Source organism: Cervus elaphus, chromosome X (assembly GCF_910594005.1).
Source record: "Cervus elaphus chromosome X, mCerEla1.1, whole genome shotgun sequence".
Taxonomy (NCBI): domain Eukaryota; kingdom Metazoa; phylum Chordata; class Mammalia; order Artiodactyla; family Cervidae; genus Cervus; species Cervus elaphus.
In genome coordinates, this window is record NC_057848.1 from 33,606,820 (window position 1) to 33,895,177 (window position 288,358).

Consider the following 288,358-nt stretch of genomic DNA (forward strand, 5'->3'; position numbering starts at 1 on the left):
GTAGACTTTCTGTATTCTGGAGGTCTGTGGTTCCTTTTTATTGTGGAGGATTTACCCAGTGGGTGGGGTTAGACGATTGGCTTGTCAAGGTTTCCCGGTTAGGGAAGCTTGCGTCAGTGTACTGGTGCGTGGAACTTGATTTCTTCTTTTTGGAGAGCAATGGAGTGCCCAGTAATGAGTTTTGAGATGGGTCTATGTGTTAGGTGTCACCTTGGGCAGCCTGTATGTTGACATTCGGGGCTATGTTCCTGTGTTGCTGGAGAATTTGCGTGGTATGTCTTGCTCTAAAACTTACTGGCTCTTGGGTGGTGGTTGGTTTCAGTGTAGGTATGGAGGCTTTTGGACGGTCACTTATTGCTTAAAGTTCCATGTAGTCAGGAGTTCTCTGGTGTTCTCAGGTTTTGGGCTTAAGTTTCCTGCCTCTGGATTTCAGTTTTATTCTTCCTGTAGTCTCAGGACTTCTCCAACTATACAGCACTGATAATAAAACTTCTAGGTTAATGGTGAAAAGATTCTCCCCTGTTAGGGACACCCAGAGAGGTTCACAGAGTTACATGAACAGGAGAAAAGGGAGGAGGGAGATAGAGATGAGCAGGAGGAGAAAAAGGGGGACTCAAGAGGGGAGAGACAGATCTACGCAGCTGTCTGTTCCCAGAGTGTTCTCCGTATCTCAGACACCTACAAGGATTCACAGAATTGGATTGGGAAGAGAAGGGGAAAGGAGGAAATAGAGGTGTTCTGAGGTAGAAAACAGAGAGTCAAGATTGGGAGAGAATAATCTTCGGTTTAAAGATAGGGCTTCTCTTTTTTTTTTTTTTTGGTAAGGTTATAGTGTAGTGAAAATGAAAATGAAGAGTAGTAGAGGAGTACTAGAGGACTTTAAAAGAAATAAGAGAAAAAGAAAAATAGAAAATAAAAGAGAAAACGGAAAGGAAAAAAAAGAAGAAAAAAGAAAAAAAAGAAAAAGAAAAAAAGAAAAAAAAAACAAAAAAAAAAAAAGAAAGAAAGAAAAAAAAAATTTTTTTTTCCCCTAATTAAAAAATCGTAAAAATCTATGAAAATGAAAGTTAAGGAGTTTTGGGGGAGTAATAGGGAATTTTAAAGGAAAATAAAAGAGAAAAAATAAAAAAGAAAAAATATAAAAAGAAAAAAAATTTTTTTTTTTCCTTACTTAGAAAAAAAAAGTAAAAATATATCTAGGAGTTTCTCTGGAGCTGTTGCGGTCAGTGTGGGTTCGGCTCAGTTTCAGATAGCTCCTCGTTCCAGCTTACACTTCTCGATATCTACAGGGCCCTTCCGGTGAAGTCGGTGTTTTCTACAGGGATTTTAATCTGTTGCACCAGTCCCTTCTGAAGCGGTTCCCTTTGTTTATTTGGCTTCTGTTTGCCGGTCTCTTCAGAGCCTCATTTCCGCCCTGACACAGGCGGGCGGAGGTGGACTCTTATTCAGTTAGCTAGTTCCGTTGCGCTGCTGGGAGGGGCTGACGCTGCGGGGAGGGGCTGGCGCTGCGGGGCGGGGCTGACGCTGCGGGGAGGGGCTGGCCCTGCGGGGGCGGGCTGGCGCTGCCGGGAGGGGCTGACGCTGCTTTCTCCGTCTGCGCTGCTCAGGCTCCCGGCTGTTCTATATGGAGTGCGCCACGCGCTGCGCTAGGTTCCAGCCCTCGGGTGTTACACAAAAGCGCGGAAGGAAAAGCTGCGCCTGCTCTCTGTTCCTTCCCCGTCAGAGCGGTCCAGGCAGCGAGGGGCTTGATGGGCGCACTATCCCCAAGTGTGGCGCACTCACTCCCTTCCGCGGACCCAGTCTCAGTTTCCGCTGGCGCCAGTCGGGTGCGCGCGCCTTCCGCCCTCTGCGTCCCCAGCCCCAGTCCCCGCCCGCGCCGGTCGGGTGCCTGCGCCCTGTGTCTCACCGCGACCTTCCCCTCCCCCCTGCCTCCTGCCTCCGGCGGGGCTGGGCGGGTCCGCAGCCTGCGACCTCTTCTTGGGACTTTCTCCGTCCCTTTGTTCTGCGAACGGCCGGCAGTGTGTTCCGGCCGGTTAATTTTCTCTCTTTTGGTCTCCCACAGTTCAAGTTGGCACCTCACAGAAGCTCCCTCCGATTGTCCTCAGGGCACTCAGGCCCGGACCCTAGCCCAAGCAAGGCCGCCTAAGACTCCCTTCCCGGGACGGGTCTCCGTCCTTAGCTCTTTTGTCTCACTTTTTATCTTTTATATTTTGTCCTACCTCCTTTCGAAGACAATGGTCTGCTTTTCTGGGCGCCTGATGTCCTCAGCTAGCGATCAGAAGTTGTTTTGTGAGGTTTGCTCTGCATTCAGTTATTCTTTTGATGAATTTGTAGGAGAGAAAGTGGTCTCCCCGTCCTACTCCTCCGCCATCTTGGCTCCTCCCTCAGCTCCCAGGGATCACATCTGGAACAGAGCCTCGGTACCTGGGGCTGGCACATCTGGAGGGAACTGCCTTTGAAAGTGGATCGCGTTGTAACTCCTTTCACTCTTGATGCAGCCAAGTGGCAGGAAAGTCCTCAGCGAACTTGTGCTTTGGAGAAGGCCCTCTGGAAAGCATTTGGAGGGAAAGTCAGGGAGGTCATGGTGACTGTTTCTGGTACCTTTTCATTTTCCACCTTTTACACTTGTGGGCAAGTGTGCAGACCTGACCTTAGAAATGATACTCCAAGAAAGGTAATTCTTACCTGGAATAGCAGACTGATGGTGAAGATCATCGGGGGCAGGAGATCTTCCCCAGCACTCCTCAAACCAGATCACAGTGGTGACTGTCTCCTTCCTCCTCAAAGTGGACCAGACACAGGCTCAACTTAATTTTTCCCCTGTCTATTATTTCCAGATACACACAACCCAATGGAAAGACTATACAAAGGAAAGTGTGTGACTGACCCTTGACTGTAACATTTTGGTCAGATGTTTGGCTTCCCTGCTTTGGAACCACCCACCATTTCCTTCATCAGTAACTTTCAGCATGCTTCTTCCAACTGGTCTAGATGCTTGATGAGTGTAGTTAAAAGAACACTGAACTGGGAGTTGAGACCTAGAAGTCCTGTCTGTGCTACTGACTCACTCTGTGACGTAAGGCAAATGATGACCCCTCCTTGAAACTGTTTTCTCATCTGTGGCACAAAGTATTTGAACTGGGTGATCTAAAAATTCCCTTCCTGTTCAGTCTATAGCTTTACTACTTGTTTTTCTACACCCTCAGATCAGAGTCACCCTCATTCCCTCTTCCTGTGTGGAACGTATCCATTTATGGCTAATTGCAGGATGTTGGAGAGCTGTCCAAAAACATATGAAGCATTGTAATATTTGTTTGAAATTAATCAGATACAACAAAACATGCAGGTGGTTGCTCTTTCCCTTCAACTCATAGCTCTTGGGATCTTGCCTCCTGGAAGGTGTTCACAGGCTGCAGCTGCAGAGCACAGCCTGTGGATTGTTTGTAAAAGAGTAACTTCTGTGAGTGGGAGTGGGGGTGGTGAGAAGACCAATCATTGGGCCATTTTTTGCCCTAGTGGATAGTGGTGAGGATGTTGAGGGCTGGGGTACAGAATAGGAGTCAGAGAATCCAGACTTACAAACAGCAAGCATTGAGGTCACAATCCTCAGTTTTTGGCCACCCGTCTTGTCTGGGAACTGGCTTGGATTGACATCATGAAGGAGACTGTCTCATGCTAATCCACCCCAAACCTCCATATGTTTCCGAATATACTGATGCCTGAGAACACATAGACGCAGAGTGGCTTGGCAGTTTTTTCATTTCTCATCAGTGTTTGAATCTCCATGGACCTCCCTCTATCCCATTGCCCTCTACTCTTCAGCCATACTCAAGTTGAGTTCTCTCATTGTGGTGTTAGTCACTCAGTCATGTCTGACTCTTGGTGACCTCATGGACTGTAGCCTGCCAGGATCCTCTGTCTACAGAATTCTCCAGGAAAGAATACTGGAGTGGGTTGCATTTCTTTCTCCAGGGGATCTTCCTGACCCAGGGATCTACTCAGGTCTCCTGCATTGCAGGCAAACTCTTTACTGTCTGAGCCACTAGGGAAGCCCTCTCATTGTGGGGGGCCTTAGCATATGTTGCCCTCAACTTGATTCATTGTTTTCTGGCAGAATCTCCTTTAAGACTCATCTCAAATGTTACAGTCTAGGAAGTTTTCGGCTATTGCCTTAACCAAGTTGGTCATTCCCTCCTCTATGTTTGATAGGATCCTCTGACATTCCTCCACTAGGTTGCAAGCTCTGTGGACCTATGATTTTGGTATTGATTTAATGCAAACTTCAGTAAGAGATAAACCCCCAAATCTTAATCTCAATGGCACAACAAAGTAGAAGTTATTTCTCACTCCTATAAAGTCCAGTTAGTGATGGCAAGTTGGTTGCTAGTGTTATGTATTTTGTCCCATGAAGTCAGTCAAGACTCAGGCTGGTGGAGGTGCTAGTATCTTTAACATGTCGCTTCTAATGTCCTCTTGGAAATTCATATCTATTCCATTAATGGGAAAGGAGGAAGAAGATCACACACCTAAAGTGGTTTTTATGGGCCAGGTCTGTTACATGTCACACATCACTTCTGTTCACTTTCTATTTGCTGAAACTCAGGAATATAACCACATCTAACTGTAAGGAAGGTTGAGAAATATATTCTAGTCATGGAAATGGGAAGAAGAGGGAAACAATTTTGGTAATCACATAGCTGTCTCTAGAGGTCATAATGCTTTATTCACTGCTGAGTCCCTAGGACTGAGCACAGTGACAGGGAGGTGGTTACTATACTGGATTGTAATTAAAAGTCCACCACTGGATTGTGACCTCATGATCTAGTATCTTAGTACTCCAATCAAGTGTGGACACATAATAGAAGCCTATTAAATGTAGGCTGGTCATTAGTGGAATTGTATCTAGGGACTTCAAGATGAACATTTGGTGTAACTTACTTCTTAAGGAAAATTTATTCTCTAGGAGATATCTCCCAATCAGGATTACTCTTCTACCATTGGTCTTTAACCCAGAGTTTTCCAATCACCAGATTTATCTGCTCCTCAGACTTCTTGGAACCTAGATGTCAATCCCTGTCTAGCTAGAGAGTTTCTGAAGACCTGAGCCCCTTTCTATGTGATGGTCTGTCTTATTCCTTCTCTTTCCCCCTGTTTTTCCACAAGCATGCACTCCATTTCTGCAATCTTAATTTTTTCTTTGCCAGATACAAGTGTGTTTAGCTACTTCCTGCCCCCAGTATTTCCATAATTGGAGGGGTGGAGGTGAATAGGATGGAGGAGATGCTGATATCTTAACCAACCCTAGTGTCATGATTACTTCATAATGCTTGTCTCTGCTCTAGCCTTTGTCTAGTCCATCTCAGGCAAGACTGGCTATTGTGGTTTAACCAATAAGCATATTTAGTGACTTGAAGATATGTTTCTGGAGCCTTAAAGAAGACATTGACTAATGGTGACTGGGAAATGTGTTCTTGTCTTATAGAATGTCCTATCAGCTAAAGGTCTACTCAGCCACATGTTGCTGCTCCTTAGGGACCTCTTTACTCTGCTTCTTAATACTTCTCAACAGGTATGTAGAAACACCTGGATATGACAGAGATAAGTATTTGGTCAAGACAGGCATGAGATGTGGGATTAGAGTCCTCCTAGAGTGAGCCTGGAACAATTTTGTAATTTAGTCATAGTAGTCTATAGCAGCCTCAATCTTCACCCACCCCTTACAGGGACCCAGAGCCCTGTGCCCCTAGGTGCTCTCTCCTGCTACTCTTGGCTACACCTATTCAGGTTATTTCCATCCCTAGGAAAGGTACAGTAGACATGTATACACTGTCATGTGTAAAACTATATATACCTCCCCACTCCTTTCTCCATAGTCTCCTTGTCATGATCTTGTGGTTGTGAAAGAAAGGGATGTAAAAGTCTGACTGAGTAAGAAGAGGAAGTGGTTATTAGTGCTTGGAAGGCAGCTCTTAGCTGTATGGCAGCTCTGGCCTGACCCAATTATTTTCTATAAAGGAGTCCCTTCACTTCCACAGAATTTGTATCACAGACAACTGGACATAGGACCCTGATTTATTTATTTTTCTTACTTCTGCTTTAGAGGAATGTGTAAGATTTTGTTTAAATGACCCAGGCTCTCAGATACAGAGGTGAATGCAAATTGAGGAGACAGCTCAAGGGAGCCCAAGAAATCAAATAATGGAAATATCTCAGGCTTTGGAGGAAAGGCATTGGAGGAAAAAGCCAAGAAGTGACCCCCTTCTCTGTTACCTTGTGGAGCAAATAGCCTCATACTGCTACAGATTGGTTGGAGGTGGTGGTCATAGGTTTTGAGGGGAATAGACATAAATACAAAACATGAGTTTACTTACCAAGAGAGCACAAGGTATAGTCAGTGGAGCCACTTTTGGAGAAATAAGAGCTAAAGAATATGGAACATGTGCCTTTCCCTGAAATTTCTATTTTTATTTATTTTAATTAGAGGATAATTGCTTTAAGATGTTGTGTTAGTTTCTCCTGTACAACAACATGAATCATCCATAAGTATACATATATCCCTTCCTTCTTGAGCCTCCCTCCTACCCCCACGCCATCTGAACCCCTCTAAGTCATCACAGAGCACCAAGCAGAGCTCCCTCTGTTATACAGCAGCTTCCCATTAGCTATCTATTTTAAACATGATAGTGTAATATATGTCTATGCTTGAACTTTCTATTTGAAAGTAAAAACAAAGCAAAACAAAAACAGCACTGAGTTAGGGGAGCTTGTGGAGGAAGAGATATCATGAGGTAGATGCAGGAGGTAAGGATCAAGGGTTTTGGAGGAGAGAAGGAGGAAATCTGAAAAAATTGGCCCCAGATACTTTTTTCCTTTAAAATAGGAGGGAAATGTTTATTTGGATTAACCTATAAAACAAAGGGAAATCTAATCAACACTATAAATTCTACTCCCAAAGTGTTTGTGTCAAAGGTCTCCCTTGTCTGTGGTGTAGTAATAAGGAGACCAGAGAAGAAAAAAGTCCTGGGACTGTTTATTTTTAAAAGTGAAAAAGAAACTTAACAAGAGGGAAAGATATTGAATCATTTGTGGAAAACAGTTGCATGAAGTGGCTTTTCTTACTCTGCTGTGAAAGACCCTTCTGAGTCACCAGAGAGTCCATGATTCCAGTGTGTTACTAAAGGAGAATGTTAGGTGGATTTCACACACATGAGTCCTTTTCAGGACAGCTTGATGGGCAGTATCATTTCTGGGACTGTAGGCTCTGACAGCCACCATTAGAATGTTAATTTTAGAACTTAGAATAATAGAGATTGATTATTATACCTTCTGCTACCTCCATCCACCAAATGGTTTCCAAGGCATTTTCAAGAGCTTTGGCCCTGATTCAACAGTCAACTTTGGCTCTGATTCAACAATCAACTTCCAGGAAAAGACTGTTGTTCAAGTACAAGGACAGAGAGAGAGAATCCTAATCTTTGTTAAGTCTACTTGTTATAGTCAAGTTCCCTTATTTATTTATACAATGATAGAAGCTCCTATGCTAAGGAATTTCTGGTTAGCACTTGAAGGGAGGGTAGCAGACTGAAGAGACATGAGAAGTGGTGTGAAGCAGTCCAAGGTTCAATTCTCAAATTTGCCCCATACAGACTGTGACTTTAGGCAAGTCCCTTAACCTCTCTGAGCTTGTTCTTTTTCATTTGTACAATCAGGCTGATAATAACAATATACATTTAATGTGGACTCTGCAAGAATTAAATGAGAAATGAATGTAAGTGTCCAGCAGCCATTAGATATAATAATTATAAAATAAATACATTCAAAAATCAATCTATGTAATCTGTCGTGTCAGCAGAGTAAAGAAGAAAATCATATGATCGTATCAATGCAAAAAAAGCATTTGACAAAATCCAACCCTAATTCTTAGTAAAAGCTCTCAGAAAGGTAGGAATAAAAGAGAGTTGCCTCAAACTGAAAAGGAGCATATATATATATAAAACCATATCCCCCAAACTCCAGCTAACATTATACTTAATAGTGAAAAATTGAATTATTTTCCCCTAAGATTGAGAACAAAGTAAAGATTTCTACACCATCAGTCTCATTTACCATTATAATAGAAGTTCTAGCTACTGTAGCAAAACAAGAAAAAGAAATAAAAAGCATATATATTGGAAAGAAGGGGCTTCCCAGGTGATGCTAGTGGTAAAGAATCTGCCTGCCAATGCAAGAGATGTGAGAGATGCAGGTTTGATCCCTGGATCAGGAAGATCATTTGGAGGAGGGCATAGCAACCCACTCCAGTATTCTTGCCTGGAGAATCCTATGGACAGAGGAGCCTAGTGGCTACAGTCCATGGGGTCACAAAGAATCAGACAGGACTGAAGCAACCAAGTATGCACATAGCACTCATGGTATATGTTGGGGTTTCCCAAGTGGCTCAGGAGTAAAGGATCCACCTGAAATGCAGGAGACATGGGTTTGATCCCTGGATTGGGAAGATCCCCTGGAGAAGGGCATGGCATCCCACTCCAGTATTCTTGCCTGGAGAATCCCATGAACAGAGGAGCCTGGCAGGCTACAGTCCATAGGGTCACACAGAGTTGGACACACTGAAGCGAATTAACATACACATTGGAAAGAAATAAAATTGCTTTGATTTACAGATGACAGAATTGTCTATGTAAAACGCCCAAGTAATCTGCCAGGAACTCAGAACTAATAAGGGAATTTGGCAAGATTACAGGAAACAAAATAAACACCCACAAATCAGTTGCATTTCTATATATTAATACTAACAAATGAACACAGAGAAAATGAAATTTAAAAGTACAAGCTATTTACAATCATTCCAAAGAAAATGAAATACTAAGGCATAGATTTACTAAAACATGCACAGGATCTGTATGCTGAAATTATAAGACACTGATGAAAGAAAAAAGAAGACCTAAATAGATGGAGAGACACTCTGTGTTCATGGGTTAGAAGACAACAACGTAAAAATGTCAACTCTCTTCAAATTTGTGCATAGATTAACACAATTCTTATCAAAATTTCAGCAAGATTTTTTTTTTGTAGATACAGACAAATTTATCTTAAAATTTTTATGGAAAGGCAAAGGCCTTAGAATAGTTAAAACAATTTTAAAAAAGACCAAAAAAATGGGAGGAATTACTCTAACCAATATTAAGGCCTTCTATTTGGCTATAGTAATTAAAACAGTATAGTGTCGATACATAGATAGGTGGAATATAGATAAAAGGAACAGAATAGGCAACCCACACAATTATGCTCAATATACTGTTCACAAATGTTCAAAAACAATTCAATGGAAGAAGGATAATCTCTTCAACAAATGGTGCCAGAGCAACTGGGCATTCAGCCCAGTTCTCAGAGATCCATTTGCATGGGCTCAGTTTCACTAGGACCCTAATTGTGGGAATGAAGGTGTAATTTCATGTCAGCCTGACACAAGCCTAGCCGCCCTGTGAGATATAAGAGGAGGGCAAAGGGAAGACTATTTCTCCTACGCATTTTAGAGACCACATGGCTAAGGATTGCAGGGCTTCACAGAACTCTTCACCATATTATTGAATTAATGTATTCATTGCAGGTACAGTCAACTCTATTATCCTCAGGTGAAGTTTCCAAATTACAGAAAATAATTAGATACATTAGTAGACAACAAAGCACTTCATGAGTCCCGTTTACTAGTTTCTCCCTCTTTTTAGTCCCTCATTAGGCCTGCAATCCAGCAAAAAATATTATTTATCTCTTTCAAACCAGAGAAATTATATACTAGAAATTCAATAGGTTGAAGGAAAGAAAGGGCTTTTAAAGAGATCCCTGCCCCAGTCAACCCAACCTCTCTCTCCTTGTAGCCTCAGATGCTATCAAACTTCTTGGCTGCTCTGCAGGAAAGGAAACATATCTAAGTGTACAACAAATACATTTCCAAAATCACTCTGAAGCTCCTCCTCTTCCTACTCTTCCTCTCCATCTCTGTTGTCTCCACCCTAATCCAAGTCACCAATCTTTATCTTGCCTTGACCATTAATCTCCTCTGAACAGGTAAACTAGTACTTTGCTCAGTGCCTTTCGTTGTTTAGCATTCCAATTGGAACTTTATTATGATTGTCTAGTATTTGAGGTTTTTCAAATTACAAAGCCCAATAAAGTATAGATAATAAGAGGTTAAGATTGAGGAAATCTTTAAGGAATATTCTGGACAGTTAAGATGCATTACTTATCTGTATACACATAGTTGCCATTAAGATGTTTTGTTGCATTAATAGCTGAAGCTCCCTTTTATATCTTCTGTATACTATTCATTGGCTTAGAAATATCTGTGATTCTTGGATGGGAAAGGTTAACCTACAATTCTTTCAAAAAGTTATTGTTTCTTATTTCTTTTCTCTTTGTGACAGAGCATCTTTTAAGAATATAAATGCAGAGAGGGATCCAAGATGGCATCATAGGAAGACCCTAAGCTCACCTTTTCACATGGACACATTGAATCTAACTGACATATAGAACAATTTCTCCTGAAGAAGACATGAGGGCTGATTGAACAGCTACTGTACATAGAAGGGCCATACAGAAATGATTAGGAAAGATGGAGACATGGTATCCATGGGAAGCTTACTCCTGACTCAGTGACCTGCAATAAGAATAGATATTGCTGAGGGGCTGGAGTGCAGACTTGCCTGTCCTGGGACACAGCAATAAAAACCCCAGAAGTTTAAAGGGTACCTATATTATATGGGGAAGAAGCCCATTTACTAATGCTAGTGGTTGTTCAGTCACTCAGTCATGTCCAACCCCACGGACTGCAGCACGTCAGGCTTCCCTGTCCTTCAACCATTTCCTGGAGCTCGCTCAAACTCAGGTCCAGCGAGTCAGTAATTCCATCCAACCATCTCATCCTCTGTCTTCCCCTTCTCTTTCTGCCTTCAATCTTTCATAGCATCAGGGGCTTTTCCAATGAGTCAGCTCTTCACATCAGGTGGCCAAAGTATTAGAGCTTCAACTTCACCACTAGTCTTTCCAATGAATATTCAGGGTTGATTTCCTTTAGGATTGACTGGTTTGATCTCCTTGCAGTCCAAGGGACTCTCAAGAGTCTCCTCCAACACCACAGTTCAAAAGCATCAATTCTTCTGTGCTCAGCCTTCTTTATGGTTCAACTTTCATATCCATACATGACTATTGGAAGACTTGTATAGCCTTGACTAGATGGACCTTTACTGGCAAAGTAATGTCTCTGCTTTTTAATATGCTGTCTAGGTTTGTCAAAACTTTTCTTCCAAGGAGCAAGCATCTTTTAATTTCACGGCTGCAGTCACCATCTGCAGTGATTTTGGAGCCCAATAAAACAAAGTCTGTCACTGTTTCCATTGTTTTCCTATCTATTTGCCATGAAGTGATGCTAGAGCTTCTGCCAAAAGGACAGGGAACTGTTGGAGTTCTCACCAAGGTTGGAGGCACTCTGTCCCCTCCCCCTAGCCCCTGCTTGCTCTGGCTCCAGCCATTCCATCAAAGTGGCCTAAGGTGCAGTGCTCCCCATGGACTTTCCCTGGCATGAATCCACTTCAGCTTCAGCCAGCTTGCCAAAGACACTAAGCCTAAACAGTCTATACAGGAAATAGTTCCATAGAATGCCACTCCTCCAAAAAACCAGGAAAGGTAGCTATTACACCTAATTCATAGAAACAAAAACTGAAAGTAAAATAAAATGAGGAGGCAGAGGACTATGCCCCAAATGAAAGAACAAAATAAAACCCCAGAGAAAAACTCCTAATGAAATGGATACTTATATTCATTTACATCCAAGTAATTTACCTGATAGAATGCAAAGAAATGGTCATGAAGTTCCACATTGAACCAGGGTGACGAATGAAAAAATGCAGTGAGAACTTCAACAAAGACTTAGAAAATTTAAGAAAGACTGAATCAGAGCTGAAGAATATAATAATTGAAATAAAAAATACACTATAGAGGGTGTCAACAGCAGATTAGATGACACAGGAGAATGGATAAATGATCTAGAAGGCGGAATAGTGGAAAATCACTCAGTCAGAAGAGAAAAAAGAAGAAATTTTTTTAAAATTCAAGAGAGTTTAAGCAGCCTCTGGGACAATATCAAGCATACTAACAGTTGCATTATAGGGGTCCCAGAAGGAAAAAAGAGAGAGAAAGGGGAACAACTTATTTGAAGAAATAATGGATGAAAAACCTTCCTAACCTGGGGGATGAAACGGACATTCAAGTCCAGGAAGCAGACTCTCAAGGAAGAGGAACCCAAGAAGATTCACATCAAGACATATTATAATTAAAGTAGCAAAGTTTAAGAGAATCTTAAATGCAACAAAAGAAAAAAAGAACTGGTCACATACAAGGAAAACCCCATACACAATCAGTTGATTTTTTTAAGTAGAACGCCAGAAGGGAGTGGTAAGATATATACAAAGGGTTGAGAGGGAAAAATTTATAACCTATAATATTTTTCCCGTCAAGATTATCATTCAGTATTAAAAGAGAGGTAAAGATTTTTCCAGGTAAGAAAAAACTAAAGGAGTTTATCACCATTAAACTGGCCTTGCAAGAAATGTCAAAGGGTAATTAAATGGAAAAGAAAAGGCCACAACTAGGAATAAGAAAATACATGAAAGAAAAATCCCACTGGTAAGGGCAAATATATAGTAAAGTGGATCATCCACTTAAAAGCTAGTACAAAGCTACTGCTAAAGTAGCATGATCAACCATAGCCACAGTAAGTAGTTAAGTGATACAAAAAATAAAAAGATGTAAAATATAATGTCAAAAAAAGTGGATGGGGAGAGTAAGCATACTAATTATCAAGCATAGTAACACTTGCATTATAAGGGTCCCAGATGGAGAAAACAAAGAGAAAGGGGCAAAAAAACTCATTTGTGAATTTAGAATGCCTTCAAACTTATGCAATGCGGGAGACCTGGATTTGATCCCTGGGTTGGGAAGATCCCCTGGAGAAGGGAAAGGCTACCCACTCCAGTATTCTGGCCTGGAGAATTCCATGGACTGTATAGCCCATGGGGTCGCAAAGAGTTGGACAGGACTGAGTGACTTTCACTTTCACTTTTAAACTTACTTTCAGCTTAAATTTATGAGAGACATATAGAGAGAGATCCATATATATGAACCTTATGGTAACCAACAAACCAAAAACCTCTAATGGATATACAAAAAATAAAAAGAAAAGAATCCAAACATAACACTAAAGGAATCCATCAAACCGCAAGGGAAAAAGTCAAAAGATGAAAACAGGAACAGAGATGAACTACAAAAACAACCAGAAAACAATGAACAAAATGGCAATGAGTATACATCAAGCTGATTTTAGAAAAGGCAGAGGAACCAGAGATCAAATTATCAACATCCGCTGGATCATCGAAAAAGCAAGAGAGTTCTAGAAAAACATCTATTTCTGCTTTATTGAATATGCCAAAGCCTTTTGACTGTGTGGATCACCACAAACTATTGAAAATTCTTCAAGAGATGGGAATACCAGACCACCTGATCTGCCTCTTGAGAAATCTGTATGTAGGTCAGGAAGCAACAGTGAGAACTGGACATGGAACAACAGACTGGTTCCAAATAGGAAAAGGAGTACGCCAAGGCTGTATATTGTCACCCTACTTATTTAACTTACATGCAGAGAACATCATGAGAAATGCTGGGCTGGATGAAGCACAAGCTGGAATCAAGATTGCCAGGGGAAATATCAATAACCTCAGATATGCACATGACACCACCCTTATGGCAGAAAGCTAAGAAGAACTAAAGAGCCTCTTGATGAAAGTGAAAGAGGAGAGTGAAAAAGTTGGTTTAAAACCCAACATTCAGAAAACTAAAATCATGGCATCTGGTCCCATCACTTCATGGCAAATAGATGGGGAAACAGTGGAAACAGTGACAGACTTTATTTTTGGGGGCTCCAAAATCACTGCAGATGGTGACTGCAGCCATGAAATTAAAAGATACTTACTCCTTGGAAGGAAAGTTATGACCAAGCTAGACAGCATATTAAAAAGCAGAGACATTACCTTGCCAACAAAGGTCTGTCTAGTCAAGGCTGTGGTTTTTCCAGTAGTCATGTATGGATGTGAGAGTTGGACTATAAAGAAAGCTGAGTGCTGAAGAATTGATGCTTTTGACCTGTGGTGTTGGAGAAGACTCCTGAGAGTCCCTTGGACTGCAAGGAGATCAAACCAGTCAATCCTAAAGGAAATCAACTCTGAATATTCATTGGAAGGACTGATGTTGAAGCTCAGACTCCAATACTTTGGCCACCTGATGTGAAGAACTGACTCAGGAAAAGACCCTGATGCTGGGAAAGATTTGAAGGTGGGAAGAGAAGGGGACAACAGAGGATGAGATGGTTGGATGGCAACACCGACTCAATGGACATGAGTTTGAGTAAACTCTGGGAGTTGGTGATGGACAGGGAGGCCTGGCGTGCTGCAGTCCATGGGGTTGCAAAGAGTTGGACATGACTGAGCAACCGAACTGATACTGATACACCTATCAATAATTACTTTAAATGAAAATGGATTAAATGCTCCGATCAAAAGACATAGAGTAGGGAATGGATAAATAAACAAGACTCATCTGTCTGCTGCCTACAAGAGACTCTCCACAGATCTGAAGACACACAGACTGAAAGTGAAGGGATAGAAAGAGATACTCCATGCAAAAGAAAAGAAAGTTAGGGTAGCAATACACATGACAGATAGAATGGATTTAAAATGAAGACTGTAACAAAAGGCATAAAAGGCCATTACATAATGATAAAGGAGTCAATTCAATAAGAGGATATAATATTTATAAACATTCATACACCCACCATAAGACCACCTAAATATGTAAAGCAAATATTAACAGACAAAAGGGAGAAATAAACAGCAATGCAATAGTATTAGGGGACTTTAATACTTCACTTAAATCAATGGATAGATTATTTAGAGACAAAATAGAGACAAAATTAATAAGGAAATATTGGCTTTGAATGACATATTAGACCAGATAAACTAATGTTATATACAGAACATTTCATCCCAAAGTAGCAGGGTGTACATTCTTTTCAAGTGCACATGGAACATTCTCTAAGATAGATTACATGTAAGACTACAAAATAAGTCCCAAGAAATTTAAGAAGACTGAAATTATATTAAGCATCTTTTCCAACTGAAATGGTATGAAACTTGGAAGAAGAAAATTGGAAAAAGCACAAACATGTGGAGACTAAACATGTTACAAAATGTTTAAACAATGGGTAATCAAAGAAATCAAAGAACAAATAAAAAATACCTCAAGGCAAATGAAAATGGACATAAAATATAGCAAAATCTATGGGACACAACAAAAGCAGTTCATAGCGATACAGGCCTACATCAAGAAATAAGAACAATCTCAAATAATCTAAATGTACATTGAAAGGAAATAGAAAAGGAAGAACAAGCAAAGCCCAAAATTAGTAGAAGGAAGGAAATAATAAAGATCAGAGTGGAAATAGAGACTAAAAAAGAGATGGATCAATGGAATTAATAGCTACTTCTTTGAAAAGATAAACAAGTGGACAAACCTTAACCAGACTCATCAAGGAAAAAAGAGAGAGAAAGCCCAAATTAGTAAAAATCAGAAATAAAAGAGGTGAAATTACAACCAACACCACAGGAATACAAAAGATTATAAGAGGATACTGTGAATAATTGCATATTGTCAAGTGAGAAAATATAGAAGAAATAGATAAATTCCTAGAAACATGCAATCTTCTAAGACTGAATTATGAAGAAATAGAAAATCTGAATACCAATTACTAGTAATAAAATTGAGTCAAACAAAAAAAAAGAAAAGAAAAAAACCCAAAGTCCAGGTCCAGGTGACTTCACAGGTGAATTCTATCAAACATTTAAAGAAGAATTAATACCTATCTTTCTCAAATTATTCCAAAAATAGAAGATGAAAGAACACATCCACACTTGTTTTATGAGACCAGCATTACTGTGATCTCAAAACCGGACACCACAAAAAAGAGAAAATTAAAGGTCAATATCATAAATATTGACATTATATTAACAAAAATACAAAAATCCTCAACAAAATATTAACAAACCAAATTCAACAATACATTAGAAGAATCATACACCATGATCAAGTGGGATTCATACCAAGGATGCAAGGATGGTTTAACATCTATAAATCAATTGATGTGATATACTACATTAACAAAATGATAAAAATCAGTTGACTATCTCAATAGATGCAGGAAAATCATTTGACAATATTCAACATCCATTTATGGCAAAAGCTCTGAACAAAGTGGGTATAGAGAGAACATGCTGTGCAGTGTTAAGTCACTCAGTCGTGTCCAACTCTTTGCAACCCCATGGACTGTAGCCCGCCAGACACCTCTGTCCATGGGGATTCTCCAGGCAGGAATACTAGAGTGGGTTGCCATGCCCTACTTCAGGGGATCTTCCCAACCCAGGGATCAAACCCAAGAGTGGGAACATACCTTAGTGTAATAAAGACCATGTATGACAAACCTACAGCTAACATCATAATTAATAATGGAAAGCTGAATGCTTTTCTTGTAGATCAGGAATAAGACAAGGATGTCTAGTCTCACTTCTTTTATTCAACACAGTATTAGTACTAGCCACAGAAACCAGATAATAAAAAGAAATAAAAGACATCCAAGTTCAAAAGGAAGAAGTAAAACTGTCACTATTTGCAGATAACATCGTACTATATATGAAAACCTCAAAGACTCCAACAAAAAACTATTAGAACTAATGATTCAGTAAAGTTATAGGATACAAAATTAATATACATAAAGCAATTGCATTTCTATGCACTAATAATGAACTACCAGAAAGGGAAATGAAAAAGATCCTATTTAAATTGCATCAAAAAGAATGAAATAATTTAAACCAAGGAGGTTGAAAGGCATGTACTGTAAAAACTATAAGATATATACTACCAATTATGGCTTTTAAATATCATTTTCCTGTTGAGTTATCCACCATTCAGCAGATTGAGCTAAAAGTCAGTGTAATCTATCCTGGTACATTTAATAATTCATTAATCCCATAATCAGACAAGGGTACCAGTAGACATCAGCAGAAGCCTGATTGATTGGCAGGTCAGATTCCACTAACGGGTGTTTTCTAGGAGAAATTTCTCCAGGCTCTTGGAGATGACTCTGGGGAATCAGATTGGTTCTCTCCCTCATCTAAAAGAACACCATCCAATCCCAGGTGCAGATTAAGAAAGAGTTGAGGGCAAGCCTGTTGTTGGGATTTCCTCTAGGCTGATTTCTTCTGCCTCCTGGGATGCAAATCATTCCCTTACCCCAAGTACCTGGTGTCCTTCTGCTGTCCCCCTTAATTGCTTTCTCCAGTTGGTACCCTAAGTCCTGGACTTCTCCCTGGCATTCATTATGACTTCCTGGACTAGGTTTGAGACCAAGGGCAACTCATGACCTTTTGCATTATTTTTAAACTGCAATTGACACAGGGAGAAAGTGTTATATAGTATGTGAAAGAGCCTAACATAGTGCCTGGTATATACTAGGTATTAAATAAAATATCAGGGTTGTGCTCCCTGCTTCTGATAATATTAGCCTGCTGTAGAACAACTACTCTGAAAACTATATTAATTTGGTATAGTTTAGTGTGCTCTCTCAACCGAGGCTTTTTCTCTTTGGCAACCAGTGACTTCTGGTAGTCTTTATTGTTTTAACTCCATGGCAAGAATCGTCAACAGTGGATTCTGAAACAGTAGCCAGATAGTTGGCAGTGAATAGTCTCATAATTACTACATAGATCTTTGTGTTCAGAGAGTACCTATTATGTAATGTATTCAAGGTTTAGCATATATTTTTGTGTCTTCTCTGGTAGACTATATATTTTTCAATCACATTTGGTGTCCCTCCCTGTACTGTCTCTACCCATAGAAAGATGATACATTTCCACCCTTCTAAAATCAGTCTGTGACATATGACTTGCTTTGGCCAGTGAAATATGAATCGAAGTGGCATGTGTCATTTCTAGGCGGAAGCTGAAAGAACGAGTGCTTGCCTTTCTACTTTCCCTTTTCCATATGATGTGTTACCTGGCAACATCACATATGGCTCCTTACCTATTAGCCAGGATCCTAAAGTGAGGACAACTAAGATCTACTTAAGAATAGAGCTCTCCCTACTGCCCTCCGACCAACCTATTTTGGACATATAGTACAAGCAAGAAATACATGTTTATTATAAATCACTAGAATTTTGAGATTGCTCCTTATTGCAGCATAACCTAGCTGATACTAGCTTGTATAACATTCAAGGATGTCAGAAGAGTGAATATAAACAAGTCATTTGCCGTTGGTACATGACAAATGTTGCTTGAGCTTGGACTGAGGAGCCAACTTCTTGCTACAATTCTAGTATAAATATTGAAAAAGGCTAGGTGTTAGAGGTGGCCCTTTTAAAGACAAAGCCTGTTCTGTGACTTAGCACTTTGGCCTCTCTCCCTGCATAATGAAGTAAAACCTCTAGGCAGTCCCAGAGGTCCCAGTTCAATGGTTGTCACGACTATAGAAAGCATACTATAAATCTTCACTTTCTCTCATCATAAACCAGTGTGAGAGTGGGCATCTGTGTTGCAAGTGGAATTTTCTGCTTTTAGTGACTTGACACTTTGGCTCTTTTGTTACAAATCCAGTTTTAATTTTCTTAACATAGTCCAGGCACAGCACATAAACCTCTGCACCCTGGGGAGGCCTATATGATAAGTTCCATTAGGACACTAAGCTTTTGGGTTTTTTTTTCCTTTGTTTGAATTGATTGCAAGTGTTCCAACAAGTAGCCAGGTGATTTCCTTGTCTGGGCAGCTCAGGGGAAAGGAGGAAAACAAGGTGTTGGAGCACACAGAGTAATTGGTGAACTTGAGGAAGGTGTATTAGTGACCAGATGGGTGGAAAAAAGGCACTGACTTTCAGTGCTTTTTCAAGCTTTCAAGTTTGGTATTTTTAGAGTCCTTTGTGTCCAGAAAATTGCAAGTGAAAATCCAGTAAATATTCAATAAATATTCAATGGGCATTTGTCTTCTTTAATAAAAATTATTTGATCTCTCAACCTTTAGCATTTCACACAGTTGACCTCTCCCCCTTGAAATATCCTCTTCTTTTGGCTTCTGTGACACTTATTATATCTCTCCAGTTCCTCATTGATCTCTTTTTGCTGGACCTCTACTTCTGCTAGTCACTAATTGTCAGTATTCACCACAGCTCTGTCTTAGCACCTATTCTTATTCTACACACTGTTCCTGAAAACTTTCACTTATTTCCTTTACTTCAGCATCCATCTGTATATCACCAACTAAATTATCTTTCTAGAACATCATATTTATACATTCAAATGCTACTGAACATCTTTATACCCCACATCTTTATATGCCCCATGGGTATCTGAAAATCAGCATGTCCAAAGGACCATATGATCTCTTACCCCCATGCTCCTCCTCTTATATGTTCTTTATATTAATGAAGGTACCATTGTCTACCAAGCTGTGCAAACAAGAAACACAAATGCTATTCAAGATCACTTCCTCTCCCTCATCATATACAGCAAATACTTATATAATGATGATTTCTGAATCTCTCCATACCTATGTTTCCGCTGGTTTATAACATCCAGATGCAGGTTCCATCAGCATCTTAAAGTCAACATTTTCCAAATATAATTCGCTACCTAGTTTACTTCATTTGCTTTATCTCACCGTGCATAAATATCATCCTCACCATGCCATGCCATGTGATTTTATGCCTCCATGAATTTACTGTGCTGTTCCCTCTGCCTAAAATTCTCTCTTTTTCTCCATCTGGAAATTTCCTATTTATCCTTCAAAGTTCAGCAATAATGCCACCTTCTCTGCGAAGCCTTTCATAGCCTCACTTGGAATAAATCTTATATTCATCTATATTACCATAGCATCTATCTATACCTGTCCCCAAACACTTAGCATGCTATAACATTTATTTTTCATGTTTTTCTCTCTATTAGACTTTAAGCTTCTTGGTAACAAGGACGATGCTTTATTAATCTTTGTTCCCTGAGCACCTGATACTGTACTTGACACAAAGTAGGCCCTTAATTCATGTCTTTGAAATCAAAGAATGAATTAAATGATATTTACTTATCTCCACATTTCCAGAGGAATATGAAAAGGACTAGAGATTAGTCTGAAATAGAGATGTTTAAGAAATAATTTCATAGATTTCTTCAGGCAATATTAATTCCTTACATTTATAGAGCCCTTTAAACCATCAAACAATATCAAGCACATTATACAGTCTTCAAAACAGCTTGGGTGGTGGGTGGGGGTAGGATTGGGGTTCTTATCCTCTTATGGAAGACACAAAATAAAATCCTGAAAGGTATCCTGTTAGGTGATTGTGGAGATGTGACTAGAACCTAGACTTCTACTTAGTCCGACGATCTTGAAGTGTTATTGTGAGGATAAACTTGTTCTTCAGTTCTACATGGCCAAACTAGAGCAAACAGGCTTCATTACTGTAAAGAGAGACATTTAATTGGATGAGAAAGTAGATACTAGATGAAGATACTAGGAGAGATTGTAATTCTAGATCCTTGAAAAATTTGAGAACCCATTCAGCTCCATCAGTTTCTGATAATAATAGCTACTATTTTGCTATTAGGAGGGGAGCTGGAGCTACTATTATACTATTAGGAGGAGAAGGGGATGACAGAGGATGAGATGGTTGGATGGCATCACCGACTTGATGGACATGAGTTTGAGCAAGCTCCAGGAGTTGGTGATGGACAGGGAAGCCTGGTGTGCTGTAGTCCATGGGGCTGCAAAGAGTTGGACACGATTGAGCAACTGAACTGAACTGAACTATTATACTATTGCTTATATTATTGCAGCAAAGGAGACCTGGGTTCCATCCCCGAGTCAGGAAGATCCCCTAGAGAAGGGCATGGCAATCCACTCCAGTATTCTTGTCTGGAGAATTCCATGGATAGAGGAGCCTGGAGGGGGCTTGCAAAGAGTCAGACATGACTAAGTGACAAACGCTTTCACTATTATACTATGTGCCAGGCACTGTGTATGTACTAACTTACTTAATTCTCACAGTAACCCTATGAGGCATATTCATTTACAAAATAAGAAAATTGAGGCTCAAGGAGGTTAAGCAAATTGTCTAAGGTCACACAACTAGAATTTAGCTGAGCTGGAATTCTAAGCCTATCCAATTCTTAAAGCCTTTAATTCTTTCTTCTGCATTAAATTTTTTTTAAATAAATAAGCTTTATTTTTTAGAGTATTTTTAGGTTCACAGTGAAATTGAATGTTAAAATACAGAGTTCCCCTTTACCCTCTTCCCCCACACATGCCCACAACCTCTCCCACTATCAAATCTTTCACCACAGTGATACATTTGTTACAACTGATAACCCTACTTTGACACTTCATTATCACCCAAAGTCCTATAGTTTACATTAAGGTTTGCTCTGTGTTGTACATTCTATAGGTTTTGACAAATGTATAATGACATGAACCCACTATTACAATATTTTACTGAGTAGTTTCACTGTCTTAAAAATACTCTGTGTTCCATTGAGTCACTCTTCCCTTTCTTAACCACTGGCAACCATTGGTTCTTTTATTGTTTACAGTTTTGCCTTTTCCAGAATGTTATATAGTTGCAATCATACAGTATGTAGCCTTTTCAGATTGGCTTCTTTCACTTAGTAATATGCATTTGAGGTTCATCCATGTCTTCTCACAGCTGGAAAACTCAGTTATTTTTAGTGCTAAATAATACTCCCTTGTCTGGGTCGTACCACAGTTTATCTACTCATCTACTGAAGGACATCTTGGTTGCCTCCAGGTTTAGGCAGTTATGAATAAAGATGCTATAAGCATCTGTGTGTAGGCTTTTGTGTGAACATAAACTTTTGATTCATTTGGGTAAATGTCAAGTAGAGTGACTGCTGGATCATATGGTAAGAGTATGTTTAGCTTTATAAGAAACTGTCAAACTGTCTTTCAAAGTAGCTGTATTTCTTCCAGCGAGTTCCTGTTGATCCACATTGTTGCTAGCATTTAGTGTTGTCAGTGTTTTGTATTTTGGCCATTCTAATAGGCCAAAATCTCACTGTATCTCACTGCTGTTTTAATTTGCAATTCTGTATTGACATATACTGAGCATCTTTTCATATGTGTATTCATCGTCACTCTATCTTCTTTGTTGAGATGTCTGTTTAGATCTTTTGTCCATTTTTAAATTGGGTTGTTGTTTTCTTATTGTTGAGTTTTAGGAGTTCTTTGTATATTTTAGATAACAGTCCTTTAACAGGTATTTTGGAAATATCTTCTCCAAGTCTATGTTTTGTCTTCTCATTCTCCTAAATGTATAGTTTTTAGAGGCAGGACAAAAGAAAAACTTCAAAGAAGTTTACAGAGTAATATAATATTTATGTCCATACCATGCAGAATTTACAAATCTATACTTTGTGTCATCTTTCTCTCGTATCTTGATATACATTAAGCAAATATTACTTAAAAAGTTGATGTTGCGTTTTTCCTCTTCTCTCTGTAATCCTCTCCCTTTCTAAATGCAACCACTATCTTAGCTCTGGTGTGAACTATTTTCTACATGTACTACAATGCACTTGTATCCACAAATAATATGCAATCTTATTCTGTGGATTTAATTTTTTGTTGTGTAAGTTAAATACCCAAAAATGGCAGAAGAGAACTCTTGGACTCTATCCACTCCACTCTAAAACAAAACAAACTCATGAGCTAGCAAAAATGGTCAGAATCAGTTTTTCTGAACTCTGTAATCTGATCGAAAACTCACAACCAGGGGAGAGCTTAAGAAAGAAGGAAGCTGATGAATTGTAGTATTTCAAATTGCCTGCCTATTATTCCTCTTTCTAGAGTTTATCAGCAGCCATGAAGATGTCGGCTCACACTCCTGGATCAGTTTGTTCATACCAGAGAAAGCAATACAGACCTTATTCTCAAAGAATTGTGGTTGTTTTTTGTGACATGATTCAAGTCTTCTTCAAAGAAAAGTGCAAGGGCTTATCTTGTTTTGCTGACTTGGAGCATTCTCAGGCCTGGGACAGTTTTGGGGGCATTTGCTGAAAGAATTTATAGGAAATATTATTGAAACATCTTGGGACAGGAGAGAACAGTCTGCTCAAGCAATAGACCAAAAAGATGGGAAAGGTGATACATAGGGGTAAAAGGGGCTTTTTAATCTTCCAGGTAGGGTGGAGAATCAAGAGGACCATGTGCAAGCCCAGGACTGGATGCCTGCTCATAAAAGGCCTGAGAAGGCCCTAACCTTTCACCTCCATGTGAGCAGGAAGTCAAGACTAAGGCAGAGTTCTAAAGAATCTGGTTAAGCATTGAAGGAATGATGCAAGACAGAACTAATTTGCAAAGACTAGGGGAGTAGTATTTTTCTTTGCTTTTTTTTTTCCCTTAGCTCCAGGCATTTAAGAAAATTCTGTCAAAACACTAGCTAATCACTAAGCTAACAGAACACAGACTTCAGTGGTCCTGAATAATAAAATATTTAGATTTTATAAAAATAGTTTAGTAAAGACACTAAACAAACAATAACAACAATCAAAAATAATATACAGCAAGCAGCAACAACAAATCCCAAATAGAGAGGGAGAGTCTCATTTCCAGAATTTGATTTCTAGAGTTGCCACATCATAATATTAACATTTTCCAAGTTTTGACAAAAACTATGAGGCATACAAAAAATAAGAAAGTATGACCATTCACAGGAAAATAAGAAACTAATAGAAAATCTTCCATTGTAGGCTCAGGAAATGGACCTAATAGACAAAGACTTTAAATCAATTCTCTTAAGGATGCTCAAAGAGATTAAGGAAATAATTGGAAAAGGAAAACAAGAGAACAATGTCTCACAAAAGAGAATGTCAACAAAGAGATAGAACTCATTTAAAATAACCAAATAGAAAGTTAAGAGCTGAAAACCACAATAAAAGACATGAAAAATTATTAGAAGGATTGAACATCAGACTTGAAGATGCAGAAGAAAGAATCAGCTAAGTTGAAGAAGACCAATTGAGATTATCCAATATGAGGAAAAGAATGAAAAAAAGTTAACAGAGCCTAAGAGAACTGTGGCACTCCAAAAAGTATACCAAGTATGCAAAATTAGAAACTCTAGGAGGAGAGGAGAGAAATGGGCAGAAAGAATACCTGAAAAATAATGGCTAATACCTTCCCAAATTTGATATAATACATCAAGCTATATATATAGGAAATTCAGTGAACTCCAAGCAGGATAAACTCAAAGAGATCCACACTAAGGCACATTATACTCAAATAGTCAAAAGACAAAGATGAAGAGAGAATCTTGAAAACAGCAAGAGAGAACAATTCTACTCATCAGACACAAGGGATTCTAAATACAGTTAATTGCTGATTTCTCTTCAAAAGTTATAGAGGCCAGAAGGTGATGGGACATTTATGGTGCTGAAAGAAAAAAGAAATCTGTCAATCAGAAATTATACATCTGGACAAAAACAATGCTTCAAAAATGGAGAAATTAAGATATTCCCAGATAAACAAAAGCTAGGAGAATTTGTTACTGATAGTCCTGTCTTACAAGAAATTCTAAAGGGAATACTTCAGATTGAAATGAAAGGACATTAGACAGTAATTTGAAGCTATATGAAGAAATAAAGAGCAACTACAAAGTAGCCACATAGGTACATAGAAAAGTCATTATTATATTTCTGGTTTATAGTTTCTCTTGTTTTCCTGCAGAATTTACAATGCAAATGTATTAGAAAATTGTTGCAAATCTATGTTAATGGGTACGCAATATATAAAGATGTAGTTTGAAAATGGGAGAAGGCAATGGCAACCCACTCCAGTACTCTTGCCTGGAAAATCCCATGGACGGAGGAGCCTGGTAGGCTGCAGTCCATGAGGTCGCTAAGAGTCCGGCACAACTGAGAGACTTCACTTTCACTTTTCACTTTCCTGCATTGGAGAAGGAAATGGCAACCCACTCCAGTGTTCTTGCCTGGAGAATCCCAGGGACGGGGGCGCCTGGTGGGCTGCCATCTATGAGGTCGCACAGAGTCAGACACGACTAAAGCGACTTAGCACCAGCAGCAGTTTGAAAATAAGAGCATAAATGGGGGTTGAGATGTAAAGGAGCAGAACATTTGTGTATGTTTGTATACTATTGAAATCGAGTTGGTGTTGATTCAAACTTGATTGTTATAGTTCTATCAGTTGAAATGCTGATAATAGCTGCTGTGTGTGTATTAGTTGCTCAGTCATGTCCGGCTCTTTGTGACCCCACGGACTGTAGCCCACCAAGCTCCTCTGTCCATGGAATTCTCCCGGCAAGAATGCTGGAGTGGGTTGCCATACCCTTCTCCAGGGGATCTTCCTGAACCCAGGTCTCCCTCTTTGCAAGTGGATTCTTTCTGTCTGAGCCACCAGGGAAGCTCAATAACAGCCACTAAAAATAGCTAAAAAATATAAAGGAAAAAATTGAGAAGGAAATAAAAAAGACTGCTGGAAAAAAATCAATCACTAAAGAAGGCATTCAAGGAAAATTGAGGGGGGATAGACATGAAATATAGAAAACAGATAGCAATATAGCAGAACTAAGTCCCTTCATATCAGTAATTACTTTGTGAATGGTGCAAATTTTCTAATTATTAGACAGGTGTATAGAGAGGATTAAAACACATGATCAAACTATATACACTGTTTACCAAGCTCACTTTGCATCCAAAGAAACAAATAGGTTGAAAGAGAAAAGATGGAAAAAGATATTTTATGCAAATAGTAACCAAAAGGATGTTGTAGTGGTCATACTAATATCAGACAAAATAGATTTAAAAACAAAAAATGTTACAAAAAACAAAAAGATCATTATATATTGAAAAGAGTGTCAATCCTTCTAGAAGATGTAAACATTATAAACATATGTGTACCTAATGACAAAGTCTCAAAATATGTGAGGCAAAAACTAACAAAATTGGAAGAGAAATGGACAGTTCCACAATAATAACTGGAGACTTCAGTCTCCAGTAGGTAACTTAAGCAATGGGAAAGAACTAGATAGAAGATAAGTAAAGCAATAGGAGATTTAAAGAAAACACCTAGTGTACACCAATCAGACCTAACAAACATTTATAGACCATTCCACTCAACAATAGTAGAATACACATTTTTCAAGTGCATATGTGGTATTCTTCAGCAGATACCATATGTTAGGCCACAAAACAAGTCTTAAATAAGTTCAAAAATATTGAAATCATACAAAGTACTTACTCTGACCATAGTGGAATGAAATTTGACATAAAAAACAGAAGAAAACCTGGAAAATTTTTCAAATATGTGGAAATTTAACAGCCCACTTTTAAACAGCCAAGAGTCAATGAAGAGATTACAAGTGAAATTAGAAAGTCCTTAAGATGAATGAAAATAAAAATAAAGCATACCAAAACTAACATGATGCAATGAAAGTAATGCTTAGAGGTAAATTTATATGTGTAAATGCATATATTTAAAAAGAATAAAAATAATAAAGATCTCAAGTCAATAACCTAACTTTACATCTTAAAGAACTAGGAAAAGAGTGACCTAATCTCAAAGGGAGTAGAAGGAAGGAAATGGTAAAAATTAGAAGAGAAGTAAACAAAATAGAGAATAGGAAAACAAAATAGAGAACCAACCAAAAGTTGGTTCTTTGAAAATATCAACAAAATTGATAAACCTTTTGCCAGAATGAATAAGAAAAAATAAGAAAACTAATTACTAATATCAGAAATTAACCTGTGCTACTAATATCAGAAATGAAAGTGAAACTGGAGACAAAATTACAGGCTTTACAAAAATTTTTAAATGATTATAAGAGAACATTATGCACAAATATTAACATATATTTGCTAACATGCAAATGAGGCAGACTAGAGGAAATGGACAAATTATTAAAAACACAAAACTACCAAACTGCATGCAAGAAGAAATAGAAAATATGAGCAGACATATAATAGGTAGAAGGATTGAATCAATAATTTAAAACCTCCCTAAAAAGAAAAGCCTAGAACTACATGGCTTCACAAGTGAATTCTGTCAAACTTTTAAAGAAAAATTAACATCAGTCACTCTCAAAACTTTCCAAAAACCGAATAGGGAGAGCCAAATAACCCATTTATGAGGTCAGCATTAGCTTGATATCAAAACCAGATAAAGATATCACAAGAAAAGAAAATTACAGATCAATATCCTTTATGCAAAAATGCAAAAAAATGCAAAAAAAATTATGCAAAAATCTGCTTTGAAGTACTAGCGAACCAAATCTAGCATCCTATTAAGAAAACTATTCATTAACATTAAGTGAAATATATCCCAGGAAGGTAAGAGTGGTTCAGCATATGAAAAAAAAATCAATGTAATATACCATATTAATAGAATGAAGGGCGGAAACTGCAAACCATCATTTTCATTGATGCATAAAAAGCATTTGACAGAATCCAAAACCCATTCATTGTAGAAATACTAAAAATTGGGATAGAAGGAAACTTCCTCAACCCGATGAAGGACATTTATGAAAATTGCACATCTAACATCATACTCATGCTTTTGAACTGTGGTGTTGGAGAAGACTCTTGAGAGTTCCCTGGACTGCAAGGAGGTGGTTGGGTGGCATCACCGACTCAATGGACATGAGTTTGAGCAAGCTTCGGGAAATGGTGAAGGACAGGGAAGCCTGGCGTGCTCCAGTCAATGGAGTCACTAAGAGTCGGACATGACTGAGTGACTGAACAACGTCATACTCAATAGGGAAAGAATGAAAGCTTTTTCCTAAAGATCTGTATGTAGCTTTATCATATTGGTCAGTGTTCTTTACATATGTATTTATTAGCTCAATTTTATTGTTTCATTCATATCTTATGTATTCCTAGTAAATTTGTCTACTCATCTATCCATTCCTGAATCAGATGTGTTAAAATATCTCACTGTGGTTATGGATTTGATTATCCTTCATTTTAACTTTGTCAACTTTCACTTTTTATACATTTGAAGCTATATTTTTACACACATACAATTTTTAAGTAGATGTCTATGTATTAATCATTGTAATGTGTCTCTTTGTCTTTATTAATGCCTTCAACCTTCAATTCCATTTTGCCCATTCTATCTTTTCCACCCTATTTTTTTTTAAATGATTTCATTCATTTTATTTTAGGTATGGCTTTTATAGACAGTATATGGCTGAATTTTTAATATTTAATCTGAGTGTCTCTGTCTTCAAATAGGTGTTTCTAATCCATTTACATTTATTGTGACTATTGATATATTATTATAATTTTTGATAAGTTATTGTTATTTTTTTCCCTTTTCTTGTCATGTTACATTGTCTAGGGGCATGGGTTTTTTTCAGAGTGCATTTTTTTCCACCTATGACTTGAGGCAGGGACTACATAATTGTTGTCTTCAGGCCATTGATTAGAATTGTTTCAAAGAAAACAGCCTTTTCATTTCTCTGCTTTTCTTCTTTACCAGGTATACCAGTTTTAACTCTGACACACATGGAACTTGCAGCCCTGAGTCTAATTCTATTAAAATTCCAAATCCTAAGAACTATATCTGGTTCACTTATCCCTTTGAGCCACAAGTCTTCAAATCCTACTCACCATTTTGGGTATTTTCTTTGTTTGTGGCACCTGGATATTTCTTTTCTTCCTTTTAAGATCAAATCTACATTTACACTTTAAAATATGGCACTTTTTCTACACATCTGGAATGTATGAGTTTGTGGTGTGTGTGTGTGTGTGTGTGTGTGTGTGTCTTCGTGGGATGTTGGATTACTTCCTACATTAACCTAGGCTTTGCTGTTGTCTAAGAACAAGCCCGTGCTTTTAACCACTAGGCTCTACTGCCTCCCAGTGTTGTGCTTCCCCTTAGACTGTCAATATTACCCTTGATGCTTCTGTGCATTTTATAAATAAGGAGACAGAATTTGTGACATGCGCTTTCTTTATACACTATAAATAGATGTATCTGTCACAGTTGAGGTTATCAAGTAAAAAAAAAACAAGTTAGCTAGTTAATTACCCTTTGTTTACCTTCCACATGAACCAATTATTCCCTTCATTAGCTAACAGTTTAGCCTTGACTCAGGACCTTAATAAATGAAAACAGTATTAGCCTGTTTTCTTTGTATACCACATTTCACTGTACACCAGGGAACCAACTTCAGATAGATAGTCCCTTCTTGTGAAAGCAAGGTCTAAAGTTTAATGAAGAAACTAAAAATTGGTTCATGGAACTGAGGTGTATGCTGACTGTTTTTTCCCATTGCACACATTCTGCTTTGACTAATATATTTAGAAGATTGAAGATCAACACCTGTTCCTCCACTAGTTCTCTCTTGTACAGTGACATTTGCCTCACCCAGTATAAATACACAGGGTGATTAAGCTGTCAGATATCATGGGACTTTTGCAGGGGTGAGGACAATGAATCACTCCTGGAATTTCTCACTGATGGCCCCCCAGATGTCAGCCATCCACCTTACCTGTTATTTCTTTGCCCACTTCTTAAAATTAAGCCAGGGTCTCCAAATGTTATGGCATTTGAGGATTCTCTATCGTTATAGGGCTAGATGATCTATTACTAACAGCCCTCCCAATTCTGGCATTTTATGGGCTCAAATTTCATTGCCAACTACCGCGATTGAGAACAGATATCACATGACATTAAGTTTGTGCTTTAGAAAGTGTCAATGCTCATGTTTATTCCTAAAACAGGACTTAACACAAAGTTATTTGTAGTAGAGAACTCTCCAGAGTCCCAGGCATTTTCTAACAATGCGGAAAAAGGGAAGGAAACTAACATTTATTGAGTTATCACATAGCATGTATTATCGCAGTTAAAATTAACTATGAAGAAGGTTCTATTTCACCCATTTTATAAGAAGTTTGAGAGAATTTAATCAACTTGTTCAATGTTGCATATATAATGATTAGCAGAAGTGAGATTTGAGTCCAAACCCTGGTTTCAAAGTCTTTCCACAACTCATGCTTCCTGTCTATCCATCAATTTAATCATTTATCATATATTTATTGAGTACCTATTATGTGCCAGATAGGCACCGTGAATACAGTAGAGAATAAGACAAGGTTCTTGCTCTCCATCAGAGTTCGTTTACAGCATGAAATTATTTTGAACACAGTAGACCACAGGACAGTGACCATCCCCATGGCTACAGAAAGATTCAAAACAGATGACTTGATTGCAAAGATCCTGGAGGGCCATGGTGAGATTTGGTTAACACTGGTCAGAAGAGGGACCAATTTTGATCTGATCATCCTCTTATTGGAACCCCCGAAACACCCTGACATATTTGACCAAAACAGATGTCAAGTGGTATGAAGGGAACTTAATCATAAAATTCACCAATTTTAAGTATATAATCCAATGGTTTTTAGTATATTTACAGAATTGCGTGGCTATCACCACAATCTAATTTTAGAACACTTTCATCACCTCAAAAAAGAAAGCACATAAACATTAGCAATCATCTCCCATTCCTGCTGTCCCTCTCTCTCTGCTCCAGCCTCAGGAAACCACTAATCTACTTTCTGTTTCTATGGATTTTCCTATTTTGGACATTTCACATAAATGGAGTTATGTAATATATGATGCTTTATGACTGGCTTCTTTTACTTAGCATAATGTTTTCAAGGTTTATCCATGTTTTAGCTGTATCAGTACTTCATTCTGTTCTTTGGACAAATAAAATACTATTGTTAGGTTATACTACATTTTATTTATCCATTCATTAGTTGATTGACATTTGGTTGTTTACACCTAGTAAACTGCTGCTGTGAATATTTGCGTACAAGTTTTGTTTAGGCATCCATTTTCAGTTCTTTTGAATATATGTTAGGAGTGGAATTGCTGAGTTCTATGGTAATTTTTGGGCTTCCCCAGTGGCTCAGCAGTGAAGAATCTGCCTGTAATTCAGGAGACCCAGGTTTGATCCCTGGGTCGGGAAGACTCCCTGGGGAAGCTCATGGCTACCCGCTCCACAATTCTTGCCTGGAGAATCCCATGGACAGAGGATACTGGTGGGCTACAGTCCATAGGGTCACAAAGAGTCAGACAATACTTAAGCGACTGAGCACACACTCACACATGGTAAGTTTTAATGCTTAAAATATTGAGGAACTAACAAAAAAATTTTAACAGAGGCTGCATCATTTTACATTCCCATCAACAATGTATGAAGGTTCCTGTTTCTCTGAATCCCTGTCAGTGTTTTAAAAACCTCTTTAAAGTAGACCATGTAGCACTTTGATATTAATATGTGAGAGCTGGACTATAAAGAAAGCTGAGCGCCAAAGAAGTGATGCTTTTGAACTGTGTGGTGTTGGAGAAGACTTAAGAATCCCTCAGACTGCAAGAAGATCAAACCAATCAATCCTAAAGGAAATCAGTCCTGAATATTCATTGGAAAGACTGATGCTGAAGCTGAAACTCCAATACTTTGGCCACCTGATGCAAAGAACTGACTCATTGGAAAAGACCCTGAGGCTGGGAAAGATTGAAGGCAGGAGGAGAAGGGGATAACAGAGGATGAGATGGTTGGATGTTATCACCGACTCAATGGACATGAGTTTGAGCAAGTTCCGGGAGTTGGTGATGGACAGAGAGGCCTGGTGTGCTGCAGTCCATGGGGTCGCAAAAAGTCAGACATAACTGAGCAACTAAACTGAACTGATTAATATTAATAATAACAATATTAATAGCCAACACTTACTTTGTGTCAGGTACTTTTCTAAGCACTTTACATAAATTAACTCATTGAATCTTCATGAGAACATTATGATATAAGCACTGTTTTTTCAGATGAGGCACAGAGAAGATTCAATGATTCAATATTAAATTGCCCAAGTTCACAAAACTAAAATGTTTCAGGGCCAATATTTGAATTTAGGAAGTCCTACTTTAAAATCTGTGCTTTTGACAAATAAGTAATACTGTTTCTCTAATGAAAATACTCGCATTCTAAGTGTTTTATATACATTTTCTCATCTCACCTCACAAAATGCTATTGTATCACCACCATCTTATACATGAAGTGTCTACATCATAGAGAGGTTATGTAACTTACTCAAGGTCACGTGGCTTGTATGTGTGAAAGGAAGATGCAAACCCAGGTCAGGCATGCTTAGCCCTTCTGCTCTTTGAAACAAGGCTAGAGTTCAAAGAGTATCAATGGTAAAAGTGGAAGGGAAAACAATACCTATCAGCAGTTCCCACTATTAGGGGTAAAAGCTACAAGAAACAGAATCACTTCAATCCTACTGAATTTTCAATGAGACCTGTTTACAAATATTTGCAACTAAAAAGTGAATGGAAAATTAGCTGAGAGGTTCAGGTGAAACTCTGTGACATGGGGACCTTTTGGGGTAAAGAAGAGGAACATTGTTCAAATAAGAATGCATTCCCACAGTATTGTCATGAGCAGTTATCACTGGTGACAAAGGAGAAGCACTAGCTATCTTTTAGAATGGTTTTCAATTGCACTTTTCTTTTTAAAAAGTTAACAGTTTTACATTTAGCTTTTGTCTTTCCAGGTAAGATATCAGTGGCAGACTCCTTGGATTAAGGTACTTATTTTGATGAATGAAAGGTGAGGGATGTCTTGGTGAGGAAAAATTTGGAAAACAATGGGAAATACCTGTAACTCCAGCTGTGAGCTAGAACTTAAAAGCCTCAGTAATGTTAACTGCTTTATCAAATTGACAAAGGCTGTGCAGTGGTGAGGATTATAGCCTACTGTCCTTCTGAGTTCTATTCTGGACCCTGCCACTTGCCTCACATGTAACTTTAATCAAATTACTTGACTTATCTCTCCCTTGCTTTCCCCACCTGTGAAATGGGTATCATAGCCCCTATCACATAGAATTATGAGGAGGATTAAATGGGTTAATACATGTAAAATGCTTAGAACAGTTTCAGGCATACAGTAAGATCTCATTAAGTGTTTTTGTTTAGTTTTTAGTTGCTAAGTCATATCTGACTCTTTTGCGACCCCATGGACTGTAGCCCACCAGGGTCCTCTGTCCATGGGACTTCCCAGGCAAGAAAAATGGAGTAGTTTGCCATTTCTTTCTCCACGTTAAGTGTTAATTGCTTATATAATAGTAGTAATAATAATAATTACAATTGTTGTATGTTGTCAGGAAAAGGTAATATCATAAACCTTAAAATGTAAATACCCTGAGATCTCAGTTTTAGAAGATTATCCTAAATAAATAATTGCATATTCAATTGCAAGTATGTTCACCACAAACATGTTTATGCAGTGGAAAACTGGAAATCATCTATCAATAATGTAGACCTTCATGCCTTAACAAGGAATAATCTTTATAAGATATTAATAAATGAAAAAAATCAGTCCATAAAATAGTACATTATAATTCTTTATTTTGAAAAATATGTATACACACATGCTTGGAGAAAGGTCTGGAATATCAATACATTAAACAGTAGCTATCCTTGGGTGGTTGGCCACTTTTGTGTCCTCCTGGCTATTTATGCTTTACTCATTTTTTCCTCAATGAACAGGTATTTCTGAAACTTTAAACAACCATCTTAAAAAGTCGAAGTCTGCAGTATCTGACCCGCCTCACCCAGCCATGGGTTTGGACAGTTAATAGATGCAGCCCAGGCTGCATAGGAGGTACTTTACATTCTCCACAGCCAGTGGGAACAGAATCTCAATTAGAATATCAAGGTCTGGCTTCTGCGGTCCCTTGCTGTGTCAGTTCCACCTAGGAGCTGCTGTGGATTTGCATAAATTAAACGCCCGCTGGATAACTGCCATTGTCTTGAAAAATGGAATGTGATCGGCATGGGGGAGGGAAGGAAAGGGAAAATTCGCTTTGTTTCATGGCACCCTCTTCTTGTTAATGCTCATTCAAGACTGCTTTAACCGCAACTCAGTTGTGGTTTGGTAATTTCCATGTTTTCTTTTCTTTTCTTTTTTTTTTTAAATGGGGAAAACAATTTGAGCTCCTTAGGGAAGAGATCTTGTACAGCCGGATCACATGCCATGGGATGTGCATGGGTTTAGAATCATAGAATTTTCAAAAGACAGGTGCCCGGGGGACTGTCAGTTCAGTGCTGCCTGCAACCATTATAAGTCCATGCTGACCTTACAAGAAACAAAAGGCTAGTGTTCTTTTTGTATTTTGTATCATGAAAGTAATCCTGCTTTTTAAAAAATTTTCTCTTTGTAATTTTTAACAATTCATAAATAATTTTTAAACTTGAACTGCATATGATAAGAGTGCTTTTTAAGAGATTCTGATTTTTGATATTCTACCTGGGGTTGGGGAAAGGTGGGTTTGTCCACAATGCCCTCACACATAGCAAGAATCATCAGTTTAAGCCAAGCCTCCCTCCCCATAGCCATCTCTCTCTTTCATTCAGTTCATTATTGAGTCACTACCATGTTCCAGAGAATGTGTAAGGTTATGTTATATACCTTCTCATGAAAAGAGAAGCTCCACAGATTTAATGAATAAGTCTGTGGTTCAGTATGAATTAGATTCATTCATCCATCCTTCTATCTATCCGTTGAACAAGTATTTATTGATCATCCATTACATCCCAGGCAATGGTCTAGATTCTGCAGGTAATGATAGTGAGCTGCAACTTACATTCTAGTGGGGAGAGAGGCAATAAATAAATAATATAAAGTCAGGCAATGGTAAGTGACATGAAGAAAAGAAAGGAGGATATGGGAGTGCTATTTTAGATGGGATGGTCAGGGAAGGCTTCTCTGAGGAGGTGACATTTGAGCAGATGGCTGAATGGAAGAGACTAGAGCATGATCAGAGGTATTCCTAGGGTTGAAATCTGTTTTAAACAGTTATCTACTGTCTATTTCCAGAATTTGTTGAGACTTGGGGCAGAAAGTTTCCCCTGACTCCAGAATAAGAGATGATCAGGTTCAGAGAAGCAGTGGGAAGCATTCTACAGCCCATATGAGAATCCAAGAGTCCTAGCATTAATCAGGCCATAGTTTGCAGAGGAGGACTCAGAATGCCCATCAGGATCGCCTGTATCGGTAGCAAAAATCAGCTGTTGGAACGGTCAGCTTCTCAGGCTCTCAGGCTCTGTTTCCATGATGGATAAATCACTGGTCTCTGCTAACCTCCCCTACTCTTCCTCTGTACCCTCACCCCATCCATCCAGTAGGGTAACTGAAAGGTATGGAGGAGCTCCTGGTTCCACAGAGCAAAGTCTTAAAACCACTGGGACTGACATGGACAGGCTGCTATATTTAAAATAGATAACCAACGAGGACCTCCTATATAGCACAGGGAACACTGCTCAATACTCTGTAATAACTAAATGGGATAAGAATTTGAAAAAGAATAGATACATGTATATGTATCACTGAATCATTTTGCTGTCCACCTGAAACTAACACATTGTTAATCGACTATATTTCAATATAAAATTAAAAAAATAAAAACTTCAGAGCACCAAAAAAAAAAAAAAATTAAAAATAAAAAAAAATGTAAGTGTAGATGCTCTGAAAGCCTACCCCAGGAAGGAACGAAGCTGGTTGTCATGGCATTCAGGCAGCATTTAACTGACAGCGTGAGAGGAGAAAACCAGAAAGCCATTTCTGTTCCTGGGAGCAGGATCACAAGCAACAGTGGGGGGAAAGGGAGAGAAAGCAGATAACACAGGTAAGCTTCAGGGAATACAGTGTACCAAGGCAACACCAAGGCAGTTAGGCAGTACTAACTCTGAGTGAACAAGGATGCCAGCAGTGGCTGTGTTTGTAACCTCCCGTCTTTCCTTTTGATACCTCCTCTCTGATTCCAGTACCCCTGATTCAGCTTCCATCCAGATGCTGAGTTTGTTCTCAATTAACTGCCCACTAATCTCCCTAGAAAGAGTAACTTGGAACATCTCTAAGCACTTGGTTATAAACTAAGTATCCCAGAGCCCCAGGGTTCTGAGGAGGTGCTTTGGGGGCCACTGTGGGAAATGAGCAGGAGTTGACTGAGCATGTGCACTTTGGGGTCCCCAATCCCCAAACAAATATTTGTATCTATTATACACACAGGCTGCTATTAAAAGGTTCAAATTTTTTTTTAAAATCCCCCAAACAAAAGCTGTCACCTTAAGGTGTTACTTCTTCTGGGTGCAAGTAGAGTCTAATAGTTAAGAGTTAGGGTCCACCAGCAATCCCACTTCTGGGCATACACACTGAGGAAACCAGATCTGAAAGAGATACGTGTGTGTACCTCAATGTTCATCGCAGCACTGTTTATAATAGCCAGGACATGGAGGCAACCTAGATGCCCATCAGCAGACGAATGGATAAGGAAACTGTGGTACATATACACCATGGAATATTACTCAGCCATTAAAAAGAATTCATTTGAATCAGTTCTAATGAGATGGATGAAACTGGAGCCCATTATACAGAGTGAAGTAAGCCAGAAAGATAAAGACCAATACAGTATACTAATGCATATATATGGAATTTAGAAAGATGGTAATGATAACCCTATATGCAAAACAGAAAAAGAGACACAGATGTACAGAACAGAATTTTGGACTCTGTGGGAGAAGGCGAGGGTGGGATGTTTCGAGAGAACAGCATGTATATTATCTATAGGGAAACAGATCACCAGCCCAGGCTGGATGCATGAGACAAGTGCTCGGGCCTGGTGCACTGGGAAGACCCAGAGGAATCGGGTGGAGAGGGAGGTGGGAGGGGGGATCTGGATGGGGAATACATGTAAATCCATGGCTGATTCATGTCAATGTATGACAATATTGTAAAGTAATTAGCCTCCAACTAATAAAAATAAATGAAAAAAAAAGAGTTAGGGTCCAGGTTAAGGCAACCTGCATTTGATCCAATTTCAGTCATTCTCAAATTACTGGAAATTGTTAGTTTCATCATAAGGTTGTCAGGAGGATCAAAGAGAGTGTAAGGAGGGCACTGCACAATGCCACATCATAAGGACATGGTAAATGTTAACAATTCTTAGCTATATTTATTAAGGTGTTCTGGGCCAACACTACCAGCATCTCCTGAGAGCATGTTAGAAATGCAGAATCTCAGGCCCCACTGCAGACCTACAGCACCAGAATCTGCAGCTTAACAAGATCTGCTGCTGATTCATATGTGTATTACTGCTTGAGAAGCACTGGTCCAAATGACATTCAAGACCAAAAGATTGATCTTTAATGGTGGCATTCTAGGAGCTATTTGAGGGCCATGAGAGGTCCTTCCTGGTATCCTCCAAATCATACCATGTAGACTGTTTCTTTTTCCATGAGCATAGTTGATTTTTCAAGTGAAGTGTCTGATGGCTCATCTTTTAAGGCACAGCTCAAGCGTTCTCTTCTCAGCATAACCTTTCCTGACCCACCTATCCCACCATGCACACCCTCAGGGGGCTAAACTCTTCTCCCTTTGTTCTCTTCTCAACTCTGATTTCTATATTATGTTGCCAAAACATATACAGGAGAGTTGGAATGTATACCCAGCAACTCAGATGTGCAAAAATGTTCTCCAGAATTGAACTAACTAACCCCCAGGAACTTCCCATCCAGCTGGGTAGTGGGGGGAGGAAATGCAGACACACAATTCATGGTGCCAATGGAAAGAGATCTGCCTCTTTGGATAAATGCTGAGTCTTGCATGTTTTAACTTCATTTCCCCTCCCCTTACATGGGAGGTGTCTAGGAGCTGTCAGATTGGAGACAATAGAGCCTTGGACCTGTCTGTGCTCATTCTCCCGAGTGCTCACTATTTTCTGCTAAGGAGTGACTGGCCTGGAATAATCCCTCCACTTCTGTGTTGCTGGATGTTGAAGTGCAGTGGGTCCCTTCTGGTCTTTTAAGGACCTCACTGGTTGCACCTGTTGTTGGGAGCCATAGTCCTAGCTATTTTTTTTTTCTGGTTGCAAAGCTCCCCCCTACCCTGATTATGTATCCTCTTCATTCTAAACAACAGACCTCTGGGGGCCCACTGGTCCTCTCTACCCCTTTCATTTTATATTTTATGCGTGCCAGGCCAGTTGTGAAGAAACAGAAGTGCTACATTAGGTTCATAAGCTTTGAGATCTCCCTCCCCTATCACCTGGATGTCAGATTGTTCCAACAACAAGGTGAATGCAGGTTTTCTCCAAGGGGGCTTCATATCTTCCCATTCTGTTCTGGGCGAGGAGGAGCCCTCATTGTTTTGGTAGTGTCTACCAGGCTCCTCTGTTATCTGTCCACTTGCTCCTCTCCTTGATGGGAACATTCTTTATATCCTAGACTGAGTTCGTTTTACTCATGACCCATGGTAAAACCCCATGCTTTGCTTTGAATATATAAAAGGAGTTTCTGGTGTTTGAATATGCTTTCTTCTCTGATAAAGCCTCATTTCTGTGACTTTTAATTTTTTAATTTAATTTTTATTTTATATTGGAGTATAGTTGATTTAGGGCTTCACTCATAGCTCAGTCAGTAAAGAATTGAGACCCGGGTTCAATTCCTAGGTTGGGAAGATCCCCTGGAGAAGGAAATGGCAACCTACTCCAGTATTCTTGCCTGGATAATCCCATGGACAAAGGAGCCTGGTGGGCTACAGTCCATGGGTTTGCAAGAGTCAGACATGACTTAGAAACTAAATAGTTGGTTTACAATATTATGTTAGTTTCAGATGTACAGGAAAGTAATTCAGTGATACATATACATATATCCATTCTTTTTCAGATTCTTTTCCCATGTAGGTTATTATAGAATATTGAGTAGAGATCCCTGTGCTATACAGTAGACCCTTATTGATTATCTATTTTGTATATCATAGCGTGTTTATATGTTAATCCTAAACTCCTAATTTGCCTCTCTCCCACCTTTCTCCTTTGGTAACCCTAAATTTGTTTTTGAAATTTGTGAATCTGCTTCTGTTTTGTAAAGAAGTTCATTTGTAACATTTTTTAGATTCCACATATAAATGACATCTTATGATATTTGTCTTTCTCTGTCTGACTTCACTTAGTATGATGATCTCTGGACTCATCCATTTTGCTGCGAATAACATTCTTTCATTTTTCAATGGCTGGTAATATTCCATTTTATATATGTACCACACCTTTTTTTATCCACTACTCTGTCAATGGACATTTAGGCTGTAAAGAGGACTGTTGTCTAACAAGGGTTCTTAATAATTTTCTCACATGGTGGCCTTCTGTAGCAATCTGATGGTGCCTATGGGTTCCCTTCTTAGAATAATATGTTTAAATAGGTTAAATAAATTACATAGGATTACCAAGGAAGCCAATTATATTGAAATGTAGTTATAAAATATTAGAAAATCATGATAGAATGATATTTGTGCTTCTTTATCAATGCATTAAATTATAAGATCTAATTGCAGGTCTAGAAACCACCACAATTTTGAAGTCATGATGAGGGAAAATATATCTTTGAGATAGCTACAGCATTATTAATTTGACATGAAAATGTGATTTCTGTTGATGACAATGTCATAGATGTGGCTAAAATTACTGTGGTTTGTTGCCTACTGTCAAAATGAAAGTAAATGCTGATTTTGGATGAGAGATGAATGAAAGTTGAGATGCATTTTGTCCTTTGTGTAATTTTCTTAACTGTGAATCCCATTTAAAAAAAAATACACATACACACACAACTCACATACAGACTAAAAAAAAAAAAATCAAAAACAAAATCTAATCTGACAGCCAAAGCTCAGCAATGACTTCCAGTACTATTGTAGCTGCATCCACTCTCCCATGAATAGTGGAAACCTACAGATTCAGTGAACCCCAGGGCATCAAGATTTACAGGGAATGAAAGATTCATTCACATAATAGTTTAAAAGTGCTGATAGCCATTACATTATTTATCGGCACTGATTTGTTTTCTTTTCCGTCTCCTTCATTAGACAGGACACTAGTCCTTGAGGGCAGGGATTGTGTCATCTTTGTCTCTTAGGAGCTAGCCTGATACATGGCAGGAGGTCAATAACTGTCTAATATATGAATGAACAAATCAACCAGCTTTGCCAGCAAATCAGCAGGACCTAGCAGCATGTTGAGCCATTCATTATTTACCATTCAGCTCCTCTTCACAATCCAAGTGTTGCAAGCTTACCATCAAAGTCTTTTCCCCTCATCTCAACTCCAATGCATTCCAACCTTCAGCTTTTAGTCCCCCTTCCCTTCAAGACATATACACAAGCACACATACACACACAACAAAGGAGGATGAATCACTTAACATCAACCACCACAAAACACTGGTACTTCCTATTCATTCAATACATGATTATGATGCTCTTACTGTGTACCAAGCTCAGAATACAGAGCTGAGGATACAGAGGCAAGTAAGCCAGACATGGTCCACACTCCTCCATCTTGGAGTTTACAGTCAACGGCAATGACATTTGAATTGTGTTCTATACCTCCATGGCTTCATGGAGTGTCCTCAGAGGATGATACTGGGAGACAAAACTGTCAGAGGTCTAGGTCCCCTTCCCTACTTCATCCAGAGTAGCTACAAGTTTTGTTTATTTTATATAGCGAGTTCCATTTTTTGAAAGAGTTTCACAGCTAAGAAATGTTTGAAAACCACTGCCCTAGTGGAAGACCTTGGCACTAGCAGAGATTTGAGGCTCAACCTCTGAAAATCTACCTTCTTGAAATGATAAAGGAAGAGCTTGTGGTTTTCAGAATTTAACCCAAACAAAGAAAAGCTCCTCTCATCCTAAAAGTCTTCAGGGAAGGAGATTCTAGAAGACAACGTCCTTGTTCCCTTGGATATGTAGGCATCAGAACCTATCTGCCTTTGACAAGGGTAGAGGAGAGGGCTAAAAGGAGAGCAACTGTATGGCCTCTGTCCCTAGTCATGGGCCCCAGCCACAGGACTTGCAGGAAGGAGATGTGGATTTTGCAGAGAATGGAATTTCCAGAGTGGTCATGCCACAGACGCCAAGCTGATGCCTTCTTCCTGGCACCCTTCTTCACTTCTCTGCCTTTACAAGTGAGATGGCAGAAAGAATCAGGAATGCAACCTCACTAAGGCCAAAATGTGGTTAATTCCTTTGATGGCTGGAAGTAAAGACCAAAAATTTTAATGCAGAATGGTGCCCTCTTGAGACTGTCTTCTTTAGATGGGGAGTACAAATTGGCAGAAAAAAAGAAAAGGAGCCTGTGGAGACTGTGTTTGGAAACATATGAGGCACGTGGTGGGAAAATTTTTCTCCACAAGCTGCCTTCTCAAAGACTGCATTACTTCATTTGTTCTTAGGGAAAATGTGGAAACAAAGAATCGGAATTTGATTGGTTAAGCAACTGCCTTCTTCCATGACCATCTCACCCTAAGCCTTGGAAAAAGTCAGACAGTGATAGTGGCCCAGTCTGAGTGGTGAGGGACAAATATGGGTAAGGATATAATAGGACTGAGGCACAATGGTTGACACATAGTAGAAAAAGAAGTAATTGCTTGCTCATTCATTCAACTATTTCTTGAGAATCAATTATGTGTCAGGTACTGTGTAAGGTGCTGGAAATAAAAAGATATGGGAATAGTCTGCCATGTTGGAGCATGGAAAAGTTATCTTAGCTCTGTAAATTTTAGTTTGCTCATTTTTAAAGTCCAGTTTATCTGAGTAGCTCCCTCATGGGGTTGTTAATGAGTTAAAGCCCAGGTATGCTCAACTGAAATATTTTACAGATTTTATATGAAGAATAGATTTTTCTCTACCCACTTATCAGCTTAAACATGGACGGTAGCTCACTGTGTGTTGGAGAAGACTCTTGAGAGTCCCTTGGACAGCGAGGAGATCAAACCAGCCAATCCAAAAGGAAATCAGCCCTGACTATTCATTGGAAGGACTGATGCTGAAGCTGAAGCTCCAATACTTTGGCCACTTGATGCAAAGAACTGACTCATTAGAAAAGACCCTGATGCCGGGAAAGATTGAAGGCAGAAGGAAAAGAGGACGAAAGAGGATGAGATGGCTGGATGGTATCAACGACTCGATGGACTTGAGTTTGAGCAAGCTGGACATGACTGAGTGACTGAACTGAACTGTAGATTACCAGGCTTCTCTGTCCATGGGATTCTCTAGGCAATACTGGCAAGGGTTGCCATTCTCTTCTCCAGAGGATCTTCCTGAGCCTGGTATCAAACCTGGGTCTCCTGCATTGCAGATGGATTCTTTACCATCTGAGCCACCAAGAAATCCATATTAATAAATATTCCAGGAAAAACATCAATATGAGGAAATGAGGCAGGAGATGTCCAGGGACTATTACGCTGGCTACAGAATCTCTCTGTAAGGATTTGCCTCTAGATATCAACCTATGAATGTGGCCAGATCGTGGCCAGGGATTTACTGCTCCAGTTTGTTAGTGGGCCTGAATTTCACAATTTCAGCTGCTTTCTGAACTGATGAAATTCCAGCACAGTTAGTTGTTTGTTTCCTAATTGATTTTGATGCTCATGACCATTGTGTCTATACAAAAACTCAGATCCTGGCTCCATCCAGAAACTACAACATCAGTGGTATTTTTCTCAAGAATAGGGATCTTCAGTCCCTAAGGTTTGTGGGTCCTTCTTTAGTTGGAGTCTGCCCAATGAGTGTCTCTGTTTTAGTACTCTTACCTGCTCTATTGAACTCAGGTATTGCCATGCAACTTGGTTTGAACAATGAAGTTTGAACATGTCACATTTAGGTGGAGGTTTTAACAACCAGTGTGAGGTTTGCCATATTCCCTTTTCCCTCTGCTACATCAACTGCGTTCCAGATAGTAGCTGATCTATTAGCCCAGACTCTGGAGTGAAGATAATACGGACTAGAGGTTCAACCAAGCCATGATGGGCACAGAGTATGAGTGGAGAATAGTCCTTTGTGGTTCACAAGTAGAGATTTTGGAATTATTTGTTACTGCGACATAACCTCACCTATTCTGACTGATATAACAAGTGCTGAAGAAATGTTAATTCTTCTTCTTAAGCAGAATCTCCCTCTTTCTCATTTTACATGAAATCCCAATTCATCATAATAGTGAAAATTATCAGCTGGTAATTCAACTGGTTGCTTTATCTCCACCAATAGTTTTCTGCCTATTAATGAAGCCCATTTTTCAATTAAAGTTCTATGTAAGACTTCAATATATAAAACAGATAAAAGCAGTAGTTTATTAATATAAATTTGATAACCCAAATGTGCTAAGTCACTTCAGTCATGTCTGACTCTTTGTGACCCTATGGACCGTAGTCTGCCAGGCTCCTGTGTCCATGAGATTCTCCAGAAAAGAATACTGAAGTGCATTGCCATGCCCTCCTCCAGTGGATCTTCCCAACCCAAGGATTGAAACCACATCTCTTACGTCTCCTGCACTGGCAGTCGGGTTCTTTACCACTAGCACCACATGGGAAGCCTGATAACCCAAATACATATTCACTTATCATAAATAAAAAGTAATAAATATGACTGTTTTGATAAATACAAACATTTGAAATAGGAAATTATGATGCAGTTTTATCAATTCGTTTGTACAAATGAATTTGTTTTGGTTGTACAGTAGGAAGAATATTCTGACCTATTAAGATGAATATTTGCAAATGGTAGTTTGTATTCCCTCATTCAACAGCATGCTATGGATTTATACTCTTTGATTAAATCGGATGGTAAATGAAGTCTATTTTGAGCTCTGCACATAAGTAAATCTACCCAGCAGTTCAAGTTAAAGCACTGTTGGCCTCAACGTCTTAAAATTTAGTATATATAACATTTTTAATGTGTGCATTGTTTTTAGTTACAGTTTTTTAGATATAAATTTTAAGCTGTTTACAAATATCTTTAAATGATATTCAGATTGATTTTAGAATTCCTGGGCTATTTAATCAAAATCCTCGGAAGGAATAAAAAATATTTACCTGTTAATCAATTTAGTTCAGTCACTCAGTCATATCTGACTCTTTGTGACCCCATGGACTACAGCACGCCAGGCTTCCCTGTCCATCACCAACTCCCGGAGCTTGCTCAAACTTATATCCATCGAGTCAGTGATGCCACCCACCCATCTCATCATCTGTCATCCCCCCTCCCCCTGCCTTCAATCTTTCCCAGCATCAGGGTCTTTTCCAGTGAGTCAGTTCTTCGCCTTAGGTGGACAAAGTATTGGAGCTTCAGCTTCAGCATCAGTCCTTCCAATGAATATTCAGGACTGATTTCCTTTAGGATTGATTGGTTTGATCTCCTCGCTGTCCAAGGGATTCTCAAGAGTATTTTCCAACACCACAGTTCAAAAGCGTCAATTTTTTGGTGCTCAGCTTTCTTTATGGTCCAGCTCTCACATCCATACATAACTACTGGAAAAACTATAGCTTTGACAAGATGGACCTTTGTTGGCAAAGTAACATCTCTGCTTTTTAATATGCTGTCAAGGTTGGTAATAGCTTTTCTTACCAATTAATACATCAGTATTTTCCAAGCATCACTCATTTATTGGGTTGGACAAAAAGTTCACTTGGATTTTTCCATACCATTTACAGAAAAGCCCAAATGATATTTTTGGCCAACCAATTATACACTACCTTCACTATTTTTGCTATATCCATAAACCACTTGTCCTATTATTTACTCTTTCATGAAATTGACTCACTTTTTAAAAAAGCATGGCCAGAGAGGAGCTAAGATGGTGGAGGAATAGGATGGGGAGACCACTTTCTACCCCACAAATTCATCGAAAGAACATTTGAATGCTGAGCAAACTCCACAAAACAACTTCTGAATGCTAGCAGAGGACATCAGGCACCCAAAAAAGCAGCCCATTGTCTTCAAAAGGAGGTAGGACAAAATATAAAAGATAAAAAGAGAGACAAAAGAGTTAGGGACAGAGATCTGTCCAGGGAAGGGAGCTTTAATAGAGGAAGTTTCCAAACACCAGGAAACCCTCTCACCGGTGGATCTGGGGGAAGTTTTCGAATCTCAGAGGGCAACCTAATCAGGAGGAAAAATAAATAAAACCCACAGATTACAAGTCTAAAAGCAATTCCCAGCAGAAAAGTACCCTAGATACCCGCATCCGCCACCAGCAAGTAGGGGCTGAACGGAGAGGAGCGGGCAGCATCGCTTAGGGTAAGAACCGGACCTGAATGCCCTGAGGGCAATCTGAGGGAGCTAATGTGAGACAGCAACTTAAACTGTGGGATAGCAAGAGAGAGAGAGAAATAACCCCCGAAAAGCTCTAACCTAAGGCACAGCCGGCCTGTTCGCAGAACAAAGGACAGAGAAGAGCTAGCTGGATGCGGACTGGCCCATCCCCCGCCGGAGGCAGGAGGCAGGGGGGAGGCGGGCGCCAGGCCAGAAAGGGGCAAACCCGGCCCCAGAGAGGGCATCCCCTACCAAACTGCAAACCAGCTTCCAGTTTCTAACCAAAGACTTCCTGAGATTCTGGATGGTTGACATCTGCTGGGAGGGTTATAGCCAGAGATCAGCTCCCCAGAAGAGACACAAGACACACCGGGCCAGTGAGCCCGGAAACTGAGGCTGGGACAGGGAGGGGAGAAGTCACGCTGCACCTGAAGAGAGTGTGCTCATCAAACTCCTGGTTCCCTGAGCTGCTCAGACGGGGAAGGCACAAAACGCAGGCCCAACCGAATCTGCGCATTTGTGGAGTACCCGAGAACCTGAACCTGAGTGGCTTAGGCCTGGGAAGTGCACGCAACTCAGGGCCCACTCCCTGTAGAGCAACCTGGAGCCTGAGCAGTGTAGACGGGGCAAGCACACACGCCGTGAGCGGGGGCAAACCCAGTGTGGCCAGAACACTGCGAGTACTCCCCACACATGCCAGTCATATTTGTCTGCGGTGCCCCCCCGCTCCCCACAGCATGACTGAACAAGCGATCCTAAACAAGAGACCACCTCCGTCCACTTGTGTCAGGGAGGAAATTAGACACTGTAGAGACCTGCAAACAGAAGCCAAATAAACAAAGGGAACCACTTTAGAAGTGACAGGTGCAACAGATTAAAATCCCTGTAGTTAACACCGATTACACTGGAAGGGGCCTATAAATATTGAGAAGTATAAGCTGGAAAAAGGAACTATCTGAAATGGAACTGAACCCACACTGCCCACAACAGCTCCAGAGAAATTCCTAGATATATTTTTACTATTATTATTATTTTTTAATTTAAAAAGTTTTTTTTCTCTTTTTAAAGTCCTCTGCTACTCCTCTATTACTCCTTAATTTTCATTTTTATAACCCACTATAACCTTGCAAAAAAAGGACCCTATTTTTAAAGTGAACTTCATATATATTTCTTAAATTTTTTGTTTTTGTTTTTTTTTTAATATTGTATTTTTAAGAGTCTAACCTCTACTCTAGATTTTTAATCTTTGTTTTTCAGTATTTGATGTCAATTTTAGACATTTAAGAATCCAATCTTCAGTACCCATTTTTACTCAGGAGTGTGTTTACTGGTTTGATTACTTTCTCCCCCTTTTTGACTCTCCTTTTTCTCCCCCAGATCACCTCTATTTCCTCCCTCCCCCTTCTCTTCTCAATCCAATTCTGTGAATCTCTGTGGGTGTTCTGGGCTGCGGAGAACACTTAGGGAACAGGGTACTGTGTAGATCTGTCTCTCTCCTCTTGAGTCCCCCTTTTTCTCCTCCTGCTCACCTCTATCTCCTTCCTCCCTCTCCTCTTCTTCATGTAACTCTGTGAACCTCTCTGGGTGTCCCTCATTGTGAAGAATCTTTTCACCACTAACCTAGAAGTTTTATTATCAGTGCTGTATGGATGGAGAAGTCTTGAGGCTACTGGAAGAACAAGACTGAAATCCAGAGGCAGGAAGCTTAAGCCCAAATCCTGAGAACACCAGAGAACTCCTGACTACAGGGAACATTAAGTAATAAGAGATCATCCAAAAGCCTCCACACCTACACTGAAACTAACCACCACCCAAGAGCCAGTAAGTTCCAGAGCAAGACATACCATGCAAATTCTCCAGCAACACAGGAACATAGCCCTGACCATCAATATACAGGCTGCCCAAAGTCACACCAAACCCACAGACCCATCTCAAAACTCACTACTGGACACTCCATAGCACTCCAGATAGAAGAAATCCAGCTCCACCCACCAGAACACCAACACAAGCTTCCCTAACCAGGAAACCTTGACAAGCCAATCGTCCAACCACACCCACTGGGAGAAACCTCCACAATAAAAAGGAACCACAGACTACCAGAATACAGAAAGGCCACCCAAAACACAGCAATCTAAATAAGATGAAAAGGCAGAGAAATACCCAGAAGGTAAAGAAACAAAAAATGCCCACCAAGCCAAACAAAAGAGGAGGAGATAGGGAATCTACCTGAAAAAGAATTTAGAATAATGATAGTAAAAATGATCCAAAATCTTGAAAACAAAATGTAGTTACAGATAAATAGCCTGGAGACAAGGACTGAGAAGATGCAAGAAAGGTTTAACAAGGACCTAGAAGAAATAAAAAAGAGTCAATTAAAAACGAATAACGCAATAAATGAGATAAAAAATACTATGGAGGGAACCAACAGTAGAATAACGGAGGCAGAAGATAGGATAAGTGAGGTAGAAGATAGAATGGTGGAAATAAATGAAGCAGAGAGGAAAAAAGAAAAAAGAATCAAAAGAAATGAGGACAACCTCATGGACTTCTGGGACAATGTGAAACGCCCCAACATTCGAATCATAGGAGTCCCAGAATATGAAGACAAAAAGAAAGGCCATGAGAAAATACTCGAGGAGATAATAGCTGAAAACTTCCCCCAAATGGGGAAGGAAATAGTCACACAGATCCAAGAAACCCAGAGAGTCCCAAACAGGATAAACCCAAGACAAAACACCCCAAGACACATATTAATTAAATTAGCAAAGATCAAACACAAAGAACAAATATTAAAAGCAGCAAGGTAGAAACAACAAATAACACACAAGGGGATTCTCATAAGGATAACAGCTGACCTTTCAATAGAAACTCTTCAGGCCAGAAGGGAATGGCAGGACATACTTAAAGTAATGAAAGAGAATAACCTACAACCCATATTACTGTACCCAGCAAGGATCTCATTCAGATATGAAGGAGAATTCAAAAGCTTTACAGACAAGCAAAAGCTGAGAGAATTCAGCACCACCAAACCAGCTCTTCAACAAATGCTAAAGGATCTTCTCTAGACAGGAAACACAGAAAGGTTGTATAAACATGAACCCAAAACAACAAAGTAAATGGCAATGGGACCATATGTATCAATAATTACCTTAAATGTAAATGGGTTGAATGCCCCAACCAAAAGACAAAGACTGGCTGAATGGATACAAAAGCAAGACCCCTATATATGCTGTCTACAAGAGACCCACCTCACAACAAGGGACACATAAAGACTGAAAGTGAAGGGCTGGAAAAAAAATATTTCATGAAACTGGAGACCAAAAGAAAGCAGGAGTCGCAATACTCATATCAGATAAAATAGACTTTAAAATAAAGGCTGTGAAAAGAGACAAAGAAGGACACTACATAATGATCAAAGGAACAATCCAAGAAGAAGATATAACAATTATAAATATATATTCACCCAACATAGGAGCACTGCAATATGTAAGGCAAATGCTAACAAGTATGAAAGGGGAAATTAACAATAACACAATAATAGTGGGAGACTTTAATACCCCATTCATACGTATGGACAGATCAACTAAACAGAAAATTAACAAGGAAACACAAACTTTAAATGACACAATGGGCCAGCTAGACCTAATTGATATCTATAGGGCATTTTACCCCAAAACAATCAATTTCACCTTTTTCTCAAGTACACACGGAATCTTCTTCAAAATAGATCACATCCTGGGCCATAAATCTAGCCTTGGTAAATTAAAAAAAATTGAAATCATTCCAGTCATCTTTTCTGTCCACAATGCAGTAAGATTCGATCTCAATTACAGAGAAAAACTATTAAAAATTCCAACATATGGAGGCTAAATAACACGCTTCTGAATAACCAACAAATCATAGAAGAAATCAAAAAAAGAAATCAAAATACACATAGAAACAAATGAAAATGAAAACACAACAACCCAAAACCTATGGGACACTGTAAAAGCAGTGCTAAGGGGAAGGTTCTTAGCAATACAGGCTTACCTCAAGAAACAAGAAAAAAGTCAAATAAATAACCTAACTCTACACCTAAAGCAACTAGAGAAGGAAGAAATGAAGAACCCCAGGGTTAGTAGAAGGAAAGAAATCTTAAAAATTAGGGCAGAAATAAATGCAAAAGAAACTAAAGAGACCATAGCAAAAATCAACAAAGCTAAAAGCTGGTTCTTTGAAAAGATTAACAAAATTGACAAACCATTAGCCAGACTCATCAAGAAACAAAGGGAGAAAAACCAAATCAACAAAATTGGAAAGAAAATGGAGAGATCACAACAGACAACACTGAAATACAAAGGATCATAAGAGACTACTACCAGCAGCTATATGCCAATAAAATGGACAACTTGGAAGAAATGGACAAATTCTTAGAAAAGTATAACTTTCTGAAACTGAACCAGGAAGAAATAGAAGATCTTAACAGATCCATCACAAGCACGGAGATCGAAACTGTAATCAGAAATCTTCCAGCAAACAAAAGTCCAGGACCAGATGGCTTCACAGCTGAATTCTACCAAAAATTTAGAGAAGAGCTAACACCCATCTTACTCAAACTCTTCCAGAAAATTGCAGAAGAAGGTAAACTTCCAAACTCATTCTATGAGGCCACCATCACCCTAATACCAAAACCAGACAAAGATGCCACAAAAAAAAAAAAAAGAAAACTACAGGCCAATATCACTGATGAACATAGATGCAAAAATCGTTAACAAAATTCTAGCAAACAGAATCCAACAACGTATTAAAAAGATCATACATCATGACCAAGTGGGCTTTATCCCAGAAATGCAAGGATTGTTTAATATCCACAAATCAATGTAATACACCACATTAACAAATTGAAAGATTAAAAACCATATGATTATCTCAATAGATGCAGAAAAAGCCTTTGACAAAATTCAACATCCATTTATGATAAAAACTCTCCAGAAAGCAGGCATAGAAGGAACATACCTCAACATAATAAAAGCTATATATGGCAAACCCACAGCAAACATTATCCTCAATGGTGAAAATTTGAAAGCATTTCCCCTAAAGTCAGGAACAAGACAAGGGTGCCCACTCTCACCACTACTGCTCAACATAGTTTTGGAAGTTTTGGCCACTGCAATCAGAGCAGAAAAAAATAAAAGAAATCGAGATAGGAAAAGAAGTAAAACTCTCACTGTTTGCAGATGACATGATCCTCTACATAGAAAACCATAAAGACTCCACCAGAAAATTACTAGAGCTAATCAATGAATATAGTAAAGTTGTAGGATATAAAATTAACACACAGAAATCCCTTGCATTCTTATACACTAACAATGAGAAAACAGAAAGAGAAATTAAGGAAACAATACCATTCTCCATTGCAACAAAAAGAATAAAATACTTGGGAGTATATCTACCTAAAGAAACGAAAGACCTATATTTAGAAAACTATAAAACACTGGTGAAAGAAATCAAAGAGGACACAAACAGATGGAGAAATATACCGTGTTCATGGATTGGAAGAATCAGTATTGTCAAAATGGCTATTCTACCCAAAGCAATCTATAGATTCAATGCAACCCCTATCAAGCTACCAACGGTATTTTTCACAGAACTAGACCAAAGAATTTCACAATTTGTATGGAAATACAAAAAAACTCAAATAGCCAAAGCAATCTTGAGAAAGAATGGAACTGGAGGAATCAACCTGCCTGACTTCAGACTATACTACAAAGCCACAGTCATCAAGACAGTATGGTACTGGCACAAAGACAGAAATATAGATCAATGGAACAGAATAGAAAGCCCAGAGATAAATCCACAAACCTATGGACACCTTATCTTTGACAAAGGAGGCAAGAATATACAATGGATAAAAGACAACTTCTTTAACAAGTGGTGCTGGGAAAACTGGTCAACCACTTGTAAAAGAATGAAACTAGAACACTTTCTAACACCATACACAAAAATAAACTCAAAATGGATTAAAGATCTAAATGTAAGACCAGAAACTATAAAACTCCTAGAGGAGAACATAGGCAAAACCCTCTTCGACATAAATCACAGCAGGATCCTCTATGACCCACCTCCCAGAATATTGGAAATAAAAGCAATAAACAAATGGGACCTAATGAAACTTAAAAGCTTTTGCACAACAAAGGAAACTATAAGCAAGGTGAAAAGACAGCCCTCAGATTGGGAGAAAATAATAGCAAATGAAGCAACAGACAAAGAATTAATCTCAAAAATATACAAGCAACTCCTGTAGCTCAATTCCAGAAAAATGAAAGACCCAATCAAAAAATGGGCCAAAGAACTAAACAGACATTTCTCCAAAGAAGACATACAGATGGCTAACACATGAAAAGATGCTCAACATCACTCAATATCAGAGAAATGCAAATCAAAACTACAATGGGGTACCATTACACTCCAGTCAGGATGGCCGCTATCCAAAAGTCTACAAGCAATAAATGCTGGAGAGGGTGTGGAGAAAAGGGAACCCTCTTACACTGTTGGTGGGAATGCAAACTAGTACAGCCACTATGGAGAACAGTGTGGAGATTCCTTAAAAAAATGGAATTAGAACTGCCATATGACCCAGCAATCCCACTTCTGGGCATACACACCGAGGGAACCAGATCTGAAAGAGACACATGTACCCCAATATTCATCACAGCACTGTTTATAATAGCCAGGACATGGAAGCAACCTAGATGCCTATCAGCAGGATGAATGAATAAGAAAATTGTGGTACATATACACAATGGAATATTACTCAGCCATTAAAAAGAATACATTTGAGTCAGTTCTAATGAGATGGATGAAACTGGAGTCCATTATACAGAGTGAAGTAAGCCAGAAAGATAAAGACCAATACCGTATACTAATGCATATATATGGAATTTAGAAAGATGGTAATGATAACCCTATATGCAAGACAGAAAAACAGACACAGAGGTAAACAACAGACTTTTGGACTCTGTGGGAGAAGGCAAGGGTGGGATGATCTGAGAGAATAGCATTGAAACATATATATTATCAAGTGTGAAACAAATCGCCAGTCCAGGTTGGATGCATGAGACAAGTGGTCAGGGCTGGTACACTGGGATAACCCAGACGGATGGGATGGGAAGGGAGGTAGGAGGGGGGTTCAGGATGGGGAACACACGCAAATCCATGGCTGATTCATGTCAATGTATGGCAAAAACCACTACAATATTGTAAAGTAATTAGCCTCCAACTAATAAAAATAAATGAAAAAAATAAAAAAATCATGGCCTCATCCTAAGCAATAACATTTCTGAAATAATGAGTCTGATATAATGTTTTTATTTTTCAAACATATATAAGAAAATACATGAATTTGAAAAAAAGTCTGTTTACCAGCTTTCATGTTGCATTTGCTATTGACAATAAATACTATACTTACAGAAATATTAACCACAATCTAAAGTAATTTATTTGACTGTGTTCTTTTCATATGATTTTGTGATAATTTTTAAAAATAATTCTGAATTATTCTGATTTACATTTTGATATATTATCACATACATACAACCTATGTTATATTTCATTTGAAAGTTTCCTGAAAAAGAATTAGAGTGCAGAACTTTTTACCAGAGTGTAAAAAGAACCAGGGAAACAGATTTTGTGCGTGGAATGAAGCATGATAACTGTTAGGGCAACAGAAGGATGCCTACTAATATTTAGGCTACACATCTAAAAGAAATTCACAGACAAAGTATGTAGTAGCAGTAAAGTACTTAATCTAAGAAAGTAAACATGTCTGTAAGAATTTTTACTAGCCACAATACACGGATGCCATGTGTAGATAAAAGAGTTGCATTGGTTCCTTGGGTTTTTAAGGACAGTAGCATCAGATACTTTTGAAATAGAGGATGTAATGAATAGAGGCCAAAAGTAGAAAGTATCTCTGTTACAAATTGACTTCACTGATGATATATACTGATGCTTCAAGACTTTTTTGCCTGCTTCAAACCCTGACCATTAACAGTATTGAAGGGCCGCTCTATAAAAAGGGCAAATGTGAACACACTGAGAAACAGAAAATCTCTGGGAAATGTTCTAAGAGAAAATGAAAACAAACAAAATGGTTCACATTAATGTCCAAACTGGCAAGTTACACACTGAGTCCTCCACAGTAGAAACTCATAAACATCAGATGCTCTTTTGTCCAGCTCTACAACAGAGCAACAGCAGGAAACACCTGGAAAACAACTTGGAAATCCATGGGTTGGCTAGCTTTTTGATTACCTTCTTCTTTTGCACTGCAAGACAGCCTGGCTTTGACTCCACCATCTCAAAGTCTCCTGCCACATGTGATACTTGATGGAATGACATTGCAATCTTTTACTGTTTTGGTCACTGGGTCTTCTAGGAGGGGACTTTGTTCTTCTACGTGTGCCATTCTTATATAGAGTGGAGTTCCATGAACATTGGCCTAGGAGGTCAGCAAAATAGCAGTATTAAATCTCTCACACGTAACACCAGGAGAATGAACTAATATTGTTTGTAACAGTGTAAAATTGGAATCAGCCTAAGAAATTATTAATTGGTGAATGGATAAAGTGTGATATATTCTTACAATGAAGTGAAAGTGTTAGTCACTCAACTGTGTCCAACTCTTTGCAACCCCATGGCTCCTCTGTCCATGGAATTCTCTAGGGCAGAATACTGGAGACGGTAGTCATTCCCTTCTCCAGGGGATCTTCCCAATCCAGGGATTGAACCCGGGTTTCCCACACTGCAGGCAGATTCTTTATCCTCTGAGCCACCAGAGAAGCCCAATGGAAGAATATAAATAGTGCAAATGAATGAACTTGTAGTGCATGTGTCAACTATGGGTTCAACTTGAAAAAAAATTATCATATTATATCTTTGATACAAAGGATATCAACATGGAAAGCAATGCTATATATTGTTTAGGAATATGTTCATAAAAATACATTCATATGTATTAAAAGTACAAAGAAAGAACACATCATCTTCAAGATAAAGGTTATTTTTGGTAAGAAAGGGAAGAGAATGAGATCCAGGAACAGTATACAAAGGGCTTTGAATAAATCTATACTATTTTGTTTATTAAGCTAGGTGGTGAGTAAATAGGGTGTTATTACATTTTCTATACTTTAAAATATATATCTAATGTTTTCATAAACAAAAACCATCTTTCATGTATGCTCATTGCAACAGCATGTCTGAGAGGTCCACCAAGGTCTAAAGATCACTCACGTGAGCTGAACTGTTCTATGTACTTAGAGCTGGAAAACTATGCCAACAAACTTGTGCAGATCCCAGAAAAGACAGGCCATTTGGTGCTGCTTCCTCAAAAGTGGGCTTTGGACTGTAACTTTCTGGGTGGTGGAAGTCATCAAAATGGACTAGGCAATCACCTGGCAGGGACCCATGAGGGATAAGACCTGAGATATGCTGGTTGGCTTAGAGAGGACAGAGAGAGTTCTAGAGCAGTGACCAGTAACTTTTATTTAAAATGAGAGTAAATTCAGGAAAATTTAAAATGTTATGGGCCACCATTGTTTCCCCATATTTGAAACAAGAAGAACTTTATTGAGTCTGACTTGAATTATTCACTTTGTAGAGTAAAACAATGCCAATGAAACCACTGGTTCTGCCACAAGAATATTAATATCCAGCAGTGTTGAGGAAAAACTACCCACAGATCCCTTTCTAACATTTTACCTTGCAGTTAGATTGTGTGTTACAATGTTGGGTGGCTGTGTGAGGCCTGTGTTTCTGTGGATAGTTCATCACAAGTCTGGAGCAGGGGATGACAAACTGCAGCTCATGGGCCAAATCAGGTCAAAGTCCACTTTTCTGATTTATTTATTTATTTTTCCTTTTTAAGTTTTTTTTTTTAATTGAAGGATAATTGCTTTATAGAATTTGTTGTTTTCTGTCAAACCTCAACATGAATCAGCCATAGGTGTACATATATCCCCTCCCTTTGAACCTCCTTCCCATCTCCCTCCCCATCCCACCCCTCTAGGTTGACATAGGGCCCCTGTTTGAGCTTCCTGAGCCATACAGCAAATTCCCGTTGGCGATCTATTTTATTTATGGTAATGTAAGTTTCCATGTTACTCTTTCCATATATCTCACCCTTTCTTCCCCTCTCCCCATGTCCATAAGTCTGTTCTCTATGTCTGTTTCTCTGTTGCTGCCCTGTAAATAAATTCTTCAGTTCCATTTTTCTAGATTCTGTGTATGTGCGTTAAAATACTATATTTATCTTTCTCTTTTTGACTCACTTCACTCTGTATAATAGATTCTAGGTCCATCCACTTCATCAGAACTGACTCAACTGCATTCCTTTTTATGGCTGAGTAATATTCCATTGTGTATATGTACCACAACTTCTTTATCCATTCATCTGTCGATGGACATCTAGGTTGCTTCCATGTTCTAGCTATTGTAAATAGTGCTGCAATGAACAATGGGATACATGTGTCTCTTTCGATTTTGGTTTCCTCAGGGAATAATTCGGCCACCTGATTTGAAGAACTGACTCATTGGAAAAGACCCTGATGCTGGGAAAGATTGAAGGCGGGAGGAGAAGGGGACGACAGAGGATGAGATTGTTGGATGGCATCACTGACTCAATGGACATGAGTTTGAGTAAACTTCGGGAGTTGGTGATGGACAGGGAGGCCTGGCGTGCTGCAGTCCATGGGGTCGCAAAGAGTCGGACATGACTGAGTGACTGAACTGAACTGAACTGAACTGAACAGGGTATATCCCTAAGAGTGGGATTGCTGGGTCATATGGTGGTTTTATTCCTAGTTTTTTTTTTTTTTCTTTTTTTTTTTATTCCTAGTTTTTTAAGGAATCTCCATACTGTCTTCCATAGTGGCTGTATCAATTTACATTTCCACCAACAGTGCAAGAATGTTCCCTTTTCTCCACACCCTCTCCAGCACTTATTGTTTGTAGACTTTTGATGATGGCCATTCTGACTGGTGTGATGTGACATCTCATTGTGTTTTTGATTTGCATTTCTCTAATAATGAGCGATGTTGAGCATCTTGTCATATGTTTCTTAGCCATCTGTATGTCTTCTTTGGAGAAATGTCTGTTTAGGTCTTTCCCCCACTTTTTGATCGGGTTGTTTGTTTTTCTGGCATTGAGTTGTATGAGCTACTTGTATATTTTGGAGATGAATCCTTTGTCAGTTGTTTCATTTGCTATTATTTTCTCCCAATATGAGTGTTGTCTTTTCACCTTGCTTATAGTTTCCTTTGCTGTGCAAAAGCTTTTAAGTTTAATCAGGTCCCACTTGTTTACTTTTGTTTTTATTTCCATTACTCTAAGAGGTGGGTCATTGAGGATCTTGCTTTTATTTATGTCATCAAGTGTCCTGCCTATGTTTTCCTTTAAGAGTTTTATAGTTTCTGGCCTTATATTTAGGTCTTTAATCTGTTTTGAGTTCATCTTTGTGTATGGTGTTAGGAAGTGTTCTCATTTCATTCTTTTACATGTAGCTGTCCAGTTTTCCCAGCACCATTGATTGAAGACACTGTCTTTGCCCCATTGTATATTCTTGCCTCCTTTGTCAAAAATAAGGTACTCATAGATGCATGGGCTTATTTCTTGGCTTTTTATCTTGTTCCATTGGTCTATATTTCTGTTTTTGTGCCAGTACCATACTGTCTTGATGACTGTAGCTTTGCAGTATAATCTGAAGTCAGGAAGGTTGATTGCTCCAGCTCCATTCTTCTTTCTCGAGACTGCTTTGGCTATTCGGGGCCTTTTGTGTTTCCATATGAATTGTGAAATTGTTTTGTTCTAGTTCTGTGAAAAATGCCATTGGTAATTTGATAGGGATCTCATTGAATCTGTAGATTGTGTTTGGTAGTATAGTCATTTTCACAACATTGATTCTTCCTACACAAGAACATGGAATATCTCTCCATTTGTTTATGTTGTCTTTCATTTCTTTCATCAGTATCATAATTTTCTGTGTACAGTTCTTTTGTCTCCTTAGGTAAGTTTATTCCTAGATATTTAATTCTTTTTGTTGCAGTGGTGAATGGGATTGATTCCTTAATTTCTCTTTCTGGTTTTTCATTGTTAGTATATAGAAATGCAAGTGATCTCTGTGTATTGATTTTGTATCCTGAAACTTTGCTAAATTCACTGATTAGCTCTAGAACTTTTCTGATACTATCTTTAGGCTTTTCTATGTACAGTATCACGTCATCTGCAAACAGTGAGAGCTTTACTTCTTCTTTTCTGATCTGGATTCCTTTTATTTCTTTTTCTTCTCTGATTGCTGTAGCTAGGACTTCCAAAGCAATGTTGAATAATAGTGGTGAAAGTGACAGCCTTGTCTTGTTCCTGATCTTAGGGGGAATGCTTTCATTTTTTTCACCATTGAGAGTAATGTTTGCTATAGGCTTATCATATATAACCTTTACTATGTTGAGTTAGATTCCTTCTATACCCATTTTTTGAAGAGTTGTAATCATAAATGGGCGCTGAATTTTGTCAAAGAGTTTTTCTGCATCTATTGAGATGATCATATGGTTTTTATCTTTCAGTTTGTTAATATGGTGTATCACATTGATTGATTTGCCTATATGGAAGAATCTGTGCATTCCTGGAATAAACCCAACTTGGTAATGTTGTATGAGCTTTCTCATGTATTGCTGAATTCTGTTTGCTAAAATTTTGTTGAGGATTTTTGCATCTATGTTCATTAGTGATATTGGCCTGTAGTTTTCTTTTTTTGTGTTGTCTTTGTCTGGTTTTGGTATCAGGATGATGATGGCTTTGTGGAATGAGTTTGTAAGTGTTCCTTCCTCTGCAATTTTCTGAAAGAGTTTTAGAAAGATAGGCATTAGCTGTCCTCTAAATGTTTGATAGAATAACCAGAGGGATGGGATGGGGAGTGAGGTGGGAGGGGGGTTCAGAATGGGGAACACATGTACACCCATGGAGGATTCAAGTCAATGTATGGCAAAACCAATACAGTATTGTAAAATAAAATAAATAAATAAATTAAATAAAACTGAAAAAAAAATTCTCCTGTGAAGCAATCTGGTCCTGGGTTTTTGTTTTTTGGGAGATTTTTGACCACAGCTTCAATTTCAGTGCTTGCAATTGGGTTGTTCATAATTTCTATTTCTTCCTGGTCCAGTCTTGGAAGATTGAACTTTTCTAAGAATCTGTCCATTTCTTCCAGGTTATCCATTTTATTGACATATAGTTGTTCATAATAGTCTCTTATAATCCTTTGTATTTCTGCATTTTCTGTTGTAACCTCTCCTTTTTCATTTCTAATTTTGTTGATTTGATTCTTCTCTCTTTTTTTCTTGATGAGTCTGGCTAAAGGTTTGTCCATTTTGTTTATCTTCTCAAAGAACCAGCTTTTAGTTTTATTAATCTTTATTATTGTTTCTTTCATTTCCTTCTCATTTATTTCTGCTCAGATCTTTATGATTTCTTTCCTTCTACTAATTTTGGGGGTTTTTGTTCTTCTTTTTCCAGTTGTTTTATGTGTAAAGTTAGGTTGTCTATTCGATGTTTTTCTTTTTTCTTGACGTAGGATTGTATTGCTATAAACTTCCCTCTTAGAACTGCTTTTGCTGCATCCCATAGGCTTTGAGTTGTCGTGTTTCCGTTGTCATTTGTTTCTAGAAATTTTTTTAATTTCCCTTTTGATTTCTTTAGTAACCTGTTGGTTATTTAGAAATATGCTGCTTAATCTCCATGTGTTTGTATTTCTTACAGCTTTTTTTTTCTTGTAATTGATATCTAGTCTCACAGCATTGTGGTCAGAGAAGATGCTTAATACGATTTCAATTTTCTTAAATTTACTGAGGTTTGATTTGTGACTCAAGATGTGGTCTATCCTGGAGAATGTTCCATGTGTACTTGAGAAGAAGGTGTATTCTTCTGTATTTGGATGGAATGTCCTGAAGATATCAATGAGATCTATCTCATCTAATGTATTATTTAAGACTTGTGTTTCCTTATTAATTTTCTGTTTTGATGATCTGTCCATTAGTGTGAGTGGGGTGTCAAAGTCTCCTACTATTATTGTGTTACTGTCAATTTCTCCTTACATGTCTGTTAGTGTTTGTCTTATGTATTGAGGTGCTCCTATGTTGGGTGTAGTTGTTACATCTTCCTCTTTGATTGATCTCTTGATCATTATGTTGTGTTTTTCCTTATCTCTTGTAATCTTTTTTATTTTAAGATCTATTTTATCTGATATGAGGATTGCTACTCCAGCTTTCTCTTGCTTCTCATTTGCATAGAATATATTTTTCTATCCTCTCACTTTCAGTCTATATGTGTCTTTAGGTCTGAAGTGTGTTTCTTGTAGACAGCATATACATGGGTCTTGTTTTTGTATCCATTCAACCAGTCTGTATCTTTTGGTTGGAGCAGTTAATCCGTTTACATTTAAAGTAATTATTGATATATATGTTCCTACTGCCATTTTTTTTCCTCCTGCCATTTTCAAAAAATGTTTGTGGTTGACTTTGTAGATCTTTTTTCTTCTCTTGTATTTCTTGACTATGTAAGTCCCTTTAACATTTATTGTAAAGCTGGTTTGGTGGTACTGAATTCTCTTAACTTTTGCTTGTCTGAAAAACTTTATTTCTCCACCAATTTTGAATGAGGTCCTTGCCAGGTACAGTAATCTTGGTTGTAGATTTTTCCCTTTCAGTGCTTTAAATTCCGTTATGGCCTGTAGAGTTTCTGCTGAAAGATCAGCTGTTAAGCATATGGGGTTTCCCTTGTATGTTGCTTGTCTCCTCTCCCTTGCTACTCTTAATATTCTTTCCTTGTGTTTAGTCTTTGTTAGTTTGATTAGTACGTGTCTTGGGGAGTTTCTCCTTGGGTTTATCCTGTATAGGACTCTTTGTGCCTCTTGGACTTGATTGTCTATTTCCTTTTCCCTGTTGTGAAAATTTTCAATTATAATCTCTTCAAAAATTTTCTCATGACCTTTCTTTTTCTCTTATTCTTCAGGGACCCCTATAATTCAAATGTTGGTGTGTTTAATATTATCCTAGAGGTCTCTGAGACTATCCTCAGCTCTTTTCTTTTTACTTCTTTTTACTTTATTCTGCTCTTCAGAAGTTATTTCCACCATTTTATCTTCCAGCTCACTGATTCGTTCTTCTGCTTCAGATATTCTGCTATTGATTCTTTCTAGAGTATTTTTAATTTCACTAACTGTGTTGTCTCTGTATGTTTATTGTTTAATTCTCCTAGGCCTTTGTTAACTGATTCTTGCATTTTCTCCATTTTGTTTTCAAGGTTTTTTTTTAATCATCTTTACTATCATTATTCTGAATTCTTTTTCAAGTACTTTGCCTATTTCCTCTTCATTTATTTGAACTTCTGTGTTTCTAGTTTGTTTCTTCATTTGTGTAGGAATTCTCTGCCTTTTCATTATTTTTTTAACTTATTGTGATTGAGATCTCTTTTTCCCAGGCTTCAAGGTTGAATTCTTTCTTCCTTTTGGTTTCTTCCCTACTAAGGTTGGTCCAGTGGTTTGTGTAAGCTTGTATAGGGTGAGATTTGTGCTGAGTTTTTGTTTGTTTGTTTTTCCTCTGAAGGGCAGGACTGAGTGAGATGGTAATCCTGTCTGCTTTTGATTGGGTTTGTATTTTTGTTTTGTTTGTTGTTTAGATGAGGCGTCCTGCACAGGGTGCTACTGGTGGTTGGGTGATGCTGAGTCTTGAGTTCAAGTGGTTTCCTTTGTGTGAGTTCTCACTATTTGATACTCCCTAGGGTTAGTTCTCTGGTAGTCTAGGGTCTTGGAGTCAGAGCTCCCACTCCAGAGGCTCAGAGCTTGATCTCTGGTCAGAAACAAAGATACCAGAAGTGGTTTGTTATGGCACTAAGTGAGATTAAAACAAATACCCAAAAACGAGAAACCAAAGAAGAACCCCAGACAAGTGGCAGTTACAAAATCAGGCCAATAACAATTAAAATAATGGAATGTACACATATACATATACACCCATGAGCAAAATCAAAACAGTCCAACAAAAATAAAGTACAGTTGATCGACCCGGTGAACAAAGGAAATAAAAAATCATATTTACCAGTTAAGAACAAAACTAACAAAAGCATAAACTGGAAAACAAAACTAAAGCAAGGTGCCAAGTGTGGAATAAAGCAATGAAAACAAAATTAACAAATATGTTGAGAAAAAAGGAGAGAAAGAAAAGAGAGAAAGAATAGATATGCAAAGATAAGTAGAGGTAGATGAGGAAGATTTTTATACATTAAAGATTAACTGCATGGGAAAAAGAACAGAAGAAAAGGCAAACAAAGGAATAAATGTAGAAAAATAAAATAGGTTTAAAAAATTAAAAATTAAAATGATAAAGAAGAGAAAAGAAACAAAACAAAACAAGAAAGAAAAAAGGAAAAAATAAGTAAAACGCAGAACTGCAAAAGCCCAACGTAGAGGCAGAGGTTTATCACAACAATAAAAAGTGTGACTGAAAGTCCCGAGAGATCTTTCTCAGTCAGCCTATCCTGCTAGAACTTGAAGCACCACTGAAGATATGTGGTGATATCCATGGGCAATACTATGATTTGCTTCGACTTTTTGAGTATGGTGGTTTCCCACCAGAAAGCAATTACCTGTTTCTTGGGGACTATGTGGACAGGGGAAAACAATCACTGGAGACTATCTGCCTCTTGTTGGCTTACAAAATCAAATATCCCGAGAATTTTTTTCTTCTCAGAGGAAACCACGAATGTGCCAACATCAATAGAGTTTATGGATTTTATGATGAATGCAAAAGAAGATATAACATTAAATTATGGAAAACTTTCACAGACTGCTTTAACTGTTTACCAATAGCAGCCATCGTGGATGAGAAAATATTCTGCTGTCATGGAGGTTTATCACCAGATCTTCAATCTATGGAGCAGATTCGGCAAATTATGCGACCAACTGATGTACCAGATCAAGGTCTTCTTTGTGATCTTTTGTTGTCTGACCCCGATAAAGATGTCTTAGGCTGGGGTGAAAATGACAGAGGAGTGTCCTTCACATTTGGTGCAGAAGTGGTTGCAAAATTTCTCCATAAGCATGATTTGGATCTTATATGTAGAGCCCATCAGGTGGTTGAAGATGGATATGAATTTTTTGCAAAGAGGCAGTTGGTCACTCTGTTTTCTGCGCCCAATTATTGTGGAGAGTTTGACAATGCAGGTGCCATGATGAGTGTGGACGAAACACTAATGTGTTCTTTTCAGATTTTAAAGCCTGCAGAGAAAAAGAAGCCGAATGCCACGAGACCCATCACACCTCCAAGGGGTATGATCACAAAGCAAGCAAAGAAATAGATGTCATTTTGATACTGCCTAGTTGGGACTTGTAACATATAGTACATAACCTTCATTTTTAAAACTGTAATGTGTATTGGTCAGCTTGCTCAAATAGTGTTTGTGGGGCTCCCCCTTCCATTTTTGACTTAATGAATGGTATTTGCTGGTTATAACAGCAAATGATAGATTCTCCACTCCCAAGGAAAAATGTTTTGTTTAGTTCCCTGTTCCTTTTACAAACAACATTAATGATGGTGTTAAAGCTGTACACTCAGGACAGTGTCCCCTGTCTAAGGGGTGAGTGTACAACTGATCTTTTTTTAATTCAGTACAGCCCATGAATAATGTAAATGCTCATTTTCTTTAGGATATAAAGAGAGCCCTAGGGTGCTCAATCTGTACATGTTATTGTCATAAAATGCATACTGTTGGATACAAACCACTGTGAACTTTTTTGTTTCAAAGGGATTGTTTTTTTTCCCCTCTCGTTGTCTTATTATGTACAAACTAGTTTTTATAGCTATCAACATTAGGAGTAACTTTCAACTTTGCCAGCATCACTGGTATGTATATTTAATTAAAGCACACTTTCCCCTACAGTATACCTAAAATGACGATTAAAGCCATTATTTAAAAAAAAAAAAAGTGTGACTGAATATACACATATACATATACACCCATAAACAAAATTAAAACAGTCCGACAAAAATAAGGACAATAGCCTGACCTGGCAAACAATGGAAACCAAAAATTATATCTACCAGAACAAAACTAACTAAAGCACAATCTGGAAAACAAAACTAAAGCAAGGTGCCAATTGGGGAATAAAGCAATGAAAATAAAACTAACAAATATGTTGAGAGGAAAGGAGAGAAAGAAAAGAAAGAATAAATATGCAAAGTTAAATAGAAGTAGATAAAGAAGATTTATATACATTAAAGATTAACTGCAAGGGGTAAAAGAACAGTAGGAAAAGGAAACAAGGCGATAAATGTCAAAAAAATAATAATGTTTAAAATTTTTTAAATTAAAAAGAAAAAAAATAGGGAAAACTCCACAGAACTGCAAAAGACCAACGTAGAGGCAGAGATTTATAACAACAATAAAAAATGTGACTGAGAAAAAAGAAAAAGCTCAAAAGCTTAATTGGACTTCTTAGTGCCAATAAAGTCAACAACTACAACAGAGGGGGGAAAAAGAAAAGAAAATCCAAAAGAAGCTACAGACCAAGTCAAAAATAAGAATAATAAATGTTTTTTTTTGAGTCACTGCTGTCAGAGTCCTTTCCCTCACTGTGAGTCACAGTCCATCTTACCTCCTTAGGATGCCCTCCAACACTGTTCCGATCTCTGGACCTGCTGTGGGGGCAGCTCAGATTCTAGTCTGGTCCTACTCCTATGTGTTCTTGCCTTCGATGTCCACAGCTATCAGATCTAGTGCATCTTCTTTTGTGAGAGTTCTCAGTGGCCTTTTATATATTCCTTAGACACAGAGTCTGCCTAGTTGATCATGTGGCTTTAATCTCAAGCTTGTACTGCTTGTGGGAAGGTTTTGGGTCCTCTTTCCTAGGCATACTTCCCCTGGGTTTCAGTTGTGGTTTTATTTTCTCCTCTGCATGTGGGTTGTCCATTGGGGTTTGCTCCTGAGGCTGCCCTGGAGGACTTGGGTTTGCCCCCTTTGGTTTGCCTCCACACCTCCAGGTGTGGAGGTGGTGCAGCTGCTTGGGTTACAGGGGTTCTGGCAGCACCAGGTATTCAGGGGAGTTGGCGGCTAGGGAAGCAGGAAATATAGTGCTCTAGTAGAGTATGGCAACCAGCATTGGCCAATACTTTCCAGTATTCTTGCTTGGAGAATCCCCCTCCCTGACAGAGAAGCCTGGCAGGCCACAGTCTACAGGGTCACAAAGAGTTGGACACGATGGAAGTGACCCCACACGCATAGACACAAGACTTTTTTTTTTTAGCCTGTGGCAGCTCTGCTCCAGTGAGAATTGAGCGTAAAGGTGGCGCAGCTTCTTGGCTTGTGGTGACCCTGGTGACGCCAAGTGTGCAGAGACATGGGATGCCTCTGCCACAGGAGTTATGGCCCTATCAGTCTTTTTTCGAGCCTGTTGCAGCTGGCGATCAGAAGGCCTCTTTCGCCAGTCTTTCTCTGTACCTCTGCCCGTTCAGGCACTTAGAGGACTCCCTTGCTTGGGGTCCTTTCTCTGTTGTTCGGTGCATCAGGCACATAGAGGGGGCCCCCCTGGGTGGGGTCCTACTCTGTAGTTCAGTGCATCAGGCATTTGATGGGCCAACCTCTATTGTTCAGCTGCTGATGCTGGCATGTGGGGAGGGAGAAGCTATGATGATGGCTCCACCCTCTGCATGTGACTCAGCAGTATTGCCTTGCTTCCATGTCTGCCTGGCTTTCCTCCACTGGCATTTCCCACCACGATCTCCTCCCTCACATCCCCTCAATCCCTCTCTCTGCAGTCAACAGCAGCCCTCATCCTGAGGTTGCTCCACAATCCCTAAACTCCAGCTCCCAGCTGCTGTGCCTTCCAGGGTACCAGTGTTACTGTCTGGGGTATATATGGCTGTGGCAAGGACTGTCTGATTCTCATTCCATTTAGGCTGCCACAGATCAGCTGTTTCACTCTCAGCCTTAAATGTTCCTCCTCTGATTCAGACAATTGCCCCACTGTGGGGATAAGACCTCTGCTTCAGTTCCCCCACCTGCAGAGGACAGGTCCAGTCCTACTAACACTCCTGCTTTCTCCTGTAGTTCCTTTGCCCTACTGAGTTTTGCATGATTCTATATATTCTTTTCCACTGGTCAGGTACTCCTGTCCACTCTCAGCTGGTGTTCTGCATGCACTTCTGTGTCTGAAGGTGTGTTCCTGATGTATCCATGGAGAGAGATGTACTCCATGTCCACCTACTCCTCCGCCATCTTCGTATGCTCTCCCGTCATTTGACTTTTAAAGGAATGTCTTGGCTCCTGTTAACTGGTCTGATCCAGGGTTAGCAGATCTGACCTTTTGTGTTAATAGCCATTTTAACAAGTCTGAGATGATATCTCATTGCGGTTTTGACTTGCATTGCGATGATTACTGATGTTGAGCACCTTTACATGTACCTGTTAGCCATTGAATATCTTCTTTGGAAAAATGTCTATTTAAGTCCTTTGCCCACTTTTAATTGGATTTTTTTGGCTTTTTACTATTGAACTGTATCTGGTCTTTATATATTTTGTGTATGAGCACCTTATCATATATGTGATTTGCAATCAAAACTGCAATCAAAACCACAATCAAGTATCATCTCACACTGGTCAGAATGGCCATCATCAAAAAGTCTACAAACAATAGATGCTGGAGAGGGTGTGGAGAAAACCTTCTTCCACTGTTAGTGGGAATGCAAACTGGTACAGCCACTATGGAGAACGATGTGGAAATTCCTTAAAAAACTGGAAATAGAACTGCAGTATGAGCCAACAATCCCATTGCTGGGCATACACACCAAGGAAACCATAATTGAAAGAGGTACATGTACCTCAATGTTCATTGCAGCACTGTTTACAATAGGTAGGACATGGAAGCAACCTAGATGTCCATCAGCAGACGAATGGATAAGGAAGTTGTGGTACATACAAACAATGGAATATTACTCAGCTATAAAAAAGAACACACTTGAGTCAGTTCTAATGAGGTGGATGAAACTGGAACCTATTATACAGAGTGAAGTAAGTCAGAAAGAGAAACACCAGTACAGTACATTAACACATATATATATAGAATTTAGAAAGACAGTAATGATAATCCTATATGCAAGGCAACAAAAAAGACACAGATGTAAAGAACAGACTTTTGGACAATATGGGAGAAGGCAAGGGTGTGATGATTTGAGAGAATAGCATTGAAACACGTATATTACCATATGTACAATAGGTGACCAGTGCAAGTTTGATGCATGAAGCAGGGCACTCAAAACCGGTGCTCTGGGACAACTCAGAGGGATGGGATGGGGAGGAAAGTTGGAGGGGGGTTCAGGATGGGGGGACACATGTGCACCTGTGGCTGATTCATGTTGATATATGGAATAAACCACCACAATTTTGTAATTATCCTCCAATTAAAATCAATAAATTAATTTTAAAAATATGTGATTTGCAAATATTTTCTCCCACTCCTTGGGTTGACTTTTCATTTTGTTGATCATTTCTTTTGCTATGCAGCTTTTTAGTTTGATGTAGTTCCACTTGTTTATTTTTGTTTTTGCTTTAGTCATCATATTAACAAATATCATTGCCAAGACCAATGTCAAGGAGATTTCCTCCATGTTTTCTTCTAGGAGTTTTATTGTTTCATATCTTACATTTAAGTCTTTAATATATTTCAAGTTAATTTTTGTGAGTAGTGTAAGAGAAGGATCTACTTTCATTATTTTGCATGTGAGTATCCAATTTTCCCAACACTATTTATTAAGAAGAGATTATCTTTACTCCATTGAGTATTCTTGACTCCCTTGTTAAATATTAGTTGACAGTATATTCATGAATTTATTTTTGGGCTCTTGATTCTGTTGCATTGGTCTAAGTGTAAATATCATAGCTAAAAGCCTGAACTCTGAACACTGTTGGATGATAATCATATAACAGTGAACTTGAAAGTGGATCGTTCCCCAGCTGAACCTTGAGATGACTGCAATTCCTACTAGCACTTTGATCGTAGCCTCAGGAGAGAACTTTAACCAGAATCACACAGATAAGATTCTCTCTTGGATTTCTAACCCCCAGAAGTTATAAGGTAATGAGTTTGTTGTTTACAGCCATAAAGATTTGGGGGTAATTTGTTATCTAGCAATGAATTGCTAATTAAGGAGTTGAAAAAGTAAGGAGTTATAGGTAACAATAAGGACAAATTCTCTAGATGTGAGGTTATAGATACTGCCTCTTGTTCTGTAGGAAAGATATAAACTTGGCTGATAGTAGGATGGGAGTTTCATCTGCCTTCTGACTCCACTTGAATTTAGGTTGATGTTATAAATGTTCATAGTACCACTAGGAAGTAATATGGTCAAGAAGAGATAGCTTCAGGCTCTGGAAGTTTGGAATTAGTGTGTTAGGTTTTGGGGGGCAGCAGCATCACTGACTCATTGGACATGAATCTGAGCAAACTCCAGGAGATAGTGAAGAATAGGTAAGCCTGGCGTGCTCACAAAGAGTCAGACATGACTGAGCAACTGAACAACAAATAGTTTTTCTAAGTTCTTCTCAGTCTTCTAAACTATTAATATTTCTTCTGGATAGTCCTCAAGACTTTGTAGATGACTTCATCATGTCAATAAATATATGATCATTTTATTTCCTTTGGTTTCAGTTAAATAGAATGATTGATTTAACAAAAATTATGAGCCATTAATAAAGCTTTTCTAAGAAGTCTCTTCTTATAGCTGTATAAATCTACATCTAATATCAAAATTGCTGATTTTTAGGCCATTTTGAGGTAATTCAAGTCTTTTGGTCACAAAGCAGATGGAAACCAAGTCACAGTACATGCAAATAACTGCAAAAGGACACAGGCTGCAACCATAACTATACAGCAGGGGCCAAGATCTCTGACTCCCTAACCAGAGCATTGTTCTTTAGATTTTATCATTATTATCTTTGCCTCTTCTAAATTCTTTACTCAAGAGTTTACTTTATCAAAAACACATAAAACACAAGTTTGTTTAACAATACAAAATTACCTATTAAAATGATTTTTAAAAAATGCTTTCTCGCAAAGCAATCTACGGATTCAATGCAATCCCATTTTTTTTTTTTTTGCAGAAATAGAGAAATTCATCCTAAAATTCATTTGGAGTCTCAAGAGACTCCAGTCAAAATAATACTGAAAAAGAACACAGTTGGATGTCCTATACTTCCTTGTTTCAAAGTTTGCTAACAAACAGTGTGGTACTGGTACAAAAAAGATGTATAAACCAATGGCATATTATAGAGAACCCCCAAATAAACCCTAGTATTTATGAGCAAATGATATTTGACAAAGGTGCTGAGACCATTTAATGGAGAAAGGACAATCTCTTTAACTAGTGGTGCTAGGAAAACTGGATACTAACATGCAAAAGAATGAAGATGGAGTCTTACCACATAAAATATACAAAAATTAACTTAAAATAGATAAAAGACCTAACATACGAGCTAAAAATATAAAGCTCTTGGAAGAAAACATAAGAGAGAAGCTTCATGATATTGGATTTGGCAATATTTTCTTGACTATAGCAGCAAAAGCACAGGCAACAAATAAAAAATGAATTTGACTTCATCAAAATTAAAAAAAAATTTTTACTATATAGAAAAAGTGAAAGGGCAGCCCATGAAATAGAAAATATTTGCAAATCATATATCTGATAAAGGGTTCAGAATATATAAAGATCTCCTACAACTTAACAACAAAAACAACCCATTTCAAAAATGAGCAAAGAATTACAATGGATATTTCTCTAAAGAAGTTATAAAGATGGCCAATGAACACATGAAAAGTTGCACAATGCCCCTAATTATTAAAGTAATGGAAACTAAATCATGACTTTCCACTTCACACTGATTAGAGCGGTTCTTTAAAAAAAAAGAAAAATAGAAAAAGAACAGGTGCTGGCAAGTATGTGAAGAAATTGGAACAATTGTGCCTTGCTGATAGGGATACAAAATGGTACAGCTATTTTGGAAAATAGTATAGTGGCTCCTCAAAAAACTTAAATCTAGAATTACCATATGATTCCACTTCTAAGTATATACCTAAAATAATTGAAAGCAAGGACTTGGACAGATATTGGTACATTAACGCTCTTAGCAGCATTATTCACAATAGCCAAAATGTGGAAGCCGCCTAAATGTCCATCAATAGGTGAATGGCTAAACAAAATGTAGTATATATATACAATGAAGTGTTATTCAACCTTAAAAAGGAATTGAAGTCTGATAATGCTACAACATGGATGAAACTTGAAGACATTTTGTAAGTGAAATAAACCAAGCACAAGAGAACAAATGTGTGATTTCACTTTCATAGGATTCCTAGAATAGTCAAATTCATAGAGACAGAAAGTAGAATACTGTGTGCCAGGGGCTAGGGGGAGGGATAATGAGGAGTTATTGTTTAATGGATACAGAGTTTCAGTTTAGGATGATGAAGTAGTTCTGGAGATGGCTATTGGTGATGGTTCCATAGCAATGTGAGTGTACTTAATGCCACTCAACTGTGCATTTAAAATAATTAAAATGGTAAATTTTATGTTATATATCTTTTTACCACAATAAAAAAAAACAATTTAAAAATGCTTTCTGTCTACAAAAATGTTTCCCAGCCTGCTACGTTTACATTGGCCTCATCCCAATTTCCCACTGACCAGGATTAAGCAGTCTTCCTCCAAATCCCCCACCCCTGGCCCAAATCAGCTAAATTGCCATGACACCAACACACTGGAAATAATTTCTTTGTTGGGCTAAGTTTCCCAGAGATTGGAATGTCCCTAGTGATGCCACCGTGAATCAGACAGAGCTCTGTAGTTGTTCTGCAGGCCAAATCAATCCTCAATGTCCCTGGACAAATCTCCCCTCGTCCCTACATACATTTTGTTCCCCATGAAAATATCCACTATTACTATTTATTTGGCATTTTAAAATTTATATCATCCCTTCTCACATAAACTTACATTTGATAAATCCATCTTGACTTGTTCAAATTCTCATAGCTACTAAGTGATAGAACTGGGTTCTACCAGTTCTTGAACCTAGACCTCTCTCATGAGATTCCTCCCTCTTTGACTGTCTTACAGACCTGTGGCAACATGGTCAAAACTGAGCTCATCAGCTCTTCCTCCAATCTGCTTCGCCTCTTGTGCTTCCCATCTTAGTGAATGGCACCACCATTCTGTTCAAGTCATAATTGATATCTTCCTTTACCTCACCCCACAGTCAATCTGCCCCAAGTCTGTGAGTTCTATCTCCTAAACAATTTTTAAAAATGTATTTACTCTCCCCCCACCCCACTGCCACCTCCCTAACCCATTTCACCATCTTCTCTCATCTGGACTCCTGCAATATCTTCCTAAATGAGGTCCTTGCCTTCAGCCTTGCCTCCTTACAACACCAGTATCCAGAGCAATCTTTCTCAAATCAAGTTTGATTGTGATTCATCTGGACTTTTTGTTCATTTTTGTTATTGTTGGCAGTGAAGCCTTTTAAAAAAGAAATATTTAAATAAACCTATATGTGTGTGTGTGTGTATATTATTAAAATGAAGGTCAAAGTTCTGGATCCCAGAATATTTTATATCTCTTACCTTCCCTGAGGCACCAAGAATTCTGCTGAGAAGGAGATAACAACAACAAAGCCGCGAATTCTATGGAATAAAGAAGTTAATCAGATGAAGTCATTGTTTACCTGTCTAGTTTCATTCCTCATTCCTGCTACTCTTCGCTTATGTATTAGTTAGGATAAGTTAGGTTATATGGCAGTAGCAAACCCCAAATGTTATTGGTATAAAATAGCAAAAGTTTCTCTTCTCACTCATGCTACTTGTCTGTTGCAAGTCATCAGGGTCTCTGTTCCACTTCACCTTTATTCTGGGACAAAGGCTGATGAAGACTCCACCCTGGCCTGTCACCATGAAAGAGGGAAGATAGCCTGGTGGCTCTTACCCTGGCAATGAAACGCTCAGCCTGGAAATGGCAGGCATCACTTCTGCTCACAATTCATTGGCTATCGCTGGACACAAGGAGGGCTAGGAAGTGTGCTCTTACCATGTACTCATGACAATAGGGTAGGATACAACTGTATTATTTGGCAAAAAGCACCAATGTCTATCACACCTTCATACTCTTACTTTAAGTCACAGTGGGATAATTTGTTTTTAGAATGTGCACATGTTGTTCTTTTTGACCTCCTCCCTCAATCCTTCTGGGAAGATTCTACTTGATTTGTAGTTTCAGTTGAAGCAATATGCCTCTGGGGAGTCATCTTTCTGTCTTATCTGCTTCTGTTTCTCCCTTCCCAGTCGAGGTCAAGTGCCCCTTGGTTATGCTTTCCAACACTCCTTGTTTCCTTCCAGCATAAATTTTATCATATTCTCTGAATGTGATTGCTTATATAATGTTTCTCTTTTACCCACAAGACTGTATTCCCTGGTGTCAAGGACTGTATTCCCCATGCCTAGAGTGCTTTCTGGCACATTATAGGTTCACAATAAAGGTGGAATGAATTAATGTTTAGAGCCTTATCTCCTTGATCCTAAGCCTTTGCCCTTTTGTCACATCAAGCTACATCAGTCAGAGGAGGAGATGAGGCTAAAAGCTGCTTTCCACTCTGAGCTGAGAGAATCTGGAACAGGCCTAGAAAGTAAGAGTACGTCATTTGAAACTTGAGCTTCATTGATGAGCTAATCCTGGGACACATACTTTCTTGGGTGTGTTAACTGGGGTTAATGAGGAAAAAATGGCTATTCAGACAATTTTATGTTCACTAAGTGAAGAGTACATGGAATTTAGACTTCTTCCACAACAGGCTCTGTTAAGGAGTTTCTAGTAGCCAAATGATACATGATTTGGGGGGTAGAGTTGAAGCTGATGTTCTGAACTCTTGTTGTTTGGGTTTTAATGTTTTCTTTGCAAATTAAACATTGGACATTCTGACTGTGCTTGCTCTTAGCTAAGGATATGGGTGTGTAGCTCAGGTCATTTGTTTGAAAATCTTTACTAGAACTTGATTGGTCTCTTTAGTAACAAAGAGCTCATCTCCAAGGGCAGCACTTAGATAAAATAAAATCTTTGAAGAAGTACTCAAGCTCATTTGTAATTACAGAAAAACAAGTTTAACTAAGCAACTCTCAGACTGGCAAAAATTTAAAAGGTGATAATGTGCCGATGAAGATATGGGGATATAAGAACCTTTACATCCTACATAATGTAGATTGATTTGGCTATTCTGGAGAACAATTTCGCACTATTCCACTCGCTCCATGAATATTTATTGAGCACCATCCATGTGTCAAGTGCTGTTCCAGGTGCTTGGGATATTAGCAGTGAACAAAACAGACAAAATCTATTAAAATGTTATTATATCATTTATTATAATAAGATAATAAAATAATACATACATTTAATTTATTAGATAGTTGCAAGTGCTAAGTAGAGAAGTTAAAGCAGGAAAGAGGGATATGAAATGCTACATGGGGTTGAAATCAAAGAAAAAGTGGCCAATAAAGGCCTCATTGGTTTGGGGAATTATATAGTTAACTTAGCCATATTAAATATACATGTATAGTATTACCCAGAAATTCTGCTTCTGAGTATATATATATATATATCTAAGAATATCCCCACATAAAGCCATAGGGGGATATATATGAAGATGTTTGTGGAAATGTTATTTGTGGTGGTGGAAGTTTAGCAGAATCCTAATGGAAGCCCTTGACTGAGAGAGTGGCTAGGTGGAATATGGTGGAGGCATGCCATGGAGTACTATGCAACAGTTTAATTAACAGGATGAATACACATGGCAACATGCGTGCATGCATGCTAAGTCACTTCGGTTGTGTCCAACTCTTTGTGACCCTATGGATGGGGACCCCCCAGGCTCCTCTGTCCATGGGATTCTCTAGGCAAGAATACTGGAGTGGGTTGCCAGGCACGCCTTCCTCCAAGGACACAAAGATTTATCTAAAACATAATACTGAATGATAAAAAGTAAGAAACAGGATGAGATATCTAACATAGGACCACTTATGTATATTAAGATCCATGCACACAATACACAGTCTGAAAGAACACATTCAAACAAAAAAGTTACATGTTAAACACGTCAGAATGGCTATGGGGATGAGGAGAAAAAGGAAATGGGGATGGGAATGGATTATAGGGTTTAAAAATAAGATAAAATGAATGCAATAACACATTGATTTGGTGTTTAGAAAACCTAGGTTTCTGCAACCTGAAAGTCAAGTGTCTAATTCACTTGCCTCATCTGAACTTTCGTTTCCTCAGCTATATGGGAATAGTACTACCAGTCTAAGTTAACTTCCAGGGTTGTCGCAAGACTAGTTTGTTAATGGACAGGAAGGGACTTAACGAAGTTTAAAGTGAACAAACACACTTACCTAACACAAACAATAATCACTGTTGCACAGAACAAGCATTTGCTGTTTGCTTTCCTACCAGGCATTTCTACTTTGTTCCTTCCCAATAACTCTGATTCCTATTTGGGGATACATGTAGTTTTGAGGCAGCTGACTCTTCCCAGGTGGAACACATGGCTGTTATAAGCAGTGGCTCATTCCATCCCCTGGTCACAGTGATTGATTTGGGATGGGCATTTGACCCAAGATATTGAAATCCAATAGAATCTGAAGACTTTGACTGGGGATACTGGGTGTCTTCAGTGTTTGACATGAATGGGGTAGTATGTGGCTCTGGAAGTAGCAGCTTGGGAACGAAACTTCTTAAAATACTGCAAAGCACAAAGAAAAATGGGTGGTTCCTGAAGTTGGATTGATACATATCTCTACACCAGATGGAAATGTTCTCCAGAAAGTGCCCTGAAATGGATTGTTCAAGGTTTTCAGCAGTTCCACACTGCAACTGATGTCAGCTGCTCCTACTTTGAATGAGGAGAAAAGATATCCGCTTTCCTACATTTGTTTGCTGATCTGTTGTTGACAAGGGAAAGAATCCTGGAAATAAAATTGTTGCAGGTGCCTAATGATTCCAATCCTTTCACCACATGTGATGAAATGAAGACCTTGGTTTGTAAAGGATGTCCCTCTAGAGGATCGTGGACTTCAGAATTGAACTCTGCAAGGGAGCAGGAGGAGCCTCAGTCCAGAGTGTCCTCTGCTCAGCACAGCTCTTTAGATTCTCAAGGCTGAGTCTGCAGAGCAAATGCTGTCGAAATGATACCGCAGCCAAAATGCTAACAAAGAGTGTTACATTTATCATCCAAACTGCTTCTTCCCTTCAGTGGCCTTCCCTTCTAGATAGAAGACTTTAACACCCCCTAAGCATTCTTTGTACAGTTGGTTTCTCAGATTTGGGGTAGCCAGGCAGGAAAAGGGAAGAATAAGCCTCCAGAATGGTAGCTCTTGCTTGTCACACATATCATCAGACTTGTCCAGGAGGCCTATCCTGCTTACTGGGCATGATGGAGAATATGGAAGTTTGAAACCCGGGTCATACCCTCATTCAACAGAGTGCTTAGTTAGCAAGACAGGAAATACAAAGTCATTCGCTAATCATGCTCTTTCTAAAAACACAGATTTTTTTTTTGCCTAATTTACTCCTAACTTATCCTCAGCTCAAATATCACTTCTTCAGAGATGCTTTCTCTGGTCAAATCCCTATAATACAAACTCTCATGAAAGCAAAAAGTGAAAGTCACTCAGTTGTGTCCAACTCTTTGCGACCCCATGTACTATACAGTCCATGGAATTCTCCAGGCCAGAATACTGGAGTGGGTAGCCTTTCTCTTCTCCAGGGGATCTTCCCAACCCAGGGATCGAACCCAGGTCTCCCACATTGCAGGCGGATTCTTTACCAGCTGAGTCACAAAAGAAGCCCACTAACTCTCAGAGTTGGATATAAATCTCCTTTGTCACACCAATTACACTTACATTTTACAATTACTTGTTTTTACATTTGCTTTTTTTAGATTAAAGTCAGTCTCTCTCACTAGACTCTAAGTTCCTTAAGGGCAGAGATGGTCTAAGTCTTGGTTGCTTAACAAGCACATATGAAACTTCTATGATATGTCAGGCAATTCTCTCGATAGTTTACAAATATTAATTTACTTAATCCTCATATTAACTCCATGAAGCATTATTATTGTTATACATACAGAGGAAACTGAGATCCAGAGCTTGTTAAAGCTCACAAAACTAAGAAATGCACAGAGCCAGGATCCAAACCTAGGGAGGCAGGTTCTGGAGTCAGTGTTGTTAACCATTATGCTATAGCTATTTTGCTCATTCCCAATACTTAGTGCAATGCCTGACTCATATAGCTCAATGAACATTTGTTGAATGAATCAATGGATCTTGTCCTTTGTAGTCCTAAGTCAGGAAGCCCCCAAAATTAGCCTAATAATCACATGTTGATCTAAAACTCATATATATTAAACTTACATTTCACTTACAACAAGATAATATAGCTCTCTTTGTGACTTTTGACATTTTTTTAAGTTTTTTAATTTTTTTTCTTCTTTAAATTTTATTAGTTTAAAGGCCTGGTTCTCAGGCCTTCAAGATCAGATTGAATTATATCACCAGCTTTCCTGGATCTTCAGTTTGCAGATGCAGACTGTGGGAATTCTCAGTCTCCAAAATTTTTTGTTGCAATCTTTTAAAATTAATTGGAGTCTCCATAATTTCATGAGCCAATTTCTCATGAGCCAGTTCCATAATTTTATGAGCCAATAATTCCATATGTCTCATAATTTCATGAGCCAATTCCAGGGGATCAAGTATCCAATTCCAGGACTCAGGTATCCAACCTGGGTCTCCTGCATTGCAAGCAGATTCTTTACCATCTGAGACACCAGGGAAGCCCAGTTCTTCCAAATAAATATATATTACTTTGTATAATATATATTTAATATGTATATTAAATATAAGGCCTATCTATCATCTCTATATCCTATTGGTTCTATTTCTCTAGAGAAGCCTGACTAATACATCAACTATATGCTGTCTATATGAAACCCACTGTAAGTATAAAGACACACATAGGTTAAAGAGTTAAATGATGGGAAATGGTATGCCATGAAAACACTAAATAAAAGAAAGCTGGAATAGCTATATTAATATCAGATAAAGTAGACTTCAGAGCAAGGAATATTACCAGAGATACTGAAAGACGTTCCATAATTATAAAAGAGTCAATTCTCCCTAAATATACTAATTTTTAAAATATGTATATATCTAACAACAGAGCTTCAAATATCTGAGAAAAAATTGATAGAAGTAATAAGAAAAAAGATGAACCAAGAATTATTGTTGGAGACTTCAATGCTCTTCTGTCAGCAACAGATAGAACAAGTATATAGACAATCATTAAGGACACATTAGACCAGAAAAATGTTGTCAACAACTTGACCTAATTTCCATTTATAAAACACTTTATCCAACAACAGGGGAATAAACATTCTTTTCAAATGCATAAAGAACATACAACTAAAGAGAGCATATTCTGGGCTACAACACACACCTTAAGACATTTAAAAGAATAGAAATAATGCAATGATCCTAACAGGACCAATCTAAAATTCAATACAAAGATATCTGGAAAATCTCCAAATATTTGGAAATGAGAAAACATACTTCTACATAACCCATGGGTCAAAGAGATAGTTTCTAGGGAAAATTTTTAAAATATTCTGAATTGAATGAAAAAAAAAAAACACATCATGGCATAGTTGTGGGATGCAATTAGAGCAACACTTAGAAGGAAATTTACAGCAATTAATGCTTATATTAGAAATAGATCAGATCTAAAATCAGCAATCTAAATTTCTTCTTTGTGAAACTAGAGAAAGAAGAGCAAATTAAAGCAAAACAAGCAGAAGGAAATAATGAAAACAAGAGCATAAGTCAGTGAAACTAAAACTAGAAAAGCAAAAAAAAAAAAAAAAATCAGTGAAGCCAAAAGTTGGTTCTTTTAAAAGATCAATAAAATTGACAAAACTCTGTACAGGCTGACCAATACCAAAAAAGATATAAATTACCAATATCAGTAATGAGAGAGTGGATATCACTACAGAACCCACAGGCATGAAACAGAAATAAAGGAATACCACAAAGAACTCTGCCCATAATTCTGTGATGTAGATATAATGGATCCTGAACGGTTCTATTTGCATTAAATAATTGAGTATATACAGTTAAGAGTCATGAAGAGTCAGACACGACTTGGCAACTGAACAACAACAACATACAGTTAAGAGTTGGATAGACCAGGGTGGCCATAGATAATTTATTAGAAAGAATTACACTACAGAGGGGGCAGCTCTAAGTCCTTCTGCTATTGATAGATATCTCACTCAAGAACTGACATTTTCCTAACTAGCAGGGCATGTGTGCTTGCTAGGTCACTTCAGTGATGTCCGACTCTGTGGTCCTATGGACTGTAGCCACCAGGCTCCTTTGTCCATGGGATTCTCCAGGCAAGAATACTGGAGTTGGTTGCCGTGCCCTCCTCCAGAGGATCTTCCCTCCTAACTAGCAGATTGCATGAAACTAATGTCCTAGTACAATGAATGTTAGAAGCGGGCTCTTCTTTGTAGAGTGAAAGGTATTCAATATATGTGGATTAGCTATAGTAAATTGAAGACACTCCCTATCTTTGCACAAACAGAATATAAGAATCCACAAGGGCTTTTACCCTATCAAAACCTCTATAGGCTGACATGAATGACTTGATCTCAAATGGGTCCTGTGCTCAGCCATTAGTCGAGGAGGATTTCTGACTGCATGATGTCAGCTAGAGGATATGTGCTATGTCTTTCAAAAGGATGTTCTTAGAGCACTTAAAAGGACAGAGATCTGGGGCTTCATCGAGTTTATGGAACAGGTTTCATGATGTATTGGGCATAGTGTGCTAATAAATAATGTCTTTATTAGTGTGCTAAAAATAATGTCTTTATGAGGCAGAGATTTATCTAAGCCCTTGTTTTATTATAATCCTGTATGGAGAGCAAAGAGGAGTAATTAGACTTCCCTGCATCAAACTTTTTTGCTGGCCATCATTATTTACCATATAATAGTTGTGCATTACCAAGTGATGTAGGTCACTCTGTATCAGCTAGGTAGTATGCTAACCATTTTGTGTTCATGAACTCATTTATTTCTCAAAGCAATGTTAGGAGACAGAAGCAAATAATATGATAAAACAGCAAGATGAGATTCAGAAAGATGAAATTTTTTACCTAAGCAAGTCTAGGGACCAGGCTCTCTGATTTTAGTGCTAGTGTTTTAAGCTCTTCATTCCCTTTCACCACTTGATTTTTTTTTTTATCATCATCTTTTAAGAATATACAAAATCAGATAAATGATATCAGTAGAAGTCAGTTTTCTATAGAGCTGAGGACAGTTTAAATTCGTAGGTTCTGGGTATTAGAGATACAAGGGGATCAGATATGAGAAGGATAACATGGCAACTATATTGACCTCAATTTTCCTGATGACACTTGTGGTTGAGTTTTTTTCCAAGATAACACCTTTACTGAAACATAATTCACATACCATAAAATTCACCCTTTTAAAGTATACAATTAGTTTCTAGTATATCATGAGTTGTGTGGCTCTTGTCTATTAGCTCTGTTTGGGGAATTTAATATTTTGGTGTTTGTGACAATAGTCAAACTTTGACTGATACCCTATTGTTTGGCCATCTTTGCTCCCAAAAGTCAAACTTTGAGCGTTCCACCAGGTTCCTCAAGCATTGGCCTTTGTGGAAATCATCCAAATGAGCATTTAGGGTTACTCCCTGAAATATGAGCACTTAAAATTTTTTTTCTTTTGTAAGCTATTAACTCGACCTACCCAGATGTCCAATGGAAAATACATCTGTGAGGTAGATGAGAGAAGCACCATCCTACCCTACTGGCACTTGGGACGAAACTTTCAAAGCAGTTAAACTTACTGTTTCAATCATTTCTTTTGGTTCAGACACTGGTTCTTAATCTGAGGCCACAACCATTAAGTGAACCAAGGAGTTATCATGAAGGACCTGCAAATCCACCTGTGGACGAGGCATTGTCTTTATTTTGGATAAATATGTCTTACACATATATTTACTACTTCTTTATAAACCATACAGGTTTGCTGTTGTGATTAATCAAGCACGTGTATGCGTGTATGCTCAGCGGCTTCAGTTGTGCCCCACTCTGTGTGATGCTATGGACTGTAGCCCGCGAGGCTCCTCTGTCCATGGGATTCTCCAGGCAAGAATACTGGAACAAGTTGCCATGCCCTCCTCCAGGGGATCTTCCCGACCCAGGGATTGAAACTGTGTCTCCCACATTGCAGGTGAACTCTACCACTGAGCCACCTGGGAAGCCCTAATCAAGCACAAAAACCTTCTGAACATGTAGCTGAATTCCTAGTAACTTTTCATTATATAGTTTCTCAATCAGCAGATATGAAAGCACAACTACCATCATGGGATAATCAGAGACTTTTGAGTCACAAAAGAAGTCATGTGAACTCAAAAGAGTTGAGGAATGGCCAAGTTAAATAATGACCCTACTTCACTGGGTACAAAATTTTCATTTAGTAGGGCATCAACTTATCTGCAGTCATTAATACAGTAGTGTGAATTCATTGGATTGCTTCAGAGTAGGCAACTGAACAATTCTACCCTGGAAGCAGGGAGGGGATCAAAGATGGCCCCAAGCAATTTTAGTGGGCTAAAAAGTTCAGCTTTTCAGGAGCCATGTGTGCTTGAGGAAATTTATTCTTTTTGTATTTATGACAGTAACTTTGATGGATTATTGTTTGGCTGGTATAACTCCAAATGTTCTCCAGCTTCTTCCAGTGTTGGAAGACACACAAGTGGAAACAAGAGAATGCTGAGCACCAAGGGTGGATGCTAAAAGGGAGGAGGGAGCTGTGACCAAGACCAAATCTGCCCACTTAGTTTGTTGGAAGGGCAAGGAGAGAGTGGTGTCTACCCTGAAACTTTTGCAGGCTACCTGAGACTTCTTTTGAGCTTTTTCCCCTTTTCTTTCCCAGAATCTCCTTCCCCTATACTTGCTTGCAAATCTTTCCCACCCCATCCAACCCAGAGTCCCACTTTCTATCCAGAGCTATTTAATCAGCTCAAATTGTCTTGTGTTTTTCTGGAGGGGTTCCCTCTTCAGCATTGCCAGAATGTCTCAATATTCTTGGAGTGTGTCCTTAGTTTTCCAAAACTTTGGGGCGTCCCATAGGCCACAGCTCTGACTTCAAATACACACTGACCTTTTCCTTTCAACCAAACATCCTCCTCCTTCCCCATCGCATTGCATTGCATCAGAGCTTCCTCAAGCCTGTTGTCCTGCTCCAGACATCCCTCTGCCTGTGGATTGGGGTTAATATCTGGTCCTTTCCAATCCCACCCCATGTGATTGTGTCTTTGTTTCAGATCCAGGAGAGTAATCATACTCAGGCTGGGTCTCCACTAGCCAAAGCAAAAGAGACGTTTGGGGGAAACAATTGGCCAGTTCCTGCAGATGGGTTTTTTGGATTGCCTGACAACCAACTGATTGCCTCAATTCTCCTTTCACATCAATGACCTCGGAGCCATAAATGGTACTTTCGTTGGCATTAGCAAAGCAAGTGTACAATGACTTTAGTTGCTTGAGAGGAGACCATATCCCAAGAGGTTCTCCAGAGAACTTATTTTCTTAGAATTACAGAGTAAAAGGCTCCTGAGAACTGGGTTGAAAACTTTGTGTCTGCCTTACTCCAACCTCTGTCTGACTGCCACCTAGTGGCATGGGAAGGCAGGGTGGGGGTGGGAGTGGGAGTGGTCCATGGGGTGCAGTCAGTAAGTGGGTGTGTGGTCTGGAGAACTGGAAAATAAAAATAGAATTGACTAAAAATTAGACTTGTTATCACTGTGCACCAGCAATCCTAAATAATGTCAGGAATAAAATACTTCTCACTTTGTTATATCACTGCCCCCACTCCAGAACCTAAGCAGTCCCCTCCTCCCCCGTGGAGAGGCATATTAATGCTGACTTTTCAGATAATACTTCAGATCTACATCTATTCCTTTCAGAATTTCCCTGTCTTGTGTTCCATCCCTCTAGGGCTCTGCTATCTTTTTTCCTTGGTGGAATTTCTTTATAGGGGAGGACTTGCAGTGTCTACCCCACTCTCCCTACTGTAAGGAGCACCTACATTGTAACAGGAGTCACCACAAGAATCAATGCTGAAGTCCAATGCTTGTTGAAATTCTTTGAAAGCAGTGAAACCCTGTCTGCAAATGAAAATGGTGTAACTCCTAAGTCTTCGTTAAACTTGTCCTTTTATGTCATTTCTTCTTTGCTCCTCCATGATGAGGACAAACCACCATGACCTACACTCTCGTAGCGTGCCTTGGACTGATTCTTTCATCCCACCCATCACACTTGGAATTACGTGTTCAGTACCTGTATTCTCTGGTAGACCACAACCTCGGTGTGTGCAAATGCCAGGTTTCTCTTGTTCACTGTTGAGACCTCAGAAACAAGCATACTACTTGGTCTTTTGCAGAGTCTTTGACATGAGGTGAATATCTTGATCACTGGACTGAAAATGGCTAAAGGCCCTTCTGCAGTGTTTCATTAGGCAGACACTCGGACTGGAAAGGTAGGAATGGCTTGCTTACTTGGTGCTGTTTACTTCCTCCACCCCCCCAAATATCAGTCCCCACACCCAACACACACACACACACACACACACACCTTGTTCCTATGGCCTCTGTTGCTAAAAGGTTTTCAGTCACCCCAATCCTCTGCCTGTCATTTTGTAATGGGAGAAATTCATTTGAAGGGTAATAAAGGGTAATAAAATCTTTAAAACTGAAAAGGTATCTGAGGATTAAGCAATTCTCCTTCATTTCACCAAACCTGCTTCCTTCCGAAGGCCTAGGCAGCTGTCCTGAAGGAACTTCTGCCCTGAAGGAACTCAGGTTCTGCTTTTTGAGTGAGGTCATTAATGGTGGAACCCAAAGTTTCTTTGAGGAGCAAGACAGGTCTGGGATGGGACAGTGAATGTGAAGAGGGGATGACAGCAGGGGGAACCCAGAGAGAGAGGAGGCTGGCAAGCACAAGCTTTGCCTTCTTTGAGATTTTGCTTGGAGCCTGCTCTTCACCCCTTTCTCACCTGCCCTACCCAGAAGAGGGAAAGGAAACTACCCGCTTGCGCCTCTCTCCTACCCTCTGCTCTTTCCCCTAGGACTGAGCTTAAGCAGGTACTAATTTGTGCTTTATATAATTTGGCTTTATTCAAGGTTCAAGAGGCTTGTATTGACTGGCCTGGAGATATGAGCATCAAACAGAATGATGTTTCTAAAAGAAAATGCATGCTGGATTCTAATTTTGGGGCCAATATTTCATTCCTAGATTGGGGACTGCTTATAGTTGGAGCCGACATGGAACTCCTCTTGTCTACATTAACTTGAAGCAAGACCTTGGGTCTGTTGTACTGTCAATTTTGTGAAGGTTTCATATACACCGTGTGGGAGTCTATTCACAGAGAGAGAGCAATATAAGTTTTGTAATATTGCCTACACTTAGTCTAAATCTTGCATTACACTATAGATAGTATATATAGAAATATACCACTTATCATCTACAATATTGAAGTCTAAGTAAGAATCCTTCACAGCTGTGAGGCTGATACCACAAATGCAAGGACATCTTGCTGTAAGCACTAAAAAAATATTATATGTAAATCTAATATTTATCAGTGATTTTAAAAGATACCTTATACCATAATGGAAAAAAATATTAAAAAATAATACATGTGTGTGTGTATAACTAGATCACTTTGCTGTACTACAGAAACTGGCACAACATTGTAAATCAACTATAACAAAAATATACATGTTGATAAAATAAATAAAAAAAGGGTACCTATGGCAAATCATTTTGCAAGGCAAACATTTTTTCTTTTTTTTTTTTTTTTTTTAAATTTTTTTATTAGTTGGAGGCTAATTACTTCACAACATTTCAGTGGGTTTTGTCATACATTGATATGAATCAGCCATAGATTTACACTTATTCCCCATCCCGATCCCCCCTCCCACCTCCCTCTTCACCCGACTCCTCTGGGTCTTCCCAGTGCACCAGGCCCGAGCACTTGTCTCATGCATCCCACCTGGGCTGGTGACCTGTTTCACCATAGATAGTATACATGCTGTTCTTTTGAAACATCCCACCCTCACCTTCTCCCACAGAGTTCAAAAGTCTGTTCTGTATTTCTGTGTCTCTTTTTCTGTTTTGCATATAGGGTTATCATTACCATCTTTCTAAATTCCATATATATGTGTTAGTATGCTGTAATGTTCTTTATCTTTCTGGCTTACTTCACTCTGTATAATGGGCTCCAGTTTCATCCATCTCATTAGGACTGATTCAAATGAATTCTTTTTGACAGCTGAGTAATATTCCATGGTGTATATGTACCACAGCTTCCTTATCCATTCATCTGCTGATGGGCATCTAGGTTGCTTCCATGTCCTGGCTATTATAAACAGTGCTGCAATGAACATTGGGGTGCACGTGTCTCTTTCAGATCTGGTTTCCTCAGTGTGTATGCCCAAAAGTGGGATTGCTGGGTCATATGGCAGTTCTATTTCCAGTTTTTTAAGAAATCTCCACACTGTTTTCCATAGTGGCTGTACTAGTTTGCATTCCCACCAACAGTGTAAGAGGGTTCCCTTTTCTCCACACCCTCTCCAGCATTTATTGCTTGTAGTCTTTTGGATAGCAGCCATCCTGACTGGCGTGTAATGGTACCTCATTGTGGTTTTGATTTGCATTTCTCTAATAATGAGTGATGTTGAGCACCTTTTCATGTGTTTGTTAGCCATCTGTATGTCTTCTTTGGAGAAATGTCTGTTTAGTTCTTTGGCCCATTTTTTGATTGGGTCATTTATTTTTCTGGAATTGAGCTTCAGGAGTTGCTTGTATATTTTTGAGATTAATCCTTTGTCTGTTTCTTCATTTGCTATTATTTTCTCCCAATCTGACGGCTGTCTTTTCACCTTACTTATAGTTTCCTTTGTAGTGCAAAAGCTTTTAAGTTTCATTAGATCCCATTTGTTTAGTTTTGCTTTTATTTCCAATATTCTGGGAGGTGGGTCATAGAGGATCTTGCTGTGATTTATGTCAGAGAGTGTTTTGCCTATGTTCTCCTCTAGGAGTTTTATAGTTTCTGGTCTTACATTTAGATCTTTAATCCATTTTGAGTTTATTTTTGTGTATGGTGTTAGAAAGTGTTCTAGTTTCATTCTTTTACAAGTGGTTGACCAGTTTTCCCAGCACCACTTGTTAAAGAGGTTGTCTTTTTTCCATTGTATATCCTTGCCTCCTTTGTCAAAGATAAGGTGTCCATAGGTTCGTGGATTTATCTCTGGGCTTTCTATTCTGTTCCATTGATCTATATTTCTGTCTTTGTGCCAGTACCATACTGTCTTGATGACTGTGGCTTTGTAGTAGAGTCTGAAGTCAGGCAGGTTGATTCCTCCAGTTCCATTCTTCTTTCTCAAGATTACTTTGGCTATTCGAGGTTTTTTGTATTTCCATACAAATTGTGAAATTCTTTGGTCTAGTTCTGTGAAAAATACCGTTGGTAGCTTGATAGGGATTGCATTGAATCTATAGATAAGGCAAACATTTTTTCATTTGTATTTGTTAACCCAGATCTTATTCGTTTTCCTTCAGTTCAGCTCAGTCACTCAGTTGTGTCCAACTCTTTGTGATCCCATGGACTGCAGCACGCCAGGCCTCCCTGTCCATCGCTAACTCCCAGAGTCTACTCAAACTCATGTCCATTGAGTCGGTGACACCACCAAACCATCTCATCCTCTGTCTCCCTCTTCTCCTCCTGCGTTCAACCTTTCCCAGCATCAGGGTCTTTTCTAATGTCAGTTCTTTGCATCAAGTGGCCAAAGTATTGGAGTTTCAGCTTCAGCATCAGTCCTTCCAATGAATATTCAGGACTGATTTCCTTTAGGATGGACTGGTTGGATCTCCTTGCAGTCCAAGGGACTCTCAAGAGTCTTTTCCAACAACACAGTTCAAAAGCATCAATTCTTCGGTGCTCAGCTTTCTTTATAGTCCAACTCTCACATCCATACATGACTACTGGAAAAACCATAGCTTTGACTAGATGGAACTTTGTTGGCAAAGTAATGTCTCTGCTTTTTAATAATGCTGGCTAGGTTGCTCATAACTTTTCTTCCAAGGAGCAAGTGTCTTTTAATTTCATGACTCCAGTCACCATCTGCAGTGATTTTTGAAGCCCCCAAAATAGAGTCTGTCACTGTTTCCACTGTTCCCCCATCTATTTGCCATGAAGTAATGGGGCCAGATGCCATGATCTTAGTTTCCTGAATGTTGAGTTTTAAGCCAACTTTTTCACTCTCCTCTTTCACTTTCATCAAGAGGCTCTTTAGTTCTTTGCTTTCTGCCATAAGGGTGGTGTCATCTGCATATCTGAGGTTATTGATATTTCTCCTGGAAATCTTGATTCCAGCTTGTGCTTCATCCAGCCCAGCATTTCTCATGATGTACTCTGCGTATAAGTTAAATAAGCTGGGTGACAATACACAGCCTGGACATACTCCTTTCAGATTTGGAACCAGTCTGTTGTTCCATGTCCAGTTCTAACTGTTGCCTCCTTACCTGTATACAGATTTCTCAAGAGGCAGGTCAGGTGGTCTGGTATTCCCATCTTTTTCAGCATTTTCCACAGTTTGTTGTGATCCACACAATCAAAGGCTTTGGCATAGTCAATAAAGCAGAAGTAGATATTTTTCTGAAACTCCTGCTTTTTCGATGAACCAGCAGATGTTGGCAATTTGACCTCTGGTTCCTCTGCCTTTTCTAAAACCAGTTTGAACATCTGGAAGGTCACAGTTCAAGTACTGTTGAAGCCTGACTTGGAAAATTTTGAGTGTCACTTTACTAGCGTGTGAGATGAGTGCAATTGTGCGGTAGTTTGAGCATTCTTTGACATGCCTTTCTTTGGGATTGGAATGAAAACTGACCTTTTCCAGTCCTGTGGCCACCGCTGAGTTTTCCAAATTTGCTGGCATATTGAGTGCGGCACTTTCACAGCATCATCTTTTAGGATTTGAAATAGCTCAACTGAAATTCTATCACCTCCACTAGCTTTGTTTGTAGTGATGCTTCTTAAGGCCCACTTGATTTTGCATTCCAGGATGTATGGCTCTATGTTGGTGATCACACCGTCATAATTATCTGGGTCTTGAAGATCTTTTTTTGTATAGTTCTTTTGTGTATTCTTGCCACCTCTTCTTAATATCTTCTGCTTCTGTTAGGTCCATAGTGTTTCTGTCCTTTATTGTGCCCATCTTTGCATGAAATGTTCCCTTGGTGTCTCTAATTTTCTTGAAGAGATCTCTAGACTTTCCCATTCTATTGCTTTCCTCTATTTCTTTGCATTGATCACTGAGGAATACTTTCTTATCTCTCCTTGCTATTCTTTGGAACTCTGCATTCAAATAGGTATATCTTTCCTTTTCTTCTTTGTCTTTCGCTTCTCTTCTATTTACAGCTATTTGTAAGGCCTCCTCAGACAACCATTTTGCCTTTTTTCATTTATTTTTCTTGGGGATGGTCTTGATCCCTGTCTCCTGTACAATGTCACGAGCCTCCATCCATAGTTCTTCAAGCACTCTATCAGATCTAGTCCCTTAAATCTATTTCTCACTTCCACTGTATAATCATAAGGGATTTGATTTAGGTCTTACCTGAATGGTCTAGTGGTTTTCTGCACTTTCTTCAATTTCAGTCTGAATTTGTCAATATGGAGTTCATGGTCTGTGCCACAGTCAGCTCCTGGTCTTGTTTTCACTGACTGTATAGAACTTCTCTATCTTTGGCTGCAGAGAATGTAATCAATTTGATTTAGGTATTGATCATCTGGTGATGTCCACGTGTAGAGTCTTTTCTTGTGTTGTTGGAAGAGGGTGTTTACTATGACCACAGCATTCTCTTGGCAAAACTCTATTACCCTTTGCCCCGCTTCCCTCTGTACTCTAAGGTCAAGTTTGCCTGTTACTGCAGGTGTTTCTTGACTTCCTACATTTGCATTCCAGTCCCTTATAATGAAAAGGACATCTTTTTTGGGTGTTAGTTCTAGAAGGTCTTGTAGGTTTTCATAGAACCGTTCAATTTCAGCTTCTTCGCATTAGTGGCTGGGGAATAGACCTGGATTACTGTGATATTCCTTGGATACTGTGGGCTTCCCTGGTGGCTCAGAGGTTAAAGCGTCTGCCTGCAATGTGGGAGACCCGGGTTCGATCGGGAAAATCCGGGAAAACCCCTTGGACAAGGAAATTGCAACCCACTCCAGTATTCTTGCCTGGAGAATCCCATGGAGAGAGGAGCCTGGTGGGCTACAGTCCACGGGGTCACAAAGAGTCGGACACAACTGAGTGACTTCACTCACTTCACTGTGATATTCAATGGTTTGCCTTGTAGACGAGCAGAGATCATTCTGTCATTTTTGAGATTACACCCAAGTACTGCATTTTGGACTTTTTTGTTGAATATGATGGCTACTCCATTTCTTCTAAGGAATTCTTGCCCACAGTGGTAGATATAATGGTCATCTGAGTTAAATTCACCCATTCCAGTCCATTTTAGTTCGCTGATTCCTAAAATGTCAACATTCACTCTTGCCATCTCCTGTTTGACCACTTCCAATTTGCCTTTATTCATGGACCTAACATTCCAGCTTCCTATGTAACGTTGCTCTTTACAGCATTGGACTTTACTTCCATCATTTTCCTTAGGTACAGAGAAAATGTCCTGAAGGCTAGCCTTGCCTCTGGATATTTCATCTCCAAACTGCTTTCTTTCCCAACTGGAGAAAGTATCTCATCACATCGACTATTCACTTGGCAAATATTTATTGAATGTCTGGAAGTGCTGGATACTGGGTCCCTACCCTCTTGGAGTTCTCCAGACTCATCAGGGAGACTGGGTGGGCAAATGCTTCACATTTTAACACACAAAGGCATGTAAAAGGTGAAGGCACTCACTGTCCTCATTTCTAAAATAAGGTCAGTAATAGGAACTATGTTATAAGGCTGTGCCAAGGATTAACTGGGAAAACATGCATGTCAATTGATGACTACAGTGGCTGGCAAGTGTTTTGGTTGTTATTTCCTAGGGTGACAAATATCTGTGCTAAAAGAGGTGGACAAGATCGGAGATGAGCAATAGGAGTTTTAAAAAATGAGTAGGTGTTTGTGAAGTAGAAACATCAGAGGATAAATGTTCCAGGCAAATGGAGCTGTGTGCGAAGACACAAAAGTAGTAAGTATCTGGAAAATGGATTTGGCATGTTGGAGGATAGAGTACATAGGGAGAAATGGAAAATGGTGGTAAACTACTAGGGGGCAGGCAAGGCTCCAGAGAGGAGGTGACATTTGTACTGGGTCTTGAAGGATGAGTAGGAGTTTGCCAGGCAAAGAAGAAGAAAGAATATACTTGTGGGGAACACATACACAAAGGCACAAAGTTGTATATGAACTATATGGAAGACTGCATGCTATGGCCAGGGCTCTGCATTCAAGGACTTCTCTCCTCTGCTTAGAGGATTCAGAGATATCAGACCTTGTTTGGCAGATTGGTGGGATGGGCCCCCTGAAGTCAGTTTGCATGAGGGATTCACTCATGCAAAAAAAGCAGTGCATGTGCACGAAAGGAAAGAGGGATGAGGGGAACAGACTCACATCTGTCTTACAGGTTTATACAGGCAGACCTCAGAGACATTGCAGGTTTGGTTCCAGACTACCGCAATAAAGCAAATATGCCATTAAAGCAAAGCACACAATTTTTTTTTGGTTTGAGTACACATAAAAGTTATGTTTACACTCTAATGTATTCTCTGAAGTGTGCAACAGCATTATGTCTAAAAAAACAATGTGAATACCTTAATTTTAAAAAAGGCCTTATTGGTAAAAACGTCTAACGACCATCTGAGCCTTTGGTGAGTTGTAACTATTTTACAATGGGCTTCCCTGGTGGCACACTGGTAAAGAATCCACCTGCCTGTGCAGGTGACACAGGAGATGTGGGTTCCATCCCTGGGTCAGGAAGATCCCCCTAGAGAAAGAAATGGCAACCCACTTCAGTATTCTTGCCTGGGAAATCTCATGGACAGAAAAGCCTGACAGGCTATAGTGCACAGGGTCGCAAAAGATTCAGACACGACTGAGCACGCACACACGCAATCTTCTTACAATAGTAACATCAAAGATCACTGACCACAGATCATAATCACAAATATAAGAATAATGAAACAGCTTGAAATATCATGACAATTACCAAAATGTGACTCAAAGACAAAGCATGAACAAATGCTGTTGGAAAAATGGCACTGAGAGACATTCTTGAGACAGGGTGGCCACAAACCTTTAATTTATAACGTATGCCATAGCCTTGGAGCATGATAGAATGAGGGTGTCTGTATTCAGCAGAACCTCTCCATATTGGCAACTGAGCCCTGAGGACAGCTCAAAGTGGAAACTAAAGGGCTTGTTAAAGGCTTGTTTCCTGAAAAACTCTAGGAGACTCAAGCACAAGCAGACTGTGCTTTGGTCCACACAATACATACGCACCAACTCTGTGTAAACTGTTTTCGTGTAAGGTGACAAGGTATAACAGTTCAGGGGAAGGGAGGAGGGCCTTCTCTCCACTTGTGCACAGGATACCTTGGCACTGTAGAACACTGAGGGCTCCAGAACACCACCAATACGGTGGCATCTCTAGGCCAGCACAAGGCACGCCCACCTGTAATGTCACAGCTGGTGGCCATGGTGACTGTCAGGACAGATGTGCTGATGGAGGCAGTAGACAGCCATCTTTTTTCCAGCAGTGCCCTTCGCAGAGGAGTGCCAAAGCCAGGAAAAACTAAAAGGGTAGGTAATGTGGTGGCAGGCAGGACTTGTCCTTGAACCCATATGAGAGGATCTTAGGAGATTCCTGGGACTCCCTTGGAGGAGGGGAGTAAAAACTATAGGAAGGAAAAGACCCTGCAAGAGGAAGATAAGGGCAAAAGGCAATAAACATGGGCTATATTTAGGGGATCAAATGGGTAGGACTTGGTGAAATTTGGATGTGGGTTATCAGGGAAATGATAGCACGCCAGGTGGAGCCAAGGTGTCTGGTTTGTGGTTCCCCCAATGGAGGTATTTATTGCGATTTACAGCCCATCATTCCAGAAGAAAGTATGTCAGGTATAAAGTGGGACCAAGCTAAGAGAGATGATGGGAACTAGGTGTAGCTAATTCACAGTAAGGGGTTGGCAACCAAAGGCCAAAAATTTGTCTGGGTTGTGGGCAAGGGCTCTGTGTGGGGGTGTGGCTTCTTAGGCAACCCAAACAGCAAGTTAACCTGACTTGCCCATCACTTTCCATCTTTTCTTCTCTATAGGATCCCTCCCTTCAGTATTCAGACATGGCCAAACATTTCCCATGTTTAAGACAAAAATTTTCCCTTGACCTCATATCTTTCTTCTGCTACTTCCTTTAGCTTCTGATGGCTCAGTGACTAAAAAAAAAAAAAAAAACTGCCTGCAATGCAGAAGACATAGGTTCAATCCCTGTGTCAGGAAGATCCTCTGAAGGATGGCATGGCAACCCACTCCAGTATTCTTGCCTGGAAAATCCGACGGACTGAGGAGCCTGGCTGGCCATAGGGTTGGAAAGAGTCAGACATAACTGAGCGACTAAAGACAGCATACAAAGGGTTGCCTCAAGCTGCTGCCTCCAATAGCTCATCTCCCTACTCACTTCTGGCCTCTGCTCCTATCACTTCCCCAGTATTTCACCACCACTGACCTCTGTGTTGCTAACATCAATGTATCCTTTTCTGTTGCTGTTGTTCAGTCACTAAGTCATGTCCAACTCTTTTCGACCCCATGGACTGCAGCACACCAGGCTTCTCTGTCCTCCACGATCTCCTGGAGTTTACTCAAATTCATGTCCATTGATGCTATCTAATCATGTCACACATAGCCTTTTTAAGGGGCTTCCCCAATAGATCAGAGGGTAAAGAATCTGTCTGCAGTGCAGGAGACACAGGAGATGAGGGTTCAATCCCTGGGTTGGGAAGATCCTCTGGAGAAGGAAATGGCAACCTACTCAAGTGTTCTTGCCTGGAAAATTTCAAGGACAGAAGAGCTTGGTAGGCTATAGCCCAAAGAGTTGCAAAGAGTCAGACAGAGCTGAGCAACTAAGCACAGTCTCCTTTTCTGACCTTACATAATTTGACATTGCAGATCTCTTGTATCTTGACTTCTGTGATAGAACTAATTTAGCTGGTATAAGAGTTTGAGGGAATTTAGTCTGGATCGAAATATGTGACAATACTTTTCCTTTGTTCCCTATGCAAATTTGCCACCTAGCAGCAGACCAAAATTGAGGCCCTCTTGAAACTCATGTCAATGGCCTTCTGTCCCCAGGCTCTTAAATGTCTTGGCCTAAATAGAAGCCATAAATCAATGGCCATTTTCAGTGCCATGCCATTTTTGAACATTCATGGCCATGAGTAAATGTTCACTCTGCACCAGACACTAGTTTAATCACCTAACATGAACTGACAGAATTAAATTTGACTGCAAGATTGCAAGCAAAGGTCGACGGTACCACTATCATCCCCATTTTATAACTGGGGTGACTGATACAGCTGCTAAGTGTGGAACTGGGATTAAAAACTCAGGTCATCTGACTGCAAAGTTCTCACTCCTAACCATGAGGCTATAGTGTGAGAGGGGTGTCAGGCTGAGTGTGCAAAAGCCAGGCCCTCATCACCGGTTACCCAGCCCAAGGTCCGTGCTGCCCAGAGTCAATCCCTCACATGACATTCCTGCACAGGATTTTTCCAAATGAACATTTTATTAATTTAAAAATCCAGAAATACAGTGACTACATAAATAAGTACCCTATTTAGGTACATGTCCTGTGAGAAGAGTGAAAGGGTAATACTGTTATGTTATTCTCACTTGTTTACATGAGTTAACTAGAAAATGGCTACAGCTGCTAAGTGGTACTTATGGGCTTTGCTTATTCCAAGTGTTTATGGTACAAATAAATACACAAGAAGAACCACATCCATTCCTCTCTACTAAGTACAGGCGGCTCGGCCTCTTTTCTCTCTGCGACACCGAACATTGGAGGGTTTCTACGTTGGCCTTGCCCAGCACCCCAGCTCCTGCTTCACACTGCGCCTGGCCAAGGTGTGTCCCGGCGCCTGCGGGCAAGAGTCTATCTAGGGAAGCTCCCTGGGTGTTCCTTTTAGGTTGAGCTTTCAGAGAACACCTGGGTGGGAAGGTTTTGGGGCTGAGTCATCAGAAGAGGAATCACCACTGCCTCAGTATCCAATGACTTGGTTCCACACTATGGAAATACTGCCACCTCTGGGTGGGAGACAGCAGCTGCTTAATGTTCAACCCCCACACCCCCACCACTAATACTCTGGATGTCCTCCTTCCTTCCCCTCCCCTTCTCGAGAACAATGTGTCTGAGAGGCTGGTCCCCTGAAGGCCTGGCCACCAGGCCTCTGTGTCTCTTTGATGAGAACAGACTCCTTTATGCCAGGTTGCCATAAAGACCGGACCTTTTACATTTTTCCCTATTGGTGTCAAATAACAAAAAAATGTTCATCTTACCTATGGTCACAGAGTAGGAAAAATGGGATTTCTCGGTCCTTAATATTTAAGTATTCACTAGAGTTCATCCAGGCACCCCCTGAGGAGATAAATCTAGAGAGCAGGTTTGAGATTCCTGCTGTGGAGAATTTATTGTTATCCCTCAGAATGGATCACTTGGGCTCTGGTATTAGGCTTCAAAGAGACATTTTTGGAGCAGCCCTCATTGGGATCCATGATTCAGATTCATGGTTGGTGCATGAGAGGAGAATGGTAGGAAAGCTTAGGATAAGGATTGTTATCAGAATCCCCATTTCCCCCAGTGAGCGATAATTCTCCTAACTGAAGCTTGGGAGGATGGAGTCCCTTTGCCAAGTAAAAACCAACTCCTGTAATTGGAGAAGAGAAACTGCCCTTTTAAGAAGCTTCTAGAATTTCATCATTTAACTAAAATTTTTGGACTAGAGAACTATGACTTCAGGACAATAAGTGAGGATTGAGCTGTTAATTGGTAAGTTTTGTTGACTTGAAAACACATGGCTGACCTTGCTGACTTCTAGCAACTCTTTTCTTAAATAATTATTTTCTTTTATGTAGACTCACTTTCTAAAAGTTTTACTCAATTCTAACTTCTTTTTTTTTTCAATTCTAACTTCTTTATGGAGGTTTAGGGAGAAAAGAGAAGTGGTGTCATAAGGTAAAAGTTCTTTTCCACCTCAAAGTGAAGGCAGCCATGAAATAGTGTTCTTATTCTTTCCCAGAATCAGTGCCATCAACAACCACATCATCGACCCAAGGGCAGGGCCTTCTGCTCACAACTCCTTATTTAGCCTCCTGGGTGCCAACTGCCTCCAAGTTACTTGGGAGTCAGGCAAGGGAAAGAAGGGGAGAGTCTACACTAGTCTTGCCTCAGAATGAAGGCTGTAGTTCAGTATGTGTGTGTGTGCACACACGTGTATGTGTACCTGTGTGTGTGTGTGACTATGGGAAGTTTTTTTTAAACACAAGACATTCTAAATTTTAAAGAGAAGAATTTCATACTAATATTTTCTCTGTACTAAAGAACTCCTACTAAGCAATTCCCTTCTCTTTCTTTCACTGGAATAACTTTCTAGATAGAAACCCAGGGGTTTTGTTTACTCTTTAACCTGTAAAGAAATGTGATTCTCCCAGACACTAGAGCAGTGTTGTGGCGTCCTAGCCCTCTTCCTCCCACAGAGAATTCAAAACTCTTTTAGTCTCTTTGGAGGAGATGTTTAAGGGCTGACATACCACTCCAATAAAGGAGCAAGTTATGCTGTGCACGGCGTGAATAATTGACTGCATTTGAGTTTGGGGTTTTAGGACACTGTTGACTTAAGCAAAGTAAGCCTGCAGTCCAGCTGCAGCTTGAGTTTTCTTGCTTTACTCTATCCAATACTGTCTGTCTTGTCTAACAGTGGCCCTTTTCAGACCTTTCCAGGTACAAAACTTTGACCAAATCTTCAAGCTCCGTTCGGCACACACGACTTGAACACATCTGGCTGATCTGGGCTTCTCCTTCAGTGAAGATCTTCCACTGGCCTAAAAGGCAAACACAAAGTGGCCCAGAGATGTGAGAGGAGGGCAGAGCCAATGAGGAGCAGAACTGACACACCCAAGCCTTCCCTGCACGCTCACAGATCCTCCAGGAGAGCTTGAAGACAGGCGTCATGAACTTTCAGCAAAACAGACCCTGAAACACTTTCCTGGGGACAGATATGGAACATGGGTCACAGGGTCTTCATTTCAACACACAGCATTTGTCAGAATCCCAAGAGTAAAACCTAAGTGTTATTCTTGGGATTTTTACAGTCTACTTAGTTAGCATTTAGGACTTGCTTCACTATAAGATCGTTAGCTCTTAGGTGGCAGTAGGTCAAATAAGGCACTTTGGGGACCTGTACCTGGTGCATTCCTGGGGCTTGGCTTACTCTCTGAGGCCTGAATATTAGTTTGGGTTACTTGATTGTTTACTACTCGTTTCTTTATTCCTGCCACCCTTTGTCAAAAACTCTCCCCTCTCAGTTCCAGTGAAGTGGATGAACCTAAAGCCTGTTATACAAAGTGACATAAGTCAGAAAGAGAAAAACAAATATCGTATATTAACATAAATATATATATATATATATATAAAATCTATAAAGATGGTACTGATGAACCTATTTGCAGAGAAGGAATGGAGATGCAGGCAGAACAGACTTGACACAGTGACAGAAGGAGAGAGTGGGACAAATGGAGACAGTAGCATCGACATATATACACTATGATGTGTAAAATAAATAGCTGGTGAGAAGTTGCTATATAACACAGGGAGCCCATCATGGTGTTCTGTGATGGCTTAGGGGGGTGGGAGCGGGGGGAGGGAGGGAGGCTCAAGAGGGAGGAGACATATGTATAATTATGACAGATTTGCATTGTTGTACAGCAGAAACCATCACAACATTGTAAAGCAATTTTCCTCCAAGTAAAAAATAAAATAAAAGCACTCTAGATATATTTAAACGGATACTAAATGCTAAGAATGAGAATATAGATATTTGAAGGCCCTTTGCAAAGAACTGGTAAAATAGTGCTTGCTTCATCTATTGATCTATTTTAGACTGAGTCAATCTTTTTTTTTTAAATTTACTTGTCATTAAACTTGATTAGTATATACAAAGAAAAAAAAAAACAACTCTCCCCTCTCCTTTGTCTTATGCCCACATGCTGGCCTCATCCCGCCCTTAGCAAGCCTCCCCTGCTCCTATGGCTCTGCAGAGAGTTCCAGCATCACATCCACCAGGGGACCCCTCTCTGCTCTGGGAGAACACAACTGCATCCCTTCTGTTTCCTGTCATCCTTATTCTGGTCGCCTTCCAGTCCCTGTTTTCTTCCCCCCTCCCCCAGAACTGCCCACATTTCCAATGTGTCCCTACCAACTTCTCTATCCTCCCTCCAGCCATGCTAACTGAGCAAGTGGTTTTGAGCGTGTGCCCTGTGCTGAGCGCTGGAAACCACCGGATGTCTCTGAACCATCCCTTTTCTAACTTTCCTGGTCACTCCGTGGCATGATCTGCCTTCCCCTGCTATCATCCTGCTCTGGCAAATAGGCTTCCTAACAAAACGCCCACCTGCATACCCTCTTCAGTCTTCCTTTCATCCCCATAATGTTGCCACTTGGAGAACCACTTGTCCAAGGTCAGCAAGCTCGTCTTAATCCAGAACTGACATTGAACCTCTTTTCTTTCTCTCACCACAGGAGATCATGTCCCCCCTTCCTTATAGCCTCCCATCTTGCTGCTCCTCTCTCACTTGGATTCTTCACTTCTCCCCAGTCTCTCAGATTTGATGGGAAAGGGGAGATGGGTCATGTAAGAAAGCAGCTTCCATCGAAGCCCTGCAGTGCACCAGGATGACAGGCAAATTATACACAGGGTCAGGCTTGTACTTCTCTGTCCCCAGGTGACTCTGCAGGATCATCTCATCACCCACCACCTTCAGCTGCACACAAAGGAACACATCATCTACCTCCATTATACACCCCCAATCCTAACTGAGATGGGAAGAGTTTGCTTAAACCATCTTCCAAGTGCCCCAGTGCCTAGCACAATGCCTGGCTCATAGTATGAACAAAAATATGTTCTCTGAAATTAATTGGTAATTTCAAAAGTCACATTATTGATTGTGGGATCCTAGACTCTGCCTCCTTTATTCCCGACTCACAGGAACTTCCAACTCTGTTTGAATTCTCCTACCGTCCAGTTAGTTGTCTACTCATCTCCTGCAGAATAAACACTTGACCTTACCAATCCTATGTCCAGATGCCTACTGGATAACTCTGCTCAGATGGACTTCAAACATGTTCCAAATAAAACTCATTTTTTCACCAATTCTCATTCTCTAGTTTCCTACTGGTGAATGGTTATTACTCTTCACTCAATCTATAAAGTTGCTAATACTGGAGTCATTCTAAACTCATCTTTCTCTTTGCTCCTGATCTTGATGGTGTAACTTCAGCCCCTCACAGGGACCCCTCCTCCCCTGTCTAACTGACTTAATACAGTCTAACAGCTTCCTATAGACAATCACCAGCTTTCTCGCTAGAAACCCACTTTCCACCCCATATAGCAAGTACCACTTTCTAAAAACCAGATATGAATGCAACATTCACTTGCTTCAAAACCCCCACTGGGGTTCTCTGGTCTGGAGATCAAGTACAACTTCTTAGTGTGGCATATATCAATTTGCCAACAAAGATCCATCTAGTCAAAGCTATGGTTTTTCCAGTAGTCATGTATGGATGTGAGAGTTGGACCATAAAGAAGGCTGAGCACCAAAGAATTAACGCTTTTGAACTGTGGTGCTGGAAAAGACTCTTGACAGTCCCTTGGACTCTAAGGAGATAAAACCAGTCAATCCTAAAGGAAATCAATCCTGAATATTTATTGAAAGGACTGATACTGAAGCTAAAGCTCCAATCCTTTGGCCACCTGATGTGAAGAGCCGACTCACTGGAAAAGACCCTGATGCTGGGAAAGACTGAGGGCAGGAGAAGGGGGCAACAGAGGATGAGATGGTTGGGTGGCATCACTGACTCAACGGCCATGAATCTGAGCAAGGAAAGACAGGGAAGCCTGGCATCCTGCAGTCAATGGGCTCACGAAGAGTCGGATGTGACTGAGCAATGGAACAACAACAACTGGCTTCTTTAGAATAAGGCTTCTCAAAGTCATACAGGCTTAATAAATGCATCTGAGAGCCAAGAAACATCTTTCCAAGGCACCATCTTCATACACTTGATACACTGTGTATAAGTTTGCAGCAACTACCCATGCTCCTTGCCTGCTATCTCAACTTCTCACTGGCTTCTTCCAGGCCCTCTAGTTCCTACCTCCACTTGTTTCATCTTTCTGTGCAACCTATGTGGCCTTTGTGATTCTTTGTCACCCACACCCACATTTCTTGTTTGCTCTTGTCTGAGCCTTCTCTCAGGCTGTACCCTCTTCTTGGACTGATTTCCTGACCTGTTGCCCAGTCACACCTTTCTCTTTCAAAACCCACCTCCTCCCCGACTAAGCCCACCTGGCTCTCATCTCATTGTTTTTCGCAGATTCCCCTGAACACTTAGGTATTTAACTCTTCAGAAGTATACTAATTCATAATGAATGCACTTTCATGTTCTGTCTCACCCATTAGAATTCCCAGTGGATAGAAATTCTGTGCCTTTTATTCCTTTAGAAGTCCTCTCACTCCCTCCCCCCACCTCCTACCCTCCCACAGTGCCTAGCAGGATCTAGTCCAAGGCTCCACCTAGCATAGAAAGTGGGAGAGTTGCTATTAGGCTTGAGTGGTTTTAAAGAAACATGACCACCCAGGGCAGTTCCAAGGAGTCAAACAGAGCTTTGAGACAACCCAAGAATCGATATGCGGTCATCTTCTCTCTGTCTCTCTCAGCCCCATCAGTGAGATCATAGCTTTCCAGCTGTGAGGTCTCCACATCTGGATTGGAGTTGATGTGGAGCATTGCTCCTGTTCAGTGAGAACACAGCCGGTACTTCAGTTGGGGAGACAAGACGTGGAAAACTAGATGTGTTTTCCAAGGAGTAGTGAAGACAGTTGTCACTTACTCAGTGTTGTCCTGGTCACCAGCTTGAAGTGATGGAGTTCTTCAAACATCCTCTTGGAGATCTTCTCAATATGGAAGTGCTGGAGGATGCCTGGGGTCAAGCAAAAAATCAGGCAGGTGGTAAGGTGCTGTCTGGAACCAGCAACGCTGTTTTCTGCTTGAGCTAAGCATATCATCTCATTACTGGGGCTTAGGAGTCTCGAGCTGGGCTGTATAATGTGCTTAACTAGGAACTTGGTTGGCTCAAGGGTTATAAATAACTGCTTTTGTTTTCTTGACTCACTGACCTTCCCCCTGGTTCTCCAGAGGATGGAGATAAGGGAGATAGAGCTGCTGACCGTGGGACGCATTCCTGGGGAAAGCCATGGGGAATCAAGCATGGGTGCTGGTTGGAGTTTCTGTAGCCAAAGGCATTCTGCCCTTGCCCCCAGTCTGAGTTGGCTATGTCCCTGCCAAGCCACTGGGCTGCCCCCCTGGCTCGGCAGTGAGAACTTGAAGCGGGCTTTGCACACGGGTCATTTGTGTAAATGGAGACGCCATCCCACTTCCTAAACTCCCCAGAAAGCATATTTTCCTTTGGGAAACAATCATAGCTCCTTTTGCTTTCCTTTATAAAAATGGGCAGAGTGAAAATAACCGGGCTCCCACAGTCTCAACCTTGCCCAAATAGCTTTCATCAGAATAACATGCGAACAATAGAAAACTGCCTTGCAGTTAAGGAGCAATGTTACCAGCCCACTTAAATAATCCTCCAGAGGTCTACAGGGAGCAGCAGACATGGAACCTGGGTTCTCCTCTGTCCAGCGTGCACAGATCTTTGATGACCCAGGGTTGTGTACAACAGGTTGTTTAGAGGTGATAGTAACCAGTTGAAAAGCATCCACACCCCTCTGTGGGGCAATGCCAGTAGGGAAGCCAACAGAAGAGTGCTTAGTCCTGGTGACTAAGGAGCTAAGGAGTTAGAGATGGCAAACCAACATTCCTAGGTCAAAAGCAAAAGTAAACAGTGCTGAGCCTTATATGTGTGTTCTAGCATATTTTTAAAGGGTAGAGAGAAGTTCCTGTTCTTCTGAGAAAGAAGGGAGACAAAAAAGGTTCAGAAATACTAGAGCAGTTGTTCCTCAAAGGATGGGTCCAAGTACTGCCTGTAGCAGCATCATCCGGCTATTTGTTAGAAACGCAAGTGTTTAGATACTCCCCTTGGCTGACTGCACTCACATTTCTTGGATGGGGCAAGGTAGCTGTGTCTTACCCTAGCACCTTGCGTGATGTCGAAACTTACTCAAGTTTGAGCACTCTCGAGCCTTAGGTGGGATCCAGTTGCAAAAGGATGTGCATTATTTCCCAATTGAAATGTCACCTCTACACTTGGAGTCCTTGAAAACTTGACCAGACTAGATCAGCCTTAGTCTTGTAGCTATGGGATGATTTGAATAGATGTAGGTTCACAATGAACAGAATGTGGCTTGCTTGGGTAGTCAATGTGAGTAATCAGGAAAGGAATGGGATCTCATGCCTGGGATTGTCCCTGCAGTGAGACTATAATGTTCTTGAGGCAAGAGGTCCCAGTATGATTCGAGACTCTGCTTGGCACTGAATGAATGCATTTTTCATGTTTGTTAAGTTTCATCTTGGAAACAATAGTAGACTACATTTGCAAAGTTTACAATCCCGGCTGTACACTAGAATCACCTGTGGAGCTTTCTGAACAAACCCTTAAGCCCAAGCCCCACTCCTGGACAATTAGTCAGACTCTCTGTGGGTAGGATCAGGCATTGGGTACATAAAAACCTTCCCAGATGAGTCCGATGTGCAGCCAGGGTTAAGAACCACTCCTCCAGCCTTGGTTGTGTGCGAAAGACAACAAACCCCTATGGTCAATACTTACTTTTTAGCCCAGGTCACAGTTAAAGGCGACAATAGCAACTGTATGAGTCATGTGTTCATTTCTAAGCAAATGGGAAATCTTCTGACTGAAACAGGGGAACAGGTTGAAGAAAAATGAAAGTGACTCTTCCCTTCCTTCCCTGTGTCCCCCTTACAAAACAACAACAACAACAATAACAAGAGATTAATGTCGTCTGGCTCACCTTTTCGAATGGTCCAAACGTGGACCTCTACCTGAGGCGGTCTCTCTGTCTCCAGTGCTATTTTTCTGGTGGTCTCCCCATCCTCCATGAACACAGACTCATACACGGGCATTGTTTCTTCTCCACAAAAGTAGCCTTTGCTGTCAAAGCTTTGGCCCGGAAGTTCTTCTGGAATCAGGAAGTGAGTAGAGACTTGTCATGGTTTTCCAAAAGTCAAAGCAAACCTCTGAATTTATGTAATCTCAGCATTCATAGCACTGCACAAGCATCAAAAGTGGACAATCTACAAGGACATTCCTACAGAGATAGAAATCCCACCAACATTTCACTGCCCCTGTAACAGTCACCAGATCACAAAAGAGCACATGACCTTTAAGTCCACGTGATGACAGAACACCAGCCCCAAACTTGAAAAGTGGAGCTTCACGAAGAGGAAGAATGTGACCAGATACAAAGGTGCTGGGCACTTAAAGGAACAGAGGATTTTCCATGCTGGGTCAGGATCATGGTTGGCCAACAGAAACCCAAGGAATGGGCTGATGAAAGGCCTTGGTTAACTTCCCTGACATCATTTAGGTATACTTAGAAAACATTTATGACACTCATTTATGTGCATATACTTGCCCAAAGGATCTATCCAAATTGGCCTGACATTTCTGAATGCTCTTTGATTTGTTTTCAAGGGGAATGCTAATACCAGATCAACACCGGTGCCAAAACCTAGATGTCAGATTAGTCATATGTACACTATGCCAAATGAACGGTTGGAAGACACAAAAAAATTGGTCAAATCCCTCAACTATGGATCATTTAAAGTATAAACTAAATTGCTGGATTTCAACTTCCAGGCATAGGGATACCATCCCCCTTACTCCTTCTGCTCTACGCTCCTCTTTCCTCAGCCCCCTACCAAAAGAATTTGCCCTTGGTTGGTTATCAGTGAGTTAAGTTCTTATTGGCCTCATAATGAACACCCTCTTCGGCTGTGTATTTAAAGCGTAACGCTCAAATCAGGAACAACAAAGAAAAGCTGAGGACACCCTGACAGATTTTGAATATGTGCAGAAGCCATCTGTAAGAACATCTGATGAAAGTATTGGGTGTTGAGTGCTTTGGACCCGTGACTCTAATTAGGGGGATTCACTCTTACCCCATCAGACGCATCTGGACTAGAGTTTGTAATCAAATTGCTATTGCATGTCTCTTGCTGACCTGATTACCTCTCCCATTCCCACCACCATTTGGGCACTATAAGGACAAAATCCTAGTCTTCTCTGGGTGACTCCAGGTTGTATTACACAATTTGCAGATTATCCTAGAGTCAAGCTTGCTTTCCCCTCTTGTCTTTCTTTTCAGTAATTTAATTACTTGGTGGGCTGGTCTTTTTTGGTGAAATGCTAGGTAATTAAGGGATGTGTGCTAGCACTTTCCAAATGAGTGGAGCGGGGAAGAGGTCACGGAGTATACAGGAACCTCTGTGTATTAATTACCAGCTTTAGAATGAGAGCCTGGTTCATGTGTTAAATCCTGCTCACCAGCTATAGCTATAACTGCCATAAGAAATCCATGAAGGGACTGCAAGTACCTATAATATGCTAAAAATTTCTCCCAGTGTCCAGAAAAGTCATCCTGTCCCACAACCCCTCCCCTCCAAGAGCTTAATTTACTCACTACAAGGGATCGACAAACAACAAAATCCATTAGTGACTCACCCAGGCTGGCACGTGAAAATATTAAGAGTAAATAAACAGAGTGTGTCTTTTGAAGTACCTGCCAGGCAACCTCTTCATTCCACACCCTTCACTTCAAGGGGCTTCCTGATCACTGCGTGTTCACCTACTTTCATTTTCCTCCAGGGAAGAATGACACGCCTGAAGTCATTTCTGGCCATTACCACTTTCCATGAGAATATTCATGTCCTGAGCTCTCCAGAACTAAGAAACTGAGAAACCATTCCTTACGGAAGTGGGGATGACTGATGCAGATTTATCAGTATTATCCCAGCCTGAGAAACAAGCTTTAAGTCTTAAGCTTTTCCTGCTGTAACCCAAAAGGAATGTGTCATTATGGGAATTCCAGGTATTGGGGTGGTATGGTGGGGTTGAGAGTGAGTTGGGGAAACTTCAGGCAGTAGAAGTCCAACACAACTCCAAAGATGGCCACTGATACATAAAGCAAGGCCAGCTTCCACCAGAGCAAAGACGAGAGAGAGGTGAAACTCACATCCTATATTTTGACCTTGCTTTGTTACTGGAGGGCCCTGCAATCATTTGTTCTAAGAAAATTTTTGGCTGAATCATTTGCAAATTTTCTCTCTTTTCCATTCTCAGCATGAATAACTGAATTTACTCTTCTTTCTTCTGTCAATCTCTTCCCTGCTCACTCCTTTATTCCTTTTCTTCTGAGTTCTATGTCATTGTTTAAGAGGCCGAGGATGTCATGACCTTCCCCTTTTCACCCCTTCACATCATTCAGGACTCTACTCAACATCATTCTTCATAGAAGCTGGCCCTTAGCAGTTTTTTGAAAATGCTCCACCCTGCCTGTCCCATTTACCTGATCTCTGTGTTGTTTTTTTTTTTCTTCCCAGTACTCAGCACCACAGAAAATTACCTTATAGTTTTGTGTTCATTGTCTTTCTTCTCCTGCCAGGATGTGAGGAGCATTGCTGGCAAGTAGCCTGCGTCTGTCTGCTTTATCTCCCTATTCTCAGTGCCTGGAACCGTGTCTTGCACACAGTAGGCACAGAATATGTGTTTCCAAATTGCATGCTGCATGAACAAGTGCACGGCCCTTGAGGCTCTGAAGTCACCTCTGTGGCTAGCGACTCTTGGAGGGAAACATGAGTATCAGAGGAAACTTACAATTCACAGACACCCGTGTGTGGCCCACTGAGGGCAGGTGACAGAATGGGACAAGACACTCTCTCCTCCATGTTGGCCAGTAAGTCTGCCATCTCTACATGTCTGAGCAGTGTGGGAAAGTGGGAAAAGCCACTCTTCCAGAGAAACAGGTTTAGTCAATGAGACTCTTTAAGATATTGCCAATTGGGATTCTGAGAGCAGTTTTTAAAAATAAAAGCCTTTATTTCTTTTTCTAGTTATAAAAGTCATACACATTTACTGCTGAAAATTTAGAAAATGCAGATAAACAAAAAGAATAAAATAAGAATTGCCCATCATCCAGTCACCCTAAGATGGCCACTGCTACATTCTGCCATATGTCCTTCCAGTTTTTTTTTTTTTTTGGTCTAAGCATATTATCAATGCTATCCATAAACACAAGTAGTGGGATCATAACTACAGATTGTTTTGTAGCTTGTTCTTTGTACTTAATAGATGTATTGCAAGCGTATTTCTGTGTCATTAAATCCTGTTCTATGGTGATTTTTAATGGCTGTATAATACACCACAGTGCAGATGTACCATAATTAATGTAACCATTTCCACGCTGGTGGACTTTCAGGTTCTTTCTAATATTTCACTATGGTAAACAGCACTGCAGTAAAAATCCTTGTTTGTATATATCTGTATGTCTCTGATCACTTTCTTTGGATTTCTAGTAGAACTGCTTAGCCAAAGAGTGTAAGGTGGAACACATGTACACCCATGGCTGATTCATGTTGATGTATGGCAAAAACTACCACAATATCGCAAAGTAATTAGCCTCCAATTAAAATCAATAAAAATTTTTTAGAAAAAGATAAACATAAAGATTTGAATAAATGTCACTAATCTGAAAGGCAACACTTGTTCTGTGTCCTGTGCTCACATTCTTTTGGCTCCTTCCCCCTTGTTTGAATCACCTACACCCATCCAATCCTAACCATACACAGAAATGGGATTTGGTTTGAAGGTGTGAGATTCAAACTGGAATATTACATAGTGGGAGGGTTTAACTTACCTGGGTAGTCTAGGTAACTATTAATTTGTGTCTGCAATTATCTTGTTGTATTACTTTTATGATTCTAGGTGTTAGACCCTTGACAGGAGAGAACACTGTATTGGTGGACCTACTTCTAAGTGACACTAAAAGGCTTGGGGTTCCAGTGAGATAGTAAACTTGGAAGTTATAAGGTCATCGTGGCTGGGTGGCCGCCATGTTCATGTCTGCAGAATGTGCTGTCTCCCTGTCCCTACTAAGTATCTCTCATCATCAACCTTAATGCCGCAATCCTTCACTCCATATCAGATAGCTCCTGGCCTCCCTACCCACATGTTGCCTCCTTTACTTTGGAAGACGAAGGTTGTTGCATTAAGAAAGATTTTGTTTGTGCTATAAATCAGTGCTTCTCAAACTTTAATTTGCATTGGAATCACCTGGGCAACCTTGTTAAAATGCAGTTGGTCTGGGGTGGGACTTGAGAATCTGCCTGTCTAACTAGCTCCCAGGCACTGCTGGTCCAGAAACCATACTTTGATTAGCAAGACTATAAACCAACCTGAGCCTCCGGCAGTGGTTCCCAAAGTTGTCTGCAAATTACAGATAAGAAGGCCTGGGGGTCTTCTAAAATTCCAAACCCCAGGCTACACCTCAAATGACTTAACTCATAATCACTGGGGATGAGACATAGGTATTTTTAGAAGCTCTCTTGGGGATTCCAATGTGCAGAGAAGTTTGGGAACCATTGGCCTACATGAAGATGCTCAAAATACATTGACTAAGTTTGTGTTTACCTGCTACTCATGAGGAATTGCCTAAATTGTATAAATGATAAATGATTTAACTCTTTGCCTACATTTAAAAACATTTGTTCTTTTTTAAAAATCTATGTTTACAATAATGCTTTGTAAGTAAACATAAGAAATGATAAATTCATGTGCCTGGAAGTGACTAATTCATTCAGTCCTAGAATGTTAGAGCTGGAAAAGCCATAAGAAATCTACTCTAACTCTCTTTTTACAGAGAAAGAAACTGAGGCTCAGAGAGGTGAAGTAACTCATTCTAGGTCCCACAGGAAACCGGTGGCAGAGCCAGGGCCAGAATGATTGATCACCAATCCAGTACTCTGTCAACCCCAATACTATGGACTGTGTTTTTCTCTAGCTCATGTGTCAAAACCACAATTTAACTAATTGATTACCTTTATTAAAAAAACAAACAAACAAACACTTCACATCTTCTACTGGCCTAGAAAAAACAATGGGCTGGAAGTGACCTGGGTTCCAAGCCTTGGTTTTATTATCTATTTCTGTGACTCTGGGCAAGTCACTTCACTTTATACACCTTAATTTTCTTTTCTTTAATAGAGAAATGATAATATCATAGGATTTTAGTATCTGAGGAAGCTTGGATATCAACTGATCCGGCACATTTCCAAAGTCACACAGCAGCTTAGGACCAGAACCCACTCTCCTTCCACTGTACCTCACCCATTTCTAATCCTGTCTGCAAGAGAAAATGGAAGTAATTGTGCTTTGACAAGTTAAATGGTGATATTAGCGAAGGAGGCTATTGTCCTTCCTAATAATCACAACAACCTAACTTCTCTAGGATTTAGAAAAGCAAGGTTTAAGTTCAGTCTTTATGGCTACATGGGTTCAGAGGTGTGGTAGACACAAGCAAATCCCCAGCCAATTTCTGGTAAGTCAATGTCTTCCAAGCAACCACCTTATCAGCCCTTCAAAAGGGGAGCGAATATAGCTCCTTATTAGTTATTAGTAGAACTATCACTGTTACAAATACATGGCAGGTTTCTGATGCTCAAAGAACATTGAGGATGACTATGTGGGGAATCTTGGTCAACCAAAGGCAGGGCTTCCAACCAACGCACCTTTTGCCTTTTTACCTGGACACACCTTGCAGCACTTTCCGTCTATTTTTTGAGGATACTTGCAGGGGTATCGATTGGGGCAGTGGATTTTCTTGCACTCTTGCTTGGTGACATTACAAGTGCACAGCACACACTCCACAATGCCAAATGCCCGGAGGTTTGGGTGCCAGGACTCGCCATGGGAATAGGTCTTTCCATTGGAAACACACACTGGAAGAGAACGCAGGACTGGAAATTAAAGGCTAGGGAGCTGAAATGGGCCCCTGTACTCAGAGCCCAAGCCCTGAACCCCTTAAGACATCAAGCATCCTTCATTCTTGTTGTGGCCATAGAGATAGGTTCACAGAGCAGCTTCTGTAACCAAAGAGTGTGGGCCTTTTTCCACTGTCAGCAATTATTCCAGATCTCCAACAGGCCTCTGGATGCCCACAAGGGCCTGACACATAGTAGGCCATCAATAAATATCTTCTAAATGGAGGAATGAATGGGTGCATGAAAGCAGAGTTCTATGTGTCCTGGGTGTCTGATAAGGAACTTCCGCTAGAATGCTGCATTCAGACCTGCAGTTCCTAGAGGATTGGGATGGCCCAAGTGTGGATGTGCTTCTAGGCATGAAAATCTCCCAGGAAGGTTCGCTGCCCAGGGAGGCTAGAAGCAAACACTACTGCTCTTCTCGAAGTTCTGAGTTTTTCCAGATCCTGAAGCAAATCCCTTCAGAAGGTCAAATGCTGTGAGAATCTGATCTAGTAACACAGGTGGGTATGAAGATTAATAGTGCTAGCTTACTCTCTAACATGGGAAAGAAGTTGCTGAGACAAGATTGAAAGGGAAAGGACCCACCCCTCCTGGGTAAATGGTGGAAGGCAACCTTTTTTGCCTCTAATCTTTTGGTAATATCCCATCTCTTCATAGTGACTGTAGAGATTTGGCTACAGTGAATCACTGCCTGCCCTCCAGCTACCCTTTGGTGGTCTCACATTTATTGAGTGGAAGAGAAGGCACCAGCTCCATGGTTTTTCAGTGGGGGGGGGGGTGCTGGGGCTTGCAAGAACAAGCATTTGGGCTGTAGGCCGTGGGGCCTATGAAGGGAAAGGGTCAGAGGAACAACCTTCAGTGCAAACCAACCAAAACATATCTGACTCCTAAGGTAAGGCACAGAGCTAGGCTCCGGTGTAAGACCTGCCCACGCTGCAAACAGGGAGGTCTGAGAATGAGTTCTCTCCTTTTGGAAAGTGCTGAGACATTCTGGAGATTTCCAGCCATGACGGGGACTGGGTGTGTTTCTCATTATTCCCATCACCTCATCATACCCGGGGAGACCTGTAGGCATTGAAATCAACAACATCTCTAGGGTGGTTCCTATCACTTAAGGAGGGGCGAGGGTGGGAGAAGGAGCCCCACTTGGGGCGTTTCTAGGAACTGACTGATTTGGCTGCAAGACAATGGCCTCAGAAGGATGACTCACTGGGCTATTTCTTTCTCATCAAGTCCACTGGGTCACATTAGGAAATATGGATGATGTTGGCTGCCTTTTCCTATCCTCTGCAAGAGCTGCTCGAGTACTAGGCATTCTAACAGGTCAATCTATGTAAAGATTTCAAAGAACCTAAACCAGAGAAGAACCGAATTACAGAGAGATAAAGTGAGGATGGAATCACAGGACAAGATGGACCAGATGTGTTGTTCTCTCTCCCGTCCATCCCTCTTCTCTCTCCTCGCCAGACAGTGGCATTCCCTTCTGGACAAGGATCACGTGGGTGCAGATAAGAATGATGGGGTCTTATTGTTTCTCCTCTTGGGGTCTAGCAAGGGACAGAGGAGATGTATCTCAGAGGAGTATGCTATCAGCAGGAGGGATAGGAGCACGGCAGGCAGGACCCACAGTGATGGAGAGCCAGGTTACCTCTCCCCTAAACACTTGGACTAGGGGAATCATCCAGACTAAGTAAGAGCCTACACTCTGAAAGGCAATACAGTGAGATCGCTTCTCTAGGGTAAAACGCAGCCTTCTCCTCACCAACAAATTCTCAAGATGGTTTTGAGTCATCCAGCTGGGGCGTTGGGAGTTGGAGGTGGGGACAAGTGACTCTCCAATGAACTATAATAGAAAAAGGTCAGGAGAGAATGACTGAGTCCAAATCAACGGGGTAACGAATAAATGTAAGCCAGCTGGGGCTTTTGTAGGCCATGGAGAAATGAAAGGATGAGCCTCTGCCCTGAAAATGAAGAGGTCTGTGGAAATTATGGGATTTAGGATTTTTCAAAGTCCATTTCCCCTCCTGCTTTTTAAGACTTTGAAATTCTTTCAGAGCAAATGGAATCTATTCAAGTCAATTTAGGATTGAAAATCAAACTGCATCTTTACCTAAACTCCTCCTCCTCCTTTCATAAACTCATATCAGAATGCCTTGGAATTTCAAAATAATAAATTTCAAATCAAACCCAGATCAATAGTAAATATTTCCAATTCTGCTAATACATCACCATTTTTTATTAAGAGTTTTATTTTGAATGTTCTTCTTTTAAGCCTCTTAGTTTCAAAAGCAATTAAATTTTTTTTAAATCTGTAATCTGAAATTTACATCTAACTAGTAACAGATGTGATCAACTAGCTTTGGCCTGACTAGCTTTGTTGAGATTTATAGTAGGGGTTCTTTTAACGGATTGTTTTTCACCCATGTTATTCAATCATTTGGTTTAATAATTTATTACTTTTAACCCATTCAGAGAACTGCCTTTGATTTGTTTTTCTTTTAAAGGAAACAAAACATGTTTGTGGTTTCATAATAAGGAATCAGCTGAGCTTGTGCTCTGATGAGCTGGTTGACAGGATGCCTAGAAAAGTAAGAAGTAGTCAATTGTTTGATTGAATTTCTCACCCCATCCCACTACTGGTGGGGTAGGGAAGTGCAGTGCAGGGTCTCGGTGGAGAACTATGTGCAGGAGGGAACGGGGCTGTGGATTCGTGTGGGTGCCTGCTGTAGTCTGCTGGTCATCTGAGTGTGCTACACAGTGGTACTAACCTAATCAGTCTGCCTGTGGCTCAGCCAGGAGGTTTCTGGATTTCTCACTGGATTATTCATTTCTAAGCATAATCTCCTCCTATGAGTTAGAATCCCTGCGTGTGGAGCCTGGAATAAGTACCTTCAACAAGAGTCCCAGGAGAAGCTGGGGCAATGAGGGATAAGAATTGCTATTTCTAAGGTTCCGATGAGAAATTTATTTATTTTTTTTCCGATGAGAAATTTAGAAGCGTTTAGAGCTGAGTACCTTTGAATATTGGGTGTCTGGATGGAAAACAAACCACCTTTCATCTTGTTAAAGCCCCAGTGAACTTTCCCAAACGACTTTCAACCCCCAGGGGCAAGGGATAAAATGCTGGATGGTGCATTAGATTCACTGCTTTCTCACCATTTGTCCTTAAGTAAGGACAGATATGCCTGAAATATAAACTATGGCCTTTGGACTGACAGTCCCCTGGAGCTGCTTGTCCACACTAGCATGGTAGACTGGATGCTAAGTGATCCATGTGGGAATGTCTGATATGCCCGGATAAAGGGTCTTTTCCCAGCTCCAGCCCTCCAAAGACTGGGGCCGCTGAGGCCCCGACTGGGTGTGGTACCAAAGAAGCCTGTCCCTTACCTTGTCCATGCTTGTGTTTGTTATTGATGACGATCTGTACAATGGTCCCCGAGGCTTGCTGTGAATCCATGAGTGCTCCCCGGTGACTTCTGGCCCCAGGAAAGCGGGGCAGACCTCCAGCCTGTCGGCTCGGTGGAGGATCATAGTGTGAGCGGTGGTAAGAATGCCTCTGTGAAATGACAAAAGGACAAACTCAGCTCCCTCCGATTCTGCCCATGAGGAGACCGAGACGGATCTAGCTACCTTAGAGGCTGTTTGATGAGTTTTGGTGATGAGCTCTGATCTTAACTCCATGTCCACTCAAACCCAATAGAGACATTGGGATGTGTAGGACAAATAGCACTGGTAGCAGGCTGAGATGTCTCTCTCTCCTGGTAGGAGACTAGATTAGATTCACAGACTAGCCTCGAGGGAGAAAATAATCCCCCAGGGTAAAGTATCTTTCCTGTTCCCAAGAATCTCACCTTTGGGTTTAAGAAGTTAGATTGTTGCCTGCAATACAAGGCAGAGTGTGATAGAAGCCAAAGGAGAAGGATAAAATGCTGTGCAAATTAAGACCAAGATAGAGAGCTTGTAGTCGGGGAGAGTCTGTGACCTGGGCCACGAAGGGTAAGTAGACTTTTTACAGGCAGACTTGGTGAAGAATATTTCAGGCAGAGATTTCCAAGTTGAGAAGGTGTAGCAGAGAACATAGAATCCATAAAAGGGAACAGTTGGAGGATAACATTCCAAAAGTGGGTTAGAGCCAGATCATGGAGGACTTGAAATGACAGGCTAAGGGGCAAGGACTTTATTTGGTAGGCAATAGGGGTGAGGGTGTAGAAGTCTTTCAGGGATTTTTTTTTTAAGTATGGGGGAAAAAAATCAAAACTGTGTTTCAAAACACTGAGTCCTGATAATATGTAGGGTGAACTGGATAGGAGGAAGAGGCAGGAGGCAACTCTCATCTGGATAAGAGGTACTGACACGCAGGAAGATGCAGGCAATGAGATGAGGTCACAGAGCAGGGCGCAGATACCCCAGACGTTTTATGGACAGAAGCATTGATTATGGAGGATGATACTAGAATGTCAGCTCCAAAGGCGAAGACTGCTGTATCCACTGCTGTATGTCCAGTGCCTTAAAATAGTCTCCAGCCTCTAGAAGGTGCTCATCAAAGCCTTGTTGAATGGATCAAGGAAAGCCGCAGTCCCTCACAAAAGCTTAGAGTCTTGTAGTACAGATGACTCCATCATTGCTCTTTCAGCAAGGGTTCAAGACACACGATGAGTCCATATTCTGCTATGCACCCCTCATCCAGGAGATGAAGTAGAATAGGGGTAGAGGAGAATGGAATGGACAGAGATTGCAACCTTAAGGCTTAAAACCAAATAATAGTGTGTTTTAGGGGTAATTGTCAGGGGTAAGAGAAGGGGGATCCCCTGAAAGAACCAGGCAATTAAATGACAGAAATAGCAGGGGACATTGAGATGGCAGTTATGGGGTCCCCTGACCCCACCATCACATAAAACATTTCTTATAGTTATGCTCCATAGATACATGGGAATTATTATTACTCTCCTGGTTAGGGGGTGGGAAGGCCTTGGTGGAAGAAGGAGAGAGTGAACAGGAGCTGGAGTAGGAGAAAGAGAACATTAATCCTATATCCAAGAAGAGCCCATGCTGGTACATTGCTATAAAAACTCACACAATAAGAATTTGCATCAATTTATTATCATGCACACAGACAGTATTCTCAGTGCAAATATTTTTCATTCCCACAATGGCTCATATGTCTTTTTCTGCCACAATCAACTCACATTCCACAAAGGCCATTACAGACTGTTCTGTCCTTTCTAGAGTTTGGTAAAGTTTTGCCAAAGGAATACTGTTGCCAAAGAGAGGACAGTTTGGCTGGTGGGTGTCCTATTGATGCTGAAAGGAGGGGGTTCAACGGGGCTAGAATTTGAAAGAGAAGATTGCTGACCCAGGATAAGCTGCAAGTACAAGGAGTTCTCTGATTCATGCGGGCAAACACAAAATGAAAAGCTCGGTACCAGGGACTCAGAGCCTGGACATATGATAAGGGTAGAAAAATGATTCACAACACACACACACACACACAAACCTCAGGGGTTTTGATCAGAGGCCAGCCCAGCCCTCTCCAAACCTCATCTCATTTAAGACTTGTTATACAGACAGAGAAACTGAGGCCAAGAAGAAGAGGGACTTAATTTGGGGCGAGAGTGAAGGCAGAGTTTTGGGAGACGGCAGAAGAGTGAGAGAGCGGGGCAGGAGAGAGGAAGGCTAACAGGAGGAGGACGTGAGGGAGATCATATCTGGTTAAGCTCAGGAGTCCACAAATATTTGCTTAAAAGCTGCTGCAAAGAAAAATTCTCTCCTATATAGAAGTCTGCTACAGCGTTCACAACCACACACACCACTGGTCTCCACTTTGGCTGCACAGAGAATCACCTGGGGAGCTGGAAAAATACTGATCCCACCCCCAAGGGATTCTGATTGAATTGGTCTGGGGTAAGGCCTGAGCAACGGAGATTTTTAGACACTCCTCAGGGAACCATAATGTGAAGCCCAGGTTGAGAATCACTGACACAAAGGATCTCCTGTTTTGGCCCCAGGGTAGGGGTGGTGATGTGTGATTTTGATTTAGGAGTAATGGCTCTTTAAGAGTTGTTCCCTGAACAAACGAAAGAGGCTTACCAGAGGCCTGTCTGACCTCAGAACTTACCAGGAAGGAGAAAGAGGCATTAACACCTTGGAGTTGTAAGTGAAATTGGAGCTTATCTTTAAAACCAGCCTTGAATAATAGGCTGCTTGAGGAAGCAGGTCAAAACCAGTTAGGTAGAAACGATCACATAGCGAGGCTTTGTTTTCTTCTGCTCAATATTTTGGTATTATTTGATTTACTGACTTGCAGGACTGACAAATATCTTGGGCTTCTGAGCTGGCTGTTACACAGTTCTTTCCGGGTGTTAGAAAATCCCCTGCCATGGTAGAAGCTACCCGGGAATTTCTTCTTGGCTTGTTCCAATGTCTAAGATATATGGGCTTTTTTTGGCAGAGACAGGAAAATATGAAAGTGTAGAAATGGCCTTGGAAGTGCCTTCGTGTTTCTGTGTCTGTGCTACAGTTTTGCAAGCGCACTCACTGTGTGTGCTAAAGAATCCGCCTGCAGGTTCGATCCCTGGGTCGGGAAGATCCCCTGGAGGAGGAAATGGCAACCCACTCTGGGGGTATTCTTGCCTGGGAAATTCCATGGACAGAGGAGCCTGGCAGGCTACAGTCCATGGAACCACAAAGAGTCAGACATGACTGAGGACGCATGCACACAGTGCATGCATCATTGGGGAAACTGGGTCAAGTGTACACACCACCTCTCTTGTGTTATCTCTTACGGTTGCAAGTGAGCCTACACAGAAGAAAAAGTTTAATCACAGAAGAAAAAGTTTAATTTGAAAAATGTTTCTGAATGTATTCTAATCCACATAGCCGTGAGACGTGACATCTTAGTCACGAGTAACCTAGTACTATCCCCGTCTGGGAGACACTTAGGCCAGTTTCCTATCCAGAGCACTGGTCTGACAATGTGAATGAGACACGGATTTTTACGTGCTTCACATTGTTTGTATGCCAAATTCTTTCACTTTTGGTAAGAACTGGTGATGGTAAATCTCTTGAGTAATCTATTGGGGGCAAAATCAGAGTTTGGCTGTTGTCCAAAACAAAATTATGCTTGCTTTCATGTTTTGGCTTTCCACACTATGGCTACTTCACATACCGCCCCCCTCCACACACACACATTTCCCCCGATGGAACAAGGACCAGTTTATATAAAGTTATGAGCTGGAAATCAAACGGAAACCATTTTAAGTTTTTACAAAGGAGTCATCACTGAATCGCAGGTTCTCCTACTTGTGCATTTTGTAAAACTTGGTAAACTGAGGGTTTTCAGCCCCCTTGGCAAAATAAACCAATCAGCTCTGTTTCTGTTGACCCAAGGTTGTGATGGTTTCCTGGGAACAGGAACAGTCTACTAAAGAGCACCATCTACTGAATCAGAAATGTGTTGTTGGGACTTCCCTGACAGTCCAGTGGTTAGGACTCCAAGCTTCCAATGCAAGGGGCATGGGTTCCATGCCTTGTCAGAGAACTAAGATCCTACAAGCCACATGGTGCAATGCCAAAAAAAAAAAAAAAAAACACAAAGAAGGAAATGTGTTGTTAGGGTTGACCTTCTTTCCCTCCCATGGGCCTGCAAAGGGTATTCAGAAGGGATTCTCTTACCTTCTAATAAGTTTGAAGAATTTCTCTCTGATTTGGGACAAGCTCCTATGAATCAACATTAAGGAATGGTCCGCCCTCCACCTTTACAACATACACACATACATTTCACTCCACCTTCCATGCCCATTCATTCAACACATATTTATTGGGTGCCTACTATGTGCCAGGTACATACTTTTCTGTTACTACAGATGCTATTTATTATTTAAATCATATCCCACAGTATCTATCCCTTGTAGAACAAAGGAAAATATTTATTTATAATAAAGTGGAACCATCTGGACATTCTGGCCTACAAGGCCCAAATATTTGTTTCTAAAGATAGGTCTTGATCTCCTTTGAAAATTTATACCTCTTTCAAGGTCCTGCCTTCTATATCTGACCTTTTTTTGCTATGGGAAGTATCAGATTAAGTCCAGTCCTGTGACTAGCAGTTTAAGAAGAACAATGAAATGAGGCTGAAATACAATGATGGAGATGGGGTTAGCCTGTGATGAAGTCAAGAAGAAATGAAAATTAATGGCATTACCAGCAAGACCACCGAGTGGGCCACAGTGCTTAGTGTTGGGGGCTAAGGCACCCAGCTTAAGGTGACTGAGACCTAAATTTGGCTTAGAATGGCATCTGGATGGCAGTGACTAACTTGCTAACTGCTAAGTCACTTCAGTCGTGTCCGACTCTGTGCGACCCCATCCCTGGGATTTTCCAGGCAAGAACACTGGAGTGGGTTGCCATTTCCTTCTCCAATGCATGAAAGTGAAAAGTCAAAGTGAAGTCGCTCAGCCATGTCCGACTCTTCGCAACCCCATGGACTGCAGCCTACCAGGCTCCTCTGTCCATGGGATTTTCCAGGCAAGAGTACTGGAGTGGGGTGCCATTGCCTTCTTAGCCACTCTCAATTTCATACCATGATAAAAAAAAAATTGGGGCTGAGAAAAAGGTGAAATTCATAACACAGAACAGGGAGACTGATATCCTCTCCTATCAGGATCTGGAAGGAATCTCACTTAGTATAAAGCTGGTATATCGCTGGATGGAGAAAATCCTTCCTTGGGATCTATAACTGGAAAGCCCACTCTCTCTTGCAGGAGGGCTGTTTTTTTTTTTTTTTTTTGAGACATCCAGAGTATTATTCTCCACCCCACCCACAAATCCTTCTCTACTCATTTGGAAACAGGAATGTCTTGAGAAGACTATGAGTAGGCAATAAAACAAATGCAAATCCTTTAATCTCACTGCTGAGGGCGTTGGCAAGCTGGGGACATGAAGTCAGAAGTGGCACATGTGATGGCCTTAGCCATACTGAGATGTTGGTACTCATTATTTTATTAGGTCCTGGATCAACACCTTCTCCACACCCTCACGATTCTTGGGCCTGACCTATAATTCCTTACCTTATATCCAATGTCTGTTGAGAACTAATTCCTAAAGTTTTCAAAATCATTTAAATTTATTACAAAACTAATTCATGCTCATTGAAATATATCAAACAATACAGAAGATACAACACAAAGGTGGCGCTAGTGTTAAAGAACCCACCTGTCAATGAAGGAGACCTAAAAGGCACTGGTTCAATCCCTGAGTTGGAAAAAGCCCCTGGAGGAGGGCATGGCAACCCACTCCAGTATCCTTGCCTCGAGAATCCCAAGGACAGAGGAGCCTGACAGGCTATAGTCCATGGGGTCTCAAAGAGCTGGACACAACTGAAATGACTGAGCACAGAGCACGCACGCACCTTTCCTCCTGCCCACTTGCACCCCTTTGAGAGTATCAGTCTTAACACCTTGGTATATGACCTTCTAGATCTTTTAATATGCATTTACATATATGCACAGACAACTTTTACAGAAGTAAATGACAGTATACATTGTATCCTGCATGTTGTTTGTTTACAGACTATATCTTGGCGCTCCCTCCACTTTACTGCATTTTGATGTTCAGTACCACATTCTTTTTAACAACTGTATGATGTCCCATAGGTTGGGTTTATTTAACCAAGACTCTAGAGATAGCCTGTAGGTTGTCTCCTTTTGTCTTGCTTTTATGAAAATAATTCTACATTGACTGCTCTGTTTACTTCTATTGTGGGCTTCCCAGGTGGCGCTAGCAGTAAAGAATCCGCCTGCCAATGCAGAAGACACAAGAGATGTGGGTTTGATCACTGGGTCAGGAAGATCCCCTGGAGGAGGATATGGCAACCCACTCCAGTATTCTTTCCTGGGAAATCCCATGAACAGAGGAGCCTGGTGGGCTACAGTCCATGGGGCCACAAAGAGTCAGATACAACTGAAGCGACTGAGTACACACACTTCTATTGTACAAGGGTATGAGGAATAGCCATTTATGTGCAATGAATGCCTTTGTTCATTTTGTACTTTTTGGACATTTTTTACTAAATTAAAGATTCTTTAAATTCTATAATGTTTTACCATTTTAAAAAGTTGCACACTCACGATTTCATACAATCCCATATGGACTCTATATATAAAGTCTCAAAATATGATAGATCATTTGAACTGGACCATCTCCTTTTCTGATTTTTAGAGAATTGGAGTGTCACTGTACTTAAACATATATTTATTGGAGGGTTTCTTTCTTGTTAATTATTTCAAAATAAAAAGGAATAAGAGATGCTACGACTATACATAGAGAGAGATGACCACTCCTAAGAGTTATTCTGAGATTAGCACCAAGAGGGGAAATCAGAAGATGCTGCAGGTAGAGGAAGGGAATCTGGCTGCTACCCTCCCTCTCTTCCAGCTTTATGACTGAGAGCCTACGACTTAGGGAAGGGTTTATATGAACATGTCCAAGGTACCTATGCCCAAAGGATGGGCTGACCTACCTTGCAATCCCACAGAAGGTCTTCACTGTTAAGCTAGGGTAGTGATTTGCCTTCCTTACAGAAGATTTGGCAAGTCATCCCGAAAGGATGACTTCTAATTTAGATGAAGGGTGCCTAAGGGCTGGGCTATGATTTCTTTGTATTCATGTCCTGGCCTTGGTTACCAATTACACAATGCACTTAAATGGTTCCAGGTTGGTGATGATGGCATTCAAATTTCCAAGGACAGGGATGAAAAATGGTGTTAGAGATAGGCCCTTTTATGGAATTGCTGGGACAGCAGCCACGGAGGGAGGGCAGTCTGGCCTGATGCTGTGAAGTCTTGAATTATTTGAGCTATTCACACTTACTGCTTCTCTGTTGGCAGGCTGCCTGAAGATATCACCATCAGAATGTTCCCACGACAATTCTCCATCCCCTGTTTATTAAAAAGAAATAAAGAATCATATATACATAGAAGGGAAAAATATTATCCTTGTGACCCAGTAACCCTTTGGGTTCTATGATCCCAAAGTTCTTTAGACATTGTAGCCATCATGGCTGTTTTTCAAACAGCAACGCTGAAAGACTTCTGCCCGGGTGTGCCTCACTTTTCAAGACAACTTCAAAGAAAGTTGCCACTTTCTAAAATAGACCATCCAGCAATATTACACAGAATTTGGAAAATGAAAGGAAAATCATCACTTTCCACTGTAATATAGCCATCATTGTCACTTCTGCTTATTTTATTCCGAAGACAGTTAAGTATTTTACAGGTCATATTCAACTTATGTTTAAACTACTCTTAAAGAATGAGAGTTTTGTGAATTTGGTCTGTCATGATTTGTTAAATTCACCATTATGTCTCTGAGACGGTATAACTTGATCTGAAAGTTAACGTAAAACTTGTTGTGGTTGGAGTGTTTACACAATCCATATCTTCTATTTTTGCCTGAGACACCTTTCCCTGGGTCTCCACGACCCAAGTTTTGAACAGTGAACCCCTATCATTTTAGTTCATTCTAGACTAATTGCTTTTAGGATAAAGATTCTACTTTCAGCCTTGAGAAAGGCAAATGCACAACAGATATGGATATTCCTCAGCTGATTAAATATAAAAAATAAGAGAATAATCTCCAAAAATATTGCCTTGTGTTATTTATGTCCAAGTAAGCAGATGGGAAGAGCTTAGTCTTAGAGATATTTGCATCACTCTAAATGAGTACTATTTGTGTGTGTGTGTGTGTGTGAGAGAGAGAGAGAGACAGAGAGACAGAGAGAGTGTGTGTGTACCTGGCTGAAAATAAACCCAAAATCTATTCAATCATATATCTCATGGGATAACAAGGAATACAAAAGTATACAAACATTAAAAATTTTCTATTCTAATTAATCTCCCAAGCTTTCAAAACCTAACTCTAATGAGTAACATGTTACTGGTTCAAGTATTTTTACTGGTTTAGGGCTGGAAAAAGACCTCAAAATTCATTTGATACCAATATTATCATTAAACAGCAACATAAAACAAAGCATGGCTTTAACCCTCCATGATTCAAAGATCATCTCTTGGAAAAAAATTATGAATGTTGAAGACTTAACTGTGATTTCTAGGTTTATCTTCCTAAAACACCACTTTGACTATATAATGGTATCATTTTCTGATCAAAAAAATATCCTCAGTAGGTTCCCATGTAAGACTCTCTATAATCACCCCCACCTCATCTTTACTGAGCACCTACCTCCTATCCAACTATCTTATCTACTCTACAATGAAATCCCTTTGACCTCCTTACTCTTCAGTGAACCTGTGGCTCCCATTCTTGCCTCCATGGTTCTGCTCATATTCTTCTTCTGAAATTACCTTCCCATCTCCCACACCTCAGAACTCCTGTATGACTATGAAAAACATTCAGTTTTTCCTCTTCTGCAAAGCCTTCTTCAAGTACTCTTACATATTTCTTATTGCCTAAAGGACTTAGGTCCTTATAGTCAAAACTGTGGTTTTTCTAGTAGTTATGTAGAGATGTGAGAGTTGGACAATAAAGAAGACTGAGTGCCAAAGAATTGGTATTTTTGAATTGCGATGCTGGAGAAGCCTCTTGAGAGTCCCTTGGACTGCAAGGAGATCCAAATCAGTCAATCCTAAAGTTAGTCAACCCTGCATATTCACTGGAAAGACTGATGCTACAGCTGAAGCTCCACTACTTTGGCCACCTGATGTGAAGTGCCGATTAATTGGAAAAGACCTTGATCCTGGGAAAGATTGATGGCAAAAGGAGTAGAGGGTGGCACAGGTTAGATAGCATTACCAACTCAATGGACATGAACTTGAGCAAACTCCAGGAGATAGTGGAGGACAGGGAAGTCTGGCATGCTGTAGTCCATGGGGTTGCAAAGAGTCGGACATGACTTAGCAACTGCACAATAAGGGACTTAGCCTTAGAGATGTATGGGACTTCATCTATTTTGAAATTTTGTCCAACAGTTCCATTTAACAGGTGGATAAACCAAGGCTCAGAGAGGGCAAGGAGCCATTCACTCACATAATCAGTCGACAAGAGCTAACACCCCGAATCCCAGATTTCCCTACTCCCAAATAAGTGTATTCATTCTATAAGGACCTGTCCTGTTTATTATTTGTGTTATTCATGGATGTATCACCATGATCTTATAACAGTACCTGATACATAATAGTCACTCAATAAATACTCATCAAATGATGGAATTAGGAGATCTTCTCTGACCACCTATCTAAAATTTCAAATACCCTCTGATACTTCTTACCCCCACCTTTGATTTTTCATTCTAAGACTCAAGAGTATCTTGTGGTATATTGTATTTTATTTCTTGTCTGCTTTCTCCCACTAAAATTCTCCTATGAGAACAAGGGTTTTTGTCAATCATGTTCCCTGATGTAACCAACTCCAGCACCTAGACCAGGGCTGGGCATGTAGTTAGTACTTACTCAATTTCTTGAATGAATGAATACTAAAACACTTTACAATATTTTCTGCTGTTAAATGTTTCCTGAGCCTGCCTCGTTTCCCTAAAGAGATCATGTCTTAGACCTCCCTCTGTGTTGCCTACATCACTGGTTCTCAAAGTGTGGTCTCCAGATCAGCAACATCAGCATAAATTGGGAACTTGTTAGAAATGCAATATTTTGGATCCCACCCCATGCCTAGTAAGTCAGAAGCTCTGGGGTGGGGGTCATTGATCTGGTACACATCAGATGCTCAGTTTATGCACTGAATTGAACTTCAGTAAAACATACAGAATTAAGTGCTTATCCAATAGCATACTTACCTCTTCCTGGTTATTCCATGTCTGAGTAAAAATGGCAGACAAAGACCACATGCAGACTCTTTGGAAACCATAATTAACCTTGTAAAAGTGAAGATGCTTTCACCTTTGTTTATATAAAAAAATAATGCCCAAGTCACAATGGCCATCATTAAAAAGTCTACAAATATTAAATGCTGGAGAGGATGTGGAGAAAAGGGAACCCTCTTATCCAGTTGATGGGAATGTAAATTGGTGCAGCCACTATAAAAACCAGTATGGAGGTTCCTCAAAAAACTAAAAATATAGTCACCATATGATCCAGCAATCTCACTCCTGGGCATTTACCTAGATAAAGCTATAATTTGAGAAGATACATGAAACCCTATGTTCATAGCAGCACTATTTACAACAGTCAAGACATGGAAACAACCTAAATGTCCATCGACAGATGAATGGATAAAGAAGATGAGGTACGTATATGCAATGGAATACTACTCAGTCATAAAATAAGAATGAACTCATGCCATTTGTGGTAACATGGATGGACCTAGAGATTATCACACTAAGCAAAATAAGTCAGAAAGAGGAAGACAGTTACCATACGGTATCACTGTCATGTGGAATCTAAAATGCAACACAAATGAACATATTTATGAAACAGAAATAGATTCACAGACAGGGAACAGACTTGTGGTTGCCAAAGCGGAGGGGGCTAGGGGACAGAGAGATTGGGATTTTGAGATTAGCAGATACAAACAGTATATATAGGATGGATAAACAACAAAGTTCTACTGTATAACATGGGGTACTATATCCAATACCCTAAGACAAACCATGAAAAGAATGTGAAAAGGAATATGTGCTGTGCTGTGCTTAGTTGCTCAGTCTTGTCCGACTCTTTGTGACTCTATGGACTGTAGCCTGCCAGACTCCTCTGCCCATGGGATTCTCCAGGCAAGAATACTGGAGTGGGTTCCTCTTCCAGTGGATCTTCCAAACCCAGGGATTGAATCCAGGTCTCCTGCACCGCAGGTGGATTCTTTACCATCTGAGCCACGACTATAACTGAATCACTTTGCTGTATAGCAGAAATTAACACAACATTGTAAATCAACTGTACTTCAATAACATTTTTAAAAAAGAAACAAGTAACTCCCCAAAGTCAGTTAACATATTTCAAATGCTTCTTGGGTAGAGAACTTGATACTAAGTCAGAAGGAGAAGGGAAATCAGGGCTGGACCCTTCCCTCAAGACATTTACAACCTGTTTGGAGGTGACAGGTAACCAATATGGAAATCAGATGAGCCTAAACACACAGAGTAACAGCTGGAAAGGCAAATGGAATATATATGCTTAGGAGATATCAACTGTGTGGAGTGAACAGTCAGATGTAACCATGGAAACCATCCCCAAAGAATTGTTAAGTCATGTTTTTAGAAGTAGATATTGCAGGGTATAAGGGCTTCCCTGATGGCTTAGAAGTAAAGAATCCGCCTGCAATGCATTGATCCCTGGGTCAGGAAGATCCCCTGGAGAAGGAAAGGGCAACTCACTCCAGTATTCTTAGCTGGGAAACCCCATGGACAGAGGAGTCTGGCAGGCTACAGTCCATGGGATCACAAAAGAGTCAGACCTGACTGAGCAACTAAACACAACAACTGCAGGTTATAAACAGTCACATGGGCAGAAGGGACCTGGCATTTGCAAAGGACTGGAGTTTTGGAAATAGAAAGTCACATAGTGGACACAGCAAGCAAGGTGTGGCTTGAGTGGAAGCTTCAGAAATGAAACAAGAGAAATGGGGCTGGTGGAGAGAAAGAAAAGGAGGGAGAAAGGGGGATGGGTTGTTGAGATAACAGGGTTGTAAATAATTCTCGTGAAACTTCGAAAAGAGACTAAAGAATTCACATTTGATCGTGTTATCAATTTTTAGGTAGAGGTGCCTATGGTAAAAGTAATATTTGTGGAAGCTTATCCCGGCAAGGGGGTGTTGACTGGTTGGGAAGCAATTAGAATCTGGGAGGCCAACCAGGAGACTGTTGTAGTAATATGTAATAGGCCATGAGAATTGAGAAAACAGCAAAGAAGGGGTGAATCATACTACTGCAGATAACATGTAAATGATAAGACCCTGAGGGAAGATTTGATAATGGAAGAGGAAGGCAAAGGAGAAAGTATAAAATGACTCTAGGGTTGCAAGTCAGGAGAGCTGGGGTATGACACTGCTCTTGACAGTGACTGAGTGGGGATGCACCTGGATTTACTTGTTACATTTTAGCTGGCAGTGGTGGGTCAAAGTTATGTCCTGAGCCAAATGAAAATATGGGACCAGAGAGAAGATTTGAAACCAGGAAAGATTTGCCAGCAAAATGGCAAAACAAAATGTAAATGCTATAGTAGGTGGTTTCAAGCCAAACTGAAGCAGCCAAGAGAACAAATTACAAAAGGAAAATGAGAGAGTAGCTCCCCTCATCATATGCCCTTTTTAAATGTAGATTTAATGATTGGTATTGACATGAAATGTTTATTCAGTATGACCTTCTAAGAAGTTCAAGTTATTACATTTAGACCCTAGAGTCTTAAAAAGGCTTTTAAAAAGTGTCTTTAAATACTTAATAGCCCAGACAGAATCTTAAAGCAATATAGAAGCATACAGTCCCTGTTAAATAAGCAGAGAGGCAAGATGGCAAAGTAATGAGACAAGTCAATTATCACGCAGACTATTTACGCTGTAATACAAGTTCAGATAAATGTGGCATAACCACCTAAGCATTTGCAGACAGTTATGTGTACCTAAAATTGAATGATTTCACTTCATTTAAAACTACTGGAGCCATTACTTGTGTGTGTGTGTGTGTGTGTGTGTGTGTGTGTGTGTGTGCATGTCTGTATTCTCAAGTAGGAACTACAAACTACTGGTATTTTTGTTGCCTGTGAGCTTTCAAAATCTTCAAAATGGCATTCTCTAAGCTAGAATGCTCTACTGTTGTTGCTATTTAGCTGCTCAGTCATGTCCGACTCTTTTGCAACCCCATGGACTGAAGCCCACCAGGCTCCTCTGTCCATGGGATTCTCCAGGTCAAGAATACTGGAGTGGGTTGCCATCCCTTTCTCCAAGCGATCTTCCTAACCCAGGAATCAACCCTCGTCTCCTACTTGGCAGGCGGATTCTTTACCACTGAGCTACTTGGGAAGCCCAGAATGTTCTATAAGTAGCCCCTAAAGGTTTCAACATTTTAATTATTCTACATATGAAACATAGCTAAATAGTTAAATTTGAATTATCTTCTTAGATGTTCACATCAGTGGTGTTTTAGATTGGGGTGGGGTCTATCTAGAGAGCTGAAAATAGGTTTGTCCATTTACAATCTTAAATGTTTCACCTTAGATGTATCTAAGAGACAAGGACGTAACAGAAAAAAGTAGGCACCAAAGCCCCCAAAAACCTATTTCTTTGCCTTTTTCCTTAATTCACCGGACAGATTATCTTGAGTGAGAGGAACCTTCTTTTTTCAGCCAAGGCTTTAAAAAAAAAAACCAAAAAAAAAAAAAAACCCAGTGATTCTAATGGAGACAGATGGATCCTAGTTAATTCCGAGAAGCACCAAGATGTAATTTTAACCAATTTTTAAAACCAAAATGAAAAACAACTCTAGTGTACTGTATGTCAAACAATATTCATTTAACCTTAAAAGCCACATGTGTTGTTTATTCAAACCTCAATTATACTCTGAGTGGTACCCTATGGGGATGGAATGGCTTGGCTTTCTGGTAATGAGAGAAATGGAGAACAAGCATTTGAAAAATGGTCAAGAGCTAGGCTAAAATTCAGACTGTTTATAACTCCCATTGCTCCTATTAATCTCTGATTGGCCAGAGCAGGTCACAGAAGTAAACCTTGTCTTCTCAAAAGGACTAAGTGTACAATGAGATTATGAGATACCCGTGAAGATAAACCTCAGACAGCAAAACTACGCCAGCATGTGGCCACTTCTGAACCACAGTCATCATAAATAGGGTGCCCATAGATTCTCATTTATCTGGGACAGCTCAGTTTTATATCTGTTTTGCTGGCAGGCATAATTGTCAAGATTGCTTCTTTCACTTTCAAAAGTTGTCTTGGTTTGGATGATAAATTCCATGGTTACTCTAATCATAAGGCAAATAGAAATTGTAAATGAATTTCCAAGACAAGGGGAAGTGATCTCCATGACAAGGAAAACTGATCTCTGTATTTTCTGAGGAACACGTTGAAATCAGCAGAATCAAGGCAAATAAGTAAGGGTTTTTGAGGAAAAGTGGGAGTGAGTAGAGGAAAAAAACTGATCATGAACTCTCCAGGTAACTATGTACCAGGTTCCCTAGTGGGCCACTTTATAGCCAGTGCTTAACACCCAAGCTGGAGATGAAAAAGAGAAAGGAAGCAGGTGACTTGGGGGCGTGGGGAGCTACTGCCAAATATCTAATTCTACAAATTTGTTGGCGAGGGAGCAAGTGTGCCCTAGTATCTCATAAGGTGGACAATCATTTATTAAAAAATTCTTAGTTTGTAATTAACAAACAATGGTGTGACAGTTTCAGGTGAACAGTGAAGGGGCTCAGCCATACGTATACATATATCCATTCTCCCCCAAACCCCATTCCCATCCAGGCTGAGACATAACATTGAGCAGAGTTCCCTGTGCTATAGAGTAGGTCCTTGTTGGTTATCCATTTTAAGTATAGCAGTGTGCACATGCCCATCCTAAACTCCCTAACCATCCCTTCCCCCTACCCTCCCCCACTGGGAAGCATAAGCTCATTTTTTAAGTGTATGAGTCTGTTTCTGTTTTGTAAATGAGTTCATTTGTATAATTTCTTTTTAGATTCCACATATGAGGGATGTCATATATCTGTCTTTCTTTGACTTACTTCACTCAGTATGACAATCTCTTTAAGTCCATCGATGTTGCATCAAATGGCATTATTTCATTCTTTGTAATGGCTGAGTAATATTCCACTGTATATGTACCACATCTTCTTTATCCATTACTCTTGGACAGTCTTTTTTTTTTTTTTTTAAGAAAATACCTTGCTGTCAAATAAAGCACTTAATTGTTTGAGCTGTCAATTTTAAGCTCTCAGCACTTTAAACAAAATACCTGCTAGAGAAATACTAAGACACAGACAAGGAGGGAACTCCTGCCACCAGTGGCAAGCCAAATCAGAAGGGGAGTACAAAAGTATTATCCAGAAAAATCAGAAATGTCTGTTTTTTTAAAAAAATGTATTGTGAGAATGTGCAAATGTTTGCAGGAAGGCATCATAAAAGAGGGAATAATGAAACTTAGTTAGACATGGCCCATGACCTACATTCTGCTCTTTCAATGGAGATGTGGTTAAACAGATCAATGTTTATGGTTAGAAATGGGGTCTTTACATCCCAGGGTAGTCTCAATGACTCTTCTGGAAGTGTTTGTATATCTGGCCCTCTGGAGCAGAGAAATCACAAAGTCTGCTCCTCCCAGTAGCCTCAGACTTAAGAGTCCCTGAAGTTGCTTCACACCCTCAACCTGAGAGGCAGCATAGTAATAATGGCAAAGAAAACTGCCTGGAGTCAGACCGCCTGGGTCCAAATCCTGACTCTGCCCCTTCTCACCTGTGTGACTTTGAGCACATGAATGAACCTATCTGTGCTTCAGTTTCCTTCTTTATAAAATGGAGACAATAATATCTACCCATATGGTTGTGAGGATGAAATGAATTAGTATATGCAAAGAGCTTAGGACAGTGCCTGGCACACTGTGTTATATGTGTTAGCTATTATTCACCCTCCCTCTTTTTCCTATCCTTTCCCTCCATTTCTTCTTTCTTCTTCTTAAGAGTAGCCCACAGGTGGGGAAAACCCAACTTAAGGAACCTTCACAATGGCTCAGAGGGTAAAGAATCCACCTGCGATGCAGGAGACACAGGAGATGTGGGTTTGATCCTTGGGCCAGGAAGATTCCCTGGAGGAAAGCATGGCTACCCACTCCAGTATTATTGCCTGGAGAATCCCATGGACAGAGGAGCCTGGCAGGCTACAGTCTATGCGGTCGCAAAGAGTCAGACACAACTGAGTGACTAAGCACACACACACAAGTGTGCAATGCGTTTAACAAAAGAAAGAACCTGTATTTTTAAAAAAATGAAGCCTAACAGAGAAAATTTATGTCCACACATAGAAAGGAAATCATTTCATTTCTAAAGCCAGGGTCCTGGAGATACCAAAACATAAAAATGGCTGCAGACAGATTCCTTCAGCTCATTCCTTCTAAACTAATGATTAGATTCTCTCATCATTATGCTAGTACCCTCTCCCATTTCATCTTTATTTAGAAAAGGAATCTGCATTTTAATTAAACCTCTTTTTCTCTCTTTGCTTAAAGTAATGCATGAGAGGACAGATAACTGCTCCTATGGGAGGCAGTGCAAATTACATAGTCATAAAGTTGAGTGGTAAAAATTCAAGTACCCAAATAGAGTCCTGTGCTACCATCTTCAAAAATGGAAAATAACAAGCAGGATGGAAGAAGGAAACTTAGTGATCTGCCACTGTTTACTGCCTGGTCAACCTGGAAATGAAAAGCAATCAGTTCAGGGTCCTTCTTCTTTCCATGAATACCACTTTGGCTTCCTGGCCCCATCCAAAGAGGACTGGACTATCTGGTGGGAGCAGAAGACGTGGGTCTGATTTTAATAGCCAAAGACAAGGAAAAAGTCGATGGAGTCATTCCAGCTTAAACCAACTGGATAATTATATCAAATGTTCACTTTGCCTGGGCCATGGAGACCCGGACTTTATAAATTCTTACAGTTACAGTGTAGGTAGTGTTCGAATATGATTCCTCTGCCTAACATCACTCTTCTTTCTGATGTTTCTTTTTCCTCTGTTTATACTGTCAGTTAACAAATCAGATTAACTTTCACAAACGTTGGCGTCTAAGTGTTCACAAAGTCTATTCTAATGAGAGTAATGGGCATACCCAGTGATGTGTTTCTGAGCAGTCATGGTATATCCCTTGAAGCAGTCAGAAGGACAAGGCTGAAAGAAGAGTGGCTTTAACCACCCATGAAGAAATAATTGCTCTGAAATGCTTCACTGGGAATTTCTTATTTTTATTGTAGAACCAGACTCATATACACATGAAAAACCCTCCAGCCCAGCAACAGGATGGGGCATTATTGACCTTGACAGGATACCCCAGATGGCCAATTAGGAATCATCACTATTAATTTGTTAAACTCAGTATGAAAGTCAGTGCTGTCCCATCCCACTGTCTGAGGACTTTCTGTCTAAAAGAAACATTCTAGACATAAAAGACATGCCAAGAAGGAACATGATGACCTCAGAGGACTAGGAGTCCTGGGACTGTCAGCAAGGATGTGAAGATGAATTCTGACCACAGGGAATGGAGACAGAACAGAAACCACCTAAAAGTTTTCCATGGAAGAAGAGAGCATCCAGTTGGTGTTGAGAAGAAGAGGAGCAGTAGACAAGGATAGAAAATCTCTAAGATAGTCCCATGTTCATGAACATGAATGATTCACTTTTGAAAAGGAATTGCTAGTGGTGGTCAAACTCTTCTACCGCTATGAAAAGATCGAGTGTTTCAATACATTTTGAAGCTTAGGCGAGAACATACAATCTCAAAAATTATTGAGTTATTTTTTATTTTTTTAAAGCAGTGTTTTGCATTAGCAATGTTTCCTTCCTACCATTATGACCAGGAGATGGGAGTGTTTCTGCAGAAAATGTGGGCAAAAACAAAATGGGAGCCTGACTGATATGTAAGGATCTATATTTAGAGTTGTTATTTCCTCTTGTTTCCTTTGATTTTGAAAACTTTGAAAGTTTTGGTAGATTTTTATGATGTTAAAAAAATGAAATAGTTCACATACCACTTCCCTCAAGATCTCTGGGTTCAGCAAAGATGGCGTCTGAGGTGTAATTTTGCTGCTTTTTGGAAATAGAAATCAAGAGTCTTAGGTAAAATGGCAGATGTCTTGAACACTGACAAATTGCTTTTAAACAATTGCTTCCAGTTTCAGTTACCATGAAGGAGTTAGCAAAAATATCTCAATTTCATAAAAAGAGATTCAATTTTCACCTGGGCTAACTGGAGATTTATTGGATAAATGAGCTTGGGTTGAGTAAGTTGTAAGGTCAGTCATTTCTCCTGCCTCCCTAGGCAGGACTACACTTTGAGTGCTTGCCAAAAGCTTTACATAACTGTGGCTCTCTTTCCTCTTAGCAAATCCATCACAAGTTATATGCTTAGTACTATGCTAGGGGCAAAAGACGAAGAAGATGGTCCTTTCCTCATAGAACTTCTCAGTTGAGGAGCCAAGACCCATAAAACAGTGAATGTAATAATGTGAAAATATCAAAGTGTTAGTCACTCAGTCGTGTCCAACTCTTTGGCGACTCCATAGACTATAGCCCACCAGGCTCCTCTGTCCACGGAATTCTCCAGCCAAGAATACTGGAGTGGGTTTCCATTTTATTCTCCAGGGAAACTTCCTGACCCAGGGATCAAACCTGGGTCTCCTGCTGCTGCTCCTACAACCTGACCAAGCCCTGGAAGTGGTCAAAGAAGGAGACCAATGAGGACTAGAATGATCAGGTAAGGCTATTTAAATGAGATGCATGAAGCACTATTTACTGAAGCCAGAACACAGAAGCAACCTAGATGTCTATCAACAGACAAATGAATAAAGATGTGGTACAGATTATACAATGGAATATTACTCAGCCATAAAAAGAAATGAATTTCAGTTAGTTCTAGTGAGATGGATGAACCTAGACCCTATTATACAGAGTGAAATAAGTTAGAAAGAGAAAAATAAATATCATATATTAATGCATATATATGGAATCTAGAAAAACAGTATTGATGCAGGGAAGGAATGGAGACACAGATGTACAGAACAGACTTGTGGACACAAGTCCCCCACACAAGAGGGGGAGGGAGAGAGTGGGATGAATGGATAAAGTAGAATCAACATATATACACTATCATATCATGTATAAAATGCAGAGCTGGTGAGAAGTTGTTGTATAACACAGGGAGCCCATCCTGGTGCTCTGTGATGACCTAGAGGGGTGGGGGGGAGGGGAGGGAAGCTCAAGAGAGAGGGGATATATGTATAATTATGGCCCGTTCACGTCGTTGTATGGCAGAAACTAACACAACATTGTAAAAATTAAAATAATAATAATAAAAGAGCTATAACTTCAGCTGGGGTCTTGAAAGATGGGCAGGATCCTAATTGATAAAAGAGGGGTGGGAAACTCTTCCAAGCTTGTGGGGAGTAAGAGTTAAGAGAGGCACATAACAGGAGGTAGGATCAAGATGACAGCAGAGGAAGATCCTGAACTTATCTCTCATGAGCATACCAAAACTTCAACTACTTACAGAGCAACCACCTCTGAGAGTGACCTGAAGACTAGCAGAAGATATTTTCCACAACTGAAGATATAAATAAGGAGCCATGATGAGACAGTTAAGGAGGTGGAGATTGACATCTAGTCAGGACCCACACTCCTGGCAAGGTGGGAGGGATATAAACATGACTGTCCTCCTTGAGGAGCGAGGGGTCCAAGTTCCACATTGGACCCCTCAGCCCAGGAGTTGTGCACCAGGAAGAAGAGCAAAACAGCTGATTTTGAAAACCAGTGGGGTTTACATTCAGGACAGCTGGGGGGCTGACAGTGTGTTCAAAAACTCATTCACTCTGAGTAGTAGCAGAGAGGCAGGAACTCATTCACTCTGAGTAGTAGCAGAGAGGCAGGAAGCAACTGGGACTCCACTGGGAACACAGATGCTGGTGGCAGCCATTTCTGTAAGCTCATTCTACTGTGCTGACACTGGCACTGGAAGGCACCATTCTGGAATCCTCCCTCTAGCCTATTACCACTGGGGACTGCCCAATCTACCAGGGTACCCATAGCAGTCGTGAGCCACCAGGTCCCACAACCAGCCATGCCTGGGGCCTGCCCTAACCACCAGTGTACCCATAGCATTAAACTCAAAATGTGTTAAATACTTAAATGTAAGACCTGATACCATAAAACTTTTAGAAGAAAACAGGCAGCATGCTGTTTGACATTAGTCTTAGCAGTATTTTTTGGATCAATCTTATTAGGCAAGAGGCTTCCTGGTGGCTCAGACAGTAAAGAATCTGCCTACAATGTGGGAGACCTGGGTTTAATCAACAAAAACCAAGGTAGATAAATGGAACCACACCAGATGAAAATGCTTTTGCATAGTGAAGGGAACCATCAACAAAAAGAAAAGGCACCTCCTGAATGGGAGAAGATCTTTGCAAATTATATATCTGCTAGGGGTTTAATATCCAAAATATATAAAGAACTCATATATCTCAATATCAAAAAATAATCTGATTAAGAAATGAGCAAGGGATCTGAATAGACATTTTTCCAAGGAAGACATACAGAAGGCCAATAGACACATGAAAAGATGCTCAGTATCACTAATCATTAGGGAAATTCAAATCAAACCACAATGAGAGATTACATTACATCTGTCAGACTGGCTATCATTAAAAAGACAAGAAACAGCAAATGTCAGCAAGGATGTGGAGAAAAGGAAATCCTTGTGCACTGTTAGTGTGAATGGAAATTGGTATAGCTGCTATGGAAAACAGGTTGGAGATTCCTCAAAAAATTAAAAATAGAGTTACCATACAATCCTGCAATTGCATGTCTGTGTATTTACCATAAGAAAATGAAAACCATTAATTAGACAAGATAACTCACCCTTAAGTTCATTGCAGCATTATTTACAATGGCAAGATATGGAAACAACTCAAATGTCCATTGACAGATGAAGAGGTAATGAAAACATGATATATATACACAATAGAATATTATTCAGCCATAAAAAGAATGAAATCTTTCCATTTTTTGTGACAACACAGATGGACCTTCAGGGTGTTGTACTAAGTGAAAAGAGCCAGACAGAGCCATACAAAGGCGGTATGATCTCTTCTATGTGAAATCTAAAACACAAGACAACAAAACAGAAGCTAACCCATACATACAGAGAACAAACTAGTGGTGACCAGGATGGAGAGGGGGTGGTGGGGTATGAGTGAAATAGGCAAAGGGAATGAAGGGGTACAAACTTTCAGTTACAGAATAAGTCACAGAGATATAATGTACCACATAGGGAATACAGTCAATAATATTGTAATAATTTTGCATGGTGATAGATGGTTACTATTTTGGTGATCAATGCATAATGTATATGAATGTTGAACACTTAGAAACAAATATAATATTGCATGTAAAACAGAGAGGCATATAACAGGGCTGAAGGTGGGGAGGACATGGCATATTATAAAAAGAGAAGTGCCAGTCTAGAGGAGAAAGTTTGTGTTGGTGCTGAAGAAATGAGGATGGGTAGTGAGTTAAGGAAGAGTCCGACTGTTTGACAGAGGACCTTTAAAAACAAGCTGCAGAACTTAGATTAGATAATATGGTAAGGAATTGTAAACATGGAACAACATAATCAAGTAGTTCCTTAAGAAGTGAAGTCTGAACTTGAGTATATGCAGCAGGTACAATGCAAGAAGGACAGTATAGATACTTCTATGAAATAGGGTAAATAGGGTGGCTGGTTTCATGGTGGGATCAGAAGTCACGGATTCTAGGAGGATAGGACTGCCTCCAGTTACACCCAGAACTTTTGAGTCAATTCTCCCAAACCCTGGGGTTACAGAGAGCGAAGAGGAATATGGTGTGAGTTGAGGCCAGAGAGATGGTCTTGAGTCTTCCTTCACCTCCCTGAGTAGATCAGCCTCTGTCAATTATTGGCTTTTATAACACCTTTCCTTCATAGCATGTGGCATGATTATGATTTCATATTTACTTGTCTCAATATTTGATACATGTCTATCTTCCTCATTAAATTCTACGAGGGCTGGTTCCATGCCTGTTTTGTTCACCATATCTCCAGTACCCACACAGTGCCAGGTACTTAGTGGTTGCAAAACAAATGTTTGTTGAATGAAAGAAGGTATATATTTATACTTGGGCTACTCTAAGCCTAGAAAGGGGCTTCCCAAGTGGTGCTAGTGGTAAAGAGCCCACCTGCCAGTGCAGGAGACATGAGACGTGGGTTTGATCCCTGGGTCCGGAAGATCCCCTTGGAGGAGGGCACAGCAATCCACTCCAGTATTCTTGCCTGGAGAAGCCCATGTACAGAGGAGCCTGGTGGGCTACAGTCCATAGGGTCACACAGAGTCAGGCAGGACTGAAGCGACTTAGCATGTATGCACGCAAGTGCTACATATGTACACCATCTACCAAATGTAGATGCCTCTCAAAATGCCAATAGCTTACCCCAAATATGTCTCCCTTGCTTAATGTCCAAGAACATAGCCTTCCCCTTTGCTTCGGCAAGATAGGCAGAAGACAGGAAGCAGAAATGATAAATGGTGGAAAGAAGCTGGGACTGGGTTTGGGTTTAAGGCCTGCCTACCCAGAATGTGGCCATGGTACAGTCTCTGCCGAGTCTTTTTTCCTGCTGATAAAGTTTCCCTTAAGGTTCCAGTGGCTGGGTGCACTATGCTTCCAGTTTAGATGAGGTTTGCTGAAGTGCCAGCAATGACACACCCTGCCAACACTCTCCTGACTGTCCTAGCCTCAAAGACAAGTCTAAACAACTGAGACTGGGGTTGAGATTCAATCCATGGCTAAGATTGCTGTCTGACCCAGGAAGAAAGGCACACATTAGTGTTTGGTGACAGTGCAGAGACTATTTCAATGGGGCCTTTTATATTAAGGTTTGCAAGTTCAGCGCTCAAAAGGTTATTTCTTCTGCAGTATTTTGCCTGCAATTAGGGCAGCCAGCATAGAAGAGAAATGTGTCTGGGTTCCCTGCTGAATGAGCAATATGCTTACACAAGGTATACCTTTGTAAAAACATCGTTTCAACAGAAAAAAAAATAACTAGGTGCTTCAAAAATTAGAACTTCAAAGGAGATTCAATCACATTACATACAACTGAAAGATGTAAAGACATTAAAGACAGAGAAAAAAGCATCAATTTTATGAAAGTGTAAGATTTACTCTTGAGAGGGGAAGATGAAAGAGAATGGTTTATTTAGGCTGGAGAAGAGATGGCAAAGAGAGAACTTCATGAATTGTCAAGTATGTGAAGGGGCAGTACACGATCAGTAACAACTAGCCTTTATCTGTTACTTCGGAGGACATAACAAAAAGAAAAGAAATTTAAATCATGACAAGAGAGCCATTGAGAAGATAGTTAGTCCCAGGATCTGTTGCCATGAGAAGGACTAGAAATAAACTTCTGTATATGTAAATTAAGGAAATAAAAAGGCAAGACTATCGGAGATAGCTAAGGTGCAATTCTACTTAACCCCAGGGTAATAAATATAGTCATAATGCACACATACATCACTTATTAACTTAATAACTCTTTACTGGACTTTCTCTTAGCCTTCTGTCATCTCAGTTAATTTTTACAACCTTTCTGTTGGTTGTAGGTATTATAATTAGCATTTACACAGCTGAGAGATTCAAGGTCCTGAATGGTTGTCTTGCCCAAGATAAAATTACTAGTTGACTGTAGCTCTGCCATGTCAAAACTATGTCCTCTGACTTCAGAGCCTATCTGCATTGTGCTCTATTGCCTCTTGGATGCAATAATACATCTTTTTGCACTTGCCTTTCTTTTATCAATTGTTCTTCAGTTTAGATTTCACATTATTTTCCCCAAACAAAAGCACCTTAGCCTAACAACTGGATTATAGCAATTAGCTGGTTATATTAGTAACCACGTGTACACCTCTGCTAAAAATGGACTCTCTTGGGTGTGCAGAAAAGGGAACCCTTGTATACTATGGATGAAAATGCAAACTGGTACAGCCACTAGGGAAAACATTAGGGAGGTTCCTTAAAAAAATCTAAAAGTAGAGCTGCCATATGATCCAGAAATTCCATTCCCAGGCATATATCCAGAAAAGAGAAAAACTCTAATTTGAAAAGATGCATACACCCCAACGTACATAGCAGCACTATTTATAATAGCCAAGACATGGAAGCAACCCAAGTGCCCACTGACAGATGATTGGTTTAAGAATATGTGATATATACACATATATATAATAGAATATTACTCAGCCATAAGAAAGAATAAAATATTGCTATTTGCAGCAATGTGGATGGACCTAGAGATTATCATACTAAGTGAAGTAAGTCCAACAAAGACAAATATTATATGGTATTATTTATACATGGAACCTAAAAAATAAAAATGAATCTATATACAAAACAGAAACAGACTCAAAAGCATAGAAAACAAACTTATAGTTACCAAAGGGGAAAAGCTTGGGGAAGGGATAAATTAAAGAGTATGGGATTAACAGATATAAACTAGTATACATAGAGTAGATAAGAAACAAGAATTTACTACATAGCATGGGAAACTATATTCAGTATCTTTAATAACAACCTATGATGGAAAATAATCTGAAAATTACATATATATACGTATAATTAACTGGATCATTTTATTGTACATCTGAAACTAATACTGTACATAAACCATACTTCAATTTTTAAAAATGGACTCTCTTCTCTTTGGAGTGGACTCAAGCTGGGATGAAGATGGGAAAGGAGGTAAGGAACAAAACAGTCTTTCCTGGCTGAAAGTTCATAGCTGTACTGAGGGACAGTACACACACTGTGAGAAACAGGTATGGAAAGATCAAGCACCTTATTGAAGCACAAATTAAATTAGGCTACAGCTAAATTCATGCTGACTTGTAAAGGCTGGTGCAAAGAGCATAGTAAAAAAGATGAGCCTGTATGGATACTAAGAATAAGGTCATTTCTTTCTAAGAGAAATATTAATTATAGTGTGCTAACGTAAGGTAGGGAATAAAAAAACAATATGAGGGATCAGCTAATTTCCTATTGACCATGAATGAATGTAAAGCCAGTAACATCACCATAGTCAGTCAGCAATTCAGAGGAAGAAAAAACAAAAACAATATCTCATTTTTGTTGTTGCTGTTTAGTTGCTACGTCATGTCTGACTCTTTGCGACCCCATGTACTGTAGCCCACCAGGCTCCTCTGTCTATGGGATTTCCCAGGCAAGAATACTGGAGTGGGTTGCCATTTCCTTTTCCAGGGGATCTTCCCAACCCAGGGATCGAACCTGCATCTCCTGCATTGACAGACAGATACTTTACCACTGAGCCACCAGGGAAGACCAACATCTTATTTTAGTAGCATCTAATTCCAACCATGATTAACTTTCTGGCAATATTTCCAAGTTAGTGTGTCTTCATTCAAACAACACCTACTCTGTGCCTAGTGCAGTGGGGGAAAAAAGATGAGCCCAAAATAGTTACTGCCTTGAGGAACACATATTGGTAGGAATGATAAGTCATGGGCACATATAATAAAAGACAAAAGGTGCTAAGGTGATAAATGCTACTGGAGAAGCACAGGTGAGGTCCTGAAAAGTCCTAGAGAGGAGGGAGTTTAGTCCTAATCTACAGGATTAAAAAAAAAAAATCATGGAGGAGGTAGCGTTCGAGCCAGCCTCTGAAGGAGAAGCAGGATTTAGGGGTGGAGAAACTGGAATGAAGGTGGGAAGGCAAAGAAGAGAGAAAGACCCTCCCACTAGTATTTATCCAAATCAAAACCACAGTGAAGTATCACCTCACATGTGTCAGAATGGCCATCATCAAAAAGGTCTAATAAATGTTGGAGAGGGTGCAGAGAAAAGGGAATGCCTCTACACTGTTGATGGGAATGTAAACTGGTACAGCCACTGGGAAGAACAGTATGAAGGTTCCTTAAAAAACTAGAAATAGAGTTACCATATGATCCAGCAATCCTACTCCTGGGCATATATCCAGAAAAGAGAAAAACTCTATTTCAAAAAGATATATGCACCCCAATGTTCATAGCAGCACTGTTTATAATAGCCAAGACATGGAAGCAATCCAAAAATCCATCAATTGAGGAATGGATAAAGAAGATGTGGGACAGATATACAATGGAATATTAGTCATAAAAAAGAGTGAAATAATGCCATTGCCAGCAACATTGATGGACCTAGAGATTATCCTCTATGAGTGAAGTAACTCAGACAGAGAAAGACAAATATGATATCGCCTACATGCATAATCTAAAAAAATGATACAAATGAACTATTTACAAAACAGAAACAAACTCAGAGAACAAACTTGTGGTTACTGGGGTTGGGGGGAGGATGGGGGAATGAATAGATTAGAAGTTTTTGACTGACATGTACACACTGCTATATTTAAAATGGATAACCAAAAGGACTACTGCATAGCACAGGGAACTCTGCTCAATACTCCATAATGACCTAAATGGGAAAAGAATTTGAAAAAGAATAGATACATGTATAACTTAATCTCTTTGCTGTATACCTGAAACTAACACAACACTGTTAATCAACTCTACCCCAATATAAAATAAAAAATTAAACAAAACAAAATAAACAAAAAAGACAAATGTGACCTGAGGACTACCTATGTTAGCATATGAGGAGGCTGCATTTGAGCTAGGGCTTCAGGAGTAGGCAGGATTTTCACAGGTGAAATCAGAGGGAAAGGATTTTCTAGAGACAGGAAACATTCTCTCCTTTCAAGTCTTACTGTACATGTTGTATAGATATAACTAAGGGAGCCATTTTGTCTACTTTTCTTCCCAGCCTTATCGTGAAATGGCTGCTGCTCATTCACCCCAAACTGGCTTACCATATGGCTGGGATTAGATGCTCTGACCAATCAGAGACTGACAGTGGTTACTCTTCTGTTGGTTTACTAAGGTTTCAAACTTTTAAGATGCTCAATTTAAGTGCGCCAAATTCAGATGTAAAACCACCATTTCAGGCCACCCCCAGTCATCCATATTATTGTAGGGATGGTTTCTCAAAGCAAAAGTCTATGGGCCACCTGCATCAGAATGGATGATGAGGCCAGTTTAAAAGCACATCCCAGGGCTCCTCCCCAAGGCCACCGAAACAGAATCTCTGTGATTGTGGTCCAGGGAGGTGAATTTCAACAACTTCTCCGGTAATTCTAAGCACACTAAAGTTCGAAAGATATTGAGGGGCTGAGGAGAGAGCAAAGGCACAAAAATGAGAGAACAGAAGAACAATGTGGGGAGAACCCGAGGTGCAAGAATGCAAGCATGTGGACCTATAAAGGTAACTCAGAAGACCTTCACTGTCAGAGTCAGGGGTGGACACATTCTGCAGGCACCAGGGAGCCATTCCTTTCAGTGGCAGAGTGGGGTGGTTAGGAGCCTAGAGTCCGGAGCCAGACTTCCACGATTCAGATCTTAGCTCTTTGACTCACTAGCTATATAACCTTGAACAAGGATCTTAACCTCTTTCTGCCTCAGTTTCATCATCTGTAAAATGATGTTAATAATCATACCCCGCCATGGGGTTGTCATGAGATTAAATGAGTTCATATCTGTAAAGTGCATAGAACTGTGACTGGCATAGAGTAAGTACAATGTGTGTCAGCATAAAGACTTCTGAGTAGGGATGTAGCATAGTTAAGGCTATCTCTTTGAAAGATTAAGCTGGCAGTAATGTATGGAAAGGCTTCCCTGATAGCTCAGCTGGTAAAGAATCCTCCTGCAATGCAGGAGACCCCGGTTCAATTCCTGGGTCGGGACGATCCACTGGAGAAGGGATAGGCTACCCACTCCAGTATTCTTGGGCTACCCTGGTGGCTCAGCTGGTAAAGAATCCACCTGCAATACAGGAGACCTAGGTTCAATCCCTGGTTTGGGAAGATCCCATGGAGAAGGGAAAGGCTACTCACTCCAGTATTCTGGGCTGGAGAATTCCATGGACTGTATGGGGATGCAAAGAGTCTGACCTGACTGAGTGACTTTCACTTTCAACATATGGGAGTCAACCACCCATTTGCTACCAGCAAATCCTATCATATTTTCTCTCTATTTCAGTGGCTGTCAACCTTGGCTGCACATTGGAATCACCTCCTTCACCCCTCTTTCCCCTTACCAAGGTATGGTATTCCAATATGCACCTACAGCCAAGAACCAGTGTTCTAAATATACAGTCATCCCTTGGTATCTTCAGGGCATTGGTTCCAAAGGACCCTTGCAGATACCAAAATGCAAGGATGCTCAAGTCCCTTATATAAAGTGGCATAGTATTTGCATATAGCCTACACACACACTCCCATACACTTTAAATCATCTCTAGATTATTTTTAATACCTAAGTATTAGAAGTTGGGACTACAATGTAAATGCCATGTAAATGGTTGGCAGCACACGGCAAATTCAAGTTTTGCTTTTTGGAACTTTCTGGATTTATTTTTTTCTCCAATATGTTCAGACCATGGTTAGTTAAATCTGAGGATTCAGCACTTGCTTAATTTCAAATTTGTTCAGTATTCATTATTGAGTCCTTACTTTATGGAAGACAGTGTCCTAGGTCCTTTTCCTGCATTATCTCATTTAAACTTAACAACAGTTTGGAGGTTGGTGCTAACATAATCCTCACTGTAAAGACTGCTAGAAAGGTGAGTACATACATGGCTCATGATCACCCAGCTTGAAAGTAGCAGGACTGGGATTAGAATCAAGGCAGCCTGGCTCCAGAAGACCCTAGTCTGAACCACTACTCTATACTGTGTCCCCCGCCCTGAATCTTGGCCTGTCATACCAAAGAGACTGCTACATCCATCCTCTTGGTCTCTCTACTTGTCTTCTTTCCTTCCTCCAATCTAGTCTGGACACAAGAACCAGTGAGATCTTTTAAGACATCAACTGGATCACATCATGTCTCCTGCACAACTTTCCAGTGGCTTCCCAATGCACTTCAAAATGGAAATCCAAACTTGTTACCATGACCTTGAAGGTCCTGCATCATCTGACTCCTGTTCACCTCTCCAGTCTCACCAAATGTCAGTTATGATCACAATCACTATATTCCTACCACACTGGTCCCAAGCTTGTTAAATGCTCTAAGCTCTTCCTTGCCTGGTCCTTTGAACTTTCTTTTCTTTCTGCTTGGTATGCTCTTCCCCCAGGACCTTTGCATGGATGACTCCTTTTCATCTTTCAAGTCTGAGTTTAAATGTCATCTCAGAGAAGCCTTTTCAACAACTCAACTAAATGCCTTCACCTCTTATTTTCTATCTCAATCCCTTGTTTATTTACTTTACAGTACATACATTGTTTATATTTAGATATTTGCTTGTTTGTTTATTGTATTCTCTGGTAAAATGTGGGTTCCACAAGGGCAAAGAACATACCCTGGCTGCTACATATGCCACATATGGTTATATAGGTTGTGTCCTGCATAAGGGTGCCTCAGCTAAGGAGGTATATTCACAAGGATTTTCTGGCAAATGGCAAGTCAAGTATCTTAAGTAAGGTGATCCTTTTTATAATTCACATGAAGATGCCATACAGTCTAGCAGCGCCCTGTATGTCTACTATGTTTACCATTATGTATCCAGCTTCTAACACAGTGCCGAGCATACAGTAGATGTTCAATGAGCATGTTAACTGGATGGAAGGGAAGAAGACAAAATTAGGGAAAGTGGGAAAAGGGGGGATATAAAGGACTGCTGATAGACTTGGTGATCTGAGAAGAGGCAATAAAGGAGAAGTTAAAGGTAATGCTGTTTGATCTTGGAAACCTAAAGAATAAAAAGAGTACCATCATCAAAGAAATGAAACTCAAAGAAGAAAAAACCAACTTTGAGAAGATGACAATTCCATTTTGAATATAATTTCAGAAGATGATGCACTCCATTTTGCTGTTATTGAGTCTGTCAGCATTTTACTGTGGGATTTTAAAAATACCCCTACCTTTGCCCAGCATAATCTTCAAAATGGTCACATTAGTGCTTTGGGGGGCCAAGTCTTCCTGTTAAGGCTGTGTATGATCAAGGGTGAAACAGATCACCAGCCCAGGTTGGATGCATGAGACAAGTACTCAGGGCTGGTGCACTGGGAAGACCCAGAGGGATGGGATGGGGAGGGAGGCGGGAGGGGGGATCGGGATGGGGAACACATGTAAATCCATGGCTGATTCATATCAGTGTATGGCAAAAACCACTACAATATTGTAAAGTAATTAGCCTCCAACTAATAAAAATAAATGGAAAAAAAAAAGGCTGTGTATGGAAAAGCCCTATGTTTTACAATACAATAATGGAGGGGCCAAGCTAGATGAATCTCACCCCTCTCCCCTTGCTGTGCCACAGTGCAGTTTCTTTCAGGTAGTGACCCTTAAAAGCAATGCTTTTTTTTCCTTTTGTGATTGAAAGCACCCTTAATATTTAAGGCTAGCATAGAAAATTCCCTTTTGCTAGAACACTGGACAGGTATTTCCCTCTTCTAAATCCTGCTACTCAGCATAGTAGCACCTGGGGTCTTGGGATATAGGATACCTACCTCTGCACACCCGGCAGCAGGAATCTGGAACAGAGACTGGGAAAGCACAGGTTAACTTGGGGCAAGTCTTGAGACCACAGTACACATTGCCCTCCTGCTGGGGAGAAACAGAATTAAGGTCAGAAGGAGCTGAAGTACATGTAAAGGCTTTAGCTCAGTACCTGGGATGAGTAGGGGTTCAAACATAATACATCCCTTCCCCCTGCTCTTCATCAGTCAGTCCCAGGCACTTCCTAAATTTTATGATGCGCTTATTTTTTTCCCATTTATTATTTCTCCATGCCAGAGACTAGGTCACAGAAGAGATGGCAATCCTCATCAGGCACCCTGGTCTAAGATAGAACAAAGTATCAGATTCTATCTATTACATTCTCTGGGCCACACAATTAGATGGTGATGTAATCAGTATACCTTATTCATGAAGTATACAATTCTTTGGACAAGTAATGTCACCAGAATCATTATGATCAAGCATTTTTCAAGAGATTTTTCTTTGCAGGGCAAAGAACTATCTCGTTAACAGAATATTTCAGAGATGGGAACCAAGAGACACCCCATTTTCCTGTGAATTGGACTGATACTGCTAGATGGTGCCAGTGGCTTTTCCACCCATAGCATTTCCAAGGCATCAAATAACTGAGTTCTTCAGATGAAGGCTCTTGTGGTATAATGACTGTGAACAGAAGTACAGATCAAGATCATCAGCTCATCTTTGTCCTAAAGATTTAAGACAAGGATATGGCTGGGTCCAACCTTTTCAACAGAGATGATCAGGGTTGATGAAGATCAGGGAGGCTTACAACTTAGATGCAATTCACCATCTTTCAATCAAGTACCCTACAATGTAGGCTCAAACTAAAGGTATGTGTATGGAAGAGCTCTTATGTGGGTGAACGTGAACGTGTATGTGAAGTCGCTCCTCCGTCCATGGGATTCTCCAAGCAAGAATACTGGAGTGGGTTGCCATTTCCTTCTCCAGAGGATCTTCCCGACCCAGGGATCGAACCAGGGTCTCCCGCATTGCAGGCAGATGCTTTAACTTCTGAGCCACCAGGAAAATCCTAATGTGGGTAGAGGATATTAAAATACAGGGTCTTACCGAGCAGCTGCACTGGGTGCACTGGTTGGGTTGCCGGTTCTGAAAGAGCCCTTCAGCCATGAACAGCTCACCATGTTGGTAAGTGGTCCCATTGTATTCACACGACTTGCTGGTCACTTTATTGTTCGCTGGGGGTAAGGAGTCTTCTGGGACAGGGTGGAAAAAAACCACACCAAGTATTGGCATCATTGCAAAGAATTTCACAAATCCCCAGACAAACAGCAGGTGGGGCTGTACCACATAGAAGGAGTTAAAAATAGTCCCTGATTCAGGGGCTGATGACTTCGATAATATTAAAGCAGCCAGACAGGAATAACAACTAACATGACCAACCATCCAAGCCTTCACTTGTTGGGCATCTATTGAGCACCTACTATGTACCAGGCACTGTGATAGGCACTAGGCAGAGATTAGTGAAGAAAGACAAGGCTGCTGCCATGATGCAGCTACCAGTCTTAGACGAAGAAGGTATTAACTTGTCTCAAGGAAGGGAGTCTTTTCAGGTGAGGAACCACCTATTATAACTACCCTGGTAACTTTACCGTCCCCCATGTTTTATTACACTTGGCATATGCTTGTTCCAGCCTCTGGAGTCTGCTTGTTTTCAATCCCTCCACCAAGATGGCCCCCTTCCTCCTCCTCTTTTCTATCTACTGAAGTCCTATCTGATTTTGAAGGACCAGCACAAGTTCCCTTTTCTTGAACAAGTGCCCAGATTAAACTAATCATCAGTGTACAGATTAACAATAGATACAAGCAGAACTTGAAAAGTACTTGCTGTGGCATAGTGGGGGAAGAGAAATAAGGAGAAATGTGTGTTTCATGACGAGGAAGCTTAGAGAGTTAGACCATTCTGGGACCCTCCTACACTGTTGGTGGGAATGTAAATTGGTACACCCACTATGGAGAACAGTATGGAGGTTCCTTAAAAACTAAAATTAGAGTTGTCACATGATCCAGCAATCCCACTCCTGGGCATATATCCAGAGAAAACTATAATTCAAAAAGAACATTGTACTCCAATATTCATAGCAGCACTATTTACAATAGCCAAGACATGCAGGTAACATAAGTGTCCATCAACATAAATAAGATAAATAAGATGTGGTACTGAGCAAGCCAAAAAATAAAAGACACATTTTTCATTTTTACTAAGAACTTCATTGAACAAAGTATTCACTAACCTAAAGAACTTTTTGGCCAACACAATATGCAATGGAATACTACTCATCCATAATAAAAGAATGAAATATTGCCATCTGCAGCAACATGTGTGGGCCTAGAGATTATACTAAGTGAAGTAAGTCAGGAAGAGAAAAGCAAATACTGTATGCTATCACTTATATGTGAAATCTAAAAATAATAATATAAATGAATTTATATATAAAACAGAAACAGACTCACAGACATAGAAAATGAACTTACAGCTACCAAAGAGAAAAGGGAGAGGCAGAAAGGGATAAATTAGGAGTATGGGATTAATACATACCAACTAATATGCATAAAGTAAATAAGCAACAAAGATTTACTATATAATACAAGGAACTGTGTTCAATGTCTTATAATAATCTATAGTGGAAAATAACCTGAAAAATATATGTATAACTGAATCAATTTTCTGTATACCTGAAAAAAACACAATACGGTAAATTATAATTCAATAAAAATGTTTTTTAAAGAGACCATCCTTTCTTTCCCATGACTCAAAACTATAATGAAAATGAGTCCATTTTATGGGGGAGGTAAATGATACCTCAATATAACTTTAAAAAAAAATAAAATTGTTCTCAGAATGTAGTTAAAAATTACAAAGACTATTAATAATATCATCACCATAAAATAAGAGTTAACATTTATTGAGCCCCAAATAATATGCTAGGCTTTATACCATTGGTTATTACTAAGGACATTCTGATGTAGATATTAAAGTATGCCCATTTTGCTGATGAGGAAACTAAGGCTTAAGAAATGAATTGACTCCCAGGGTCACACAACTTGTTAATGGTAGCACCAGGATCTGACTGATTCAAGAGTCTTACCTCCTAGGGTGCCAAATCACTTCAAACCTGTCACAAGGAAAGGGCCATTTAATTTATTAATTTATTTATTTTCATTTATTTTTATTAGTTGGAGGCTAATTACTTCACAACATTGCAGTGGGTTTTGTCATACATTGACATGAATCAGCCATGGAGTTACATGTATTCCCCATCCCGATCCCCCCTCCCACCTCCCTCTCCACCCGATTCCTCTGGGTCTTCCCAGTGCACCAGGCCCGAGCACTTGTCTCATGCATCCCACCTGGGCTGGGGATCTGTTTCACTTTAAATAATATACATGCTGTGGGCCATTTAATTTAAAACTCAAACCACAGAACATGAAAGCTGTGTTGTCTCTGTAGAATGTATGGCCTCAGATACCCAGAAAACATCACACTTTCTTTGGCTTCAGCGATTAGAGTAACTAACTCAATTCTATACTTTGCTACATAAGTTGATCTAACTTCAATTTCTGAGTAAATCTCACCTTTGTTGTTAAGTACTTCCTAAAGATCCCTTACAGGATACAAAGAAAGTTCCTTCATTTTGTTTTAAAAGAAAAAGTTTTAAATCTGAGCGAGAGTTTAACCTTTTGGCCTGGGCTGACTCCTTGTTCCTGCCCAAAGTACACATACAACCAGATAGCTGCAGCTGGCATACATGAGTGAAACCCAATGGAGAGAGTACAGGAGCAGGGCATTTGCCCCCTGGGCCCTAATAATACCAAATCTCTGTATTTTGTGGTGAAGGAAAACTAGGGTGACCTATAAAATAATATTCGCCATGACTTACAGAAGCTGGCGAGTATTTGGAATACTGAAAGAAAAAAAAAGTTTGGGATTTTTTTGGCTCAAAAGAATGTGGGCTGAGTTTTGAACTGTGTCTTCCACCACGGGATCAATGAGAAAGCAACTGTAGGGTGAGGTTTTCCAGCGAGCCTTGACCTTGAGAGTCTTTCTTGTAACAGTCTTCAGAGAAATCCCGCATGGAGTCTATTAATCTACTCAACAGGAGATGGGGAGAAAGCAAAAATGAGGAAGACAAAAGAGAATCAAAGAAAAAGAAACCAATTGTGGTGATGCTTAATGCTAGTTTTACACAATAAATTTATCTTAACATCTTCTCATTTATTATGATTTCATTCTTCTAATATCCCTAACAGAATGGGGGAGTGAGAGTTATGAAAATGACGCTACTGATACCTCAAAAGATTTGGTCCATGTCACACTGCTATTAAACAGAAGAGTCAACAAGGAAATATAGTTTTCTTGCCTTGAATTTGTGCTCTTTTCACACCATGTGTATTAAAACTGGGGAGCAGAAAGGAAATGAAATCAGTCCCTGGAAGAGATATCTGCACTTTCATGTTTATTGAAGCATTATTCATAATAGCCAAGATAGGGAGACAGCCTAAGTGGTGTCCATCCTATATCCCATATCCTTGGATGAACAGGTAAAGAAATTGTAGTGCATATATATGTCTGTGTGTGCTAAGTCACTTCAGTCATGTCAACTCTGTGCAACCCTATGCACTGTAGCTCACCACGCTCTTCTGTCCATGGGATTCTCCAGGCAAGAATACTGGAGTGCGTTGCCATTTCCTATATACATATATTTATTTCCTATATATATATATACATTTATATGTACATTATACATTTATATGTACATTACATATACATTATACATTTATATATATATATATACACACACACACACCCTGTATATACACACACACATATATACATTTCTTATATATATATATATATATGTATACACATTTCCTATACATGTATATAGATATACATACACAAACAATGGAATATTATTCAGCCTTAAAAAGGAGATCCTGCCATTTACAACAACATGGTTGAACCTGGAGGACATCCTACTAAGTAAGCCAGTTACAGAAAGAAAAAAATGACATGATTTCACTTATATGTGAAATCTTAGAAATAAATAGAAGCAGAGATTAGAATGGTGGTTACCAGGGGCAGGGAGGTGTGAGAAATGGGGATACTGGTCACAGGATACAAAATTGCAGGTATGTAGGATGAGTAAGTCCAGACATCTAAAGTACAGAATGATGGATATAATTAATAATACTGTATTGTATACTGGAAATTTGCTAAGAAAGTAGATTTCAGAGGCTCTCACCACAAAAGAAATGAGATGATGTTAATTAGCTTAACTGTGCTAACCATTTCAACATGTCTATCAGATCAGCATGCTGTAACCTTAAAATACATTTGATTTTTACTAAAGAAATTTTTTAACATCTAGGGGGTGGCGGGATCACTGAGTCATAATCCCAGCTTGGGCACCCACTTCCCATAACCTTGCACAAGTCACTTTACCTCTTTGGGCCTAAGCTTTTCTATCTAAGAATACGGAATTCAAATCTCTCCTGGCATCTCTGAAGGCCAACACAGCATGCAAGGAACCGCAGAGGCAAGAACAACCACCTTGGACTGTACATTCTACCTTTCTAGATTTTCCAAGGTGGTTGGGCTTCTACCCAGCTATCCTTAGAATGCATTCTGTGTTCCTGGCCAAAAACTGACAGAAAACTAGTCTGAAGCAAGACTGGCTTCAGGGTCCCTCAGGGGCATGCTCCAACAGAAGTGACCAGGCTCCATGGCTTCTAGCCTCCCATTTCCAGTTAAACTGCACACAGCACTCTGGGGAGGAGTGGAAGAAGGATACTGCCAGGTATGCAGACAAGCATTCAGCCATCTGATTACAGTTGTGTTGCAAAAAGAAACTGTTCCTTCTCCCCTGGTGAGGGATGATCTATGTAAGTAGAACTCTGACTTCTGGGGTGCTCTGAAAACATGCCCTTATACTCAATGTTTCTAACCACCTTTTCTTTCACTGATGCCTAAAATGCCATCATTAGAAGTCCATTCTTTTGGATTAAGTGACTGTCTATTGCCATGTGTGCATGCTAAGTCACTTCAGTCACATCCAACTCTTTGCAACCCCAAGGACTGTAGCCAGCGAGGCTCCTCTTTCCATGGGATTCTCCAGTCAAGAACACTGGATTGGGTTGCCATGCCCTCATCCAGAGGATCTTCCTGACCCAGGAATCAAACTTGCATCTCTTATGTCTCCTAAATTGGCAGACAGGTTCTTTACCACTAGTGCCACCTGGAAAGCCCTGTCCATTGGCAATCAGGTATTATAACCCCAAAACTTCTCTGAGAGGATACACATTGTCAATAATATCTTAGTGTGAATAACCTGGTGACAGGTTTTTTTTCCCCCTTCAGAGTGACTGGTAATTTTTACTAAGAAGTCTGTGGTCCTTTCTCATGTCCTCTGGTACACCATTCTCTCCCCTCCTGGCACTGCTCCTTTTCCTATCCTCTTAAACCCAAAGTCTTCATGCTGGTGGCTCTCTTCTCCACTCTCCACATTCTCAAATTTCTACTTCCTTAGCAGGTCAGTTCTTAGCTAGTCAGAAAGGCCTCTTGTGGGTCAGGAGATAAATCAGCTATCAGTGTTTATGAAATAAATGCAAACCTCTCCAGAGCTCCCAGCCATGATCGCTAATCTCCTCGACTCTGAGCCTTCCCCGTTTTTGCCATTGCTATTGTTACTCTGGTCCCTATTTTTTTATGGCTGATCCTGAAGACAGTGTTTCCAGTCTGGTTCTGTCTCATTCTAGTGGTGTAGTTCCAGCACATGCACAGGCCATTTTGGAGGTGGTGGTGGAGCGGGGAATATGGAGATGAAGGTAAAGGGCTTGAAATGTTATGTTCCCTTTAATTCTGTTGAGACATAGGCACACACACACACACACATACACAATGGAATTCTATTCAGCCATAAAAAAGAATGAAATCTTGCCATCCGCAACAACATAAATGGACCTTGAGGACATTACGCTAAATGAAATAAGCCAGACAGAGAAAGACAAATACCATATGATCTCATTTATACATGGAATCTAAAAAATAAACCCCAAGCCTGTAGATACAGAGAACAGATTGGCAGTTGCCAAAGGCAGGGCGTTAGGGGGATGGGTGAAATGGGTAAAGGAGGTTCAAAGGACTTATAAAGTAAAAAAATTATGCGGATGGGATGTACATTATGGTGATTATAGTTAATAAGAGTGTATCACTTTGTCAACAAAGGTCTGTCTAGTCAAGGCTATGGTTTTTCCAGTGGTCATGTATGGATGTGAGAGTTGGACTGTGAAGAAAGCTGAGTGCTGAAAATAGATGTTTTTGAACTGTGATATTGGAGAACACTCTTGAGAGTCCCGTGGACTGCAAGGAGATCCAACTAATCCATCCTAAAAGAGATCAGTCCTGTTTTTGAACTGTGATATTGGAGAACACTCTTGAGAGTTCCGTGGACTGCAAGGAGATCCAACTAATCCATCCTAAAAGAGATCAGTCCTGGGTGTTCATTGGAAGGACTGATGTTGAAGCTGAAACTCCAATACTTTGGCCACCTGATGCAAAGAGTTGACTCATTGGAAAAGACCCTGATGCTGGGAAAGATTGAGGGCAGGAGGAGAAGGGGACGACAGAGGATAAGATGGTTGCATGGCATGACCGACTCAATGGACATGGGTTTGGGTGGACTCCGGGAGTTGGTGATGGACAGGGAGGCCACCCAGTTCATGGGGTGGCAAAGAGTCAGGGATGACTGAGTGACTGAACTGAGCTGAACTGTATATTTTAAGGTTGCTAAGAGAATAAATCTTACAAGTCCTCAACATAAGAAAAAAATTTTATATATAAATTTTTAAATATATAGATGTTAACTAAACTTATTGAGTTGATCATTTTTGAAATATAAACAGATATTGAATCATTATGTTGCACACCTGAAACAAATATGTCACACATCAATTGAAAAAAAAAACTACATTAAATTATCAGATTTGCAAAAATTCAAAAGTTTGATTAATAAACTCTCTTGGTAAGGCTGTGGAGAATTTATACAAATACTATGGAGGCTATTTAGCAATATCATTCAATTTTAAAATATATGTATTTTTCACCCAGCAATCCTACTTTTAAGAATTCACACTACAGACTTTTAGACTCTGTGGGAGAAGGCGAGGGTGGGATGTTCTGAGAGAACAGCATTGAAACAAGTACACTATCAAGGGTGAAACAGATCACCAGCCCAGGTTGGATGCATGAGACAAGTGCTCATGGCTGGTGCACTGGGAAGACCTAGAGGGATGGGATAGAGAGGGAGGTGGGAGGGGGGATCGGGATGGGGAACACATGTAAATCCATGGCTGATTCATGTCAATGTATGGCAAAAACCACTACAATATTGTAAAGTAATTAGCCTCCAACTAATAAAAACATATGGAAAAAAAAATTAGAAAAGTCTCCTCTGGGGAAAAAAAAAAGAATTCACACTACAGATATACTCACACATGTGTGAAAAATCTAAGTTATTCATTGCACCATTGTTTGTGATGGCAAAAGATTGGAAACAACTTCTGTGTCCATCAGTAGACATCTGGTTAAATACATGATGGCTGATTAAGACAATGAAATAGTATGCAGCTGTATAAAAGAATGAGTAAGCTTTCTATGTACTAATACAAAAAATAGATTATTAAATGAAAAAAATTGCAAAGTGAAAAATGATTCAGATAATATACTGTTTTATGTAAAAAGACTATATTTTTGAAAGAGTTTATATTCACATTTTCTTATATTTTCATAAATAAAATTTGGAAGGATACATAGGAAAATACTAAAAGTTATAAGGGGGGCTACGTTTTGAGGGGAATGGTAAGAATTGGATGGATTGTGGGACAGGGGTGAATTAAACATCTTACTGCATACTTTTACACATACCTCTATGCACATAAGGACCTCCCTGGTAGCTCAGCTGGTAAAGAATCCACCTGCATTGCAGGAGATCCTGGTTCAATTCCTAGGTTGGGAAGATCCCCTGGAGAAGGGATAGACTACCCACTCCAATAGTTGGCTTGGGCTTCCCTCGTGGCTCAGATGGTAAAGAATCCACCTGCAATGCAGGAGACTTGGGTTTGGTCCCTGGGTTGGGAAGAACCCCTGGAGGAGGGTATGGCGGCCCACTCCAGTATTCTTGGTTGGAAAATCCCCATGGACAGAGGAGCCTGGTAGGCTACAGTCTATGGGGTCACAAAGAGTCAGACACAACTGAGCAACTAAGCATAGCACAGCTATGAACATAAATACATATGATCATATATACATAAGCATTTATATTCTTAAATGACACAAATATATTTTCCATTGAAAAACTAAATTTGAAGAGTTTATACTTAAAAAAATTCTAATTCAAGGCCAGGGGCTAGACTTGATGACCATCTTGTGTCCTTTCCAATATAGAGAACAAATGTATGGATATCAGGAGGGTAAGAAGGGAGGTGGGATGAATTGGGAGATTGGGATTGACATATATATGCCACAATGTACAAAATAGATAACTGATGAGAACCTGCTGTATAGCACAGGGAACTCTACTCAATGCCCTGTGGTGACCTAAATGGGAAGGAAATTCAAAAAAAGAGGGGATATATGCATACGTAGACTTCTTCCATGGCTCAGTGTTAAAGAATTCGCCTGAAATGCAGGAGACACAGGAGATGCAGGTTCAATTCCTGGGTCGAGAAGATCCCCTGGAGGAGGGCATGGCATTCCACTTCAGTATTCTTGCTATGGACAGAGGAGCCTGGCAGGCTACAGTCCTTCGGGTCAAAAAGAGTCAGACACAACTGAAGCAACTTAGTCTTCATGCACTAAGGCATATGCACACATGTGCTGATTCACTTTGCTGTACAGTACAAACTAGCTGTAAAGCAACTATACTCCAGTAAAAAAATTTTTTTTAAATAAATAAAAGCAAGAGATCATATGGAAAAATTTAAAAAAAAGAAGCAACCATAGAAAATCAACCCTACAGACATGGTCATAGAAACCCAACTCAATTCCCACTACTGCGACAGACCTTAGCTAGGACTCCATGTTCCCAGTGTGACTACAATGAGATGGCAGTCTCCTACAGACACTATTTAGCCCCTTTGGGGGAGAGTGGGGGCTATTACGTTGCTTTCTGAAACAGATAGTTTTAAATAAGGGTGCTGATGGGAAATCTCCTGTGCTCCTCCATGGAGCACCACTGTAGTGGAGGGAAGAACAGCCAGGCCCTCATCCTGATTAGGCTAGGTCAGAGCCTACAGCAGGGATGTGACTCCTCTTTCACAATTAATACATCCCAAACAGTGGGTGTCTATAGCTCCCTTCTAAAAAGGAACTTGCTCACCCTCTGAGGCCATGGGCGTGCAGGTGAGTTTTTCCTTGGGAGGCTCACTGAAATCAAAGGTATTGCTTCAAACAGATCCATCAGCTAAAGCCTACCATTTAAATTTCTTCCTTTCAGCGCTCCAAACATTATCACTTTTTTTGCCCTGGGCTGCTCCAAGTGTCGACTTATCTAGGCCTGTTGTTCTTAGGGAGAGGACTATGATTTTGAGATCTTCCCCAAAGTCTCCTCCTCCATAAAAACTTAGCTGTTCTGTGTCCTATCACATTGAGGCCTTGCTGGGGGTGGGAGAAGGTTAGCACTTATTGACTAATTCATACCACAGTGCCAATGGAAGACAACCTTGGAAAACAGGAAATAGGTTCTTTTTTTTTTTTTTTGGCCCTGTGGCATACGAGATGTTAGTTGTCCCACCAGGGATTGAACCCATACCCCCTGCAGTGGAAGCAGAGAGTCTTAACTGGACTGCCAGGGAAATCCTGAAAATAGGTTATTTTTCTAGATAATTAAATTGTACCTTGGGCCTTTGCTGCTTTATTTATAATGAGGCTATAGAGGACAGGACAAGTAGTGTAAAACATTCCAGAATTTAAGGCTCAATGTGGGGGCAATCACTGAAAACACAGCCTCTGAGAGCTGTCCAGTGTCCAAACTGCTCAAATTCCACCTCCACTACTAGTTACCATTTAATAGCTGAGCAAATCATTTAACATTCTTCAGCCTCAGTTCACCCATATATAAAATGGGGCTGATAATACCCATCTCATAGGTTGTTGTAAAGATGAAATGAGGTGAGACATATAATGTGCTCAGCATAGTACCAGGTGCATACAGGTGCTCATTGAAGGCTGTTACTGTTACATTACTATTATCTGTAATGATAGGGTTTCTGGAAGGCAGAAAGCAGGTTGGTAATGGAAACAATCTGGGGCTGCCTAGTCCTTACAGTGCCTGTTATAGACTGAATGTCTGTGTCCTTCTCACCAAATCCCTATGTTGGAAACCTAATCCCCAATGTGAGGTGAGGTCTGTGGGCGTTGGGGCCTTCATGAATGGGATTATGCCCTTATAAGAGACAATGGGAAGATGATCTCTGCTTTCAGCTATGAGAACACAGGACGAAGATGACTATCTCTGAACCACAAAGTGATCTCTCAACAGATTTGCTGGCACCTTGACTTTCCAGCCCCTTAAACTGTGAGAAATAAATGTTTGTTATTTAAGCCATTAGTCTCTGATATTTTTATTATAGCAGCCCAAACTAAGATGACTGTCTTTCACTGCCCTGTAGGACTTCTCAAATATTGCCAGATTCTGAGTGGTGACTAGAGTCACTTTTGTCATCATGTTCACTAAGAATCCTTCTATGCCTCAGCTTCCAACCAACCCACCTGCCCTACCCCACCGCCCATTTCAGTGGGAAGCTCACCAGGAGAGACTTCTTTAGCCGAGTAGCTGAGTTCTGGCCAGAGCCATCTATCAAACTCATGGTCTCTGTGTTGGATTTTCTGAGGGTCCCAGAGAGGTGGGTTTATGGGTCAGAAGTGTCACTGGTGTATCTGTGATTGAGTGGTCCCGAAGGGAAAAGAAACCAATTCTCCCCCTGCATTTGGGCCATCATTTCCAGTCTCCTCTCCTGCTGCACGCTAAACAAAAGCCATTGTTGATTGGTTTGATTTTCATCTTTGTTTTGGTTCAGTAACTGACCTGTTCTTTGGAAAGTAGTTCATATTTTTCAGTTCAGAATGCCTCTCCCCTTTCAACCTTCATCCATTTTGCTTCTGTCCACTCTCCATGGCCCAGCTCTAGTCTCACCTCTTCAGGGAAGCCTTGTCTAAGTATTACCAATATTTTTGCACTCAAAGGTCTCTTTGGAGGAAAGAAAAAGGACTGGTAGAGCAGACTGCTCCTGCTACTGTAGAGCTTCCAAAGTTAGTAAGTTCACTGTGTCCCTAATCTCTCTTCTTCTTTTCTGCTCTGCCAGAGCGCTCGATATGGCCCAACTTCAAGCACTAGTTAGGGTAGGGCCCTGTCTTTCCCAAAGGCTTAATAAGTTCATGGTAATGAATACTGAAGATCGGAACAACCAATAAAGAGCAAGGTGGTGGTGATGGGGAGAATAAAAACCACAGTGAGACACCACTTTGCAACCTCCAGGATGGTTATAATAAAAAAGAGAATAATAAAATTGTTGGCAATGGTGTGGAGAAAAATGGAAATTTTGTACTACTGGTGGGAATGTAAAAATGTCAAGTGGTACAGCTGCTGTGCCAAAAAGCTTGGCAGTTCCTCCAAAGTTAAACCTAGAGTTACCATATGAACCAGTAATCCCACTTCTAGGTATAAACTGAAGAGAACGGAAAGAAGGGACTCAAACAGATCCCTGTTACATGAGTGTTTAGAGCAGCGTTATTCACAATAGTCAAAAGGTGGAAACCACCCAGTGTCCATTAATGGACGAATTGATAAACAAAATGTGGTTTATCATATAATGACATATATTTCAGTTAGAATGGATGAACCTTGAAAACATTATGCTTAGTGAAAGAAGCCAGACACAAAAGGTCACATACTGTATGATTCCATATTTATGAAGTATCCACAATAGGCAAATCCACAGAGACAGAAAGAAGCTCAGTGCATGCCAGGAGCTGAGGGGAGGGGAAAATGGACAGCTGACTGCTAGCGGGTATGGTACTTCCTTTTGGGAATGATGAAAATATTCTGGAATTAGAGAGTGGCGGTGGTTGCAATATCTTGTAAATACACTAAAACCAACTTAATTGTACTCTTTAAAAGGATAAATAGTATGTGAATTACATCTCAGATAAAGCTGTTTCCCAAAACCCTAAAAGATGAAACATCCTACAATGCAGACACAAAAGCTGAATATCAACACGGGGCAAGCCTGGACAAAATGAAGGTGCTGTATATCCTGGTGATAAGGAGGCAGGTCAAGAATAGCAAAGTAAATGAAAAAGCCAAGGGAGAAGCTCAAAGGGGTCACGGGGGTGGATCCCCAGTTATCATCTTGTCCACGGGGAGATGTGGTGCATCTTGCCTTGGGAGATGTGGTAGGTTTGCCAGGCAGCTGAGCTAAAGCAGGGGGCCAATGCAGGGAGGGCTTTCCCATTTGGAATCTTCAAGGAGACTCTAGCACAACTAGTGGCCTCCCTACTCCGACCCCCAGGCCAATCCTCATGGGGCCCCGGGCCAGGAAATTCCTGCAGCAGATTCAGTAGATCACTCTGCAGCTATACAGACAGACACAACACTCTGTCCCAACCAAGAAGGTGCCGAGTGAGAGGAAACAGTCAACTGCTCGTCCCCCTTTTCATCCGGAACCATCTGCGGGCTGTTTTTCATCCCACTTCCATTCACGTTTCAGCTGCTGTCAGTCAGTAGCTGACCCTGCCTGAAAATGCTGTCATGTCAGACAGATGCAGAGAAGGAGGGCTGGAGGAAAGGTTTTGTGCAAGAGGTGAGCCTGCCTCTGGGAGGCAAGCAGGGTGCCGGCAGGCCGGGCACTCCATCTGGGAGAGAAGAAGAGCACAGGTATTCTTGGCTGGGTTGGGCCCCTGACTGGCTGTGTGATGGAACCACTGTCACTTTGCATCTCTAGGCCTCAGTTCCTAAAGAACTTTCTGCATTCGTGAGTATGTATGTGTTGGTTGGGGTTAGTCGTTTCACTTGCTTCTACTTCACAGGGACAGAGGAGAAGCAAACCACATTCTACTTTTTGAAAAGGCTTAGGGAGAAAAGAAGCCACATGCAACATGGACAGTTAATTCTGATTATCTCCAGGTTACCAAGGGCAGTCCATCTGAAGGCAAAAAAAGATGAATAACTGAGTCTGCTCCAGCAGTCTGGTGTCTAGAGCTTAAACACCCTGTGAGAGTTCTGCCAACCCAGGAGAGACCCCTCAGCTTGTGATCTGTCGCCTCTCAGGTAGGAGTTCTAGCTTCGCTGTGTCAGTTACCTGCCTGTGGGCAAGCACTTGGAGCTAAAGCTGGATATGGAGCAGCATCACGGCATGGCCTAGCCAGGGTGATAAAGCACATCTTGGAGATGCCTCCCTTGGCTAAAGAACACTCTACCTCAGACCAGCCAGTCCTGATCCCCACTGTGTTCCTTGCCAGCTCTGCCCTGACTCATGCTAGACCCAACCACCGCCACCAACGGAGCCTCTTCAAATCCTACCCAGCCCTCACCATCTGTCAAACAGACTGATTTCTGGCAGCAATTCTACTGGTCTGCCTGTCTGTACCCTACAGTCTAGCACTTGCTAACAGGTGAACTGCTTGCTGAGTGATGACCAAGTGCAAAGGAGGCAGGGCTTCTGTCTTGACCTGTCTATCTCTAGCACTGGAACAAAGGGACAAACATCCAAATACTGACATGTGCTCAAATGTTGAGGGTCTATTACTAATTTTGTTAAGTGGTAAGTGTATACCTCCAGGGGTGAGGTGGTTTTTAAGTCTTAAGAGACTTGGAGATAAATAAATAGGACTGTAGAGAATGATTCTGAAGTGACTTTTGAGCATCTAAGGGTACATGCTGTCTTCAGGAAGAATGGTTTGTGGGTACCATTAGATACTCAAAGCATTCCATGACCCAAAAGAGGTGACCGCCCCCCCCCCCCCACCCATTTTAATAAACAAGGAGTCTGTGGGTTTCACCTCAGGGCTAGGCACACTCATTTTCAGCTTTCTGTTTGCTGAGGGCTGTTACTGGTGAAATTGTCCCATAATTGAATCTTCAGAGGGAACCTCTATGCTCTTTCCTGTCAAAATGTCTTCTTCCACTATACTGAACAGCTTTATTGTCAGCTCCATTATTCAGCCCATGGACCATTCCAATCTCATTACATAAACCTTCTAGGGTTTCTCATGTACATCTCCAAGAGGAAACTGGAAATGGCCTTCTCTCTTTAGAGATGGAAATGACACCTAGAGCCTTCAAGGGGGCACCATTATTTAGTGCCAAAACCAGGATTCAAACTTAGGTTTCCTAATTTCACACAGAGCCACAAAACCTGAGAGCAAGAGAAGCCTGCTAAGATAGAGTCAAACAACTGAGTAAGAAGATAAAACACAAATCCCTTTGTTTTCAGGGACTAATTATCGAATGTTCATCTGAACTTGGGTGTGTAGCCCAACACAAAGAACCCCTTCTGCAGTGGATCTGATAGGTTCCTCTTTCTCTTGTGCTATGATTTTTTTTTTAATTTTTAAATTATCCAATGCTGTAATAAGTGGACTTGCAGTTGAGATGAAAATGTTAAATCAACTCTTCTGCATGACACCTAATTGTTAATGACAGGTTTTTTGGTAACATGTGTGTCACTCACTGCCTTCCTCTTCTCCCTAAATAAATTAAGAATGAGTTTTACTGTTACTTGTTTAGCTCTAAACCTTTGGGAACCAGGCTTTTTTTTTTTTTTTGAAGGTCAATGACCCTTTGAAATGGACAAATTAGTCACTACCCTCAAGCAGCATTTACAGAAACAATGTGAGGCATCTGGTTGAGACAGTGGGGAGTGCGGTCAAGCATTCCTTTGTATTGCCTACACCAGCATTTCCCAAGTCTGCTCTGCAGAGCACTACTAGTCCACAAGATGCTCTGTGAAAACAAAATTCTGTGCTTCAGATACAGTTGGGAAAAGATCCATAGTCTGCTCACAATATCCTTCTCAGCATGTTAAAGATGATCTCAGAAATCCCATAGTAAAGAAACCTGTTTAACTAGAACCCAGCATTTTCTCCAACTGACTTTCCTGAGCCACCAGACCTCTTTTTTCTCATCTGTTGCTTTTGAGTCGCTAAGTCATGTCCGACTCTTTCCGACCACATGGGCTGTAGCCCGCCAGGCTCCTCTGTCCATGGGATTCCCCAGGCAAGAATACTGGAGCGGGTTGCCTTGCCCTCCTCCAGGGGATCTTCCTGACCCAGGGATTAAATCCGTGTCTCCTGCATCTCCTGCCTTTACCACTGAGCCACCTGGGAAGGCCCTTTCATCTGTTTAACAGCTATGAACATCCCAGGAACATCCTTTGGGAAGTCCTGCCCTACACCACATCGAATAGCTAGATATTTTGAGGATGTAGATGTTTGGCATCTCATGGACACTCTAAAGTACTGAATTGAGACCCGGCTGCCACTTCTGGTCACTCATCCTTCAGCTGAGACCTAGCTGAATGTTCCTCCAACCCAGCTACATAGCATCTCCTGAATCTTTTCTTTCTTTCTTTCATGTGCAACCTCTGCAAAGCAAGAGAAAACACCCCCTGTGAAATACTCTAGAGTGCTATTAATGAAACATACAGGCTGGCCCTTGCAACTACAGCTCAGTGACATAGGCACTGGACAAAGAAGTCCAGCCGTGGAGTTTGGATTGTTGCTGTACACGATGAGAAGTCAGTAAAGTGATCTGAGCAGTGCAGTTATTTGATGGAGATTTACATTTCTGGAAGACTGTGCTGGGATGACTGGAGGAGAGGCCGTGGGCTTGGAGGGAGGACTCGTCAGGAGGCTAGTGAAAGAGCCTATTGCTATCGCATTACAGACTAAAGGAAGAAAAGAGGCATTCAGTACTTGAGGATTAATTGAGAAAACTTATCCCCAAACACGCTTTTTGTTGTGTTTGGAAAAGTGTTAGCAGCAGGCTTCAGAAACTGGTCCCTGGAGGCTATTGGCAGAGGCTGCAGGGGAGGCGGTGGCAGATGAAGCCTCAGGGCTGCTGGAACAGTCCAGTGCTGTTGGGAAGACACAGTCCACCTCCTCCCGGAGACCCGAGGAGGCAGCACATCTGCCATGTCGCCAAACTACTAGAGGAAAGTAGAAAGTATCCTGTTTCTCCTCCTAGGATATCCTTTAAGAACCGAAGCCAAAGTCCCTGTCAGGCAAAGAGGAACATAGGTAAGTGTACACAATATAGAGAATAAAAAGGACATGTTAGATTTAAAAGGACTCCATTGCTGATTGCCATGGGGTGGTGACTGTCCCTCAGAAGATGGAAGCATGAATACTAAAGACATGTCACTGATGCATGCAAATTTCCAGTTTGAAAGTGGGATTCTTCTTCTGGCAGCCAGGCGTTCATACGATGGCCCCTATCCTCATTATAAAGTTATTAGAGGGGAAGGTGATTGAAGAGGTCAGAGATTAAGTAAGTACACAAGGTTTGTTACCATCTTTGGATTTGCCAAGGCTATAAAAGCAGAATGAGGCTCAATCACAGCTTTGAACCAGTAATTCTCAAAATAGGACCTCAGTTCTCAAGTGGACCACGATCTCTGGTGGGAGAAGTTTTCAAGCTCCCCTCATCGGCCCATCCTAGATTGGGAATCACTGAGCAGAGTGAGAAATGTCACTGATGGAAGTGAGGCACAGGCAGACAATCCAGAGGCAGAACTGAGAGCCACAGTTACAGTAACTACAGTAGTAGCATCAATAACACAAGCGACTGATCATTACTGACTCATGCTTATGCTGTATATTCATGTTCGTTAGCTCTTTTCTCCTCCTATAGCCACCTTTTGAGGTAGACATTGTTATTATCTCCCTTTACAGATGAGGAAACTAAGGTTAGGAAGTGATCAAACCAGAACTGGAGACAAGGCTTCAGGACCAAGACGTGGAGCTCCAGGGCACTGCTCCCAAGATCTAGGTTGCCTTATCTGAATCTACAGCTGGGATAAAATAGCCCCCAACACTAAATACTTTTTTGTCACTCTAATCACTTTTTCTAAGTTCTTCTCACTGTTGCCTCTGAAAAGGAAACCACCCTCTGTCCATCACACATACAGGCACAGAGAAGATCTAAAAAAAGAAGGTAGTGGATCAAAAGGAAGTACCTGACTACCTCAGCTCATGCTACCCTCAAATGGTTGGGGAGAATGAGAGAAAGGATGGGGGATGAAGCTATAACACTGGGTTGTACCTTCTTGAGAATGGGAGAGGGACGGGATGTTTTAAACACTGCAGATTACCTTATTAGTTACTCAGCCAAAGAAATCAACTTGAAACAGAACAATTCCGTCTACAGAACTACAAATGGTGTTGGATGGCCAGCTTCTCTTCTCACAGATCACCAACACTCTACTCAGATGTCGTATGGGAACCAGCAGCATTAGTGTCACCTGAGAACTAGTTAGAAATGCATAATTTCAGACCACCTCCCCCATCTAGATCTCCTGAATCAGCATCTGCAAATTCCCAGGGCTTTGTGTGTACATTCAAGTTTGAGAAGCACCATCGCTTTAGGGCTTCTGGTTGTAGAGCTCATTTCTTCAGAACCTTCCATAGCCCTAGAACTGAGTTGGCTTCTCAAAGGTTAATGAGTGTTGAAAAGGCTTTTTACTCCAGTTCTGGCTGTTTGTGAACAGTGTTGGTTCCACATTGCCTCAATCTATGTCCCACGGAGGTACAAATGCAAACGATCTTATAACTGTGTTCCCTACCAGCCATAATCTTTGTCTCCAACACCCACGTCTACAAGAAATGTTGAAATACATATAACTCAAGACAAGGATCCTGGGAAGTGAAGGTATGTATGCAAATACTTTGGGGCAACAGCAGCGGTTCTCAACTGAGATGGATGTTCCCCCACAAGGGACGTTTGGCAATGTTGGGAGACAATTTTCGTTATCATGAGTTGGGGAGGGTGGTCTTGCATGGAGCAGACCCTTCCCTCCCCACAGCATCGCCCTTGTTGTGTTTAGCCACTGAAATGTTGGGATTGTCAGAGCAATTAGCTTATCCTAATTATTTCATCTTTACTCCCTCCCCTGAAATCATTCGCTGTAAGTTTCACGTTAGCCCATAATAATGCATTAATATCCCCTAATACCACTTCCTACCATTCATTCTCCCTCTTCCATCTTGACAACTGCTCTCCATAGCCTGAAGGGCAGGAAATGCCCAGAGTCAATATGCAGAGAACTTCCCCTTGGATTCAAATTCCCATTGTGTGTGTGTGTGTGTTAGTTGCTTAGTCGTCTGACTGTTTGCGACACCTAGACCCCATAGCCCGCTAGGTTCCTCTGTCTATGGAAATCTCCAGGCAAGAATACAGGAGTGGGTTTCCATTTCCTTCTCCAGGGGATTCTTCCTGGAGAATCCCTGAAGACCCAGGGATTGAACCCAGGTCTCCAGCATTGGAGAGAGATTCCTTACCATCTGAGCTATAAGGAAATCCCTATATTCCCTATATTTAGGGAATCCTATAATTCCCATTAAGTGAAGTAAAATCAAACCCAGAGGAATGAAAAGCCCAACTGTTCTCAAGCCTACTGCCCAAGGGCAACCAATCCTTGGATCCAATGGCCCGAAGAAATTGGCTGGGAGGTCTGACTTCATGTTCACGGCTGGTCGCCACAACATTTTAAGGAATGATTACTATCCCAGTCCTTTAGTTCCTAAGCTAATTCCCCATATGTCAATGCCAATGACCAGCAAGACTGAGGGGAAACCAGGCAGAGTTGGGAAAATAGGCCAGATCACCTAAGGGCTAGGCAAGGAAGGACATGAAGAAGAAACCTGGGAAACAGTTTCTTGAGTATATGGTAGATATTAGGGCTGGTTATCAATATTCCACCTCTAGTCCTGCTGGGCACACAGCAACACTGTACTTCCCAGTCCCCCAGAAGTCAAACTGTGGCCACGTGACTTGCTCCAGGCAATGACACATGAGGAGAAGCAATCTGTGTCACTTCTGGGCAGGAGTACATAAGAGGCAGGACACAACTTGCTCTGTTCCTGTCCCATGCCACCTAATCTCCATATGGCAAGGCTCTGTCAGTCAGGGTCCCCGGATGAGAATGATATGTGCTGAGCTGAGACAGACATGCAGTGTAAGTAGGAATAAACCTTTGTTGGTTCAAGCCACTGAGACTTGTAGGCTGTGACTGCATCATAATTTAGCCTATTCTGATTGTTATAGGGTATCCAACATTTGACCAAGAACAGATTTTCATATTCAAATTGGGAAAGATGAAAAATACTCTTGATTTTTTTTATCTCTTCCTCCAAGGAATTGAGGATAAAACAGTGGTCCCGTCGTTGTAGTCCCTTGAACAGCTGAAACCAGGTCTCCCTGATTAATTGGACTTAGTCCATTGTGTCTACAGCAGGGGTCATGGGTCGAATCTGACCTGCAATTTGTCTTGTAAATAAAGTTTTAGTGGACCGTGCCCATTCATTTACATAGTCTGTGCCTGCTTTCATACTACAGAAGAGTTGCTGCAACAGAGACTGTAGGTCCGCAAAGCTAAAATATTTACTATCTGCCCCTTTGCAGAAAAAAAAATCCTGACCCCTGGTCTGCTGCTGCTGCTGCTGCTAAGTCGCTTCAGTCATGTCCAACTCTGTTCGATCCCATAAATGGCAGCCTACCAGGCTCCTCCATCCCTGGGGTTCTCCAGGCAAGAATACTGGAGTGGGTTGCCACTTCCTTCTCCAATGCATGTATGCATGCTAAGTCGCTTCGGTCGTGTCCAACGCTGTGCGACCCCATGGACAGCAGCCCACCAGACTCCTCTGCCCACGGGATACTCTAGGCAAGAATACTGGAGTGGGTTGCCACTTCCTTCTCCAGACCCCTGGTCTGCTGCTGCTGCTGTTAGAAGATGTCAAATGGAAACGGATCCATGGAGGATCTGGAAAAGAAATCCAACATGCAGCACCACTGGGGGTAAAGAATATATACTCTTGGTAGCTATGTAGCCGAGAGCACACACAGATCAAGAGTTGGGACTGGCAGGATTTTACTGAGTGCTTCAGGCCTTTGTGGAGACAGAGAAGCAAAGAGAGCTCTGATACAAATGACTTCTAATAAGCACATCTTTACAGCTCTGTTGTTTAGCAGCCCCTCTCCCTCAGCATCGAGAGGGGACAGGATCAGAACAAAGGATATACACAGTATATGTCAGGATTAGTGAACCTGACAGTCCTCAGGATGACTCAGTGGAAAGTTGCTTAAGTGCTGGCTCAAAATGATTCACTGCCTGGAGATTCCATGGCAAGTGAGATTCTTAGGCTAAACTGGGTGGTACGGTTTGTCCACCTCCCTGAACCCAGCAGCACAGGGTGAGCAGGCTGGCCCTAAGTGAAGGAGCAGGCTCTTGGAGGGGCTGATGAGGGTCTCAGCCGCGTGGATGTAGCCTCCACTGTGGCCACTGGCTGCCCTCTGGGGGTGGGGGTGTATATGGTGTGGCTGGAATGCTAGGAATTCTGGGCTGGCTTAGCAAGCACTCCAACTGGCTTGGTGTTCTACATGCTCCAAAGGCTTTCTCCAGTGTCCTTGGCATCCAATGACTATACTTGGGCTTAAGATTTTAGGGCTGGGCGGGTCCCTTGGATGCCTTCTATCTCAGCACTGGATCACTCCTTCTTTAGGTGGTACCAGCAAACATGCTGGCCATTTCACTGCAGATGGGACGCGGGCCATTTGCTCCCTTCCTTGGCCTGGCTCTTGGAAATGTTGCCTGGAGGAGCCAGCTTCTTGGCTGAAGCTCAGCACTGGGTGGCTGTGAACAGGTTTTGCCTCAGTTCAGCAAGTGCTGAGTTATCGTTGGTGGCTCTGGGTTGGGGGCAAAGGCCTGGGCTGGGAAATAGGGAGAGAAGAAGCAAGTTGAATGGATACTGTGCTTGGACCTGTGAGTTGAATCGTCTTCCTCGTCAGCAGTTGATTTGGAAGTTAGTTTGGATGGGGTACCTTCTCTCCATTCTAATGTGACCAGTGAGCTACAGAGCCCAAGTCCTACTTGTGGAACCTTTCGTTCTTAGGTGATTGTGTTTGGCCAGAAGAAAAGTGGAGAACTGGGGGAGTCATGCCCGAAGTTCCTGGTTACCATGAAGTCTAGAGAATTCGGAATGCAGATGGGGCCTGGTTCACGAGAGCTACAGCATTTTCATCAGCCTGCCAGGCAGCTTCAAGAAGGTTCTCTAGTCTATACCTGAACACCTGCACAGGCCAGGGCCACATCTGCAGAGCATAGGCCCCTTCTCCCTCAGCTGAGACATCATGAGCACTGGCTAACTCAAACACACTAACTGAGACCAACAGATTTTCTTGGAAAATATAACATAAAAGACAGTACATAGCAGGAAAGACTCAGAGGATTAATTCATTCCACAAACATTTGTCCAGAGCCTACACTGTGCCTTGGCACATGAGGAGATTAAGATACTCCAGTCGTTATTGTTGCCCAGGCATGTCCACCTCTTTGCGACCCCGTGGACTGCAGCACACCAGACCTACCTGTCCGTTACCATCTTCCAAAGTCTGCCCAAGGTCATGTCCATTGCATCAATGATGCCATCCAGCCATCTCATCCTCTGATGCCGTCTTCTTCTGCCTTCAATCTTCCCCAACATCAGGGACTTTTCCAATGAGTCAGCTGTTTACCTCAGATGACCAAAATATTGGAGCTTCAGCTTCAGCATCAGTCCTTCCAATGAGTATTCAGGGTTGATTTCCCTCAATACTGACTAGCTTGATCTTCTTGCTGTCCAAGGGACTCTCAGGAGCCTTCTCCAGTACAGTTCGAAAGGCATCAATTCTTTGGCACCCTGTCTTCTTTACGGTCCAACTCTCACAACAATATGTGACCACTGGGAAGACCATAACCTTAACTATACAGACCTTTGTTGGCAGAGTAATGTCTCTGCTTTTCAATACACTGTCTAGGTTTGCCATAGCTTTCCTGCCAATAAACAAACGTCTTCTGATTTCATGGCTGCGGTCACCATCCGCAGTGATTTTAGAGCCCAAGAAGAGTAAATCTGTCACTACTTCCACCTTTTCCCCTTCTATTTGCCATGAAGTAATGGGGTCGGATGCCGTGATCTTAGTTTTATTAATATTTAGTTTTAAGCCTGCTCTTTCACTCTCCTCCTTCACCCTCATCAAGAGGCTCTTTAGTTCTTTTTCACTTTCTGCTATTAGAGTGGTGAGTGGTATCATCCACATATCTGAGGTTGTTGATGTTTCTCCCGCCTATCTTAATTTCAGCTTGTAACTCATCCAGCCCAGCATTTCTCATGATGTACTCAGCATATAGATTAAATAAACAGGGTGACAGCAGACAGCCCTGTCATACTCTTTTCTCAATCTTGAACCAATCAGTTGTTCCATACAGAGTTCTAACTGTTGCTTCTTGACCCACATACAGATTTCTCAGGAGACAGGTAAGATGGTCTGGTATTCCCATTGCTTTAAGAGCTTTCCACAGTTTATTATGATCCACACAGTCAAAGGCTTTGGTGTAGTAGACGAAACAGAGGTTGATGTTTTCCTGGAATTCCCTAGCTTTCTCTACAATCCAGTGAATGTTGGCAATTTGGTCTCTGGTACCTCTGCCTTTTCTAAACCCAGCTTGGACATCTGGAAGCTCTTGGTTCATATAATGCTGAAGCCTAGCATCCAAGATTTTAAGCATGACCTTACTAGCACGGGAGATGAGTACAACTGTCCAATGGCTAGCACATTCTTTAGTACTACTCTTCTTGGGAATTGGAATGAGGATTGACCTTTTCCAGATACTCCAGATTATTTTCAAATACCAGCAGATTCATCTCAATTATAAGCAGTGAGGAAAGGGGAAAGGAAGAAGATATTTGTTCTTTTGAAATTTCTCTGCAAGGGAGATGGGGCCGAAACACAGTCCACGCAGCAGGGTTCCAGGCTCCCCTAATCATAAGGAGAGCTGTGGCTTCAGGTAAGTTTTACAGTCTTCCTCTGTGTTCCAATTTGTCAAACGTGAAGGGAGGGGGCTGGACATAAAAACTCTTCAAGATATGATTTTCTGTGGTCACAGAATAGGATTCCTGCCCTCAAGAGATCTAGGAAGGTACAAACTTAAATTCAGCGCAGCAGAAAAGTAACCTGTAAATGGTCCAGCGTCATGTCATCTACTACAGAAGCCACTGGTTACATGTGTCTACTGATGTAACTCACTGACATTAAATAAAACGTAAAAGGTGATTCCTCAGTCATAGCAGTCACATTTCAAGTGTCCAACAACCAAATGTGCCACTGGCTGCCTTATTGGACAGGGCAGATGTAGAGTATTTCCATCACCACAACAAGTTCTGTTTAACAGCACTGATATAGACAACATGCCCCAAGGATGTCCCAGAGAACACAAAACTTCTCCTCCATGCCTCCTAGGCCTAGGCTCCTCACAGCTGTCCAGCTGTGACCAATGCTGACCTTCCCAGACAGCAGGCAACTCTACTTTGGCCTGCTCAGGGAGCTCAGCCACTCCACACATACTCTTACTGACTGCTCCTTTGATCTTTCCCCAGGGCCTTTGTGAAAGTTAGAGCTTCCCAGTCCTTTCATGAAAAATTCCCTTTTAAACAGACCTATGAATAATCTAGATAATCCAGCAATGCATGCATCTTTTAGAGCTCCCTGGGCTCTTTGCCCAAGAGGTATGGTATGCAAAGTCTAACAGAGACCGGGATTGATCAGTGAAAGTCAGTACTGTATGTATGAGTGGGGAGAAGCAAGCACAGCCAGCACAGAGGAGAAAGTCCTTACATGTTCCCTCCACAGCACTATTAATAACATGAAAAAATAATTATCCAATTTAATTCCAAAGACTGATTTCAAATCAAAACACAGCAAATAAAGGAAAGCAAAACAAAAGAACAGCGAGACAGGCATATGGGCTCTCCAGGGTTGCTCCAGCTTGTGGGATGGGTATGGGTGTGACTGAGTGAGTGTGGTGAAGTGTGCGCGTGGGGGTCACAGGGGTGTGAGTGGGGAGTGTAGGGAGGCTTGGAGGCTTGGAGACGGGGTGGGTTGAGGGCTAGGCGAACGTGCTCTGACTCAGAGGATTCTCCGTTTGCTTCTCTCAGCGGGGAGAGGAGAATTTCACTTGTGTCAAACAACCTCATGCCCAATTCCTCTGAAAGGGGGCAGGGAGGACAGTGTCATAACACAGAGAGTGTTAATGGTTGCTGTTTTAACAATCTAAACTCACTACCCCCAGGGCGCCAGGAGAAACTAAACAGTCTTAACTACAAAGGGTGCAATTTAAAAAAATCAAATAAATAGCTGAAGGCACACTCACATTGAACTTGTGCCCAACTTGGTGTCAATCAACAAGTTTCCACTGAACGCTGGACAAGCCACCCCTCCTCTTCCCAAAAGAACACAGAAAACAATGGAAGTTCAGTTTTGGGGCAGCTGGATGATTTTATGGATTTTGTGCTTCCCAGTTGTTTTCCCCCCTTTTTCTCCTTTCTTCTCCAGCGAAGTTTTTCTTCCCTCATCTAGCCCCTCCCTTCCAAGATCATTTCTTTCGAATGCATCTCCCTGGTTCTGGCCTTCAGTGCTATGCTGCTTCTATTTCGTGTTCCCACACAGGAGGCCAGACCTGCTGACCCGGGCCTCCAGACAGGCCTGCCCTATCTGTACAACAAGAGCATCCCACCTGCCATGTGCCCCCAAGTGGAGACCGAAAAAACAAACCCAAATGGACACCAAATTATGGCTCTACTTGCCAAAATTCACATTTTGATAAGCCACATGCTGAAAAATTCTATTGTTCTAGGCTTAGGATGTGGTCTAGGCACATATTTGAAACTAGCCAAAGATGGTCACTAAGTCTTAGTATAAAATCCTCATCTCCATCCTGGCCAGCAGGTACCCACTTCCCCAGACTGGACCCTGGCCCTGGATTCTAAAATAATGACGAAAGCATTAGTTGCTCAGTTATGTCTGACTCTTTGCAACCCCATAGACCATAGCCCGCCAGGCTCCTCTGTCCATTAAATTCTCCAAGCAAGAATACTGGAGTGGGTAGTCATTCTCTTCTCCAGGGGATCTTCCTGATCCAGGGGTCGAACCTGGGTCTCCTGCATTGCAGGTGGATTCTTTACCATCTCAGCCACCAGGGAAGCCCAAAATAATGATGAGAGCTTGCATTCAGAGAGGGCTTACTAGGGGTTGGGTCCTATGGTAAGCACCTTACCTGTACTAATTCATCTGATTCTCACAGCAGTCCTTGAGGCAGGGACTATTATTATTGCCTCACCTACCTGCTCACAGACAGACACAATCTCACCTACTCAGACAGGCACCTCAAACACGCTCACACTGGCATTGCAATCTATTTGCTTTACAATATTGTGCTGGTTTCTGCCATATATCAACATGAATCAGCCACAGGTATACATATGTCTCCTCCCTGTTGAACCTCTCCCCTCTCCCCCACATCCCACCCATCCAGGTTGTCACAGAGCACTGTCTCAACACAGGTTGAGCTCCCTGCATCATACAGCAAATTCCCACTAGCTATCTATTTTACATACGGCTATCTATTTTACACATATGTTTCCATGCTACTCTCTCGATTAGTTCCACCCTCTTCCTCCCACACTGTGTCCACAAGTCTCTTCTCTATGTATCACACTGGCATTGAGTGCATGTCCACTGAATGAAGCCTCCATGCTTTCTCCTTAGCGTTGAGTTCTTCGAAGTCTCCTCCCCAAAGACTCTCCACTGACATCTAGAATGCCATTGGTTTTTAAGTGTTCACCTTATTTGTTGATAAAGAGAGAAGCCCCCTGGAAGGGCTAACTCTAGGTGACAGTGACAATGGGAGAGATGAGTGGCTGGGAAAGAGGGGAGGCTGTGGGATCTGAGAGAGAGGAAAGGGGGTGCACAAAGATGTTTAGGGGTGAACACAAATGTCACCTCCCCATGTTTGCAGTGGGCTGGATGTACAGAGTAATGTCAAACTCTTGGGCATATGAGATCCTTTGAGATTAGGCCTTCATCAACCTGACTTTTTTAACCTCTTCTCTCCTGCATGGTCCACACTCACTCCAGTTACACCAGCCCCTCATGGCCCTGGGCATGCCCTCCCCTTTCCCCTTCTCCAGCTGGCAAAGTTCCATTCGTCTCTGAGAACCCACCCTGATGTCAGATGTGAACTCCTCTCTGAGACGCCTAGCTTCTATAGAGTGTCTCTCTCTCTCCCATCTCTGGCTGCTGGGCCCCTGTCCACACCTCTACTGGGGTACTCATCACATTATGATGTCATGATCTCATTATGCCTGTCCTGCTAGACTATGAGCTCTTTGAGGTAGAGACTCTGAAACTTCAGCACCATACATGGGACCTAGCTGCACGCTTGTACTCAGTGAACACTTGTGAAATGAATGAATGAGTAAATGAATGGATGAGTGGATGTGCACCATCAACTCTGGTTGGCAGACTCCCTTTCCTGGGTTTCTCTGGGTGAGGCTGTGCAACATTTCTCAAAAGGATCACCACTGGAATCTGGAGTAGGACACATCTCCACTGCATTGTGTTCCTTTGTTTTTGTTTAGGCGCTAAGTCATGTCCAACTCTTTTGTGACCCCATGGATTGTAGCCTGCCAGGCTCCCCTGTCCATGGGATTTCCCAGGCAGGAATATTGGAGTGGGTTGCCATTTGCTTCTCCAGGGGATTTTCCTGACCCAGGGATTGAACCTGAGTCTCCTGCATTAGCAGGCAGAGTCTTTATCCCTGAGCCACCCAGGAAGCCACCAAGGAAGCACTGTGTTCCTACCCAATGTGAAACACTGAGCATTCCTGGTTCCCACCCACTAAGTGCCAAGGACATTCTCCAATCAGTGCGATGACCAAAACAGTTCCCCAACATTTCCAAAGCCCTAGGAGAAATGGTTGGGGGTGGTGGTGGTGGTGATCCTCTCTGGTTGGGAAACAGCACTATAGGCATCATTTCTTCCCCTGATCCCAGTGGTCTGAGAGGCCCCCTGCAGGACGGTCAGGCTTTTTTCCTGCACGAGGTACTGGATGACAGGTTCCAATCAGAATGTTAGTAAGAAAGTCAGGCGTGAAGCAGTCCTAGCCTGCTAACAGGAATCACAGCAGGCTAACTAGCACACAACAATACAAAGAATCCCACTCAACATTTTTATGACTGGGGGCAGTGGGAGGGGTAAGGTCTCGCCTCCAAAAATCCCTGTGAAGCTTTCAAGGCAGCCCAGAGATTATGACCTTGTCTCTGAGTGCATTCACAGCATCACCCCCATGTTTCTGCCAAGAGATCACTCTGCTTTGAAAACATCAGCATCACTGGGCATCGCCCTCACTCAGGGCACCTCTGAAAATCTAATCAGAAAGAAAATAGAAAAGAAAGGCACAGGTGATGCCATTTATTTTATCCTTCTGCCTGACACGCACTGAACTTGTCACCTGTTTCCTTTAGATGCCTCCCCCCAACACACAACTTTTCCTTGAGGCTGGAGACATATGGTCTGTGCCTGAGCACGTGGCTGCTGTCACTGGGTTCTATGGGAACAAGTACTGAGTTTCAAGCTTTGCCCTCATTTTCTCTTAGTGATACAACTGGGGACTGGGGATTTATGTTCTTTCTCTCCCCTGCTATACACTGCCTTGCATATATATATACACATGTATATGTATATGTATATCTTTAGACTTTTCAAAGCAATTTCCCACATCAACTTGGTCTTCACAGTTAATATGCCAACCTTCAGAGAAGGTAGAAATCATCACACTCGTTTTACAAGTTGAGAAAATAGGCACAAAGATGCTAGCCGGCTCTGTGAAAGTCCCACAGGGAACTTGGGAGACAGCAGGGTTAGATCCCATGTCTTTTCTGGCTCTGTGCCTTCCTCGCCACCACCCTGCCTTGACAGTACAACACACCCTCACCTGGGGGGAGGGAATGCATACCCACAGGACTGGAGCTCTCTCTCCATCTCAAATGTGGTCCTGAATCTGGATGCCAAATGGGCCCTCTGGTCAGTAATACAGACCTGAAGCCAGATGGCTTCATTCAGATGCCAACACACTCTGCAGCCTGGAAGTCAAAGCTCCACAATTGCCCCCAAATGCCTTCTTACTAGTTCCAAGGGCATACCTGGAGAACAGAGAGCATACCCTTCTCCAGGCTTTGGTTTTGCTCTGAAAGTGAAAGTTGCTTGGTCGTGTCTGACTCTTTGTGACCCCATGGACTATATAGTCCATGGAATTCTCCAGGCCAGAATACTGGAGTGGGTAGCCTTTCCCTTCTCCAGGGGATCTTCCCAACCCAGAGATCGAACCCACATCTCCCTCATTGCAAGCGGATTCTTTACCAGCTGAGCCACAAGGGAAGCCCTTGGTATTGCTCTGCCTTGTGTAAAAACAAGCAAACAAAACCCAGACCAGATGAAACCAAACACCCAGAAGGCTAAAATAATACCGTGCATGCATGCATGCTAAGTCACTTCAGTCGTGTTCGACTCTTGTGCAACCCCATGAACTATATAGCCCATAAGGCTCCTCTGTCCATGGGATTTTCCAGGCAAGAATACTGGAGTGGGTTGCCATTTCCTTCTCCACAGGATATTCCTGACCCAAGGATTGAACCCACATCTCTTACATCTCCTGCACTGGCAGGCGGATTCTTTAACACTAGTGCCACCTTGGAAGCCCAGAATAATATCAACAAGTAAACAAAAATAATCCAACTCTTTGTGACCCCATGGTCTGCAGCCTGCCATGCTCCTCTGTCCCTGGTGGCTCAGCAGTAAGCAATTTGCCTGCAATGCAGGAGACATGAGTTCAGTCCCTGGGTTGGGAGGATCCCCTGGAGGAGGGCATGGCAACCCACTCCAGTATTCCTGCTAGGAAAATCCCAGGGACAAAGAAGCCTGGTGGGCTCCAGTCAGCAGCATCGCAAAAGACTAGGACATGACTGAAGCAACTGAGCATTCCATCAAACAAAAATAGTAGTCTCAAAACAGCCGTATGCATATACACAATCTTATGCTTGATTGTAACACTTGAAGGTCTTCTGGTCACCTTTTGCCTCCAATCGTAACTACCCAAAACAAATGAAAATGTAGTGTCATTTAAACATATGCCATGCCGGGAAATACAACTGACACACCTAAAACATAAATGTACAGTTGAACTGATGATTAGAAAGCAAACATCCCTGTCACTACCACACAGGTCAAGAAAGACAGCAATGCCAACACCCCAGAAGGCTCCATCCTTCCCCACTGGACGTAACCACCATCCTGACTTTTGGGACAATTGTTACCTTGTTTTCATTATAGTTGTATTACATTTATGCACCTCCCTCTACAATATAGTTTAGTTTTGTCTAATTCGACCCTCATGTTAATTGAATTGCATTATGTGTTTTTGTGCACGTAGGTGCATCTTCCTCTTACTCAGCAGTAGGCTTGAGGTATAATATATTGACTTTCAAAAAACTTCTGCTCCCCTCAACCCAGTCCTCTGTGACAACCTTGAAGGGTGGGAGGGAGGTTCGAGGGAGGGGACATGTATATACCTACGGCTGATTCATGTTGATGTATGGCAGAAAGAACACAACATTGTAAAGCAATTATCCTTCAATTAAAACTAAATATTAAAAAGACTTCTGTTCACCTTATTTGTGCCTGAAAGTAGTTCCTTGTACTTAACTTTTTTTTTTGCTGAAGCTCACTTTTGCCCACTGTTCCCCTTTGGAGATGGAAGGAGAAAGTTGATCAGCATGCTCTAAAATCCATTTATCTTTCTGAAGTTTGTTGAAATCCTTTCGATCTTTCTTTCACCAGGCTCAGTAATTTCACTTTTCCTTCAACACTGCCTCATAAGTTTGATACTCTAGTTAATCCCTTAGTAATCTTTCTAATAAAACCGTACCAAATAGCTCCAAACACAATTGCCCTCAAAAAGCAATCTGAGAGGAGGACAGGTAAAGGGAAACAGGGAAAGAGTTCTACCCCTAAGGAGTTCTCCAAAAGATAACAAAACCTGCTGGAAATCAGCTCCTAATACATGATGCTCTCTGAAATTCCCTGGGAAACATTAATAAGGAATATGTCTGTCTTTCAAAACCCAGCATTTTACACAGTTATCACTGGGACTTATTGCTTGTCAGTTCTGTCACTGTCAAAGATGATGTGGTCTCCCTCATCCTATGAAAAATATGCTCAGAAAACCAACATTTGCTAGATTCTTCTAAGACCCCTTGGTTATCTCCTGACTTTGCTTTCTCATCTCTACCACCAGCCTCTTCTCACATTTCTTTTCCATTGTTCATTTCCATTTAAAAAAAAGACATGGTACAACATGCATGAACCTGGAAGACATTCTGCTAAGTGAAATGAGCCAGGCACAAAAGAAATATACTGCATGATACACAGAAATATACACATACACATGATACACAGAAATATACTGCATGATTCCACTTCTATGAGGTGCCTAGAGGAGTCAAATTCACAGAGACAGAGAGTGGAATGGTGATGGACAGGAGCTGGGGGAGGGGAAACGGGGAGTGGTTTATAGGAATAGAATTTCACTTTGGGAAGATGAAAAAATTCCCGAGATGGATGGTGGTGAGGGTTACACAAAAATATAAGTGCATTTAACGGCACAGAACTGTACAATTGAAAGTGATTAAAATGGGAATTTTGTTACAATATATGTATACTTTATTCCATAAAAATTTTCACAAATAAAAAGATTTTTAAAGAGAAGGAAGGAAGAGGGAGCAAGGGAAATAGAGAAACAAAGTGAGGAAGAAAGCAAGCCACATTTCCCTGCTCCTTCTGCTCCCTAATCCTAACCCCCCATTTTTCGCCTATTAAAATAATGAAGGAATACAGCTTATAAAAGGTAAGGTGGTGAGTGTGGACTCTGATTTGACCTTAGATCCCTGAGGGCATGATCTCATAAATGTGAGGACATCAAAGCTGCATGAATTTGCTAAAGGAGAGAAAAACTAAACTTGCAGGGACACTTACCTTATCTCTCTGTTTTAAAAGTAATCTCTACTCCCAAGTTTGATGTCTTTCCCTTTCTACTCAATTAAAAAAATATCCAAACAACCTTTTTTGTCCCCCTCCTGCAGACAACTTTGATTTATCCATTTCTTTTAAAGATACAGTACGTATACTTCATAACCTCTCTCCAATTCAGGGAGTGCAGCCTGAAAAAATATAACACTGTTTCAGCAGGCACACACCTATTGCTGGATCACTTCCTACTCTCTGTGTCTTATAGTGTATGTGGCGAAGACAAGAGGCAACACATCAAGATATTTCTAAAATAGACTACTTTTATGGCCAAAAAAATGGAGTCCTGTGAGGAGGTGGATTTTGGAACAGATTTCAATAACTGACATCCTCAGTCCGCCTGTTTCTAAAATCACTTTGAGGGAATAGCTGACAGTGTAAAAATCTAGATACAAAAATCAGAGGAAAATCACTCTAATAAAGACCGTTATTTATCTTAGTGGCTACAAATAATCTGGTAAAACTTTTGGGTTATAGTCATTTTGCATCCAAAACCCTGAAGTGAAACCCTTTGGCTCTAGGCAACAGATAGCAAGGATATTCGGTTACTTCTGTAACATATTGGTTTTAAATTAACACCACCAAAATGAAAAACTTGAGAGCTGGCAATTAATTCTAGAAATCACTGTGCCTTCTGCCACGAATAAAGAACTTATCCCTGACAATACAGAGAGGCTTGGTCTCCGCAGGACTATACAAAAGGTAAAGCCTGATGCGAAGAACCGACTCATTTGAAAAGACCCTGATGCTGGGAAAGACTGAAGGTGGGAGGAGAAGGGGACGACAGAGGATGAAATGGTGGGATGGTATCACTGACTCAATGGACATGAGTTTGAGTAAACTCTGGGAGTTGGCGATGGACAGGGAGGCCTGGCATACTCCAGTCCATGGGGTCCCAAAGAGTCCGACACGACTGAGCGACTGAACTGAACTGAAAGCCTGATTTCCTTGGCTTATTCCTTCATATCTCCCCCACCCCACCCCACCCCCCACCATGCCCACCCAGCTCCTGCCCCCGCGGTTAGTGGCCTCTGGATCTCCCCCAGCTCACCACCACCACTCACTACCATCAGATTCTGTTTTCTAAATCTTGTGTGCTGGTCAAATGAAAAATGATTAATAAGACTCACAGACTTAGGGAATGAACTTACAGTTGCCGAAGGGAAAAGATAGTTAGAGAGTTTGGGACGGACATGTACACATTGCTATATTTAAAATGGATAATCAACAAGGACCTACTGTATAGCACAGGGATCTCTGCTCAATGTTATGTGGCAGCCTGGATAGGAGGGGAGTTTGGGGAAGAATGGATACATGTGTATGTATGGCTGAGTCCTTTCACTGTTCACCTGAAACTATTACAATTGGCTATACCCCAATATAAAAATAAAAAGTTTTAAAAAATGATTAATAAGAGTTATCACCTCCAAAGAGAGATTAATTTATCAGGAATCAAAGTCTGAAATAAAAAGATGAAGCTTTAAGAATAACAGCATTTCAGGTACCAGGTAACTTAGCAGGGAAGTAGAGTGGGAGAGGAGAAGTCTGATACAATGCTGACTGGACAGGTCATAGGAAGTGCAGGTAATCATCTCCTGCTCTGCTTACTCAGAAAGCAGGCCCTGATCTCTGGATCAGCCCTGCAATCAGGAAGAAATCTCCCTAAGGGACATTTTACTAATCCTTTCCTTAAAATACCCTAGATGTGACTCTTATTTCAAACTAAGTTGAAAACAGACTAAGCTGAAAACACTGATTTTATTTCAAACTATGTTGATTGCTTTTCCCTTTGAGAGTTTCATTTGTTTATCAGCAGAAATTCCTGGGCTAATTCCGAGAAATGCCATTCATTTCTCGCCAACAAGTCATGGACAATGGGTGGGGTAGAGGGGTGAGCTCCCCACGGAGGGTCCTTCTTTCTGAACCTGACAGCCAGGGGCTCTGAATGTGGACAATGGCAAAAGAGAAAAGCGTTGGGTGGGAGCTCTGGGAGAGTAGGGAGGCCAGCCAGAGGGAACAGTGAGTACATGTCACTGCAGGGTTGACCTGAGAGGAGTGTCACACAGGCAAAGTATGTTTCCGGTGTGCCTGTGCTCCCCATTACCAGAGAAACAATGCTGTCAAGTTGCCCACAGCCCTCTGCAGATGTGCAGGGGCCTCTACTCCAAGATCTTGCCCAGGACTGCTCTCTAAGGGCAGTGCTCCTGACCTCCTTTATCAAGCTTTCCCCAGGGCCCTATTACCCTATGTCATCCACCATCCAAGTGCAACAGAATTACTTGAGGTACTTGTTTAAAATGCAGAATACCCCCAACAGTCCAAACAAATCAGAAATTTTAGTGTAGGGCAGTCTGCATTTTATCAAATCCCTTTAAGCACGCTAAAGTTTGAGTAACATGAATTTGAGGTCCTGTTCTAAGACAGTTTGCTACTCGAATGAACTTCTCCAAACTAAGACATTATGTTTACCAATAAGTGTTAGTTGCTCAGATGTGTCCGACTCCTTTGTGACCCCATGGACCATAACCCACCAGGTTCCTCTGTCCGTGGAGTTCTCAATAGCTTGTTGCTATAAATAGCTTCTAGAAATGGAATGGCATAATCCAAGACTTCTTAAAACATATATTAAAGAACACTAATCCTTCAAAATGCTCTACAAAAAACAGGTCCCAGGAATTCCGTGGAGGTCCACTGGTTAGGACTCCGCAGTTTTACTGTGGCAGCACGGGTTCAATCCCTGGTTGGGGAACTAAGATCCCACAAGCCATGTGGCACAGCCAAAAATAAAAAGTCCTATGGCTGAATAAGTTTGGAAAATACTGCATCCCATACACTCACTTATAGATTCATAATGCATATTAATATATTAAAGGCTCTGAGAAGTCCTGTATTAAAAGAAACCTATCTTTAAAAAAAAGAAACCTATTTACCTTTCTCTACTCCAGAAACTCTCGAGTTTATTTGACCATATAAATGTTTTCTCTAGTTAACCCTATCATTATCCCATAAAATCATGTTCCCTGCAGCAAACTTTGGGAAACAGTGTCTTAACCCAGAAGAGTGATTGTAATGGTGGTGGAGGTTTTTAAAAATATAGCAAGCATATGGAAGATTTTATTTCAGACAAATGGGGCTTTTCAGTATTCCTCAATAATGCTCCACCTTCTTGACCTCTGTGTGGGGACAATTTTGATTAACATCCATAGAAAGAAATAGAAGAGCTGTGCTCTACCATGATAGAAAGCTATACCTGTCCTGAATGTCTTGTTCTTATATGGCATAAGGGCTCCTCAAATACAAATAGGAAATCATATTCTTTTTTAAAAAGCAACTAAATCCCCAGGGTTTACCAGATACAAAGATCACCTCACCTGGCAGAAGGCAAGCTAAGTGCCACTTTACTGGAGAAGTTTTAATCCTTTATACTCTGCAGTGTTCAAGGAACAAGTGTTATGAGGAAAATAATGGAAGTAAAGCATGGAAGACAGTGAAAGAGGTCTAAAAGGTAACAGGGCAGTCAGTATAGACATGGAGGGCCTACTGATCAATAGCGAATATCTCTGCAGCCACTTCTCAACAATCAGTATAAGAATGCTAACAATGATAATAATAATATTAACAATAAAGTATAACCTCTGCTATCCCAGAGTCCAACATTCCAGAATCCTCAAGCTTTTGGATAGCTCTGGATCCAGAAAGAGTTTTGTTAAAAATATACCAATCTTTTGAGAATTCTCTGGCAGTCCAGTGGTTAGGACTTGGTGCTTTCACTGCCAAGGGTGTGGGTTCAATCCCTGGTCAGGGAACGAAGATCCCTCAAAGCCAAAACAAAACTTTTGCATGAAAAGAAATGACCCTTGACTGATCATCTTGTATACTATGAATTTTGTAGTTCCCTTACTGAAGGAAAATAATATGTTAATTAGCTGTTACTATGTAAAAGGCGTTGATCTTTTTCAATCGAACCCAGGAGGCAAGTGAATACAGAATTCAGAAAAGAGCAAAAGGAGCAAGAAGATCACAATGGCGATCAAACATGGATGATGGCAACAGCAGCAATCAGCAGCAAACATGAGGTGGCAGCAGAGATGAATCATAAAAAAATGAGATGGTTTTAAATTTTGGAAGTGATTCCTCAATAAGTTAAACACAGAATTACCCTATGACTCAGAAATTCCACTCTTAGGTATATACTGAAAATAGTAGAAAACATATGCCACACAAAAACTTACACCTTAATGTTCACAGCACTATTAACAATAGCCAGAAGGTAAAAACAACTCAAATGTCCATCAACTGATGAATGTATAAGCAAATGTGGTATATCCATACAATGAAATATCATTCAATCATTAAAAGGAATAAACTACTCATAAATGCTACAACATGGATAAATCTTAAAACATTATGCTAAGTGAAAGAAGCCAGATGCAAAAGGTCACATATTTTATGGTTTCATTTATATGAAATGTCCAGAATAGTAAAATCCATGGAAACAGAAAGCAAATCAGTGGTTGCCAGGGGCTAAGGCAGGAGGGGTAATGGGGAGTGACTATTTAACAGGCACAGTTTCCTTTTTTGAGGTGGTAAAAAATTTCAGGAACTAGGTTAGTGGTGATGTTGCACAACATTAAGAATGTTCTTAACGCCACGAATTATACACTGCAAAGTCATAAATTTTATGTTATGTGTACTTTACCACAACCAAAAAAATAGATACATCTCCCCCTTGAACTTCTGCCCTTAAAAAAAAAAAACAATTGGAGGGAGCTAAAAAGACTTGTCTACTTGATTTCTGAAACATTGGAAGTCGCAGATATGGAAACAGACATAGTCCTACAACTAGACTCCTCTTTTTATACAAATGTACAGGAATACAAAATGCAGACACGGCAGCGATTACAGACCAAAAAAAAAAAAAAGATTCAGAGTGGCTGAGTGATTTGCAACCCTCACTCTAAACTGGCCAAGGCCAAACGCCACATAGCTACCTCCTATCATACATAGTCTGTTTCTGCTAGAGTATAGACTTGTGTAATCCAAACATGTTCATATGTAAGTGGTAGATAAGAAAATGATATTGATATAAAATAGAAACTGCATTGGTTCAGGCATGATTTTTCTTAGCAAATTCATATTTTGCACCATCAAGAGACAGTAACTGGATGCCAAGTATACACTAACACAACTGAATTCTGCAAACCATGAAAGGACATAGTACTCTATCCTATTGCTATTCACCACACATTCTTCCTCTTGGCTCGGTTTGGCCATATGCTTGGTCTTCCAAATGCTTATCACATGATTCTGATCTTGGGCATTCTTCTCTTGTCTCTATAACTCAGTGGCCTCAACCCTTTCTTATACCTCCTTCCTTCAAGCTAAAGTCACCATTTTAAAGGATGAAGTCTCTACTTACTGTAATATTCTTTTTTTATTAGAAATCTAAGATGCCTTTTAAACCACACTAGTATTTTATTAGTATAGTTATTTTATTAGTACTCTAGTTACAAAGTTGCACAAGTTCAGAGTTGTCCGCTCTCATCTTATTTTTTTCCTTAAGCCCTGTTATTTTTCAGTGTACAGTTTAGCAGAATGGGAAGATTTTCAGAAAAGCACATACTGCATTATGGCAGAAATGCCTATATTCACTAGCTAGCTCTCCTGTCGAGAGAGAAATGGCATGGGACTCCCAGCATCTCCTTATGGGAGCACAGGGCATTTTTGGAAAGGGTGTTTCCTTAACCTAACTGGAATGTAAAAGACTGGGGTGAGGAGTGCCTCTCTTGGCAAAACCACACTCTCAGTCTCTCTACTAAAACCATATCATAAAACTAAACCTCTTCACATCTAGCCTAAAGGAAACACTAGATTAAGTCTCTGGTAACAGATCAAATCAGATATTTTGGCAAATTCATAACAGCTCTTTAATGACCCGGGAATGTTGGACTACTTCTAATGGAACCAAAATTTATCTATTCTGAATAACAAATTCTTAATGGAATGATCAATTAAGAAAACTGTTACATAACTTTGTGATTTAGGCTCCTAATCACTACAAAAGTCATCTCTTGGTGATAAAACTATACATGAAGAACAGAAGGAAACAAGTCATATTCTTTCTCTCCCCCTTTCCCCTTTACCATTCAACTGCCTCCAAAAGAGAAGATACGAAATTCCAATCCAACAAATCTCTCATTAGGGATAATAGATTGACTCCTGCTTAGAGACTGGGATGAATTTAATGACCTTTCTGACTCCAGTACAGTCTTGACTTTCTTATTAAGAATGTTCTACCCTTCCTGTACTACCAGCCACTTTGGCCCCAGTAGAGCCCTGTGGTATGTGATCAAGATTTAACCTCTACCATGGAGACCAAGGGAAGTGCTGGAGAAAATGTTTTCACTTGCTCTTCATGAGAATTGATGTTAGATTTCTCTTTGGTAATTCTGGAAAAGCAGTCTGCATACTCTGATTTCCATGGTTCAGCAGGAGTTACAAGAGAGAAGCTCAAATGCAGGTGAGAACATTGGAAATTTCAAGGGGTAAGAAGTTTAGAAAGCAAGAGCCATGGGATACACAGAAACAGACAGGGGGGTGAAGTCTCCTCTGCCTCCTCCAGTGGAAGATGGGCTCTCGGCATGGCAGGTAGGACCTTCCCACCAAGTCCATCACTACCCACTAAACATTCCCTGAAGTTGCTATGGCTGTAAGATTGCATATAAAACGTTGGATATATGGCTCCCTTATTTGATCTCCCTTATTGATATAGAACTTGTTCATTACCTTGGATTTAAATATTCTATTTTTCAGTGAATATGTTTTCATCACAGTGCTTTCCATTGGGTTAAGACACAAAACTAGAGCCCCTTCCTTTGACCAAACATTCCTGTGGCCCTGAAGGCATAAGTTTCTTCATGCCTAATAATAATTGGGGTGGAAGGAATACAGAGAAGTCATCACATCCATTGCCCTGTCTCAAAGCAAAACTATGCCAACTCTATCTCAGATGGGTGGATACCTTTTTATTTCCAGAAACATGCAGTAAAGAGACTAAAATTCTCCTTAGTCATTTATTCTAGGATTTAACAACCACTGTGTCCCAAAGTTCTTTCTTTTATCAAACTCCATTATTCTCTGCTATAGTTTAAACCTGTTTATTCTTGTTTTATCTTCAACAGAAAGAAAGAATTGCTGATTTGCATTCCAGGTCAATATGGCAGAGAGAGCACATGAGAAAATGCTGTGCTATTTTCCAAACAAAGAAGAGTAAGAGATGAAATATAAAAGTAAAAATAAATAAATAAAACTCTGAAACTGCAAAATCATCCTCAGAAACAAAAGGAAACTCTATTAAATAAAACACAGGCAAAATGAAAGTACAGCAATAAATGAGGGCCAACAAGATATGCTCCACTGGCAGTTCAGATCAGATATAGATAGCTACATCCAGGCAGCTGAGCAAGAACTATGGCCTACAATTGGCTTCCTGTATAAATCTGAGGACTTAAGAGTCACACTCTTCACATGTGAACAGGGGCTGACGTAGTTTGCCCACCCAAGTTCATTCTCTTGCATGGACTGACTGCCCAAGAAAGGCAGCTGCAGCTGAGGTCCCAATCCAAGGACTAGCCCTGCACAAGAAAACAGAGGTAGAAGCAGACTATTCAGACATGATGGAGTCCAAGGTGGGATACCAACATACGACCTGGTTTAATGCTAAGTAAGCTACAAGGCCTGAAAATAATGCTATCACAAGAAAGGAAGGACTTATGCGAGAGAAAAACCATGGATGATGAGCTTTTAGACAAAAATTTAAAAAAACAAGGGGAAATTTGGAACTAAGGAAAGCTATCAAGAAATCTAACAAAAGTGAGAATTCACACCTGAAAATACACATATTTAAACAATCAGAAATAGACTTTAAATAAATATTTAAATACCTTAAAGCAATAAATAAGAGAACAAGACCTCAAGAAACAATAACAGGGGTTTACAAAATGGCAGTACATAGATTTTTTTTATATATAATTCAAAAATGGGGAGAAATACAGTTTTTAAAAATAAAACAACAAAACCCAACAGACAGCTTAAATAGTAGGCATGAAAAAGCTGGAGAAACAATTCATGAATTGGAAGGCCAAGTTAAGTTATATATCATTACAGGGAGTATACCAATATATCATCAGGGGGAAAAAGAAAGACATTAAGAGACACAGAGCTTAAATTAAATGAAATGCAATGACATACACCAAAGACAAGGTTAAGAATGAGAAAAAATAGAAGAAAATATAGTTTTCACAAAAATAATAACTTGAAATTGAAGAAAAATGTGAGTCCATTGGCTGGAAAAAATCATGTGCTAAGCAGGCTAAATAAAAATAAATCATACATCAAAATACCTCCTTGTTTGCGTCAAAGGAAAAAGAGAAAATCTTAAAAGCTAGAATAAGACAAATTATGTATAAAAGAATTATAATCAAAGCAGACTTCTTATCCACAAACAAAGGAAGTCATGAAACAATTTATTAATATCTTCAAAGGGCTGAGGGAAAATAAATGTGAATCTATAATTTTATACCCAGCCAAATTATCACTCAAGAATGAGGGCAAAATAAAGACATTTTTGCATATAAGGATTAGGGAATTTTAGGACCACTACCTACAGAAAGAACTGTTAAAGGTTACAGTTAGAAAGAAAAATGAACTCACAAGGAAGTGACCTGTAAGAACAAGAAGGCAAAGGAAATGAATAGCTGTTTCTATCTTTTTAAGTCTTAAAGATGATGATGTTTATTTCTCTCCTTTTTCTCATTTCTGGGACTTATGATCTTAATTCTTCTAATACTTGCTTTTTCTCTTAAAAGAACTGCTAGCTTATACTTTCTCTTTTTCTCAGGACTTGCTTCCCTTTATGCAGTTAGGGTAGATGACAGCCATCTTCCACTCTGTGTACTTCCACTCTATGCTCTGTCTCTGGGCCCTACCCCAACTTCCTTCCTAGGGAAGAATAATTTCTCCACAGCCATTTAGATCAATTCCTATGACATTAGACCACTTTTAGATACTTCTGAGATAAGAAGATTTTATAAGGCTATTTGAAAGGCAACCTGGAAGATGCAAAAAAAAAAAAAAAAAAAAGAATCCTCCCATGCTACACCCTTGCAATTTAAACAGAAGAAGCAAATGTTGTTGCTGTTGTTGTTCAATTGTAAGTCATGCCCAACTCTTTTTACAACCCTATGGACTGTAGCCCCCCAGGTTCCTTTGTCCATGGGATTTCCCAGGCAAGAATACTGGTGTGGGTTGCCATTTCCTTCTCCAGGGGATCTTCCCGTCTCAGGGATCAAACTCAGGTCTCCAGCATTGCAGGAAGATTCTTTACCACAGAGCTGACAGGGAAGCCCAAGAAGCAAACAAACACATGCAAAAATAGTAAACCTCTCTTAGGGATTTATTTCAAAGAATAACTTTAAGGTTGATCACATGCCAACTCAGTCTCTCATACATTAAAGCATATACTACGGTAACCAATACTAAGAATGATAAACCTGTGACACGGCATGATCTTCTGATATCTGGAAAGAATCCCAGATGTTCACTAGAGTGTATTTATCAATGTGCATGTGTGCTAAGTTGCTTCAGTCATGTCCAGCTCTTTGAGACCCCGTGGACTGTAGCCTGCTAGGCTCCTCTGTCCATGGGATTCTCCAAGCAAGAATACTGGAGTGGGTTTCCATGCCCTCCTCCAGGGGATCTTCCCTACCGAGGGAGTGAACCCACATCTCTTGTGGTTCCTGCACTGCAGGTGGATTCTTTACCGCTGAGCCACCATGGAAGCCCATTTATCAAGGTAAGAAAGCATAAGTTATGAAAGTGGTGACAAAAAGGGTTTGGGTCTCCATTGGACAAAAAGGGTCTCCATTCAACAAAATCTCTGTTCCTGTAACATTTCAGTTAACTGAGTTGTCACTGAACCTCATTCCTGGCCTCAGTCCTACCATTTCTGCCCTGACACTTTTCATTTCTCTCTTGTAAGTTCTGGAAGTTCCTCACTACTTGAAAAAAAACACCATGTATGACGGAGACTAATGGTTCTTTATGTTTTTATGATTATGTACACCTCTTTAGGAATGCCAATAAAGCTATGTATCTCCTCTAAAGGAATTTACACATATATATTGTTACACCAAAAACTGCCAACTATTTTAAAAGGTTTGCTAACCCCTCAAAGTCCACCCATGGACCCCAACTCTGTCCTCGAGGGAAACAGAGTCAACTTATAGGACTACAAAGCTTCTACTGCCCAGATGCTAAGATGATCACTTAGCTTTTCTTAGGATTGCTGGAGGACCCACAGGCATTTTCTGAATCATTCCATGCTTGCACTCCTCTGGTGTGGGAGCCTGGCCTCAGTCAGACATGAACAAAGTATCACTGAGGGAGCCCCTGCCTCAGACAAACACCCTAGCCGCCAACCAGGAAGGTAGACGTCCTAATAGCCTTGTGAAAAAGTATCTGCCTGCCATCCCCTTAGCACTACTATGAACAGTGTATACATAATAACTGTACAGTCTAGAGAAGGTGACCATTCAGCCAGCAAGCAGCTTTATACTGACATAAACCTCACTGGTTCAGCTCCTTTGATTTATGAACAGCCCCTCATCAATTAGAAGCTATGCTCAAATGCAATTCCAGCACTAATTGCGTAGGACACGTGCCTCCATGCTACAACTCTCCTGGTGTCCACTGCCCACGGCAGGAAGAGACTGTTTATCACAGAAAAATCTCTGGGCCACAATTCCCTTCCCTCAATTGATAGGCACCTTCAAATGATTAAAAGCCCAATGAAAACCTGTTACTGTGTACCAAATAACTTATTAGAGCCTAGAATGTGCCCCAATTGGGCTATAAACAGTATTTAGGGGCTGGTGCAGGCTGCCTGAACGTGTCCTACTATTATTCCTGTCTGGAAGTTTCTTCTTCTGGGGAATTAGGGAGAAGGGGTGGGTTGGGTGGAAGAAAGAGGAAGGAAAACCACAGCTGGGAAAGAAAGAAGCGAACTGGTTTACCTGGGCAGCGAGGGCAGCAAAGATGAGGAACATGCACAGGAGACAGGCAATGAAGACTTGGACATCTGACTCTGCTGCAAAGCACATTCCCATTCTGAAAGAGAGAGGCAACAATGACAACAAAATAAATGTCTTTCAGAGGTCACTGGGATCATGCCAATTTGGGAAACAGTCATTCAGGGACTCACTCAGACAGTGAATAACGCATTGCCGAGAAACTGAATGAAATCAGCATTTTCTTTCTTTTTTCTGATAAGTTTATTGGAGTATTTTTCTAAGGATCACTACTACCCCAGTTTACAAAGCCTCCTGCAATTACTGGGAGGCTTCTTCTGACTTGGCTCTGTGATGTTTCTACCATTCCCTAGCTCTGCACGTCTCTTCAGAGCCTAGTCGGATTTCATAATCACCTGCCCAACACCATGGAAGGAAGGGATAATGAGTGATGGGTCCCTTGAGCTGTTACCCATCCCCGGGCAAGGAGAGAGCCCTAGCACATGGATTCTGGAGTCCATATAACTCTGCCTTGATCCAGTGAGCTGAGTGCTTCTTCTCCTCACTTCTTTTGCAAGTCAAAATTTTTCTGAGACCAAGCTAGTGTCTGGAATTGAGCTGATTAGCTAGTATGACTAGGGGAGGGGGCGACTGGGTCCTTGTCTGATTTACACTGACAAGATCCCTAGCTCTGACAGCTTTCAGCCATTGCTAGAACAAAGGAAGACCTTGGAAACCAATTTTGCATTAACATTTTCCATCCATAACTCATTTGAAGCAAGGGTTATATCCGTCAGGCTCTGGTGAGGGAAGTGGGTGATGAAGACAATGGAGGGAGAAGATGCCTAGCACTTGAGCCACTGGCACTGGGATTATATTAACATTTTCACTGCCCTGCAGAGAGCAAAGCCTCAGTCCCCAAGGGTTAGCTGTCCATTTCCAATGCATTGGGTCAAGAATCTGACACAATCACACCATACCAGGCAGTTACTCAGTCTCTAGATACTCTGTTTAATAACTGTCCTAGCCATTTAAAGATGCAGGCTTCCTTTATCCAAATTCGAATAACCTTACCACAACTCTTTTTCTTTTCTTGCATACTTCCTAGAATAAATTTTTGGAGCACTACATTTGGAAACACCACAGAGCCTCCTTATATGTCACACTCCTCAGAGCCAGGTGGTATCATCTTGAAGTAAGATCACCAGAGCACATCAAAACTACTCCACCTAGCTGAGGTCAAACTGATTCCTTCTTAATGCTTTACATTGGTTTCTGGTCTAGAGATAAAACATTAATAAAAATAATAACCATAATGATGGTAATATTACAGCAGTTAGCATTTCTCAAATATTGACTATGACCAAGCATTGTTTTGATGCACTGACTGAGACAGATTAGTAAATTTAACCCTTGTCATAATCCTATAAAATAGGTAACACCACTATACCATTTTAAAGAAGAAGAAGCTGAAGGAATCTCAGAGAGGTTAAATAACTTGCTTAATATAACACAGCTCAGAAGTGGAAGAGTCAGGGTTGGAAACTTGGTCTGTCTTGATTCTAGAGCCCTGCAGTTTCTTAAGACTACCTGATGTTGCCTAAAGGTTAGGTTTCCACATGCTCAAAATTCTGAAAGCCCAATCTTCTGTTCAAATGGCAAAAGAATCAGGCTTGTAAGTGAGGACTCCTGGGCACTAGTGAGGGGTTTTAGTTGTTCCATGAGCTCTCAAGTGAGAGGCAGGTCTTGAAAATTCTTTCTATATGTTCAGAATTCTCAATCCTCAAGGCCAAGTATAAAGTCTCTTTCCCCAGTTGGCCTAGTGCATTGGTTCTCCACCAGGAACCACTTTGCTCTCCAAGTAACCTTGAGCACGTCCTGAGATATTTTTGGTTGCCACAACTAGGATGGATGCTACTGGCTTCTAGTGGATAGAGGCCAGGGGTGCTGTTAAATATCTCACAATACACAGGACAGCTCCCCACAACAAGAAATATTCTGTTCCCAAATGTCAAGAGTGCAGAGGCTGAGAAACCCTGGCTTAGCGTATGACAGAAGAGGCTTGTTCAGAAAGATGGTCCGTAGCTGTGGTCCTGGGTCACGGCCATGGGACTACCTGCTTTGTCTACTGCAAAGCTATCCAAATGCCTCTTTGAGTGACTGGACAGGAGCCAAGGCCAAGCCAAGAGGACTCTAATCCTCACCAGATACAAGCCAAGGTTTCACCACCTCAATCCTATTAGTAATTATAGTCATTCACTGAAACCATATAAAATACATTCTCCCAGTGAACCAGTTTATAATCTGTCCTAATCTCCTGGCTAACGGCCAGTCTTGAAAATGATATTAAAAAATGATATTGTCTTATGATCCAGGCATTATATTGAGCTTTTTCCTGCACTCTACTTCTTCCATGTCCTATACCCTTCAGCTAAGAGACTGCTTAAGTATCTATCTACAGCAAATACTCAGTGAGTTCCCATGAAAATCAAGCCAAAAAGCAATAGAAGAAAAAGACATGAGATGTGTATTTTTCCTTGCAATCTGCCTCCTAACTTCTTTTAGGTTTTTAATCACTCATGCTCCCAGGCCATCTAGGCACTTGAGAGCATGTCTGCCTGCTGGGGAGCAAAGCGGAAATCACATGCCATTGGGGACTGTACCTCAGAGCAGATACAGTTCACGCAGTAAACCAACCCATAAGGTTCCAGGTAAGGATGCCATCTCTCACCCACTCTGTACTTCTTGTCTTGAAACACACAATATGTCTCTGAATCTGTGAGGAAGGAGATGGAGAATATGCTGGTTAGAAAACATGGACCAATGACAAAATCCAGAGCAATCACAGGTTCCATCCATTTTAGTGTACATCAAGAAAAGAGGCATAGACGATAATTATAGAACCCCTACGATGGGCTCAGTGTTTTATATGCTTTCCTTATTTGATTTTACAATGACCCAATAAGGTTGGCACTGATGATCAAAATTGAAAAGAAAAGCCAGATAAGCAAGAAACAGGGAGAAGGTATTTCCAACAAATAAAATATTAATATAAATACAGTATTAATATCTGGAATATTTTCTAATCATTCAAATCAGTAAATAAAGTACCAATCAATCCAATAGAAAAATGATCTAAAGCCATGAGAAGCAATTTAGAGAAGAAATGAGAGCAGGCAATAAATCAGAAAAACTGTTCAACTTCATTAGTAATCAGAGATTCAAACTAAAACTACACTGAGATAAATGCCTCAAGTTGCTTACTGCCCCAAAGACCCTCTGTGATTCTTTCCAGCTTCTCACAAGATAAATTCCAATTTACTTTTCAAATCTTTATTTCCAACTTCTTCAGGACGATGAACTGGGAATCAGAAAACCTGGGTCTGAATCCTAATTAGCTTTAGTTGTGTAGCATTGAGCAAGTGATTTGACTCAGTCAATCTCAATTTTCAACATCTATGAAATATGGATTACATGTTTCTCAAGCAAATGTGGGAAAATTAGATAAAGTTCTTTGTCAATTATATGTGCTTAGGCGGTCAGCTATGTCCGACTCTTTGTGATCCCATGGACTGTAGGCTGCCAGGCTTCTCTGTCCATGGAATTCTCCAGGCAAGAATACTGGAGTGGGTTGCCATTTCCTTCTCCAGAGAAGGAAATTATAAAGTCAACTATAAAGTGCTACAAAATGTAGAGTGATATTTTATAATAAATGATTATTTTCTAATCAGTGTATAAAACTGGAAAACACACAAAAACACAGAAAAAAAAACCCATAAAAGTATATGGAAAAAAAAGAAATATTCCATACACACAATTCAAGCCCAAGAAGAAACCATTTTTAATATGCTGGTAATCCCATGGACAGGCTTCCCTGGTGGTTCAGCATTAAATAATCCGACTGCCAATGTATGAGACATGGATTCTATCTCTGGGTCGGTAAGATGCCCTGAAGAAGGAAATTGCAACCCACGCCAGTATTCTGCCTGGGAAGTCTCATGGACAGAGGAGCCTGGCAGGCTACAGTCCATGGGTTGCAAAACAGTCAGACATGACTAAGCGACTAAATAACAACAAAATTAATAAACAGCCTGTTACTGAAGGGAAATTCGAAAGTATTTTGTACTAAAAGAAAATGAAACATAGCATATCAAAATTAGTCAATTCAACTAACGAAGTACTTAAAGAGAAATTTATAAGTAACTACAGTTGAAATTTATAAGTACCTACAGTAGAAAAGTGGAACAGTCTCAAATCAATGCCTTACAAAACTAGCAAAAGTGGGATAAAATAAACCAAAAGAAAATAGAAGGAATGAATAATACAAACAGAAGTCAGTGAAATTTAAGACAAAAATCAATAGAAAAAAATCAATGAAACCAAAACCTGGTTTTCTAAGACAATCAATAAAATTGATAAACTTCTAGCAAGATTAACAAAGACAGAAGATGCAAATTACTAATATAGGGACAAAAGAGAAGTCTTCATTATAGATTCTACAGATATTAAAAGAATAAAAGGGAGACATTATGAATAACTTTACACCAGTTAGCTTAATATCTTAGATGAGATGGATGAATTATTTGAAAGACACAATTACCAAAGCTTACTCAAGGAAAGATAAATAATCTGAAGAGTTCTACATCTTCTAAAGAAAGGCAAAGAAAGCAGCATGACCAAAACAATTTTGAAAGAGAAAGATGTTGGAAGATACACACTATGTGATTTCAAAGCAATATAAAACTATGGTTTTCAAGTCAGTGTGGTGTTGGAAAAAGGTTAGATAAATATGCCAATGGAATAGAATGAAGAGTCAACAAACAGAGAAGAGACCCACATTTATGGGTCTATTGATTTTCAACAAAGATGCAATGGCCATTCAATGGAGAAACAATAGCCTTTCAACAAATGCTGCTGGACTATTTGGACAATCATATGCAAAACATAAAATAACATGAACTTTATATCTCATACCATCTACAAAAATTAACTCAAGACGGATCACAGACACACTTTAATGTAAACCCCAATACTTTAAAACTTTTAAAAGGAAATACAGGGGACTATAGTTGTGATCTTAGGTTAGGTGAAGAGTTCTTAGATATAACACCAAAAGTACAATTCATAAAAGAAATTTTGTAAAATAGGAATTCATCAAAATTCTGCTTTTGAACTTCTGCTTTTGAAAAATGTTAAGAGAATAAAAAGGAAAGCCACCAACTAGAAGAAATTATTTGCAAACCACATTTCTGATAAAGGACTTTCATCCAAAATACAGTTTCCCAGGTGGAGTAGTGGTAAAGAATCCACCTGCGAATGCAGGAGACGTAAGAGACATGGGTTTGATCTCTGGGTTGGGAAGGTCCTCTGGAGGAGGAAATGGCAACCCACTCCAGTATTCTTGCCTGGGAAATTTCATGGACAGAGGAGCCTAGTGGGCTACAGTCCCTGGAGTTGCAAAGAGTCAGACATGAGTGGGTTACTGAGCATAAGCACATCCAGAAAATATTTAAAAAATCTCAAAACTTAAGAACAAGGAAACTAACAACCCAATTCAAAAATGGGATTAAAATTTGAATACACACTTCACAAAGGAAGATTCACAAATGTCACACACATCATTAGTCATCAGGGAAATGAAATATTGAAACCATGAGGACATATAATGAAAACTGAAACCATGAGGACTGACTTATTAGAATGGATAAATGCAAAAAATCTGAATATACTCAGTGCTGGTGAGGAAATGAAGCAACTATAGCTCACCTTATACAATACTGTTGTAAAACAACTTGGCAGTTTCTTCTAAAGTTAAATACACCCTGAACTATACCACTCAGCAATCCCACACCTAGGTATTTTTCCAACTAAAACAAAACATATATTCAAACCAAAATCTGTACTATATGTTTAAAATGGATTTATTCAGTCTGAAAAACCTGAGAGCAACATAAACGTCCTTCAACTGATGAATTTTAAGACATGCAAATCAAAGAATATTACTCAGCAATATAAAGAAAGACTGATACGGTTAAACGTGGATGACCCTCAAAGGCATTATGCTAGACGAAAAAAGCCAGATTCAAAGTCTACATACTCTATGTGTGTTGGTCGCTCAGTCGTGTCCGACTCATTGCAACCCTGTGAACTGTAGCCCACCAGGCTCCTCTGTCCATGAGGATTCTCCAGGCAAGAATACTGGAGTGGACTGCCATGCCTTTCTCCAGGGGATCTTCCCAACCCAGGGATTGAACCCAGGTCTCCCGAACTGCATGCAGATTCTTTACCATCTAAGCCACCAGGGAAGCACTACATACTGCATGATTACAATTAATTATTTTTAATCTGGACAAGGGACAGAAAAAAGATCAGTAGTTGCCAAGGACTAGGGTGGGGGAAGGATTTTACTATAAAGGGATACAGAGTAAATTTTGAGAGTGATGGAGCTTATATCTTGATTATGGTGGTACCATTAGACAAAACTCACAAAACTGTACTCTCTGGGTTGGGAAGATCCCCTGGAGGAGGATGAAAAAAGGGTGAATTTTTAAATTTTATTTATTTTTTAACTTTTACAATTGAGATAAAATTAATATATAGCATTGTACTAGCTTTAGGTGTATTTAAAATGGTGATTTTGCTTCATGTGAATTACACGATAATAAGACAATTAAAAAGAAACATATAGAGGAAAGAAAAATCATATATAATTCTACCACCAGAAGACAACCACTTTAAAAAAAAATTTATTTACTTATTCACTCATTTTATTTTTTGGCTGTGCTGGGTCTTCATTGCTGTGCATGGGCTTTCACCAGTTGCAGCGAGCACCGGCTACTCTCTTCTTTTGGAGCATGGGCTCTAGGCTGTGCTGGCTCAGTAGTTAAGGCATATGGACCTAATTGCCCCACAGCATGTGGGATCTTCCTGGACCAAGGATCGAACCCATGTCTCCTGAACTGCAAGGCAGATTCTTAACCACTGGACACCAGGAAAGCCCATAACACAACCACTTTTAACGTTCTGGTAATAGTCCTCTAATCTTTATTTTCCTGTTTTTAAATTAATAGGCTTTATTTCTTAGAGCAGTTTTAGGTTTATCAAAAAACTACGTAGAAAGTACACAAAGTGCTCATATTTCCCCTCTTCACATCACCCCCACTTTTTCTTGGCATTAACATCTTGCATTAGTGTAGTACATTTGTTAAAATTAATGAACCAATACTTGATATATTAACTACATAGTTTACATGAGAGCATACTCTGTATAGTTCTATGTGTTATGACAAATGTATAAATGACATTTATCGCCATTACAGTATCATACAGAACAGTTTCACTGCCCTAAATATGCCCATACCCTGCCTATTCATCTTTACCCCCCTCCACTCCCACAACTCCTAAAAACCACTGACTTTCTACTGTCTCTATAGTTTTGTCTTTTCCAAGATGTCATGTAGTTGGAATCATAGGGTATGCAGACTTTTTAGACTGGCTTCTTTCACCTAGCAATATACATTTAAGATTCCTCTAAGCTTTTTCATGGCTTGACAGCTCATTTATCATTGAATAATATCCCACTGTTTGGATGTACAGCTTGTTCATCAACTCACCTATTGAAGGACATAATGCTGCTGTGCTTAGTCATTCAGTCATGTCTGACGCTTTGTGACCCCGTGGATTATAGCCTGCCAGGCTCCTCTGTCCATGGGATTCTCCAGGCAAGATTACTGGAGTGGGTTGCCATGCCCTTCTCCAGGGGGCCTTCCCAACCCAGGGACTGAATCCAGGCCTCCCGCATTGCAGGCAGATTCTTTATCGTTTGAGCCACCAGGGAAGGACAACTTGGTTGCTTCCAATTTTTGAAAATGAAATGAATTGAAAATTCATTTGCATGATACCTGGGAGTATGATTGCTGGGTTTTAGAGTAAGACTATATCTAGCTCTTTAAGAAACTGCCAAACTGTCTTCCAAAGTGACTATACTATCTTGCATTCCCATCAGCAATGAATGAAAGTTCTTACTGCTCCACATTCTTATCAGTATTTTGGTGTTGTCTGTATTTTGGGTATTAGCCATTCTAACAGGTGTGTAGTGGTATCTCATTTGTTGTTTTAATTTCCAATTCCCTAATGATATTTAATATTGAGCATCTTTTCATATACTTATTTGCCACCCATGTATCTTCTTTGGTGCACTATCTGTTTAGTTCTTTTGCCCATTTATTAATTGGGTTGTTTATTTTCTTACTGTTGAGCTTTAAGAGTTATTTGTATTTTTCAATACAAGTCCTCTATCAGACATGCATTTTGCAAATATTTTCCTTCAGTCTGTGGCTTGTCTTTTAACTCTCTTAACAGTATCTTTTGCATAGCAGAATTTTTTACTTGTAATGAAGTCCAATTCATTGATCTTTTTTTTTCTTGCACAGAGCATACTTTTGGTGTATCTGAAAACTCATTACTAAACCCAAGGTCACCTAGATTTTCTCCTTTGTTATTTTCTGGAAGTATTATAGTTTTGCATTTTACATTTAGATCTGTAATCCATTTTGTAAGTTTTTTTAATGGTCATTTTTTTGCATGCATGTGTCTAGTTGTTTCAGCACCATTTGTTGAAGATTATCCTTTTTCCAATGAATTGTCTTTGTTCCTTTTGTCAAAGATCAGTTGACTATATTTGTGTGGGTCTATTTCTGGGCATTCTATTATGCTGCACTGTTCCATTTGTCTATTCTTTCAACAATATCACATTGTGTTAAGTACTATAGCTTTATAGTAAGTCTTGAAGTTGGGTAGCATCAGTTCTCTAACTTTGTTGAGGTTCTTCAACATTGTGTTGGCAATTCTGATTCAGACCTTTCCATATAAACTTTAGAGTTAACTGTTAATTTCCACAAGGTAAGTTCAGCTCAGTTCAGTTCAGTCACTCAGTCCTGGCCGACTCTTTGAGACCCCATGGACTGCAGCATGCCAGGCCTCCCTGTCCATCACCAACTCCCAGAGTTTACTCAAACTCATATCCATTGAGTGGTGATGCCATCCAACAACCTCATCCTGTCTCGTCCCCTTCTCTTCCTGCATTCAATCTTTCCCAGCATCAGGATCTTTTCTAATGAGTCAGTTCTTTGCATCAGGTGGCCAAAGTATTGGAGTTTCAGCTTCAGCATCAGTCCTTCCAATGAATGTTCAGGACCAATTCCCTTAGGATGGACTGGTTGGATCTCCTTGCAGTCCAAGGGACTCTCAAGAGTCTTCTCCAACACCACAGTTCAAGAGCATCAATTCTTCGGTGCTCAGCTTTCTTAATAGTCCAACTCTCACATCCATAGCTTTGACTAGACAGACCTTTGTTGGCAAAGTAATATCTCTGCTTTTTAATATGCTGTCTAGGTTCGTCATAACTTTTCTCCCAAGGAGCAAGTGTCTTTTAATTTCATGGCTGCAGTCACCATCTGCAGTGATTTTGGAGCACCCCCAAAATAAAGTCTGTCACTTTCCACTGTTTCCCATCTATTTGCCATGAAGTGATGGGACCAGATACCATGATCTTTGTTTTCTGAATGTTGAGCTTTAAGCCAACTTTTTCACTTTCCTCTTTCACTTTCATCAAGAGGCTCTTTAGTATTCACTTTCTGCCATAAGGGTGGTGTCAAACATCTGCATATCTGAGGTTATTGATATTCTCCTGGCAATCTTGATTCCAGCTTGTGCTTCATCCAGTCCAGCATTTCTCATGATGTACTCTGCATATAAGTTAAATAAGCAGGGTGACAATATACAGCCTTGATGTACTCCTTTCCCGATTTGGAACCCGTCTGTTGTTCCATGTCCAGTTCTAACTATTGCTTCTTGACCTGCATACAGATTTCTCAGGAGGCAGGTCGGGTGGTCTGGTATTCCCATCTCTTTCAGACTTTTCTACAGTTTGTTGTGAACTGTTCTACAGTTCTACAGTCAAAGGCTTTGGCATAGTCAATAAAGCAGAAGTAGATGATTTTCTGGAACTCTCATGCTTTTTCAATGATCCAGCAGATGTTGGCAATTTCATCTCTGGTTCCTCTGCCTTTTCTAAATCCAGCTTGAACATCTGGAAGTTCACAGTTCACATACTGCTGAAGCCTGGCTTGGAGAATTTTGAGCATTACTTTGCTAGCATGTGAAATGTGTAGAATTGTGCAGTAGTCTGAGCATTCTTTGACATTGCCTTTCTTTGGGATTGGAATGAGTTTTCCAAATTTGCTGGCATATTAAGTGCAGCACTTTCACAGCATTATCTTTTAGGATTTGAGATAGCTCAACTGGAATTCCATCACCTCCACTAGCTTTGTTTGTAGTGATGCCTCCTAAGGCCCACTTGACTTCGCATTCCTCGATGTCCACAAGGTAAACTGCTGGGATTTTGAATGGTATTGAATCTATAGATCAAGTTATGAACTACTAGTATCTTAACAATATTGAGTCTTTCTATCCATGAACATGGAGTCTCTTTCCAGTTATTTGATACCCTTCCTGAGAGTTTTATAGTTTTCCTCATATAGATTTTATATACATTTTGCTAAATTTATACCTAAGTATTTCATTTTCTGGTGCTAATGTAAATGGTGTTGTGTTTTTAATTATAAATTCCAATTGTTCATTAACAGTATATAGGAAAGCAATTGACTTTCATATATTAACTCCATACCTTTAAACCTTACTCTAATAGCTCATTAATTTTAGGAGGGTTTTTCTGGTTGATTCTTTGGGATTTTAAAATAATCATGTCATCTGCTAGCAAAGGTAGTTTCATTTCTTCCTTCCAAATATGTATACACTTTATTTCCATTTCCCATCTTACTTCATTAGTTAGGACTTCCAATACAACACTGAGTAGGAATGGTGAGAAACACCACCATTGCCTTGTTCTTGATCTTAGGCCAAAACATATAGCTTCTCTCTGTTAAGTGTTGTATTAGCTGTAGATTTTTTTTATAGATGTTCTTTATGAAGTTGAAGAAGTCTTCCCTCTATTCTCATTCACTGTATAGTGTTGACTTTTGTCAAATGATTTTTCTGCATGTGTTGATATAATCGTGTAGCTTTTCTTTTTTAGCCTACTGATGTGATGGATTACATTAATTGATTTTTGAATGATGAAACAGCCTGGAAAAAAATCCCACTTGACTGGATTTTTACTACATTGCTGGATTCAATTTGCTAGTATTTTGTTGAGGATTTTTGCATGGGAGATATTAATCTGTAGTTCCTTTCTTACAATGTCTTTGCCTGATTTTGGTATTAGGGTAAGATTGGACTCACAGAATGAATTAGGGAGTGCTCTCTCTCTGCTTACATCTTCTGAAACTGGTTGTAGAGTACTGGTATTATGTCCTTAAATGTTTGGCAGAATTCACCAATTTATTATCTTGGCATGGTGCTTTCTGTTTTGAAAGAGTATTAATTTCTTTAACAGACATAAGCCTATTCAGATTGCCTATTTTGTTTTGTGTGAGTTTTGGTTGGTTGTATCTTCCCAGATATTGGTAAGGTTTTCTCTAAGTTATCATATTATTGGCATGGAATTGTGCATAATATTTTTATGACAGTTCTGGTGATAGTGATGGCCTTTTTTTCATTTCTGAAATTAGTAATTTGTGCCTTCTTTTTTAGTTAATCTGACTAGAGGTTTATCTATTTTATTGATCTTTTCAAAGAACCAGACTTTGGTTTCATTGATTTTTCTCTTTTGTTTTCCTAGTATAACTTTCATTGATTTCTGCTTTAATTTTTTAAAACTTCTTTTCTTCTGCTTACTTTGGGTTTGATTTACTCTTCTTTTTCTAGTTTCCGAAGGAAATGGCAACCCACTCCAGTATTCTTGCCTGGAAAATCCCATGGATGGAGGAACCTGGTAGGCTACAGTCCATGGGGTCACAAAGAGTTGGACATGACTGAGCGACTTCACTTTAGTGACTTCAAGGTGGAAGCTGAGACTATTGATATTGTCTTTTTTCCTAATATATTAATTCTAAGCTATAAATTTCCCTCTAAGCACTGCTTAGAATTTTTATAAATTATATTTTTATTTTCATATAATCCAAAATGTGTTTAAACTTCACTTGAGACTTCTTTGGCCTATGTGCTATTTGGAAGTATATTGTTTAATCTCTAAATATTTTGATATTTTTACAGGTATCTTTCTGCTATTGATTTTTCAGTCTAATTCTACTATGTTCTGAGAGCATACTGATATAATTTATATTCTTATAAGTTTTGTTAAGATGTGTTTTATGACCCATGAATATGGTCCATCTTGATGAATGTTCCATTGAGCTGAAGAAGAATGTGTATTCTGCTGTTGTTGGATGAAATACTCTGCAGATGACAATTAGATTCCATTGACTGATGGTGTAGTTCAGTTCAACTATACCATTGTTAACTTTCTGCCTGCTGGATCTGTTGATTACTAATAGAGGAGTTTTAAACTCTCTAATTAAAATAGTAGACTTGTCTGTATCTTCTTGCAGTACTATCCATTTTTGCATCACATATTTTGATGCTCTGTTAGGTATACACATAATTTTCCTTGCTCTGAAGTCTGCTCTGTCTAAAATTAATACAGTTACTCCCACTTTCATCTGATTAGTGTGTTAGCATGTTATGTCTTTCTCCATCCCTTTACTTTTTAAAGTTTGTTTATTTTTAATTGGAGGATATTTTTTAGCATCCTTTTACTTTTAATCTATATGTATCTTTACATTTAAAATGTATAGACAACATATAGTTGGGTCTTGTTTTTTTATAATCCACTTGGATAGTCTGTTTTTTAATTGGTGTATATAGACCATTCACATTTAAAGTGATTATTGATACAGCTGGATTAATGCTGACAATATCTGTAATTATTTTCTATTCATTTTCCTTGATTTTTTTCTTATGTGTGTGTATTTCACTCTTTCTCTGCTTTCTATGGCTTTATTTCAGCATTTCCTATTATTCTATTTTCTCTTTCTTAGTATATCAATTATACTCATCTTTTTAATTAGTAGTAGTCATAGAGTTTACAATACACATTTACACAAATCTAAATGGCACCCCACTCCAGTACTCTTGCCTGGAAAATCCCATGGATGGAGGAGCGTGGTAGGCTGCAGTCCATGGGGTCGCTAAGAGTCGAACACGACTGAGCGACTTCCCTTTCACTTTTCACTTTCATGAATTGGAGAAGGAAATGGCAACCCACTCCAGTGTTCTTGCCTGGAGAATCCCAGGGACAGAGGAGCCTGGTGGACTTCTGTCTATGGGGTCACACAGGGTTGGACACGACTGAAGAGACTTAGCAGCAGCAAATCCACTTTCAAATAACACTATACTGCTTCACAGGCATTGCAGGTACTTTGTAGTAGAGTATTCCAAATTCCTCTCTCCCATCCTTTATAAAATCACTGTCATTCATTTCACTTTTCTGTAAACTATAATTATTCAGTACACCATTGCTATTATTATTTTGAACAAACTTTATTCTGTTACGTTAAGAATAAGAAAAATAAAAGATTTCACTTTACCTTCATTTATTCCTTCTTTAACACTCTTCCCTTCTTTATATAGATCTGACTTTCTGACGTTATTTTCATTTTTCTTAAAGAATTTCTTTTAACATTTCTTGCGAGGCAGGTCAATTGGTGAAAAATTTCTTCAATTTCTGTTTGTCTGAGAAAATATTTCTCATTCACTTTTGAAGCATAGTTTTGCTGGATACAGAATTGTAGGTTGATGGATTTTTTTCTTTCAACAATTTAAGTGCTTCATTCCACTCTCTTCCTGCTTGCATGGTTTCTAAAGAGAAATAATATGCAATTCTTATCCTTGTTCCTCTACATGTAATGTGTTTTTCCTCTTTCAAGATGTTCTCTTTGTCTTTGATTTTCTGCAGTTTAAATATGATATGCCTAGGTATAAGTTTTCTCATATGTGTCCTGCTTTGTGTTCTCTGGGCTTTTTGGATTCATGCTTTGGTGTCTGTCATTGCTTTTGAAAAATTCTCAGCCATTATTACTTAATTCATTATTTCCTTTTCCTTTCTCTCATCTCCTGTCATTCCTATTACATACATGTTACACTTTTTGTAATTTTCCCACAGTTCTTGAATATTCTATTGAATTTGATCACATTTTCAGTTTGGGACATTTCTCTTGGCATGCTTTATTTATTTATTTATTTATGGCTGTGCTAGGTCTTCATTGCTGCAAGGGCTTTTTTCTAGTTGTGACAAGCAGGGAGCTACTCTTTGTTGCAATATGTGGGTTTCTCATTGCTGTGGCTTCTCTTGCTGCAGAGCATGGGCCCTAGGGCATGTGGGCTTCAGTAGCTGTGGCATATGGGCTCAGTAGTTGCAGTTCCCAGGCTCTAGAACAGAGGCTCAATAGTTGTGACACATGGGCTTAGTTGCTTGCTCTGCAGCATTTTCCCAGATGCTGGAAAAAAAATCTGTGGCATTTTCCCAGATCAGGGATTAAATCTGTGTCTCCTGGATTGGCAGGCAGATTCTTTACCACTGAGCCACAAGGGGAGTCCCTTGCCATATCTTTAGATGACTTATTCTTTCTTCAATCATGTCCAGTGTGCTGATGAGTTCATCAAAAGCATTCTTCATTTTTGTTACAGTGTTTTTGATTTCTCACATTTCCTTTTGATTCTTATTTTTCATCTCTTTTTACATTGCCCATATATGCTTACATTTTGCCTCCTTTTTTCATTAGAGTTCTCAACACATTAATCTTATTTATTTTAAATTCCAAGTCTGATAATTTCAAAATATATGCCATATCTGAGCCTGGTTCTGATGCTTGATTTGTCTTTTCAGATTGATTTTTTTTTGCCTTTTAGCATGCCCAGTAATTTTTTATTGAAAGTCAGACATGATGTACCGAGTAACAGTAACTGAAGTAAATGGAGCGTTAGTGTGAGGTCTTACGTTAATCTATCTAGGAGTTAGGCTAGTTTTACTGTTTTTTGTAGCCATGGTGTCAGAGGCTAAAATCTGCCTAGTGTCTTTGTTTATCTTTTCCATTGTTATCGGGTTTCCCTAGATTCTTCTTCTTAAACAGTGTCGAAGGCTTGCAGGTCTTTCAATCTCCTCTTATTATACAGGATCCTAACTGATGTGTAGCAAATTATAGGGGAAGGAGAAATGTTCTATAATCATATTATTAGCTCTCAGTTTTTAGTGATCCATGTCCCTGAGTTGTGACCTTCAAAAGCAGTAATTAACTTTGCTCCTCCCCACCAGTGTAGGTGAGACAGGAAAGCTATTGGAGTTGGGCATATATTCCTTCTTCCAGGGTGGTTGCATTCCACTGTAGCCCACCAGGCTCCTCTGTCCATGGATTTCTCCAGGAAAGAATACTGGAGTGAGTTGCCATTTCCTTCTCCAGGGGATCTTCCTGACCCAGGGATCAAACCCACATCTTTGGCATTGCAGGCAGACTCTTTACTGACTGAGCCACCAGTGAAGGTGTTCCAGGGTGGTGAGACCCTGATAAAACCCAAATTAGTTAGTCTAAGATAAAATCATTTCCCTTGGTTTTTCCAGTAGTCATGTATGGATGCGAGAGTTGGACTATAAAGAAAGCTGAGCACCAAATAATTGATGCTTTTGAACTGTGGTGTTGGAGAAGACGCTTGGGAGTCCCTTAGACTGCAAGGAGATCCAATCAGGCCATCCCTAAAGGAGATCAGTCCTGGGTGTTCATTGGAAGGACTGATGTTGAAGCTGAAACTCCAATCCTTTGGCCACCTGATGCAAAGAGCTGACTCATTTGAAAAGACCCTGATGCTGGGAAAGATTGAGGGAAGGAAGAGAAGGGGACGACAGAAGATGAGATGGTTGGATGGCATCACTGACTCAATGGACATGAGTTTGAGTAAACTCTGGGAGCTGGTGATGGACAGGGAGGCCTGGCGTGCTGCATGCAGTTCATGGGGTCGCAAAGAGTCAGACACGACTGAGCAACTGAACTGAACTGAACTGAGGCCAGGCCTTAGTTAATGAGAATAAAGAACCCTAGGCTTATTTAAAATGGTTACTTTTCCCCCTCCTCTACCTATAACAATTATAAATTTTTCACCAAACCTGAGAACCTGGTGGGGATCCTAGAGGTAAAAACTCACAAAAAGGAGTTTTTCTCTCTCAAGCTAGAACATGCTCCTTCTCCAGCAATTAGTCGATTACCCGTTAAGAGCTCCAACCAGGATTCAGCAGTGGTGATTGTATTCACCTGTCTTTCCAGTTTTCAAAGTAAAAACCACAAGGCAGTCTGCCCTGTGACCTCAATTTTCTGTGATTTTAAGAGGACTTGCTGATTTTCATTTCCTTAAGCCTTTTTTCTTGTGACAATAGGAGTGACAACTTTACGCTCTTTACATGTCAAGAAACTAAAAGCTCTTTCTAGTCTCTCTTCTGTGCATAAAGGTGTATAAAGTTTTCTATTTATATAATTAACAACATATACAATATACATTTTATACACTATGTTCTAAAGTTAACACTTTTTGTGCCATTAAATATTCCCCCTATACCACATGCCTAGTGACATGATTTGTCATTAACACAGTTGAAACATAATTTCTTAACCAATCCCCTATTTGAGGGTTCAAATTGTATCCTTTTCTTTGTTTTAAAAAAATTCCGTGATAAATATCCCTGTATATAGGGGCTTCCCTGGCTGTCCAGTAGTTAAGACTCTATGCTTCTACTGCAGGAGGCAGTAGAAGATCCATGGTCGAGGAACTAAGATCCCATATGCCTCTGCTGCTGCTGCTAAGTCACTTCAGTCGTGTCTGACTCTGTGTGACCCCATAGACGGCAGCCCACCAGGCTCCCCGGTCCCTGGGATTCTCCACGCAAGAACACTGGAGTGGGTTGCCATTTCCTTCTCCAATGCATGAAAGGGAAAAGTGAAAATGAAGTCGCTCAGTCGTGTCCACTCTTAGCAGCCTACCAGGCTCCTCCGTCCATGGGATTTTCCAGGCAAGAGTACAGGAGTGGGTTGCCATTGCCTTCTCCACCATATGCCTCTAGGTGTGGCCAAAAAAATAAACAAAAAATAAATATCCTTGCATATACACTAATGTATGTAATACTGGTTATTTTCTAAATATAAATTCTTAGAGCTAGATTTATTGAGTCAAAGGTTATGAACGCTTTTAAATTCCCAATCTACATTGTCAAGCTGCCTTCCAGAAAAGCTGCATTAATTTACTTTCCAATTGCAGTGTGTGAAAATGTCCAACACTGTATCCAGTGTTTTTAATTGCTTAAAACTTTGCAAATTTGGTGATGGCAAATGGAAACAATATTTTTTTTCTTTATCAGTAACATTTAATTTCTCCTTTTATGATATTACCATCATTATTTTTAATATTATTATATTAAGCTACATTCTGGACTAAATGTAAGTACTCAAGACCATTTATCAATTAAAAGAACTCAGAAAAATCAAAATTACTTTGTAGGCAAAAGTTGTATATTTTTCACCCAAGTCTCAGGAATACAATTTTATTGGTAAATACACAAATTAGACCTCTACTCCTCAGTGTTATAGAATGAAGTAGGAAATATTTTTAACAATCCCTGTATGTTTAACTGAGGAGAGATAAATCATGAATTTCCCAAAATAAACATAAATGAGGCACTTTTTGCAAACTTCCACATATTGGTGAGAAGAGAATGACTGTTTCTCTAAAATAAATTCGACAAATTCATAATCTTTAAAATATCTAAGTTATTTGCATTTCATATATACAGCTCACCTAGACATTTCAGAAAAATCTGAGTATACACTTAGAAGCAAATCCATGAAGGAGGCTATTTAGGTAGTATTATTAGGCTGGCATAAATTGCCTTACTTGTATGGTTCTTCAATTGCTAATACTTGGATGGAGGTAAACTGGAAATTACTTTGTTGATTTAAATTCACATTGCAAAGTAAGATGGAAACTGTGCATTATGTGTTTGATTCTGGATTATTTTGCCAGAAATAATCAGCTCACTCAGAGGCTGACATGAGATCTACCTACTTAAAATATGAAACTGGATGAGCATTCATTATTAGCAATGTGATCTGCATGGTTGGGTGATTTATTCCTTTTTTGATGATAAAGAGATGGGATAATAAAAGATAAGGACCCACCCCTGAAAGACTAAGCAAGCACCAAAATAAGGCAAGCTATCAAAATGTGGGTTTCATGTGCATTTACATATTTTTAAAACTCACTTCCAAATTAAGATTCTAACTTGCAGGGAAGTCAATTTCCAAAGGAACAGTATACACTGAAGCCACAAGGAGGGTATTCTTTATCTACAGCTGTTAAGCAAGTTGCTATCACCTCTCTAAGATATCTTTAAGACAGATTTCTTCATAGAAACTCTTAAATGGATCCTTTCAATATATCTGAGCTCACCACTATTCATGACAACCACAGATGATCCAAATATCTTGTTTCAGTCAACAGTCTGTTTGCCCCAAATTCAGTCTCTTGACAGAGTATTGCTAGACAATGTGTGAAATTGATTGATCTGAATTTTCCTGCTCCAAATTTGGCTCAAGGCTAAGGAGGTAGAAGATAAAGGTAAAAAGAGGCCAAGAAACCAGGTCCTGAAGAACACTGAGCAAGATGCGCGTGATGATAACAATAATAAGAAAAATAACAACAAAATTTGTTGAACATGTCTTATAAGCTAAGGGTTTTACATCCATGAATTCAATAAATTCTTACCACAACCCTACATGCTAGATCCCATTATCAGCCCCATTTTAGAGACGAGGAATCTGAAGCACAGGGAGGTTTGGTAACTTGCCTAAGTTGACATGAGTAGTCAAGGTATGGAGCTGGGATTCAAATCTAAGAAGGCTGGCCTCAGAACCAAGGACTGAAACCACTGTAGCATTTTGCCTGTCCTGCTACATGAGTGTAAAGTGCATGTCACTCACTTTTAGAACTTAAAAAATAAGGGCTTCCACACATTCTTGCCTAACTTTTTCTCAAACCACCCTTCCCACCCTACCTGGAAACACAGTTTGGCTCACCTTTTAAAGAATCAGGTGTCATCTGTAGTGAAGCCAAGCCATACTCGAATGACTATAGGAAATGATACAACAGGAAGACTTCACTTTGCATTTTTTGGTATTTATCTCAAGGACAAATTATAAAGTATGAAATAGTGCCTATGCTTCTAAGAGCTATGAAATAGAGTTGGGAAGATAAGAGTAACCCAGCTAAAAGTTCTTTTTCATTCTCTTTATACCCATCAGCATTTTTCTCATAATACATGGCATTTATCTCACATTGCAATACTAGGTCAAGGTCTAAATTGCTTCAGTCATGTCCGACTCTGTGCGACCTTGTGGACTATATCCCGCCAGGCTCCACTGTCCATGGGATTCTCCTGGCAAGAATACTGGAGTGGGTTGCCATGCTCTCCTCCAGGGGATCTTCCTGACCCAGGGACTGAACCTACGTCTCTGATGTCTCCTGCATTAGCAGGCAGGTTCTTTACCACTAGTGCTATAGTCTTACAAACTATGCATCTTGAGGATGAAAACATCTTACTCAAAAACTAACTATGCATCAAAACCTGACCATAAATGCAAACATGGTGGTCTTCATCAAGTACTCTGGTCCTATTACCTCAGCAACATGGTATTTGGCTAATTATGCTCCAAAGAGAAATCAACAAATTCCTGGAAGGAGCAAATTTAGGAACTGAAGGTAGAGACAAGGAGCTAAACAGTAATATCACTGGTGCTATAAAACAACACTTCTGCAATTACTGACACTGATTTCAACTACATAGCAAAAGTAAACACTAAAACCTTTTTTTAAAACTATAATCGTTAAGACATGTTTTACCATGGTTGTCCAAGATTGGGCACTTAGCTGATTTCTCCATGAGTATATGGAACAATGTTCAATTTTCAGAAACTATGATAAAGTCCATTTCAGCACATTCTTGTAAGTCTGAACTTTAAAAAACTTTCATGAGTTACACAGCAACATTGACCACACCTCAAATTCCAGTATATCATCTTGGACAAGAAGCACAAGTGAGTTGATTTTATTGAAGCAGTGATACCTCAACAACTTGAAGGAGATGCAGGCAAGCAAAGTAAACTTATCATTTGCCAGTACCCGAGTGATACCATCTGGAGACTTCAAGTGCTCAGTCTCTCAGTCATGTCCAACTCTTTGTGACTCCATTGACTGTAGCCTGCCGAGTTCCTTTGTCCATGGGATTTCCCAGGCAAGAATACTGGAGTGGGTTGCCATATTCCATCTCCAAGGGATCTTCCCAACCCAGGGATTAAACCCTTGTCTCCTGTGGCTCCTGCACTGGCAGATTCTTTACCACTGAGCCACCTGGGAAGTCCAGAGACTTCATGACTTACCATTGACTCATGGTATCTGTTGAGTGGAACTTGGTCCCAAGGGAATTTCAACGAACATTTGAGATGGACCTTCAACCTGTATCATCATAGCTATTTTTCAAATGGGTTCATGTGGCCCTAATTAAAAGTGGTAATCCCTGCTACTTTAAGGGCCCCTGTTAACAGAAACGATGACAAAAAGTAAACAACAAAGATGTGCTTCTATGCCATCAATGTTTTCCCCAACCATTACTGTCTAGCACCCAGCACCAGGTCAAAAGTTCAATAACTTCATCACCAGTCTAAAGGCAAGAAAACATTCCCATGAACAGTTTTCGATAAGAGCTATTACTGTAGACACATCATCATGTTAAGTACTACCATAATATTTATTTTATTATAACACATAAAGTCAGTGGAAAGGGAGAGATGAATCTTTGCTGTTCATTGTATGAGAGGACAAATCAAGTAAACAAATTCCTTTTTGAGTATTTTTTTAAAGGCTACTATAATAGTGAAGGAAAAAATTAAAAGCATAAGTACTTCTCTTCTGACATTTATCAAACTTGAATCAGAACGAAGGGCATGATGTAGCAGTCACTACAGAAAAAAAAATGTCCTATTTCTCTGGAAACTGGGTTTCTAGAACTGAAGTCTCAGTCAGAATTCCTCAGTGCTTTAAGACTTCATTTTCAGGCTATTGAAGCCAGTGAAAACAGAAAGCCAAGAGAAACCAAAGTCCTTCACTTTTGAGTATATAGCTTATTTCTCTTTATCTGGGAGTTAATTATCTTATTCCTACTTGTTGGATCATTTGTCCAAAATTAATTCAACTTAACATATATTAAGTGGCCTATGCACAGCCTGGGCTTCCCACTACCTGCCTTTTCTACTACCTTTTCTACTAGCAGGTGGGCAAACTCATTGAGAAGAAAAGGTCCATATTTCGAAGAGGTTTGAGAGTTGAGCAAGGTGACATCATTGGCTAAGTTGAGAAATGAAGATTTTCCATGAAATTTCAATTCATTGTGCCCTTCTATCTCCCATTAACATGGATAACTGAGACTTGATGGTATTCTCATTAGTCGTTACTATAAGCCATGGGAGATACTTTTACAGAAAGGCTGCTCAACTGGTGAAACCTGATCTGAATAATTTTTCTGGCTAAAATCATCTCTTACTTGTCATCTGGCATAGGACTTTGGGCAAAAAATCAAAGCTCTTGTCTGAAAAAAACAAATTGTTCTTTCTATCAGCACCTCAGCTGCACAAGTCTCTGCTAAAGGAGGTTTACTTACTATTTGGTCAAGAATTTAAGTTGTGCTCTTGAACTTTTCACAACAGAATCAACTTTGTGTGTCCTACAACTGGTATCCAACATATCCAGTTTTCACTTCAGACAACATAGGCTAAATCTCCACTACAGGTGCACTTTAGAGAATCCATGATTAATCAGTGCTTCATTTTTTAAATTTTTTAATAGGAGGATAATTGCTTTATAATGCTGTGTTGATTTCTGCCATTCACCAATGTGAATCACCCATAAATATACATACACGTCCCCTCCTCTTGAGCCTCCCTCCTATCTAAGTTGTCACAGAGCACTGGGTTGAGCTCCCCATGTTATACAGTAACTTCCAACTAGCTAGCTATTTTATATAAGGTAATGTATATATTTCAACAGTATTTTATCAATGCATTCCACCCTCTCCTTCCCCTGCTATGTCCACAAGTCTGTTCTCTAAGTCTGCGTCTCTATTCCTGCCCTGCAAATAGGTTAATCAGTACTATTTTTCTAGATTCTATATACATGCATTAATATATGATATTTCTTTTTCTCTTTCTGACTTATCTCACTCTGTGTAACAGGTTCTAGGTTAATCCACCTCACTAGAACTGACTAAAGCTTGCTCCTTTTTATGTCTGAGTAATATTCCATTGTATATATGTACCACAACTTCTTTATCCATTCATCTGTCAACGTACATCTAAGTCGATTCCATGTCCTGGCAATTATAAACAGTGCTGCAATGAACATTGGGGTACATGTGTCTTTTTGAATTATGGCTCATGCAGCTCAATATCAGAAAAACAAACAACCCAATCAAAAAATGGGCAGAGAAACAGATCACCAGCCCAGGTTGGATGCATGAGACAAGTGCTCGGGCCTGGTGCACTGGGAAGACTCAGAGGGGTTGGGTAGAGAGGGAGGTGGGAGCGGGGATCGGGATGGGGAATACATGTAAATCCATGGCTGATTCATGTCAATGTATGACAAAACCCACTACAATATTGTAAAGTAATTAGCCTCCAACTAATAAAAATAAATGGAAAAAAAAAATGGGCAGAGGACCTAAACACATACTTCTCCAAAGAAGACACCCAGATAGCCGATAAACACATGAAAAAATGCTTAACACTGCTCATTATTAGAGAAATGCAAATCAAAACTACAGTGATGTATCACCTTACTCCAATCAGAATGGCCATCATAAAAAAAATCTATAAGCAATAAATGCTGCAGAGGATGTGGAGGAAAGGGAGCTCTCCTGTACTGTTAGTGGTAATGTAAACTGGCACAGCCACTATGGAGAACAGTATAGAGATTCTTTTTGAAAAACTAGGAATAAACTATCATATGACCCAGTAATCCCACTACTGGGCACATATCCTGCTTGAGTGCTTCATTTTTATAAAATAATATATATGTGTTGTCATCATTTAGCTGCTAAGTCATGTCCAACTCTTTTATGACCCCCATGGACTATAGCCTGCCAGGCTCTTCTATCCATGGGATTTCCCAGGCAAGCATACTGGAGTGGGTTGCTATTTCTTTTTCCAGGGGATCTTCCAAACCCAGGGATCTAACCTGGGTCTCTGGCATTGCAGGAAGATTCTTTACCATCTGAGCCACCATGGAAGCCCGTGTGTGTGTGTGTGTGTGTGTGTGTGTGTGTGTGTGTAGTTGCATAGAAAAAAAGACTCTAAGTCTATATGCCAATTAACCATGATTAACATAAATGCTGAGATTACCAATGACAGGAAGATTCTTTACCATCTGAGCCACCATGGAAGCCCGTGTGTGTGTGTGTGTGTGTGTGTGTGTGTGTAGTTGCATAGAAAAAAAGACTCTAAGTCTATATGCCAATTAACCATGATTAACATAAATGCTGAGATTACCAATGACAGGAAGATTCTTTACCATCTGAGCCACCATGGAAGCCCGTGTGTGTGTGTGTGTGTGTGTGTGTGTGTGTGTGTGTGTGTGTGTGTGTGTGTGTGTAGTTGCATAGAAAAAAAGACTCTAAGTCTATATGCCAATTAACCATGATTAACATAAATGCTGAGATTACCAATGACTTTTGTTTCTCTAATACTTTTATTTTCTTCTGAATGTTGAAAAATGACATCTATTTTTAAATAGAAAAAAATCACATTGATGTAAACTTTGCTTAGGGCATCTGATAACGCAGTCTACTAGACATATTAAACAACCATATGTATAACATTTCCATGTTCTAGCCTTCGATTAGCTTATATCATTCAAAGTTAAACTATCTGGACTACATTAACTTAGCACTTATAAAAAAACTTGAGATATAATTTAATGTTTGCCCTATTCCTTTACAGAGAGTTAACAGAGAAGTGCCAAATATGGTTCTTCTTTCTTCTATGAAACCAAGGTTACAGTTGGTGTCTTTGTACCACCCGAAATGTACTTTATGCAAACATCCCATCATTAATACAATTTGACTAAGTGGGAGGTAGATGAAATTGTACTTTTCTCTTGCCAACCAATGGAAAGCTTCTCTTTTTATCTTGTGAGGAAGCATACACCAACTTAGAAATGTGAATACTGTAACGTACCAACCTTTGTGCATGCTCAGTCACCCAATTGTATCTGACTCTCTGAGACCCCATGGACTATAGCCCACCAGGCTCCTCTGTCCATGGAATTTTCCAGGCAAGAACACTGGAGTGGGTGTTCCTTCTCCAGGGGATCTTCCTGACCCAGGGATGAAACCTGCATCTCTTGCATCTCCTGCATTGACAGGTGGATTCTTTACCACTGAGCTACCTGGGAAGCCCCATGATACCAAATCAGGTGTTAAAAATATGTACCCTTTCTACTTTGGTCAGATGGCCTCTATTTTGTGTTTTATCTTTTAAAAAGTTATCTTGCAACTATTCTTTCCTATGTGCTGTGATGTGCTGGGCTTAGTCGCTCAGTGGTGTCTGACTCTTCGTGACCCCATGGACTGTAGCCTGCCAGGTGCCTTTGTCCATGGGGATTCTCCAAGCAAGAATACTGGAGTGGGTTCCCATGCCCTCCTCCAGGGGATCTTCCCAACCCAGGGATTGAACCCAGGTCTCTCACACTGCAGGTGGATTCTTTACCATTTGAGTCACCAGGGAAGCCAAAGAATACTGGAGTGGGGAGCCTATCACTTCTCCAGGGGATCTTCCCGACCCAGGAATCGAACCAGGGTCTCCTGCATTGCAGGGAGATTCCTTACCAGTTGATCTACCAGGGAATCCCATTCTTTCTTATATAACCTATATCTAATCTTTTTAGAAGTAGCAGGCTATAAATCTTAAATGAGTAAAACACTTTTTGCAAAGACCTTGTGACAATGATAAAAGTCCAAGTGTGCTCCAAATATCTAAAGACAGAGCCTTGGTTTCCCTGATGGCTCAGACTGTAATGAATGTGCCTGAAATTCAGGAGACAGGTTCAATCCCTGGGTCAGGAAGATCCCCTGGAGGAGGAAATGGCAACCCACTCTAGTATTCTTGCCTGGAGAATCCCATGGACAGAAGAGCCTGGCAGACTATAGTCTATGGGGTCTCAAAGAGTTGGACATGACTGAGCGACTAACATTTTAATTTTAATTTTTCTGGTTTCCCTTGCCCTCCCCCCCGGTGCAACCTGTTATTCTCCCATCCTTGAGTTTGCTGTCCAGAAGGCAAGAATTCCTCTCAGAGAGTAGAGAATCTTTAGTTCAGAGAGAGCGTGAATGACTCAACCAACACCACACAGCGAGCAATAGAACTGACCAGAAGCCAGGTCTCCTGACTTAGAGCACAGTTCACTCTCCACTGGACTCTGAGGGCGTTCCAATCCTACTGATAAGTCAGGGAAATCTAAGAGGCATAGACATAAAGGCACATATTTTTAACCTTCCTCACAAATTTCCTTTGGCTTAGCTTATTTTGGTTCCAGAATAACTTTAGTCCTAGACTCTATCTTTTAACTCCCAAATAGTATACTGCCTGTCTTTGGAATTCTGATTACAAAGTTCTTTATTCATTTACTCAGATCATCTCACGTGTTAAGTGGCTGCCATGTGCAAAGCTGTGCATGCCATGCTAAGTCACTTCAGTCATGTCCGACTCTTTGCAACCCCATGGACTGTAGCCCGTCAGGATCCTCTGTCCATGGGATTCGCCAGGGAAGAATACAGGAGTAGGTTGCTATTTCCTTCTCCACATGTGCAAAGCACTGGGCTCCTATTCAAGAGAAGGCACTGGCTTCCTCAAAGAACTGCTAGACACAAACTGGTGGTGTGAACAGAACAGCGAATCTGGAGACCTGGGTTTTCATTCTGGTGCTGCCCTGGATTTGCTGTCTGGCTTTGTACAACGTCACTTGACCTCACTCAGTTTCAAGTTTCTCATCTGAAAATTAAGGTGATATCATTTGGCCTGTAAGAGAGTTACTCTAATAGCTGTGTGTGTGTGTGTGTTAGTCACTCAGTCGTGTCTGACTCTGCAACCCTGTGGACTGTAGCCTGCCAGGCTCCCCTGTCCCTGGAATTCTCCAAGCAAGAATACTGGAGTGGGTTGGCATTCCCTTCTCCAGGCGATCCTCCTGACCCAAGGATCAAACCCGGGTCTCCTGCACTAGAGGCAGATTCTTTACTGTCTGAGTCACCAGGGAAGCTACCACTCATTAAAAACTGTGTGCCAGCCACTGTCACACAGCCCTCTGTGTGCACAATATCACCGAGTCTTTAGATGACCATGTTTACGATCAATACACTATTCTTTCCTCTACTGTACTGATAAGAGCACTAAAGCTGGAGAGATTAAGCAACATTCCCAAAGTAAGTAAGAAAGTCGTGGATCTGGGGTTTGGATCAAAGTGGACTCCATAGCCAACACCACTGGTCCCTCCCAACATAGAAAATAATTAAGAATATACCTTGAAATGCATTAAGCTAATTTTAAAGCATTCTCATTTACTATACTTCTACCTATCTGAACTTTTAAGATGTGAATAGGTCTATTCTTCGGCTCATTTCTTTGTCTTGTCAAATGATCACCTCGAATGTCCAAGTGATCACCTGGAGGTGGAGGACTCAGCCCTTCGGGTTGACTTTCACAATAAAGAGGCTCTGGGTAGGCTCCAGAAGACCATGCTTCCTGTGTCTCAAAATTTCACTATCTTCCTTCTCTTCAATCTTTTGGGGACTCATCCTTCCTGGGAAGTTCAGAGGCCCATTTTCAGCCAAATGCAAATGTTAGAAGCTTTTCTCCGAAGGAGAAAAATGAGTGAGAATCTAGTCCCTTGGAAGATCCAGCTAACCCACCTTATAAAGCAGCCACAGAAGCCATGAAATACACCAACCATTTCTCTCCCAAGGACTTTTGCCAGCCTTGGCACAGGCTGGTTCGTTTGAAATATATAATTAAATATTCTTAACAACTCAATTCTTCCACCTCACTTTGATCAATAGTTCATTACCTAAGTCAGATCTGCCAAAAGAGGCAAACTCTTCAGCTCATTTTGTCCTATATTTGCATGAATATTATGCACTGAATGTTACGCTTCTTTGAACTTCAAAAGAACTTCCTGGCCTCTTTTGACTACAACTTTAACAACTGAGCATAATGGAGTTACAGAAAGACATTTTCCCAGCTAAAGACCTCAAACCTCGCTGCTTTTGGACAGTAACAAACTTTTATATAAGCCATAAATGGCTCATTCATCCACTGTGATGGCACTGTCCATATTTCCTGGGTTCCTGAGCTGGTTTTCCCTCCTGTGAGAGCAAGGTAACTGGCTAATTATCTACTAGCAAGTGGCAGCACCCACTTCTACTTTTCCTTGTGCAAATAGCTTTCTGCTATGAAAGCATTTCCTTCAGACCTCCTCAGATTCTACACCAGTTGAGTGTCTTTGACCATAACAGCATCGCCCCTCATTCCATCCTGATGCCTAAAATGGGAAAGCAAACATGCTACAGAGCATCTGCCTTGACCAACATGCTTATACTCAAACCAGCCCATGAATGAGAAAAAACCTTGGCTTCCTTGAGTAAAACAGTATCAGGCAGCAAGGAGAGACATGAAACTTTACGATCCTTACACATTTCTTGAAGTTTTTCTGTTATTTTTTCCCTTCATTTTCCTTTTTCCATTTCCATACTTACTCTTCTCTAGAACTCAACAGCAGAATATGGGAATTCTGATTTCCTTTTACTTCAAAGGACTTTTTCCTGTTGTCAAAGTAATATTTGCCAATTGTGAAATCTTTGGAATAAACAGAAGTATAAACATGAACAAAAATAACAGTCATGAAACTACTACCCAGAGATAAAAAATTAGTTCCCTCTTGCACACCATGTTTGTGCGTGCACGCTCAGTCGTGTCTGACTCTTTGCGACCCCATTGACTGTAGTCTGCCAGGCTGGCTCCTCTGTCCATGGGGTTTTCCAGGCAAGAATACAGGAGTGGGGTTGCCATGCCCTTCTCCAAGGGATATTCCTGACCCAGGGATCAAACCTTTGTCTCCTTCATTGGCAGGTGGATTCTTTACCATTGAGCCACCTGGAAAGCCCCACTGCACACCAAGCATGAATATAAATTTCAGATAGAAGAGAGAACTATGGGCAAAACCCCAAATTATAGAAGAAGTAGAAAAAAATATAAGAATATGGAGTAGGAAAGATCTTCCTAGGAATAAGAAGAAATCCACAAGCCATAAAGGAAATGAATGACAGATCTGACTACACAAAAATTTAAAACTTCTATATGGGAAAATATGGCTTATACAAAGTTTGAATGAAATGGCAGACTGGGAAAATAATATGTGAAATACAAAAGGTTAATAACAACATTTGAAATAACAAAGTGTTAATAAATAAGCTTTTGCAAATCAATAAGACAAGCAACCCAACTGAAAAATAGCCAATTCACTGGAGGAATACAATTGAATTAAAAGTAATTGAAAATATACTCCAATAATACGAAAATCTCACAGCACAACTAAAACATGATTTCCTCTAGTATACTGGCCTTTGAATACAACGATTAATAATACTTTTAGTGAAGGAATTAGAAATGGACATGCATACATATATGGTGCAAGTATAAACTGATACAACTTTTTTTGAAAGGACAATTTGACAGTTTTCGCCAAGATTAAAACTGAACATACACTTTGACCTGACAATTACTCACAAATACTTGCTTAATTGCTTTCAGGCATTCAATAATGCCTTACTTACAGTAATAACAAAAACTGGAAACAATCAAAATATTTACAAATAGGGACTATCTAAACAAACCATGGCACACTCATACAATTGGGTACTATGTAGGCGTTAGAGTGAATATGGTACTGTTACGCTGCAATGTTCTGACATGGAAGGGTGTCCTGGACACACTGCTGAATAAAGCAAGTTATAAGGAATATATATATATACATATATATAATATCCAATTTTGTAAAAGAAAAAATCCCTATAGATATGTATGTTTTGATAACAGAAAATAGCATGGAAGAAACAGAAAACTATTATTAATAGAATAATAGAAAACTATTATTAATAGTACAGTCATCCCTGAGGTGTTAGAATGGGTGTTGAGAGAAACAGGTTCTTTACGAAGTTCAGATACTTTCACGTCATTTTGTACAATGAGTAGTATTCATTTCATAATTTAAGAAATTTCAAAATAAGCTAATATAAGCATTTTCCAGGGCTATCATTTTCAATAAGGAGTGTTTGGTAGCATGAGAGTACATTACAAGGATCATTTATGCAACCATTTCCTACTGCTTCTAATGTCTTGTAGAGCTGCAACATAAATCTCTGTGCATGCAGTGTGTGTATGTGTGTGTGTGAGTGTGTATGTGTGTCAAGGCAACATACCTAAGGCATAGACTTTTAGAGTTTCCTTTTAGCGGAGATAACTTTGCACATATCTTCGAGACAGTTAGCTTGGGTCAGGCCCCAAAGAATGATTAGGGAATGACCATGACCTAAGCCTCATTATCTGACTATAAGCTGGAAACACTAGCCCAGAACTGGTCCCTTAGGCCATCTGTTACATAATCATTTTGACACCAATTGAATATCCAAAGGGCTTGGGACAGACTCACAGGCAGTAGGAAATGTTAGACAGTGATAGTTTGGGGTCTGTCAATCATTTTTCAATCACATTTTTTCTTTGGTTTGTCAATTAAGCTCTAATTGTCTATTTCTATGGACAATATTACTCAATTCTTCATTAATATGGAAGGCTTCCCAGAGAAGATGGTCTCCTAAGAGTTGCAAGCTTCCCCATGCTGCCACAAAGCCATAGGGAAGTTTCTCCCTAAGAAACAAAGGAGTTTTAAGTCCAGCTGTTTGTGAGCTTAGCTGAGAATGGATTGGACAACTTTTCTCTTACATCCACTTAAATCAAGGAGAACTTCTGGAAGACGAGGGTTCTGAGGTGGATTACGTATTCAAGCAGAAGAAGTTCGGTTGAGGACTACAAGAGAAGAGGCTGATTTAAGCTCTCTTGCTCCTACTGTGTCCTGCTCAAACTTCCTTTTTTTGTGTCTCGAACATACGAGAGATTACCATGGATCACTCATGTTTAAAAGCCTAATCAAAAGCCCCATTTCTCCCAGGAAGGAGACTCACTTTACTATGAAAACCATAGTGAAGCAGAAAGACAGGTAACAGTGGAACAGATTCAGCACTGTTCTCCCTAACAGAGAGCCTCATGCCTGATATATTTAACTTAAGCTGATAAAGGAGATACATGTTGAAGTGATGGGCTTCAGATGCTGTTTCAGCTCCTACCAGGCATATTTACACAGTTCCTTCTCATGAATAAGTTCAGTGGAGCAGAGAATGCCCTGTCTTGGACCAGTTCCACTTTGTGCTTCTTTTGATGCAGCCAAAAAGGGGAACTAGAGAGAGGGCTTTTCCTTCAAATGCAGAGCCAGGGTCCACCTTGGAGGTGGCTGCAAATGGCCCAAAGAAAGCGAGGCTCACAGTGGGCGAAGGCAGGCAGACAGCTCCTAACAAGAGCAGAGATGTCAATGGTTACTCGTAAATCTCCCAAATGTGGCCGCAAGGAGGGTTAATTACCCCCCTTTCTCTGCCACTCGGCTTTCTCCAATGTGTCAGCCCATGACACGGATCGCTGACTTTCTAGAAATATTCCCTGGCTTTGCGGGGACGTTCCGTTCAACAAATGGCATCCAATTTGCTCACGGTCCCTGGAATCTCAATTTCCTTAAAGGATTTTTCATCTCAATCCAGTTCATGTGAAGGTTTTTTCCTTCTTCGTTTTTCGGCAGAAGGGAATAGGCAGAGCCTGCTTTACTTTTTTTTTCTTTTTCTTTTCTGTGTTATTCTTTTTCTTTTCTGTGCTATTCTTTTTCATAAAGTGAAAACCTTTGCAGAAGAGTCTGAAATTTGGGATAAAATCCAGCTCATCTGTCAGATATTTCTAGAATTACGTAAAATGGAATGAGATTTGTACAGTTTAGAACAGGAAACGGAAAATAAGCTAATGTATCATGTGTTCTATGAGATGAAAACTATATGATAATCAGAAAAACAGCCCCAAATTCATTGGCCTGATTCAAAGCTCTCCTTCTTTTATCAACTCATGCATAAACCAGTAACATTCACTTTCTTAGATTCGTGGCAGGGCCACATTTGGGTTAACTTGCAATCTCTTCAGATTATAAGCACATTCTTAAAGAAATGACAAGAAAGTATCTTGCTTTTTTTAAACTCAAGACACTTACGTTTTACTTGCTCTGTTCTGCTTCCTTCTAGGAAAAGAAAGAACAGCAACAAGGAAAAGATGTATCTCATGCCTCCCATGCCGCCCATCTTCCACTTTTTTCTCATTCCGGCCAGTGCAAAAGGCAACTTGAAACTTTCAGGGCCCAGTGTACTCAAGCTGTTGGGAAGAAAGTAGACAAAAAGACTTAGAATAGATCTACTGGAACTGATGGAGACCTCTTATCTCAGGCTTCTAACCTACTGGGGGGGGGTGGGAAGGGCCAGGGGAATTTACATAAGTGTAATAAGCACTGTTTTCCTGCGAATAAAGAGAACTTGCCTCTCCTGCCTTGCAAAGACTGGGGGGGGGGAATTTAAGTGGATGAACATACATGTATCCTATCCAACGCTAAGGCTAAATCCTTACAGGCAAGTCATAGGAAAGAAAAAATAAAATTTGAAATCCTCATTTCTAAGGGAATTAAAGTTGATTTCTCAAGAGATTTTCTTTGGGAGAAAAGGGAAACTGGGGTTTGCAAAACGGCCATTTTGGCAAACAAGATAAAAATAATAGGCAGTGACCCAAACAATTTCTGAAATGAAAGTCAACTGATCTTAGCTTCAAGACTACCATTATTTTTAATCCTTCAGGGATGAGGCAAGCGTTGATCAGTGTTTTGCCTGTGTCTCTTATGAGATCTATAAGGATTTTCAGTTTGGCTACTTATGTTGGAAAAGACAGATGTGATTAGCAAATGGATGTGATGTAAGCACCTGAATGGTTCAGACATATTCCTCTCACATGAAGTCCCCTGTGAAATGGAAATTTTAAATGGACCATTTAAGGAATATTGGGCAAACTTAAGTAGGTAATATGTTCACATTGCATCACCATGCAAAAGACCACCCCAAAAGCACCTACCACTCTTAAAAATAGGAGAACTGCATTTCCAGTCTCAGGAGTGGAAAGCTTTTTGAGGCTTAGAACAGGGAAGGTTTGCTATAGATTATATCCAGCCACAGGTCATTTCCATCGACTTTAGAGCTGGCAAAACTCTTCCAATGGGGGATTTGAAAATATTTAAATAATTCAAGAAACACCATATTTCAGTCTGGGATTAACATTGGATGGGAAGTGAGTTCAACAATCTTTTCAGCTGGTCCAACCTAAATATTGAGTATAGAGAGCTGGATGGAATACAAGATGATCATTCTGGAGAAGTGAATTGTCTTTGGGCCATGATGTGAATGCCACCACTCTTACTTTAAATATTATGAAGTTGGCCAGATAATTTAAAATCCATGGTTTCAAATTAAGAGTATGTAACCAAAGCAGAACTGGTCATAGAGAATAATTTATGCTATCAGCCAGGATTTGCAGCACTGGTTTGCCTCTCTACCTCGTTCCTGCTCCTTAAACAGCGACTAAATTTTCCTGGGACATGTTCATAGCCTTCAAAAGACCTGGGTTCTGATGACCAGATCCCTTCTGGGAGCTTCTGGCCCTCCTTCAATCACTCAGAATGTCCAGCTCTGTCCTCTGAGAGTTACCAGGTTCCCTCGAAGCAAATCATTTCCATGAACAGCTTTAACACAGCGACTCACCCCAGTGAGGTTCTTCCCGAGCCTTCTTTAATAAGCTTATCCCCCAAGCCTCCAAAGGAGAAAGATTTTTTTTAAACCACTGAAATCCAATTTATCATAATCACATATGGCTCTCAGGGGGGATTTTTGAAGCCGTGGTTTTCGGGTCTCCCCATGCAAGAACCAACTGGATTGTTTTTCTTGTACAATGGTTGGGTGATTTGGTGAACAGTAGCATTGCCTCATAACTCAAGCTGGCAAGAAAACGGCTCTTAGGCTTTTTTTTTTTTTGCTTTTCTTGGGTCTCAACTAATGGTATGAGCAAAGAGAAAAGTTGGTGACTAGAGAGCAATTAATCTCTTTTGGCGTTCCTGTCATCTGTGTGGCCTCCCTGGCTGGGATGAAGAACATCAGAAAATGAATCTCTTTATAAATAATCACTTTTGATTTACAAGATCCTGAAGTCCTGCCTTTATGTTCTGTATGGAGCTATAAACCTAGAAGAGTTCCCTCCCCAGATCTCTGTTCAATTTCTCTTTATCCCTTTAACTTTTTCTTGTGGGGGGAGGAGAACGGTTCAAGACATTTGTTGGGGCTGCAGCAATAAACACGAGTGAGCATTGCTCAGCAAACATGCCGACTCTTACACTTGCAAAGAGCCAAACTGTCCTTAATTTTTCAAATTATACTTTGACCCAGTTAACTGGAGTTATTTCGGCATTAACTCTCTGTCTGCTTCACACAGGCCGTTGTGCCATTGAACTTGCACTGGCTCTTTTACAGGTTACTTAGAAATGTAGCCATTGACATATTTGGGGGAAAGCCAGGCCCCAACAAGAAAACAACAAAGAAAACAAAAATTCTGAGACCAATGCTGCAGAGCGGGGGAGGGTGAGTGGGCTTTACAGGAGTCTAAGAAACATGTCAGAACCTAAAGAAATGTACCCATTAAGGTGCCTTCCTGAAACAACCATTCACCAAGTTCATTTGCAATGAGCGAGGTGACCAAGGGCTCCTTGCCTGGCTGTGACTGCAAGGGATCTGGGCGGCCAAGTGTCAAGGCTCTGTCTGTTCTCAGAAGAGGTTTCCTGGGTAGAAGAGAATCAGAGACATTCCCAAAGGAAGGCTAAGGGATGGGCAGGTCAGCCAGCTCTTCATGCCCCACAGTGTTCCTTTAATCCTTCCTAGAGGCTTCACTACCCTTGTGATCTTACATTCACTATTATCTGTGGGACAGCCCCCAGGGTAACAATTCTCTTTTGGACAAACAGTAAGAAGACACTGGAGTCTCAGGCCAGAGTCCATCAGCTAAAATCCTCTCCCCAGTCTACCACCCAACAAGAAAAGATCCCTTCACTGGCGGTGGGCTGTCCCTGAAAAATGGCAGCTTCAGGCCAGGGTGTCTCTGGTCTGAGTTGAGATGCCTCGATCGCTGCTATGACGGATAAAGAAGGCCTGGAGTTTGGTTTGCAAAACACCGTGCTATCGATCACTTCCTTTTGATTCCCCACAACAATTCCACCTTCAAAATGGGCATCCTGGAGCCCAGAGAACTCAACTGCCCATTCTCATAAAGTTAGTGGCAGGGCTGGCAGGAACTAGAAGGCAGGCTTTCCAGGCCCTGAGTTCTGGCAATACCGCGTTGCACCCTGAGCTTAGCGGCTCCAACTCTGACCCCAGTGGTCCCGGCCGGAAAATGAGGCAGATGTCCACAAGGAGGACAGAGAAGCCTCCAGCCCCTTCTGCTGTTTCGTTAACTTGTGTACGTCCGAACCACCTACTGGTCCAGGGCACTTCGGCAAGCAAGCAAAACAGGCTTGGGACACACGCGATCTCTAAGGGGACGGCAGAACCTGTTAGATGGCTACCCAAGGGGCCTCCCCGCAGCTCCAGAGCCTGGAACTACGCAGGCCGAGCCGGAGTGGCGAGTTCGAATCCGGGGGGAGCCGACCCACCCCCCCCCCCCACACACACACCGACCTACCTTGGTCCAGCGCCCTGGGCCCCACCTCCAGCCGGGCCGCAGGCAGCTGGAGCAGGGAGCGGGCTGGGGTGGCAGGTTCGGGGAAGTTTGGGGTGCCCTGGGGGAAGACGGCCCACCTGTGCAAAGGCTGGAAAGGAAGAGAGGGAAAGCAAGCGCCAGGCACCGCTCACTGACCTGGCCACCGGCCTCCTCCGTGGTCCACGCGTGCAGGCGCTCCGAGCTCCCCGGGGCGCTCCTCCGAGGTCTGGGACTCGCAGGTTGTGGCGAGAGCTAGAGTGCGTGCGAGGGGGGAGGGGGGACTCGAAAGTGGGTGGGAGGAAAAACATCACCGCCCTCACACCACGAGGGAGCAGCGGTTCGCTCGGCTCCCGGGGGCAGAGCCAAGGCGCGGGTGCGGCGGCCCGGGGCCACCTGCCCGCCCGCCGCCCGCTCCCCACTTGGCCGGCGAGGCCGGCGGCTTGGCGCGGGCGGGAAGTCCGAGACCACGCAGCCGCTGCAAGCCCGCACCCCCTCGTCTCCCCGACACCGCCGCTTTCTCCCCTATCCCCCGACCCGAAAGTTAAGAAATCGGGAGAAAGTGTGAGTCTGAGCCGGCGACTTTCCCATCACGCAGCGCCCCCACGGCACCCACCCCCCCTCCTCTGGCTAAGCGAGCGTTGGGGTCTTAAAGGGACCGCACATCTCCTCCGGCCCCTCCTCCCGCTCCGCGCTGGAGGCGCCTAGGAGCTCCCCGCCGCTTGCTCACGGCCTGATGACCCCGACTACCCTCCGACTTCCCTGCTGGAAGCCCTCAGCCCCCTCTCTTCCGGCACCACGGCCGCTCTGCGTGCACCTGGTCTGGTCCCGAGCCGGCGTGCAGGACGCGGGATGAATTGGCCTCGAAAATGATGCCCTATAGCAGGCTGCTGATCATTTCGAGGTGTATCCCAAATCCACATGGCGGCTAGTAAAGTGACAAAACGTTGGTGCCCTTCAAGGCAGGATGGCGATGAGTGTGTGTCTGTTGAGGGACAGGGGAAGACTTAGAAATCTGCTTTCGTCCACCAAGAGAGTTCCTAAACCCCAGGGAAAGGGTCTCCAATAACTGTTAGGTGTCTTGAAGAAAACTTGGGAGTGGCTCACCAAGAACCCATCCGTGAAATCGCAGTATCACTGATGACCCCTTGGTGAACCCGAGATGGACTAGTCCAAATTTGAGTTTATTCCATGAGCAAGAGTTACAAATTATCAGAATCCTCTAAGGGCCCGAAAGCGGTGCCTTGACAGACAGTACCCATTTATATTTTAAGGTCCTAAATTTAAAGGAGAGCTGCAGGATTTTTTCAAGGTGGAACTGCCTTATATTGATACTGTTAACATCAACATGCCACTTTATGGCTTACAGAGTACTTTCCTATGCATCATCATTACCTTTTAAACTCTCACAACAAACCGAATGATCTGTCCGTGGCCTCAAGTGTTGGAGTTGGCGAGGAACTTCTGGACCATTCATCTCAACCTCTTCCTGTCATAGGAGGAACTGATGGAGGAGGGGGCCGGAGACGTGATGTATGGAAGGCCTCGCTAGATAGATTTGACCTTCCAGTTAAAATTTCCTGACTTTCAACCCACTGCTCTCTGGCTGTTATTGCCAGTCTATAGATGAGGAAACTGATGCTCAGAGCAATTGTGCTTGCCAAAACCATATCATATATCACGAAGAGAGAACAAAGGATAATGAAAACAAAAATAATTGTCCCTGGAAGTTAACTCTTTTTTTTTTTTTCTTTCTTCACAAATGTTAATATCATCCAACTAGCCCTGAATTGCTGGGGATGTTTATTTCAGTGTTAACAAAGAAAAGTTGGCCCTTTCTGAAATGTTGCCTTCAGGGCCCGAAATGTCTAGCTCCATCCTGCTGCCTAGGTAGCCATACATTACCACATGCATTCAATTTGTGCTGTACTATATTAATTTGAACTTGCTGATTTGTTGCCTCATAACCATTCTCATGCCATTTAAGGCACTGATGTTTTGTCTCACTACACTGAGTTCCTCAAGGCCAAGGACTGGTTGTTTAATTTCCTTTGTATCTGCATCCCCCAACCCCCATCATCACTCCCAATGTGTTTAGAGAGTATTCGGAAATGGGTGTCAGGGAACAGACAGGGACAAGCACAGATCCCAGCATTAAAAATCAGTAGACTCACTGAGATTTAAACACTCATCTATTTGGCTAAAACCACTGGCTCCCCTTGCTTGATGTAGTATTCTGATTTCTCCATAACAAACCATCCCCAAACCTAGTGGCTTAAAAGCTTACAATGATTTATTATGATCAAATGGTTCTTTTCAACTGGGCAGTTTTTGCTCAGGATATCTTGTACACTTGGCAACTGTATAAGGGGGTGCTGGAATGCTCTGAAAGGTTCTTCATTAGTGTAAATGCTGGTGGTCCTCGTATTCATTCCAGTCTTGATTTCTGAGTTCGGAACTCCAACGTGGGTCCTAACCTAGACTTCGCACCAGGTCTTTTTCAAGCTAAACTGATGATTATCTCTATGCTTTATTTTTCTCTACTGGTTAAATGGGGAATCAAGCATAGATCATCTCATAGTCATTCTTAAAAAGTTTTACTTTGAGATAATCATAGATTTATATGCAATTGTAAGAAATAATTCACAAGGATCTCAAATACCTTTCACTCCCAATGATAACATCTTGTATATCTATAGTTGTTGTTTAGTCACTAAGTCATGTCCTACTCTTTTGTGACCCCATGGACTGTATGTAGCTCACCAGGTTCCTCTGTCAGTGGAATTTCCCAGGCAAGAATACTGGAGTGGGTTGCCATTTCCTCCTCCAGGGGATCTTCCTGACCCAGGAATCGAACCTGTGTCTCCTGCATTGGCAGGTGAATTCTTTACCACAGGGCCACCTGGCAGAGCATATCTATAGTACAATATTACAAATGGCAAACTGACATCAATACCATCTATCCACTTTATTCCAATTCCAACAGTTCTATATACACCCATCTGCCTGTGTGTATAGCTCTATGGAATGTTATCACGTGTAGGTTGATATGATCACCACCATAGTCAAGATACTAAACAGTGCCAACACCACAAGTGTCTCCACTCTTACTCATCTTCTCTCCCTCTTTTCCTGGCAACCACTAAACTGTTCTCCATCTCTGTAATTTTGTCATTTAAGAATATTACATGGACTCATACATAGGTTACCTTTGGAAGTTGGCTTTTTCCACTCAAAATAATTCTCCGGAGATCTATTAAAGTTGTTCCAATATCAAGAGTTTGTTCTTTTTACTGCTGAGTAGTATTTCATGGTATGGAAGTATCACAGCTTGTTTGACCATTCATATATTGCAGGATATCTGGATTGATTCCAAATTTTGGAAATTACAAATAAAGGGGCTATGAACATTGGTCTACAGATTTTGCATAACCTAAATTTTCATTTCCCCTGAATAAATGCCCAATAGTGCAGTTCCTGGATTGTATGGCAAGTACATGTTTAGTTTTGTAAGGACTGCCATATGCTTTTATAGAGTGTCTACACTATTTATATTCGTACCAGAAGTGAATGAGAGATCCAGTTTCTCTACATCCTTGTCAGCATTTGTTGTTGTCATTATTTTTCATTTTAGCCATCCTGATGGGAGTACAGTGATATATCATTGTGGTTTTAAATTGCGTTTCCCTAATGCCAAACAGTCCATCCTAAAGGAGATCAGTCCTGGGTGTTCATTGGTAAGACTGATTTTGAAGCTGAAACTCCAATACTTTGGCCACCTGGTGTGAAGAGCTGACTCATTTGAAAAGACCCTGATGCTGGGAAAGATTGAGGGCAGGAGGAGACGGGGACAACAGAGGATGAGATGGGTTGGATGGCATCACTGACTCAATGGACATGGGTTTGGGTGGATTCCAGGAGTTGGTGTTAGACAGGGAGGCCCTGCGTGCTGTGGTTCATGGGGATGCAAAGAGTCAGACATGACTGAGCAACTGAACTGAACTGAACTGAATGCCTAATGATAGCTACCATCTTTTCATGTGTATATTTAACATCTGTATATCCTTTTCAGTGAAATGTTTCTTCATATATCTTGGCATCTTCTAATTGAATAGTTTCTTACAGACAAATTTTAAGAGTTCTTTATTTAGGTACTGATCCTTTGTTGCATATGTGCTTTGCAAATATTTTCCCCCAGATTGCATCCTCTTCCCCTAAGTGTTTATAGAACAAACATCTTTAATTTTGATGAGGTCCAATTAATCAGTTTTTCCTCTTACAGATTGATTGTGTTTTGACAATAAGTCTAAGAATGCTTTGTTTCAGTTCAGTCACTCAGTCCTGTCCAACTCTTTGAGACCCCATGGACTGCAGCACACCAGGCCTCCCGTCCATCACCAACTCCTGGAGTTTACTCAAACTCATGCCCATCGAGTCGGTCATTTCATCCAACCATCTCACCCTATGTTGTCTCCTTCTCCTTGCACCTTCAATCTTTCCCAGCATCAGGGTCTTTTCAAATGAGTCAGCTCTTTGCATCAGGTGGCCAAAGGATTGGAGTTTCAGCTTCAACATCAGTCCTTCCAATGAATATTCAGGACTGATTTCCTTTAGGATGGACTGGTTGGATCTCCTTGCAGTCCACGGGACTCTCAAGTCTTCTCCAACACCACAGTTCAAAAGCATGAATTCTTTGGCACTCAGCTTTCTTTAGAGTCCAACTCTCACATCCATACATGACTACTGGAAAAACCATAGTTTTTTTTTTTTTCATTTATTTTCATTAGTTGGAGGCTAATTACTTTACAATATTGTAGTGGTTTTTGTCATACATTGACATGAATCAGCCATGGATTTACATGTATTCCCCATCCTGATCCCCCCTCCCACCTCCCTCCCCATCCCATCCCTCTGGGTCTTCCCAGTGCGCCAGGCCTGAGCACTTGTCTCATGCATCCAGCCTGGGCTGGTGATCTGTTTCACCCTAGATAATATACATGTTTCGATGCTGTTCTCTCGAAACATTCCATCCTCGCCTTCTCCCACAGAGTCCAAAAGTCTGTTCTGTACATCTGTGTCTCTTTTTCTGTTTTGCATATAGGGTTATCATTACCATCTTTCTAAATTCCATATATATGCATTAGTATACTGTATTGGTCTTTATCTTTCTGGCTTACTTCACTCTGTATAATGGGCTCCAGTTTCATCCATCTCATTAGAACTGATTCAAATGAATTCTTTTTAATGGCTGAGTAATATTCCATGGTATATATGTACCACAGCTTCCTTATCCATTCGTCTGCTGATGGGCATCTAGGTTGCTTCCATGTCCTGGCTATTATAAATAGTGCTGCGATGAACATTGGGGTGCACGTGTCTCTTTCAGATCTGGTTTCCTCAGTGTGTATGCCCTGAAGTGGAATTGCTGGGTCATAGTTTTGACTAGATGGACCTTTGTTGGCAAAGTAATGTCTCTGCTTTTTAATATGCTGTCTAGGTTCATCATAACTTTTCTTCCAAGGAACAAGTGTCTTTTAATTTCATGTCTGTAGTCACCATCTGCAGTAATTTTGGAGCCATTAAAAATTAAGTCTGTCACTGTTTCCACTGTTTCCCCATCTATTTGCCATGAAGTGATGGGACCGGATGCCATGATCTTAGTTTTCTGAATGTTGAGTTTTAAGCCAACTTTTTCACTCTCCTCCTTCACTTTCATCAAGAGGCTCTTTAGTTCTTCTTCGCTTTCTGCCACAAGGGTGGTGTCATCTGCATATCTGAGGTTATTGATATTTCTCCCAGCAATCTTGATTCCAGCTTGTGCTTCATCCAGCCCAGCGTTTCTCATGAAGTACTCTGCATATAAGTTATGCTTTGTTTAGCCCTAGATCAATTTTCCCCTATATTTTATAATATTATAGTTTTAAATTTTACATTTAAATCTGTAATTCATTGAGTTAATTTTTATATAAGGCATGAGATTTAGATTAAGGTTAACTTTTTGCCTGTGGATGTCCAGTTGCTCCAGCATCATTTTGAAAATAACTGTCTTTCCTCCATTGAACTGCCTTTACACCTTGGTCAAACATCAGTTGGGTATTGTATGGGTCTGTTTCTAGTTTGTCTCTTTCCTTATATCAATTTCTATGTCTATCCCTCTATCAACAGCATCCAGTTTTTATTGTTATAGACATATAGTAGGATTAATATCAAATAGAGTGATTCTCCCACTTTATTCTTCCTTTTCAAGATTGTTCTAACTATTCTGGGTCCCATTCCTTCCTGTATAAATTTTAGAATAAGCTCATCTATGTCTACAAAAAACCTTTCTCAGATTTGGCTAGGAATTGCATTAAACCTATAGATCAGTTTAGCAAGAATTCAGCTTTCATGTGTCTTGTCTTCCAGTCCATGAATACAATATGTTTCTCCATTTCTGTAGGTCTTTCTCAATTTCGCATATCAATGCTTTTTATATTTCAGCATATAGATCTTGTACACATTTTGTTAGATTCATACCTACATATTTTATTTTCTTTGGAGCAATTGTAAATGTTATTGTGGTTTCAATTTTGATTTCCAGTGTTCACTGCTAGTATATATAAATGCAATTGATTGTTGTGTGCTAATCTTGTATAAAGTGTGCTGTAGAATACATATTTTCTTTTTTCCCAGCTTTATTGCAATTTAATTGACCTAGTTAATTAATTGTGTAAGTCTAAGATGTACAACATAATGATTGGACATATGTGTATATTGTGAAATGATTGTCACAATAATGTTAGTTAACATGTTTATCACCTCACATCACCTCACATAATTACATATTTTTGGTCTATGGAGTTGATGATGGACAGGGAGGCCTGGCGTGCTGTGATTCATGAGGTCGCAAAGAGTCAGACATGACTGAGTGACTGAACTGAATTGAACTGAAGAACATTTTAAACATGTTAAACATGTTAAACATCACCTCACATCACCTCACATAATTACATTTTTTTGGTCTATGGTGAGAACATTTTTAAGATCTACACTTTTAGCAACTTTTAAGTATATAATGGGGTTATATTATATATTTAATTATATGCTAACTGTAGTCACCATGCTGTGCCTTAGAGTCTCAGAACTTATTTATTTTATCTTAGAACTTACTTATTATCTAGAACAAACTAGAAGCTTGTACCCTGAGACCAACATCTCCCCATTTCCCTCATCCCGCAGCTCTTAGCAATCACCATTTTACTGTTTCAAAGTTTGGCTTTTAAAAAAATTTATTTTGCTGCACCATGTCTTAGTTGTGGCACTGGAGATCTTCATTGCCTCATGTATGATCTTTGTTGTAGCATGGGGGATCTAGTTCCCTGACCAGGGATCGAACCTGGGCCCCCTGCATTGGGAGTCAAGAGTCTTAGCCACTGGACCACCAGGGAAGTCCCAAAGTTTGGCTTTTTTTCCCTTAAAGATACCACATATAAATGAGATCATACAGTATATGTCTTTTTCTGTCTGATTTATCTCACTTTGTGTAATGCCTTCAAAGTCCATCCATGTTGTCAAAAGTGAAAGAAGTGAGTTAAAAATGGAAGCATTACAGAATGATTAATATTGATTAATGTTCTGAGAATATAGATATTAGCATTTTAAATCCTTCTTGTCCTATCTGAACCTGGAAATCTGGTTATTTGATTTTCAAAAACTAGCAGGGCATATAGAGGTTAAGGAGAAGTATGTTATGGCATGGGGCTTCCCAGGTGGCACAGTGAAGAATCAGACTGCTGATGCAGGAGACACAAGAGACGCAGGTTTGATCCCTGGGTTGGGAAGATGCCTTGGAGAAGGAACTGGCAACCCACTCCAGCATTCTTGCCTGGAAAATTTCATAGACAGAGGAGCCTGACAGGCTATAATCCAAGGGATCACAAAGAGTTGGACACGGCCGAGTGACTGAGCACAGCACACAGCAAATTATGGCATATGTTTACTTCTTTATACAGAAAATCAGACCAACCTAAAGTTTGTAATAATCAAATACTTGATTCAGTATCTAGAAGTTGACCTTTGAGGACCCTTTAGCTGCATTTAATATGACCCCATTTATCACTTGTGTGTATTCATGTTTGTTACTGAATTTTTGTCTTTGTTATATTTTCTTCTTGCTAGTCATTTCTAAAAAGTGCTAGAACACAGAATTGGCTGTCAAAAGTGTGGTTCACCTACACACATTTCCATCTTTCTTTCTTTAAGGTTCATGTAGAACTTTACCCTCACCTCCTACTATGAGAACCATCTGATTTGCTTTGTTGTTCAGTCACTAAATTGTGTCCAACTCTTTGTGACCTCATGGACTGTAGCATGCCAAGCTTCCCTGTCCTTCACTATCTCCTGGAATTTGCTCAAACTCATGTCCATTGAGTTGATAATGCTATCTAACCATCTCATCCTCTGCTGTCCCCTTCTCCTTTTGCCTTCAATCTTTCCCAGCATCAGGGTCTTTTCCAATGAGTTGGCTCTTCACAACAGGTGGCCAAAGGATGGGAGCTTCAGTATCAGTCCTTCCAATGAATATTCAGGGTTGATTTCCTTTAGGATTGACTGGTTTGATCTCCTTGCAGTCCAAGGGACTCTCAATGATCTCCTTGCAGTCCAGTGGACTCTCAAGAGTCTTCTTGAGCACAATTCAAAAGCATCAGTTATTCAGCACTCAGCCTTCTTTATGGTCCAACTTTCACATCCGTACATGACTACTGGGAAAACCATAGCTTGCTTTGGTCATTGAAATCTTAGGAGAAGTGATGTGTGGGAATAAAGAGTTAGTGCATGATTTGTCCCAGTCTCTTCCCACTATCACAGGAATCATGAATGCATATTTTGAAATGAAGCCTGAGTTTCAGAGTGACTAAGATGAGCAAAGATCACAGCAGAATTATTTTGGAAATCAAAAGTGTGTGATAAGTGGAACTTTGTGCAGCACAGCTTCTGAGATTTGGAGGTTGCTTCTATTTGCAGCGTAATCTGCCCAATTCTGACTGATACCACCAGCAAAAACAATTCTGTTTCCTTGCATTTTGTGAAAACCAGAGAAAGTAAACAGAGCAGCTTATAGAATCTTGGAAACAGAGTTAATAGAAGTCATTATTTTTTGGTTCTGTGTGTTCTTTTTAACTAAGCTATCATTTTCCATTTATGCCTTTCAGTTATTGTATCAAACAAAAATAACCAAGGGAATTTTTTGATTTGTGCTTTGTGTTATATCTGAATAGCATTTTATAGAAATTATTTTCCTTTTAAATGACTTTAAGAGAATTGTGGGAGAATTTTACATCATTCTCTTCCCAAAGAAGCACATCTCCAAATTTATCATAAAACCACTCAAAAAGCAAGATTTAGTTTCTAGGAAATTTCAGGAACATATGTATTTTAAAGATTGAGGTTAAACTCATCACACCGTGCAGGATTATAGTAAATATGTAAAAGATGGAAGGGATTGTATTCCTTGATTCAAAATTATAGCATGCCCACAATTACCATGAGTGAGTCAAATGGGTAGAACATAAAATACATTCACTTCTGGTTGAGGATTCTCCACGTAGTTTAACTACATTTTCAAGCAGTCTCACAAAGGTATGTAAACTTTGTTCACTAGGGACGTCACAAAAACAAACTGAAGATCTAATGTGTCCAAGTGTTATACTGTGTATAGAAAAATGCAATCTGGTGGAATAGAAATTGCCTCCCTAGTAGCTTTATTGCTATAAAGCATTAATCATTTTAAATTGTCTTTGCTTAAATAGCTTACGATAGGATCTCAAGGTACCCACAGTTCTTTAGAACTGCCATGAACTTCTCACAGTATTTGTGTTTATTCCAAAGCTAGGGAGCAGAAAGTCAAGTCGCTCAGTCATGTCCAACTCTTTGAGACCCCATGGACTGTAGCCTATGAGGTTCCTCCATCCATGGAATTTTCCAAGCAAGAATAGAGTGATCCACTATTATTCTTCAGTAGAACCCACAGAAGTGACTATTTCATTGTCTTGCATGTTCTGCGTGTTAAATCATTTCTGTCATGTCCAACTCTTTGTGACGCTGTGGACTGTAGCCCACCAGGGTCCTCTGTCCATGGAATTCTCCAGGCAAGAATACTGGAGTGGGTTGCCATCCCCTTCTCCAGGAGATCTTTGCATGGTTTTAGAATCAAGCATTTCTGAGTTTGAGTCCCAACAAGTCATATAACTTTTCTGAGTCTGTTTCCTTTTATGTAAAAAGAGGATGATAATATTGCTGCTTTGGTGGTTCAGTGGCCTAATGTATGAGGAAGGCCTGGCATAATGCCTTACATAATGCCCGTTAGTTCTTTCCATCCCCACTTTTCCTCCCTGCCCCCATTCCTTAGGCCAAATGTGAGAGCTATTCCACACTAAGTAAAGTCCTTTATTAGCTACTTAAGACTTAGTTCCCTGTCTGTAGAAGGGAGTGGGGATAAAAGCAGGAAGAATATACCAATTAGTCCAATTTCCCACTTTCTTCTTATAGGCAGGGAGTGAGTTGGGGAGTAGGACGCCAACACGCCTTCAAGTGGAATAGTCAAGAGACATGTCAAAATGGAAGTCACTCTGTCTTCACACACAGGTGCATCAGCACTGTGTATCATCCTGGTGCTGGGAGAACATCATAAAATATTAGATGCAGATTTGGGCCTAACATCCTTTTCTCTGGCTTCATGGCACATGGACTAGAAAACAAGACACAAGCCAGAGTAGAATCATGAGAAGCCACCTGGATATCCTCACATCCGAATTCCCTGTTCTTCCAGTTCACAAGGAAAGAAAGTTTGTTTCTCATTAGGAAATGATGCTGACAGCTCAGCATCAGTTATAACCCAGGGAATAAGAGCAGGAAACAGAGGATCTAGAGAGCAAAGATGGCAAAATGCTGACCCAAAGGCTGACGAGAGCCTGCACACACGTTTTGCTTGGACTGAACAGGGATTTTTTTTTTTTAATTTGAATTGGTTCCAAACAATTTTTAGTGTTTATTATTAGGATATTTCACATAAAACCTTGATCTCAACTTCCTCTTGAAAAATTAGAATTGCTGGCAACAATGGGCCAATATCTCTGCCTAGTAACATACTCTGGAACAGAGGAGTGGCTGCTACTTTCATATAGCATATGTGCTCATCAACTGCCACAGTCTCTAACTATCCCTATTGTGTCCCTTTTGTTACCTTCAGGCCTGCTTTATTCATTCAGATTACTTTTCTAGTCTCTAGAGCCATTTGGATTTTTAAAAATTTATTTATTTATTTTTGGCTGCTTTGGGTCTTCTTTGTTGCATGGGCTTTCTCTAGTTGCAGTGAGTGGGGGCTACTCTTCTTTGCAGTCTGAAGGTTTCTCATTGCATCAGCTTCTGTCTTGTTGTGGAGCATGGGCTCTAGGACACGTGGGCTTCAGTATTTGTGGCACATGGGCTTAGTTGCTCTGCAGCATGTGGACTCTTCCCTGACCAGGGATCAAACCTGGGGATCAAACCTGTGTCTCCTGCATTGGCAGGCGGATTCTTAACTACTGGGCCATCAGGGAAGGCCAACAGTCATTCAAACTTGAACCATGGTGTACAGTGATAACTGTTTAACAAGTGACTCTCTAGGAAGAAAAATAAACAATTTCCATTTTCTGTTATATAGATATCTCCAATATGGCTGATTTCAAACTACCAATGTGTTGTCATTTAACACAGAGCTGTTAAGAGATGCACACAATTGCCCCTCCCAAGCTAATGGGAGCTGGCATCAGAACACCACTGGCTCGAATCCACTCAAAAAAGCTTCAGCAAAATAAGTGGGATGGCCAGGGTGTGAGCTAGGAATTCTTATTCACAGGCTAAGAGTCAGAAATCAACCAGAAAAAGTCAGATTCAACACCTGACATGGAACCCATCATGAAGTCAACACTACTTCCTTGTTCCCTACCTCTTACTAAAAATCCCACAGGCAAATTATCCAGTTTGGGAGCATGGGTAATGTGCAAGGGAGGTGTGAACTGATGAAGGGTTGGCACTAGCTTGATGAGGTCAGATGACAAAATACAGGCCCCCTGACAGTGCTGCTGAGTCGTTCTTTTCAGCTGAATATTACACAGCTTTTCTCCTTATGAGAAGGAGACTAAGGGAGGGGACCAGGGAGGGTAGTGAGCTACCCATTTAGAAGCCAAATTGGCAGTGAAATGGAAATAGGCTGTGAATTACATCCAGAAACCTCTTCTCACACGAGAACTACAGGGCTGCTGACCTCAAATGCAGATGGCAAAGACCACAAGTAGGGACATCCTCTTCTCACACCCCATGCTGGAAAATGACTGAGTGTGCATAGAACAGTATTCTAGAAGGTGAAAACTCTACAGCACCTTCGAGACAACTTAGTCCAAATCTGATTAACTTACATGTGGAGAAACTGAGGCCCAGGGAGGAGGGAGAGAGTGGGTAGGTGGCTCAGCTGGGTCTGGAAGCCTGGTTTTCTGACAACCAGGCTCAGACCTTTTTTGTCTACCACACACTGTCTCTCAAGGAGTTAAAAAGTGAAAGATTCAGTCCATAAATGGGTGGTGTTGCCAAACCAGCAACATGAATAATATTTTTTGACTGAATAAACTGTCTGTTTAGGCATCATGTAGACACAGGCAAACACTCATCTCCAGTTTTCCTTGCATTTGGATGGTTTTAAAACCTAGCAGAGAAGCTGCACGTCCAGGGAGTTTTGCCAAGAAAATCTGAAAATCTAAACAGCCACTCTCACATTGGCCCTATAACCAAGTGTCCAAGTCTTTTTTTTTTTCTTTCCTTTTTCATATTAGAGAAAATATGTTCTTGCTACAAGCGAAGAAGCATCAGAACCTGGATGGATCCTTGAACTGAGAATCAGGATTCTGGGCTCCAGTCCTGACTTTGCTTTGGATGGGTCATATCCTGACCTTCCTGTGGACCTCAGTTTCCCCATCTGTTTCTTCAAGCTCTTCGACTGTAAAATCATATTCTGGGTGCCCAGTCACTCAGCCTATTGGCCTCTTCCAACCTGTGTTTCTTGGCCACAGAGCATTCTAGAAGCCAAGTGCCAGAGATATGGCTGAGCCTCTGAAATTCTGCTTGTTGGGCTTATTCTCCACAGCAGTTAATTTATACAGACAGGCCCCAAATGTCTGTACTCATGACAGACCTCTCCTCTCACTGCCTTTGAATTTTCCTGGTAACCTCTCAGTCATAAAAGCTGCCTGTAATCGAAAAAAAATTCTCCAAGAATCATATCTTTAAAAATAAAAAAGCCTAAACCCAAATGAACCTTTTACTAGATTATGGGCTCCAGTGCTTATTCCTCAGGGGAGTCTTGTGAAATCAGAGACAAAAACTTGAGAACAATCAGACAAAGAGAAATGTCAAGCGAAGGTTTGGGTTTATTTAATTTTAGTGTTTTTCAAATCCACCCTGAGTTGGGAGGGAGGGTGGAAAAAACACAGAGAAACCCCCCTCCCAGCTGCAAAGCCCACGTGCTCAGCCATGCTTTTCTGTCATTTAGATTTCAGCTTTCCCCAATATTAATGGAACTTAAGCCAAACAAGAGTTCCTTTTATTCCTTCTACCCCTCTGCTCCGTGCTTGCTAAGTCCTGTGCAAACTTGCCACAGTTCCCAAGCACACGGCTGTGAAATTATCAAGGCTGGACGAATGCCAGTACAAACCAATTTATTGGGGTCCTGAAATTAACTAAAACCTAGAAAGCCTGATTAATTGTGGCACAGCACAGTGAGGAGCATTCAGGGCGGGGGAAGGGGGCAGCAGGCCAGAGCACATTCAGGGCCTCTGTCCTGCCCCTTGATTTACAGGACACATAAAGAAGAGTTCCTTCTGTGCACAGGGTTGTGCTGCTCTTACTACTTATTTATCCCTAACCAAAATGTCACTGAGTCCAGCAGGGAAAATGGTGGTCAGTGCGTCTTAGCTACCTATGGAATCAGCCAATCCCATAATGGTAGTGCTTGGGATTAATTTAATTTAATTTGGGCTTCAGGCCCCCCATTTGGAGAGTCATCTTGGAGAGCCAGTGCTACTGTGGTTTCTTGGGACACCTTACCACATAAGAGGAGGAATAGAGGGACTCTAGGGTAAATTGTTGGGGTCATAAAAGATACTGGGGATTTCTCTCGTGGTCCAGTGGCTAAGACTCCCCACTCCCAACGTGGGAAGGGGCTGGTTCGATCCCTGGTCAGGGAACTAGATCCTTCATGCCACAACTAAGAGTTTCCATGGTGCAACTAGAGATCCTGCATGCCACAGCTAGGGATCCCTCATGTCACAACTAAGACCCAGTGCAGCCAAATAAATATTAAAAATAAGAAGATACTGGTGTCCCCCACAGACCAGTACCTTTTCAGTTCCTATTCAAAACCATGCCAGACCAATCCACTGCAAAAAACACTCCTCATCTCCTGGGGTGGGTCAGGGATGAATTAAAAGTTAGGCATTAGCAGATACAAACTACTATGTATCAAATAGATAAACAACAATGTCCTACTGTATAGCATCGTGAACTATGTTCAGTATCTTGTGATAAAGTATAATGGGAAAGAATCTGAATATATATACATATGTAATTAATGTATATGTAACTGAATAACTTTGCTATACACCAGAAACTAACAGTATTGTAAATCAACTATACTACATAAAAAATAAAAATAAAAAGAATGCTTGTCTATTGTGGGAATGTAAATTGATACAGCCACTACAGAGAACAGTATGGAGATTCCTTTAAAAATGAATCTACCTTTTTAAAGGAATTCCTTAAAAAAGGAACTACCATATGACCCAGCAATCCCACTACTGGGCGTATACCCTCAGAAAACCATAATTCAAAAAGGCACATGTACTCCAATGTTCACAGCAGCACTATTTGCAATAGCCAGAACATGAAAGCAACCTAGATGTCCATCCACAGATGAATGGACAAAGAAGCTATGGTGTATATATACAATGGAATATTACTCAGCCATAAAAAGGAATGAATTTGAGTCAGTTGTAGTGAGGTGGATGTACCTACAGCCTGTTATACAGAATGAATTCAGCAAGAGAAAAACAAATATCATATATTAACACACACATGTATGTATGGAATCTAGAAAAATGGTACTGATGAACCCATCTGCAGGGAAAGAATGGAGACGCAGATGTAGAACACAGACTTGTGGACACAGCGGGGAAAGGAGAGGGTGGGACGAATTGAGAAAGTAGTATTGCCATATATATGCCACCAAATGCAAAATAGATAGCTAGTTGGAAGCTGCTATATATTAATAGCACAGGGAGCCCAGCCTGGTGCTCTGTGACAACCTAGAGTGGGAGTGGGATAGGGGAGTGGGAGGGAAGTTCAAGAAGGAGGGGATGTATCTCTCTCTCTCTCTCCCTCTCCCTCTCTCTCTCTCTCTCTCTCTCTCTATATATATATATATATATATATATATATATATATATAATTATGACTGACTCGTGTGGTAGTATGGCAGAAACCAACACAACATTGCAAAGCAATCATCCTCCAGTTAAAAAAAAAGACTCTTTGTTTAAAAGTATTAAGTACAATGTCTAAAGACTCCCAAAGTGTTTCCCAGTCAATACCCTTGAAGGCAGAGACAGTGGAAGCAAGCAGACTTCTCAAGCTTGGGAACAAGGCATGGCTATAAAGTGCTCAGTTACCAGCAGGCAGGGGGTTTCCACTTCTGCTCAGGTGTCTTAGAGCCCCGGCATGGGCATAGTTGTCTAACACGTAAGCTTCCAGATTGCCAGGCCTACTCTCACTGGCTTTCTTTGTCAGCTCCTGGCCTAAAGCCTGCCCTGAGTACATCCAAGCTGACGAAGCAGTATGCTTCTATGCAGTTGTACCGTTGTTATAGCACTGAAGTACTTCCTAGACGCTGGGTAAAGTGCAGCTATCTCAGGCTTCCCCAAGTGTCCCCTGCAGACTCTACTGCTTCTGCCCCTCCTCTGGGATGCTTGAGCATTCTCTACGATCCACAGCTAAAGGGTAAATGTCTGGCACAGCAGAAGGCCTTTAGTATTCTGCACCCATGGTCCTCCAGCATCTTTTCTGGTTGGTTAGTGCCCAAGCTGGACCAGAAGGTAAGTATTTTGGAAATCACTTGGTCCCATCACTCCGTGGCAAATAGGCGGGGAAACAATGGAAACAGTGACAGACTTTATTTCCTTGGGTTCCAAAATCACTGTGGATGGTGACTACAGCCATGAAATTAAAAGATGCTTGCTCCTTGAAAGAAAAGCTATGACAAACCTGCTGCTGCTGCTGCTAAGTTGATTCAGTTGTGTCCGACTCTAGACAGCATATTAAAAAGCAGAGACATCACTTTGCTGACAAAGGTCCATATAGTCAAAGCTATGGTTTTTCCAATAGTCATATATGGATTTGAGAGTTAGACCATTAAGAAGGCTGAGTGAGAAGGATTAATGCTTTTGAACTGTGGTGTTGGTGAAGACTCTTGAGTCCCTTGGACTGCAAGGAGATCAAACCAATCAATCCTAAAGGAAATCAGTCCTGAATATTCATTAGAAGGACTGATGCTGAAGCTGAAGCTCCAATCCCTTTGCCACCCTGATGCAAAGAATTGACTCACTGGAAAAGACCCTGATTCCAGGAAAGATTGAAGGCAGGAGGAGAAGGAGGCAACAGAGGACAAGATGGTTGGATGGCATCACTGACTCAATGGGCATAAATTTGAACAAACTCCGGGAGATGGTAAGAGACAGGGAAGTCTGGCATGCTGCAGTCCATGGGGTTGCAAAGAGTCAGACACGACTTTAGCGAATGAACAACAACTAAGCACATCACAAAATGATACCTTCATTGCTGGCGATGATGAGGAGAAACATACTGAAAAAAAGCACCTCAGGATCTTCATGAGAAAAACACCAAGAATCTGTTTCATTCCTCAGGGCAGCCCTGAAGCCATGAGCACTAGCATTGCTGCCAGCTCCCTGGGTAGAGAGTATGGCGTCTAGTACAAGGGCTGGCCGGAAGTGAGTATGCAGGAAGTATACATGGTAGCAGGTAATTCCAGCTGCTGAGGAATCTGCTCTTGCCACTCTCCTCAGCCATGATTTTCCTTAAGTGTAGGCCAGCTATGGGGGGACTGAAATATATCCCAGATAGAAATCACCTGGGCTTTTGATTGAGATCAGAATGGGGAAAGGAGGGGTGGAAGGACATAAAGGACCAAAGTGACCTAATCATGATGCTGCCAAATTATGTATGTGCCTTGGGGTAAAATGTCTTACGGACCCACATCAGAAGACCAGAATGAGTCCTGGTGCTGTCATTAGCTGTCTGCTTCAGACATGTCCCTTCATCTCTCTGGGTCTTAGCTTCTGCATCTATATCATCAAAGGACTGAGTTAAGTGATCTCTTGGGCTCCTTCTAGCTTTGAAATTCTGTGGATTAATCATCATAATTAATAATTAGAACACTCAGTCGTGTCCAACTCTTTGTGACCCCATGGACTGTAGCCTGCCAAGCTCCTTTATCCATGGACTCCTCCAGGCAAGAATACTGGAGTGGGTTGCCATTCCCTTCTCCAGGGGATCTTCCAAACCCAGGGATAATAGAACCCAGGTCTCCCACATTGCAGGCAGATTCTTTACCATCTGAGCCACCAGGGAAGCCTAATCAGAAGCCTGCCTTCAATTTATCAGGTACTTACTGTGTGTTGGGAGAAGGCAATGGCAGCCCACTCCAGTACTCTTGCCTGGAAAATCCCATGGATGGAGGAGCCTGGTGGGCTGCCGTCTATGGGGTCACACAGAGTTGGACACAACTGAAGCGACTTAGCAGCAGCAGCAGCACTGTGTCTTGGGCGTGATGCTAAGCATTGGTTGGCCAAATCTTATGGAAAAACCCGAATGAACATTTTGGCCAACCCAATACTTTTCCATGTGTTCTTTTGAATGTATTCAAAATGCATTTTGAATGATTTACATGGATTCATGGGCTTCCCAGGTGGTGCTAGTGGTAAAGAACTCGCCTGCCAGTACAGGAGACATGAGACGTGGGTTCAATCCCTAGGCTGGGAAGATCTCCTGGAGGAGGGCACGGCAACCCACACCAGTATTCTTGCCTGGAGAATCCCTATGGACAGAGGAGCCTGGCAGGCTACAGTCCATGCAATCACAAAGATTCGGACACGACTGAAGCAACTTAGCCTCTGCCGCACATGGATTCATGTACGTGTATTCTAAATGGCCTCAAAACAATCCTATGAGGTAAGTATTACTGTTGTCATCCGATTTTTTACAAATCTGGAAGGTCACGTAGGTATAGTAGGAAGTATAACCAGGACTCAAACTCATGGCTGCTGGATCTAAGACCCATACTCTTACCTCTTCACCGTCCCTCAGCTGTGGCTCCACGTGTCCAAGACTGCAGGCTGTGTCTACACACGTCTTGGTTTGCACCACTGCCTCTATTTTTCTTTCCCCTACACCCCCTGATTGTGAATTCTCTGACTCTCCTATCTCTAGATTCCTCACTCACCACCTCCCCATCTTCCTGGTGTTTCACAGGCAAATAAATAAAATAGGCAGGAAGCCAAAACTTATACATTGGCTCCTAAAAAATAAATAGACCCACCTTCTCTCTTTAGAGGTTGGATTAAAAGAAGAGGGATGTCTGATTATATTCATGACCCAGAAACGATTCTCAAGCAGAGACAGCCAAACCAGTAATATTTAGAAAAATAACAAAAAATGACTGCATTTAGCTCTGCAGTGGAACCCTGCTGCTTGTTCATGGTTAAATATTAATATCTCAGCTGTTTCTGGCCATCTGAGTGACAGGCTGTAGATCTGGATAAATGACCTTCCACAAACTCAATTTGGCTGTCTGCTTCTTAGAAGAAAAAAAAGAGTTATCTTCATATTAAGAGTTAGTGAAACCAGGGATTTTTAGCTGTATCTAGTGCATTCAAAGTCCAAAGAATCCTATATTAAACTTAAGTTCTAGATGGTTGGAGCCAAAAGGAACATATAGATTTCACCTCTTTCCCTTGTATTGCAGATGAGGAACTGGAGACCCAGAGAAGGAAAGAGACCCATCCAAAGTCACACAGTTGAGCTACTGGCAGAGTCAGACCTTGACCTGGATTGCAGTCATCACCCTTATTTTAAATTAAATTATTTGTATTTCTAAATTAATTTTTATTAGAGTATAGTTAACTTAACCACCCTTGTTTTATATGAATGAGGCTGAGGCCCAGAGATTTGTCAAAGGTCACAAGGCCAGAGATGGCAAAAAGGCTGGGTTGATACGTATGCTTTGCCTCCATAGCTCATATTCCCAGGTAGCCAAAGGAATTGACTAGATAGCTTATACATGCAGGGGTTTCTTATCTCAGGTCACAAGCTCAGTTGTGTGAAAGTGAAAGTGAAGTCACTCAGTCATGTCTGATTCTTTGAGACCCCATGGACTGTAGCTTGCCAGGTTCCTCCATCCATGGGATTTTCCAGGCAAGAATACTGGAGTGGGTTGCCATTTCCTTCTCCAGGGGATCTTCCCGAACCAGGGGTCAAACCCAGATTTCCCACATTGCAGGTAGATTCTTTACCATCTGAGCCACCAGGGAATCCCAGTTGTGTAGGAAAAGTAATTTTCTTAAATCTCGCATGCATGCAATGCATGCTAAGTCGCTTCAGTCACATCCAACTCTGTGACCCTGTGGACCATAGCCTCCCAGGATCCTCTGTCCATGGGATTTTCCAGGCAAGAATACTGGAGTGGGTTTCCATGCCCTCCTTCAAGGGATCTTCCTGACCTAGGGATTTAATCCATGTCTACTTACATCTCCTAAATTTTCCATAATGAAACCTAATTTCTATATCAAATGTTCCTTCAGGCCGGTAGTAGACTCTCAATCTTAGTCATTTCTGGTTCTCTCTGTCATTTCCGGTTCTCTCTGTCATTTCCAGCCCTCTTCTTTCTCCTGAGTTGTATGTAAGTTCAGAGGAGTTTCAGAGTTTGCCCAGAATGGGGTTGGGGAGATGTGTGGGCTGGGGGGTAGGGGTGGAGGTGCTAGCTTCTACTCACACATGCAGCATTCTTTCTGGTCCTTGGCTGTGGATTCAAGGCGACCGTTGCACTGGCCTTTCTTCTCCACCACAGGGATCCCCCAGGTCCAGATCTCTCTCAGCCACTTCCATATCCCTCGGGCCCATGGGACACAGGATGTCCCCCTTTGTCTCTTTGGAGCTGCAAGAAATTCAGAAAGGCTGCCTCAGACCCATCTGGAGACATTTCTTCCAATTCCACATAATGTGGACTATGGCAAACTACTACTCTTATGCCCTTCCCAGACCCACAGGACCAGTTTCCTCTTGGGTTCCCTAAACTAGTGGAGAAGTTCATAGTTCCTCCTGCCCCCAGGATCCCTCTCAGTGAAGCGTCAGACACAGGATCCTCATGCAGGACTTGCTATGCTGACTCACTACCAGTCTCTTCACTGCCTCTCTGACTCCCCCATTTGGAAGATCTTTACATTGATGTGGGAGGGCAGAAGAATTTTGTCTCCATATCCTCTGTTTAATGTCCAAAGACTCAGCCCAAGGGATAAGGAAATGGAAGACATTTTGCTCTCACTCACAGACTTAGAGAAGAGCATATGGCTGCTGGTGTTGGGGAGGGGGGAAGGATGGGGGGAGAGGATAGTTAGGGAGTTTGGGAAGCTCATGTACACTCTGCTATATTTAAAGTGGATAACCAACAAGGACCTACAGTATAGCACAAAGAACCCTGCTCAATCTCATGTGGCAGCCTGGATGGGAGAGGATTGAGGGACAAAATGGATTCGTGTTTCTGTACGGCTGAATCCCTTCACTGTTTACCTGGAAATATCACAGCATTGTTATGATTAATAAGCTATACCCCGAAACAAAATAAAAAGTTAAAAAAAAAAACCTGTTGCTCTCAAATGGTTATGTCTTCTGTGAGCTTGTTGCTATTTAATATTTTTAGTGTGTCCTTAAGTTCACAGAAATGGATTCATCAACATCCTTGCTTTAAGTGACACCTTATCTTCATTCCACACATGGCCCTCTTTGATTTAACTAGCTATTTAGTTTTAGTAATGGTAACAGACACTCCAAACACTCTCACTCAAAACAAAAACTAGAAATTTAGCACCTTAATAATAACCTACATCTAGCCATGTGACCCTCCCCCCATCGTATCCCTGCTTCCCCTTGCCAACCTCACCTGATGTGACCATGATCCTGAATCCCACGCTCATCATGCTTTTGCATTTGTGTTGATTTAACTTTAATACATTTACATGTATGATAGAAAGTACTTAACCTCTAAAGCCACGATTATTTTTAATTCTATGAAAAAGGCATCATGTCTTATGAAAATCTTTTTGAACTTCATTTTTTTCACCTAATATATTGCTAACTTCATCAACATTGTTGTGCATGACTCTAGATCATTTATTTTGATGGCTTCATAATGTTCCACCATGTGAAGAATATGACAGCTTACTCATCCAGGCTCCACAGTGACAGCCATTTGGTTTGTTTCTATGTGAATTTTAAAAGCCAGGAGTTGACTCTTTCCCTTCATCCACTATTTATGCTGTCATGTCCCTACTTGGAAGCAATGGATACTGATGCTGAGCGAATCAGCCCAAATGAGAGAAAGGTAATGGAATAACAGGAAATGCCTAGATGGAAAATGCAACTTTGGTTAATACATGCAGATGCAAACTCAAAGATTTTTTTACCTAATCAAACCCTAAGCATGGCATTCATTGGTCAAAAGGAACAATCTGATGGGTGAGGGGAGAGGAGCGGCAGGGATGGTTCCTTGAAGCTGAGCCTGGGTACTGAGAGAACATCTCAAAGAACTTATTTTGTAGGAATAGAATATTTATAGTAAAAATACAGTATATCACTTAGCCGATTTTCTCCTCCTCTTTCTTCTCCTGACAATTTTTCTCAGAAGTCAGGATAGGTGGGGTTGGGAAAATTTAAGAAAGAATGTGGTTCCTGGCTCTCCATTACCATGAGTATCCTTTAGTCATGTTTTAGATTATCTCCCCATTTACTGAAGAACACTGACTCTGCTAAAGTTATACTATCATTAGTGCCAATGCAACCCAATCTTGATTTCTTAACATATTTCCCTTTCTCTGTCACAATTAAGTACCTCTTGATACTGACAAGTGCTACTTAGAGGCAAAATACTGAAAATGAAGAATTTTACTGAAGATTCTGGGTGTGAAATATGTTTATAAAAGGAAGGAAGGTGGTTTATATGGTTTACAAAATTAAAGATGGGGTTTGCTGTGAGGATCTTCTGTCCGTTTAGTCTATGGCTTATGAACTTTGATTTAAGGAAAAGATCAGGCAACTTGTTGGTAGGGAGGGGTTCATGATACTCACTGTTTATCTTTTTCAGCCAGTGCATAGCCAGCTGTTGATTTCTACTCCTTTAATTTAACTTCCAATGTTAACTTCCAATGTCAATATGAAGCTTGTTCTTCAGACTGACACCATGAGCTTACAGCTCCAAGAGGCATTTGTTGGCAAATAGGTGCTTCAGAGGAGAAAAAAGGCTGAAAATTATTGGGGGATACTATTTTTTATTCATCCCTCACCGACATAGGAGTTACCAAAAAAGTAGAGGGAGAAGTATTGGGTGAGCCAAAAGGTTTGTTCAGGTTTTTCTGTAACATCTTACAGAAAAACCCAAACAAACTTTTAGGCCAACTCATAGAAATATGGTACTGATAATGATAAATATATTTATATTTATATTTACATATACATATACAACTATAGCACATATATTATATAATTATATATTTATATATATTTTAAATATAAATATAATTTATATATATAATTATATAAAAATATATAAATTTATATAAATATAAATATATTTACATTTACATATACAACTATAGCACATATATTATATAATTATATATTTATATATATATATTAAATACATATTATATAATATATATAAACATATTATATAATGATAAATATAAATATATATTGATATGTATAAATATATAATGATAAATATATAAAAATATATATTTATAATATATAAATGTATATATATATATACAGTTCTGGGTGAGATACGTGTGTGTGTGTGTTCAGTAGTTGTGTCCGACTCTTTGTGACCCCGTGGGTGCCAGGCTTCCCTGTCCTTCACCATCTGCAGGAGCTTACTCAAACTCATGTCCATTGAGTTGGTGATGCTATCTAACCATCTCATCCTCTGTCGTCCCCATATCCTCCTGCCTTTAATCTTTCCCAGCATCAGGGTCTTTTCTAATGAGTCAGCTCTTCACATCAGGTGGCCAAAGTATTGGAGCTTCAGCTTCAGTATCAGTCCTTCCAATGAATATTCAGGATTGATTTCCTTTAGGATTGACTGGTTTGATCTCCTTGCAGTCCAAGGGACTCAAGAGTCTTCACCAACACCACAGTTCAAAAGCATCAATTCTTCAGAGATCAGCTTTCCTTATGGTCCAGCTCTCACATCCATACATGACTACTGGAAAAGCCATAGATTTGACTATATGAAACTTTGTCAGCAGAGTGATATATACAGATTAATTTCAAAGTTACTACACCTTTTAAAGGTACACTTTGTATTATTGTAAGTATATTTTAATGCAATTTTTATTTTGGAATAATTTTATATTTATATAAGAGTTGCAAAGACAACACAGTGAGTTCCCATATAGTTTCCACTCAGTTTCCCCTAATGCCAGTATCTTATACAACTATAGCACATTCTCCAAAATGAAAAGATTAATGTTATTTGTATATTACTATTAAATAAACTTCAGCCTTTATTCATATTTCATTAGTTTTTCAACTAATAGCCTTTTTCAGTTCCAGGCATCCATCCAGGCATCACAATTAGAAAAATGTATTTTAAATGGAAAGAACCAACCAATTAGAGAAACAGTTGAGAGAAGGCCCTTCATTCCTAAAGCAAATTGCTCATTGGATTTTGCAGTTGTGTGCGTTTCTCAGAGAATGACAGTAGGGAAGAGTGGGCGGTGGGAGGTTGGGAATAATTAACTAATTGATTAATTAAAGGAGACTTTTTTCATATTTTGTTAGGAGCCACAAATGTTATCAAGAATGCAGAAGAATACAAAGAGCCCCCAAATGAATCCAAACTGCGCCTGACTCTCAGAGCACCCAGCCTCATTTCTGCCTACCCTGACTCTACTGCCATACCAGTTACCAATATTTTGTTAACACCAAAAACAGTTCTTTGGGGAAATTCCCTGGTAGTCCACTGGCTAGGACTCCACACTCTGTCTTCCAAGGGCCTAGGTTCAGGGGACTAAAATTCCACAAGTGGTGCAGGGAAAAAAAAATTCTTTTGTTGGACTATCTCCATCTTACCTTAGCAGGTAAATAACTATCAGGAAATCTCCATCTCAGTAGCCAAGTGAGAGAGAGAAAAAAATCACCATGAACTCAAGAGTAGGAAACAAAAATATATGAATCTTCCTATCTGTATTGTCCAGATTAGCTGTTGTCTGGTTGCTCAGTCCTGTCCAACTCGTTGGAGTCCCATCGACTGCAGCATGCCGGACTTCCCTGTCCTCCACTATCTCCCAGAGTTTGCTGAAGTTCATGTCCATTGAGTCAGTGATGCTATCCCAACACCCAAATTAGACCCCAATACAAAGTTTCTTCTTTCATCCCTCCCTCTCTCACCCACCTTCCTTTCTTTCCCTCCTTTCCTCCTTCCCTTCCTTCTGTTCTTTTTCTCTTTTTCCTTTTCCTCTGTCTCTCATTTTTTTCCTTGCTCTCCCTTTCTATCTTTGTGTGTTTAGAGACTTTTAAATGAGTCAAATAATCTTGTACAGTTTTGTCAGAAGGACTTTTTCCCTGAGGATCACCATGCAGGCCAAGCTCAGAAAAATGTGTAAAGTAATCAAAGTGTAAGGAGGCACAGTGATTTAGAGGAAATTTTGGACCAGCAGTTAGTAAATTTGGGTTCCAGTCTAAACACTATTACTTGACACCTATGTGACCTTTTAGAATTCACTAACTGCCCCTCTGCCTCCATTTCATCATCTATAAAATGGGAGAGTTTTACTTAACTTTATTCATCTCAAGGAATTGCTTTGAGAAGCAAATGAGATAATGCATGTGAAGATTCCTTTGGGGGCAAAGGGACAAAAAAGCTATTCTAGGCAAGGTACACTTATTAATAAGAGTAAGAAGGTGATTATGTGCCAATCAGACTAAGCTGATTCTCCATCAAGCTTTGTTTTCAAAGCTGAATGTTGGCATTCTTGGTTTCATTCAAAATGTCTCAAGCTTTCTGTGTTGCTTATGCTAAGATGAAAAATTGATCTTGACCTGTTAAGATTTTAGATGTTTCCATTTCCAAAACAAGGCATCAGATGTATAAAATGAAAAGAAGAGAAAAGCAAATTTAGGCTTTGTCTTCCCATCACCCAAGGAATTGGCTGAGAAGTGAAAAATTAAATCAAATACATGCTTTGACTATGTGTAACCAAGCAAATAGCTCTAAGTGACTTTTTCATTGTTTTGACTAGATCTTCTGGTTGTTTGGAGGTCATAAGAGCCTATTTGTGTACCAATTCTGTATTAACATAGCCAAGGAGATTGCACCACTAAGAATTCCCACAGAAAATGGACTCCCCCCATCTTCCATTCACAACATATATTTGATGTGAGATAGATTTCAGTTGATTTGAAAATACTCTACAGTAAATCGTTTGGTCTTTATTCTGTACTTCTTATCTCCTTTCCTGAAATGTTAATGCTTTGACCCATTTTTCAGCTGCTTCAGAAGCATAAATAAAAATGCTGATTATCCTCACTGATTTCCTATCCCCCAATGCTCCTGAAAGGTATATTTGGTGTCTGTGTTACAGCTCATAAGTGCAAAAGAAAAAAAAATTGTTGCTGATGGGCTCTAGATATGTGATAATAAGCAGATCACCTTGGCTCAAATTTGAATTCCTTCATAAATTAAACAATATTTATGCATTATCTAATATTTATTAGGCAGTAGGGTTCCAAATAAATGCATATGTGCTAGAATGATGGTTATGGAATAATTATAATTATGATAGTAATATACACCATCATTGAACTAAGTATGCTTTATTTCATTTACTCTCACAACACCCCCTCTTTTTCTTTTTGACTATGTTGCTCAGCCTGTGGGATCTTAGTTTCCCGACCAGGGACCTAACCCACACCCCATGCATGGAAGCACAGAGTCTTAACCACTGGGAGGCTAGGGATTTCCCAACACTCCCCTTTTTAGCCCCATTCTACAGATAAGGAAATTAAGTCTCAAATGGGTTAAGTAATAGCTCAGTCAAGATCATATAATGATAAAGCTAAGACGTGAACTCAGACCATGGTGGTTAAAGTTCTTACTTTGTTTACTACTTCCTATACAAAGTCAAAGAACTTGGCTTCTGATACCTAGCTCCAGTTAGCTCAGATGTTCATTCAACCTGGACATCTAAATTAGGACTCATGGACCTAATTAAACTTAAAAGTTTTTGCACAGCAAAGGAAACCATAAACAAGATGAAAAGACAACCCTCAGAATAAGAGAAAATAACTGAAAATGAAGCAACTGACAAAGGACTAATCTCCAAAATATATAAACAGCTCATGCAGCTCAACATCAGAAAAACAAACAACCCAACTAAAATTGGGCAAAAGACCTAAACAGACACTTCTCCAAAGAAGACATCCAGATGGCTAATAAACAGATGAAAAGATGCTCAACACCACTTACTATTAGAGAAAGGCAAATCAAAACTACAATGCAGTATCACCTCACACATGTCTGAATGACCATCATCAAACAATCTACAGATAATAAGTGCTGGAGAGGATGTGGAGAAAAGGGAACCTTCTTGCACTGTTAGTGGGAATGTAAATTGATATAGCCACTATAGAGAACAGTATGGATAGAGATTTCTTTATAAACTAGGAATAAAACTACCATATAACCCAGTAATCCCACTACTGTGCATATACCCTGAGGAAACAATAATTGAAAAAGACACATGTACCAATGTTCATTGCAGCACTGTTTACAATAGCTAGGACATGGAAGTAACCTAGATGTCTATCGACAGATGAAAGGATAAAGAAGTTGTGGTACATATATATATGATGGAATATTATTCAGCAATAAAAAGAAATGAATTTGAGTCAATTTTAGTGAGGTGGATGAACCTAGAGCCTGTTATACCGAGTGAAGTAAGTCAGAAAGAGAAAAATATTGTATATTAACACAGACACAGACACACACACACACACATATATATATGGAATCTAGAAAAATGGTACTAATGAACCTATTTGCAGGGCAGCAATGGTGCAGTATACTATATTAGAATACCTTCTAGAGATGGTAAAATATACTCTATTAGATCAAGCAGAGAGAGAGACAGGAAATGTATACAATGAGGGTGGGGGTGGGGTTTGCAATCTTAGGATAACCATATTGAGAAGGTGACATTTGAACAGGTCAAGAAAGTGAGCCATGTGGATATCTAGAAGAAGAGTGTTCCAAGCAGAAGGAGTAGCAAATTCAAAGGCCCTAAGATGAGACAGTGCCTGGTACGGTCAGGGAACAGCAAGGAGACTGGTGTGGCTGGAGAAGACAGAGTGAGGGGGAAAGTGGTAGCGAGATGAGGTCATAGAGGGAATAGGGTCAGATCATGGAGGGCTTTGGAAATCATAATCAGAATGTTGATTTTTTTTTTCAGTTTTATTTATTTTTTTATTTTTTTACTTTAAAGTATTTTATTGGTTTTGCCATACATTGACATGAATCCGCCATAGGTGTACATGTGTTACCCATCCTGATTTTACTATGAGGGAGATGCTGAATTGTTAGAGGATTTTGAGCAGAGGAGTGTCATCTGATTTGTATTCTCATTGGATCATTATGGCTCCTATGTTGAGAATATACTTATGGTGGACAGGGCTGAAGCAAGAACATCAGTTAGAAGCCTATTATAATAATCCATGAGAGATATGATGGTGATTTGGACCAGGATGGCAGAATATGGTAAGAAGTGCTCAGATTCTCAATCAGTTTTGAAGGTAGAGCTGAAAAAATTTTCTGATAGATCAGATGTTAGGGTTACCCCTAAGGTTTTGGATCTTACCAGAAGGAATAAAGAGTTGCCATTTACTGAGATGTGAATTTACTGAGATGTGTAAGAGTAGGTTTGGGGGAGGAAGATCATGAACTGCATTTAGACATATTAAGTTTAAAATACTTAACTGACATCTAAGTGTAGATGTCAAATAGGTAGTTGGTGTCAGTGCTGTATTGATGATATATAAAATTAACACCCTGAATGAGATCCTCTAAGGGACAAGTATAGATGGAGAGAAGAGTTACCACAACTGAGCCCTGGGCGCTCCAACATTTAGAGGACAGGAAGATGAGGAGAAATCAACAAAGGACACTGAGAAGTGGCCATCAAAGTGAGGGGATGTAGAAGTGAGTATAGCATCCTGAGAGCTAAGTGAGGAAAGAATTTCAAGGAAGAGTGAGTGACCATTTGTGAAAAAGTGTACTGAGGGGTCAAGCGAGATGAGAACTGAGAAATAATCCTTGGATTTAATAATATAGATGAGTGACATCATCAATGGGTGACCTCGCTCAGAGCAGTTTTAGAGAAGTAGAGGGAGTCAATGCGTTATTAAAATGGAAGGAAGGAAATGGGGGTCTGAGAGTAGAGACAACTCTTTCCAAGGAGTTTTTCTATAAGGGGAAAAAATAGAGCCATAGCTGGAGGGAGGAGTGGAATCATAAAATATTCAGGGCACTATTAAGGAGGAAAAGTGAGTTGCAGAATAACAGTAATCGCTAGCATTTACTGAGGGGTAAATGTATGTTAGACATTGTCCCATGTACTTTATTACTATCAGGAATGCTGAAGTCAAAGGGTGATTTGCACTATTAAATAGACTGAGTGTGATAAGAGCAGAATGAGAGATGGGGAATGTAGTGGGATATAAGGACTACAGTGGGACCAGATCTTGCTAGGTCTATTATCCTAGCAAGTATTATTACCATCATTGCATCCCTGCCTATGAGGTAGGCAGTATCATTACTCCTACTTTACAGATGATAAAACAGAGGCAAAGAATATTTGAGGAAATTCTCTAATGATGCATAAGCATTAAGTGTTAAAATGGGGATTTGAATTCAGGCAAGTTGACACTAGAACCTATGCTTTTAACTTTCCTATGATACCACTTACATCATTTACACAAGTAAACCCCCACATTTTATATCAGTATATATTCATATATATTTTACTTCATAAAGGTTTGGAGGGATATGTATCAAACTGGTAATGGTGGTTATCTTGGAGTGTGGAACTGAGATGAGATAGGCCAAGAGGGACATCATTCATTCTGTCTTATGATTTGAAATGTTAGTAAGGAGAATAATGAATATAGCCATGTATTATAGCTGTAATTTTAAAAAGTTTTTGGAGAAAATAATAGGTTCTAATTCTGGTAATGACCAACTAAATGCCTATTGGACCAACCCTCCTGAAGATAAAAATATAAACTCTGGACAAAATTTGAAAAACAACTCCATCAAACAACTAAAATGCAGCAGAAAGTGAGCAGATTCTGGTGGGTCAATACTTGGTCAAAGAAAATGACAAAGGATGTTTCCTTTTTTACAATTTCTGGCTGAGGGCAGGCCCTCGCCCTTGCCATATTGAGCCAACTAATACTCTGATACAAAACTATAAGGCTTTCAGAGTTGAGGAACCACAAGGTAGAATTTGGGGCAACCACAGCTGCTAGAAAGTGCAGGACAACTCTCAGAAAGGAAAGTTGAAAAGAGAAGGTGCAAATTCTGTGTATATATTCTTCTGTTAACTTCTGATTTTTGGGGGTATAGCGTGGACTCCAAGAAGTTCAGCTCAGGATAAAGAACGGATCTGAGATTAAACTGCCACTCAGGAGTCAGAGTTTGTTGTTGAAGTCCAACCAATAAAATTGCCTGTTAGAACAAAAACATCAACATTCATCAAGGAAATATAACATTAAACAGAGTTCCCACAATCTAACATTCATGAAACCCAAGTTACAATCTGAAACTATGTGACAGATGCAGTGTCAGGAGGATATGACCCATTCTTTTGAGAAAAAACCTTCAGTGAAGACCAAATCTGAAATGACTCATGTCAAATTAGTAAGCAAGGATTTTTAAGCAGCTATTGTAACTATGCTCAATGAAGGAAAACATGCCTAAAAAGAATGCCAAGATTGGGAATTTCAACAGAGAAATAGAAACTATAAATTAAATTCTTTAAACTGAAAAATACAATATCAAAAACATTTTTTAAAATAGTAAAGAAACTTAAGAGTAGAGTGTAGGCAATAAAGGAAAGAATCAGTGAACTTGAAGACTGACCCATAGAAATTATCCAGTCTGAAGAAAAAAGAAAAAAATGGGGGGGAAAAACCTCATAAACTAATACATAACCTCAGGGGTCAGTGAGGCAATATCAAAAGGTCTAACTTTTGTGTAACTTGAGTTTCAGAAGGAAAGGAGAGGGAGAGTGAAGCAGGAGAAAAACTTCTTTGAGGAAATAAGAGCTGAAAATATCTCAAATTTATTGAAGGATATACATTTACAGATTCAGGAACTTTAGTAAACCCAAGAAGGATATATACAAAGAAAGCCATTCCTAGGAAAATCATAGTCAAACTGATTGATCAAAGATAAAGAGAAAAATCTTGAAAACAGGCAAAGAAAATGATGCATTATATAGGGGACTAGGAAATGGCAACCCACTCCAGTACTCTTGCCTGGAAAATCCCATGGATGGAGGAGCCAGGTAGGCTGCAGTCCATGGGGTCATGAAGAGTCGGACAGGGCTGTGCGACTTCACTTTCACTTTCACTTTCAGTGATTCAATAATCTAGAAATGATCTATATGTTGGAATTAGCAGGAAAAAAAATGGAGTGCAGAAGACAGTTGAATAACATCTTTAAAGTGTTAAAAGGGAAAAAATTCTTAACCTAGAATTATATATCCAGAGAAATTATCCATCAAGAATGAAAGTAAAATGAAAATAGGTTTTCACAGAAGAAAACTAAGAGATTTTGTGTCCAGCAAATTTGTACTACAAGAAATGATAAAAAGAGTTCTTCAGGCTGAGAGAAATGATACCGTATAAAAACTGGAAACTTCAGGAAGAAATGAAGAATTTCAGAAATGGTAAATATCTAATAAATGTGAAAACTATTTCCCTCTTAGTTTCTTAAAAACATATAGCTGTTTAAAGCAAAGACTATATTGTGTTGGATACAAAATATATGGAGATTAAAAAAAATGTTTATATGTGTAAAGTTACTTTGCTTTACAGCAGGGATTGGCACAACATTGAAAGTAAACTATATTTCAATTAAAAAAAATATTTTAAATGTATGGAGGTGTAATGTATCTGACAACTAGAGCACACAGATGGGAACTGAAGTAAATTGATTTAAAAAGCTAAAATGGTTCCATATTTTATGTGAAAAGACAAAAGATTAACTCTGAGTAGACAATGAAAAGTTAAGGAAAACTGAATATCCAAACAGAAAAAAAGTAGACCTCCATCCCTATCTCAAGTCATACTCAAAAATTTATTTGAGTAGGCGCATATACTTAATGTAAAAACTTAATCCATAAATCTTTTAGAAGAAAACACAGAAGTATACCTCTATGACCTGGGGGTAGGCAACAGTTTTTTAGATAGGACACAGACAGCAATAATCATACAATTTAAAAATTGATAAACTAAACTTCATCAAAATTAAAAACATTTTTTTTTACCAAAAGACACTATTAAGAAAATGCATATAAGCTGCATGTGTGTGTGCATGTTAAGTCACTTCAGTCGTCTCTGACTGTTTGCAACTCTGTGGACTGCAGCCTGTCAAGCTCCTCTGTCCATGGCATTCTCTACGTGAGAATACTGCAGTGGGTTACCACTTCCTTCTCCAGGGGATCTTCCCAACCCATAGAATGAACCCATGTCTTCTGCTGCTGCTGCATTGCAAATGGGTTCTTTACCACCAAGCTGCCAAGGAAGCCCATAAGCCACATACTAGGAGAAAATATTCACAATGTATGTGATAAAGGACTGATATCTGGGATATATAAAGATGAACAATCTAATAAAATGGGCAAAATATTTGAACAGAATATTCACAAAATAAGATATGTGAATGGTCAATAAACACATGAATATGCAGTCAACATCATTAGTCATTAGGAAATCGTTTACTAAAATCACAATGAAAAAATAAATAAAACCACAATACCACTACACATCCACAAGAATGGCTAAAATTAAATATACTGACAACACCAAAAGTTGTCAAGAATTTGGAGCCACTGGAATTTGCATACATTTTTGGTGGGAGTGTAAAATGGTAGAACCACTTTGGAAAAGTATCTTGCAGTTATTTATAAAATGAAATATACAGCAACCATAATACTGAAAAATTCTACTCCTCAGTATTTTCACAAGAGAAATGAAATCATTAGTCCACACAAAACCTGTATATGAATGGTCATAGCATCTTTATTCATAATGCCTCCAAACTGGAAATAACTCATGGGTCCAGTTGTAGGTGAAAAACTGTGGTATAGTCATATAATGGAATATTACTCAGCATAAAAAGGAATGAATCACTGATACACACACAGCATGGATGAAACTGTAAAATATTATGCTGAATGAAGAATTCTAACACAAAAGAGTATAAACTTCATGATTCCACTTACATAAAGTTCTAGAATAGGCAAAGTTAATCTATGATAAAAATACAAACACAACACAGCAGTTGCCTGCCTGAGGCAGGGATAAGAGGAGGAATTGAATGGAAAGGGGCATGAGGAACTTTCTGGTTTTGGTAATGTTCTATATCATGAAAGAGATCCAGGTTACATGTGTATTAATTTTTCATTTCTCACTGGTGGTTCAATGAAGGTATATGCATCTCATTTTTATGTAACTTTAATTTCAAAAAAAATGTACCCTAAACCAATGCCAAACTCTAGTTCATGATAGGTATATTGAAGTATTTAGGGAGAAGGGTATTGTCATCTGTAACTTATTTTGACATGCATCAAAATAATAAGGATGATAAATGGATAGAGGGATCAAGAGATGAAGTGTATGATAATACAATATAAACTGTAGAATATAGATGTTTGGTATATAGGTGTTCACTGTGAAATTCTTTCAACTTCTTTGCTTTTAAATATTAATAAAATATTAGAGACAAAATAATGGTGGTTATGATTTATCCAGGTGTCCCTTATCTCCCCACATCTCTTCCTCTGTCTGATTTCTTAATGTTCACCCATATTTAGGATCTGAATTGCCTTCTCTTATTTTATTCCTGGCTTATGACTTGTACCCTCACACTTCTTACTCCCCAGTGTTTCCCATAACTCACATCTTCCTCACTAACTCCATTTCAGAATATCCGCGGATAAGGGATGTGATCAACTTATCCACTGGACCCTTCCAAGGGCCCTACCCCATCTGATGGAACCTCCCAGCTCAGGCTCCAACAGCCCTCCCCGTCTCCCACTGAAAAAGATTAGCTTGCAGAGATACAAGCTCACAGTGCAGAAGAAATTGCAACGGACACACAAAGGCATCCATCTTGGCTTGTACGGTTGAATATGGCCTTGTGTGGGGCTTTTGTTTTACCTTATATCTAGATCAAGCGTTTGACCTCAGTTTATTTCAGAAACTGTACAGAAATCTATACAGGGTCCAGATAGTGTCCACAGGGCCCTCCCAGACAAACCATGATATATATTTGTTTAGGAACCAAGATGAAGTTCAGAGGTCTTACAAATCCAACAGGCTTGATCACTGGTTCTCATCTTTATGTTCCTGAGTGATGATTGTGAGTCAAGCTTAAAAGGAAATAAGTCTCCAAAACCTCCAGAACTGGATGCCAGAACATCTAGTCCAGTGGTTCTCACCCTTCAGTTCAGTTCAGTTCAGTCACTCAGTCGTGTCCGACTCTTTGTGACCCCATGGACTGCAGCACACCAGGCCTCTCTGTCCATCGCCAACTCCCAGAGCTTACTCAAACTCATGTCCATTCAGTCGGTGATGCCATCCAACCATCTCATCCTCTGTTGTCCCCTTCTCCTCCCACCTTCAATCTTTCCCAGCATCAGGGTCTTTTCTAATGAGTCAGTTCTTTGCATCGGGTGGCCAAAGCATTGGAGTTTCAGCTTCAACATCAGTCCTTCCAATGAATATTCAAGACTGATTTCCTTTAGGATGGACTGGTTGGATCTCCTTGCAGTCCACGGGACTCTCAAGAGTCTTCTCCAACACCACAGTTCAAAAGCATCAGTTCTTTGGCACTCAGCTTTCTTTAGAGTCCAACTCTCACATCCATACATGACCACTGGAAAAATCATAGCTTTGACTAGATGGACCTTTGTTGGCAAAGTAATGTCTCTGCTTTTTAATATGCTGTCTAGGTTCATCATAGCTTTTTTTCCAAAAAGCAAGCATTTTTTAATTTCATAGCTGCAGTCAGTCACCACCTGCAGTGATTTTGGAGCCCCCCAAAAATAAAGTCTGTCACTGTTTCCACTGTTTCCCCATCTATTTGCCATGAAGTGATGGGACCAGATGTCATGACTTTAGTTTTCTGAATGTTGAGTTTTAAGCCAACTTTTTCGCTCTCCTCTTTCACTTTCATCAAGAGGCTCTTTAGTTCTTCTTTGCTTTTTGCCGTAAGGGTGGTGTCATCTGCATATCTCATATTTCTCCCGGCAATCTTGATTCCAGCTTGTGCTTCATCCAGTCCAGCATTTCTCATGATGTACTCTGCATATAAGTTAAATAAGTAGGGTGACAATATATAGCCTTGATGTACTCCTTCCATGATTTCGAACCAGTCTGTTGTTCCATGTCCAGGTCTAACTGTTGCTTCTTGACCTGCATAAAGATTTCTCAGGAGGCAGGTAAGGTGGTCTGGTATTCCTATCTCTTTCAGAATTTTCCAGTTTGTTACAATCCACACAGTCAAAGGCTTTGGCACAGTCAATAAAACAGAAGTAGATGATTTTCTGGAACTCTCATTGCTTTTTCAATGATCCAATGGATGTTGGCAATTTGATCCCTGGTTCCTCTGCCTTTTCTAAATCCAGATTGAACATCTGGAAGTTCACTATTCACGTACTGTTGATGCCTGGCTTGGAGAATTTTGAGCATTATTTTGCTAGCGTGTGAGATTAGTGTAATTGTGCAGTATTTTGAGCATTCTTTGGCATTGCCTTTCTTTGGGATTGGAATGAAAACTGACCTTTTCCAGTCCTGTGGTCACTGCTGAGTTTTCCAAATTTGCTGACATACTGAGTGCAGCCCTTTCACAGCGTCATCTTTTAGGATTTGAAATAGCTCAACTGGAATTCCACCATCTCCACTAGGTTTGTTTGTAGTGATGCTTCCTAAGGCCTATTTCACTTTGCATTCCAGGATGTCTGGCTCTAGGTGAGTGATCACACCATCTTGATTATCTGGGTCATGAAGATCTCTTTTGTATAGTTCTTCTGTGTATTCTTGCCATCTCTTCTTAATATCTTCTGCTTCTGTTAGGCTACACACTAAAATTACCTGGGCACTGATGTTTTTAAAGGCTCTCGAAATGATTCTAGTGTGCAGGGCAAACAAGTTGAATTATCCCATTGGGATTAATTGGTATAGCCATACCCATTGTGAAGATATTGAGAAATACTTTCAATAAAGTTGGTAAATGCTCTGAGACCTGAGTGCCCTGGACACCTCATCTCTTCCACTCCAGAGCCCCCAGACATTCCCACAATCAGTTATTAAATGGTTAATGCCTGTCCAGCAAGAGTCCTTCAGAACCCTGCTTCAACATTTAGCCAGATTCCATTCTAAATAGTCAGTGCCCAGTACTGTACCCATTATTAAACACTTCGAATGCCACTTCTGCAGCCAGTGCTGAGAATCACTGATCTGGTCAGTTCAGACAAGCATCTGAATCTTTTATCTGTACCACACTAAATAACTAGTCTGACTACATTGCTACCTTTGTCCATGCATATAACCAGGCTTATGATCTTAAGCAAGTCATTTCCTCACCCTGAATCCCATCTGAAAAATGACAGGGTTTAACTAGGTCCTCTTTAAGCACGCTTCCAACTCTGAATTATGTGGCACTATGGTTCTATGAATCACAAATTCAGCAAAGCTAAAAGCATCTCCAAGAGAAGTGAAAGCCAAACTGATCTAACCTCCTGTACACTGACCCAAACCAGCCAAAGAAAACCCAGAGTGCATGCTAACTGTATATTGCTCTTCTTAGGAGACACGAATCTTCCTTAAAGCTGCTCACCTCCCCCAACCCACCAAGTTATGGCTGGGAACTTGAAGTCTGGAGATGAATTCTCCCCAACTTGAGACAAAGATGCAAATATTATTAGAGCTGATTATGAAGTTATCCAATCTGCTTTTAAAGTATGGTCCCGACACTTCCACTTACAGCTTCTTGCAGTAGTGCCCTGCACAGAGGGTGACATACTACAGGAAGACATAATCTGTTTTACTTGTTCCATGTTTATTTGCCATCCATTTCATTGAGTAACCCCTTTGTCTGTGGATTATAGGGAAGAGAAGAAGTCAGTTGGTTTTTATTGGTCCCTCCAGAGATTTAAACAGCTTCAAACTGTCCTCCCCCAGTCTATGCCTCTTTTGGCCAAGCGTGCCTTTGATTTTACAATCTCATCACAACCCTCAGTGCTATGGCTTTTCAAGCACAGCTCACTTTATCTGGATCTTTTCACTTTTCACTTGATCTTTCCCAAGGCAATGTTGCCAAGTGGTAACTGGAACCATGTTTACAATAATCTGAAGTGAGATGGTGAGTTGGCAGTTATGTAGTTCATACAATCCTTGTGAATGGCCTGAACTATCCAGATCACTTGTCTATACTGAAAAATAAATAGTGCAGTTGCCAAATCATTTCACTTCATGTAGTGGAGGTATAACTTATCATCTTGCTGATATCTCTTAAATGTATATCTATAATACTGATCTATTATCCTGAGTGAGACCAATATCTCTCAAGGTGGTAAGCTTTGAGACTGTTACCCTGGGAAAGTTCAATACAAAACTCAGAGCCCACATTTCCATCTCCATTCCAATTGCTCTAGCCCAATGCACCAAACACTTCCTGGGTATTGATTATTCCCCATATCCCCTAAGTCAGACACCAACAACCAAAGATAAGACTTAACAGTTCAAGGAAACTGATGATCTTTTTACCCAATCAGACCAGAGAAGACTACATTGAAATGGAAGGATGGGAGTAGACACACTTATCAACCAAAAATCTGGTTGGCCTGGACTGCTCCTTAGCCAACATTTGTGGGGACCTGGCCAGATTGGTCTGTGACCCACTTCCCTTTGTATCATCTTGAGACTCTACCATCTTCCTGAGATGAAAGTCCTCCCACAGTATGCATCTGGAATTTTCAAAGTGTGCCCTTTACAAAGACCACCCGTAGCAGAGTCACTGGAAATACTATGTAAAATGGAGATCTCTGAGCCCTATCACAACCAATAGATACAAACTAAAATTGTAGAACCATTGCTATTTATTTTGATAAAGTGACTTCATTTGCCTGAATGCTTATTTGCTCAATTAGCAAACATAGCAATTGTTTCCTACTTTACAGAGTTGCTTAGAGAGCATTTTCATTTACACAGTCTGTCACCATCTTAATCTTCAGTTCAAAGTATCTAAACTTAGAGGCATCTTTCACTCTAAATTGTTTCCCCACATCAAATTCTCCACATGTATTAGTGGTGCCACCATAACCTCCAGGATCCCAGAATCAAACCTCAAAGTCCACAGCAACAAATTAGGAAGAATCCATTGTTTGTTTCTGGTTTTCTTGTTGTTGTTCTTGCTGTTTCTGTTTTTTGTGGTTGGTTTTTCTTCCCCCTAGAGGAGGGAGAGAGTGGTAGATCAAAGCTTGCTTTGTTATCATTCATAGATATTATCACAGCACAATCTCCAAACCCTATCAGGCATGTACTCTTAGGTGGAAATATGAAAGAGTCTGCAGAAATTCTGTTGTGAGAATCAAAACACCTTATAAGATACCAGTTGGGGCAGGGCGAGTCCCAAACAACTCCTACATGCCTGCTAAGTCTGACTCTGTGCAACCCCATAGCCCACCAGGCTCCTCTGTCATTGGATTCTCCAGGCAAGAATACTGGAGTGGGTTGCCATGCCCTCCTCCAGGGGATCTTCCCGATCCAGGGATCAAACCCATGTCTCATGTCTGCTGCACTGGCAAGTGGATTCTTTACCACACTAGTGCCACCTGGGAAGCCCCAAACAACTCCCACTCGGGCTCAACTTCACCCAGATCCATGACATTTCTTTTCCTATTTGGAGTCCCAGAGACCATTGGATATCTAGCTAAAGTTTCTTTGCTTTTATCAAAATAAGAAGGCTCCCACCTTCATTATCTGGCAAGTGCCCTTCACTATTACTAATCAACAGCTTACATGTATGGAGCAATTCTATGTGCCAGATACTGTTCTGATGACTTTATAAGGTTTTATAACCAACAGTACAGCATTGGGATTCAGACCCAGACAGTGTGGTTGCAGTGTCCATGCTCTTAACCATCACACTGTCAGCTAACCACTGGCAGTCTTCAGCATCTAGACTATGTGTGAAGCTGAAAGCTGTCTGCCCCAAATAATCATCAAAACCTCCTTCTTCTGTTATCTCTGCCCAAATGATGAGGACATGCTACTAGGGATTTGGTAAAGCCCTTAAAAAGGCTACTGCGGCTACATACATATGTAGTAAAAGAATAAAGAAATTCATGGAAAGATAATCACCAGATTTAGGAAAGAAGTAACTTCTGGAGGAAGAGAAGGGGGTGTGATTGGGGAAAGGTGCACTGGGAGCTCCAACTACATTGATAATATTTAATTTCTTAAGCTGGTTGGGGGTTAAACAAGAAAGTACATGAACCTTTTTACATCTTAAATATTTCACAGTACATATTTTAAACGGACTCCTAGGGGGACTTTCCTGGCGGTCCAGTGGTTAAGACTCTGGGATTCCACTGTAAGGGGCATGGGTTTGATTCCTGGTCAGGGAACTAAGATCCTACATGCCGAATGGCATGGCCAATAAATAAATAAATAATTGTTGAATTAAAAAATAATAATAGTACTCCTAGTGATTGTGCTGTCTTAAAAAGAGGAGAGAGATCATCCTGCAGCACTGTGCTTACTGTACTAAGGTCTGAAGAATCTAGAAGTGAGGGTGTATCATTCTTGCTCACAAGGGAGAATCTTTCAATTTATAGTCTTTATTTCCTCTTGGCTATTCTAAATCCCCTTCAAGGTCTGGCAGTGAGCAGTACCTTAATATTATGTACACACATATCCCCAAATTCTGGAACTTCATATTTCTAAACAGTATGGACCTAACAGAAGCAGAAGATATTAAGAAGAGGTGGCAAAAATACACAGAAGAGCTATATAAAAGAGATCTTCATGACCGGGATAACCATGATGGTGTGATCACTCATCTTGACCCAGCTATCTTGGAGTGTGAAGTCAAGTGGGCCTTAGGAAGCATCACTACAAACAAAGCTAGTGATGGTTATGGAACTCCAGCTGAGTTATTTCAAATCCTAAAAGATGATGCCATGAAAGTGCTGAACTCAATATGCCAGCAAATTTGGAAAACTCAGCAGTAGCCACGGGACTGGAAAAGGTCAGTTTTCATTCTAATCCCAAAGCAGGGCAATGCCAAAGAATGCTCAAACTACCGCACAGTTGCACTCATCTCACATGCTAGCCAAGTAATGCTCAAAATTCTCCAAGCCAGGCTTCAACAGTACATGAACCGAGAACTTTCAGACATTCAAGGTGGATTTAGAAAAAGGCAGATGAACCAGAGATCATATTGCTGACATCCGTTGGATCATAGAAAAAGCAAGAGAATTTCAGAAATATATCTACTTTTACTTCATTGACTACGCTAAAGCCTTTGTATAGATCATGACAAACTGTGGAAAATTCTGAAAGAGATGGGAATACCAGACCACCTTACCTGCCTCCTGAGAAATCTGTATGCAGGTCAAGAAGCAACAGCTAGACCTGGACATGGAACAATTGACTGGTTCCAAATTGGGGAAGGAGTACATCAAGCTAAATATTGTCACCCCGCTTGTTTAACATATATGCAGAGTACATCATGAGAAATGCCAGGCTGGATGAAGCACAAGCTGGAATCAAGATTGCTGGGAGAATTATCAGTAACTTCCAATATGCAGATGACATCACCCTTATGGTAGAAAGTGAAGAGGAACTGAAGAGCCTCTTGATGAAGGTGAAAGAGGAGAGTGAAAAAGCTGGCTTAAAACTCAACATTCAAAAAACTAAGATCATGGCATCCGGTCCCATCACATCATGGCAAATAGAACAGGGAAACAATGGAAACAGTGAAAGAGTTTATTTTCTTGGGCTCCAAAATCACTGAGGACAGTGACTGCAGCCAAGAAGTTAAAAGACACTTACCCCTTGGAAGAAAAGCTATGATGAACCTAGACAGCATGTTAAAAAGCAGAGAGATCACTTTGCCAACAAAAGTCTATATATTCAAAGCAATGGTTTTTCCAGTGGTCATGTATGGATGTGAGAGTTGGACCATAAAGAAATATGAGTGCCAAAGAATTGATACTTTTGAACTGTGGTATTGGAGAAGACTCTTGAGAGTCCCTTGGACTGCAAGGAGATAAAACCAGTCAATCCTAAAGGAAATCAACCTTGAATAATCATCGGAAGGACTGATGCTGAAACTGAAGCTCTAATCCTTTGTTCACCTGATGAAAAAAGCTGACTCATTGGAAAAGAAAGACCCTGATGCTGGGAAAGATTGAAGGCCGGAGGAGAAGGGGACAGCAGAGGATGAGATGGTTGGATGGCACCACTGACTCAATGGACATGAATTTGAGCAAGCTCTGGAAGACAGTGAAGGACAGAGAAGCCTGACATGGTGCAGTCCATGGAGCTGCAAATAGTTAGACAGGACTGAGTGACTGAACAGCATATTTCTAAACCTATGAGGAGTTGGGGCCTGTATATATTGGGAGGTGGGGGAACAAGGTAGGGAACCAGAGAGAGGGTAAGGAGGGAAGAAAGACTGAAAGACTTCAAAGATGAAGGGGAATAAAAAGAATGAAAGGAAATAAGAGCAGAAAATAAGGAGAATGATAAAGCCTAGAAACATACACAAACACAAATGGACAGAGAGACAAGGGAGAGAAAAACAAGAAATTATATAAGGAAAAGGAAAGAAGGGAGGCTGAAAAGAAGTGAAGAAGATGCAAATAAGAGCAGAAAGATCATATGTAAAAAAACAAAACAAAACCTAATTGAGGGCCTACTGTGTTCCAGACACTGTGCTGAGTTCTTAATAAGCATTTTCTCATGTGACCACCCTCTTCCCCCACCAATAAACCCAAGAGATAGGCGTTAATAGGCCCAAATTCTACAGATGAGAAAAGTGAGATTCAGAGAAATTGAGAGACTTGTCCTAGGTCACACAGCTTGATAAAATGCAGTTTTGACCCCAGATCTGAGTAACCTTAAAGGTTGGGGGCTTAACCAGTTGGCTTACTACCTCCCAACAGAAGCCATGAGAAGGAAGAAGAAAAGATGTTGGAGAAAGGAACTGAAATCCTCATATGTACAGGGGACCATCAGGGAACAGATGCTCAGGAGGATGTTGGCTGGGCCTGTGGGCCCTGAAGAGTGTTTGCCTTGTTAAAGGCAGCTGGACTCAGCTCCAGCTGATGGCCACCTTGTAGTAATGTGGGCCAGATTTACCAGATATTCTGTTTTTCAAGTAAAGTTCAAAATCCAGATTTTTTTCGAAAAAGAAAATCTCATGATTGTTTAATGTTAGCAAAAAAAAAAAAAAAATACTAGGAAAAAAACACCCTGTGGGCCAAATAAAGCCCAATTATGGGCTGAATTTGGCTCACCAGTCACCAGTTTGCAACCTCTGGATGAAGAATGGCAGATAAAAAGAAAGGAAGAAGAGAGAAATAAAGAATCAGAGAACAAGAAAAAGACGAGAGGAGCCACTAAAAAATAAAAGACTTTGGGACTTCCTTGGCAGTGGTTAGGATTCAGGCACTTTCACTGCTAAAGGCCAGAGTTCAATCCCTGGTGGGGGGAACTAAGAACCCAAAACCCAGCTAGCCCCCCCCCAAAAAAAGTCAGAAAAGAGTGAAGGATCAAATGATCAAATAAAGGGCAATACAAGAGGGAAGGGGGAGGGGTTGTGAGAAGTCCAAGAGGTAGATGGGAAGGAGAAAGCTAGTGGAGAAAGAAGCAAAGAGCTCAGAAGAGAGAAGTAAGAGGAAGAACAGGGATGAGAAGAGAAGAAAGACATATTGAAGAGGGTAACCCTCACCCAGCAATTCTGGGAGGACCCAGTTGGTGCAGGGAGAGGTGGGGGTGGGAGACAGGAGACAACCCTGTCTTGGGATTGCTCTCTCCCATTGAAAGGTGGGGCTGGACACAAGATGGCAGCAGCTGCAGCGTCGGTTACACGTCAGGGTGAGGCTTCTCAGGGCTGTCTCTGGGGCTGGACAGCAGGCTGAGTGGCACCCTCTGCTGGTTGGCACTGCCTAGCCCATCAGGGAGCTTCCAAGGCTGAGGCCAGCTTAGAGCTGCAAGGAATGGGCCAGCCTCAGTCTGCACACACCCTTTCCTGGCATCAGTGGGGAGCTTGTGCAATAGAGCAGTAGCCATGGTAACCCTGTATGCTGCTACCCTGTTTGGATTCACAGAAGGGAGCTGAATTTTGCATCAGGACAGCCACATTCAGAAAAGACGGATCCAGTCTGTCCCAGCTCCTGGGCCCCCTCCCTCTGGAAATCCCAGACAAAACATGGAGAGAGGAATATTGGACAGAAGAAATTCTACAGTCTCTAAGCCTTCCCCTTCCTGCGCCTCACATTACTCCACCAGGGGGCTTTATTGACTCCAACACTTACTAGACCTCAAGGTCTAGACCTCAAAGGTAATTCCTGCATCAAACTCCAACATTAATCTTAATGCCCTACACCTCCCCAAACGATAGGTTTTAGGATCAGCTGGGGCCCCTCAGCAAGCCAAACTCACAATGGCAATTTCCAGATACTAAGACTCTTCGCATATGTGTGTGTGCTCAGTCTCTCAGTCTTGTCCGACTCTTTGCGACCCCATGGACTGTAGCCCATAGGGCTCCTCTGCCCAAGGAATTTTCCAGGTAAGAATTCTGGAGTGGGTTGCCATTTCCTACTCCAGGGGATCTTCTCAACCCAGGAATCAAACCTGCATCTCCTGTGTCTCCTGCATTGGCAAGCAGATTCTTAACCACAAGCGCCATCTGGGAAGCCCCCTCTTCATGCATAACATATTCTAAATACCAAACCTGTTGCTCAAATTGGGCTATATTTTCAATGTTTACATAGCACATGATTACACTTTAAACTAAAAAAAAATACACATCCATTTGTTTCTATCTGCTCACTAAGAGTTAATGATTAATGTATCATCTGACTGATGCAAAAGTTTGGAATCTTTGCAGCTAAATAATGTCATGGGATTTTTAATATAACAGTGACTATTATGCCAATTAGGGGTTTGGCTGATGACCATGAATAACTCATAACTATAACACAATTCTAATTTAAATGTTCCATGGCAGATGGCAATGTTCTACAATAGTATTTTGCTAATCACATCATAATTGCCAGATTTATTTTTAAAATTAATTCACAGTGCAGTACAGGTAGTAGACCAAGTGATGAGACAAAAGTTTAAAGATATGTGCTGCAGTCCATAGGGTCACAAAGAATCGGACATGCCTTAGCAACTGAACAACAAATATGATGAATATCTCCCTTTTGTCATATGACTAAACACTGTATATTGAGAAATTCACTCAGGGATAACTTCAAAAATCTAAAGTTGAAGACGTTTGTGAATTCATTGCCCAGGTTAAATGCCCTCCTTCCTTGTTCCCCATCTCCATCCTTTTGAGGGGATTAATTACTTTTTAACACATTATTGACCAGGGGATTTTTGCAGAAACTAATGCCTGTAGCATTAATACATCTCAGGTCAATAATGTGTTAATAGTGGACTCTTGGAAGTAAAAGACTTCAAACATCTTGATTGGGGGCATTTTAGACATTAGAATGGAGTTATGGGCTTTGGAGATTTAATGCCCTTCAAATGACATTACAACATGACTCACTGCCCTTACCGCCTGTCCAAATCTGAATTGAGGTGGCAGCATGATGGGGGGCTGATCCTTTTAATGATCTTTTTTTTAAATTATGAAATAATAGTAGTGTTTAAAATGAACTCCTAGATACAGAGAACATAGGTGGTTGCCAGAAGCAAGAAGTGAGGGGTGGGCAAAATGGGTAAAGATGATTAAAAAGAACAAACTTCCAATAAATAAGTCCTGAGGATGTATTGTACAGCATGGTGGCTGTATTGCATACTGTATCACATACTTGAAAGTTGCTAAGAGAGTAGATTTTAAAAGTTCTCATCACAAGAAAACAATTTCTGTGACTATGTATGACAATGGATGTTAACTAGACATTGTGGTGATCATTTTGCAATATATGCAAATATCAAATCATTATATTGCACATCTGAAACTAATATAATGTTATATGTCAATTATACCTCAATTTAAAAATAAATACAGACTGGAAAAAATTACAAAATATGTCAAACATGCTGTTACAAATGACCAACCAATTTAGCAGCTTAAAACAACCATGATTTTATGCTCATGGAATCAACATGTCAGGAATTTAGAAAGGGCACAATGGGGAAAGCTTTCTGTGCTCCACATGTAGAAAAGTTGAAGGCTGAGAGTGACTTGATGGCCAGGGGCTGGAATCATCTAAAATCCTATTCACTCACATGCCTGGTGCCTGGGCTGGGAGGACTCAAAGATGAGAAGTGCCAACCAAAGGGCTTACCGGTGTCCTGTCCACATGATGGCTATCACACTGTACAGTGCCTTCAAGGTAGTCAAACTTCTTACATGGTGACTCAGGGCTCCAAGAGTAAGTGTTCCAGCAAGCAAAGTGGAAATGAAAGGACCTTTTTTTATCTAGCTTCAGGACTCACATAGAGTCACTCCCACAACAACCTGTGGGGTACAAAGAGTTTGCAAGAATCCAAGAGTCCTAAGAAATCTGTATAGAATCACAAAAGACCTCAAATAGCCAAAGTGACCTTGAGAAAGAAGAACAGAGTTGGAGGCATCACACATCCTGTCTTCAAACTGTATTATAAAGCCGCAGTAATTAGAAGAGTATGGTTCTGGCACAAAAAGAGACACATAGGCCAATGGAGCAGAATAAAGAGCCCAGAAATAAAATCATACATATATGGTCAATTAATCTCTAAAGCTGAAGCTCCAATACTTTGGGAAGTGCTGACTCATTGGAAAAGATCCTGATGATGGGAAAGACTGAGGGCAGGAGGAGAAGGGGCAACAGAGGATGAGATGGTTAGATAGTGTCACTGACTCAATGGACATGAGTTTGAGCAAACTCCAGGAGATAGTGAAGGACAGGAAAGCCTGGTGTGCTGCAGTCCACAGGGTCACAAAGAGTTGGACATGACTTAGCAACTGAATAACAACAGCAAAATCTTTTTTTTTTTCAGCAAAATCTTTATCAAGGTGCTCAATAACACACAATAGGGAAAGGATAGTCTCGGCAATAAATGGTATTGGGAAAACTGTATATCCACATGCAAAATAATGAAACTGGACTCCTATTTTACACCACTCATGAAAATTAACTTGAAATGGATTAAAGACTTGCATGTAAGACCTGAAACTATAAAACTTCTAGAAGAAAATACAAGGGAAAAGCTCCTTGATTGGTCTTGGCAATCATTTTTTGGATATGACACCAAAGCAGAGGCAATAAAAGCAAAAACAGACAAGTGAGACTACATCAAAATAATAAGGCTCTGCACAGCAGAAGGAAACAATCAACAGAGTGAAGAAGAAATCTATGGGAGAAAATATTTCCAAACCATGTGTCTGATAGGAGGATATAAGGAACTCCTACAACAAAATAGCAAAATCATCATCATCATCATCTAAGTAACTGAATGGGCAGAGAACCCAAAGAGATTTTCTTAAAGAAGACATTCAAATGGCCTATGGGCACACAAAAAGGTGCTCAACATCACTAATCATCAGAGAAATGCAAATCAATCACCTAATACCTCCCACTTTACACTGAGAAAAAAGAGAGTTGGCCAGGATGTGGAGAAAAGGGAACCCCCTCGCCCCGGCCCATGCACTGATGGTGGGAATATAAATTGGTGCAGTCTCTATGGAAAACATTATGGAGCCTCCTCAGAATGTTAAAAACAGAATTATCATATGATCCAGCAATCCCACTTCTGGGTATTTATCTGAAGGAAAAGAAATCAGTATCTTAAATCAATGATACTCCAATAAAAATTTAAAAAAGAAAAAGAAGAGATCTTGAAGAGATAACTGTACTCCCATGTTTCTTGCAGCATTATTCTTGATATCTAAAATAGGGAAACAACCTGTCAATAGATGAATGGATAAAGAAACAATCCACTCCAGTATTCTTGCCTGGAGAATCCCATGGACAGAGGAGCCTGGTGGGCTATATAGTCCATGGGGTGCAAAGAGTCGGACACGATTGAGTGACTCACACACACCCACATATGCACATATATAATTCAGCCATAAAAAAATAAAAATTCTGCTATTTACATGGATGAAACTAGACAATATTATGCTAAGTAAAATAAGCCAAACAGAGAAAGACAAATACATTTGCTGAGAGAGCAAAGCTTAAGCATTCTCACCACACACACACACATCAGTTCAGTTCAGTCACTCAGTCGTGTCCAACTCTTTGCGACCCCATGAATCGCAGCATGCCAGGCCTCCCTGTCTATCACAAACTCCCGGAGTTTACTCAAACTCATGCCCATCGAGTCAGTGATGCCATCCAGCCATCTCGTCCTCTGTTGTCCCCTTTTCCTCCTGCCCCCAATCCCTCCCAGCATCAGGGTCTTTTCCAATGAGTCAACTCTTCGAATGAGGTGGCCAAAGTATTGGAGTTTCAGCTTCAGCATCAGTCCTTCCAACGAACACCCAGGACTGATCTCCTTTAGGATGGACTGGTTGGATCTCCTTGCAGTCCAAGGGACACAGTTCAAAAGCATCAATTTTTTGGCACCCAGCTTTCTTCACAGTCCAACTCTCACATCCATACCTGACCACTGGAAAAACCATAGCCTTGACCAGACGGACCTTTGTTGGCAAAGTAATGTCTCTGCTTTTTAATATGCTATCTAGGTTGGTCATAACTTTCCTTCCAAGGAGTAAGTGTTTTTTAATTTCATGGCTGCAATCACCATCTGCAGTGATTTTGGAGCCCAAAAAAATAAAGTCTGACACTGTTCCCACTGTCTCCCCATCTATTTCCCATGAGGTGATGGGACCAGATGCCATGATCTTAGTTTTCTGAATGTTGAGCCTTAAGCCAACTTATTCACTTTCCTCTTTCACTTTCATCAACAGGCTTTTTAGTTCCTCTTCACTTTCTGCCATAAGGGTGGTGTCATCTGCATATCTGAGGTTATTGATATTTCTCCCGGGAATCTTAATTCCAGCTTGTGCTTCTTCCAGCCCAGGGTTTCTCATGATGTACTCTGCATATAAGTTAAATAAGCAGGGTGACAATATACAGCCTTGACGTACTCCTTTTCCTATTTGGAACCAGTCTGTTGTTCCATGTCCAGTTCTAACTGTTGCTTCCTGACCTGCATACAGGTTTCTCAAGAGGCAGGTCAGGTGGTCTGGTATTCCCATCTCTTTCAGAATTTTCCACAGTTTGTTGTGATCCACACAGTCGAAGGCTTTGGCGTAGTCAATAAAGCAGAAATATATGTTTTTCTGGAACTCTCTTGCTTTTTCGATGATCCAGCGGATATTGGCAATTTGATCTCTGGTTCCTCTGACTTTTCTAAAACCAGCTTGAACATCTGGAAGTTCTCAGTTCATGTATTGCTGAAACCTGGCTTGGAGAATTTTGAGCATTACTTTACTAGCCTGTGAGATGAGTGCAATTATGCGGTAGTTTGAGCATGCTTTGGGATTGCCTTTCTTAGGGTTTGGAATGAAAACTGACCTTTTCCAGTCCTGTGGCCACTGCTTTTTCCAAATTTGCTGGCATATTGAGTACAGCACTTTCACAGCATCATCTTTCAGGATTTGAAATAGCTCAACTGGAATTCTATCACATCCACTAGCTTTGATCATAGTGATGCTTCCTAAGGCCCACTTGACTTCACATTCCAGGATGTCTGACTCTAGGTCAGTGATCACACCATTGTGATTATCTGGGTCATGAAGATCTGTTTTGTACAGTTTTTCTGTGTATTCTTGCCACCTCTTCTTAATATCTTCTGCTTCTGTTAGGTCCATACCATTTCTGTCCTTTATTGAGCCCATCTTTGCATGAAATGTTCCCTTGGTATCTCTAATTTTCTTGAAGCGATCTCTAGTCTTTCCCATTCTGTTATATGTGAGGTGATAGATGTGCTAATTAACCTGATTGTGGTAGTCATTTCACAATGTGTACATACATCAAATCATCATATCCTACACTTTAAACATATAGTACAATGTTATTTGTCAATTATAACCCAATAAAGCTGGGGAAAATAACCAAATAACACAAATTTAAAATATCAACAACAACAAAAATGCTACAAGAAGGGACAGAGTCACCCCCCCATCTATAGGAAAAGTGTCAAAGATTTGCATATTTTAAAACTACCACACAAGTTAAGATATAGGGAATAATATAAAAATAAAACATTAAAGTAGCCATAACCCAGAATTTATGCATTAACATTCTTGCAAGGATTCTTTCAAATGATTTTTTTTAAACAAATAAAATGCCACTTTTAAAGAAACAATCCTTGGGACTTCCCTGGTGGTCCAGTGGTTAAGACTTCACTTTTCAGTGCTGGAGGAGGGTTTGATTCCTGTTCAGGGAGCTAAGATCCCACATGACTCACAGCCAAAAAATCAAGACACAAGACAGAAGCAATACTGCAACAAATTCAAAAAAGACTTTTAAGACATGGTCCTCATAAAAAAAATCTTTAAAGAAAGGACTCCAGCCTATTGAATTTCCTATTCCAGTATCTGAAAACTGCTTATTGGATAGTCCATGGAATTCTCCAGGCCAGAATACTGGAATGGGTAGTCTTTCTCTTCTCCGGGGGATCTTCCCAACCCAGGGATTGAACCCAGATCTCCAGCATTGTAGGCGGAATCTTTACCAGCTGAGCCACCAGGGAAGCCCAATATAGAAATTTACTTTACAATAATAATAATAGGGAGCATTTGGGGAGCTCCTGCTAGGTGTTAGCCATCATACTTTTATATGGATTTCTCTCAACAACCTTATTAAGCAGGTATCAAAATCATCCCCCAAAAAAAAAATTTAATCCCCAATTGACAGACAGAAAAAGACACCAAGACTTAGAGAGGTAGGTTGACCAACCACACAAAGTTACGAGTTCTAGTCAATTCTACAAATATTTGTTGAATATAGGTGGCACAGTGGTAAAGAACCCACCTGCCACTTGCAGGAGACATGGGCTTGATCCCTGGGTTGGGAAGATCCCCTGGAGAAGGAAATGGAAATCCCCTCCAGTATTCTTGCCTGGAAAATCCCACGGACAGGGGAGTCTGGTGGGTTACAGTCCATGGGGTTGCAAAGAGTCAGACATGACTGAGCAACTGAGCACATCTACTATATGCCAGGCCAGACATGGCCCCTTGCCTTATCCATATAACTTATAATCTAGTGTGAGTCAGGTCATAACAATAACAGAGATTATAGAAAGGACTGTGAAAGAAATATATATAGCTAATGTCTTAACTCAGGAAAACAGAGAGCACAGTCAATATTTGAACCCAGGCAGCCTAATTCTAGAATCTACATGCTCTTGTACTATACAGATTCATATTTGTTTTTCAATCCTGGGTTCATTTTATGTTTTATTTTTATTTTATTATTTTTAAAAATTTTGGCCACACCCCATGGCATGTGCGATCTAGTTTCCTGACCAGGGATCCAACCCGCATCCCCTACATTGGAAGGCAGAGTCTTAACCACTGAACTGCTAGGGAAGTCCCCAAATTCATATTTTTGAGTTTGGTTTAGGACTGAAACCTAATAAAACTAGGTCTGTGGCACATGATATCCTTTCCTCTGACCACTATCCTGTATGGCCTCCCTTTTGCCTTCATTTAAATTATTCTTCCAGCATTCATTGCTTCATAGTTATTTATTTTGCTTGCCTTGGATTTTCCTGGTAGAACTCTATTGGCAGTAGGCAATCTTGTCACAGAGAGGTTCTATAAAGCAGACATGTTCAAACTATCTTTAATAAAATAAAGTGGCCTCCCCCACCACAATGAATAATGTTGAGCATATATTGAAACCTCAAATGTCCCCAAATCCAGATTCATCCATCCTGTATCATAAAGGCATAAGGCTGCTTTTATCACTCTGTAAAATAATAGTTGAATGATTTTCTTGGAAACTCTAAAAGCTTGGAGGGGAAATTAAGTGGTTTGGGCCCTTTGGGGATATAATTAGATCTTCCAGGACTATTTGACTAGGTTATGCTGCCCGCAGCCATGGGAGGAAAAAAAAGGTTGATATTTTCACCCATGTTGAACTCAAGCATGTGACGCACATGTTTTTGAGATTCCCCATTATTTGCCAGTCTGGGGCTGCACTTTTATTACAATCAGGTTATGCCTTTCTCTGGCAATTTAATTTTATGTCATTGAAATGGTAGGTCTTAATGAAAACATCAGACTTTTTTTTATGTTTAGAAATAATGACACAGGAAATGAGTTGGGTGCCCCTATGTGGCAAAACAAATAAATTAGAACAAAATCCAGCTATGAAATTCTTTCTTTCCTGGTCTCAGTTCTGCACCTGCTCAGTGCCTGGTTTCCTGGGGCTTAATGAGAAAGAAAGGCCGAGGTCCTGACTTCTCTTTTCGGAATGACCAGGCTTATTAGATTTTTTTTAACAGTTTTTTAAAAATTGAGATATAATTCACATATCATAACATGGACCCGTTTGAAAGTATACAATTTAGTGGTTTTGAGCATATTCACAGAGTTGTGATAACATCACCACTGTCTAATTTCAGACCACTTTCACCACCCAGGAAGCAAGCCCCATACCCACCAGCAGTCACACTCCACCCACCCCTGGTGGCATACTTTCTGTTTCTGTAGATTGGCCTCTTATGGACATTTCATATACAGAAACCAGATCTCTTTTGCATCTTTCCCTTTCTCTCTCTTTGACTCCCTGCAAAGTCAGGCTCCTGACTTGCTACAATGGTCTCTAGGGCGGGGCTGAATCTGTCTGAAACAGGTTTGCTTTTCTTGTTTTCTCCGCCCAGTTAGCCCATCTGCCTTTTCTTATTCTCTCCTCTCTTCATTTAAACCTGCTCTATTTTTTTTTTTTTTTTTTTTTTTTGCCCACAGCTTACAGGACCTTAGTTCCCCAACGAAGGGATTGAACCTGAGACCTCAACACTGAAAGCGTGGACTCCTAACCGCTGGACCACCAGGGAATACCCCAAACTCACTCTCATTTAATCCATTCTCCAGTATTGATTGAACACCAGGTACAACTGTAATATATAAAACTGAATACTTAAGAGGAGTCAAGAAAAACTGTCCTAATAGCTTTACTTGCATTAACTCTTTTGATTCAACAACCAAATGAAATCAGTATTATTATTATCATTCTCATCAGTCGCATTTTATGGACGGTTAAACTTGGGTGTGGAAAGAATCAAGGACTTACAGGCAGCAAGTCAGTGCCAGAGATGGGACGTGCAATGCAGGAGGGGGCAGGAGGTGGGGTGATCAAAAAAAAGACCTGGCTCCTGACCTCACAGAGTTGGGAGAGGAAATACATCACGTGCACACACACACACATGGGCACAATATTGAAGCGATAGTATAAGATGGTGGTTTTCAAGTGTTAGTGTGCCTCAGAATTACCTGGAGACTTGTGGAAACAGAAGCGGCCAGGCCCACCCTTCGGAGTTCCTGCCTTGGGTTTGATGCTGCTGGGCCGGGGCCCTCCCCAGAGGACCACTGTCTGGGAGCAGAGCTGTCAAAGTTAGCATCTGGAAATGCAGCCACTCTGAGTACAAGCAGACACATTTAAAAAAAGCAGGAACTCTGACCAGATGTTTGTGTGGCACCATGAGTCACATGAACATGCTGGCAAAGGGAAGAAAGACCTCAGCTCAGGCAGATTAGATCCCTGCCCTCTTACAAGTCTCCTGTGTGTCCCGGGCTCCTGCTCCTCACATGTCAAGTTTAAGCTGTACCCGAGGTCCCTCACAATATGGCTCCCACTGGCCTCCCCAGCCTCACAGTCCTGAGCACTTATCAGTCCCTTTACAGACTAACAATCCCAAGTGGCTCTGGGTTAGCAGCCTTCCATGGTGGCTCACGTCCTGCTGTTGTTTCCTAGGGCTGAAATATCCTCTCTCATATCTCCCTCTCACTCAGGGCCTCCTGGCTCTACCAGGCCCTGGCATGAACTAACCAATGACCTTGAGCAAGTTGGTTACCTTCTCTGTGCCTCAATGTCCTCATCTGTGAATGGGGATAATAGGGCTAATTGTAAAGATTAAATAAGGTAATGTTTATAAAACATTCAGTACAGAGCCTCAGTCAGTTCACCTCAGTTACTCAGTTGTGTCCGACTCTTTGCCACCCCATGGACTGCAGCACACCAGGCCTCCCTGTCCATCACCAACTCCCAGAGTTTACTCAAACTCATGTCCATTCAGTCAGTGATGCCATCCAACCATCTCATCCTTTGTTGTCCCCTTCTCCTCCTGCCTTCTATCTTTCCCAGCATCAGTGTCTTTTCAAATGAGTCAGCTCTTCGCATCAGGTGGCCAAAGTATTGGAGTTTCAGCTTCAGCATCAGTCCTTCCAATGAATATTCAGGACTGATTTCCTTTAGGATGGACTGGTTGGATCTCCTTGCAGTCCAAGGGACTCTCAAGAGTCTTCTCCAACACCACAGTTAAAAAGTAGCAACTCTTCAGTGCTCAGCTTTCTTTAGAGTCTAACTCTCACATCCATACATGACCACTGGAAAAACCATAGCCTAGACTAGACGGACTTTCGTTGGCAAAGTAATGTCTCTGCCTTTTAATATGCTGTCTAGGTTGGTCATAACTTTCCTTCCAAGGAGTAAGTGTCTTTTAATTTCATGGCTGCAGTCACCATTTGCAGTGATTTTGGACCCCCCCAAAAATAAAGTCTGTCACTGTTTCCACTGTTTCCCCATCTATTTGCCATGAAGTGATGGGACTGGATGCCATGATCTTAGTTTTCCGAATGTTGAACTAAATGAAAGCAAAAACAACACCCAGTTGTGGATGTGACCAGTGATGGAAGCAAAGTTCAATGCTGTAAAGACCAATATTGCATAGGAACCTGGAATGTTAGGTCCATAAATCAAGGCAAATTGAAGTGGTAAAACAGGAGATGGCAAGAGTGAACATCGACATTTTAGAAATCAGCGAACTAAAATGGACTGGAATGGGTGAATTTAACTCAGGTGACCATTATATCTACTACTGTGGGCAAGAATCCCTTAGAAGAAATGGCGTAGCCCTCATAGTCAACAAAAGAGTCCAAAATGCAGTACTTGGATGCAATCTCAAAAGCGACAGAATGATCTCTGTTCGTTTCCAAGGCAAACCATCCAATATCACAGTAATCCAAGTCTATGCCCTGACCCGTAATGCTGAAGAAGCTGAAGTTGAACGATTCTATGAAGACCTAAAGACCTTCTAGAACTAACACCCAAAAAAGATGTCCTTTTTATTATAGGGGACTGGAATGCAAAAGTAGGAAGTCAAGAAACACCTGGAGTAACAGGCAAATTTGGCCTTGGAGTACAGAATGAAGCAGGGCAAAGACTAAAAGAGTTTTACCAAGAGAATGCACTGATCATAGCAAACACCCTCTTCCAACAACATAAGAGAAGATTCTACACATGGTCATCACCAGATGGTCAATACCAAAATCAGATTGATCATATTCTTTGCAGCCAAAGGTGGAGAAGCTCTATACAGTCAGCAAAAACAAGACCGGGAGCTGACTATGGATCAGATAATGAGCTCCTTATTGCCAAATTCAGACTGAAATTGAAGAAAATAGGGAAAACCACTAGACCATTCAGGTATGACCTAAATCAAATCCCTTATGATTATACAGTGGAAGTGAGAAATAGATTTAAGGGACTAGATCTGATAGAGTGCCTGATGAACTATGGACAGTGGTTTGTGACATTGTACAGGAAGCAGGGATCAAGACCATCCCCAAGAAAAAGAAATGCAAAAAAGCAAAATGGTTGCCCGAGGAGGCCTTACAAATAGCGGTGAAAAGAAGTGAAAAGCAAAGGAGAAAAGGAAAGATATACCTATTTGAATTCAGAGTTCCAAAGAATAGCAAGGAGAGATAAGAAAGCCTTCCTCAGTGGTCAATGCAAAGAAATAGAGGAAAATAATAGAATGGGAAAGACTAGAGATCTCTTCAAGAAAATTAGAGATACCAAGGGAAAATTTCATGCAAAGATGGGCTCAATAAAGGACAGAAATGGAGTGGACCTAACAGAAGCAGAAGATATTAAGAAGAGGTGGCAAAAATACACAGAAGAACAAAAAAAGATCTTCAGGACTCAGATAACCACGATGGTGTGATCACTCACCCAGAGCCAGACATCCTGGACTGTGAAGTCAAGTGGGCCTTAAGAAGCATCACTATGAACAAAGCTAGTGGAGGTGATGGAATTCCAGTTGAGCTATTTGAAATCCTAAAAGATGATGCTGTGAAAGTGCTGCACTCAATATGTCAGCAAATTTGGAAAAAGCAGTGGCCACAGGACTGGAAAATGTCAGTTTTCATTCCAATCCCAAAGAAAGGCAATGCCAAAGAACGCTTGAACTAATGCACAATTCCACTCATCTCACACGCCAGTAAAGTAATGCTCAAAATTCTCCAAGCCAGGCTTCAACAATACGTGAACCATGAACTTCCAGATGTTCAAGCTGGACTTATAAAAGGCAGAGGAACCGAGATCAAATTGCCAACATCCACTGGATCATCAAAAAAGAAAGAAAGTTCCAGAAAAACATCTACTTCTGCTTTATTGACTATGCCAAAGCCTTTGACTGTGTGGATCACAACAAACTGTGGAAAATTCTGAAAGAGATGGGAATACCAAACCACCTGACCTTCCTTCTGAGATATCTGTATGCAACTCAGGAAGCAACAGTTAGAATTGGACATGGAACAACAGACTGGTTCCAAATAGGAAAAGGAGTACGTCAAGGCTGTATATTGTCACCCTGCTTATTTAACTTATATGCAGAGTACATCATGAGAAACGGTGGGCTGGATGAAGCACAAGCTGGAATCAAGATTTCCAGGAGAAATATCAATAACCTCACATATGCAGATGATACCACCTTTATGGGCCTCTTGAGCCTCTTGATGAAAGTGAAAGAGGAGAGTGAAAATATTGGCTTAAAGCTCAACATTCAGAAAACTAAGGATCATTGCATCTGGTCCTATCACTTCAGGGCAAACGGATGCAGAAACAGTGGAAACAGTACAAAGCCTATGCATATTAAAAAACATTACATGTTTTCACTACTCTGTTATTATTATCCATTTCACTTAACCCATCTTGGACATTAGCTCTGTCAGACAGTCTTCCTTGTCACTCTCAGCCCATGCCTACTGACATTATTTGTGATTCTCTCTCTTTCCTGTACTTCCTCTGTGCTTAATTCATGCTTCGATTCAAATTCGTGCTCCATCACTTGTTGTCTGTGTGATCCTGAGCAAGTCACTTAACCTCTCTGAACCTAGGTTTCCTCATCTGTAAAATGAGAATAATAATAGCCTCAAAGTATCCATCACCTAGGATTATTGCATATACGAAAGAAGGCAATGCATGAAGCAGCTCTTAGCATAGTGCTCAGTACTTAGTAGAGGTTGAATTCAAAGTTATTCTCAAAGAGATTTAAAGGTTAATCTCAAAGTTATTTTGAGATGCACCATGGCATTGTGAGAAATGAAGAGATTGTGCCTTCTCAAGGTAAGATTGTGATGCTCTTATCTCAAGAGGTAGTTGGGAAGAGTAGATGGTTTTATGTATCAGTTCCTAGTTGTGAAATCATTATTGCATTTCTAAACTTCACCTCTACCTACCCTGCACCTCATTCCATATTCTCTTGTTGTGCCCACCAGCTCCCACCTACTTCCTCAGCACACATCATACTGTCGCAAGCTTCCTGTTCAGTCTATTTCCTCTGTCCCAAATCCCCTTTCCCACGTTTTTCCCTGGCTATTACCTGCCCTTTCTTTACGATTCCAGAAGGACTTCCCTGAGCCTCCAGATTGAGGTGCGTACCACATCTCTGCTTACTCCATCACAGTGCTTACGATATTATCATAGAAATTTTTTGTTCAGGGATCAATGTCCCCAATGAGACGGTGACTTTCTTCCTTTTTCTCCCCCACTGCACCATGCGGCTTGTGGTATCATAGTTCCCCAACCAGGGATCGAACCCAGGCCCCTCGGTAGTGAAGGCACTTGCGACATAGTATGTGCTCAATGAGTATTTGCACTAAAACAGAGGAGACCCAGCTGTACCGGAACCGGCTTCAGATTATTGTTCAAATGTCAACAAGTTGCCAAAAGCAAGTTACCTTTCCAGAAACTGCAGCATGGAAAACATGTGGGCATTCTTCTAGTGACAAGAAAGATGGTTCATTTGACCTATGACTCATGAAAAACTGGCATTAAACAAAGCTGGCTTTTTCTGTCATTCAAAACCTGGAGAACGTTGCCATCTAGTGGTGGACTTCAGAGCTGCTGGAACATGAACTTTGTAGTTCTCAATGGGGGTGCAAAGGCTGCACCTACACAGGGCACGACGTTTCTCTGAATAAGGCAGATATGTGACTTGCATTTTCACCTGATATAGCTTGCTACTTGAGAAAAATAAAGATTTGAGTATCTCAGTAGTCACCAAGACCTATAGAGGTGGCTGGCTGCTGATAGGGTAGGGATTTAGGAGTCCAGATGGAACCTCTTTGGTCCCATTGCGGTATTGTGTGTCAGATAATGTACGTTGTTTTTTCAAATGGAAAGTATGGTTGGCACAGAGCTACTCTTGGGCCTTATACAATCTGATTGGATACAAGAAGCAATTAAGGAATAAGACATCATTCAACTTGACTCAGATCAGTTGACTGGATATGTGAGTGTCAAGCAAACATGTTCTTGTGGTTTAGTCGCTAAGTTGTGTCCAACTCTTTTGTGACCCCATGGACTGTAGCCCATCAGGCTCATCTGTCCATGGGATTTCCCAGGCAAGAATACTGAATGGGTTGCCGTTTACTTCTCCAGGGGGTCTTCCCAACCCAGAGATGGAACCTGCGTCTCTTGCATCTCCTGCATTGGCAGGTGGATTCTTTATCATTGAGCCACGAGGGAAGCCTCCAAGCAAATATACCCAGATGTATACAAGAGTATTTGCCATCCTCCTGAGGCTCTCTGTACTTTTTCTCGGAACCCTCAAAGAATTTTGGAATATATTGCCCTTAGAATCATTCTGAGTCCGTTCTAACACTAATAAGAAGCATGACAGATAATAATCTACCACATACCCAGCAACTGAATGCACACTGCATTTGAAGTCAAACAGATTTGGGTTCAGACTGCAGCTCTATCACTTGCCAGCTGTGTGACTTTGGCCAATTATTTTACTTCTCTGTGTCTCTTCATTTGTGTTTCTTCATTTGCAAAATAAAAGTGCAAATAAACCTTACCTCATTTGGTTTTTGTGAGGATTGAGATATACATACAAAGATTTTGAAACAGCTTTGAGCACTTTAGTAAGCGTTTGCCTTTTTAACAAATAATTTGCTATCCTGAAAACAATGAATCAAGGAAACAAGGAAAGTCACGGACAAGGTAATATATCTAATATATACACAATTTTATGTATGTGTGTCACACAATTTATGTGTGTGTGTGTCAGAGAGAGAGAGAGAGAGTCAGAGGGAAACACATAGAGACAGACAGACAGAAAGGCCTAACTGTGCTGTTAAGGAGAAATAAAAGGAAAATGTAATTAATCCGTCTGTAAAGGTTCGGGCTGTACAACAGTAGAAGATCTAAGGAAACAGGCAGAAACTTGCACCTTTGTGTAGAAAACCCATAGGTGCAAATTATGCTACAAATACAGACCTTTACAGGGCATTGCATTAGTGACTCCGTTACCATGAGCAGCATTGCTGTCAGCAACTTGATCTTCAAAAATGGTAAACAACTCTTGGGAGAGTTCTGAACAAAACAAAACTCAATTTTCTTTCCATTTACACAGTAGTTGTATTCCTGGAAATTTCAAGCAAATACTCAAACCATGCAAAAAATCTTTAATATGTAAAGCAGAGTTATGTTCTAGGCACAGATAATTATAAATCGATTTTTTTTTCATCTACATGAATAACTGGGTAGGGGGAGGTGGCATTCAAAAGTTAGGCAGAATCCAGGGCATTCTTCACCATGTGAGACTGTCCAGCAATGTTGGGGACATCCAGCCTCTGTCCACGAAATGCTAGTATGTGGAACCAACCTCTACACACTCACATGCACGGAGAGCATGGAATTCAAGAATCCATTGACAGAAAGTTTCAAGGTAGAAACTGAGTCAAAGCCCTGCTATTCATTACAGGGCAAGACTAGGAGATAGGAATTGGAGATGGAGACTCAGTGTTGGATGGGAAATGGAAAAGGGTCTTATAAGCTGTAGAGTCAATTGAGTCACGTGTCTGGGTGAAGCATGCATGGGGAGAGCGTAGCATGTGGCCTTGAGGCGGATCGGGTGGTGGCAAAGCAGTTATCTAAACACTGAAGATTAAAGAAAGGCTGAGAGTCATGGAAAGGTTGGCAGCCAGGGTCAGAGCCCAAGCCAAAATTAAAGTTCCAGAAAGGCAGCAAATCAGGAGGCATGAAGACAGACAATAATCAGGGTTGAAATAGCAGGCAGAACAAGGGAAGGGGGTCTGAGCATAGGCTGATCGCCTTCCACCCAACCAGTTAAAAGCACAGACATGTAGTCAGAAGGACCTGGGTTCAAATCCCAACCCTGCTACTCACTGTGTGACTTTGGGAAAGTTTCTTCAGGTCTCAGAACCTCACATTCCCTCCTCAGTAGAGTGAGCACAGTGATCAGTGTCTGCCTGCTCCCCCCATGATGCATGAGCCATGCATGCCTACTGTTATAACTACCTTCCCTGCCCACCTGCTCTTCCCTCTGTACCCACCTCTCAGTGAGTGGCAACACCATTCACCTGCCCAGTCACTCAGGCCAGAAGATGATCCTTGAAGGAGCCTCTACTTCCTCATGCCTCACAATACTGCTGATTTTCCCTTGGAAATTCCTCTTGTATCTGCTGCCTCTCCTTCCCCATGCGTGCTAAGTCGCTTCAATCCTATCCGACTCTTTTGTGACCCTACAGACTGTATCCTGCCAGGTTCCTCTGTCCATGGGGATTCTCCAGGCAAGAATACTGGAGTGGGTTGCCATTTCCTTCTCCAGGGCATCTTCCCAACCCGGGGATAGAACTTGTGTCTCCTGAGGCTCCTGTTTGCAGGCGGATTCTTTACCGCTGATCCGACTGTAAAGTGAAAATACCTTCTGCCATATTAACAAACAAGAAATGTCACAGCCATCAGTGATTTCTGGCCTCCAAATGTGAATGAGGGTTCCCCAAACTGCAATTCACCAGATGCTGCCACACCCCACAGTGAATGCTGAGGACCTGGGGGAATGCAAGAAGCAAAGTGAACAAGGAAAGAGGATTGGCCCCAGAAGGCTGAAGTGCTGTGGAAGGAATATGCTGAAGTGCTATGAAAGGAATGAATTCAGCGAGCTGAGAGGCTTTCATCTTCCCATACGCAGAATGCTAAATTCCCTGATACCTGATCTTTGATGTTCAGACTGCCTGCTCCCTTTGTCACAAACGTGTATATAGCCTGACTTCCTTTCCTGCAAACTGCTCTGAGCAGTTTTGTCAAAGCTACTGAGATGCTATCTCCCAGGCTCGGAGTCCTAAACATTCCCACCAAATAAAATAACTCTCTACTTTCAGGTTGTGACTGTATTTTTTAGTCGACAGTTTTACTGCCAGGAAAATAATGGCCAGATATGATTGCCAGTTCAGCCCATCACCACCACTCACCTGTGTTTGGATCCCATCCTGGGAGCTTGGCTACACCTGGTGGAGGGGAGGGACTACCAGTCCTCCTGGAACTCGACTTGGACAGAGTCTTGGTGGGGAGAGGCAGGACAATTATTCAGAATGGTTGGGAATAAACAAAACGCAAGGGGGCGCTGTGGACTAGAACTTAAAAGGGAAGCCAAGGGTATTGTCAGAAGAGTGGCACAGGATAGTGAATAAGCCCTCAGAATGTGGAGCCAGGCTTCTTGGGTCTGAATTCTGATTCTGTCTCTTCCTAGCTGTTGAACCTCAGGTGATTTATTTTACCTCTCTGTGCCTCAGTTTCTTCATCTCTAAAATGAAAATTAAAACATTACTTCTGTCAGAGAGTTGTGGTAAAGATAAAATGATTTATTATATGTAAAGGGGTAAGAAAGGTGCCTGGTACACAGTCATTATGAAAAGTATTTGTTAAAATATTTAAAAATTTTAGGGAATTCTCTGGTGGTCCAGTAGATAAGAATCTGCCTGCCAATGCAGGAGACGTGGGTTCGATCCCTGGTCCTGGAAGATTCTACTTGCCACAGAGCAACCAAGCTTGTGCACTAAACTACTGAGCCCGCAAACCTAGAGCCTATGATCTGCAACAAGGGAGGAAACTATAATGAAAAGCACGTGCACTGCAATAAAGAGTGGCCCCTCCTTGCTGCAACTAGAGAAAGCCCACATGTAGCAAAGAAAACCCAGCACAACCAACATTCGAATTATAGGGGTCCCAGAAGAAGAGAAAAAGAAAGGGTATGAGAAAAATTTTGAAGAGATTATAGTGATCTTTCTCTTCCTTCAGAGTTTGAACATAAGATTCATGTGGGGTTTGATGCAGTCACTGGGGAACTAACTGCAGGTAAGCTTTTTATTTTGTTTCATAAGGCATGAAACATTTTTTTCTTTGTGAAAATAGAGTTCAAGGAAGAATTGACATGCCCCAAAATGTCAGACTTGATGTCTTTGGTGATTTCAAGGAAGATGGACTTTGCTTAGACTATCACAGAAGGAGCTAGAGAGTGGCAAGAGAATTGGCAAAATTATTTTGTTCATCATGGCAAAAATGTCTAATTGTGGTTAGCCTTCAACTTAATTCAGTTCAGTTCAGTCGATCAGTCGTGTCCAACTCTTTGCGACCCCATAGACTGCAGCACGCCAGGCCTCCCTGTCCATCACCAACTCCCGGAGTTTACTCAAACTCATGTCCATTGAGTTGGTGATACCATCCAACCATCGCTTCCTCTGTCATCCCCTTCTCCTCCCGCCTTCAATCTTTCCCAGCATCAGGGTCTTTTCCAATGAGTCAGCTCTTCACATCAGGTGACCAAAGTATTGGAGTTTCAGCTTCAACATCAATCCTTCCAGTGAATATTCAGGACTGATGTCCTTTAGGATGGACTGGTTAGAACTCCATGCAGTCCAAGGGACTCTCAAGAGTCTTCTCCAACACCACAGGTCAAAAGCATCAATTCTTTGGCTTTCTTTATAGTCCAACTCTCACATCCATACATGACTACTGGAAAAACCATAGCCTTGACTAGACGGACCTTTGTTGGCAAAGTAATGTCTCTGCTTTTTAATACGCTATCTAGGTTGGTCATAACTTTCCTTCCAAGGAGTAAGCGTCTTTTAATTTCATGGCAGCAGTCACCATTTGCAGTGATTTTGGAGCCCCCCAAAATGAAGTCTGCCACTGTTTCCACTGTTTCCCCATCTATTTGCCATGAAGTGATGGGACCAGATGCCATGATCTTAGTTTTCTGAATGTTGAGCTTTAAGCCAACTTTTTCACTCTCCTCTTACCATGGCACAGGGAACGTAGTCCAGATAGACTCAACTTTCTTTCTCACTTCACTATTTCCTTTTCCATGTTGGGGAAATTTTCAAAATGTTGGTGCATTTAATATTGTCCCAGAGATCTCTGAGACTATCCTCAGTTATTTTCATTCTTTTTACTTTATTCAGCTCTTCAGCAGTTACTTCCACCATTTTATCTTCCAGCTCACTGATCCGTTCTTCTGCTTCAGATAGTCTGCTATTTTTTTTTGATAGTCTGCTATTGATTCCTTCTAAAGTATTTTTAATTTCAGTAATTGTGTTGTTTGTCTCTGTATGTTTATTCTTTAATTCTTCTAGGTCTTTGTTAATTGATTCTTGCCTTTTCTCCATCCTGTTTTCAAGGTTTTTGATCATGTTTACTATCATTATTCTGAATTCTTTTTCAGGTAGTTTGCTTATTTCCTTTTCATTTATTTGGACTTTAGTGTTTTTAGTTTGTTCCTTCATTTGTGTAGTATTTCTCTGCCTTTTCATTATTTTTTTTAATTATTGTGATTGAGGTCTCCTTTTCCCAGGCTTCAAGGTTGAATTCTTTCTTCCTTTTGGTTTCTGCCCTCCTAAGGTTGGTCCAGTGGTATATGTAAGCTTCATTTAGGGTGAGATTTGTGCTGAGTATTTTTTTTTCTCTGATGGGCAAGGCTGAGTGAGGTGGTAATCCTGTCTGCTGATGATTGGGTTTGTATTTTTGTCTTGTTTGTTGTTTGGATGAGGTGTCCTGCACAGAGTGCTACTGGTGGTTGGGTGGTGCCCCGTCTTGTATTCAAGTGGTTTCATTTGTGGGAGTTCTCAGTATTTGATACTCCCTAGGGTTAGGAGTTCTCTGGTAGTCTAGGGACTTGGAGTCAGTGCTCCCACTCCAAAAGTCAAGGCTTGATCTCTGGCCAAAAATGGAGATTCCACAGGTAGTTTGTTATGGCATTAAAAGAGATTAAAACAAATACTCAAAAATGAGAAATGAAAGATGAACCCCAGACAAATGGCAGTTACAAAATCAGGTAAATAATAATTAAAATAATGGAATATATACATATACACCTATAAGCAAAATCAAAACAGTCCAACAAAAATAAAGTACAATAGATTGATCTGGTGAACAAAGGAAACCAAAAATGATATCCACCAGTTAAGAACAAAACTAACTAAAGCACAAACTGGAAAACAAAACTAAAGCAAGGTGCCAACTGGGGAATAAAGCAATGAAAACAAAACTAACGAATATGGTGAGAAAAAGAAAGGAAAGATAGAAAGAATGGAAATGCAAAGTTAAATAAAGGTAGATAAAGAGGATACATATATGTTAAAGATTAACTGCTAGGGGAAAAGAACAGTAGGAAAAGCGAACAAAGGAATAAATGTAGAAAAAATAATAGGTTTTTAAAACTTAAAATTAAAAAAAGAAGAAAAAAAAGGCAAGGAAAACTCCACAGAACTGCAAAAGGCCAATGTAGATGCAGAGGTTTACAACAGAAATAAAAACTGTGATTGAAAAAAAACCACTCAAAAGCTTAATTAGATTTCATAGTGCTAATAAAGTCGACAACTACAAAAGAGAGGGGGAAAATGGAAAACAGAAATGGAAAAACAGAAAAGAAAAGAAAATCAAAAGAAATTACAGAACAAGTCAAAATATAAGAATAATAAATGTTTTTCTTGAGTCACTGCGGTCAGTGTCCTTTCCCTCGCTGGAAGTCACAGTCCACCTCACCTCCATAGGTTGCCCTCCAACACTGTGTTGGTCTCTGGGCCTGCTATGAGGGCAGCTTAGACTCTAATCTGGTCCTACTCCTGTCCTGTGTCTGGTTGCTTCCAATGTCCACTGCTATCAGAACTAGCACATTTTCTTTTGTGGGAGCTCTCAGTGTCTTTTTATATATTCTGTAGACACAAAATCTGCCTAGTTGATTGTGTGGATTTAATCTGCAGCTTGTACAGCTGGTGGGATGCTTTTGGGTCTTCCTTAGCCACCCTGCCCCTGGGTTTCAATTGTGGTTTTATCTCCACCTCTGCAGGTAGGTTGTCCACTGGGCTTTACTCCTGAGGCTGCCCTGGAGGACTTGGGTCTGCCCCAGTGAGGGCCAGGTATGGAGGTGGTGCAGCTGCTTGGGTCACAGGAGTTCTGGCAGCACCAGGTACTCAGGGGAGTTGGCAGCTAGGGCAGCAGGAAATATAGTGCTTTAGAAGGCTATGGGGAACCAATATGGGCCAATACACTCCAGTATTCTTGCCTGGAGAACCCCACTGACAGAGAAACCTGGCAGGCCACAGTCCACAGGGTCTCAAAGAGCTGGACACAACCGAAGTGACACTGTGTGGATAGATGCAGAGCCTGTGGAAGCTCTGCCCCAATCAGGGTTGAGCATGAAGGTGATGCAGCTGCTTGGGTCACGGGGACTCTGATGGCACCAAATGTGCAGGGACACAGACTGCCTCAGCCACAGGAGTTATGGCCCTATCAGAGGTTGTTTGTTTTTTGCTGTTGTTGTTTTTGAGCCTCTGGTAGCTAGCAATCAGAAGGCCTCTTTGGCTAGTCTTTCTCCATAGCTCCACCCATTCAGGCACTTAGAGGGTTCCCTTGCCTGGGGTCCTTCTCCGTTGTTCCTGCGTCAGGCACATAGAGGACCCCTTCCCCTCCACCCCCGCTGGGGTCCTACTCTGTGGATTGGCGCTTCAGGCACTGAAAGGGGCACCCTGGGTGGGGTCCTACTTTGTAGATCTGAATATCAGGCACATAGAGCACCCCCCCCCCACACACACACACACTGGGGTCCTACTCTGTGGATTGGCGCTTCAGGCACTGAAAGGGGCACCCTGGGTGGGGTCCTACTTTGTAGACCTGAATATCGGGCACATAGAGCACACCACCACCACCACCCCCCCCACGCTGGGGTCCTACTCTGTGGATCAGCACGTCAGGCACTTAAATGGGGCACCCTGAGTGGGGTACTACTCTGTAGTTCGGTGGGTGATGGGCCAGCCTCGATATTGTTCAGGTGAACAATAGGAACTCTCATTCATTGTTAGTGGGAATGCAAAATGGTACAGTCATTTTGGAAGCAATGTCTTACATAGCTAAACACTGTCATACCCCATGATCTAGCAATTTTGCTCCTAGATCACCAAATGATGTGAAAGTTAATGCTCACACAAAAACATGCACATGAATTTTATAACAGCTTAATTCATACTCCCTTTCACACACACAGACATGCATACAAATTGGAGGCAATCAAAATGTCCTTTACTAGCTGAATGGATAAACAAACTACCGTACATCAATATAACAGAATATTATTCAAGAATAAAAAGAAATGGGAGAAGCGGCTGCAACGCCGAGCGGAGGAGGCAGGAACCCGAAGGCAAGCCGGAGCTGGGTGGGGACCATGGCCGGGATCACCACCATCGAGGCGGTGAAGCGCAAGATCCAGGTTCTGCAGCAGCAGGCCGATGATGCAGAGGAGAGGGCCGAGCGCCTCCAGCGGGAAGTGGAGGGGGAAAGGCGGGCCCGAGAACAGGCTGAGGCTGAGGTGGCCTCCTTGAACCGTAGGATCCAGCTGGTTGAAGAGGAGCTGGACCGAGCTCAAGAGTGCCTGGCCACTGCCCTGCAAAAGCTGGAGGAAGCTGAGAAAGCTGCTGATGAGAGCGAGAGAGGTATGAAGGTTATTGAAAACCGAGCCTTAAAAGATGAAGAAAAAATGGAACTCCAGGAAATCCAACTCAAAGAAGCTAAGCCCATTGCAGAAGAGGCAGACAGGAAGTATGAAGAGGTCCCTCGTAAGTTGGTGATTATTGAGGGAGACTTGGAACGCACAGAGAAGCGGGCCGAGCTGGCAGAGTCCCGTTGCCGAGAGATGGATGAGCAAATCAGACTGATGGACCAGAACCTTAAGTGTCTGAGTGCTGCTGAAGAAAAGTACTCTCAAAAAGAAGACAAATATGAGGAAGAGATAAAGATTCTTACCGATAAACTCAAGGAGGCAGAGACACGTGCTGAGTTTGCTGAGAGATCGGTAGCCAAGCTGGAAAAGACAATTGATGATTTGGAAGATAAACTGAAATGCACCAAAGAGGAGCACCTCTGTACACAAAGGATGCTGGACCAGACTCTGCTTGACCTGAATGAGATGTAGAACACCCCAGTCCCGCCCTGCCGCCGCTCCTCCCTCTCACCCGGACTCCGCTGAGGCCAGCCTGCCCGAAGCTGACCTTTAAACTGAGGGCTGATCTTTAACTGGAAGGCTGCTTTCTCCTTTCGCCACCTCTCCCACCCCCTTACTCCTGTGTCCTTTTCGCCAAACTGTCTCTGCCTCTCCCCAGAGATTCCAGTTGGGCTAGAGGCTGAGCACCTTTGGGAACAACGTTTAAGGGAAGGTGAGCACAATGCAGAGTGTCTTTAAAAGCATGTTGTGATGTACACATTTTGTAATTACCTTTCTTGTTGTTGATGTAACAACCATTTGTAAAAAAACATTCCAAATAATTCCATAGTTCTGAAGCAGCAGTCTAATCCCTTTCTCACTTTTGGAAGGTAACGTTTCAGCTTAATGCATATTGCCTTCTTCAGAGAGAAAGGGAAAAGGTTTGGGCCTGCCTTACTGAGAGCCTAGCAGCCCAGAGAAAGGCTCCATTTGGGGAAACCTCATTGCTCTGTAAAAAGTACCCGCCAAACCAGAAAGATGATTCCAGGAGGAGTTAGCCAAAAAAAAAAAAAAAAAGGTGCTGTTCAGGTTTTCAGCTTTACAGTATCTTTGGACAACTTTTTTTTTTCTTTTTTCATCAGAAGTGACCAATTAAGATAGTGAAACCTCTGAGACCAAATCCTTGTCCCAGCTCAACCCTGTTCCCAACTGCTCACAGAATGGATCATGTGCCCTTTATGTTGAAGTGACCACTTAATTGCTCTCCTGCCTCCTTGAAAGGAAAGAAAATTATGTTTTGCCACTGATTTAGCCATTTGAAATTCATCTCATCACCCTTTTCTGGGTCTGAAGCTGCTGTCTCCAAAAGTGCCATCTCATTGTGCTTTGTATCGGTTAGTGCTGGAGGAATCTTGAAAAGCTTATGTACAAAACTTTTTAAATTTTATATTATTTTGGAACTTTGCTTCTTTGGGTTTGAGGCACACTGGTCACCCCTCTGCCTGTGAGAGCTCTCTACAGTCTGTGGGCTAGCAGTGTGCTGATCTTTTGAAGTTTCTTTCCCTACCCAATCCCCCTTTTTTGATGAGGTTTCAGTGAGGTCTGTTAGGTGTGCATCCTGCAGCTTAATTGGCTTAAAATGTTCTCTCCTTTGGTGTGGTCTCTTTGCAGACCAACTGGGAGAAAAAAAAAAACCAATAGTGTAACTGTTTTGATACTGAAAATTGATAAATGTCTTTTTTAAATAAAGAACCACTCCCTCCAACCATAAAAAAAATAATAAAAATAAAAATAAATGGGCTGTCAAATCACAAAAAGAAATGGATGAAACCTGAATGAATGTTATTAAGTATAATAAGCTGGTCTGGAAAAGGTTATACACTGTGAAAGTGAAAGTCGCTCAGTCGTGTCCGACTCTTTGCGACTCCATGGACTACAGTCCATGGAATTCTTCAGGCCAGAATGTTGGAGTGGGTAGCCTTTCCCTTCTCCGGGGGATCTTCCCAAGCCAGGGATCGAACGCAGGTCTCCCAGTCTGGAAAAGGTTATACACTGTATGATACCAATTATACGACATTCTGGAAAAGGTAAAACTGTAGCGCGAATAAAAAATATCAGAGGCTATTTACTTTTGCTTCAAAATACTTTTATTAGTTGGGATATAATTTGTCAACACTCAGCTACTCTTCTTCTTCGATGTGCAAATCCACTCCATAGGGGCCTCTGGTGTTCCATACCTCATATATTGTAACGTTATTCTGTGCGTCAGCAGAAACCTCGATATTGGGATATTGGCGTTTCTCACCGGTTGCCGCAGTGAATTTCAGATTCCGCACCCTCAACACAAGGTTCACAAGTTCCTTCTCGACCTGGGTTAAGCCACCGCACATAGAGTCTTTGTAGGGGGAAGCCTTTATCTTCTTTCTTCCTGGAGAGCCAAATGAACAGCCCCGATGGACACAAGGAGTGCACACGTTACTCTTGTCACTGCCTCCTGGAAACTGCAGGATCACCAACAACATGAAGAAGAGTAAAAGCCAGTGTGACTTGCTCCCAAACCAGCCTGGGGCATGCTCTGGTTGATTCTGCCGAATCCGGAAGTGCCTTCCACTGGGTACCGTCCCCGTGTTTTCTTCGGCTTCATCTCTCAGAGCATAAAACACATAGGCAAAGATAAATGAGACAAACGTAGGCCAAAAAATGAACCATATTACAGACCGCATCGTGAGC

General features: G+C 40.7%; 3 protein-coding genes and 1 non-coding gene across 12 annotated transcripts; 2 read left to right on the top strand and 2 right to left on the bottom strand.

The window, feature by feature from the left end:
• Positions 1–58,125: 58,125 nt before the first annotated feature.
• LOC122689466 (serine/threonine-protein phosphatase PP1-gamma catalytic subunit-like) lies at positions 58,126–63,112 on the top strand. Its single transcript, XM_043895903.1, has 2 exons — positions 58,126–58,152; positions 61,843–63,112. Exons 1-2 carry the CDS (start codon positions 58,126–58,128, stop codon positions 62,689–62,691), a joined length of 876 nt encoding a protein of 291 aa, XP_043751838.1. The 3' UTR covers positions 62,692–63,112.
• A 29,199-nt stretch (positions 63,113–92,311) lies between these two features.
• On the bottom strand, positions 92,312–220,068 carry CHRDL1 (chordin like 1). 8 transcript variants are annotated; one of them, XM_043896704.1, is made up of 12 exons: positions 219,623–220,067; positions 215,901–216,058; positions 187,118–187,230; positions 184,461–184,554; positions 142,211–142,356; positions 141,112–141,205; positions 117,693–117,760; positions 110,214–110,382; positions 106,587–106,781; positions 100,799–100,966; positions 98,710–98,799; positions 92,312–94,645 (listed from the first exon to the last, which is right to left on the bottom strand). In XM_043896704.1, the coding sequence occupies exons 1-12, from the start codon at positions 219,772–219,774 to the stop codon at positions 94,515–94,517; spliced, it is 1,578 nt and encodes a 525-aa protein (XP_043752639.1). In that variant the 5' UTR covers positions 219,775–220,067; the 3' UTR covers positions 92,312–94,514. The 8 variants fall into 8 exon arrangements, with proteins under 8 accessions (XP_043752639.1, XP_043752638.1, XP_043752640.1 ...); XM_043896703.1 differs by having other exon boundaries at positions 141,112–141,208; XM_043896705.1 differs by having other exon boundaries at positions 142,211–142,353; positions 219,623–220,066.
• Positions 220,069–226,817: 6,749 nt separating this feature from the next.
• TRNAG-CCC lies at positions 226,818–226,890 on the bottom strand. The gene has a single exon. It is a non-coding gene; the product is annotated as a tRNA-Gly (tRNA).
• Positions 226,891–285,330: 58,440 nt separating this feature from the next.
• LOC122690628 (tropomyosin alpha-3 chain-like) lies at positions 285,331–286,780 on the top strand. 2 transcript variants are annotated; one of them, XM_043897510.1, is made up of 2 exons: positions 285,438–285,505; positions 285,640–286,780. In XM_043897510.1, the coding sequence occupies exons 1-2, from the start codon at positions 285,438–285,440 to the stop codon at positions 286,118–286,120; spliced, it is 549 nt and encodes a 182-aa protein (XP_043753445.1). In that variant the 3' UTR covers positions 286,121–286,780. The 2 variants fall into 2 exon arrangements, with proteins under 2 accessions (XP_043753444.1, XP_043753445.1); XM_043897509.1 differs by having other exon boundaries at positions 285,331–286,780.
• The last annotated feature ends 1,578 nt before the right edge of the window (positions 286,781–288,358 follow it).

Bases quoted from the DNA above. Each gene is read 5' to 3' on its own strand.
- LOC122690628 (XM_043897509.1), top strand. From the start codon at position 285,374: ATGGCCGGGATCACCACCATCGAGGCGGTGAAGCGCAAGATCCAGGTT.
- CHRDL1 (XM_043896698.1), bottom strand. From the start codon at position 219,774: ATGTTTTTCCTCCCACCCACTTTCGAGTCCCCCCTCCCCCCTCGCACG. The intron at 184,555-187,117 runs GTACAGTCCCCA...TCTCTCTTTCAG, and splicing joins TGAACTGTATCTGCTCTGAG to AATGGGAATGTGCTTTGCAG. The intron at 110,383-117,692 runs GTAAGTGTGAAT...GTCATTTCACAG, and splicing joins AGCCTGCCAACAGAGAAGCA to AGGCATTCTTACCACCGCTC.
- LOC122689466 (XM_043895903.1), top strand. From the start codon at position 58,126: ATGATGATGGCTTTGTGGAATGAGTTT. The intron at 58,153-61,842 runs GTAAGTGTTCCT...TGTGACTGAAAG, and splicing joins TGGCTTTGTGGAATGAGTTT to TCCCGAGAGATCTTTCTCAG.